This window comes from Anolis carolinensis, chromosome 3 (genome assembly GCF_035594765.1).
Source record: "Anolis carolinensis isolate JA03-04 chromosome 3, rAnoCar3.1.pri, whole genome shotgun sequence".
NCBI classification, from domain to species: domain Eukaryota; kingdom Metazoa; phylum Chordata; class Lepidosauria; order Squamata; family Dactyloidae; genus Anolis; species Anolis carolinensis.
Window position 1 is genome coordinate 172,438,223 of NC_085843.1, and position 277,140 is coordinate 172,715,362.

Consider the following 277,140-nt stretch of genomic DNA (forward strand, 5'->3'; position numbering starts at 1 on the left):
CCAGCCACATGACCTTGGAGGTGTCTATGGACAACGCCGGCTCTTCGGCTTCGAAATAGAGATGAGCACCAGCCCCCAGAGTCAGTCACGTCTGGACTTAACGTCAGGGGAAAACCTTTACCTTACCCAAGTTGCTCCCATTAGAGAAGTGAGAGCAGGTCTTATGGATGTATCTTTCAGACCCTGCATCAAAAGGAATATTTTCAATTTTGGGGAAAGAGGCAAGGGGAGGGATGCCATGTCTCAGAACATCAGAAGAAAACAAAACAGTCCCATACATAATTAGACTCCATTACATAGCAACATATTCATGGAGATTACTATGCTGAGAAGCACTATATCTCTGTAAGACATGAGATAGTATGCACTTATCTGGCATTGCTTGCTTTTGAAATATCCAGTTCAGCACCAGTTGTCAGTTGAAATAAATGGTACACACCAAGGAGCAATATATCTCAAGAATATCCTACTTTAACCAGCATCCATTTAATGCAAATGGAAAGCACAGGCACAAACATATGGCATAACAATACTGGATAACTGCTTTAATCTCTCAATAACCCAGAAATGCCATATGTACACATCAAATGGAAATCCATTCTAGCCGCTCTTACCATATTCTCTTGGTTTTTCATTTTCTACTGTTTGTTTTCTGACATTTGCCCAGTTTGTCTACCCTTCCCCCTGCCAAAGGCACTTCACAAGTTCCAATTTATTTGCTGTGACACATAAAATGAGTCTAACATGGGCTTACAAAGGGTGAAGGCAGCTTATTTGACAAATAACACATGACAGGTTGAAAGACAACTGCAACAGTTATATTTGCATGGCATCCTTTCAACACTACACTAATTGCTGGCAGATGATGCAAAACCAAAAAATCTTTCCAGTGTAGAACCATAGTTAATTAAGTTAAAGAAAATGCACATGGCTTCTACTACTGGTTACTTTTGGCTGTGTTATGCCTGCCTCAATTGAGAGCCATTTCACCCATGACGTAATAGCAAACCTGAATTGAACACTGTGTCTACACTACACAGGAAGCTGCAGCCAATGCAGGTTGCTTACTAAATTTACCTGTAAGATATCATGATTAAAAATATCCATTCACATGTTATCTTTTAAAATGTACACTTGGAAAAAAAAACAAAGCCCACACAACTAAGTTAAAGAATGTCAAGTGTGAACACACGCTGAGCTGAATGGGGTCACAAGTTACTTAGTTTTGTTATCGACTTCCGCTTTCTCGATCTTCTGTCCTGTGAGGAACTGCCATATTCCCCCTTGGTAGTTTTCATTCCCCAGGGCATAGATTAAGGCATTCGCCGCTGGTGAAGATTTGGCAATTACAGCAGGAATCTGTTAGGAAGCACATTTGTTAGCATAAGATTAGTATGGGGTCCTGCTTTCTCTATGAGAGTTTTAGAAAAAAATGAACTGCAGTGGTTTGGGTGGGATTCTGGGCTGCAAGTGATTTTTAACACTCACTGGATGATCTTGAGTATATCATACACTGTTATTCTCAGGAAAACCCCATGACAGGTTCACCTTAGGGTTGCCATGAGTCAGAAATGACTGGAAGGCATACAATAACAACCATATTCTTGAATATGGTCTGATGAACCAGCAATATTGGCTTTCCCATTGACCTATGTAAGTTGAATCACAATTAAAAGGCCACAGAAATTAGGGGGATTAGGAATACCAGAATTAAAAACCTATTATGAGACGCATATAATAAAGGGAGTGTTTAGGCTGCTCTCGGAACCTAAATTAATCTGGCGGGAACTGGAAGGAAAGTGTTGGCAAAGAGATTATGGGGATATGTTTTTCTTGTCAAAAACTGACAAAGTAATTAAGGGGTGTAAAAACAACCTGGCTAAGGAGGTTATGGAGACATGGGCTAAGTTAAGAAACAAGATATTTCCAGGAGTTTCTCCTCTAACCCCAGTAGTCCTACTGCAAAATTTTCCAGAAGATTTGAGAATTAAACTTAAGAATATAAAAATTAGAGGAGGTGGAAACTGCTCTTTCTTGGAAGGAATGGATACAAAATTCAAGAGGCAACTTTAATAAGTTAGAACAACAAGGTGTCCTGAATTGGTTTGAGAGGCAACAGCTATATAATTGGAAAAAGGATTGGTTAGGTAAAAATCCCAGATGTAGAGAGCTGAATAAATATGAAGAATGGCTAAGCAAACTTAAAAATCAAGAAACTTCAGGGAAAGGACTAATTGGGAAAATATACAATGGATTAATAGGGGAAGAAATAGGGCTGAAGCTATTAGAAAAGGTCTGGGAAGGAGACCTAGGCCCCCTGACGGATCTCAATTGGAAAAGGGTTCTAAAGTGGAGAATGGTTAAGAATTTGTCAATAAGATTAAAAGAAAATGTATACAAAGTCATATGGAGATGGTATACCACACCGGTTAAGCTACACCAGATGGATAAAAAACAAAGTAACCTCTGTTGGAGATGTGGCATACATAAATGGACATATTTTCATTTATGGTGGGAATGTCCCCAGGTGAAGAGTTTTTAGAATAACATATTTATAGAAATCAGTAAGATTATAGGTTTTAAACATCACTCCAGATGCGAGGTTAGCATTATTCATGGACGCCACAAAGTTGAATTTAGAAATGGAAAAGAAAGAACGAAGATAAAATGTTTTTTTATTTAAGTACAGCAGCAAGATTAACAATTGCAAAGATCTGGAAAGGAAAAAGGCTTCCAACCCCTGAAGAATGGATAATGAGAATACTGGATATAGTACAAATGGACAAATTAACACAAAAAATAAGAGAAGGGAAAAACAAAATAGACTGGACAAACTTTATAAAATTCCTAACAAAAAGAAGAATGGATTTCATGATAGACCTGTCTAATATATAAAGCAGTTTAAATGGAATGTATAAAGACAAAATTAACGAAAGAGACAACTCTGAAGTCAAGATGGGAAGTATAACCCGGTTTCCCCCCCCCCCCTTTTTTTCTCCCCCCCCTTGATACTTTCCCACTTTCCTACTGATGTATTGTTCCACCACTTTCAATGTATCATGCTTCACTATAAAATAAATAAAAATTATTCACCAAAAAAAGAAGAAGAAAGAATTGGTGATTATTTTAATCACAGTGGCGAAACTTATAATTGCAAGGAATTGGAAGGTAGTAACCAATCTCACACTGGAAGCATGGTATGGGGAGGTATGGAATGTAGCTCTAAATGATAAATTATCAATGGAAATGAGGGTGTTCAGGGGGGAAATTAATAGATCTGATTTTGATTTATACTGGTCAGTTTTTATTAAATATGTTCTAGAAAGTGAAAAAGGAAAACAATGCAACCTTGTTGGTCAGGAATTTTGGATATGACATTGCTTTAATGGTTGAATTATAAATTTTATGGTAAATGAAATGATACTTGTTCAGGCCTTGGTGGTGGGGTTGTTGTTTTGTGTTCTATTTCACTGTAAGTTATTAATGTATGTAAATAAAATTAATATTAAAAAAGAATAAAAAGGTAAGCTCACAGGTGCTGCCCAAATAAATTCTAAAATCCATCAACCAATCCTGCACATACTGCTTGAAAATATATGTTAAAAAGCCAGAAAGCAAACCTTGATTTTGCCATTTTATATAAGGGACACAATTGTACTACACTATTGTATATAATGGGACTTGAGCATCCATGGATTATGGTATCCATGGGGGGTCCAGGAACTGAACCTGAACAGATGCCAAGGACCCACTGTACAGAAAGAAGAAGACAGAAAAACAGCAGCATATTTTGAGAAAAAAACTGAGAAAGTGAAGGACAGCCAGAGCACTATATCAATTTTTTTTTACATACCATTAAGATTTTTGGTGAGATGAAAGTCACACTTTCAACTGCAGCATAGAAGCATAAAAATGAGTAAGGACCCCAGCAAATGACCAAAGATTTCACTGGCAAACCTGTATTGAACTGGAAAAAACGAGAACAAAGAATGTTGTCAGTACCTAGTCATAAGCCATATAAAATGTCAGGAGAGACACAATAAACTAATCATTTTGTTGCTTTGTGCAAAACTAATCATTAAGATTTAGGTAAAATAAATACTACCTCCATTACATCTTTTGCTGATATTTGTTTCCAAATAATACAACCATGTTCAACCTAATGCCTTCCAGATAAGTTAGACTGTATCATCCCCAGCAGTAGGAAGAACATTACAATGGGAAAGCCTGATAAAATAGAACTAATAATGCTTGTAATAATGTTGGGCCGACTAATATTTTTTAAATTATGCATTCCAGACTGAATGAGGAATATATTTCTCTTCTTGGATACTAGATCTCATCAACTCCAACCAGCATGGCCAGGGATGATGGGGGCTGTGGTTCAACACATCATAGGTTCCTTTTTTAATTATAATTTTTATTGTTTTTTAATTATAATTTTTGTTGTAGTTCCTTATTTCCAAATTCTAAGTTTCTCAGTGATGCCTTTTTCATCTTTACAGACTAAGAGTGTTCCTTTTTCACTCAAACTGCCTAGTTGAAAATACTTTTTAAAATTGTCATTGTTCAGCATCAGATTATATGCTGGGATCTCAAAACGGTTACTATACGCTCAATTCAAGAATGGAAAACAGAATGTTGGTGGACGGGAAAAAAGATGTAAAGATGGGCTTCAAGCTAACCTTAAAAACTGTGACATAGACACCAAGAACTGGGAAGCCCTGGCCCTCGAGTGTTCTAACTGGAGTTCAGCTGTTATCAACAGTGCTGTTGAATTTGAAGAGGCAAGGAATGGAGGGCAAAAGGGAGCAATGTGCCAAGAGGAATGTGCATCAAGCCAACCCTGGTTGAGAACATCTGATAATTGATGTCCTCACTGTGAAATAGCATGCAGTTCCAGAATAGATCTCTACAGTCACCTACGGACCCATCACCAAGACTCTGCACTTGGAAGGCAATCATATTTGGCCATGAGGGATCACCTATGATGGTGATGATATGCTGGGGTTCCTTCTCAATAACAACAACAACAACAATTTTATTTCTTACCCACCTCTCCTTGTGGCTCGAGGTGGGTTACAACATTGCTAAAACACATACTAATCTAAAACATTTTATAAAATACATAGGTTAAATCATATTTCTACAAAACACATATTAAAGTACACAGAACAAAGATTAAAACACAAGACACAAGTTTAAAATTCATGATTAAAATTGGCTGGGTAGGCCTGCCGGAAGAGATAGGTCTTCAGATGTGTTTTGAATTCCAACAGTTCATTTAGCTGTCAAATCTTTTCTGGCAGGTCATTTCATAGTCTTGAGGCGGCTGCTGAAAAGGTCCTCTGGGTGACTGTCGCCAATTGGTTTCTGGCAGGCTGGAGTAGCTACCCCCCAGAGGACCTAAGTGTTTGGGGGTCGATTGTATGGGAGAAAGTGATCCTGTAAGTAACCTGGACCCAAACCATGTAGGGCTTTTAAGGTCAAAACCAACACCTTGTACTTTGCCTGGAAACTAATTGGCAGCCAGTGGAGTGACTTTAATATGGGGATAATATGTTCACTTCTGGATGTTCCTGTAACCAACCTGGCTGCTGTATTTTGAATCAATTGGAGTTTTTGAACTTGGTACAAAGGTAGCCCAATCTAAAGTGCATTGTAGAAGTCCAACCTTGAGGTTACCAGTGCGTGCACTACCATCGTTAGATCCTCCAAATCTAGGAAGGAGCGCAGCTGGCATATCAACAGAAGCTGATAAGCACTCCTGACCATAAGCTCTCAAAGACTTTTCCCTACTAAAAGCTCTCCATTCTACACGTGAATGTGCTGCAATAAGGAAAACTGAGTAGCACATTGCTGGACTGCTACTATTATCAATTTAGCCAGCAGAGCCTACAGTGAGTGATTATCGAAATTGCAGTCAAAGATGGTCATCTAAGGAGTGAAATGGTGTTAGTCTTCCCATCTGAGGTCTTTCCAAAGTTATCTGAATCCTCTTGTCTTCAGACACTTGTCTTCTACTGCCTGTAAAATTGGGGGAGGTTCATCTCTCTCGGCCTAACAGAATGAGACCTGATATAGAGTCCACAATTGTCTATTTCCTCCCCCACCCAATTTAAATTCCAGTTCTCTTCAAGTTGTGTGTGTGTATATATATATATATATATATATATATATATATATATATATTATAAACGATGACAAATTATGTATGCTGCAAATCTTACTCTCTCATTCTCACTCTCTCTCCCCCCTCCCCCCCTCTCTATATATGTATGTATGTATTCATGTATAAATTGAAACATTTTTATGCCAAAAAAAGGATGGACCTTAAATTCATGGCTTAATTTGGTACTTCTGGCTGCTCTGGCCCTTTGAAATGCTTGCTAAAAAATGGTGGCAGGAGTAGCTCTTTGGAGGCTTCATGTCTGCATCAGAGAAAACAGAATACATGTGTGTTTCTTTCATGAAATCCAATATATATTCTCTGAGTGTCATGGCAGAGAGCATGGCAGATTATGCAACCAAACTCTATGAAGTTCCTTCCTGAATAAGCAAGGAAGCAGCATTCAAAGCTTTGTTCAGAAACATTAAAAGAAATATATTTTGGAAGGTTTTCTTACCTTGAACTGTCCAGTTTTCTTAAATTTGTGATCAATGGCTTGGTAGGCTGTTAGCATGATGAAAACCGGGATCATAAAGTGGAAAAGGGCCAGAGGAATAAGATATGTGATGTAGTTTCTGAGAGGGAAAGACACAGAAAGAAATGTTATTCTGAGTGGTTCTGCTCAACTACTGGCTGATCTTGGCAACAGTAACCACTGACAATAGAATTATAGAATCACAAAGCAGGAAGAAAGCACAAGGGCCATCCAGGCAACCTTCTGTCATGCAGGAATACACATCCAAAGCACCTTTGACACAATACCATCCAGTCTCTGTTTAAAACCTTCTAGAGAAAGAAATTCTACCACTCTCCGAGGCAGCATATCCCACTGCCGAACAATTCATATTGTCAGGAAATGTTCCAATCTTTAGGTAGAATCTCTTTTCCTAAAGCTTAAATCCATTCCTTTGTTTTCTAAGACCTTATAATAAAAACGAGGCAAAGCATCCTGCCTTGCCTGGTTTCCGTCTAGAAAAGAGGAAGCAGAAGGATGAATCTGCCACCCCACATGCAGCTCCCTCTCTGCAACTCTTTCCCCATCACATGGGGAAAGTGTCACCCTCTCAGGGAGGCTCCGTTCTGGCTCCATTGTGGGCAAGGCCTCCACTGGATGACACATAACGTCTTGCAATGTCAGATGTCAGGCTCTGTCTATTAGGACACTTTTTTCACCCCGTTGGATGAGGTCGCTAGTCTCATGAACATGAAAACATGTTCACTTCCTCCTCAACTTGACATTGTCTTAAACATTTAAACATGGTTATCATGTCACCTCTTAACCTTCTCTTCCCCAAGCTATACATACCCAGCTGCTTGTCATAGGTTTGGCTTCCAGACCTTTTACCATTTTGGTCACCCTTCTTTGGAGAATAAACTAAGACTTTCCAATCAATATATTTCATGTGGTTTTTGATTTGATTCCAGGATAAAAAAAAAAAACACAAGGCTTGACCATCACATAGTGACTTGCATGTGAAAATGAGCCATTTCCAACATCATTAGCTTATATTTCAGCCACAGGCTATTAAGTTGTGAATCAACAAAGTGGCGGTCATTTGCCTTCATGTGTTGCATTTAGAGGTCTAGAGTGAAAGCTTCTCAGACAGTTCAAACATGCAGGCTTTATAGTTTCTTTCCAAAACCATATGCTAAATCAGGGGTCCTCAAACTTTTAAAGCAGAGGGCCGTTCCACAATCCTTCAGACTGTGGAGGGGGCCGAATTATAATTTCGGAAATAAAATAACAAATTCCTATGCACACTGCACGTTGTATTTGTAGTGCAAAACAACAACAACAACAATGAAAGAACAATACAATATTTAAAAATGAAAACAATTTTAACCAACATAAACCTATCAGGATTTCAATGGGAAGTGTGGGCCTGCTTCTGGCCAATGAGGTAGTCGAGTTAAGTAGGATTGTTGTTGTTGTGTGCCTTCAAGTCATTTCAGACTTTGGGAGAGCCTAAGTCTAAAATTATTTATTTATTCCTTTACTACATTTATTTACTACATTTATATCCTGCCCTTCTCACCCCGAAGGGGACTCAGAGCAGTTGTATGTACATACAATATATTATATTATTAGCATAGCACAATATTAGCATTATGTATTACTATATTGAACTATACAACTATACTGTAATATTATATGTAATATATAATTAATATTATTATATGGTATTATTATTAGTATTATATTGTATAACATTATAATATTATTATCAATATTATATGTATATACAATATATTATATTATTTAAAATGATATAAAAATATTATATTATAAAACTAAGGGCGGGGGCCAAGTAAATAACCTTGAGGGCCACATCCGGCCCCCGGGCCTTAGTTTGGGGACCCCTGTGCTAAATGTTTCTCAAACACACAATAGAAAATCTGGGATGGAACATCTATCAATTTTAACCTGAAACAGGAATGGACCTGCAGTAAATGTTTTAGATGGAATCCACTTTGTTGAACAGTAAAACATGTTACCCCTAATGTTGTAATGGCAATATTAGTGGAAGAATGATCTAGCTTCTCCCAGGGAATGAATAAACAAAGTATAATTTTAAGACGTGCCAGCCATAGTGGCACAGAGGCAAGATGTTGCCAGCGCCCCTTCTAGCAGTCTTGTAGAAAGCCTGGCTGTTGTTACTTTACCCTCAAGTATACTCTAATTAGTATTGCCAGAGTGAAAACTGGAGATCGTTCCTGTAACCTTAGTTGTGGAAAAATGGAAAAATCAGGAAATGTTGCTTTTTAACGGTTTTACGTAACAATTAAAGGTCCTGGAGCCCTCTCTTGTTTTCACTTTGGTAATACTAAAGAACATCATTATATCATATGCAATGCATTGAACAGTTTTAATAGTTGTTAAAAATTGTTGCAAGGCCATCTGTATTTTGATAAGAAGTCTTTTGCTATAGGGTTTGATATAGATGCAAATAAGTTAAAACATGCCATCTACTCAAGGGAAGGTAATATTTGGTGTGAGGGCTTAAGTTGGTTTTCAGAAGATCAGAATCTGGCCTCTCTGGGTACCCAAATCATCCCTTCTTTCCAATCCTCTCCTCTCAGCTGCAGTCCCTGGTATTCCAGATCTCTCTCACCTGTCTCCTTTGGTGTAGTCCAATGTACAGCAGGTTCTTAGAGGTTCATAGTCATATTCGCCCCATCCCAGCAATGGCATTGCAGCCCAAAAGCCAGAAAAAAGCCATAGAAATATTGTCATGGGGATCACCGAACCCCACTGCAGCTTATTTCCTGTAAACGAGAGAAATGTCCCATGTACTTGGAATGGGAATTGACAAATAACAGCGAATGATAATATTTCATTGTAATTCGAAGTGACTGGAAATTTCTATAGGGTTCATAAATATTGGTTTCGTACACTAGCAAGACGGATTCCAGTGGCCACCCGTGGGAATCCATTTGCCAGAGTGCGAAAATGGAGAGAAGACTCCATTTTCAGGAGTTTTGTGTTACCCGACTCCTGATTGAAGAAAGAAGGGAGAAGTGGGAAGAATTTTTAATATTATTATAATATTTATTTATACCCCGCTTTATCTCTTCTGAAGGGGACTGAAAGCGGGTTAGCATAAATGCATTAGTACACAATTTAAAATATACAAATATACAAACATTAAACCAGAATTAAATATAAACAGTATTAAAAATTCAGTATAAAACCATTCAAACATGTTCAATGCATATTCAACGTTAAAACTACAACACCCTCTGAATTGATCTTAGCAACCTTCCTCTTTGAAAGCTTGTCTGGATAAAAAGATTTTAGCCTGCTGCCAGAAGGTCAGCAGGGAGGGGGGCATTCTGGCTTCCCTGGGCAGGGAGTTCCAGTGTCGAGGAGCAGCCACCAAGAAGTCCGGCTCTCTCTTTCCTACCAACCGTGCTTGCAATGGAGATGGGACAATGAGAAGGGCCCCTCCTGAAGATCTCAGGGGCTCGTCAGGTTTGTACAAGGGGATGTGGTCAGCCATAGCCTGGACCTGAACCATCTACATCTTTAAAGGTCATAACCAGCACTTTGAATTATGTCTGGAAACAGACTGGCAAACAGTGGAGCTGCTTCAACAGGTGGGTTGTCTGTACCCTTTACCCAGTGAGCAGCTTGGCTGCAGCTCTTTGGACCAACTGAAGTTTCCAAGTACTGTTCAGAGGCAGCCACACAAAGAGCACATTACTGTAATCTAGCGCCACCATGGCCATATCTGGCTTCTCAAGAAACGGGTGCAGTTGGCACACAAGTTTTAATTGTACAAAGGCACTCTTGGCCACTGCAGATACGTGGGCCTCCAGGTTCAGTGCCAAGTCCAGGAGGACCCCCAAACCATGGAAGTGTGATCCCATTCAACACAGGCTGAATCCCTATTCACTGATCTCCCTTCCGACTGACCAGGGGTACCTCTGTCTTGTCTGGATTAAATTTCAATTTGTTTGTCCTCATCCAGTCCATTACTGATGAGAGACACTGGTTTATGGTCAGGGCAGCTTCCTTGGCTTTAGGTGGAAAGGAGTAGTAGAGTTGGGGGTCATCTGCATATAGGTGGTACCGCACTCCAAAACTCCAGATTACTGCTCCCAGTGGTTTCATGTATATGTTAAACAGCATGAGGGAGAAAATGGAACCCTGAGGAACCCTACAGGTCAACAGCCAGGGGTTTGAACACGAGTCCTCCAGCACCACCTTCTGGGTATGGCCCTCTAGGAAGGACCAGAGCCACTGTAAGACAGCAACAGGGAAAGGACGTGGAGGGCAGGCCATCACCAAAGATGAACCTTGCTGGGGTAAGATTCTTCTAAATACTTTCCTCTGCTTCTCTCCTACCTGTGGGATAAAGTCCATAGAGTCTGATTTTTAGATGATTGGCTATGATTATCTGTGGTTTAGACTTTATTTTGAGGGTTGATATACACACATGATAAATACTTAAAAACAGTCAGCAGTTTTTAGGAAAATAAGTACTAATGACTGTACATCTTATATTGAAATAATCTTGGGTCACAAGCTTGTAAAGCAGCTTTTCTTCAATGAAAGCACTACTGTTGCTTTTCTTTAAAAAAGCTAAAAATGCAAAATGAAACACTGTTAGTGCCTGAATAGATAGGATTTCTTTAGCTGTTATCCACAAGTAATGAGAGGTCACTTTTTTTGAGAGGAACAATTCAATGGGAAAGAGCTTCACGTTCTGGTCTTTCTCAAAGTCTAGTGATTTAGATATCAGTATAGAGTCTTTCATAGAAAAAAGGATCTGAATCAGGTTTGGTAATATTTAAAACAGTGCTGGGACACCATTAGATCTTCAGATTTGTTGACTATGACTTCTTCAATTCTTTAACACTAGCTTAGCTAGGTGGGCTGATGGGAACTGTAAGCCAAGGTACCTTTAGGGCTTTTGAGCTCCTCTTCAAGTTCTTCATCTTCATTTAAAGAGAATGTCAACTAACTTTCACTGTACCAATGCAGAGTTAGTGGAAAGCTTTTAGAATATACCGTATATCATATGGATCAACAGAATACTAATGCCAAGCTGAACTTCTTGCTATGTAAAGTTAAATATATGATGTGAGAATTCTGTAGATAGGGATACTTGGTTTTTTCACATGTTAGAAAAAGCAGTTTTGGGATTGGGCCTGATCTGGAATAGGACCAAGGAATGCATGTGGGTTGGATCTAACCATTTGTACTAATGTCATGGTCTATATGCTACTGAGTACCCTTGAAGTTGTAGAAAGGAAAATTTCTAACCAAATTTGCAAACAGAACTTTAAAGGGCTCCTTTTCAGGCTACAGATTCCTTCAAAGAGTTACAGCTGGTAGTGACGTTTCTGAGCTCTACTTCTAAGGTGCATCTACACTGTAGAATTAATGCAGTTTGATGTCACCTTAATTGCTATTGCTCAAATGCTATGTGATCCTGGTAGTTATACATGATGAAGCACCAGCATTCATTGTCAGAAAAAGCTAAAGACCCTGTAAAACAGTGGTTCTCAACCTGGGGTTCCAGATGTTTTTGGCCTTCAACTCCCAGAAATCCTAACAGCTGGTAAACTGGCTGGGATTTCTGGGAGTTGTAGGCAAAAACGTCTGGGGACCCATAGGTTGAGAGCCACTGTTGTAAAACTACAGTTCTTCTTATTCCACATAGTCATGGGGTCAGTGGATTACACTTTGTTAAAACTAGGTTGAGTAATTCTTACAGCATTCCCCAAATGCTTTCCATTGTTCCCCTTGCCAACTCTAGCCATCAATTCAATCCCTATTTATGGAGTGAGGAAGCATGTGAGCCAGGGGTTATTGTGGGTAAGTTACAGGTCCATTGAATACATTATCTCAGATAATGGAATACCTCTTTGAAATCTGATATTTCCCCTTCCTGTTATATTGTTATTATTCAACTTTAAATTATATGCCTGCCTTCTATGGAAACCTGGGATTTGCAGTTTAGGGAGAACCCTTAAAAATTCTCAGCCAAAGAGCTTGAGCCTCACTAAACTACAAACTCTACAAATCCACAGGAGGCAGCCATAGCGGTTAAAGTGGAATAATGTGATATTGTCCTATGTTGGTCTTTTGGAGAAGATACAGAACACCCCTCTTTCTATTTGGCTCCTGTTAGGGAGCCCTTCCATTGCTAACCACAGTAAAGAAAAAATAAATCAACTAACACACAAAAGACCAAGTTAAATCAAATTCATCAAGTTCCTGTGATTTCAACTTCCATTGAAGCACACTGTAAACCCTCTCATTGAAGCAAATTGCCTTGAGAGTACTACATATGGGCCATGACTTGGGGGAAAGTTCCAGCTCTAGTCCCAGGCATTTCTAGGTATGACTGGAAGAAACAGATCCTCTTTCAATATATGAGTTAAATGTAGATAATCTATATCTATATATATATAATAAAAGTGAATGTTTGTATGCGAGTATGTATCAGCTTTTTGATTGGCCTGGCGGAATATGTGCCAGTGTTTTGATTGGCCCTGCGGAATATGGGTCAGCTTTCTGATTGGCTGGGCGGAATGTGCCAGCTTTCTGATTGGCCTCCACTTTCACAGGCCACTGGGACCGCTGAGGCAAAAACTACTACCAGCAGGCTTCATTCGGCCTACTCTGTCTCCTCAGAACGACGCTAGCTTTGGTACAGTTAACAGCCTTCGGCCTACACTTTGGTAATCAAAAACACCACTGCCACCACCCGGAAGGCCGGACCTGGACCAAACTTGACACACATAACCCCTACGACCCATGAACCCACTGACAACAGATGGACCCCTTTGGCCCCTCTGCTGACATGTTTAAGGCCTTCCAGGCTGGCCCCATGCTGCTAGGCCCAAAAGGAGGACGCCATCTTGCCTCAGCTTTCAACTTCTTTGTAAGGCTCTACTTTCTTCAAAAGACAGCAGAGAACATTGTTATTATCTTTTTAATGATATGCCTATGAACACTTCTAGCCCCCAAAGCCCCAATCCAAGCCTACTTTGATCATTTTGCTAACACATTTCAGGCCTTGCAGCCTGGCTCCATTGTGCTAGGCCGCAAAAGAGGCGGCCATCTTCCCTGTTCCACATGGTTCCAAACAGAGCAGCTTTTGCCTGTGTCTTTTGGATACAGCACTCTCCTTCAACAAGGTAAGGCGGCAGTACGTAAATAGGTTGATCTTGGGCTGATGAAAGTAGCACCACATCAAGTAGGAAATAAAGTACCATTTATAAAGTGGGGAGGCAAATTTAACTAATTTACGACATTGGAATGAGGAAGTACTGTCACAGTGGATGATGAAGCAGCTGTTCTCCCCTGTGGCCAGAATCGAACATCCCCTCAGGAGAAGGTTAAATTGCCTCTGCGTCTATCTCTGTCTCGGTTCTGTGTGTATATGGGCATTGAATGTTTGCTCTATATGTATATAATGTGATCTGTTTATAAATATATAAATGGTTCTGTTTATCTGGTTATGCATTTTCTAATAGCTTTATTCTTAAATCCAAAATCCAACAATGCCTATTTCTAATATATATATCCTTACCAAATGAACCCAGGCAACATCAGGTACTTAGGCAACATTATTTATTTATTTATTTACGGTGTTTATATTTTGCCCTTCTCACCCCGAAGGGGACTCAGGGTGGATCACATTATATACATATAGGGCTAACATTCAATGCCCAATGCACATAGAACCGAGAGATCATCCACTGTGATGGCACTTCCTCATTCCAACGTCATAAATTAGTTAAATTTGCCTCCCCACTTTATAAATGGTACCTTATTTCCTACTTGATAGATGCAAGTATCTTTCGGATTGCTAGGTCAGCAACGAGCAGGGGCTATTTTTTTTAATTGACTGTGCTCACCCCGCCACGGGATGGCCTCGAACTCATGACCTCATGGTCAGAGTGATTTATTGCAGCAGGCTGCTCACCAGCCTGCGCCACAGGATGTTGTGGATGTTGTCCATCTACAACCTTATGCATTTTATTACTGGTATAATTCATTAAAAAAAATAAAATCCCCTTTCAAATAACCCGGGCATCGTCAGGTACCCAACCAGGTATATAGTAATAAAAGTCAGTGTTTGTGGGTATGTATGTATGTATGTATGTGGCATTGTATACTTCTGCCCTGGAATTTGACTACCACAGACCACTGCAACCCCCATAAAAGATGCATCTGGAGCAGTTTGGACAAGGATGGACCATGGATGAAGGAATTTGCAGTACCATCACCTGCTTTACAGACCACACAACCCCCACCAAATGACAGACTAGGACCAAGCCTGGAACACAAACTCCCTATGACTTTCAACCCGGGAGAATTTGGTGAACAATGGAACATGGATGATAGGATCTGAAGTACCTTAACCCACATCCAGAGACTATTCCTAACCCCCTCAGTCATGTATCTGTACCAAAGGTGGCACAGACCCCCATGACTCTTCTTATATACTGCTGAGGTTTTTGGGAGGATTGACCACAGACGATGGGATTTCCAGTACCTTTAGCCCCATCCAGAAACTACTGCAAACCCCATCGGCCATAGATCTGCATCAATGGGCCCATTCATAATATCCAAAACAACTCAATGTCCGCTACTAATAACCCGGGCACCGCCGGGACCCCAAGCTAGTATATAATAAAAGTGAATGTTTGTATGTTTGTATCAGCTTTTTGATTGGCCTGGCGGAATATGTGCCAGCGTTTTGATTGGCCCGCTGGAATATGGGCCAGCTTGACACACATAACCCCTAGGACCCATGAACCCACTGACAACAGATCTAGACCAAATAGACCCAGCAAGGCCAACTGTGCATACTGATAATAAAAAAACTTTATATTTACATTACTTCCACAACAGACTTTTAAGGATAGTTTTGGCTGTCTTTATGAAAACCTTTATCCCCCCCCCCCCCACCTTACCCACCCACCAGTGGGCCCCTTTGGCCCCTCTGCTGTCATGTTTCTACAAGGTAAGAGAGGACATGTTTAAGGCCTTCCAGGCTGGCTTTCTCCTCCTAGGCCACAAAGAGGACACCATCTTGCCTCCTCACGATTGCTCCAAAGAAGCCAGCTTCTGCCTAGCTCATTGCCAGAACTGTCCTTCTACAAGGTAAGACAGTACATGTTTAAGGCCTTCCAGGCTGGCTTTCTCCTCCTAGGCCCCAAAGAGGACGCCATCTTGCCTCCTCACGATTGCTCCAAAGAAGCCAGCTTCTGCCTAGCTCATTGCCAGAACTGTCCTTCTACAAGGTAAGACAGTACATGTTTAAGGCCTTCCAGGCTGGCTTTCTCCTCCTAGGCCCCAAAGAGGATGCCATCTTGCCTCCTCACGATTGCTCCAAAGAAGCCAGCTTCTGCCTAGCTCATTGCCAGAACTGAAATAATCACTAATTATTGGCCAGCACACCACTTTTCATCATGAGTACAGAAGAAATCATTAGAAACCTTAAATATTTGTTGTGTGACTATGTCATGTTTTATGCTGCACTTTTGCAGCCAGTCCCATCATCTTATAATAAGCCAGAACCCATTGGTAAGTAAAAAAGTATTTAAAAATAGCTAACCAGGCAGGAACTCTTACTAGTGCAATATTGATGATGTCGATCCCAGGCAACTGCAGCTGCTGAGCTTATACTAGTCAGTGCTGTTAAAAAACCATGAAATCCATGAATTTGACACCCATCTGATCCGTAGGGCCAATACCTGAAAAGAGACAACAGAAACAATAGAACATCCAGTGGATGGAACTGTAATGTCCCTGCCATAGACACTAAGGCCCCTTCCACACAACTGTATAAAATTCACATTGAACTGGATTATATGGCAGTGTGGACTCAGTTAATCCAGTTCAAAGCAGATATTGTGGATCATCTGCCTTGATATTCTGGGTTCTATGGCTGTGTGGAAGGGCCCTAAGGCCATCTACACTGCCATATAAAATCCAGATTATCTGCTTTGAACTGGATAATATGGCATTTTAGTTCAAAGCAGACAACGTTGATTATGTGCTTTGACAATCTGGAGTATATGACAGTGTAGAAGGGTCCTAAGTTGTCAAAGTAGGCATCAGCCAATCTTTGTTTTCACAAGCTAAATTTTTCAAAATCCAATTATCACAGGGATAGAAAGTGAAGTGAAATCTTCTGAACAGAAGCACAGACAACAGAACAGGGGGTGTTAACTCTTCTTTATGCTATCCAAAGATCTATCTATCTCTATCTATCTATCTATCTATCTATCTATCTATCTATCTATCTATCTATCTATCTATCTGGGGGACACAGAAAGAGCCTCCTCGAAGACTGAATAAATCCAGTCGGGCGTCCCCTGGGCAACGTTTCTTGTAAATGGCTGATCTTTCCAACCCAAAAGCATTGTATGCTTTTAAACATTTTTATCTATCTATCTATCTATCTATCTATCTATCTATCTATCTATCTATCTATCTATCTATCTATCTGGCTGCAGTTACTCTTAAAATGTACCTGTTCTGACTTACAAAAAGTCAATTTAACAACAAACCTATAGAACCCATCTTGTTCATAACTTGGGAACTGCCTGTACATTTACTATTTAGATTTTGAATGCAATATGTTCAAACATTGTCATATCAAAGCACATTTTACAATACCTTAAAAAACTAGAAAACGCCGCAATGAAAGCGTTGAAGCAGATCCCACAGTCGGATAAGGCGAGGTTGAAAACCAGAAAGTTACCAGGAGTGCGAAGTTCTTTGATTTTCCAGAAAGAGACAATGGTCAACATGTTCAAAGAGAATCCAAGCAATGCTGAAAAGAAACACCAGTTTTGTCATCAATTTTTGGCACATTTTTAAAAAACCCCAAACATGACAGTTGTTGTTGCTGCTGCGTACTTTCATGTCTTTTTTATTTATGGCAACACTAAAGTGAACCTATCACTATCTTTTCCTTAGCAAGATTTGTCCACTAGGTGTATGCCATTACTTGAGGCTGGGGTGTGACTAGCCCAAAGTCTCCCAGTGGACTTCCATGGCCAAATAAAAAATTCAAATCCTGATTTCACGGATTTCGTACTCCTGAACGAAAACTACTACACCATGTTGGCTCTCTAGCAGCAGCAGTATTCATCTTTGTTGTGTGTAAACAGGGCATAAGCCCACTTTGAATTATTTGAGATGTCACTATTTGAGATAGCTTCTCCTCTTATATATGTGCCTGTCTAAGGGATGCTGGGGAGGCCCTCCTCTGTGTTCTGTCTTGTCATGCCTAGTCTGTTTATTTTTAATCTACTTATATTGGTTTTTTCTTTAATACCATTATTATTTATAACTAAGGAGCCCCGGTGGCGAAGTGTGTTAAAGCACTGAGCTGCTGAACTTGCAGACCGAAAGGTCCCAGGTTCAAACCCCGGGAGCAGCGTGAGCGGCCGCTGTTAGCTCCAGTTTTTGCCAACCTAGCAGTTCAAAAACATGCTAATGTGAGTAGATCAATAGGTACCGCTCCGGCAGGAAGGTAACGGCGCTCCATGCAGTCATGCCGGCCACATGACCTTGGAGGTGTCTACGGACAACGCTGCTCTTCGGCTTAGAAATGGAGATGAGCACCAACCCCCAGAGTCAGACATGACTGGACTTACTTACTTTACTTACTTACTTAGGCGATCCCTCGTAGCTCGAGGACGATTGTCTTCCATCTTGGGGGTGGGTTCTTAGGTGGCTGAAGAGACCGATTCTTGACCTGCATATTGTCCCGCAGTGAGGACATCGGTTCCCAGGTGGAAGGCGGTCCCAGTCAGGATTAGCTTGACACTCCTTCCTCTTGGCACGTTTCTCCCTTAAGCCCTCCATTCGTGCCTCTTCGAACTCTGCAGCACTGCTGGTCATAGCTGACCTCCAATTAGAGCGCTCAAGGGCCAAGGCTTCCCAGTTCTCAGTGACTATGCCACAGTTTTTAAGGTTGGCTTTGAGCCCATCTTTAAATCTCTTTTCCTGCCCACCAACATTCCGCTTCCCATTCTTGAGTTCGGAGTAGAGTAACTGCTTTGGGAGACGGTGATCGGGCATTCGGACAACGTGGCCAGTCCAGCGGAGTTGATGGCGTAGGAGCATCGCTTCAATGCTGGTGGCCTTTGCTTCTTGTCACACTGACATTTGTCCACCTGTCTTCCCAAGAGATTTGCAGGATTTTCCTGAGGCAACGCTGATGGAAACGCTCCAGGAGTTTGGTGTGACGTCTGTAGACAGTCCACGTTTCGCAGGCATAGAGCAGGGTTGGGAGGACAATGGCTTTATAAACAAGCACCTTGGTATCTCTGCGGATGTCCCGGTCATCAAACACTCTCTGCTTCATTCGGAAAAATGCTGCACTCGCATAGCTCAGGCGGTGTTGTATTTCTGTGTCGATGTTGACTTCTGTGGAGAGGTGGCTGCCAAGGTAGTGGAAATAGTCAACGTTTTCTAATGTGACACCATTAAGCTGTATTCCTTGGCATTGCAGAGGGATTAGCTGGTGCCTGTTGGAAGAGCACTTTGGTTTTCTCGATGTTCAGTGAGAGGCCGAGCTTCTCGTATGCTTCTTCTGAATGCGCACAGACTACGTTGTCATCGGCATATTGGAGTTCTATAACAGATGTTGTGGTGACCTTGGTTTTGGCTTTCAGTCTGCTGAGGTTAAATAGCTTGCCATCTGTCCGATAGATGATTTCCACTCTGGTGGGAAGCTTCCCATCAACAAGGTGAAGTATCATAGTGATGAAGATGGAAAATAAGGTGGGGGCAATAACACATCCCTGCTTGACACCTGATTCCACCTTAAATGGGTCACTTTGGGAGCCGTTGCTGTCCAAGACTGTTGCCATCATGTCATCATGGAGGAGCCGCAGAATGTTCACAAATTTGTCAGGGCACCCAATTTTTTGGAGGATGGTCCAGAGAGCGCTGCGATTCACTGTGTCGAATGCCTTTGCAAGGTCAATGAATGCCATGTACAGAAGTTGGTTTTGTTCCCTGCATTTTTCTTGGAGCTGTCGAGCAGTGAAGATCATGTCCACTGTTCCTCTGGAGGGGCGGAAGCCATTCTGGGATTCTGGGAGGGTGTCTTCGGAAAGAAGGCGGTTTGCAAGGATTCTTGCGAGGATTTTCCCGGCAGAGGTTAGAAGGGAGATACCACGATAGTTCCCGCAGTCTGTTCTGTCCCCTTTCTTGAAAAGGGTGATGATGGTGGCATCCTTGAAGTCAGCTGGGATTTTCTCGGTCATCCACACCTTTTCAATGAGCTGGTGGAGTTGTTGTATCAGCTCGGGTCCGCCCTCTCTGAAGATTTCAGCAGGAATCCCATCAGGTCTGCTGGCTTTGTTGTTTTTTTGTTGGCTGATGGCATTGCTGACTTCTTCCAAACTAGCAGTGCTGCAAGCTCACCCCTGGTTTGTTGTTGCGGGATTTGTGAGAGGGTCTCTTTGGCCACATTAGAGCTGCGATTCGGCAAGTTCTGGTAGTGCTCTTTCCAACGTAGTGCAATTGATGTTTTGTCCTTCAGAATTTTGGTTCCATCTGATGAGCGTAGAGGCTGTATGCCATGGTTTCTTGGTCCGTAAATGATCTTTGTGGCTTTGAAAAATCCCTGAGCGTCATGGGTATCTGCAAGGTGTTGGATTTCTTCAGCCTTAACGTCAGGGGAAACCTTTACCTTTACCTATTTATAACTTCATTTATATCCTGTCTTCCTTCCAACAATGTGGCTCAAGAGGAGCAGACAACATTATCTCAAACAATGCAGCTTAAAAATTATCAATTTTTGTGTTGTGTAAAGTTGTCTAAAAAGCAATTAAACAATGTATTAGAATACAACATTAAATTAATTAAAAGATTATAGGGATGATAACAACAACAACAACAACAACAACAACAACAACAACAACAACAACAACTTTATTCTTATATCCCGCCCCATCTCCCCGAAGGGACTCAGGATGGCTTACATGGGGATCAAGCCCTAAAGACACAATGATACATAGCATAAAATTACATTTCAAAATTAATACATAAAATATATAAAAACATCGAACATCATAACTCAGTAATCCAACAACTGACCAGTGATGTGCACACATTCAGAGTTGGGGTGAGGGATAAAATCCATGTACAGTAGGAACAAAGGCCATTGGTAAGAAGAGGCATAAATCAGTGCAAAGCTATAGGTGAGGGAGAGATCTGCCGATTTAATCAAAAGCACATTGAAATAGCCAGGTTTTCAAGTTTTTCCAAAAAGAGTTCAATGTAGGGATTAATCTAATTTCTTTGGGGAGGGAGCCCCAGAACCGGGGGGGGGGGCACCACTGAGAAGAAAAGAAAGCATAAAAAGCATAGCACATCATTAAAAGCCTATTCCATTCAATTTCCAAAAGCCTGGTTGCACAAGAATGTTTTCAGTTACTAATGGACTGAACCCAAGGAAGAAGCCATCTTGGTCTCCATAAGAAGGGACTTCCAAAGATTGGGAACAGTCACTAAGAAGGCCCTCACCCTTCTCTCCACCAAAGGAGTCTGAGAAGGTGAAGAAATAGAGAGATAGGCCACTTCAGATAATTTTAAAACTCTAAAAGTCCCATAAAGGAAAATATTATCTGCTAGATTTACAAATCATTATCAGCATTTTGAATTGTGCCCGGATACGAACAGGCTGTCAGTGAAGGTGCTTTAGCAGGGGCATAGCATGGTATTGCTGGCTCCACTGTCCTTGTAACTTGTCTGAGTTAGGAATCTGACTGCAGCTCTTTAGGCTTCCTGAGATTTCTAAGCACTTTGTAATGGTTGCCCCCATAGAGTGCATACAGTAATTCAAATGGGGTCTAACCAAGGAATATGTAACTGTGTCCAGATCTGAATTTTCCAGGAATGGGAACAATTGGTACACTAGCTTTAACTGTATGAAAGCACTCCTGTTTACTGCTAAGACCTGGGAGGCAAAGCTCTAAGCTAAATCCAGGAGTACCCCCAAACAGCAAATCTACATTTTCAGAGGAAGTGTAACCCAATTTAACACAGCCTAAATCTCTATTCCCAGATCTGTCTTTTGACTGGCTAGCCACACCTCTGTCTTGCCTAGATTAAGGTTCAATATATTCACCATCATCCAGTCCATTACAGCTGCCAGGCTTTGGTTTAGCACAGGAACAGCTTCCTTGGAATTATATTGAAAGGAGTAATAGAGTTTGGTATCATCAACATACTGGTGATACCTGACCCCAGAACTCTTCCAATAATTTTATGTACATGATTTTTTTTTTCGTGTCAGGAGCAACCGGAGTCGCTTCTGGAGTGAGAGAATTGGCCGTCTGCAAGGACGTTGCCCAGGGGATGCCCGGATGTTTTGATATTTTTACCATCCTTGTGGGAGGCTTCTGTCATGTCCCCGCATGGAGCTGGAGCTGATAGAGGGAGCTCATCCACGCTCTCTCGGGGTGGGATTCGAACCTGGCAGCCTTCAGGTCAGCAACCCAACCTTCAAGTCACGAGGCTTTTATTCCCTAGGCCACTGGATAAATAGGCCACATGATAAATAGTATATGACACAAGACTAAACCTCGAGGGACTCCACAGACAAATGGCCATGGATTCAGACAGAATCCCCCAGTACCACCCCCGATAGCACACCTACAGGAAAAAACAAGACCCATCCCAGAAAGACAACCCAGATGGATACCATGGTCTATGGTATCGAAAGCTGTTGAGATGATCATCTACATCCATTTCAGTCTGTTTTCAGGCCTGGTTATGGCATGGAAAATGGCTCTGGTCTCCTTGGTGGATGATCTATTCTAGGAATTCGACACAAGGAGCAAGTTCCTGTTGATTCTACTACATCTCTCAACAGATGTCACACCCAACTCCTGGAATGATTCCATCAGTGTTGCCTCTGAAAAACACTGCAAATCTCTTGGGAAGACCAGTGGACAAATGTCAGCATGCTGGAAGAAGCAAAGACCACCAGTATAGAAGCGATGCTCCTATGCCATCAACTCCGCTGGACTGGTTACGTTGTCCGAATGCCTGATCACTGTCTTCCAAAGCAGTTACTATACTCCCAACTCAAGAACGGAAAACAGAATGTTGGTTAACAGGAAAAGAGATTTAAACACGGGCTTAAAGCTAACCTTAAAAACTGTGGCATAGACACCGAGAACTGAGAAGCCCTAGCCCTTGAGTGCTCTAACTGGAGGTCAGCTGTGACCTGCAGTGCTGTGGAATTTGAAAAGGCATGAAGGGAGAAATGTGCCAAGAGGAAGGCGCATCAAGCCATCCTTGACCAGGACCACCTTTCACCTGGAAAATTATGTCCTCACTGTGGAAGAACATGTGGGTCAAGAATAAGGCTCTATAGTTACCTACATACTCACCACCAAGACACTACACTAGGAAGGCTATCATACTCAGACAACGAGGGATCTCCTAAGTAAGCAAGTATAACAAATCCCCAATCATTCAAAACTATTGCATTGAATGGTTCTTTGAGGACACAATGGTGTTGGACAAAAAATAGCTTTTTCTATTCTTATTGTCCTACCAAACGTCTTCAGATAGCTTTTACCCTGTTTTTAGTTGGACTACCTCTGAGGGTTTTTTTTGCCTGTGTCTCTCTAGTCTCTGTCTCACACATTTCATTGTTGCCAGCTTCTTGGAGCAGGCTAGTTTAACTCCACCCTGTGAGACAGGATGCTTCAGAGCAATTGTGTCCACAGTCCTGGTCATTTCCCTATACCAGAGATCAACCAGGACTTTGACAGGATTCCCTGCTAAGGCAGCTAGAAACTTTCAACACCTAGCAATTATTTTTTAGAAACGTCATGTTGACTTTTAGTGATCACTGCATTAATTTCTAAGTGCTTACAGATGGTTTGTTTAATGATCATCTCTAGAGTTGCATACCCTAAATGCACTAGATATATCTGATGTTAGAAGCTAAGTAGGGTTATTTCTAATTAGTACAGTAGAGTCTCACTTATCCAACACTCGCTTATTCAACGTTCTGGATTATCCAATGGATTTTTGTAGTAAATGTTTTCAAAACATCATGATATTTTGGTGCTAAATTCATAAATACAGTAATTACTACATAGCATTACTGCATATTGAACTACTTTTTCTGTCAAATTTGTTGTATAACATGATGTTTTGGTGCTTAATTCATAAAGTCATAACCTAATTTGATGTTTAATAGGCTTTTCCTTAATCCCTCCTTATTATCCAACATATTCACTTATCCAACATTCTGCTGGCCCGTTTATGTTGGATAAGTGAGACTCTACTGTACTTGGATGGAAGGCCACCAACAAATGCCAGGTCCTCTAGGCAAGATTTCAGAGGAAGGAAATAGCAAAACCACCTCTATCCCTTAGCTAAGAAAATCTTATGAAATTCATGGTGTCACCATAAGTTGACCGAACACTTGAAGGCATGTTCACACACAATGTCTTGGGACAAAGAAGTGCCCAAGGAATGATTAGGACAAGAGTGAAAATAGCCTCATAAGTTTTACCAGAGAGGCATCATCCTTTGGTGCTTTCCTTGTTTGTGTAGACTGATTGGCACATAAAATGTTATCAGGGGTTATATTCGCAGATAGTGTATCTCCGACTGAAGCTTCTTTTATACAGGCAGCAGCTTAATACCATGCACCTTATCAGGATCTGAGGTGATCTCTCTTTTCTAAGAGTTTCAGTTCCTTTATATTAGCTTCCTAACAGTTTTTTTTTATTTCAGAAGAGTGTAGAAAGGGAACAGCATTTACAGGAAGAAAAAGATATCACTTTCCCTTGAAGATAGAGTCCTAATATATACCATGAGAGAAGACCAAACGATTTTCAGCAAAAAACTGAAGTGCATGCAAACTTTTCAAAGGTTTGTTATCTTACAATAGGCAAAAACAAAAAACCCCACAAACAAACCAAAACAAAAACGGAACATCCTATTTTTTCTTGAATCTTCTCAGGAACAAAGTCTATAAGCTTGTTGACCTGCATCTCATCTGAAACAGTCAAAAGATCCAATCATGTTAGAGAGTTTGCTTGTTTGAACTGCCATAACAACATAAAATTCCTTCCAAAGACTGGTTGAAGACAATCAGGATGGAGTAGGTCTCCGTAGTGGTAGGGTGGCATACAGGACTAATCTTCTGGTCCTTGGTATTCCCATGGAAAGCAATGAGCTAATGGGTTGTTGTATGTCTTTCGGGCTGTGTGGCCATGTTCCAGAAGTATTCTCTCCTGACGTTTCACCCGCATCTATGGCAGGCATCCTCAGAGGTTGTGAGGTATGGACAACCTCTGAGGATGCCTGCCATAGATGTGGGCAAAACGTCAGGAGAGAATACTTCTGGAACATGGCCACACAGCCCGAAAGACATACAACAACCCTGTGATCCGGCCATGAAACACAACAAGCTACTGTCAATGGTATTCCCATGAGCAAAGGAGACTAAAGACCTTATTACATGGAGGTCTGAATCTTTAGGGCTGTGGGGGGATTTGCCACACAGTGTGGCGAATCCATGGAGCAGCAGGGAAAATGGTTGCCCCATGCCCCGCATTGCCTGCTGTACCCCTTACCCCATTCAAGCGAGGAAACTTTTGTTCTTCCCTAAAGAACAGGTGTTCCCAGGGAAGCATCTTACCACACTGCCAGCATACTTCCTCTATGGGGTCCCACAGAAATTCCCCTTACATCGTAAGATGGCATCTGGTGGCCCCCGAGGAGGAAGCGTCCTGACAGCATGGTGATTTTTCTACATGTGATGAAGTCAAAAGCAGGCTGCTCAAATAATGAATCATAGCAAGCCATTGCTTTACCAGATCCAAATCTCTCTCCACTTCCCTGACATCATTCTTGACTGGGGCCATGAACTACAGTGATTTAAGACTAGTGTAGTGTCTTAAATTTTCTATCCTGTATATTTCAAAGGATTTTTTTTTAAAAAAGACGGTGTCAAGGATTGGAGAAGAAAATACATTTCTTGTCCTGGCCACAAAGGGCTTGAAATGGATGGATGACCAATCATATCATCCCACCGTTGCTCCAATTAGATTTATTCTGTAAACAAGTAAGAAGGAATTGGTGATGGACAGTTGATCCTTACACATACAGGCAATGGTAAGACTTAAATCCCATATATTTGAATGGATATGTTAATGCATGTGTTTTACAGAAAAACTGCCCAGAAGGAAGACCCATTGTTTTAAGTGTGGGTTGTTCCTGGTCAGTTGTGAACAGTATCACAACTTATAGCTCATAACAATGATGTCAACTTTAACTTAATTGATCAAAACCACATTAATGACAAGGTTTCAGAAGTAGACAAAATGCACACACTGGTTCCCTTTCTTAAGTGGATAATTCCTTGAATAGCAACAAATGTACTATGATTAGTTCTTTAGTGCTCAGTGTCATCACTGGACCTAAAATCTACAATACAAACAAAATAATAAAATAGCTCTTGACAATTAAAATGAGTCTACAGTATATTGGTAAGAACATGCTTGGCTTACTACACCTTATCATAATGTTGGGAACATTGTAGCTAAAGAACTTGTCAGTGGGATTTTAGAGACACAAGTTATATCTACCTACTTACCTACCTATCTACCATCTCCTGGATTTTTAAAAAACATAGTGGGAATTGTGTACATTTTAAAATTAGTCCAGGATTGTCATCTTTTCCATCAAAGCATAAGATGTCTACAAGAAAATAATTTGTTTTTATCAACAGCAGTAAAGGACACATGATGATAAGCAGAACAAAACTTTCTTCTGAAGGATCGGAGAATAAAAATGGAAAATGCAGAAAAAAGAATGCAAACTTAAGGAAGGTTTCCTCATAGACCACATGTGAAGCTGCAACATTCAGCTATATATTTATTGTAATGTGAATGTATTGCCAACATGAATTGGAATTCTAACAATAATAGCTACCCATGGGACACTAGAAAAGCTATGCAGAAAAACAATACCATCAGAGAAAAGTCAATTTTGCTGGACTTTTGAGATTGATCTTTTTTGATAGGAATGACATGTTTAATATCTAGTATTACCTTATGATGTATTCCCTTGCCTACTCTGCATGTTTTACACATTGCTACACAAACAGGAGGGATGTTATTGTTTGGAATAAAGATGGGCAGACTGGGAAAGCAATAAGATCCACTTCTAGAGAAGGAGGACGGAGAACGCAATATGTAATTCTTGCTTCTCAAAAGCAATGTTGCTTGTTAAACCCCCCACAGAATAAACATAATACAGATCTTTATTCCCTGAATCTTTCCAACAACAAACTCAACTTACACTCCCTCAACAGTCTAGTTACATAACATGCCTTGCAAACAACCTCTGCCCCATTTTATAAAGACATAATGAACAATGGCGTAGCCATAGTAACATCATTTACCCTGAAGCCTATACTAGTCCACTGCAAATGTTGAAGGTTTTTTCTTCATGTTGTCAAAAGCTTCAGATATCTTTCCTTGCTCTTCTTCAAACTGCAGCTTTGCCTGAACAACAAAAAACAAGAAGATCCGATCTACTTTACCTTACCTCATCACACCCCATCGCAGCTTACCTTCTGCCATCATCACTGTGCCAAAACCAAATACTTCAAGTTCAGTGAAACCTTCAGGGAGCGGGTGTGATGTTGCCATCTTGTCGTAGCAGTAAGGCCAGACTAACCTAGGCTCTGCCTCATGCACTGGCAAACTGTCTGTGACAATCTCTCTCTCTTTTTGGCTGGGTTCTCTGCCTTTTCCAAAAGCCCAAGGCAGCTTTCTTCTTAAAGGGCCGGTCCGTAAATTGATACTGACCGATAATTTTGAGAAAGAAGCTCTGTACTGCAACTTTTTCCAGAATTCCCTTGATAAAGCAAATGACAGCATCCATTTGAATGTACATTTTGCAAAATAAACCATTTATGGAATGCTGTTTTGGTCTTTACGGGATACTTTGGATACATGAAATGAACGCATTTGTGCAATTAAGACTCACATGATTTTAGCATGGCCATGATTCCATGAAAGTCTCTCACTGTCCTTTATAAACAAAGGGCATTTCATAGGAACATTTCCATAGACATTTTGCCCACTATAGACTTCTGCAAATTTGAAATAGATCTCAGGAGCACACAACTAGCTTCACATAATGAAGGAAGCTTTGGACTTCTGTTTATCATACAGCCCTCAGTTGATCTGTGGGTGGGACAAGAGCAAAAAAGATGGGGCAAGATGTATTTCTTACTAATTTGGGCAAAAGGACAACTCATTTCAACCCATAACTGTGCAGAAATAAGTCCCAGTGCAACAGGTTTTGGATTACAAAACTTAGGTGAGATCCATACAACACCTTTCTGGGCTGCAAAGGACAGATCAGTTTCTTGTCACAGTTTCCTACATTTTAAAAAGGCTCTTATCTCATAACTTTGATAAATCATAATCACAGAAATAGTTCAAAGGTCAGATGAAAGACCCACACAGGCTGTTTTGAGATTTGGGTTACTGTCCTCATCTCTATTTCAGATTGTTTCATACCGTGTTTCCCCGAAAATAAGACAGTGTCTTATATTAATTTTTGCTCCCGAAGATGCTCTAGGTCTTATTTTCAGGGGATGTCTTATTTTTCCATGAAGAAGAATTCACATTTATTGTTGAACAAAAAAATGAACAATTATTATACACTGTACAGTAGTTGTCATCACAAACCAGCATAACCATACACACTGTGAATTCTATCAAGAATTTCTTGTTACTATCATTATTTTAATGTAGAACAATCTATGGTAAGTACATTTACCAAACCTGCATGCTCTGGCGTTCTGTTCGGCGGGCATGCTTCCAAACACAAACTTAGCTAGGTCTTACTTTAAAGGGAGGCCTTATATTTAGCAATTCAGCAAAACCTCTACTAGGTCTTATTTTCGGAGGATGTCTTATTTTAGGGGAAACAGGGTAGAACTCTCTGGGATTTACTTGCTGATAAGCATAGATAGGAACATGGAACATCCTTATATATCTGAACAATGCAGATGTACATTTGTCCAGTCTTCTAATATTCATTTTAAGGTTTTTTTTTGAGACAGTAGAATGTATCTTATGATGTGGATGTTAATGTTTGCACCAACCCAAGGCAACTTTATAAAACACAGGCCCCATCTACACTGCCATATAATGACTTTCAGAATGCATTGAAATATATTATATGGCAGTGTAGAGTCATATGAGGAGCCCCGGTGGCAGAGTGTGTAAAAGCACTGAGCTGGAGACCGAAAAGTCCCAGGTTCAAGCCCCGGGAGCGGCGTGAGCAGCCGCTGTTAGCTCCAGCTTCTGCCAACCTAGCAGTTCGAAAACATGCGAATGTGAGTAGATCAATAGGTACCGCTCTGGCGGGAAGGTAACGGTGCTCCATGCAGTCATGCCGGCCACATGACCTTGGAGGTGTCTATGGACAATGCCGGCTCTTCGGCTTAGAAATGGAGATGAGCACCAACCCCCAGAGTCAGACATGACTAGACTTAACGTCAGGGGAAAACCTTTACCTTTACCTAGAGTCATATAATCCAGTTCAAAGCAATTAAACTGCATTCTCAAACTGCATTATTGACCTCACCAGACAGGGCTTTTTTCAACAGTATAGCCAGTGGAGCTCTAGATGATCCATGAAGCCCACTGGCTCCTAACTGATGATGCAGAAGAACTTCTGGTGGGGCTCCATGGGTTATCTAGAATGGAGCTGGTGTACGCTGTGGCAGCAGCAATAACAATAACAATAATAACTTTGTTTTTGTATCCTGCTCCCATCTCCCCGAGGGGACTCAGGGCGGCTCACATGGGGACTAAGCCCAACAAAATACAACATAATACAACAATATAAAATGCATTCCAAACATAATAATATATTCACCAGGAAGTATAAAACGCCACATCACAGGATAAAAACATAGTCAATGACCAAGGGCGACACAGTTGGCACTTCCTACTTTAGCCTTTAGGGAGACGAATAAGGTTATAGTTGTGCAATATATAAGAGATACTTTTAGCATGGGTTAGTGATAAAGTGCAGATAGCTAGGATAGATAAAAGTGGGGACTCAAAGAACTGTTCATCTAGTCAAAAGTGGCTTGAAAAAACCAAAGGGTTTACAGATTTTTTCAGAATGAAGTTAATGTGGAGGCTAATCTGATTTCTCTCAGAAGAGAGTTCCAGACCCAGGGGGCCACAGCCGAGAAGGCCCTCTCTCTCGTCCCCACCAATCGCATTTGAGATGAGGTTGGGAATGAGAGAAGGGCCTCCCCGGTAGATTGTAAGGTTCATGCAGGTTCGTAGAAGGAGACACAAAGATAGGCTGGACCTGAGCCGTTTAGGACTTTATAGGTGATAACCAGCACTTTAAATTGGGCTCAGACATTAATCGGCAGCCAGTGGAGCTGTTTCAATAGGGGAGTAGTCCTCTCCCTATAATTTGGCTGCTGTTTGTTGAGCTAGTTGAAGTTTCTGAACCATCTTCAAAGGCAGTCTCACGTAGAGTGCGTTACAGTAATCCAATCTGGAGGTAACTAAGGTGTAGACCACTGTAACCAAATCAGGCTTCTCGAGGGGGCTTCCTGTGTTGCCCAGAAAGCAATGGGGAAGCTGCGCAGTCAGTGCTTCCCCCATGGGATCAGCTTCTGGTTGAAGTGTCAGATGCAGGGTGTGGGGCGATGGGTTCCCCATGCTTCACGATGATGGTCACTAGATTCGCCATGATGTGCGGCAATTCCGGTGGCCCATTTGACAATGTGGTATATGGCAATGTAGATGCGGTCTCAGACTAGATCAAAACCATTGTGTTACAGAAGTAGAAATGTTCTGGCATCATCTTTGCACTATGTTCTCAATGGAAGCAATCAGAACCTTCCTATTACTCCAGTGAAAGGTTGGCACTGAGATTATGAAAAGGGGGCAGAAGAGACTCTTGCTGTATCCTCTTTCCCATCTGTTAAATAGAAAATTTTTCCTGATCATGGCCTGACAAAGAACTGCTTATTGAAATTCACTAATGCGTTTCCTTCTCTGGAACTATTTGCTCAACTGTTTTAGCCACACTATAGCTTATCTTACATCCTTATTCAACACAGTGTGTCCTAACTTTTCAATGTACTGAGAGGTATGTGATTTTTCCCATATGGTGTAACATATAAAGGAAAGGGTAAGAGCACCAGATACAAAAGGAAATCAAATGGAGTAGTAAGCATCCAGAGGTCACCTCACTAGTGACTCACACACAGAGACTAAGAAACCAGCAAGATATTTCCTTATAAGGGAAATGTACTTGTGAATCTTCAATAGGAAATGCAGCTACTCACTGTGGCTGGCAATTTTTTTTCACCAAACAAGGTGAGTATAAACTCTGTCCTCTTGAACATACCCTTTGATGCCACTTTGTGGGAGACAAATCTTTTCCTTTTTCTGGTCCTTGTGAGATATTATTGAAGATAGACATGGAACCAGAATTGATAAAGGAAGGTATGATTCAATGGAGACAAAATATTAGACAAACTAAAGAATTAGACAAATGGGAAAAATCTGGACTATATAGTGGAAAGATGATGCCAGAACATAACACACACACAGAATAGCATTCTTATGCACTCTCCCTCTCTCTCTCTGTTTTTATTTCTGTTATATACACACATTTAAAATTAAAAAAGAAGGTAAAGTTGATTTTTAATAAGTCACCTTGTCATTGAAATTCACTTTGCTCAATGAAATCACACTGCAGCTGCTTGGTCAGAAATCATTTGCTCGAGCATATTGAATCAAGTAAGTAGAAATGGTTTTGTTGTGCAGAACCAGGTCCTTTTTCTACTGGACTTAACAAAACAGTCTCCCAACATGCCCCAGTCTTGGCTGGCAAAGGCACATTGATGTTGAATGAGAGTCTTGGTAGCTTTGCTGTCCCTAAGCCTTCTATTCTTATCAACAAAAGTCCTTCAACTGTCAAAGCTCACTATTCCTTTTCTTCGAGGGTGCTTTCTTTGGAATATGTGTAGGGAGCATCATTGCACTTCAACTGCATCTTCATGGTGAAGCTAGCTACTGATATTCTAGAAAAAGAATATTTCATAACCTTATTGTATCTTCAGGAATCCCTTTACATTTGTAATGTAGGTTTCATCTCTTCATCCAATTTTGTGTTTGACTGTATATTTTGTTGGTTTCATTTCCACATGACTGCATCTATTTCAGCTTTTGCTTCAAACTACTAGTCTATTTACATGCTAATCTCTCCAGATTAAGCCTGATTCATAGGATTTTAAAAATTGTAATAAAATGTTAGTTCTCAAATACTGATTACTGCATATATTTATGATGTGGGTTAAATAAAATCTCCCTGAGCTTTATGCAAGTGTGATTTACAGGGACAAATCTGCTAAGACGTACTGGTACAAAGTTCAAAGATCCTTTACATGTGTATTTTTTTACAATGCACAGTTTTATGCATATTTATCTGTAGAGGATATTAGAATATAGAAGGGTCATTGAGAATCAGGTGAAGCTGGAACCAGTTGGGATGTTAGGACTGCTTATTTCTCTTTTCCTAGACTATTTTCTGTAACAAATGCAGGTTGACCCACTTACTATGTGATACATCCTGAATTTTCTGAGTAGATATTAATGAAACAATATAGTGGCGAAGTATGTTAAAGCACTGAGCTGCTGAACTTGCAGACCGAAAGGTCCCAGGTTCAAATCCAGGGAGCTGCGTGAGCGCCCGCTGTTAGGTCCAGCTTCTGCCAACCTAGCAGTTCGAAAACATGCCAATGTGAGTACATCAATAGTGTTCTCTGGCGGGAAGGTAACAGCGCTCCATGCAGTCATGCCGGCCACATGACCTTGGAGGTGTCTACGGACAAGCTCTTCGGCTTAGAAATGGAGATGAGCACCAACCCACAGAGTCAGACATGACTGGACTTAACGTCAGGGAAAACCTTTACCTTTTTATACATTCATAGGTCCAGAATTTTTTAATTAAAAGACTGGGTTGACTTATCCATGAGTCAATATGACTATTACATGCTAACGTTTATTTAAAAAGGAACAACTGAGTTCTCTTAGTGGAATTGTAGAAGGATATTCTTCTCAGGAGTGAACCTAGAAGAAGCAGACACACCCCATTCCCTTTCTGTTGTGATACTATTTCTGACCTTTTTGAATGCCTACACAGGGAAATGGTGGCAGCAAGGGGCAGGTGGGTCTCTTAGGTGGCTTTGGTTCTTTTCTATCTCTGCAGAATGATGCTCAACAAATCCACAGGTCATCTCAATATCCATAATGTTGAGCCCAAAATCTGCCCTCAACTTATACATGAAATTGACTCATACATGAGCATATACCGTGTTTCCCCGAAAATAAGACAGTATCTTATATTAATTTTTGCTCCCAAAGATGTGCTAGGTCTTATTTTCAGGGGATGTCTTATTTTTCCATGAAGAAGAATTCACATTTATTATCAAACAAAAAAAATGAATCTTTATTATATACTGTACAGTAGTTGTCATCACAAACCAGCATAACCAGACAAACTGTGAATCCTATCAAGAATTTCTTGTTACTACCATTATTTCCATGTACAACACTCTATGGTACGTACATTTACCAATCCTGCATGCTCTGGTGTTCTGTTCATTGGGCATGCTTCCAAACAAAAACTTTGCTAGGTCTTACTTTCGGGGAAGGCCTTATATTTAGCAATTCAGCAAAACCTCTACTAGGTCTTATTTTCTGGGGATGTCTTATTTTAGGGGAAACAGGGTAACTATATATGGAGTAGGCCGACATCCTGTCTCAATGGCTAAAGTTTAAAGCTATACAATAATACAGTACCCCTTTGGCATGATATGTAACCCCTCTAGTGAATTGTGCCAATGTATTGTGCAGTACTGTGCAGACTGGCCTGTTTTTTCCATCATGTGATGGGATTTCCCCATTGTGCAATGGGATCCACAGTAGAAAAGAACTGAGTCCCTTTGCGGAGAGAGGGCGGGTTATATGTAAAATGTTTTTGTTGTTGTTTTTGTTGTTGTTATGAAAAGGCCATGTAGTTTGCATTTATCGTTCAGTAGTACTGATGGCATAGCTACATTTCCTCACACCCCCTTGGAATATTGTACAGTATCATAAACTAACATAAGTAATTAATGATAATGTAGGATTACAACAAGATGACACCCATAGTTTGAGCAACTTGCAGCAGGAGCAAGACACAAGGGCCATATCTATGTGCAAACTGGAATTGGATAAGAAAAGCCAGATATCTTTACTGCTTTCATTTATGCATTTTGACAGGGCATGGAACAAGAGTCTATTAATTGAGCAGCCTAACTGCTAACTAGAAATATATTTTTTCAGAAATTATGATGTCATAGAAAAAAAAGATTTCTTCCCGAACTTTTTTGGAGGAGGAATGGAAATTTAATGCAGTGACAGCCAGCATGATGTAGTGGTCTCAGCATCAGACTACAACTTTGAAGACGAGGATTTCATTCCCAGCTTGGCCATGGAAACCCATGAGGTTGACCTTGGGTGAGTCATACACTATCAGCCCCAGAAAACCTGTGATAGATTCCTCTTAGGGTCACCATAAGTCAGAAATGACTCAAAGACTCACACAACAACAAATTAACACTCAATATTAACACTCATATTGAAAGTCACTTTGTTACTTTAAAATATAAAATGTGCAACAAAATTTGGCTTCGCACAAAAGTATGTGTTTGATACATTAAAGGTATAGTATATTTAATAATTAATTACAAATTGATTTTACTTCTTTAAAATATTATCGTTAACAAACAGAGCTACAAGGTTATGAAGTGTAAGGAACAAGCGACTTACAAGGACTTGCTTAACTTTTGAAATTTTCAGCAAGAAGAAAAACAGTTAAAAGTAGAAAAGACCATTAGTAAAACCAAGAAATTTGTTTGTTCTAGTCTCCAGAATGACAAGGAGACTTAAAGCACTCATTCCCATAAGTAGAAGAAAGAAAAGGGAACCAAGATCAGGAATGATAATCCCGTTATATACTGATTTATATAAATGTTTATGTACTACATGATTTTTATAAATAACAGCGAGGGGCGGCGGGGGGAGGGAGAAATTATTTAAGCATGTTGTCTTCAATATCTAAGTCACCATTATAAAACAACATAGCCATAATCCAAGTTTTCCCTTTTGTCTTGAAAAAGGGTTTTGAGGGAAAATGAGGCAATAACAGGCTTCTCCCCTAATTTGTCTGGGATTCTAACCTCCTGCAACCTAGCTCTTCACATCATTTGCTAATCATTTTCCCCATCACAACCACAACCCATAACAGAAATGTTGAGTACACTATAGTATAAAATTATTCAATATGCTCTTTTTCAGCCTGGGTTTCCTTCAGTCGGATGATGCCTGCTAATGTATACTGGACTGGCATCATGAACTGCTTTTCTACCAGTATGGCTCCAGCCAAATGCCTCTAACAACTAAACAACACTACAGATATTAGTTTATGGGATGCCTCCAGTGTTCCATCACACTTGATACAACCATCTCAATATGCTATACATTTTTATCTGCAGATTGAGCTATGCAACTCAGCCAAATCCAACCAATGGGGTTCTAATGCAACCAGGCTGTACCACTTATTGAGAAGTTATATGATGCTCCTCCTACATGACCCTTCCATCACATAGAAGCTCCTTCATATGTATACATCATGCTAGACGTGCTTATAGTTCAAGGTAAGTGCATGAATGGTTGGAAAAATAATGTTAATATCATTAATAAGAATTGGCTTGCTATAACATTTACTAATGCTCACCCATGTAGGACTAAACCCATATCAAGTATAATGAGTCTATCTTTTAGGCCTGGTTTTGGAAAATAATAAATTCTAATTATACTTAAAAATATTAGTATCATATTATTAATTCTTGAAAGTTGGCCTATTTGGACACTATTTTTTTTAATAAAAGGGGGATAGCTCCACATTACAACCAACCTCTTGTTCACCAGAACTGAAGATAAGTTACGGTAACAAAATTACCCGATGCTAAGATTGCAACTCTTAATTTATTTCATTCTCACACAAAAGGATGAAAAATTTCAGCAGCTATACCCCCCCCCCCCCACCCCCGGCATTTTGAGCATTTTGGCAAAAATAATAACTCAAAAAGAATAATATTTTTGTGTAAATAGATTGCATTCTGCGCAAAAGGCAATATTATTTTACAAACTATTCTGTTGCAAGAAAAAAAGATCTGCAATTCAAGCTAGCATGGACAAAATATACAATATATTTTATAATGCATTGAGACATGTTGAAATACCCTTTCTGAACAAGGGTGGAAAAAGCACCCTGATTACATGCCTGATTACATGATTACATATATATTCCATTGCAAGCATGTCTTATCCTTCCAGTCCAAAGCAAATATTTTCTCCTTTTTTATAACTGGGCATGCTGAATGGAGAAAGCAATATAGCAATGTCTGTTAAAGCAAAACCAGTTTGTCAAGGAGAGATAACAAAAAAACAAAACACTGATCCCTAATAAGTGGAAATGTTTTAGTGTCATTTCCATTTGGAATTTTTTACTACTCTATTGTTTGATATTGTAGCAATAATGAGGAGAAAAGCATCTTAGTTGTGACAATTGACTCCTGCTTACCTTCCACCAGCAAGGCAGTACCAATGACAAAGACTTCTAAGTCAGTGAAGCCTTCAGGAACAGGATATGCTGTAGTAACCATATTTGTAGTAAAAATGCCACCTATGTTGGGCTCTCTGCTATAGCTAGTGGACTGTACTTGTCTTTCCTTTGCACTGAATTCTGCCCCCTTTCTCCAGTAGCCAAAACCTTCTTAAAGAGCGAAACCACGTGGAGACACATGAAAGTTCTTATTTAAAAGCTTTGGGGCTTTAAATCCAGCCCCACAATCCCTACAAGAATGCCACTAATAGAATGGACAGTATCCCCATATCCCCCCACCTGCAAAACATATTGCGAGTTATGGCAAAAGGAAAGCATTCACTGATTTTACAACAAGGCCTTTGTAGAGACAAGATTAAGATCACTGTCCACTTAAAACTGTAGCATTGGAAAGGAATTAAGGAAGGTTAGAATGACTGGGAAATAAAATAATATGTAATTGTGGAATGACCTGAAAAAACATACATGATTTAGTATCCAATTAGGTGAAAGGGGACAAAAAGAATTTATGGTGTTCACATTTCTTTCCTATTATGAAAGGGATGTATTTTATTATTATTATTATTATGAAAGAAGCAGTTTTGTTTTTTCTGATATCTGATCTTGTTTTGTAATGTATTTCTTCAGAAGTTTGTAGAGGAACAAACCAAAGTGATATATTCAAGTTGTTTGCTGGGATGAATTAGGTCAAAACGGCCTTACTTACTTAGGCAATCCCTCGTAGTTTGAGGATGATGGTTCTCCATTTCTTGGAAGACGCCTGTGCGTGATTTTTTTTAATGTGTGGAGGTCGGTGCATGGCCTCCAACACACAGTCTTCACAGATTGAGGTCCCAGCAGTGGTGTGATTAACACAACGAGAGTGGCTTCTCAGTCTGTTGCAGCCTTCTTCCGCCTTCACAGCCGTTGTAATCCATGTTAGAAGCCATGTTATCCTCCACCTGCTCCGCGGTTGAGCTCTTTGGGTCTTCGGATTGTTTTTGGTCTGGATCCTCCCCTGTGGCCACTCCTGGGAGTGTGTGACTCCCGTGGTTGTGCCCACAGGTTCATTGGAACACGCAAGCCCCCTCACCACGTCAAGGTGACAATCCATCGAGGGGGATGGATGGTCAAAACGGCCATGGAACTTTGTAACCTGGCCACTATTTTTGTAGTGCACCTACAACCTAATTCACAGAATGTGTTTTAAAATAACCTTGTTTTCTTTTACATAGTCCTATATTTTAAAGTGTTGTCAAAGGAGAGTCATTGTTTCCTCTCTTTGACATGAGTTGTCCAGTCCAAGTATAACTGAAAGATTAAGAAGGGAGGTTGTAAAACTTTAAACTGCCTTGAATAGCAGATTCAGAAGGTATACACAAGGGGCACACCTACACTGACCTGCTATTCCGAAAAGGGGGGTGCAATCAGCTATGTGGTGTCAACATGATACAGGGAGCTGATTTGGGTTAATGTGAGTCACAGCTTTGAACCATGTTAACAAAACACCTTGAGAATTCAGAGCAAACCATGACTTTGGGCCCATGCAAGTTGTGCTAGATACTACAGAGAGAATGAGGGGAAACAGGCAAGCTATTGCTTATCTAGTGTTACATCTAGTTTTGATCTTGAGTCTCAGAATCATCCTGATTTCAAACTGTGATGTACATAGAGGGCTAGAAAACAAATGTGTTGGGTTTACTTTCCTTTGTAAGGTGCCATCATATGTGTCTTTAAGCATTCCCAAATTCCCAATCTCATATCTTTTTAGAAATTAAGTGTTGTTGGTTATGGTCAGCACTTGGATGGAGGACCAAAATAATTCCAGTGGTCTCCATGTAGGACAAAAGAATCTTACCTAAGTTATGCAGAGCCATTGCCGGTTGGTGCTGAAAATAATAAATTAGATGAACCAATGCTGTTATTCAATATAAGACCATTTCGTATTTTTTAAAAATATCTATTTTTACCTTCTAAGGGCCCTTCCAGACAGGCCCAAAATGTGGGACCTGTCTCACTTTTACCTTAATGCGTCAAGTAAAAGACAACTAATGCAGAGAAAACTAGGTTTTCCCAGTTAACTCTACATTAATTAAACTCTTGGAAAGTTCTGGGTGTTAAGCTAAATTCCAGATCTTTCCAGGTGTGGGCCCTGTGGGCATTGACTCCTGGGACCGTTTCCTCAATCCCAGAGATCAATCCTCATAGCCATCCTAGTTTTTCGGGCTCCTTCAGGCCCACCTCCTCCCTGCAGTCCCACATTTACCCCCAAAACTTACCCAAGAGTCCTGCTGGCAGTGCAGACGTCTCCATAGATTCCCCCTGATGTGAGAAAATGGCATGTCAGAAGGTATGTGTGTGGGGAGGCATCGGTAGGACTCATTTTCAAGCACCAGGAGGACTCTACAAAGTGGTCTGAGCTGCTGGCAGGCCCCTTGGGGTAAGGTTGGAGTAGGATATGGAGGGCTGAGGGGTGGCTGGATGCCATCCTGGATTGATTTGGGATGGCATTTAGCTACTCCCCGAGGGAAAGCTCAGGTTGTGGGAAGGGGTAGACTGAAACCTGGGAGAAAGTGGGTTATTTTAACCCACTTCCTCCCAGGTTTTTGGGCAGTGTAGAAGTGCCCTAAGAATGGGGAGAAGTATGTTTGTTTACAAATCTGAGACTTAATGAATGTATGGATGTGAAAATCACACTCTCAATTTGCTGTTTTTCTCTGAAGTCTACCTTTTTTGCCCTTGTTTTTGTGTGGAGTTCCAGGACTTAGGTTGCAGTCTTAGGTTGCATTTACACTTAACCAAAATAATCCTGAGTACTCTGTTTTGGAGCTGTCCCAATACAGCATGGGAACATTCCCAGAGCCTTTTTGATGTTCAGATGGCCATTGTGCGTTGAGGTCACAGCTGATACTTCACTGGCCAAAAACAGCTTCCTTGCAGAGGCTTGCTAGTGACTTTACTTACAACATCATAAGCAATATCACAAGCAAGACAGTAGTGAATCTGATCCAAATCAAAGGGATCACTCTGGAGCTTACTAGAAATTCTGTTTCCCCTTGTTCCAGATTAATGGTATGAAATAGCACTTCTGCTGCAAAACTAACTATGTGTCACGTAGATGCCTCACAGTAGTGACAAGGTGAGCCTGCTTTATTTGGCCCATGTAGACATGGCCATAATCTACACTCACGTATTTAAGTAGTAGTCATTATGTACTACTCTTCTGCTGAATATGAACCTCATGCATCTGTTATTGTGGCTGCTTATAATCCCATTGTGAAATTATATCCTCAGTGAATAAAATTGTACACAAAAGGCACTGACAAATGACTATGCACCACGCCAGAAGCTGCAACTGCATGCAAAATAGTTACACTAATGAAATGTCACTTACACAATTGTGGACTGATTATGTCTGCTGCATAATGGCTAAAAAAGTACATGTGCAAATATAAGAATATTTACCTACAGAATATCAGGCTTTGTGAAATTTTCATATTGAAATAAACACATTTATTTAAATATTTATCCTGGGTTTTAAAAGATTTTAAAATGGGTGCATAGTTTTATTTACCCTGAATTCCTCATACATCTTGCAAATCTATGAATTCTTAGTGCAATATATGTTTCTTCTTCTTCTACAACATGCCTGGGAGGTGGGAAAACATGGGTTTTGTTGAGGCTGTTGAATCCAATAAAATTATTTTCCACTTTAGCATGTTTTGAGGTTGACACACATGTGCACAAAATCATTTATACATTTGAAAATGTACAAAAACACACTTTAGAAAGTGTGGAAATATTTTCATAAAAGTATGAACAAAAATAAGCAAAATTTTCAGGAAGGAAAAAAAATCTCACAACAACCCAACAGAGAACGGGAATGGAAAGAGAATGCCAATTAAACTCTGAGAAACACAAATTAGATTGACAGATTTTTAACTCTCCTCTCAGTGGGTTGAAATCATCACATAAACCTACAGGGTGACCTTGGGCAAGTCACACTCTCTCAGTCTCAGTCTCAGTCTCAATTCTCTTCTGATATATTTAGGTTTGTAGAAATTTATATGCTGATAGCATATTTCAATCCAATGGAAAAAAACTTTTAAACTTTATTAGATTAATAAGCCAACAGGAGATGTCATAGTAGCATATTTATCCATTAATATTGCATTATCATAGGCTTTGTTTTCACCCCCCTTTCTTTCTATTGGAACATAGACAGTTGCATGACTGTTTTTGTAACAAATTCAATCTCAAAAAGTAAGCCCCAAAGAAAGGGCTTTTGTCCATTGTATGCATTCACAATAAAAGGGCTTCAGGCTTGGTTCCTTTCTACTGCACATCCAAGCAGAAACACAGATCTGAAGATGGAAGCCTATTCAACACCATCCACTTACAGACCATTAAAATGGGATTATGAACCCATCCCATAAAACCTTTTAATGTCGCTGTTGCGGATTTGAAAGAGGGGCTTTCCCCATTATAATCTTCACAGAAAAGGAAAGCAGGCTGTTTCACTGAAAGCCTGTGGCTATTACCTAAAATGTCTCTTTCCAGCGTCCTGCATGTGCTCTTTTTTTTTTTTTTTTGGCAAGGTTCAGAATCATCTTGTTTTTATTTTTCCTGAGATCACCTAGTGAAAACCTCACGGGCACAATTCTTTTGCTTCAGCCTTGTACCTGTCCCCTTGTGCTCTCACATTAGTTTTGATGGAGTCCCAGCTGGAGAAAGTTGTTTATGTTTTTTTCCTGTTGGGGGAGCTATTAAACATTTATCACACCAATAAAGTCTGAACAAATACAAAAATAGCCTTGCTGCCAGGGACACATCTGATGCCAAAGATTTTGGAAACTAAGAAAAGTTCATTATATGCAACAATTGGTGTGAAAGTACAACAGTTAGAAAAAAATGTATCCTGGTTCAAAGAAGAACATGAGATTTCAACCTGAATGTGTCACTCACCTATGACTCTGATCTTGTCATTTTCTTTCATCCCAAGCTTACATCACAAAATGTTTAAAGCCCTGAAACAATATAGAAAGTATTACTCATGGGAGTAGGCATAAGGAAAGTGCAGCTTCTCAGCTGCAGATGAACCCCATACTACACCTAGGGAGACCCAGAGCCCCCCCCCCCAATTAAAATTTGATTTTATTAAAATCATTAAAAGTGATTTCACTTGCAAAAATTCTCTTTAATGCATGGAAGCATGCAAAACAGCATTACACCTCATCCCCACAGATATTGCCCTTTCCTCCTTCAAAATGGAGATAGGACGTGGTATAACTTCCCATGGCTATCTTTGGAAGAGAAACAGAAACATTTTGGCACAGGTTCATGTGAAAAACTAACCCCTTGTGAACTACTGCATTAAAAACCAGGAAGATGTGATAATTAGATATCTGTATACATAGTACAGATATCTAATTATCATGTATTTATTATTTAGATAATAAATATCTGTACACATAGTACGAAGGAGCCCCAGTGGCGAAGTGCATTAAAGTACTGAGCTGCTGAACTTGCAGACTGAAAGGTCCTAGGTTCAAATCCCGGGAGCGGCGTGAGCGGCCGCTGTTAGCTCCAGCTCCTGCCAACCTAGCAGTTCGAAAACATGCCAATGTGAGTAGATCAATAGGTACCACTCCGGCAGGAAGGTAACAGCGCTCCATGCAGTCATGCCAGCCACATGACCTTGGAGGTGTCTACGGACAATGCCAGCTCTTCGGCTTAGAAATGGAGATGAGCACCAACCCCCAGAGTCAGACATAAGTGGACTTAACGTCAGGGGAAACCTTTACCTTTACCTTACACATAGTACCAAATAGAAGTGTGCAAAATGATAGAAATCTGTTCTGTTTTTGTTCTGTTTTCATTTCGAATTTTGGGTGCCCCCTCTTCCGGTTCTGTTTTTGAAAGATTCTTCCCAAATGAAAATGGAACTTAGAGTTCAAAATTACAAATCCAAGCAGCCCCCTCTCCTAATCTCCAGGAATCTTCCCAAAAATTTGAAACAAAAACAGAATGGATTCTCACACCCCTAGAACAAAACAACAACAGCCTGGACAGTATTTGATTTACAAAAGCAAATAATTCATTTCTGATCTCCTATTGTAAAAGAAATGCCAACAGTCTCCCACTGTGAGAGTGACAGGGAAAAAAGCAACATCATGTGATAATTCAAAACAAAGATGCTGTTGTCCTTCTGTAATTGCAATTTGCTCACTCATGTGATAAACTTCCTAGAGAATCACTTCTTCAGTCTTTGCAGAAGAGATTTATGGATGTTGATTTATGAAAGAAAAACTATGGGAGATCCTTCTACATATGTTTTAGGAAAGTGAGAGCTCTTCTACAATTAATAGGATTTCTCTTGGTTTTTATGTCATGAAACAGCAGCCCTGTATAGCTCCTTCCTATTTCCCCCCTTAGGGCTACATTCAGCAAGGAGGAAGATATCAAGACTATAAGAAATTGTGACCTTATCAGCTGTAACTAGTCTCAATACAAGCCAGGATAAAGATAAGCAATTCTATAGATATCTAAAACAAATTGGCTCCCAAATATTCCACTGTATATTGGAGTGGCCAATAAATAGAATTCATGATACAGTTATGCAAACAATTGGGACAGGCAGAAGTACATAGACGAAATTCACTGGAGTTCGACAAGGGCAGATAGCAGATTCAGCTTTAATTGTAATGGTGTCCTTAAATGCACCCCTCTCTCTTCTCTAATTAAAGTAAGTAGCCTCTAGTCAAGGGCGGGTGGCAGGGATGAAGAGCTCATGTTCTGAACACAGTTAAAAAAAACAGATTTTTCTGTGATCTGGAGACAGTGTTACATATATACAACTCTTCTAACATATTTTCTATTTCAGAGTACAGCTCTGGTCCACAGATATCAAGAGGTTGTGGACCTCATCACAAAAGCCCATGGATTTGCCACGCATTGTGGCAAGTCTATGGGCTCCTGGTGAGGGGTTTGGAGAACCCGTTGATCCATGCCTGGCATAGTGTGACATGCCTTAGCCCTCATTTCAATGTTCTGTCATGCGCTGGGCCTGTAGCTATTGTCTTTGTATAGGACGTATACTTTATGCCCAGCGGGAAGCCAGGGCGCCTCAAAGAGAGGTTCTTGAGGATTTTCCTGAAAAGGATAGTCCTTTGAGTCTTTAATGAGATAACAAAGTCTTTATTATTGAACAAATAATACATCTTCAAGGAGTCAAATAACACTTCAAGGTTTCCTTAATAAACTGTTGGCCTTTTCAGTCTTGTCCCCAGGGGACAGACAATTGGCTTTGGATAACTGTGCTTTCTCTATAAGAAGAAAACCCCCTTTTTAACCTCTCCCAGGCTGTCTATTATATGGGCCTAGCTGATGTGGGACCCACTACTGATTCCAAATGCGTCTGGGTATCGAGTGGACCTACCAACCAAGGCTTGCAGATGTTTCAGCTGGGGTTGCATGGATCTGTGGTGTTGTTCCCTCTCCGAGGTTTCTTTGGAAACTTTAGGGCTGTTTCCCTCAGGAGCTGTGAGGCTGAGAGGCTGTGAGCTCTTAGCCAGAACCTTTGGGACCTTTCCCCTGGAATTTGTGTTTCTGATTCCTCAGATGTTCTATATCCCCGGATGTTCTATATCCCCAGATGTCACTATCTAGCTCTTAAATTCTGGATGAAAATTGGTTCGGGACCAGGCAGAGATCCAATTCTTTAGATCTATGTACCACTGAAACTGATGTATAGAATGAAACACTAACTGCTGTGCTATTTTTTTAAAAGTAGTGAACCATGCAGAATAATTTTTTTAACAAAACCTTTCTGCTTACATTACAGCTAACAAGCAGAAAGCCTTATTTGCTGCATCCTTGCCACGTATGTCTTGTGACAGAAACCTGTTCTATGCTGCGCCATCCACGTTAACTATGAAAGTCTGTTGTTTCTGTATCGACTTGACGCAAAAGATGTTTGGAACACACAACATGGGCTGCTTTCTTCATTTGCATAATGTCTGATGAAATGACATTGAGAAGAAATGAATTCTTCATGTTTTTAGTCCTTGCAATAGTTCTAACTGTGATAGGTCTGAATTCAAACCTCAACTTATTTACATTCAATTCATGAATCTTAAAAATAGGCCTCCCATTACTTGTAATTCCTTGCACATATTTAGAACTTGGCAAAGTTATTTTTTGGACTATTTTTTGAATCTCTCGAAGAGCAGTTTAGGAAAGTAACCTTTCCAAGCACTGTTTGTTATGAACACACTTGATCTGCCTTGATGCCTTTTTTCTTTGCTATCATTATTGTCCTCCTTAAATTTTCACACTTTGTCTAAAAGATATTATATCCCACCTTTCGGTAAGTAGCTGGGATTCCCAGAACATTTCTTTTAAGTTTTAAAAATCACAAAGTTAGACTAACAGTACAGTAGCAACACATAGGATTTAACAAGAGGTGTTTCCTAGTACAGTAGAGTCTTACTGATCCAAGCTAAACAGGCCGGCAGAACCTTGGATAAGTGAATATCTTGGATAAGAAGGAGGGATTAAGGGAACACCTATTAAACATCAACGTAGGTTATGCTTTTACAAATTAAGCACTAAACTTCATGTTATACAACAAATTTGACGGAAAAGGTAGTTCAATACTCAGTAATGTTATGTTGTAATTACTGTATTTACGAATTTAGCACCAAAATATCATGATATATTGAAAACATTGACTACAAAAATGCCTTGGATAATCCAGAACCTTGGATAAGCGAGTCTTGGATAAGTGAGACTCTATCTATAGAAATTTGTTGGAGATGCCATATTAGAACTGATGTGATGACACAGATGGTTGTACACAAGGTATCTAGGTCACAATAACCAGAGAATCTTGGCCAAAGCTATGTTCTGGGAGTCAGATGTACAATAACCTCATTCTCTGGGACCTTCAAAGAATTCTTGGGAACTTCCAAGGAGTGTTAGTATTGTTATGCTAAAGCTTCTAGAACATAGATAGCCAGACAATTCTTGGCTATATTCTGTACTTCTCCAGCCAATACATGATGTGGAAAAACGGTGAGTAAAGGGGTTTGAGTTAAATAAGCATGTAAGAATGTCCTTGAAAATGACACAATTTTCAAAGATGTTCTCACATCAAGAAAGAAATTGAATTAATGATTTGATATCCCCTGCAGGAATAGAATTAAATCAAAATTACATCCTTAATTAACACGCGTGTGTGGAAATGCGTTGCATTTTTTAAAAAGTGTTCATTTCCTGTATTTGGAAATATCATTAGTTTATTTTTATTGGCTTCAGTGGAAGATCTGGTAATGGTTTCTGCTGACAGCAATTTTTGTGTTATTTAAAGTTTCAGAACAAGCATTCAAAAATCATTTTGTATGATGTCAGAATTTCAGGTGCATAAGGAGAAACCTCCCAGTCCTGTGAGCTGCCCATTGTTTTTAAGACTGTGATGCATTTCTCCTTCTTGCAACCCCTGTCTTGTTGATACTAATGGTATAAAATATTCCATTACAACTCCTCCAACAATCATACTTGACATCCTATAAGCTACATTGGCACCAAGCTGGCAAATATCTGTATATTTTTATTTTATTTTAAATATGTACGTTGTATTTTATGTTTGTATTGTCCGTGTTTGATAAGGCCAACTGACTAATCAATACATTGTTGTATTGTATAACACAAGAATTGGACCTGGGGTGCTAAAATACATAACAATTGTCCATAGGATGGAATGTTACAAATAGTATAAGTTGTGACATGAACCATAAGGCAACAATGTGCTAGAATTCTATCATCTGAGCTTCCTGGTTATTCTGACTGAGGATGATGGGAATTTTGGTCTGACAGATCTGGTGGATGTCAGGATGGGAAAGGTGGCCTTATACCAAGCTAGAAACCCTTTCAGAATATTAAAAAGTCTGTACATCTGGGAGTTTCTCCTTGAAGTATTGATTTCATGTCCTTTTGAAATGTCCTTTTCTAAGTGTCCTTTAATTGCTGTGAGGGAATTAAAGCAACAAACGTGGAGTACTATCAACTCTGCCAAATTGATATATTAGTATTCAGATGTATGTCTCCTCGTCCTTTCTTATGTTAATGCTTTTAGTTATCATAACAAGTTCTAGATTATCACATAAGGTCAAGTGAAACATTTGCAGACTTTCCAACAACCAGCCAGCCATGCACTCTGGGACCTTCATGGTTTGAGGACATACTGAAATGGTAGGAGTAAGACTTGGGTCTGTGTGCTTTGCCCCACTTCACATATAATGTTTAATGACAACGTAGGCCTAGACACATCTGTATCTACATCTACATCTATATCTACATCTTTTTTCTATAGTTGAAGTATGTAGGTAGGCAGTTTGGTTAGCTGGTTTCCACCACAAAGGTTTTTATATGGCTTGATGGATCTGGACCAAATTTGGTACACTCACCCCTCATTACCCAACTTAAAATAATTGAGGGTTTAATTTTTTTTAAAAACTCCACTTTCAGGCACAGAGCAGAGGGAAAGAACAAAGAGGATTGGCTATGGCTATATGAAGAATAGCCACATCATGAGGAGACAGGAAAGCTTGGAAAAGATCACGATGCTGGGGAAAATGGAAGGAAAAAGGAAGAGAGGCCGACCAAGGGCAAGATCGATGGACGGTATCCTTGAAGTGACTGGGTTGACCTTGAAGGAACTGGGGGTGGTGATGGCCAACAGGGAGCTCTGGCGTGGACTGGTCCATGAGGTCATGAAGAGTCGGAGATGAATAAAGGACTGAGCAGCAGCATATGAAGAATTAGTTGTTCCTTGGTGAAGTGGCCCTCTATCATGTTGTTGTCTATTTGTTCAGTCGCTTCCAACTCTTTGTGAGCTCCCTGTTGGCTGTTGCTACCCCCAGCTCCTTCAAGGTCAAGCCAGTCACTTCAAGGATATCATCTATCCATCTTGCCCTTGGTCGGCCCCTCTTCCTTTTTCCTTTCATTTTCTCCAGCATCATTCTCTTCCCCAAGTTTTACTGTCTTCTCATGATGTGGCCAAAGTACTTCATCTTTGCCTCTAACATTATTCCCTCCAGTGAACAGTCGGGCATTATTTCCTGGAGTGTGGACAGGTTGGATCTTCTTGCGGTCCAAGGCCCTCTATCACATGATTGGGAAAGAAAGGGAGTGAAGTGGCTTGGCTGCTGCTAGGTGACATGTGTATTAGGGAAAGGGAGGGAGGGAGGAAGAAAAGAAAGAAAGGCAGAGAAAAAGATAGGAGGGAAAGGGAGAAAGAAAGAGTGAAGAAAGAAAAAGAAGGTAAGAAAGGAAGAGAAAGGAAAGGGGAAAAATACGAGGTTAAGGAAGAAAAGGAAGAGAAAGAAGGAAAAAGAAAGGAAGGAAAGAAGGGATGAAAGGAGGGAAGAAAGAAAAAGAAGGGAAGAGAAAGGAAGGTAAAAAAGGAAAAAGAAAGAAGGGGAAGGTGCATATAGGAAAGCAAAGCAAGAAGGATGGGAGGGAGGGAGGGGGGAAAGAAAGAGAGAAGGGGTATGAAGGAAATAGAGGAAAGAAAAAAAGATGATGATGGTGATGATGATGATAATAATAATAATAATAATAATAATAATAATAATAATAATAATAATAATCTTTATTTATACCCTGCCACCATCTCCCCGTGGGGACTCGGGGCGGCTCACAATGTTACAAAAGTAGCAGCGCAAATACATTAACAATACACACAGTTTAAAACACAAGAAGATGATAAAACAAGTTAAAACAAAGATTTATACAACAGTAATAATATCAATAGTAATAATATCAAACAACCACCAATACAATTCAGTCAACTTCAAAGGTGGGGGGACTATAGCAGCAAAATAAGATAAAATCATTAGATTAAAAATATCCCAGTGAAAGGAACCTAATAACATTCAGAATAGATTTATAATTATAATGAGATCAGCAAAGAGAGCTTGCCTGCTATTGTCAGAGTGTTGTCATTGAGAGATTGTGAGGTAGATCTTCTCAGAGCTGGAGAAGGGATAAAGGAGGCGGGTAGTGGCTCTCCAACACTTGGGCAATGACAAGGAAATTATATATAAGTATCTACACTGATGGGCCCTATTTCCATGATCTATAACCCCCTCCCTTTCATGGTGGAGTTTAGTCGCTATGATGGTATCACAAGAGGATGCAGTCCAGATTGTTGGATTTAGCAGAGGGCTCCCACTTGGATTTCAGACCTAGGGCAAGGAGTTAGATTAAACATGGTTTTCTTACAGCAACCTCTCTCTCCAGCATCCAGACAACCAAATCAGGGGTGATATGCCAACGGGGCACATGTGGCATACCAAAACTCCAAAAGTCCTCCTTAAGGCTTCAAAATTAAAGCTTGTACCCCTTAGAACACTCCACGGGGCACAACAATAAATTTCAAGGCCATTTTGGCATATCCAGACCATTTTGAGGCCCCATGATGTGGCGGCATCTGATTTTGAAAAAAGGGCTGCTGTGGCCTGCAGAGGTTCAAGGATGGTGGAAAATGGGGCAGGTATAGCTCTGAGCCATCCTATAGTTCTCTAAACTGTGCTAGGGGAATTTATTTCATTGAGGCTTCAGATCTTATCTGATCAATTAAGTTAAGCAGGGTCAGCCTTGGATAGCACTTGGATAGTAAAGGCAGTCCCCAAGTTATGAGCAAAATAGGTTCTGTAGGTTTGTTCTTAAGTTGTATGTAACTCAGAACAGGTACTTTTTAGTGTACTAATTCCAGCCATATATATTATGTCATAGCTTTGAGTAGCAAAGGGAAGGGTTAACACCACTGTGGAGTTTGTTTTGTTGTTTGTTCTCCTGTTCAGAAGACTTCACCTCATTTTCTGTCCCTATGATACAGTAGAGTCTCACTTATCCAAGCCTCACTTATCCAAGTTTCTGGATTATCCAAGCCATTTTTGTAGTCAATGTTTTCAATATATCGTGATATTTTGGTGATAAATTCGTAAATACAGTAATTACAACATCACATTACTGCATATTGAACTGCTTTTTCTGTCAAATTTGTTGTATAACATGATGTTTTGGTGCTTAATTTGTAAAACCATAACCTAATTTGATGTTTAATAGGCTTTTCTTTCATTCCTCCTTATTATTCAAGATATTCGCTTATCCAAGCTTCTGCCGGCCTGTTTAGCTTGGATAAGTGAGACTCTACTGTAATCGGATTTTGAAAAAAAATTGGTTGTGGAAACAAGAAGTGGTGATAAGGTTTCAGTGGAAACACCTTTCTCCCATGATGTCTCTTTCAAGAGTGAATGTCATATCCTAGGGTAGGTTTCTCTTACTTCTTCTTGTTTAACTCCCATTTGTAACTATGAGTCATTTGTAAGTCAGATATTTGTAATTCGGGGACTGCCTGCACTTGAATAGAAGACCACTAATGAATACAGGTACATTGCAGGCTATATTTAAAAATTGCAGGCTATATTTCAAAGGAAGGAACTGGCAAAATTTCTTGCCTAAGAAAACACTAGGAAATTCATGGGGTTGTCATCAGTCAACAGGTGACTTAAAGGCACATACACAGAGAGAACCACTTTTAAATTGGTGAATGCTGCATTTCTACCAACCTGATCTTGTTTTTTTCCCACCCTCATGGTTGCCATTTTCTTTGAGATAAGGGAATGTGCTTACATTGCCTAGCATTTGAAATGGAGCTCTTTTCTAACTTTATCTCAGACAGTGTTTCCCAGAAGCATATTCAAAATTGAAGTAGATGTTATAAAATGATTTTTAAAAAATGAGTGTTTATAAAAAGCACCAGATTTTTAAAGCTTCCAATTCCCTTATAGCCATATCTGTTGGGATGTAAGTGATAAAGAACATCTAATGGCAGACTTCCTAGCATCTAAGTATGGAATTTAGCAGAATCTACTGGAGATAATAGCAACATTGTCCTCTACATTAAGACTGATGTCAAGGTGTCAAGTCTATGGATCCAGCATGGTTTGATCATGAGGTTTCAATGCTAGAAATATAGCCATGTTGGGTAAGCCGTGTCTCTCAGAATTACAATGTTTTGTAACAGGCTGTTCTGTTCCAACCTTTACTGGGGATTACTGATTTATGTTTCCAGAATCCTGGGAAAAGATTAATAGTTATTTTTTTCCACACATTTGTGTTCTACATCCAGGATGTTGGCATTCAATTACATATATTACATTGGTGGATTTCCAAGTCACGTTTTGTGGAATGTGACTGATTTTTGTGCCTGATTTTTTTTTTTTTGCTTTGAAAAGTCAATGTTTCACACAGATAGGCAGAAGTGACGGAACACTTGAATGCACCTTGAAGTGATCTAGACTTTTCCATTGGTATTTTTAGTCCAACCTTTACCAGCAGCTTCTTTACAGTAGGTGGTTGATGGAAAGCAATGATAGGAGGCTGATTCATAGCATTCACAAGATGTGGTGAATCAGCAATGAAAAGGTAGTTTTCTTTGATTGTTAAGTGGCAATTGGCAGATAATCGATGGAAATCGACCACAAAAGGCATGGGACACTCACCATTTTTACCTCCTATTTCTGCAGTGGATATAGCAACCCTATAGATGAATTCAGTGACATCCCCTTCAAAGCTGATGATTTGTTTGTTCTTGGATTCATAAATTTCACACATTTAATGCTTAATGTTTAATATGTTAAGGAAGGCAAGAATTTCATTTCAAATGCAGTCAGGCCTCCGCATTAACTGGAATTCGCAGCACAGGATCACAGTGAAATTGAAAAACTGCAAATAAAGACTGCTCTTACTTGAGATAACCCTCTTTATGAAATCCCAGTGCTCTCTGTCACTTTGGCTGATGCAGAGTGAGCAATGGGGAAAATGTAAGCTCCATGTTGCAGTCAGGGACTGCCACAACATGGTGAATTGGGGAGGGGGAATAATAATAATAATAATAATAATAATAATAATAATAATAATAATAATACTCTTACAAGTATTACAAATAGGACTCTTACAAGTAAAACAAGCAGTCAAAGAAGAAGAACATGCCCTGGCAGAATATGTAAAGCAATGTGAAGAACCTGCTTTGATTAAGTCAAAAATCAGAAACTCCTCAAAGCACAGCAGACAAAAAACCAGTACAAGAAAGCCACACTACAAACTAGAGCTGACAGCTGGCACAACAAAACATTGCATGGAAAGTTCCTTGACAAAATTGAAGGAAAAGCTGATAAGGAGAAGACCTGGCTCTGGCTCACGAATGGGACCCTGAAGAAGGAAACAGAAGGCCTGATCCTTGCAGCCCAGGAGCAAGCCATCAGAACAAATGCAATTAAGGCCAAGATTGAAAAATCAGCTGATGACCCAAAATGCAGACTGTGCAAGGAAACTGACGAAACCATTGATCATATCCTCAGCTGCTGTAAGAAAATCGCACAGACAGACTACAAACAGAGGCACAACTATGTGGCCCAAATGATTCATTGGAACTTATGCCTCAAGTACCACCTCCCAGCAGCAAAGAACTGGTGGGATCACATACCTGCAAAAGTATTGGAAAATGAGCATGCAAAGATACTGTGGGACTTCCGAATCCAGACTGACAAAGTTCTGGAACACAACACACCAGACATCACAGTTGTGGAAAAGAAAAAGGTTTGGATCATTGATGTTGCCATCCCAGGAGACAGTCACATTGATGAAAAACAACAAGAAAAACTCAGCCGCTATCAGGACCTCAAGATTGAACTTCAAAGACTCTGGCAGAAACCAGTGCGGGTGGTCCCGGTGGTGATGGGCACATTGGGTGCCATGGCAAAAGATCTCAGCTGGCATTTGGAAACAATAGACATTGACAAAATTACGATCTGCCAACTGCAAAAGGCCACCCTACTGGGATCTGCACGCATCATCCGAAAATACATCACACAGTCCTAAATGCTTGGGAAGTGTTCGACTTGTGATTTTGTGATATGAAATCCAGCATGTCTATCTTGTTTGCTGTGTCATACAATAAAATAATACTTTATTTTTCTATCCCGCCACCATCTCCCCGAAGGAACTCGGGGCGACTAACATGGGGCCAAGCCAAAAGCAACACAAATATAACAGTTAAAACCAACAGATAAGTAAAACGATATCAACACAACATTCAGATACACAGTAGAGTCTCACTTATCCAACATAAACGGGCTGGCAGAATGTTGGATAAGTGAATATGTTGGATAATAAGGAGGCATTAAGGAAAAGCCTATTAAACATCAAATTCGTTTATGATTTTACAAATTAAGCACCAAAACATCATGTTATACAACAAATTTGACAGAAAAAGTAGTTCAATGCATAGTAATGCTATGTAGTAATTACTGTATTTACGAATTTAGCACCAAAATATTACAATATATTGAAAACATTGACTACAAAAATGCGTTGGATAATCTAGAACGTTGGATAAGTGAGTGTTGGATAAATGAGACTCTACTGTAATAAGCAAAATTAAAAACACAAAATAGGAAACAACCATGATGACAAATAGGGAGGGTAATAAAAACCCTATCCCATGTTTCTGGGCCATCTGAGCTTAAGGGATGCAGGATGGTACTTGTGAGAATTGTCTAGTTGGGAACGAACCCAACTATTCTTACTGCCTGTAAGGGCAATATTCAAACTTTCCCTTGGCTTTGGCTAACCTAGGGCAATGCTGGGTTAAGGTGACCTTGCCCCAAGTCATCCCAGATTAACCCTAAGGGATATGTAGCTGCTGCAGGACTTATCCGTACCTACACTAACATAAATGGTCACTGTAGATGTGTCCTTTAACTTCTATGGAATCATGGAGTTGTAGTTTGGTGAAGCACGACCACTCTTTGGCACAGAATGCTAAAGACCTTGAAAAACTACAGTTATAGTATTGAGTCATAGAAGTTAAAGTGGACTCAGTGTATTAATTCTTCAATGTAGTTAATAATAAAATTCAGGCAACCTCATGGTCTCACATTACTGAACAAGACCAACAATGTATATTAGGAAGTGATGCAAAGTGCTGAAGATTCTAATCATCCATGCTTCAGTTAAAAGAAAATTGCACCGGGGGGGGGGGGGGGTGGCATGTGTTTTAAAGATACATGATTTAATTTGACCTGGATTAGGGCCTCATCGTAAAGATCAAGTGAACTGTTCAACTTTGCCTCCGGTGTCTCCGGTGGCCTAGGGGATAAAAGCCTTGTGACTTGAAGGTTGGGTTGCTGACCTGAAAGCTGCCAGGTTTGAATCCCACCCGGGGATAGTGAGGATGAGCTCCCTCTTTCAGCTCCAGCTCCATGCGGGGACATGAGAGAAGCCTCCCACAAGGATGGGAAAACATCAAAACATCCGGGCGTCCCCTGGGCAACGTCCTTGCAGACGGCCAATTCTCTCACTCCAGAAGCAACTCCAGTTGCTCCTGACATGAAAAAAAAAAAACTTTGCCTAGCTTCCAGGAGAAAAGAGAGAGGCAGCAGGGTGAATCTGTCACCCCATGTGAAGCTCCCTCTCAGTGACATTTTCCTCACCCTCCTGGTGAGGCCTCGTGCTGGATCTATTGGAGCCAGCACAACACAGGAAACCTCCCGTGTTGGGGAGAAAGTGTCCGGTGATATTTTCACCCCAGTTGGGGGTGAAACTGTGCCAAGGAACCAGAACTTCCTTTGTTGGAAGTCACATGGCATTGTGGAATGTCCAGTATGGGGCTCCATCTATTAGACTGGATAAAAGCATCTTAGGATGTTAATTTCATCCCATCTGATGAGGTCTTCTGTCATGTTGATTTTTTTTTTTTTACATCAGTTGAGAATCGGTTCTAAGAAATGTGTTGTCCTGTGATCTTTGCAGTACAAGACAGAGATGATAATAACCCAGCACAAACTGTTTTCAGGTTAATGATGTCAGCCCCTTCTACACATGCTTTTGGTGTCCTTTTGTTAATCATTCCAGACAACATAATAAGAACTTTAATGTGTATGCCTAATATAATTTTCTTTATGAATAATTTGAAGGCTAGCTTTGAGGCAGACATAATAGCAAAAATATTTGGAAATATCAAGGCCTAACAGAAGAGCTTTAATCAAGAATAAGCAGTTGGCATCTCTCACTGGCTAGTTCTGGTTCCTTGGCACAGTTTTATCTCACTCCAGGCAGCCCAGTCACATTTTTTTAATCAGACTGCAGTGAACTTTTGTCCACTTTTGGTAAAGAAAAGAAAATATTTTCCTTTTGAAAAAAAAAATCCCCTGAAACCCAGAATCCTCTCTTCTTTAAATTTTAAATGAGTACTGAGCCAGCCAAAATGTCTCTTCAGGGTGATTTTAGTTTGAACTCCATCACATTGTTTTGGGCAACTTGTACTATATGTAAGCCACCCAAATCTCTTTGGAGAGACGGAGGCAGGGTACAAAATAAAGTTATTATTATTATTATTATTATTATTATTATTATTATTATTATTATTATTATTTTATGACACAGCAAACAAGATAGATATGCTGGATTTCGTATCACAAAATCACAAGTAGAACACTTCCCAAGTGTCTAGGACTGTGTGATATATTTTCGGATGATGTGTGCAGATCCCAGTAAGGTGGCCTTTTGCAGTTGGCAGATCGTGATTTTGTCAATGTCTATTGTTTCCAAGTGCCAGCTGAGATCTTTTGGCACGGCACCCAGTGGGCCCATCACCACTGGGACCACCTGTACTGGTTTCTGCCAGAGTCTTTGAAGTTCAATCTTGAGGTCCTGATAGCGGCTGAGTTTTTCCTGTTTTTTTTCATCAATGCGACTGTCACCTGGGATGGTGACATCAATTATCCAAACCTCCCCCCCCCCCCACAACTGTGATGTCTGGTGCGTTGTTTTATTGGAAACATGCAGGAAAGGTGTGTGTGTGGGGGGGGGGGGGGTAAAAATTGAAACACTTAACAATAGTTTTAGTTAAGATTATGTAACATTCAGACTGTAGATGAGGAAAGATAGATGTAAAACCACCACGAAGAAGAATGGAAGGACTTACTACCCCCCTTTTTTCTTTTCCTTTTTTCTCCTTGATACTTCCCATTCCCTTTCTCCATTCCCTCATTCCCAATCCTCTTCCCCAAACCCTATATATATCTATATATATATATAAAAGAGTGATGGCATCAGGGCAGCGGACAAAACAACAAAACTACAGGCTCCCCAACCTTGAAATTTGACAACACAACCCATCATTCACGCTCTAGGTTGATACAACAAAAAGAAAAGAAAAATAAAGTCCTAATTACAGGGAGAGGAATAATAGTTTTTATCCAAGGCTAAAGCTCCGCCCACTTGGTCTGCTAGCAACCTACTTAGCCCAGGGGACAGGCAGAGTTAGGCCTCACTTAGGCCTCTTCCACAGATTATCAGATTTTAACTGGATTATATGGCAGTGTAGACTCAAGGCCCTTCCACACAGCTATATAACCCATTTATAATCTTACATTATCTGCTTTGAACTGGATTATCTTGACTCCACACTGCCATATAATCCACTTCAATGTGCATACTAAACATAAAGACAACCATACAACAGACATTCAATACCACCACTCCCTCAACAATTTCTCACCAACACCACCAGACAACACCACAGCAATGCGTGGCCGGGCACAGCTAGTGTGTGTGTGTGTGTGTGTGTGTGTGTGTGTGTGTGTGTGTATGTATATATATATATATATATATATATATATATATATATATACTTTTTAGTTTTTTATTATATGTACTAAAAATCTCTTAATAAAAAATTATAAAACAAAAAATTATTACGGAGCATTCGGATGCCTCCCAAGGTCAGTTAAATTTTCAGTATAAGCATTAAGCAAACCAAGAGAAAACCAATTCTGTTTTTCTTTGGCCCAATTGCCATAAAGAGGGCATTGGGGGCGGGACTAGAAAACTTGGGTAGGAGACTGAAAACACAGCATTCTTAGCAATGTAGTTTGGGAAGGGAAGAGTCCCTGTGACAGAGAATGCAAAAGGCCCTGTCCTAAACTACATTTCCCAGAATGCAGTACTCAGCATCACAAAGCCCCAATGGCACTAGCCATTTAGAGTCAGTCTAATAATAAGAAATAAAAGTATTCAACCTGCAAAGAGGACTAAAGTAAGTAAGTAAGTAATAGTATAAATCTATGCTAAATTGAAGTTTATTTATTTATTTATTTACAGTATTTATATTCCACCCTTCTCACCCCCAAGGGGACTCAGGGCGGATCACATTATATACATATAAGGCAAACATTCAATGCCCAAATACACATAGAATCGAGACAGAGACAGACGCAGAGGCAATTTAACCTTCCCCTGAGGGGATGTTCAATTCTGGCCACAGGGGGGAGCAGCTGCTTCATCATCCACTGTGATGCCACTTCCTCATTCCAATGTCATAAATTAGTTAAATTTGCCTCCCCACTTTATAAGTGGTACCTTATTTCCTACTTGATAGATGCAACTATCTTTTGGGTTGCTAGGTCAGCAACGAGCAGGGGCTATTTTTTATTTTTTAATTGATGGGTGCTCACCCCGCCATGGGCTGGCCTCAAACTCATGACCTCATGGTCAGAGTGATTTATTGCAGCAGGCTGCTCACCAGCCTGCGTCACAGCCCGGCCCCAAGTTATGTGGTTGTGTGTCATAAAGACAGACAAACAGACACTTAAGAGGATTGTTGTTATCGCTTTTGGGGGGATACATTGTTTTTGTCTAAATTTTTTAAATCCTCAAAAATCTGTAGATGTGTGAATATTCTGGGGATTGATGCCCTGGTTATCTTGTGCATTCTGTATAAAATTCAAGTAGATAGCTCTTGAAGCTTAAGGCTGTTTATAAAACTTTGAAAGTTCCCCAAAACATCTATGGATAAGTGAAACAATCTGGAATTTAGTGGGTTAACAGTGGTAAATGTGTTCTACCATTGTAGCAAGTTTCACTCTAATAGCTTTAAAAATGATGGAGAAAGGAGCCCCTGAAGTTTCCCCATTTAAAGTAATTTGATTATGCACATGCACAATTACTGTAACGAAATAGTAACAAAATTTCATTACTCTCATTATAGTAACAAATTTTCACTAACTATACTTTAGAAACACTCTAGAAATGAAATCCCCCCCTCCCAGTTTTGTAATGACCTTTGAATAATTTTTTTAATGGATCACACATCCCTAATGTAGACTCCCCATATAAGCCTGGAAAGGTTTTTTTTTTACTTTCACATATCATGCTGGCTTGGTGAGCTTCAGTAGTTTTAATCAAAACTAGCATCTTTGCTGAGTTCTTTTAAGAACTACGTGTGATCATATTGCTGACACGTGTATAGTTGCAAGCCTTCCTTTCCAGCATATGAAGGATAGGGGAGGCAAGCAAAATGGCAATTTGTGAAGGGCATTACGAGTCTTCACATCTCAGAATGGTGACTGCAGAAGGAAATGAACAAGGAAACAGCTGCAATTATTCTGCTTACTTGCTTGCTCTGATGAATTTATGACAAAGCTCATGCGGAATGTGGCACGCACTGTCTTTTAAGCTGAGGTGACCCAGCAGAGCTTAGAGTAATACTATTATGGTCCCAATCAGCATAGATGGATTTTGCATAAAGTGACGTGTAAGAAGAGTCCAGTGCCACCTCCAACCATAGAAAAGGATGTTATGATTCGACAGCAGCCCAGTGGTTAACTTTCCTTCTATAGTTTTCTAATATATTTGCTTCTGGACTGTTTGTTGAAGAAAATATCACTATGTTATGATTTAGGATTTTGAACCAGACTTGCAATATTTTCATGAACAGTAATAAATAATAATAATAAAACTTTATTTATGCCCAGCCAACATCTCCCCAACGGGGACTCGGGGCGGCTTACATGGGGCCATGCGCAGGACAATACAATGTAGCAAAATATAAAAACAACATATCATAATACAATTAAACAATACAATAAATAATCATGTACAGTACAACACAAAATCAAAAAAAGCAATATAACAGGGCGGGCCGCATGTACACTCAGTTAAAACTTGGGGTGAGAAAAAGATAAGAATAAAACCACGGGGAACAGGGACATAAGATAGAAAAACAGTCTAGAGGATAGATGTTGGGGGGAGTAACAAAAGAAGTGTGTAACAGTTACTCTCCGAAAGCACACCGGAAGAGCCATGTTTTTAAATCTTTCCTAAAGGCTAAAAGAGTGGGGGCTTGCCTGATTTCAATGGGCAGTGAGTTCCACAAATGGGGGGCCACAGCAGAAAAGGCCTTCTCCTTTGTTCCCACAAGGCGGGTCTGGGATATAGGCAGTGGCGACAGGATGGCCTCCCCTGATGATCGAAGAGATCGGGCAGGTTTATGGTAGGAGATACGGTCACGAAGGTAGGTGGGTCCCAAACCGTTTAGGGCTTTATATATGATGGTCTGCACCTTGAATTGGGATCAGAAAATGAACAGCAGCCAGTGGAGCTCCTTAAACAGGGGAGTAGATCTCTCCCTGTAACTCGCCCCCGTTATTAATCTGGCAGCCGAGCGTTGGACCAGTTGTAATTTCCGAGCTGTCTTCAAGGGAAGCCCCACGTAGAGCACATTACAGTAGTCCAGTCTACTCTCTGTATTTCTGCCACTTTTCCTTGCACATCCACTGTGTGTGTGTGTGTGTGTGTGTGTGTGTGTATATATATATATATATATATATATATATATATATATATATATCCCATGAATCCATCCATGACATTAAAGTAATGGTAGAAAATAGGGGCTGTTGTGTGTGTGTGTGTGTGTGTGTGTGTGTGTGTGTATATATATATATATATATATATTTGTCAAATATATATATTTGTCTTGTCTCTACCCTGAGACAAGACAAGCCTTTTGGTACTGGATCACAAACAATAATTGAAACAGAAAAAAATGTCAGGGTTGTATGTCTTTCGGGCTGTGTGACCATGTTCCAGAAGTATTCTCTCCTGACGTTTCGCCCACATCTATGGCCAGATTTTGTTCATTTTCATGGTTTCCTCCTTTCTGTTGAAGTTGTCCACATGCTTGTGGATTTCAGTGGCTTCTTTGTGTAGTCTGACATGATAGTTGATGGAGTGGTCCAGCATTTCTGTGTTCTCAAATAATATACTGTGTCCAGGCTGGTTCATCAAGTGCTCTGGTATGGCTGATTTCTCTGGTTGAATTAGTCTGCAGTGCCTTTCATGTTCTTTAACTCTTGTTTGGGCGCTGCGTTTGGTGGTCCCTATGTATACTTGTACTGGCTACCAGTATTAAAAAACTCTAAAATCAAAACAGTAGATGGGAACCAACACTCTGAAGGAAGAGGAGCCCCAGGGACGGCTGTTGACTGAACAAAGGATCCCCCCAGGCAAGAGACAAAACCTTTCCAATGCTAATTAGGGTGATTAACTGAAACATTAATGCTGGCTTCCCAGTGACAAAGGACTCTTGCTACACCCTGGACTCTCCACAGGTATATTTTTCCTTTCCTAGTTTATCCATACCTCACAACCTCTGAGGATGCCTGCCATAGATGTGGGCGAAACGTCAGGAAAGAATACTTCTGGAACATGGTCACACAGCCCGAAAGACATACAACAACCCTGTGATCCCGGCCATAAAAGCCTTCAACAACACAGAAAAAAAATGTCAGTTGAAAACACATTAGTTTGTATTCACTGATACCATCATCTTGAGAATCTACATTGTTATTGTTCACCAGATCAATTTGCTTCGCTTTTTAAATATACATTTTAATATGTACTAGGGTTGTGCGATCCATAAAAATTGTTCAAAAGTCATTACAAAATTGAGGGGTGCTGGTCTTTCATTTCTAAAGTGTTTCTAAAGTATAGTTAGTGAAAACTTCATTACTATAATGAGAGTAATGAAATTTTGTTACTATTTTGTTATAATTACTATAATTGGGGAAAATTCAGGGGCTCCTTTCTCCTTCATTGCTAAAGCTATTGGGGTGAAACTCTCTACAATGGTAGAACACATTTACCACTCTTAATCCATTAAAATTCAAAATGTTTAACTTATCCATGGATTTTGGGGGAATTTTCAAAGTGTTTATAAACAACATTTTTAATAATAAATAAAATATGTTCCAAGTTTGACAGTATTATTTACTGTTTAATTGTGTAGTCCTTACTTTGAAAGTAGTGGTTCTACACTGGAAACTTTGTTTTTGCACCAAAACTTTGTTAAATGGGTGGATGACTATGTTATATTGGTGGACTGGAGACTGCAGCAAAATGTGCTATAACATGATGTCTCTTGTGCAAAGGCAAAGGTTTTGCAATTTAATGAATGTTCATCATATTTTTATGATAGAATAGGAAATGACATCTATAATCTAGGAACAAAAATCATAATTTATTGGAACTTTCACTGGCTATGAAGAGGGAAATCTCTCTTATGCTGAGCACTGCATTTTGGGAAATGTAGTTTAGGGCAGGGCCTTTTGAATTCTCTGGCATAGACTCCTCCTTTCCAAAACTACATTTCCCAGAGTTCTGTGCTGTTCCCAGAAAACAATGGGTACTAAGGCAGCCTTTTTGGCTTTGCTTTTTTTTTTTTTTTTTAGCTTTGCTTCCTTGCACTGAAGCCTTCTGAGATTTACAAAACTAAAACAAGAAATATGGGGTACGTTTTGGCACAGGCCATGCCCACATATAGGATATCACCTCGTAAATATGAATTTAACAATTTTGATCCAAATTATGAGGACTAAAGAAAAAAATGCACATCTTTAATTTGACCTGATACCCAAACCAGATCATGGTTTTATTTTAATATTACGCTATCCTGAATTTTCTGTCAAAGTTCTCTAATCAGTGCACAAATAGATGTTTGTGTTAGTGAAACTAATGTGCTAAACTGCACTGAAATTGGGGATCATTTTTGTAAATATTCCTATACATATCTTTCAACTGTCCCTTTTTGGCAGTGACAATATTTATTAACCCATTGTTGTTTCACCCTTCTATGAGGTTTTAAAATGTCCCAGTTTCTTTTTTATCCTCAAACCTTCCACTTTTGTTTTTCTTTTACCATAATTGCTGCAATGTGAAGACAAAAGTTGTTTCCACTCAGTTGATTAGCAGGAGATACAGGGTAGAAGGAGGCAAAATCTTGTCCTTCCTATTAGACTCAGAGAAAAGCAAACTGCTGCAATCTCTTGTAGCTTGTCTGTTCTTATCAACAATTTTTCATCTTGACCTCAGTCTGATATTGCTTGGTCATATTTGTTTCAATTTTCATCTGTGAAAAAGTTGAAGACTATGCTATGCATACATTATTAGCATATGTTTTCATGATGTGTCTTAAATAAATATATCAATTAATTTTCTTATTTCTTCTTCGTGTCAGGAGCAACCTGAGTTGCTTCTGGTGTGAGAGAATTGGCCGTCTGCAAGGACGTTGCCCAGGGGACGCCCGGATGTTTTGATGTTTCACCATCCTTGTGGGAGGCTTCTCTCATGTCTCCACATGGAGCTGAAGCTGACAGAGGGAGCTCATCTGCGCTCTCCCCAGGTGGGATTTGAACCTGGCAGCCTTTAGGTCAGCAACCCAACCTTCAAGTCACAAGGCTTTAATCCACTAGGCCATTGGAGGCTCATGATGCTTTGGGAAATAACCTGGCAAAAGGAAGTGGAAGCAAAAGAAAATGAATGTAGGTTCAGCAAATAAAATGAATCTAAACTGCTGTAGAACTGTGATTTGTTCATTCCTGTTCCCAATTCACTAAAAAGTCTGTTTTAAAAAATCTGAAAAGCTACTCTGGATGTTTGTAGGATGCCCCAGAAAATAATGGGATGTGGCTCGAAGGAGGCAGGGGCTAGATTGGGGAAAGCCAACTGCATAAGATGAGCAAGAGATGTCACAATATTCCTCACAGTTGAATAGATGAATTGCAGATTTTTGATATTAATTGCCTCGGGGATAAAAGCCTCGTGACTTGAGGTTGGGTTGCTGACCTGAAAGCTGCCAGGTTCGAATCCCACCTGGGGAGAGCGCGGATGAGCTCCCTCTTTCAGCTCCAGCTCCATGCGGGGACATGAGAGAAGCCTCCCACAAGGATGGTAAAAGATCAAAACATCCGGACATCCCCTGGGCAACGTCCTTGCAGACGGCCAATTCTCTCACTCCAGAAGCAACTCCGGTTGCTCCTGACACGGAAAAAAAGCAACAAAAAAAACCTCCATAACAAGTGGGTGGGTGGGTGGGGGGATTTAAAACTTTTCCCTCTGTTTTCATAACAACCTGATATGGCACACTAGATGTATCATGATGTGGTTGGCTGTTTTCTGTTGCCCAGGAGTATTTGTAATGTAAGCAGTGAGCCAGAAGGGGCATCAAAGAAGCAAAGTAATAGCAGCAAGACATAATACAGAAGTGAAGTGCTTGCTGGCAGAGTGCTGTTGTGAATCCATTTTCATTAAACCTTTCCCAGCAATCTTCAAGCAATACATTGTTTCTTGCTGTGTTGGTGGTGATGGGGACATTATTTTAAGTGAGTGGCAAACTCACTTAGGCAAACTCACTTAGGCCTAAGGCAGTAAGTGTAGGGTTCTTGAGACGCTTGAGACCCTCTACAGCAGCACTTTCCAATCTATGTGTTGTGAAACATTAATGTGTTGCCTGCAATTTGTAGGTGTGCCGCCCGAAAATAACAAGAAACCTCTGAGTCTGTGTGAAATAAACAATACATCTTATATTTTAAAAAATATAAATGAGAGATTTTGTTGAGACAATTTGTGTTCTGCATACATTTTGCTATTTGAATTCGCTCATGTGTCTGTATCTCTTATGAGGGCTTGGTTTAACCTCCACTTTGCCAGTATATGGAATTACTGTGTTGTAAAATGATGCATGTCTAAAAAATGTATCACCAATATGAAATGTTTGGAAAGCTCTGCTCTAAAGATTAAATGAGCCACCACAATGCCTCCTCTCCCAACAAACAAAAGAATAGGGAATTTGTCATTACTGTTTTTAAAGTTTAAAATATGAATATTTTGGATGTTAAATACTAAGACATCCAGAGCCGCTTCGGGCACAAAACATATGGGTGCGCAGTTGAGACTGCTTTTTCTGTTGATTTCTTGTAAAACATGATGCTTTGGTACTTAATTTGTAAAATCTTAGTGTAATTTGATGTTTAATAGGCTTTTCCTTAATCCCTCCTTATTATCCAACATTTTCGCTTATCCAACGCTTTTATTTTTCAGTGATTGGTTTTGGGGGGGGGGGCGCCAAAATTCTGTTCACCTACACTTGAAAAATACCTAGGGCTGGCTCTGAAGACATCTCATCCCATGATTTATTCAGAATACTTCCCTTGAGTACTCACTTTTTTAAGGCCAAAAAGTCTGTTCCAGGGAGTCTGAAGGCAGCAAGAGGTGAAAAAGCTGCCTTGGGGAATGCTAGGCTTTCCAATATTCCAGACTCTTAAAACTAGGCATGCAATTTGCATATCATGTAAATCATCATAATTAGGCATGTAATTTGCATTCCAATTATTTAAATCCAGCATAATAATCATTGTGTTCTTCAACACCTTTAAAAAATGATAGCATTTAAAAATGAGTAAATACTCTTCTGAAAGAAATAGCATAGTCTAATGTTTAACATGCCAAATTTTGAATGCTAAATGATAATTGATCATGCCCTCGTGATCATTGTAATCAAGGGCATATCTATACTGACCATTTATGTCAGTGTAGATATGGAACATCCTCAGGACTGATACATGCTGCACAGTGCTGATCTGGCTCCCAACCAGAAACAACAGCAACTGTCCTGACTGCCATCTCACATGGCGTTGGGTTGCCTAGGGATACCAGATGACAGTCTCCTGCCCCCCATCCCATCTCATGTTATGCCAGTCCCACCCTGACACCACCTTTTTCCTGGCAGCGCCTATAGCCGAACACTGGGCCTACAGTCGAGCATCGAGTGCTTGATTCTCGTAGGCCTGACTCAAAGGGTCTGGCAGTTTGCTGAACAAGGCCTGAAAAATCTTTGGGTTTTTTTTGGACCTTGGATAGAAAGGCCCATTTGTATGGCACCCATTTCCATAAGCAGGAGATGGAAATGGAAACGGGGCCATATGAATGCAAGAAACAGAAACCGTAAGTAATTTTATACAAATGCACAAGTTTAGTGATTTCTAGGGTGGATGCCTAGCAGGCTCTGAAATGTATTCAACATGGCTGGGCAGGAAGGACTCCCTCCCTCCTCGACTGGTTTCTATATGGCATGTGACATGGTGAATTGGGCCCAAATTTAGAGTCCATGTAGAAGGGGCCCTTACACATCTACCTTACAGGATATGTTGGAGGAATAATTAGGGAGAGAGAAACATGCAAAGTGCATGTGTGCTCATTTATGGTGTAACAACAACAACAGCATTTTGTCAAGGAGTTTTTAGGACCTCATCACATGAGGAATATTTAGTGTCTTAGAATGTTGCTGGCTCAGTTGAGTGATGGAGCCTCCTACTGCCCATCACATGACATGGCCTCACTTTCAGTGGGGCTCCACTGCTTAACTGGGGTGGAAGCATCCTAGGACATTTGTTACACCCCAAGACAGTGTGAGCACTCGAAAACCAGACAGGAGTCAATATAACATATCATAATTAATTGCTAGCTGTTCAGTATTACAGTACACATTTAACATTTTTAATATCTTTATTAAAGTGAATATAAATCCAGATGAAAATAGTGATAGGGTTTGAGGAGAAAATAGTTATTTCTGAAAAGTCAATAATTATTCCAGATGGGTAAAAGAAAAGGTCTGATATTATAATCCACAAATGAGAACTCGTTAGCTCTCCCAAGCAAACAAAGTCCATGAATTGCAACAAGGAAACAAGGCTGGCAGGGAACAGAGTTCAATCAACTGTCGATACTTCATAGTGATCAAGGCAGCAAAGTTGTCAAAGCGGAGGCAAATTTGAAATAGGAACAAGGAAATAACAACCGGAGTAAAATCAAGGTCTACTCAAGAGTCGTGGCTCAGCTCGGCCCAACTGAAACCGGAACTGGAAATACTTGGCTTGGAAACTGGAGCTAGAAATGGAGATACCTCTCTCCAAGAAATTTGCTCAAAGCTGCTAAAAGGAGATCGGAGTACATAGATCAGATTGGGGTGCAGTGTAGGGGAGATGAGGATAGTTGATGCATACATCTATGGCTAAGCTACAATGGCACCAAGCTGGCAAATACCTGTATATTTTTATTTTATTTTAAGTGTACCAGATGTATGTTGTATTTCACGTTTGTATTGTCTGTGCTTGATAAGGCCAACTGGCTAATCAATAAATTGTTGTCTCCAAGAAAGCAACGTTGACACCACAAGGAATCTACAGTTCAAAATGCTTTTATGGATCCTAAACTGAATCCCAAGTAGGGAGAGCAATACTCCCAAAAAGTTCCCATGGGAACTCTAACCATTATCCCGTCGGGACGCAAGGCGTTGACTTCTACGATGGCCTAGTTTAACACTTCTCTCACGATTCAGAAATGCTCTCCGATTAAAACCCGCATTCTCAGGCGAGCTGAGAACATCTGGCTCAGACAAGGGAGACTCCCTTCCAATTAACTGCTCTTCCTGGCTGATTTCTCCAGGCACCTGGAACTACAAAGGATTCTCAGAACTGGGTAAAAAGTCATAATAAACCTCATCTGTGTCAGAGTTCAGCTCCTGATCAGGCTCTGAAGCCATGGCTGGCTGAAGTATAACAACATTGCAGCACCAACACGGGAGCCTCCCCATGTTCTATTTGGAACACCGAGGCTACCATGGGGAGAAGCTGCTCCCTACATGTGATGGGAAAGCATTGCTGCTGGCCGGAAGGGGTGCAGGGTGCTGGGTTCTCTGCTGATTCGCCATGGAGCCTGGTGAATTGGTACGGGGGACCTCATCAATGTGATGAGGTCCTTTATGTTGTTTTCATAAAATTATTATACTTTTTCTTTCTGCCACCAGCATTTTTTTTACTAGTGACCTAGAAAATATCACAGATCTAGAAAATATCACAGGAGACCCCAGAAAGTGATTGTATCTGATTCACAGGAGGAAATGCTGAGCAAAGTAAAAACAAACCTGCACAACCTTTTTACTCTGGTTCAACTTGCATCTACTTCTGTTGTTCCTTGCACCTTCTTATTGCACCTTTCGCTTTCTCGTCCCTTCTTTACTCTATCATCACCTCATGTCTTCATTGTCTCCCTCCCATACTCTGCCACCATTCTTAATAATCAGATGCAAAGTGGGGAAAATAAAAAACAGTGACACCTGATTAAGCAAGTAACACTTTCAAATAAGTAACATTCCATTCCCACTCACTCCCACAAACCAGCTCTGAGAGGCTTTAATATTCCATGCCAAAATACATCAAGGTTTATTTTATTTCCTCAGCACACCTAGTAGTTCTACATAATGACTTAAGTCCTATAGGTCTGGAGGAGCTTCTTCATCAGCCTTAAGTGCAAAATCCAATTCCAAATGACATGATGCATTAATGTGCTCTCAGGCTTGCAACAGTGGGGACGGATTTGCTGCTTTCCAAGATGTGCCCTTTCAGAAGCTTTGGCAGAGTGCACTTGACTAATGAAATTTCTTGAGCAGCCAGCTGCAAAGGGCATGTTATTATAACATTGCACTAAAAGCATAGAATCAACAAAGAACTCACACTGCTTTCTTTTTATGTAAAGATATATTATTTTTACAATTGCTTGAGTAATCATAGTTGAATTGATGTCTTATCATTGCACATACTGGTGTAAAGCTGGCTTTACCATTAAGTAGCTTCCTCAGTCGGCAGATTCTGGAGGGTGGTGCTGTACAGCTTGGTGGATTATTATTATTATTATTATTATTATTATTATTATTATTATTATTATTATTATTACCTCGCTTTATCTCTCCCGAAGGTGACTCAAAGTGGCAATCACTCTCTTTGAAAGATTTTTGGGCTGCTTTTTTTTTTTTTTTTTGCTTCCACCTGCAAAAGTCTTGGGCCAAACCGTAAAACCAAGATTAATTGCATTATGGTCATCATCTCTCTCACCAGGAATTCTGGTAATCTGTTATACTCTGTGGCTCATGGGCTACTTGAAAGCGTTATTTATTTCAAAGACCTCTTGTTTTTCTTGTCATATAGATATGTATGTATGGCTCAGTAAATTTGCATTCCCCAAATTTGTTGTTGTTGTTGTTAATGGCTTTCAAGTTGACTTCGATTTACAGTGCCCCAATGATCGAGAGATTTCTAAGTCACTCTGTTATCAACAGCAGTGCTCAGGTCTTGCATATCCAGTGCTGTTGCTTTGTTGATTGAGTCTCTTCACCTGTACTGTGGGTATCTTCTTTTCCTGGTAACAAGGTTTCTTAAAAATGATGGCAAAGGATTCAGAAGGCATATGTTCTTTGAGCACTTTGGCATGCAATTAATCTGGCTCCGCCGATTTGAAATTGTTTAGGTTAGCTAGAGACCTTTATACATGTACCTGATTTTGGCGGTAGCGATGGTATTTGGATGTGCAATATTTCCTATAATCGTGATGAAAAGTAACAACTGTCCCACATTGCAGGTATGCAGTGAGATAGCAGCAACATGGGGTTTGTGTGTTGTAAAGTCTTAATTCCTTATCAATATTAATTTGTAATCAAAATTCTTTGCCAAGATCTCTACTGCTTCATGAAAATACAGGTTTTTTGTGGGGGGCAGAGAGGGACATTGAAGCAGAATAGTTATTGTGTACTTCTGCCTTTTCATTGTCATCTGTTAGGATATTACCATCCCTATTGAATAGTTGGCACAATCTCATATCTCAAATGTATCTGAAGAAAACACTTTTTGTTGTTCTTTGCTTGCCTAGCTAGTGTCAGCTCATCTTGAGCTTTGGCTTTCCTTACACTATTCCTGTAAGCTTGGGCCACACATCTCTACTGCTCTTTGAACATTTGTCCTTTATTTCATTCTATATGCACACCCCCTTTTTAACTTTCTTCTTGGGTTTGCAGTGGATCCATATTGTCTTTTTCAGATGCAGTAGAGTCTCACTTATCCAAGCCTTGCTTATCCAAGCCTCTGGATTATCCAAGCCATTTTTGTAGTTAATGTTTTCAATATATTGTGATATTTTGGTGCTAAATTCGTAAATACAGTAATTACAGCATAACATTACTGCGTATTGAACTACTCTTTCTGTCAAATTTGTTGTATAACATGATGTTTTGGTGCTTAATTTGTAAAATCTTAACCTAATTTGATGTTTAATAGACTTTTCCTTAATCTCTCCTTATTATCCAAGATATTAGTTTATCCAAGCTTCTGCTGGCCTGTTTAGCTTGGATAAGTGAGACTCTACTGTATTTCCATTTTTTATTTTTCCATGGGAATGTTTATGCTTTTTGCAACTCATTCTTTGTGAAGTCCCACTCCTGCTGCATGTCTTTTTCCTTTTGTATGTTTGGTCCATGAGAGTCCACCAGTAATTTCTTGAACTTGCTAAAATCATCTTTTTTTTTGTTCAGTCCCCTCCATTGTGAATTCTAACATGACATGGTGACTTCCTTTAACTTTGATTCTAGTGACTAAGTCCTCCCTGTTGGTTAGCATCACAACCAGGATTGTTGATCCCCTTGTTCCTTCCTCTGCCTATTGAAATAAGAAATTATTCAAAAGAAACATTAGGAAATTTTTGAAGAGCTAATGCTTGTCAGAGTCAAGATGCATCTATACTGTAGAATTAATGCAGTTAGGCAACATTTTAACTGCAACAACTCAATGGTATGGAATAATAGGAGTTGCAAGGTCTTTAGCTTTTTGTGCCAAAAAATACCAGTATCTCACCAAACTGCATGAGAGAAGCTTCCCAGTAGGTTGGTAACACATCTGGGCATCCCCTGGGCAATGTCTCTGTAGACGTCCAATTCTCTCACAACAGAAGCAACTTGTATCAATTCACTTCTGACATGATTTTAAAAAAACAAACTACAAATCCTAGAATTTCATTATATTGAACCATGGCATTTCAAGTTGTGTCAAATTCCATTAATTCTACATTATAAACACATTTTTAACCTTCCATGAGATATCAGGGTAATTGAAGTCCCCTGTAAGTATTAATTCTTGCCTCTTTGAGATTTTTGAGAGTTGGTTCTGAAAAAACATTGTTGACCATCTTTGAAGGGATTCTGATTTTTATCCAGCGTGTTTCATCGCATTTACAGGCCTCTTCATTTTCCTTGGCAATTTCATAGAGTTGGTTTTATATGATGAATTCTTCCCGTGTTCTTCCTAGGAAGTCCTGTTCTCTGATGCAAGGAAGAGACTCAACACATATAGCTGTAGAGCACTGACCTTCTCTTCCAAGAGAGCTACTGTACCTGCCGCAGATATAGTTGGCGATGTTTTCTAACAAGAAGATAAACATTACATATCCATTAAGCAGACAATTATGGATCCTTCTGCAGTTATTTCCATCCCCTTGCTCCTTTCTCTGTAGATTTGCATTGCTTCTCAATTTTTCCACATTCCTTGAAAGCTTTTCCTGAGGCAGTTCTGCCATTCTTGTGAAGTTTAACAGTATTGATCAAATTGCTTCAGGGCACCCCCTGGTTAGGATGGCAGTCATGGCCTATATCAGCAATACTTTTTTCAGTGCTAGCTCTTTGTCTTGTGCTACCTTGCTTCACTTTTTCAACTCTGAGTCTTTTCAATAATGCATTCTCATGAGTACAGCAGTCTCGATTTAGTAAATTTGGTTTCTAGAGAGAATTCAGGATTGATCTGCTTTTGGATCCCTTTATCTCACTGTTTGGTAACCCGCAATATCTGTAGAACTCTTCTCCAGAACCACATTTCAAATGAGATGATTCCATTCTTATCAGCTTTCCTTACTTTCTAGCTTTCAAAACATAAATAGCAATCAGGAATATGATGGCTTGGAAATTCTGACTTTGGTATTCATGGATATATCTAACCTTGAGAATCTTGCCTACTTCCTTCATAGCTACCCTTCCATCTTGTAAGGCACATCATCGACACTAATCTAATATCTCAAAAGAAAGGTGAATTAGCTCTGTAGTGGCTGCAAGATCCACAGAGTTGACTAAAATTAACATTTCCTTGCACCACATTAACAAAGCTCTTGGGTTGCTCTGAAGTTTCTCTGAGAATCAAGAGCAGTGATTTTGAGCCCATGTAAATAGTTTGGGTTGGTTCTGAGATGGTCATCCTGTATTTCCCAAGTTCTGGTGGGTCATGGACAAGGAATGACACTTATTGTCCTCCTCTTATTCTTGTCATAGCTTCTGGGCATGACAAGACTGGTGGCTGTGGATTATCACCTGGAGTGTGGTTGGCCAGCGCACAAATGTGATTGTAAAAGGGAAGAGAGAAAGGAAGGGAAAATTCCTCTTCTCTGTCCTACCCTTTCCCACGTTGCTCTGGTACTCTTGTCACACATTGAGCACCAGCCCGATCATGCCCAGAAACCACCATTATGACATGAACAGAAGTGAGACAGTAAGGATGGCAGTTCAGTGCTGCCTATATTCTGCAGTTGCCCCAGTTCTGGTGGTAAAACTCATCCCAAGCCCGATGTGGAATTTGATACTCCAGATTGGCCATGGGATAAAGTGTCTGCATAGAATTGCCCTTTGTCTTCTTCTGATTTAATTAAAACACCAGCCTTGTAGCAAGTGATCTGACTCAGGTGGGACAGAAAAGAAGAAACAGAGAAACAAATAGCTCCTGTTTTCCCTTCTTTCTAGGTCGATATGTAGATTGCTACCTTTAGGCTTTCCTTCCTTTCTTGTTTAATTGAGGACACTTCCTTTTTCTTCTGGATAGAGAGACATAGATAGCACATTGAGTCTCCACAGTAACCTCAAAAATAGCATTTTCAGCATGGAAAGCAACACTGGGAGCTTCAAGTAGAAACCTGGGTTTTGTTTGTTTATTTTTTCTATCCTGTACTTGAGAGATTTCCTACAATTGTGGCTTTTAGACATTGATCTTTTAGAGCAGGGGTCCTCAAACTTTTTAAGCAGAGGGCCGGTCCACAATCCTTCAGACTGTTGAGGGGCCGAATTATCATTTGGGGTCAAAAACCGAACAAATTCCTATGCACACTGCATATATCTTATTTGTAGTGCAAAACAACAACAATAACAATGAAAGAACAATACAATATTTAAAAATGAAAATAATTTTAACCAACATAAACCTATCAGGATTTCAATAGGAAGTGTGGGCCTGCTTCTGGCCAATGAGATAATCAGGTTAATTAGGATTGTTGTTGTTGTTGTGTGTCTTCAAGTCATTTCAGACTTTGGGCGAGCCTGTCCAAAATTATTTATTTATTCATTTACTACATTTATTTACTATATTTATATCCCACCCTTCTCACCCCAAAGGGAACTCAGAGCAGCTGTATGTACATACAATATATTATTAGCATAGCACAATATTGGCATTATACTATATTGAACTATACCACTATACTGTAATATTATATGTAATATATAACATATAATTAATATTATTATATGGTATTATTGTTAGCATTATATTGTATAAAATGATAATATTCTTATCAATATTATATGTATATACAATATATTATATTATTAGCATAGCACAATATTAGCATTATACTATATTGAACTATACCACTATACTGTAATATTATATGTAATATATAACATATAATTAATATTATTATATGGTATTATTGTTAGTATTATATTGTATAAAATGATAATATTCTTATCAATATTATATGCATATACAATATATTATATTATTAAAACTGATATAAAAATATTATATTATAAATGAGGGCGGGGGCCAGGTAAATGACCTCGGAGGGCCGCATCCGGCCCCCGGGCCTTAGTTTGGGGACCCCTGTTTTAGAGCTTTTAATCAGACAGTATGCCTAATATTACTTTGATTGTTTAAGACATTGGTTCTCAACATTTGATGCTCCTGATATTTGGGACTATAGTTCTCAGAATTCCTAAATATTGGCAACCATATACATTTGCTTATTTGAAACCCATTAAACACATTTTCCTCAAATAGAAATCTGTTAGCTTGGATAGTAGGGTGACTGTAAAAATCTTCTGCTTGTAGATGCAGATTATATTGAAGTCTACATTTCATTATTATTCTTTCATACTACCGTGTTTCCCTAAAAATAAGACATCCCTTGAAAATAAGACCTAGTAGAGGTTTGGGGGAATTGCCAAATATAAGACATCCCCTGAAAGTAAGACCTAGGAGGAGGGCACCACTGCCACCGAGGAAGGTATGTGTAGCACGAAGGAGAAGGAGGGAAAGGTGCGTGACTTTCCCTCCTTTTCCTTCATCTTCCTCGGCGGCGATGCCTCCCTTCTCTGCCACGGAGGAAGGTGAAGAAACCACCCTCCTTCACCTTCCTCGATGGAAATGGCTCAATTCTCCGCCAAGCAAGGCGAAGGAGAAGAAGGGAAAGGCACACACCTGTCACTCCTTCTCCTTTGCGCTGTAGGTGCTTTCCTTGGCAGAGGAGAAAGGAGCAAAATAAGACATCCCCTGAAAATAAGACCTAGCATGTCTTTGGGAGCAAAAATTAATATAAGACACTGTCTTATTTTCGAAGAAACAAGGTAGTAGTGAAAGGTGAAGCAAGGAATGGGATGGCTAGTAAGATTATGCTGTACCTTATGTAGAATGGAAGTAAAAGTACAAGAAACATCCACCAATGTATCCATATGTTGTAGTAGCAACATATTGTAGGGGCCGGGCTGTGGCACAGGCTGGTAAGCAGCCTGCTGCAATAAATCACTGACCATGAGGTCATGAGTTCAAGGCCAGCCCGTGGCAGGGTGAGCACCCGTCAATTAAAAATAAAAAAATGGCCCCTGCTTGTTGCTGACCTAGCAACCCGAAAGATAGTTGCATCTATCAAGTAGGAAATAAGGTACCACTTATAAAGTGGGGAGGCAAAATTTAACTAATTTACGACATTGGAATGAGGAAGTGCGGTCTCAGTGGATGATGAAGCAGCTGCTCCCCCCTGTGGCCAGAATTGAACATCCCCTCAGAAGAAGGTTAAATTGCCTCTGCATCTGTCTGTCTCTGTCTCGGTTCTATGTGTATACGGGCATTGAATGTTTGCCCTATATGTATATATGTGATCCGCCCTGAGTCCCCTTCGGGGTGAGAAGGGTGGCATATAAATACTGTAAATAAATAAATAAATAAATAAATAGCATGGGTCTTGGTGTACTTTCAGTTTTCTTAATTTTGACCATATAATCCATATATTTCGCAATCAAAAAGTTATTTCATTGTTCTATCATAATTAATTAGTGTTAATATTTGTTTAACCACATTAGTATCCACATCATACCACATAACTGTGTGCCTTCAGCTCTTTTGAGACCATTAGATTTTAATATATCATAATATTTCAATATACTGGCAGTCCCCAAGTTACAAACAAGATAGGCTCTTAAGTTGAATCTGTTTGTAAGTCAGAACAGGAACATCTTTTAAGTGTAACTCCAGGCAAATATATTTCTTATATTTGGATAACAGAGCAAAGCATTAACACCCCTCTAGTGTTTGTTTTGCTGTCTCTGCCCTGTTCAGAAGATTTCACCGTACTTTCTTTCCCTGTGATAATTGGATTTTGAAAATTTTGTAGACAGACTACAAACAGAGGCACAACTATGTGGCCCAAATGATTCATTGGAACTTATGCCTCAAGTACCACCTCCCAGCAGTAAAGAACTGGTAAGATCACAAACCTGCAAAAGTATTGGAAAATGAGCACGCAAAGATACTGTGGGACTTCTGAATCCAGACTGACAAAGTTCTGGAACACAACACACCAGACATCACAGTTGTGGAAAAGAAAAAGGTTTGGATCATTGATGTTGCCATCTCAGGTGACAGTCGCATTGACGAAAAACAACAGGAAAAACTCAGCCACTATCAGGACCTCAAGATTGAATTTCAAAGACTCTGACAGAAACCAGTGCAGGTGGTCCCGGTGATGATGGGCACACTGTGTGCCATGCCAAAAGATCTCAGCCGGCATTTGGAAACAATAGACATTGACAAAATTACGATCTGCCAACTGCAAAAGGCCACCCTACTGGGATCTGCACGCATCATCCGAAAATACATCACACAGTCCTAAATGCTTGGGAAGTGTTCGACTTGTGATTTTGTGATATGAAATCCAGCATATCTATCTTGTTTGTTGTGTCATACAATAATATAATAAATTATAAGACAATTACTTGATTCATTTAAAAACAGTCGTGTCAAGTCATGTCCTGTTTCCAGTTCATACATCACTGTGAACCACTTGACACTGAGAAGGTCACTCTTGGAGGCTGAATTCCTTAAAAAAAGAATGATTACATAGGTCATAATGCACATAAAGATAGGGCAAGATATTTTTGTTCTGGCCACAAAAGCCAGTCTTCTGTAGGGACATTGTTTTGAAGCTGCTTCCAGTGAAAAGGGAGAAACCCCTCTGTCTGTGATTCCGGGAAGCAATAAGCACCTACATGAAAATAACCCCATCCTTAATCCCCTGCCTATCCGTTTTGATCTGATGGCTTCAGCGCAGGCTGGAAGATCACTGCGCGACAGAAAACGAAGGCAAGTTAACAAGATGTGACCGGTCCCATGGATAAAACAATAGAGAAAAACCTCCTCCACTTTGTCTAGAAGTCTGGTGCTATTCTTATGTCCAGGTAGCAATGTGGGTCACACTGGGCTTAGTTTGCTGCCTAGTATTTTGGGGGCTACCATTGACTCTCTGCTCCTGCCCATCCCAGTGTACCTGCTCTTTCCACAGTATAAGTGACGGAACAAAAGCAAGGTAAGCCTGCAGATATATATTTATTTTACATCTCATTCAGTGGGGTTAAAACATAGTTTTATGGAGGGTTCTTTTAAGGGGAGTGTGGGTCTAGCATGCTGCCAAAGCAGAAAAACCAAGTAGACCTGAGTCATTCTGTAGCTCGTAGCTGCAAATGTTATTTTCCCAATCACTTTGTACCCAGGCTTTATGTGCTGTAGGATTAGCTGTGGAGCACACTGTAATCTGATTTCAGAGATGGCATTTAATGATCTTCTATATACCAAAGCAGAAGCAATATAATTAACATGAATGAAATGTTGGAGAAAATGGAAAGGCGGAAACTAAAATTGAGCTCTTTGGAGAAATTACATGTTGAGGAATAATTTTTAAAGAAAACATTTGGAACTGCTACTAAACTAATCATGGACTAATTTTTTGAAGGATTAAACATTATTTTGCAATATAGATGATACAGTATCTAGATGCTGTACATGAGACTGTATTATTGATCTTCTAGCCAAATGCCTTTAGAAAAAGGATAAACAATTGTTAACTCCAATTTGCATTTTATTTAAAAATTGTTTTCAGTTCAACACTATTAAAAGAGCAGCAACAGATATTTTCATTTTTCTCTGGGGCATAAGTGTTGATTATATTTATTCAAAATATTGCTTTAAAGTAACTAATAAGGCAACACCAATATACAACATAAGGGGGAAACGAAACATACTGGGTAGCCAAATAGATTAGTAAAAGAGTGGGACTGTTTTTTGATTAACATTGGTACATTTATTTTTTATACCATAGTATCCTTGAGGAGTGTATGCAAGACTTGAGTGGATGTTTAATGCAATACTTAGCCAGATCAATGGATTTTGATGTCTATTTAAAATGTTGTATATGCATGATCCTACTCCTGGTTGGAACTGAATTTTTATTTCTATGTTAGAGATTAGATCCTTACCTCAAGATAAAACAATGTGAATGAGGTTGACTGGAATTGTTGTGGTAAATACCTGATTGAATCTGTGACTTATTTACAGTAGACATGAATGTATATATGTATTTATAAGTGCCTGTGTTGTGTAGCCATATATATGCCTACACAACATGTGCAGCATGCAGGGCAAATTTCCAGCGGAATAATCAAAATGAGAAAACTAATAGAACTTTAATTGTGGTGTATATTATGAATATTTTGCAATGGAAAAATAACAATAAACTGCTGTAAAGTAGTTTTGGTGACCTAATCTTCTTTTTAAAAAAGCCACTTGGTTATGTAAATGTCCTTTAATATCTAAAGGAGATATATGTTGAATTCCTATGTTGATTCTGTGTCTTATTGAAAATATACACTTCTCACTAATTTTGGAGATATCTAGAATATGATAGAATACAGACACTATATCACTATATTTTAGATGAATATATTAAAATTTATCCTAGATAAAGGATGAATGTTTTCTACATGTTAATACCACTTGATACTGCATCTGAAAAAGTGGGTTATATCCACAGAAGCTCATGCAAAAACAGAAATAATCTGAAAGGCGTTGCCACCCCCTTTTCCCCTTTCTCCTTTCCATGTATTCTAAATGTTAAGAATATCTTTCTGAAAAGGTAGGCAGTAAAGTAGGCTGCCCTCAGAACATCTTTCTTTTGAGATATTAGAGGAAGTTAATCTTTTTCTGGAGGTGTTACAGAGATCATTTTAGTCGGTTTGCAGGTCTCAGTGCCAGTACAGTATTTACATATATGAAGCAAGTTAACCTTCGTCAATCTAATGACACCCAGATATCTTGAACTAAAGTTGCCAACCAATGTGGATGATAACACTTATAGTTCAATATATTTGGGGCAATATGTTTGGGATGAAAAAGCCAGTGTGGTGAAGTGGTTTGAGACTTGGACTACAATTCTGGCTATCATATATATATGTGTGTGTGTGTGTGTGTGTGTGTGTGTTTACACACACACACACACACACACATACATATACATATATATGGAGCCGGTGGCCTAGGGGATAAAAGCCTTGTGACTTGAAGGTTGGGTTGCTGACCTGAAGACTGCCAGGTTCGATTCCCACCCGGGGAGAGCACGGATGAGCTCCCTCTATCAGCTCCAGCTCCATGTGGGGACATGAGAGAAGCCTCCCACAAGGATGGTAAAACATCAAAAACATCTGGGCATCCCCTGGGCAACGTCCTTGCAGACGGCCAATTCTCTCACTCCTGAAGCAACTCAGGTTGCTCCTGACATAAAAAAAACCAAAACCCATATATTATATTATATTTAGTGGTTTTGGGCAAGACACACATTCTTAGCCACAGAGGAAGACAATGACAAACCTCTTCTAAACATATATTGCCAAGAAAAGTATGTGATAGGTTCACTTTAGAAGGCACACAGCAAGGTGTTTGGGAAGAAGGCTCCAGATATTGACTTTTCCATAATAAAAACACACCCTCACAGGAAAAAATACATCACAGTGTCTAAAGCTAGCTTCCATCTCTGGTGTTCCATCTCACAATGAACACGCATGAAAGCATGTGAAAGAAAGCTATTAATGCACCTTAGAGTTCTTTGGTTGGTATAATCATGATCTGGGCCTCAAATTGGTTCCAGGATTTCCTGTGCTATCATCAACATAAGGAGCCCTGGTGGCGAAGTGCGTTAAAGTGCTGAGCTGCTGAATTTGCAGACTGAAAGGTCTCAGGTTCAAACCCCGGGAGCGGCATGAGCGGCCGCTGTTAGCTCCAGCTCCTGCCAACCTAGCAGTTCGAAAACATGCAAATGTGAGTAGATCAATAGGTACTGCTCCGGCGGGAAGGTAACGGCGCTCCATGCAGTCATGCAGGCCACATGACCTTGGAGGTGTCTGCGGATAATGCCGGCTCTTCGGCTTGGAAATGGAGATGAGCACCAACCCCCAGAGTCAGACATGACTGGACTTAACGTCAGGGGAAACCTTTACCTTTACCTTTATCATCCACACGCTGAACTCAGTTGCCTCAATACAAGTTTGAAACTGACTTCGGCTTTCTTTAAACCTCATTAAATGGGAAATGTAGCTTGGTCCTGAGACATGATCAACAGCAACATGGATCATTTAACAAATGACAACATCTCTCTTTTTAAAATAAGACTGTGTTCACTTGGCAGTAGTGCTACCAAGTGCCCAGGCTGGGAATTCAGGACTGGACAACCGAGGAAGAGTCCCCGGTCTATGACCTGACCAATAACCCATTAAAAATGGCACAATGGAACAAGTCTAACTCTCTATACCAGTGGTTCTGAAAGTGTGCTCCATAGACCCCTTGGGGCTCTTTGGTTTCCTCCTACTCCCCACTTCTCCTTCCCCTCCTCTTCCCCCTCCAAGCTTTTCATCTTCTTTCCTGCTCCTCCTCTCTCACCCCAAAAGACTTTTCAGCCTGCCTCTCTGCTGGTAAAAGCCTTTTCTCCTCACCTCCCTTGCCAATCACAAAAGTTTTTTCCCCTCACCTTTGTCATCACCCAAATCCTTTCCCTTCACCTTGCTTGCTTCCAAAACCTTATTTTTCTCCCAATGTTTGGGGTGTGCTTTGATTGTGCTTTTCCTGTATGGCAGAAGAGAATTGGACTGGGTAGCCTCTGCAGATTTCACAGAAATACTGTTAAGTTTATGTTGGTCAAAAATTTGCCTGTGCTGATATATTATATATAGGTAAAGGTTTTCCCCTGACGTTAAGTCTAGTCGTGCCTGACTCTGGGGGTTGGTGCTCATATCCATTTCTAAGCCAAAGAGCATTGTCCGTAGACACCTCCAAGGTGGTGGTTGTGGTCTTAAAGGTCTGTGTGGCCCATGGGTGGCATGATTGGCCACCCTGTTGTCTATACATGTTCACAAACCTGTAGACTGGAGCCAGACAAAGATACCGTGTTTTCCCGAAAATAAGACAGTGTCTTATATTAATTTTTGCTCCCAAAGATGCTCTAGGTCTTATTTTCAGGGGATGTCTTATTTTTCCATGAAGAAGAATTCACATTTATTGTTGAACAAAAAACCGAACATTTGTTATATACTGTACAGTAGTTGTCATCATAAACCAGCATAACCAGACAAACTGTGAATCCTATCAAGTATTTCTTGTTACTACCAATATTTCCATGTACAACACTTTATGGTACGTACATTTACCGATCCTGCATGCTCTGGTGTTCTGTTCGGCGGGCATGCTTCCAAACAAAAATTTTGCTAGGTCTTACTTTCAGGGGAAGCCTTATATTTAGCAATTCAGCAAAACCTCTGCTAGGTCTTATTTTCTGGGGATGTCTTATTTTAGGGGAAACAGGGTATTGATCTACTCACATGTGCATGTTTTCAAACTGCTATGTTGGCAGAAGCTGGAGCTAACAGCGGGAGCTCACCCACTGTTGTATTGTATAATACATTTATTATATATTATACAATATATAAACATTTCTTGGGGTTCCACAAGAGACTTTTGCTTCTAAAATAGCTCCACAACGAAAAAAGTTTGAGAACCCTTGCTCTATACTATTGGTATAGTAACTGGATAATTTTTAATAATAACCATTGCATTTTTTAAAAAGATGGGGGATTGGTATTTTGCTTCTTTCTCCAGCCCCATCCTATCTCAGTATTTATATCTCAAGTGGGTGGGTGGGTGGAAATACAAAACTAGAGACTTTGATTAGAGATGGTAGCTTAACACCCACATGGCATAATCTCTTCTCCTCATCTTCACTTGCTCAGAAACACCATGGCCTTTATTGTACAAGCTTCATAGCATTGCATGGTTAGATTGCTTTAGTGATAAAAGTATGGTGTTTATGTAAAGGGATATATTTGGGATCTTTCAACTGGGTATTAACTGCTGGTATTAGGAATTTTGGAGACAAGCGTTTCTTTTGAACTGGGAAAACATGGGGCTTTTAGAAGCATAATAGGGATTCCCAATGAGATTAGTTAATGTCCAACACTAGTGTTCCCCATCAGTGTGAAACTGCAAAGGCACATTGAACTTATCAGGAGTTGTCAGGGAGTCTAAACCCTAAAGGTGGGATTAGTAATATGTTGCCTTCCAGATACCATTGGGCCATATACCGAATGATGAGGGATGCTAAGAGAAACAGTGCAGGACATTTAGAAGTTCACACTTTTCATATCCCCGTCCTTGAAAACTTCTTAGAATCCCCTGCAATGCACAGGAGGTTAGTGGTTATGAAAAAAGTGACCCTTGAAAATAGACGATTAGATATTTAATCGCATTGAAATAAATAACAGGAACCAGCTGTGTTTAAGCTATTCCAGCTATTATTGAATCCATTAACTTTATTAAAAGCTGTGTCCCAAGCATATGTATTTGGATTTCAATAAGACTAGATTTGAAGCAAATATAGCAGAATTTGGGTTTCTAGCCTCTCCCCTTGAAAATCCGAGGGATCAAGAATTAATTCCCTTTTATTGCATTGGGTCAGGACTCACAGCTATAGTTGTCAGTCATGGGCACTTGCCAAGGCTCACATTTCATCAGGCAAGTGTCCATCACTGCTAACTATAGATGTGTGGTAACCACAGTTCCCTGCTCTTGTTGCTATTCCCTCATTGAGCAGATATGTTATTCTGGCCTAAAGTAAGTATATAAGAATGCAATGACAATAATACCTAGCCAGAACAATTGTCCTGATGATGGATTTGTGTGTGTGTGTGGGGGGGGGGGGGGATGTTGTAGCACAGCACATCTAGAAGGTGCTGGGATGGGAGATATTGAGTTATGCATGCCTGCATGAAAACTGTGCAGTCTCAATGTCAGATACCTAGTTTCTATAGAAACATAGTGTGTACAGATTATCTGACAAAGGGATGTGCCCAGCTAGACATGACCATTGTCTGACCTGGGTCATCCTCTCCCTGGCTTCACACACTCTTGTGGATGACAGGATGTCTATGAATAGGTCTTTAAACTTTCCTCAGAATCTTGTCCCATTGATTTTTTCCCTTTCCCAAGATCTGAAACATTATCACTCATCATAATATTCCCCTGGTTCATTCCCAAGTTCATTTGATGGGAAGACTGGGCAAATATTCTAGATCTGTGGTTAGCAGGAGATGACTTTAATGGCATAGAGTGTCAAACTCATTTTCACCAAGGGCCACATCACCTTTATGATTGCCTTCAAAGGGCTGTTTGTAATTGTAAAACTGTATAAATATCACTATGTTGCCCTGACATTGAAAGCCTTGCAGGCCACATAAAATTACATGGCGGGATGGATTTGGCCCATTGGACTTGCATTTGACATGTGTGGCATAAATAGAGCCATAGGTTACTTTGAACACAATTCACTTTATGTTCTGAATAGCTTATAAAGGGTACTAACTCTACCATCTGTTGCAATATTGTGACCTTTAACAGTAGAAACTAAACAATTGGATTTAGTCAGAGAAGAGCACTCTGATATATAAGGAGGGAGTCATTGAAATCATTTATACTTATTTAATGTTATAAATAAACCAGAAAGCCGGTATTAATTAGTGGTTGTAGCATTGGACTATGATTCTGAAGACCAAAGTTTGAATTTATGTTCATCACAGAAAACTGCTAAGTGACCAGAGGCAAGTCACATTGTCTCGGTTTCAGAGGAAGGCAAAGGAAAACCTCCTCTGAACAAACCTTGTCATGTAAACCCTGCCGTAAATTTGCCTTGGGGTTGCCATAAGTTATTTATTTATTTATTACACTTGTATACTTTTCTTAGCTTTTCTTAGCCCGGGGGGGGGGGGGGCGCAGACCCAAAATGGTATACATCAAGTAAATGGCAAAAAATCCATGCCTCACATATAATAAACAATACAGTAGAGTCTCACTTATCCAACGTTCTGGATTATCCAACGCATTTGTGTAGTTAATGTTTTCAATATATTGTGATATTTTGGTGCTAAATTCGTAAATACAGTAATTACTACATAGCATTACTGCGTATTGAACTACTTTTTCTGTCAAATTTGTTGTATAACATGATGTTTTGGTGCTTAATTTGTAAAATCAATCTAATTTGATGTGTAATAGGCTTTTCCTTAATCCCTCCTTATTATCCAACATATTCGCTTATCCAACATTCTGCCGGCCCGTTTATGTTGGATAAGTGAGACTCTACTGTACATAGTAAATTTAAAACAATGTCATATCACTTAAATTTAAAACCATTAAAACTATAAAACTTAAGACATAGACTTAAAAACATACTAGACATTTAGACATATTAGACCGTAAGACATTGCACTGAAAATGACTTGAAGACACACAGCAGTTATAAATCAATCAACTTATTTAATGTATTAAATGTCAGCAAAGGTAAAAACCTTAGGTTTCAGAGTATCAAAAGAAAAATATAATAAGGCTGCAGCAGAAACAAAGCCCCGAAGTAATGTGGTCAAATAAGAAGCTACATTGTAGCATAAAGTCATCTTACTTCATTGCTGTAACAGAAGCATAATACAGGAACAAAAAAACTCAGAAAGAGAATACAGGCAGAATGCAGAGAATATATAAATGAAAAACATAGCTCCACCTGTATCTGATTGATAAAGCTCAAAATACAAGCATACTACCAGTTAAAGGTACAGACCTACTGGCTAAACATGAACTATATAATTTTGCAAACATTATAATACTTTCAACATTAAAATGCAATAATGTTTGAATGTGGTGAGAGATTAAATAAGGAAATAGAAAGTTTTAAATGTGCAGAAGTCCCAGAGACAGTAGATTTCTAAGTCTAGGAAATAATTATAACCATCACTTGTTTCAACAGAGCCGTGCTATGCAATGATCCTGAGATGACACTCACACCTGTGAACTTCCCAGTGGACACATTTAAAGTCAGAATAGAAAAGACAGCCATCCGGAGGGTTCCAGGGGAGTCTTTCCATTCCCTCCATAACTTGGAATTCCTTTGGATGCCCTACAACTCCTTGGCAAGCCTCAGTGTGACTAACTTTAGAGGCCTCCGCCGGCTGCAAGAGTTAAGACTGGATGGAAATGCTTTGACCTCCTTCCCTTGGGACTCCCTACTGAGTATGCCCCAGTTAAGGCTCTTGGACCTGCACAACAATGAACTTGCCTCCATACCAGCTGATGCTGCCCAATATGTCCGGAACATCACTTATTTGGATGTCTCAAGCAATAAACTGGTTACACTCCCTCAGGAACTTATCGCAGTCTGGTCGAACCTCCAAGCAGTTCCGTACTTCCCCAATGACAACTCTAAGATCATCTTAGGTAAGATCTTTTCATTATGAAATTGACTAAGAAAAAAAAACTTCATCAGTGTGGAAAAAATTTATGGTTTATGGGAGATCTTGTTAGAGAACAGAGCAGTCCTGTGTTCGTCTGTCGTCTGCAAGTTTGTTTGTGTTGATTATTTCGGCATACAGTAAAACTTTGTAAATAGTTCCACTGCTTCCATCCAAATACTGCTGTGCTGCAAATACTCTGACAGATCTCACATTTTCCCCTCTGCAACCCTTCAGGGGATGCACCTGCTTTCCCCCAAATTGCCACCAAAATATACTCTAGCAACTTCTATAGTGCAGAAGGTGCATACTCTTTGGTGCACACTTCTTTGCCATAGTGCAAGGCTAGACAAAGAGGAACTTCCAAAAGAAGCAATAGGAATCATCTGATGAAGTAGACTGGGGCAGTGTCTACATGGGCCAGATAAAATAAACTCATCCTGCAATTGCTGTAAGAAGTCCACATAGCATAGGGCTGCAATAGGAACCAGTCCTTGCTAGTTGTCTAGGACCTGCCCTTTCTCTTCCCCCCAATGGATTTGCTTCTTAAGGACAGAAAGATAGCAGCAAGCCTCATTATGGGTTACTGGGTTTCCCTTCTTTTTACTCTTCACATATTCACCCACTTGTCTATTGTCTGTTATGGTAATTGGACACTGATCTTTGATTTGAGTGGCCTATTTGATAGCTATCTGTAACTAGACTTACAACCTCACTGTCCTACAACACTTCAACCTCACTTGAGGCACTGAGCCTGCCGGATCCCATCAAATGACATTGGTGGGACTCCATGCCTTAAGTGAAGTTGAAGTGTCTTAAAAGGCAGTGCTGGAAACACAAGAGGCTTCTCGTGTTACTTATAAAACAGTGAGGGGAAGCCGGGTGGTGACACTTCCCCAGGGATGAGGTATGGGTGTTGTGGGCGATACAGGGTCTCCTTCCCCGCTGGATTCATCATGAGCCATGGTGAATTCCCCTTGCTTTCACCTGGATCAGGGACCTCCATATAATGAGGTAGCCAGGAGGGAATGGAAATGGGTAGTGGTTGTGGTCTTAAAGGTCTGTGTGGCGCATGGGTGGCATAATTGGCCACCCTGTTGTCTATACATGCTCTATGTGCACAAACCTGTAGACTGGAGCCAGACAAAGATACTGTGTTTTCCTGAAAATAAGACAGTGTCTTATATTAATTTTTGCTCCCAAAGATGCTCTAGGTCTTATTTTCAGGGGATGTCTTATTTTTCCATGAAGAAAAATTCAAATTTATTGTTGAACAAAAAATGAACACTTATTATATACTGTACAGTAGTTGTCATCACAAACCAGCATAACCAGACAAACTGTGAATCCTATCAAGAATTTCCTGTTACTACCATTATTTCCATGTACAACACTCTATGGTATGTACATTTAGCGATCCTGCATGCTCTGGTGTTCTGTTCGGCGGTCATGCTTCCAAACAAAACCTTTGCTAGGTCTTACTTTCGAGGAAGGCCTTATATTTAGCAATTCAGCAAAACTTCTACTAGGTCTTATTTTCTGGGGATGTCTTATTTTAGGGGAAACAGGGTAGTAGACCCTTGTTTACTTTGAAATCAACATGTCTGTAGTCAGGACTAACCTTTTCTGCTAACCCGTTTCATCTATGAACAGTTACTTTTCAAGAAGTGCTTCATCCCCATTTTTGCCCTTTACAGCATGGAAATCCATTCACTGCTTGTTACAGTGTCTTTAATGGTGACTCATTTAACCACATGTTTTGTTGTTTATTACTTTTCTGTAACTTTGAGAAAGACAGGGTTGACAGGAAAATGATTGTTTTTTTTTTTTTTTTTTGCTGGGCGGGGGGGGGGGGGGGGGGGAATCTACCAGAAAGTCTCAGTATAGTAACTAGAAAATATTGTTCATTGCTACACTACATTAACTTCATCCCACCCATTACATTATGAAATATTTCTTTGTTGAGAAATTCTACACAGACTCAGAACTGAGCACCACTGGGTTCAATAATTCATAAAGTAAAAGTAAAGGTTTCCCCTGACGTTAAGTCCAGTCATGTCTGACTCTGGGGGTTGGTGCTCATCTCCATTTCTAAGCCGAAGAGCCGGCATTGTCCATAGACACCTCCAAGGTCATGTGGCCGGCATGACTGCATGGAGCGCCATTACCTTCCTGCCGGAGCAGTACCTATTGATCTACTCACATTGGCATGTTTTCGAACTGCTAGGTTAACAGAAGCTGGAGCTAACAGTGGCCGCTCATGCTGCTCCCGGGATTTGAACCTGCAAGTTCAGCAGCATGGTGCTTTAACACGTTTTGCCACCAGCGCTCCGTCAATAATTCATACTCCTATACAATTTATTCCTCCCTCTTCATTTTCTCCATTCTAACTAAAACAACAACAAAAACAAACAACACATATTAGGGCTTGAATTAGAGCACAGAAACTGTCTTGGGGAGTATATTTTGGGTATCATGAATGGGCAGCAAATACTAATTCAGCTCGATTATTCTTACTTTCTACTGCAAAGGAGTGGAAAGAAGTATTTATGAGAGATTCTTCCTCACATGCCAAAATAATAGGACTCTCTTAATTTCCTTGCTCCGCTTCAGATAGTAATACGTCTTGTGTGAGTCCTGCCCTGGTTTCTCCCTCATCACCCATCACTATCACCTCCTCAATGATAACACTGAAACACTGTTGGTAGGGATGTGAGAAAGGCCTTCTCAGTGGCTGCCCCTCTACTCTAGAATTTCTTTACTAGTGAAGCCAGAATGATCTCCTCTCCCTGCTATCTATCCAGCAGCAGGCAAAACCTTCCTATTCAGGCAGGCTTTTAAAGGAGACAGTTTTTAAGACTGAGCCAAGCGGTGCTGTGTAGTGTTTTAGATATTTTATCAGCTTTTCTAAATAGTTTTACAGGTTTTAACTATTTATTTTAATACTCCTGTGTTTAATTCTATTTTAGTGTTTATATGTTCAGGTTTTAAATTATACATTATATTGTTACTATGAAGCACCTGATGGTGCAGAGGATTAAACTGTTGAGCTGGTGCACTTGCTGAGGAAGGGTCAGCGGTTCGAATTTGGGGAGCAGGGGGAACTCCTGCTGTTAGCCCCAGCTTCTGCCAACCCAACAGTTCAAAAACATGCAAATGTGAATAGATCAATTGGTACCGGTCCAGTGGGAAGGTAACAGTGCTCCATGCAGTCATGCCGGCCTCATGACCTTGGAGGCATCTACAGACAACGCCGGCTCTTCGGCTTAGAAATGGAAATGAGCACCAACTCCCAGAGTCGGACCTGACTAGACTTAATATCAGGGGAAAACCTTTACCTTTTATTGTTTCTATCATTGCTAGCTGTTTTGAATCTTTTTGAGAGAGAGAAAGCATAACAACAACAACAGCAACAATGCACATATCTCTTGGTATTAACATTTGGATATTTGTTGACTTGGCTTTGTTAAAATGGACAGCTTGCCAGTTAACATCCACTCACCAACTCCAGCATGGGCTGTCTTTCCTCTGTCATGAGCCCTCCTCCATGATCTATGCCCAAGAGCAATCATGAGCCATGTGGTGCTCAGAAGTTATCTACAGGGATGAGCAAAGAGCAAATTCAATTAATAATAATAATAATAATAATAATAATAATAATAATAATAAACCTTTATTTTTATATCCCGCCCCATCTCCCCGAAGGGACTTGGGGTGGCTCACAACAGGGACAAGCCCGAAACAACACCACAACATATTTGACAAAAGCTTAAAACATTCCAACGATACACAAAATAAAATAATGGACAATACAGGTCATTGTCACTGGTCAGAGACTCAGATATCCTGTTTTATTGATGTAGTTTTGGTACATGGATGCTCATTTTTAGTTGTGTTTTTAAGGGTGATTAAGAGGGCAGTTTTTACTCTGTGTATTGCAAAATAGCACTGTTACATATCATGTATTCTGGAAATGGGATGATTTGCATCTAAACATCTATCCCCTGCAGTGCAGGGGCAGGAGGAGGAGAGGTCGCCTTGAAAGCACTGTCTGATTTATCCTCAGCAGCTAACTGCTGCTTGTCTGGCAGTTGCTCTCTTGACTGGGAAGTAGAGAAAAACACAGGGAAATCCTTGAGTTATATCAGATCATTCAATAGTTGGAGATAACTGGGGATTTAAGAGCACCAGGGCCCAGTGGGTGGGTACGGTCACAGCATCTGATAAAACAAATTGTTACTAATCTCTGTGGGCCAAATTGAGCTTGTGAGCAAGCGATCACCCCATTAATCAAAAACAGTCTCTGCAGGATATTGATCATCTGTCTGTCACCATGTACTCCTAAAAAAGTGTTGGGTATTTTTGTTACTGAGAGGTATGATAGGAACAATTTTGTTACATCCCAGCTTTAACCTCAGAGAGGCCTTTTTCCAAAGCAGAAAGTCACTTCTGTTTTTTTGGGAAAAGCTCCTCCCACAGTGCAAAAACCTGGCAAACATGATTCTTATGACCTTAGATGTATGAGAAATATTTTTACAGTAATTACAAAACAAAAAACAAGTAAACTATTGAATACTGTCTGAATGTTACTGCTAAGGTCAGCCTTGTCTAGTACTTGGATGAGAGACCATCAACGAATACCAGATACTGTATGCGATATTCAGAGGGAAGGACTAGTGAAATTACCTCTGAGTTTTCTTTGCCTTAGAAAACCCTACTAAATTATTGGGTTTACCACGAGTCAGCAGATGACTTGAAGGCACATAGATATATTAATGGGGTCACCACAAGTCAGCAGGTGACTTGAAGGCATATGGATATTTGCAATTAATTGAAATATACTGAGAGAGAGGCCTTATAGGACTTCATCAGATGCAAACCTCCCTCTACATACTTTAAAAACAGTTTAAAGACAAGAGTCCCACAGAGCCCATTATACAAAACTACGTACTTCTACCAGTTGCCTGTGGGACTCCATCTTAAAGATGTGTTTAAAGTGTGTATAAACAGTTTTTTGGAGTCTTCAGACCTCCCAAATTATGCAGTTTAGATATAGTACCAATTCTCTGTAACTATGTTTTCTCCTTTTTTTTAGACCTGGGATTTCCCAATTTTGACATTGTTAATTTTGAGTTTTCCCTTTTTAAATATTGCAATGATTGGAAATAGCAGGGACTTTCTTCCTCAAAGCCCTGGAAGAATTTAAAAGTATGTAATTCACTTTTAATGAATTTAATTAATATCAAATCTCTGATAAATGTAATTATAATAATGATGATACTATAATGACTTCACAGTCGCAAAGTTTCCCTTTAAAAAAAAAAAGCATACAGAATGGGAGGGGACTACACTAGCCCGTATGTAAGCTCAGAACATGGAAGATTACTGTAGAAACAGAAAAGTGTGATTTCTGCAGTTATTTTATGAACAGGACACTATGAGTTCAACATTATTGTACTAAAGCTGAGCAGAAGAAAAGCATCTTTTCTTGAATCTTTGAGATTATGCTGCAATGAGATAAATCTAAAATATGACACAAGGCTGTATTGACCATTTTGTATAGAATGGTTAGCATTGTTTTTTTTAAAGTGTTTCAGGTTAATGCAGTTTTAAGGGATAATTTTTTTCGGGGTCATCTGAGGATTGATGCTAGCCAAAGCCATCCATCCACTTTGGACAGCTCTAATATTATATGTATTAGTTCAGCAACCAGTTCTCCAAATGATAAATCACAGGATTTCTATAAACCTGGCAAAAGATTTTGGTGACCGGCTGAATTAGACCACAGACCATCTACTTTATTTCAGTTCATTTGTATACTGCCTTTTGTCCTGAATATGGCACAAAGTGGCTTAAAAATACAATTATATTGTGACACTAGTTACCATAAAGACTAATCTTTGTTTCCAAAACAGGGCATAACTGCATAAAAACCAAAAGATAATTGTTATGCTTATGTCCTGCCTTTCCTTCTCCCCATTTACTCCTCATAAAATGTAACATTTTTATGTTACATGATATTGTGTTACATGTAGAGTTTATATTCAATCTTGCTTTTACATTTTATTATCCTCTAAATTTCCCTATCTCTCTTGTTAAAATGAATAAGAAAAGAAACGGAGATGTAAAATTAACTTCCTTACCTTTCCACCTAAAGAAATATCAAATGCAAATTTATTTATTTATTTATTTATTATTTACTTCATTTTACCCCACCTTTCTCAACCTTGTAGGGAACTCAAAGTGGCTTACAGATCCAGCAAAAATTCAATTCCACGCAATAAAACACATATCATTAAAAGAATTAAACATATACAGTAGAGTCTCACTTACCCAACACTCACTTATCCAACGTTCTGGATTTTTGTAGTCAATGTTTTCAATACATCGTGATATTTTGGTGCTAAATTCGTAAATAAATTAATTAATACATAGCATTACTGCATATTGAACTACTTTTTCTGTCAAATTTGTTGTATAACATGATGTTTTGGTGCTTAATTTGTTAAATCATAACTTAATTTGATATTTAATGGGTTTTTCCTTAATCCCTCCTTATTATCCAACATATTCGCTTATCCAACATTCTGCTGGCCCGTTTATGTTGGATAAGTGAGACTCTACTGTAAATAATTTAACAGATTAAAAACCATATAAAATATCATCTTGATATCATACTATATATAAATTCTCTACTTCTAGCCTCTAATTTCATTCATATTTTACTACTCTTCAAATCACGCAAGTATGTTAACATTTCTTTTCTTTTTAATATAAGACATCAAAGGTTTCCAATGATTTAAAAACATCTATTGCTTTCTCTTTCATCAAACGATAACTTGCCCATCTCTACTATTTCTAGTATTCTATAATCATTTTTTCTTGAAGGTAGATTCATATGATCCCATTTTTGTGAATAAAGTATTCTTGCTATCGTGTAGTATTTTAAAGTTCAACTTTTTAGTCTGTTCATTTCATAGAATAAAAGAGTTGGAAGAGACCAAACGGGCTATCTAGTCCAACCCCCTGCCATACAAGAAAAGCACAAAGTATCCCTGACAGATGGCGATCCGGCTTCTGTTTAAAAGTTTCCAAGTAAGGTGCTCCCACCACACTCTGAGGCAGAGAGTTCCACTGTTGAACAGCTTGTACGGTCAGGAAGTTCTTCCTAATATTGAGGTGGAATCTCATCTCCTGTAATTTGAATCCATTGCTCCTAGTCCTAGTTTCAAGGGCATCAGAAAACAAGTCTGTTCCCTCTTCCTTTTTATTGGTAGACCCAATAAAATAAAGTTGGACCAAGTTCTATTTTGGTTTTGAAAATTTGGAGAACCAATTTCTGAGATTTTTTGCTTTGTGACACACCTCTCACATGTGATTAAAAAGTCCCTTCATAGGTTTCACATTTTCAGTATAAATTCGTAGCTTCTTTGTGCATTTTTGGTGTTTTGTTGGAGTCTGGAACCATTTATATATCATTTTGTAAGTGTTCTTAAAGATTAAAACTTAAAACATCTTTAAATCCCTTTGTCCACATTTCTATCCATCCTTCCAGCTCAATATTCAGCTGACCATTGAGTGGGAGGGAGACAGGTAACTAGGCACAGCAACATCATGTCTTAAATAATATTTATGTAATAATTATTGATCTTTTGTATTGTAAGCCAGAGGACAAGTTAAAATTTTGTAAGCCACTCTAAGCGCCTTTGTAGCCACTCTAAGCGCCTTTGTCTGTTGTTCTGAGCCTATTTAAACATACATTCCCTAATTTGATCATTTTCTAATTCCATTTTCAAAAACAGTTTGTATATGTTTCTAATTGTATATGTATCATGGGATGGGCTGAGAAAGAGTGACTGGGCTAAGGTGATGCAATGAATTTTGTAGCTCAGTGTGGAAAAGTGTCAGAATCTTCCAAGTCTTGTTTTTCAGTCACTCTATGGCAGTGATGGCCAACCTTTGACACGCGTGTCAGCATTGACACGCCTAGCCATTTTTGCTGACACGCTGCCGCATGCAGATTGATTGGATGACTAATGTCTTTTGTGGCCAAATTTGGTGTGATTTGGTCCACACACACACACACACACACACACACACAATCATTCTATTATTATTCTATTATTATTGTAGTATATTATTATATTATTACTATTATATTATTATTATATTATTCATTATTCATGACTACATTGAAACTACAATAGAGAGAAATCAGCGTGGAAATTGCAAGAGGTACCATAGATTGTTGTACATGGAAATAATGGTAGTAAATAGTTTTGGTTTCTTAAATACAGTTATATATTACAATTATATATTTTTGTTATTTTAACTATATATATTGTGAAATTATGGTGTTTTTTTTTCTCGAAGTGACACACCACCAAAGTCATACTAGGTTTTTTGGTGAATTTTGACACGCCAAGTGCAAAAGGTTGCCCATCATTGCTCTATGGCATCACTTGTCTATTGCTTGTATCCAGCACATGGTGTATGCTATTTATTTAGTTATCACAATTGACAGCTGAATACTTAGTCTCCTGGCTAATCTTTTTAAAAAAAGCCCTCTAAGCTAGGAGACATTTCCACATTTGTTGGTTGTGAATTCTTGTACTCAGTGGGGGTTGCTGGCTTTAGTGAACTTGAGCAATGGATCTTCTCTTGGTTTTCATCCAAATGTTCAAGGTATTGAACCTTAGCTCCTTATTCCCCAATAGATTCAGCGTCTAGTGTAGCTTTCTTTAAACTTCAGTTTAGGTAAAGGTAAAGGTTTTCCCCTGTCGTTAAGTCCAGTCGTGACCAACTTTGGGGGTTGGTGCTCATTTCCATTTCTAAGCCGAAGAGCCGGCGTTGTCCGTAGACACCTCCAAGGTCATGTGGCCTGCATGAAGAATCCCTTAACATGGGTTTTAATGGCTCCTTTTCCTCTTTGAGGTGGGGTCTGCTGAGCACCATCAAACAACATTGGCTAGGCCCCACCACTATTCCTCCTGAAGTGGAGGAATCACAAGATGCCTCCACAACAGAGAGGGAAAGTGTGTTTTGGGTAGCCCCGACGGACTTACCTGAATTTATTTGCCCTTTCCTCCAAATGATGAGGGAAAGGACAATAAGGCAATGTGTGTTGCTACCCTTTCACCCAAATGACTTCACTCTTTCATCCCAACCTGGGAAGAGTGCTTATGAGCTCCCTCTGTCAGCTCCAGCTCCATGTGAGTATATGAGAGAAGCCTCCCACAAGGATGGTAAAATATCAAATAGCCAGGCATCCCCTTGGTAATGTCCTTGCAGATGGCCAATTCTCTCACTCCAGAAGCAACTTGCAGTTTCTCAAGTCACTTTTGACATGAAAAAAATCCCCATCGAAGGAACCTTCCACCATCTTTGGTGGAACTGTGACAAGGCTAAACTGTATTGGAAAGAAATACATGAGATTAGCCAGAAAATTTTAAAAATAAAAATTCCCCTGAAACCGGAATACTTCTTGCTCGGTTTAACAAACCCCAACTGGAGCACAAACATAGATAGGCTGTTCACATATATCACCACGGCCCCAACAATTGTATATGCTAGGGTTTGGAGGCAAAAACTGATACCTACAAAAGATCAATGGCTAGACAAATTGATGGATATCATGAATATGGATGAACTGACCTCCCGGCTTGCCAAAACCCAGACAAAAAGTAGGAACAAGACCAATTGGACCTTATTCAAAGAATGGACAAAGGAAAATAAGCTAAAGTTATTAATCTAAAATGAAGTAAACCACAAAGAGCGATAAAGAAGAAAACAGCACAAACAAGTTCTACATACATTTTTTGGCTTTCATTTTTTTTTGGTTTTTTTTAGAGTGTTTTTTTTTACCAACCCATGATAAAGAAGAAAGGAAGTTAGATACTTTTTCTTTTTCTTTTTCTCTCTCTCTCCCCTTTTTAATTTTTTTTAATTTTTTTTATTTATTGTCCATCCCCTGGTAGTTTTTTTTCTTTTCTTTTTTACCCCCCCCCCTTCTGTCCCCCCTCCCATTTCTCCCTTCCTGGCCCCCTTTCACCCCTCCCTTGCTCCTTCTCCCCCCTGAAAATCCCTCAATAAAAATATTTTTTAAAAATGAAAAAAATCCCCATATGATAGGGACAACGCCCCAATGCACCTTGTGACATCCCCACCATATGATGGGGAAGGAGGGAGGTCATGTGGGGTACCACGAGGTGCTCCCCATAACTGCCCGAGAGACGACATGGCCCTAGGGACCATGTGAAGAGGTGGTAAAACGCAGAGCAGACATCAGAATTACTAGCTACCATTTCTTGGATGACAAATAATTACAGGCAGCATCCTTAGAAATCTTGTAAGGCACTCTGGGATTCACCTCCAAGGCCCCACAGGCAATGCAACTATTTGGGACAGCAAAATGTTTTGTGCCAGTTCTGGTAGATGGTAGAAAGGCATCACTGCAGTCCAATGTCACTTATTAGCTCAGAGAAACAGCTCCACTGAAAGGGCGGTCACACATATGGTGATTAAAATATAAGAACAAATTAAACCAGTATTAGTATGCTATTTGCTAATGGTTCTTTGAAGTCTCCTTACTGAGGCAGATTTTCTCAATCTGTATTATGATAGGATCAACTTGTATGAGCTGGGTTTTCTCTTCTGTACTGTAATATTTAACATTTCAGTAATGCTTTCAAGAACTATCAAAACATTCAAATCTATTGCAAACCAAAAACATATGTATTACTGTCTGTGACTAACATTATTATCCACCATCAAGCAGTTAGGCAGGAAGTCAGAAGATGAGAGACAGAGATTAAATTACTTGATATATTCACAGCACATGTTTATTCAAAAGATAGACTTTCTGGTTTAGAGTTCAATCCCTTTGCTGATATAAGAGATACAATGTGGTGTAATGGTTTCAGCATTGGGCTATGACTCTGGAGAGCAAGGTTCGAATCTACACTAGGCCATGGAAGCTCATTGGGTGACCTAGGGCAAGTTATTTATTTATTTATTTATTTGCAGTATTTATATTCCGCCCTTCTCACCCCAAAGGGGACTCAGGGCGGATCACATTACACATATAAGGCAAACATTCAATGCCTTTAACATAGAACAAAGACAAGACAAACATAGGCTCCGAGCTGGCCTCGAACTCATGACCGCTTGGTCAGAGTGATTTGTTGCAGCTGGCTGCAGCTGGCTGGCTGCTCACCAGCCTGTGCCATAGCACGGGCTCTTACACTCTTCCAGCATCAGAAGAAGGCAAAGGCAAACCTGCTCTAAATAAATCTTGCCAAGAAAACTTAATGTTAGCCCAGGTTCATGTTAGGGTTCTCATAAGACAGAAACAACTTGAAGGCACAAAACAATAACAAACATAAGAACTTGTTTCAAACAAAATTCATTAATTTAGTAAGGTTAGATATTTTAGAATGGCAAATAGTATCGTTATTGGGTTTTTACAAATTTCCAAAGAACCAAATCTTAAAATAGTCATAGTCATTCACTCCGTTTCATCCATTTTCTTCGGTACCTTCGGTTCTTTGGGAGCGTGTAACAGGAAGGGCCCTCCTGGTACAAAAACCTGCCCAAAACAAAAGCAAGTGGGAGCCAATCTTGGCACCTTCTCCCATATTTGGTATCACAGTTGACTCTTTTTTATTTTTCTTTATTTTCCTGATTATTTTTATTTAGTGGGATGGACTGGGAGTTGGGGCCCTGAGAGATGGTGGGTGAGCTGCGTGTGCCTGTGGTTGGGGGCTTGGAGATGGAGAGCAGCCCTTGTACCTTCTTTTTCTCCTTCCCTTCCTCGCCTTCAGAAAATACTTTTAAAATATAATAATAATCATCATCATTATTAATAATAATCTCATTGCCAATGCTGAATTTCTCTAGAGGTTGTCAATTCTCTGTAAAAACTACAGTGGCTCAATATGGTACAGGAGAGTATCAGAATGCCCTCCTATACCATAGAACCCTGCCAGTGGGTAAGGCAGAACCATCTTTACTTTTGGAAGAAAAGGCAAGAAAATAGACCTGTGACCTATTTCCACCAGGCTACTGGCAGCTGTGGCAGAAGCTACAAAAATGCCCTGGACCTCCACAAGTGGCACATGGTATTCATTTTTCCCAGTTTTACAATGAATCATAAATAATACAAAATTAAAATCAGCTAAACACAGTGTGATGTTAATAATAATATTTGATAATAATAATATTTTATTTGTACCCCACCCTATCTCCTTGAGGTTTCCAACAAAAGTAACAAAATGGCAAACATTCAATGCCGAAAACAGACAATGATAAATCAAATCAAAACAGTGGATGAAACAATCTCAAAATAAACTTATAAAACTAAATAAAAATAATACATAATTTAACTTAAATAAGAATAATACAACCCATCACACACAATTTCCACAAACTGTAGTAGGTGTCCAATATCTAAAAAAGGTAAAGGTTTCCCCTGACGTTAAGTCCAGTCATGTCTAACTCTGGGGGTTGGTGCTCATCTCCATTTCTAAGCCAAAGAGCTGGCGTTGTCCATAGACACCTCCAAGGTCATGTGGCCGGCATGACTGCATGGAGCGCCGTTATCTTCCTGCTGGAGCGGTACCTATTGATCTACTCACATTGGCATGTTTTCGAACTGCTAGGTTGGCAGGAGCTGGGGCTAATAGCGGGCGCTCATTCCGCTCCTGGGATTTGAACCTGGGACCTTTCAGTCTGCAAGTTCAGACCGAAAGGTCCCAGGTCCAATATCTAGGTGAGGATATATATTAAGGTGTACTAGTTTTCCTCATCTCTGTCAGGACCCATGTTTCCCGGGCCTTCACATTGGCGCCGGGAATCAGGCCCCTGACATTCCCGCACATTCCTGGACTGATAAGCAGGCCGGGGCCGGCCTTGAGACACCAACGGACAAAGGGGGTTTTTGGCGGGCACTATGCGCGGGTTTTTCACTGAGCGGGAATTGCATGTTTGAATGTGGGAGGAGGGTATATAAAGGGACCCGAGGGCATCACCCAGCACTCTTGGCTTCTTATGCGTCAGTTATCCTTCAGTAAACGTTCACCTTGTTTACGCACCGGTCTCGCGTCTTCATTCTCGAGCGGCTGGAGTGAGCTGACATATGCTAAGGTGCATAAATGAGTTTTAAAAAGCTTTTAAAAAGAGGAGGATGGGGGCCATTTTTATTTCTTTAGGGAGGGAGTTCCAGAAGAGAGGAGTGACCATAGAGAAGGCCCCCTCTCTTGTCCCCCACAAGATGGGGGCAGGACTGAGAGAACGGCCTCTCCCTTCGACCACAGTGCTCTAACTGGTTTGTATATGGAGATGCAGTTTTTCAAATAGTCTGGGCCCAAATTGTTTAGGGCTTTATAGGTAATGACCAACACTTTGTGGAAGTAGACAGGCAGCCAGTGGAGCTGCCGCAACATAGGAGTGGTTCTCTCCCTGTTAAAGTGCAGAAACACTTTTAAAATGGGGTGAAGTTACTTTTCACTCTTCAGCATATTTACAACAGGATTGAGACATATCTTTTCAATTAAATTATTTATAATTTATCATAGCACACTGTTGAGATTCTTTATAATTGTAAGTGAAATTACCATATATACTCGAAGATAAGCCAAGTTTTTCAGCACTTATTTATGAGCTGAAAAAGCCTCCCCCGGCTTATATTCAGGTCAAGGTCAAGCCAGCAGCCAAGCCTGAAGGCCACAGTGTGTTTTCTTTTCCAAAACCTCCCTTCTTCACTTCTCTTCCCTGGCTAGTTATCTTATTTTTTTTTTTTGAGAGAGAGAGACAGAAAGAGAGAGAGACAAGAAGTGAATGTTTTCAAAAGCGAAAGGAGAATGTGAGAGAAACCCTTGCAAGCCAGATTGCATGGGTAGAAGGGAAAGGAAAAAATATATTCTTGCAAATTTGCACGATTCATTACTATTAGTACTACTACTACTACTACTACTACTATTGCAAGAACATTTGAGTCCAAAGGGAGGGAAGGAGGGAAAAGAGAGCAACAGAAGGTGTGTATTTCTTTTTATTCCCAAGGAAACAAAAATGAGGTGGGGTTTTTGGGAGCGGGAGAGAAGCTTTAAAAAGCCTTTTCTGGCTACTTTTAGAGTTTTAAAAATGGAGAAAGAAAAGAGGTGGGAAAGGGCAGGAGAAAAGAGGACAAAGTTGTTTTTAGGGGGACTTTGCTTGCATTTCTTCCTTGGGTAAATGCATGCCCCAAAGCTTCTAAATATTTATATAGATGTTCCCCCTACAAATACATTAATATATGAATTTTCCCCTCATATGTTTACAGTCAAATCCTATGTAAATATAGATAACTAGAGATTTCCATGTACCTGTATATCTGTTCCCATATGTATACATCAATTTTATATATGAATTTTATATGAATTTTACCCTCACATGTTTGCAAGTGCAGAGGGAAAATGTGTGTGTGTGTGCGCGCACACACACACACAGATGTCTAGATAGATATAAACATTAATAAATAGGGCTTACAAATATTGCAGGAGGAAAATGCACATAGAGAATTTGCAAAGGTTTCAGGAGGAAATACACATGTGAAATTAGTATATATAATGATAGATCTATATCTAGCTCTGCATTGTTTATGTATATGTTTGCCTGTTACTATGTTGGAAGCTAGCCTGAGTCCCCAGGGGGAAATAGATAGGGCAGGGTACAAATGAAGCTGTTGATGATGATGATGATTATTATTATAAAGTTATTGTTACTTTTCCACTTATAGAGTTAGTTTACTGTTTTTATTTGAAATACAGTAAATATTCAAAACATTTAACCCACTGATGCCTCAATTAATGTAATTTTATTGGTATCTAATTTTATTTTTTAAATTTACCATTAGCTGCTGCATTTCCCACCCTCGGCTTATACTCGAGTCAATAAGTTTTCCCAGTTTTTTGTGGTAAAATTAGGTGCCTCGGCTTATATTCGGGTTGGCTTATACTCGAGTATATACGGTAGGTTGTTTCAGTTTGATGTGTATGCAACTGAACCTTATCAGTTTGTAATTACCACTCTATTTTATTTGTCTTTTTGTGTCTACCAATATATTCCAGCACATAGAAATTTTCGTCATGAATACCTTGATCTTCCCCCTGTTTAAAAGATGAAACAGCTTTCTTTTGGTACTTTCACACCATGTAAAAAAAAAAAAAGGTCCCAGTACAGTGATTTCCAGATTGTCCAAAAAGGTAATCGAAAATAGGTTGTACCACCTAGTAATTTGAACAGGTTAGCAATGAGAAACTTACTCAAATCTGAAAACCCTAATTGAAATCCAGAAGGATTGGGCTTCAAGGGGAAATGTACTGATGGAGAAGAAGATGAAGTGCCCATTGATTGCTGTGTCATTCCTTAAAAAATTGCCCATCGCTTTGCAGGGGTTGGTTTGGAATTCAGAGTCTCATCTTGTCTTGATCTGTCCTAATACTTACCCAATTGGCTTCTTCAGGAATCAGTTATGACAATCCTCAAGCATCCCCACTGTGGATGAAGTTGTCAAGGTGACAAGGTGACACATTCCTTTGTTGTGTGTCACCTTGACAACCTCTGTCACTCTGTTGATCAGGACTCTTCAATGGCCTTGATTTTGCCAGTGCTACCAAGAATGAGTCTTTTTATCTTAAAAGACTAAAATAAAAAGGTAATGAATATTATATAATTCAGTATTCTCCAAATCTTTTGTCACTACCTGTCCTTCATAGATGAACAGCTATTGCTGTAAAACACAATTCGTAAATTACTTACAACAAAAGATTGTAGAACAAGAATATGAGGATTTAATTTTGTTAGGAGATTTTAATGGGGTTTTGGATGTTGAGATAGACAAATCAAACAGAACAGGGACAAGCAAAAAAAAGGGATGGGGAAAGCTACCATTAAGATTCATGCAGCTAAAGGAGGAACTTGGTTTACAGGATATCTGGAGACACAGAAATTTTAAGGTGAGGGACTACACGTTCTTCTCACATAGACATTCGTCATGGACACGGATTGACATGATCTGGGGTACAAAACTTATAACATCACAAGTAACTAACATCAAGATTTTACCCAGACTGCACTCCGACCATGCACCTATGGAAGTCTTAATAGAGGATAAAAAGAACTCAAATAGAGAATATAGATGGAGGCTAAACGAAATGCTATTAAAAAGTCCTTTAGAACAAAAAAGATATAGGGATTTATTGGTAGAATATTTTCAATTAAACAGGGAAGAAGACACGGATATAGTTGTTATTTGGGATGCAAGTAAAGCGTACATAAGAGGGCATTTTATGCAACAAAACATACGGAAGAACAGAGATAAAAGAGCAAAGAAGGAAAAATTAGAAGAAGAAGCAAAAGATTTAGAAGGAAAATTAAAGAAGAATCCAAGAAACAAAGATATTATCTTCAAATTGGAAGCTTTGAAAAGACGTGCTGATGAACAATATTTGGAGGAAATAGGAAAAAAAATGAAATATATAAAACAACAAAACTTTGAAAACGCAAATAAAGTGGGAAAGTGGCTAGCGTGGAAATTGAATAAAAGAAAACAACTACAATGTATTGACAAAATTCAAGAGGAAAATGACATATATTATGATAAGAAAGAAATAGAAAACCAATTCGTCAAATATTATAAGAAGTTATACTCAGAAGATAATATTCCAAAGGAAAAAGTAGTTCAATACTTAGGAGAGCAGGAGATAAAGAAAATAACAGAAAATCAAAGAGAACATCTAAATAAAAAAATAGAGATAGAAGAAATAGTAAGCGCAATTAAAAGGATGCCCAATAACAAAGCACCAGGACCGGATGGTCTTACCATCCTATATTACAAAATATTTCAAGATATATTAAGTAAACCTCTACAAAAGGTAATGAATGGAATCCTAGAAGGTAAAAGGGCTCCACAAACTTGGGAGACTGCTAATATAACACTATTACCAAAAAAAGATACAGATAACTCCAAAGTCTCAAACTTCAGGCCGATTTCACTGTTAAATGTTGACTATAAAATATTCACTAGTATACTAGCAGAAAGACTAAAAAAGGTTCTGAGTGAAAGAATACATGAAGATCAATGTGGCTTTCTGCCCGGTAGACAACAAAAAGAAAATATAAGATTACTGTTGAACGCAATCGAATATTACGAAAAAAATCATCAAAAAGAAGTTGCCTTCCTATTTTTGGATGCGGAGAAGGCATTCGACAGTGTAAACTGGTTTTGCATGTTCGAGATTCTTACAGAAATGGACATAGGATACTACTTTCAAAATGCAATAAAAAACATCTACTCCCATCAAAATGCTAGAATTATAATAAATGGACAACTGTCAGAAGGAATAGAAATAAAGAAAGGGACAAGACAAGGGTGTCCACTTTCACCTCTACTTTTTATATTAACATCAGAAATTCTGCTGGAAGCAATTAGGAACAACAAGGAGCTGAAAGGGCTAAGAACAAAAAATAACAGCTACAAGATACGCGCATATGCGGATGACATTGTGTGTATCATAGAAGAGCCCAAAGACAAAATTAGAACATGGTTGGAAGTAATTGAGAAGTTTGGGGAGATAGCTGGCATAAGGATAAACAGAGGCAAAACCAAAATTTTGACAAAAAATATTTCACAGGGGCAGAAACAGGAGTTGCAACAAAAAACAGGGATAGAAATAGTAAAAAAAATTAAATATCTAGGGATCGAGTTAACCGCGAGTAATGTTCAATTGCAAAAAAATAATTATGACAAGAAATGGAGAGAAATGAAAAAAAAAATGGAAAGGTGGGATGGTTTACATCTCTCCATGTTAGGAAAAATTTCTGCTATAAAAATGAAGATACTAGCAGAAGCAATATTTCTTTTCAGAAATCTACCCATTCTGAATAACAAAAAAACCTTGGACGAATGGCAAAGAGAAATTAACAAGTTCATATGGGGCAGAAAACGAGCAAGGATTAAGTATCTATATATGAAAGATGACATCCGCAGAGGAGGGCTGGGAGTCCCCGATCTGCAACTGTACTATGACGCGGCTGCCTTGGAATGGGTAAAGGAGTGGGCCTGCCTACGGAAGGCAAGGATATTGGCATTAGAAGGCCAAGACTTAAACAAAGGATGGCATGCATACTTGTGGAAAAGGAAAGGTCACAAAGAAAAAAACTTCAACAATCATTATCTAAGAAAGGCATTAATAACAACATGGGAGAAATATAAAAACAGATTCTATTGTAAGACACCATTATGGCTCTCTCCTTTAGAGTCAGAACATATGAGGGAGATTCCTAGAGAAAGATGGCTAACATATAAACAACTAATAAAAATAGATAATTACGGAACAAGACTAAAAACATATGAGGAAGTAAAACAGTTAGAACCATCCATAACTTGGCTAAACTATTGGCAGATCATGGAAGGTTTCAAAATAGATAATCAAACAGGATTTGAGAGAAATGATACAACATGGGACAAAATCTTAAAAATGGAGAAGAAAATTATCAAAATGTTATATCAACAGTTATTGATCTGGGAAACAGAAGAGGTTTATGTAAAAGAAAACATGACCACATGGGCTAGGGAGATTGGACATACCATAAGCATGGAGGAATGGGAAAGGTGCTGGAAAAAAAAAATAAGATATACATACTCAACACAGTTAAAGGAAAGCTGGTACAAAATCTTTTTCAGGTGGTACATAACGCCGGAAAAAATAGCAAAAATCAATAAAAACAAGAATGGAGATAAGTGCTGGAAATGTAAGAAAGAGAAGGGAGACTTCTTTCACATGTGGTGGGGATGTAAGAAGGTAAAAAGGTTTTGGAAAATAGTACAGAAGGAAATGGAGATTATACTACAAACAAAATTAGTCCTAAAACCGGAATACTTTCTACTAGGGCTAACAGACTTTTTCAAGGACACAAATAATGAAAAATTGTTTATATACATGACAAGTGCAGCCAGAATCTCGATTGCGAAACTCTGGAAAACAGCAGAAACGCCGTCATTAGAACAATGGCTTTTGAAGCTGATGGATATAAAAAATATGGACACATTAACACAGATAATTTCAGTAAAAACAAACATAAAAACAGATTGGGATAAATTAAATAAATATATCAAGGAAAAAGAAAAGAAAACTGGAAATGTAGAAACAGAAACTGTTATGACACTCTCGGGTTCTTAGAAAAGGGTTCGGGAAAGAATTTGGGAAAGTAAGAATAAAAATGTTGAGCAGGGGAGCCGGAAGGGAATCCAGAGAGAGGAGGGAGGGTCGAGGGAAATCAGGGTCCTATATACTCTCCTTATTCTTTTTTTTGTTTTTTTTTTTTGTTTTTTGTTTTTTTTTGTTTTTTTTTTTCTTTCCAATTATTGTTTATCCGTTAATATTTTGTAATCACATGCGACTCTCGTTTTTTATTGTATCACTATAACCATAAATAAAATCAGTAAAAAAAAATAGATGAACAGCTATTGCTGAGATGTTTCAGGAAAAATAGAATGGATTTCAAATTATCTTATACCCAAACTTTCTGAATGCATTTTGTTTTGTGAAATACCTCATACACAAAAGATTTTGTGATCCACCAGGATATCAAACCTGCCAGAAATATCCCCCTAAATGCACACATCTCCTATCACAAAACATTTTGCTCTTCAGCTTCTTGAAGACTCATCCACACAGTCAACAGTCAGGGATTTACAATTTTATCTTGTAAATCGCCTAGGGGATCTTGGATGGAGGGTGATTAATAAGTAATTAAATGATGATGATGATGATGATGATGATGATGATTCTTGGATATGGAATATAAAAAGCTCCACAAAACTGGAAAGCCAAAATCTGAGGACTACTGCCCTTGCATAAAGTTGTCAGAATAGTCATTTTGCAAAACAATAGCAAACATTACTTCAAAAGCAATGAAGCTTTTGATGTTCATTGAAGGTGGGTCCTCACTCAGCCTGTTGTGCCATACAACAATTAATAGATCATTTTTAGAAACATTAAAACCCACTATATTCACTGTCAGGTTGTTTACAGTAAGATCTATAAAGCCCTATAAAGTGTGGATCCAAGCTGTCTGAAGGACTCTTTCTCTATATATGAGCCTGTTAAATTTCTAAGGTCACCTAGAGAGACCCTTCTCCACCTTCTTTTCAGGCTTGTTGGGTGGAAACACGGGAGAGGGCTTTGTCAGTAGCTGCTTCCGGACTTTGAAACTTCTTCCCCAAGAAGGCTAAAATGGCTCTCCACTTGCTGTCCTTCTACCAGCAAATATAAACATCATTTTATAGTAATTTTATTTAAAGTTTTCAAATATATAAAAATTCAGCAATAAATTTCAGCAATTTCAGCAATAAATAAAACAGAAAGAAAAGAACAGAAAAAGCCACAGAGAAGAATAGTAAAAAAAATGAGGAGACACTAGGGGTAAGGGGAGGGAAAAAAGGAAGAAAAAAGTAGTTAAAATGACTTCCTGTCTTCTCTTCAGCAGTTTTAGATGATCTCTAAAAAGATCATTAATGTCCTTCTTGTCAAATAGATGAGCCTCTAAAAATGAACATTGGTAATCAAACTTAAGTCTTATATTTTTATAATCAAATCCCTTTAAAAAGGTAAAGGTTTTCCCCTGACATTAAGTCTAGTCATATCCGACTCTAGGGGTTGGTGCTCGTCTCCATTTCTAAGCCGAAGAGCCAGCGTTGTCTGTAGACACCTCCAAGGTCATGTGGCTGGCATAACTGTATGGAGCACCATTACCTTCCTGCTGTTTTTGAATTACTGTATATACTCGAGTATAAGCCTAGTTTTTCAGCCCTTTTTTTAAGACTGAAAAAGACCCCCTCGGCTTATACTCGGGTGAGGGTCCTGGTTGGCTTATATTTGGGTCAGCTTATACTCGAGACTATATGCTACATTTATTATTTTTCTCTATTATTGTTTCTATTATTACATTTATTTTACTCTATTTTTATTATTATTAATAATACATTTATTATTTCACTCGGATCTTATTATTATTATTGTTGTATTTATTATTTTACTCTATTTATTATTGCATCTATTATTTTCCTATATTAATTATTATTATTATTACATGTATTATTTTACTCTATTATTATTAAAAGGATACATAAGCACATTTACATTGAAGAAGATGAGAATAATGATTTGATCAGAGTTGGACGGTCTTACCTTAAATTTGAGCTTTATGTAAATATTCAAAAACATGTAACCTACTGATGCCTCAGTTAATGTAATTTTATTGGTAACTATTTTTATTTCTGAAATTGACCGCTCTCGGCTTATACTTGAGTCAATGTTTTCCCAGTTTTTTTTGTGGTAAAATTGGGTGCCTCGGCTTATATTCGGGTCGGCTTATACTCAAGTATATACGGTACTTGGTTGTCAAAAACTGGGGCTAACAGTCCACCCCGTTCCCCAGATTCGAACTACCGAACTACCCCTCTCCTGGCCTTTGTGATGTTACTTCTGCACTCATAGAAGGATTTTTTTAAAAAGAGTTAAGGTGCAGTACTTACATTGTCCCATGGATAAGTCAAGACAGATTTTTGAGCTGATAATTTAAAACTAGGATTTCTTGATTATATCTGTACATGAGTATAGCGCAATGAAGCCTAGTGCACATCACTTTATCGTAATAATCAGTTTATCTCCTCACTCTCTGTCTTCAATATATTACAACTGCAGCTGCAGTGAGCAAAGATAGTTAGTGGTGTCAAACTGCCTTGAATCTAGAGTGTTGAAGCATCCCATCTTTTGGTATGGAAAAAGTAAAATCCAGCTCCTCAATGCCTCATTTCAGATCTTTGTGGGCTATCTCTTCATCCTCGTCTCCCCCCTCCCAGTTCAGGGAAAGAAAAACTGAGTTGGAAATTATCTCCAGACAGAACCCACACTGCTGTCACTTTTATCTTGATTTCTGTATTGTCTTTTAATGAATTTTAAGTAGTTTAAGTCTATGTAATATTTAATTGTGTTTAAATAACCTCTATATTTAGATCTACCACCCCCCCCCCACACACACACACACTGGTGTTTTTGTATGGTTTTTAATCTGCATTCTTTTTATGGCCTTGATTCCCATTGTTGGAAAATATGCAGAATATAATGAAAGTAGTAGTAGTAGTAGATATTATCTATATATATAAAAGGGTAATGAAATTTCGGCCTAGGACAAAACAACAAAACTATACATCCCAGAAACACTGAACTTGGCAGCACAACCCCTCATCCATGCCTCTACGTTCATAAAACAAAAGGAAAATAAAAATAAAATCCTAATTAGAGGGAGAGGAATAATTGTTTTTATCCAATTGCTGCCAGTTAAAAGGCTACGCATCGCCCACTTGGTCTCCTAGCAACCCACGCAGCCCAGGGGACAGGCAGAGTTAGGCCTCACTTAGGCCTCTTCCACACTGCCTATAAAATACAGATTATCAGATTTGAACTGGATTATATGCCAGTGTAGACTCAAGGCCCTTCCACACAGCTATATAATCCATTTATAATCTTATATTATCTGCTTTGAACTGGATTATCTTGACTCCACACTGCCATATAATCCACTTCAGTGTGCAGTTGGACACAACTGGACTTAATGTCAGGAGAAAACCATTACCCTTTACCTTAACTGCCACCAATTCCTCAATACTTTATTTCCCATAACACCATACTTCGCCACAGCAACGCGTGGCCGGGCACAGCTAGTTATTATATAATTTTATCCAATAAGTCTATACCAACTATCGAAACTTGTGACTCTCTATATGGATTTCAAACCCCATCATGTCTAATGATTGCCTGTGCTGGCTGAGGCTGATGTGATAGCACAAATCCAAGAACTTCTGAATCACTGACCTGTGGTCTATACTGGCTGGCAGGGGGTGTATTTGCATGGTAGAATGAATGCAGTTCAATAGCACTTTAACTGCCATGGCTCAATGCTATGGAATTGAAGCAACTGTACTCTGGCAAGGCAGAGAAGGAGTTATAGCAGGGGTCCCCAAACTACGGCCCGCGGGCCACATGCGGCCCCCCCGGGGCCATCAGTCCGCCCCGCGCTGCTTTACAGCCTTTCCTGTCTTGTCCACTCCTTGCACAAGCCTTGGAGCCTTGCGTTTCTGCCTTTCCCGCCATTTTTCTGCTATACGCAACTTCCCTGGCTTCCCACTCTCCCTGCACAAGCCTTGGAGCCTTGCCTTTCCTGCCACTTTTCTGCTGCAGGAGACTTTGAGCCTCTCCTGGCTTCCCCTGCTCCCCACACGAGTCTTGGAGGAGCCTTGCCTTTCCTCCATTCCCGCCACTTTGCTGCAGGAGTCTTTGAGCCTCTTCTGGCTTCTTCCTCTCCCTGTACAAATCTTGGAGGAGCCTTGCCTTTCTGCCTTTATGCCACTCAAAAGGTATTTTAATTATTATTCAATTAATTTTTAATTATTAAGGGGTTTTGCAATACGCTGTTTAGCCATATGCTCAGGATTTATCCCAGGACTGCAAGCCTTAGTGGAGAGAAAGTGTTTCTTCCCTTCGCTAAGGCCAGGAGACTTGGGATAAAATCCAGAGTATATTGCTACTGCTGATTAGCCATATGCTCAGGATTTATCCCAGGACTGCAAGCCTTAGTGAAGGGAGAGCGTTTCTTCCCTTTGCTAAAGCCAGGAGTCCTGGCATAAAATCCGGAGTATATTGCTACTGCTGATTAGCCATATGCTCAGGATTTATCCCAGGACTGCAAGCCTTAGTGAAGGGAGAGCGTTTCTTCCCTTTGCTAAAGCCAGGAGTCCTGGCATAAAATCCGGAGTATATTGCTACTGCTGATTAGCCATATGCTCAGGATTTATCCCAGGACTGCAAGCCTTAGTGAAGGGAGAGCGTTTCTTCCCTTTGCTAAAGCCAGGAGTCCTGGCATAAAATCCGGAGTATATTGCTACTGCTGAGTGTATTGCCAATGGCATGGCTTAGAAACCGGGAGCATATTTCTAATCATCTCTTAGTGGAGGAAGAGGGAGAGAAATGTCATTCTCCCTCTATTGAGCTCTCGCCGAGCTCCTTTCCACTGGCTGCCCCAGGAGGAGGTGCGGAGGAGAGGGAGGCAGAGGCTACAGATAACCGGAACTCGTTGTTGTTGTTGTTGTTGTTGTTGTTGTTGTTATTGTTGTTGTTGTTGTTATGGCAGAAGAGGGTTGGACTAAATGTCCCAAAGGGGTTTCTTCCAACCCTCTTCATTATTTTATTATTGTTATTATTAACATTGAGGCAGGGTGGCCATCTATCAGGGGTGCTTTGCTGTGCTTTTAACCTCAAAATAAGATATGTGCAGTGTGCATAGGTATTTGTTCATAGTTTTTTTTAAAAAAAACAAACAAACTATAGTCCGGCCCTCCAAGTTCTGAGGGACAGTGAATTGGCCCCTTGTTTAAAAAGTTTGGGGACCCCTGAGTTATAGTTTGGCAAGGCTATTGGCAGAGAAGGCTAAAGACCCTGAAAAACTGCAACTCTTATGATTCCATAGCATTGATCCATGGCAGTTCAAGAAGATTCAAATTGCATTAAATCTACCCAGGGTTTAATAATTTAAGACAGAAATCTTATACAGCTTGACTCAGAGATGTCAGCAAATGCGTATAGACTCATCCACATACCACTGAGTCAGACTTCTTTTCCGTTGTAGTAACCTTGCCATCCTTGCTCCTCCAGCTGAACACATCAAGGGCCTCATCACAATGACTTCCAAAATGCGGGGGGATTTGCCAGTCATCAAGGTGGGCAGCATGGGAAACCCATCGCCCTGTGCCTCACATTGCCCACATCGGCCCTTACCTATCCCATGGGGGAAGTGTCACAACCAGTTTCCCCCAGTGCTCTCCCCATTGTAAGCAATAATAACACAGAAAATCTACCATGTTTTGTTGCTCTAACTTACGGCACTTTCCGTTGAGGGATTGAGCACCACTGGAAGTAAATGTATGTCATTAGATAGGATCTGGCAGCTTTCGTTCTTGAACTGAGATGAAAATGTCATCAAACAGGGAAAATTTACCCATGTGATGAGGTTGTAAGAGAACTATTAAATTTGCACATGAGGAATAAGTTTAGCTACAGAATGTGGGTCTGATATATTGGGCAGCTAATCTGGGAGTGTCACAAAAAAGGAATCAGTTTAGTGGTTAGAATTAGAGTTTAGAATTAGACTTTAGAATTAGAACCTGAATCAATGGATGGAATAAAAGAGGAAGGGACTAAGACCAAAGACCCATTACAAGTCTTGGATCTTGTTGTTGTTGTTGTTGCTGTTGTTGTTGTTATAGTTATTATACCCTGCTTTTTCTCTCCCGAAGGGGACTCAAAGTGGCTTAACATAAAAGCATTTGCATACAATTTAAAATATATACATATGCAAGCATTAAAACAGGATTAAACATAAACAGTATTATAACCAACTTGATCTTAAAAACCTTCTTCTTTAAAAGCCTGTCTGAATAAAATAAATAAAAAATAAATAAAATAAAATCCTGCTGCCGAAAGGACAGCAGTGAAGGGGCCATTCTGGCTTCCCTGGGCAGGCAGTTCGAGAGTCGAGGGGCAGCTACTGAAAAGGACCTCTCTCTTGTTCCCACTATCGGAGGGGATGCGGTCAGCCAAATAGCCTGGACCTGAACCATCTAGGGCTTTAAAGGACATAACCAGCATTTTGTATTGTGACTGGAAACACTGGCAGCTAGTGGAGTTGCTGCAACAAGGGGGTTGTCCGGTCCTTGTAGCCAGCCCCAGTTAGCAACCTGGCTGTAGCTCTTTGGACCAGCTGAAGTTTCTGAGCACTTTTCAGAGACAGCCCCACATAGAGTGCATTACAGTAATCCAGATGTGATGTAACTGAGGCAAGTACCACTGTGACTGGATTTGGCTTCACAAGGAATGGGCACAGTTGGTGTACAAGTTTTAATTGTGCAAAGTCCCTACCAGCCACCTCTGATACCTAGGCCTCCAAGTTCAGTGTTGAGTCCAGAATGACACCCAAACTATGTGTCTTCAGGGTGAGTGTGACCCATCCATGTTAGATGTGGAGCAGTCAAAAGAGACTATGGAGAAGAGTGCTGCATCTAGTGTGAAAATAATCAGTAGAATGCAGGAGCAAGTACAGATTAATTAGTTAATGGATGCAAATTAAATTACTCCATGGTTAATGAAGACTTGAGCTTCTGCTGCTTTAAGAAGACATTTGCCGGAAAGAGTTGGTGCTTTAAAAGTAGTGCCTGTCCTTGAGGATATAAAGCACATTCTCTATCTCTCTTTTATTGGAAATTGTCATGAGACTGGAAAGGGAAAGCAGAACAGACATAGAACCATCAACTTTTGAAATGGGCCGGGCTGTGGTGCAGGCTGTTGAGCAGCCTGCTGCAATAAATCACTCTGACCATGAGGTCATGAGTTCGAGGCCAGCCCATGGCGGGGTGAGCACACGTCAATTAAAAATAAAAAATAGCCCCTGCTCGTTGCTGACCTAGCAACCCGAAAGATAGTTGCATCAAGTAGGAAATAAGGTACCACTTATAAAAAAAAGTGGGGAGGCAAGTTTAACTAATTTACGACTTGGAATGAGGAAGTGCCGTCAGAGTGGATGATGAAGCAGCTGCTCACCCCTGTGGCCAGAATTGAACATCCCCACAGGAGAAGGTTAAATTGCCTCTGCGTTTGTCTGTCTCTGTCTCTGTCTCTGTTTGATGTGTTTATGGGCATTGAATGTTTGCCCTATGTGTGTATAATGTGATCCGCCCTGAGTCCCCTTCAGGGTGAGAAGGGGGGAATATAAATACTGTAAATAAATAAATAAATAAATAAATAAATAACACATACAGTGTTCCCTCACTTATCGCTGGGGTTAGATTCCAGAACCACCTGCAGTAAGTGAATCTCCGCGAAGTAGGGACACTATATTTATTTTAATATTTATACATTATTTTAGTAGCTATACACTATTTTAAGTCTTTATCAACCAATTGTGTGTTGATAATTTGTCTCCTTCTCCTCCCGTTGCTGGTTGGGCTCCTTTTCTCTCCCTTTGGCTTCTCTTTCCTTCCTTCCTTAGGCTGTAAATTGCAATTTTTTATGATTTATAATAGTCTTTTAGAGTTTATTGAAAAACCGCAAAACAGCGAATCCGCGAAAAGTGAACCGCGAAGTAGTGACGGAACACTGTATATTGCAGGCTGAAGTTGTGATGTTGGTTGTCCTGGATTATGTCTCTTCTGGATTGTCAAGAAACAGAAGCTGTGATAAGTGTCTCCCACACCTCCAAACTATAAGTTTATTTGGGATACTTTTGGCTTGGTGCTGGCTAGTCTGGTGAGTTTTGTATAGCAGTAGCACAATCCTCAAAAAGAGGATGGGGAAAAGGAAACTGCCTTTGGTTTTCAAAAGATAGTATCAGAAATTAATCTCTCCTTGGTGGGATTTTTTCTTTATCGGATCCAGGGCAGTACAGTTTGCTTTTAGAAGATGAGGAACTATTTGCGCTCCCAAGCCATCCAGGTGCACAGGGGACAAAGCTGGACAAATACGAGGGATATCCGTAAAGTAAGGTTACAGGATTTTTTTAAATACAAAGAATGAATATATTTTAATAAAACTTACATAGATTATAGCATAAGTATTACATATTTTTCCACATAACCACCATTCAGTTTAATACGTTTTGTCATCCGTGGGATAAGTTTTTTGATGCCTTTGTCATAGAAGTCTTCCTCCTCTTCCTCTTCCACCGCCACCAAAGTGATGACCTGGCTGAAAAAAAGGTGGCGGAAGATGTCTATGACACAGGCATCAAACAACTTGTTCTATAGATGACATTAAGTATTTAACTTAATGGTGATTATGTGGAAAAATAATGCACTACCTATGCTATAATCCATGTAAGTTTTATTAAAATATATTTATTCTTTGCATTTTAAAATCATCTTGTAATTTTACTTTCCGGATATCCCTCAGGCGTTTGCCTCACCGGCAGTCCAATTAACTATAAGTAGATGAAACCATCAACTAACATTGTGTTTCCTTTTTTGAGCGACCCTAAATCAGTTGCCCAAGACATCAGACCCATTTTCTGTAACCACTCTAATTTCTAAAGGGAAATTAGGCCAGAGCCATGAACAAAATATGGTGTCATCACTATGGAACAGGACCCTCCTTTAGGCTTTGGGCAACCACGATTTTGAATACCAAGCATATGCTTGTTGTCCATGGAATTTGTACCTAAGGCATATATGGGCATTGCAAACTTTCTAAAACTTTTTTTAAAATTCTAAACTTGGGTTATGTTGCTACTACTGCTGTGCATCTTTAAGTCAGTTCTAACTTATAGTGACCATATGACTTAAAAAGGGACCATATTTGTTCAGAAAGGATTTTTCTTTGCTTTCCTCTGAGGCTGAAAGAGTATGACTTGTCCTAGGTCACCCAGTGGATTTCAGTGGCTGAACACAAATTCAAACTGTTCTCCAAAGTTGTACTCCAATGCTCAAACTACCATAAGTTAAGGTAAAGGTTTTCCCCTGACATTAAGTCCAGTCGTTTCTGATTCCAGGGGATGGTGCTCATCTCCATTTCTAAGCTGAAGAGCTGGCGTTGTCCATAGACACCTCCAAGGTCATGTGGCTGGCATGGCTGCATGGAGCACCGTTACCTTCCCGCCGGAGCGGTACCTATTGATTGACTCACATTTGCATGTTTTCGAACTGTTAGGTTGGCAGCGGGTGTTCGCTCCGCTCCCCAGATTCGAGCCTGCGACCTTTTGGTCTGCAAGTTCAACAGCTCAGTGCTTTAACATGCTGTGCCACCCGGGGCTCCATACCAAGCTGCATTTCAATTTAAATCATACCTATTTGCTAAGTGAAGTTCAGTTTTGGACCACATTTTAGGACAACCACCAAGGTTATACAATGATGGAGAATCCTTGCCTCTCGAGACATATACTGGTTAAGAGTGAGAAGAATTGCAGTTCACCAACATTTGGAGCACCACAAATTGATCACCATAGAGAAGCAACATGAAAAAATAAATCCTATTTTTCTAGTTTGTTCCTAAATGATCAGAATACTCAGTACAGGCAGTCCATAACTTACAACCATCCAACTTACATAAGACTCCTAGCAGGCATGTAGCCTGGGGGGGGGGGGGCTCGAGGGGCTTCCCCCCCCCCCCCCCCGAAATTCTCAGGTTGGTCCGCGAGAAGGCCTTACATTTGTTATTTAAACTGTTCTGTTTATTCATATCATGATCTGATCACCATGCTCAATATATCCCATATGCATGGGGGTATTGGGATAACGATACAAAAGGTTTGCTAGGGTAGATCCCCTCTCATTCAGATTCAGCCCCCCTGAACCAAAGTCCCAGCCCCCCCCCCCCCCCCGAATCAAAATCCTGGCTACGGGCCTGACTCCTACTGTGTTTCCCCGAAAATAAGACAGTGTCTTATATTAATTTTTGCTCCCAAAGATGCTCTAGGTCTTATTTTCAGGGGATGTCTTATTTTTCCATGAAAAATTCACATTTATTGTTGAACAAAAAAAGAACATTTATTATATACTGTACAGTAGTTGTCATCATAAACCAGCATAATCAGACAAACTGTGAATCCTATCAAGAATTTCTTGTTACTACCAATATTTCCATGTACAACACTTTATGGTACGTACATTTACCGATCCTGCATGCTCTGGTTGTTCTGTTCGGCAGGCATGTTTCCAAACAAAAACTTTGCTAGGTCTTACTTTCGGGCGAGGCCTTATATTTAGCAATTCAGCAAAACCTCTACTAGGTCTTATTTTCTGGGGATGTCTTATTTTAGGGGAAACAGGGTAGTTACAAACAACAGGTGGAAGTGAGAAGAAATCTACCCCTTGTAAGGGAGATCCACTCCTGGAAGAGTTATTATGGGGAAAAGGTGTCTCAATTGAAGTTTTATCACCAACTCTTGTTTCCATGACGATCCAAATTTTTCAAATTTTTCAAAGTCCAATTATTACAGGGGCAGAAAATGAGGTGAAAACGTCTGAACAGGGACATAGATAGCCAAATAAACACCACAGGAGTGTTAACCCTTCCAAATGCTACCGTGTTTCCCCGAAAATAAGACAGTGTCTTATATTAATTTTTGCTCCTAAAGATGTGCTAGGTCTTATTTTCAGGGGATGTCTTATTTTTCCATGAAGAAGAATTCACATTTATTGTTGAACAAAAAATGAACATTTATTATATATTGTACAGTAGTTGTCATTACAAACCAACATAACCAGACAAACTCTGAACCCTATCATGAATTTCTTGTTACTACCATTATTTCCATGTACAACTGGTATGTACATTTACCAATCCTGCATGCTCTGGTGTTCTGTTTCGCAGACGCTGGGCATGCTTCCAAACAAAAAAGTTGCTAGGTCTTACTTTTGGGGGAGGCCTTATATTTAGCAATTCAGCAAAACTTCTACTAGGTCTTATTTTTCGGGGATGTCTTATTTTCGGGGAAACAGGGTATACAAAACTTAAAAAAAATAGTTGGCGTTACACTTAAAAATGAACCTGTTCCGACTTACATACAAATTCAACTTAAGAACAAACCTTCATAACCTGGGCATTACCTGTAGTTCTAAAACAGTTTTCATAATGCAGCAAGGACAAATGGGGTTGTGTAATACTGATGGGAAAGAATTCTGAAGGTAAAATTCTGAAGCTGCTTTGAATCTCTTCTTTAGAGAGAAAAAGCAGGGTATAAATAAAAAAGAAAGAAAGAAAGAATCCAGCCTTTTTGAAGGACTGTACAATTCCAATGTCAAGGATTCTCCCTGTATGAATAACTTGTTTGGTATGCTTTTTTCTCACATATGAGAAAAAAATGACCTTTAAAATTCTTTACCGCCAGGGCCCATCGTACCTTAGGGACCATCTCTCCTTCTCACATCATCGGAGGTCACAACGACCATCCCAACATGACTTACTTTATGTACCGGGTCCTAGAGAAGTGCACTTGGAAAGGACCAGATACAGAGCTTTTTCTATTTCTGCCCCTGCCTTATGGAATGCCTTGCTGCCCTATATGAGAGCTATGCGTGAGTTAGGGCCTTTTACCCTAGCACTTAAGACCTGGCTTTTTAGTAGAGCTTTTGATCTATGTTAATTTTATCAATATTTGTATGTATGTATTTTATCCTTTACAATTTAGCTTGTAAATCGCCTAGAGCATCTTAGATGGAGGGCGATTAATAAGTAATTAAATGATGATGATGATGATATGAGCAGTGTGACTATGTGATTGTAAAGAAGAGTGAAGCTATGAAACAGATACACAACAAATTATTATTTTTACATTTACTTCTTCAATTTACTGGTGACACAATGATTTACTTTCTTAACCGCTCCTCTTCCCAGGTTTACAGGACAATCCTTGGACATGTGACTGCAGCCTCTATGAAATGGTCCACTTCCTCAATTTTCAGTCCCCCAACATAGCATTTGTTGAAGCAAGACTGAAGTGTTTTGCGCCCAGGAGTCTGGCAGGTATTTTCTTCACCCAAGTCGAACTGAGAAAGTGTCAGAGCCCTGTTGTGCACACATCTGTCGCCAAAGTGAAGACCATCCTAGGAAGCACAGTCCTGTTGCGGTGTGGGACCACAGGCGTGCCTATTCCTGAGCTGAGCTGGAGGAGGGCTGACGGAAACCCGCTCAATGGAACAGGTGGGATTTCCTCCTTCCTTGCTCGCACTTTTATTGAGCTTTAAAAAGAATGACACCATTGCATCTCTTTGTGAAGAACAAAGCAATCATGTTTCTCAAAGGGGATGGCGATGAGTATACTGAAAAGGTATATAGAAAATATTTCCAATGATTTCCATCCTTGACAAGAAAGATGCTTACACTTCCTCTAGATTTGTTGCCTCCGTCTTTCCTTTTTGAAAGGCTTTATTTCTGAGTAAAAACATTGAAAGAGGTTTCCAGTCTGCCAGATTTATATATACAGTAGAGTCTCACTTATCCAAGCCTCGCTTATCCAAGCTTCTGGATTATCCAAGCCATTTTTGTAGTTAATGTTTTCAATATATCGTGATATTTTGGTGCTAAATTCGTAAATACAGTAATTACAACATAACATTACTGTGTATTGAACTACATTTTCTGTCAAATTTGTTGTATAACATGATGTTTTGGTGCTTAATTTGTAAAATCATAACCTAATTTGATGTTTAATAGGCTTTTCCTTAATCCCTCCTTATTCTCCAAGATATTAGCTTATCCAAGCTTCTGCCGGCCCGTTTAGCTTGGATAAGTGAGACTCTACTGTATTCTTGGCCATTATAGTTTAAGTAAAATAAGTTTTCTTAATGCAAAAAAATTATTTGAAATGGTTTCAACCTCAGTAAGAAGTGCCTTGACATATTAAGACATGTCACTGAAAAAAAAGCAACAGCTTTGAAAACCAAGAACTGTAAACACTGTTTATCGGTTTGTGGAGTTTATGTTAGAGTGAAATGATCAGAACTAACTCCACCCCACTTCCTTCTGAGGGTGGGTGGGTTATGGTGGATTTTCTTGTGTGCACAACCCACACTTTGTGCAAAAACATGGTTGGGTCACTCTTTTTGCCTGGCAGTGAAACAACCTTAGTATATTTGTCAGTCTGATGGCAAAGCACAACAATGCTACCTAAGGAACAAAATAGACACAGATCAGCATATAGATCATGCCCCCTCCTAAAAAAAACCTCACCGATGAATTGTGGGAACTACTTTCACTGCCACTAGATTGGTCATCCCCATCCTCACTTTCTGATAGGCTTTCATTCTGTATAAATATGCTGATAGAACTTTCTATTCTACTGGATTTATACAGGAATTTGGTCACTATCTATCTATATAAAAATGTAATGTGCATTTATTATGGAGTAAACAACAAAACCACTGAACCAAACCGCACCAAATTTGGCCACAAAAAACATAGTCATCCTAAATATGTCTTTAAAAAAAACCTGGAAAAATAAAGCCCAAATTAAGGAAGAACTGTTTTTTCTGATAAAGATCAACACTCTGAAAACAGGGGAATTCCAGAAAGGAAACAATAAAAGCCAGCTAACACCTCCCAACAAAGGATTCCCCCAGGCAGGAAGCAGCCAGGCTTTGAAGCTGCAGGACAATTAAATGCTAATCAAGGTAACTAATTGCAGCATTCATACTTGCTGCACTGAGACTATTCATTGCTATTCAACCTGGTCAACCAAGAATTCCACAAGGTAGAACGCGGCCAGGCTTGCAAGCAGCAAGGCTATTCAGTGCTGTTCAACCTGGCCAACCAAGATTTCCACTAGATAGAAAACCCTCAGGTTTTGAAGCCATGAGGCTACTCTGTCCCATTCAACCTGCCCAAGGAAGGATGCCCCTATATAGAAAGCAGTCAGGCTTTGAAGAAGCGAGGTTATTCAGTGCAATTCAAATTGGCCAAAAAACCATTCTCCTAGAACGCAAGTACCCAGCCTTCCAAGCAGCAAGCCTATTCCATTGTATTCCAGCTCACCAAACAAGGATTCACATAAGAAGAAAACGGCCAGGCTTTGAGGCTGCAAGGCTATTCACTGCTATTCCACCTGGTCAACAAATGACTCCCATAAGCCACAGCAATGCATGGCTGGGCACAGCTTATATATATATATATATATATATATATATATATATATATATATATATATATATATAGAGCAGTGAATAGCCTTGCAGCCTCAAAGCCTGGCCGTTTTCTTCTTAAATTTAAAAGCCTGGCTGTTTTCTTCTTTACTATTTAAATGTAAAGACCTGCATAAATGTTAATCTGTATACCTAAACAAAAGTGATACAATTTCCACAGAAAAGTTCTGAAATGTGAAAATATAAATAGCCACACATAAAAAGGTGTAATACCACAGGAAGTAAATTTGTGAAATATATAAGAATGAAATACACAAAGATTTCTAGTCACCATGGGGAATGAAGTGTTCTGATGCAGCAGTTCAACAATTTTTATGTTCTTGAGCAAAGTGATGTTCTTGTTAAACCAGAAGAAGAAACTTTTGCTCTTCAGTGTGTTTTGCACTTCAGCTTCCAGATATTGCAGCCGGCATAACCAATGGTAAAGGAATGTGGAAGCTGTAGTCCAAGGATTCAAAGGCTTGCCCCTCCTTTACAAATTAACTGGAACAACAAAGTCCTATACTATTATGATTGCTGGCATGCTTAATCAAATAATATCTTCAATACGTATGGGCAAAAAAATAATCTCTCCAGCAGACCCCTTTGGACTACATTACTATTGGCCATGTTAGTTAAAGCAGATGGAACTTGTAGTGTAGTCCAACAAAACCTGTAGGGATGTAATTTGCATATATCTCATCGGGCCAGGCTGTGGCACAGCTGGCTAGTAACCAGCTGCAATAAATCACTACTGACCGAGAGGTCATGAGTTCAAAGCCCGAGTCGGGTTAAGCCCCCAACCATTAAATAGCCCGGCTTGCTGCTGACCTATGCAGCCCTGAAAGACAGTTGCATCTGTCAAGTAGGGAAATTTAGGTACGCTTTATGCGGGAGGCTAATTTAACTAATTTACAACACCATAAAACTGCCAGCAAAACACGAGGAAGGGAATGAGGAAGTACAGCCACTAGTGGACGGTGAAGCAACAGCTCCCCCTGTGGCCGGAATCGTGAAGCTGGAAAAATGTTAAATGCCTCTGTGTCTGTCTATACTGTATGTTGTTTGTCTGTTGGCATTGAATGTTTGCCATATATGTGTTCACTGTAATCCGCCCTAAGTCCCCTTCGGGGTGAGAAGGGCGGAATATAAATACTGTAAATAAATAAATAAATAAATAAATACAAGCTCCTCACAAATGTTCATAATGGAGTAGATGAAAAGTGATATTGTATGGCAGGGAGATGGACTGGATTGCCCATGTGGTCTCTTCCAGCTATATGATTCTATGATCAAATATAGCAGAGCACTATTTTTTATGGTTGTGAGTTTAACAAATTCATCTTATATTAGCTCTTATGATATGACAATCTGGCACATTAAGTAAAAACACTAACAGCCATTACTATTTAAATTGAGTTGTTGTGCTAAAGAAATAAAAATAATTCCTTTTCTTGCCTTTTGTCTTCCAGTACACCAAGAAATTTCCAGTGATGGAATGAGCTGGTCTATTTTAGGCTTGCCTGTGGTGTCTTACCTCGATTCTGGAGAATATATATGCAAAGCCAAAAACTTCCTTGGAGCAACAGAAGCTTTCATCTCCCTCATCATCACTGAATCTGAAAGCACGGATGTCCCCAGTGCAAATTCTAAAGGAACCTGGAATGGAAAGGTGGGTGGGATGGAAGCAGCAGCTTACAACGACAATTTAGTTGCAAGATACGTTATCACAACTTCAACTTCTCCAACTTTGGGTGCCAGGTCAATTCGGGCCAACACAGAAGGGAACCCAGTACTTCAAGATGAGGCACCTAATATGATCAACAATCCAAGGAATCTCGTAGCAAGTCCACCCCCTGCCCAACAGGAGCCTGAACGCATAGTCAGGTCAGTCAGAGTGATAGGAGATACAGATCATAGTGTCACATTAGCGTGGAAAGCTCCCCAGGCCAAGAATACAACTATCTTCAGTGTCTTGTATGCTATCTTTGGAGAAAGAGATATGCGTCGAATCAATGTGGAACCTGGTAAGACCAAGTTAACCATTAATGATTTGATGCCAAAAACCAAATATATCGTGTGTGTCTGTGTAAAAGGATTGATTCCAAGGAAGGAGCAGTGCATCATATTTTCCACAGATGAAGTGGCCAGTGCTGGTGGAACTCAAAAACTTATCAACGTGGTAGTCATCAGTGTAGCTTGTGTCATCGCTGTCCCACTGACATTAGTAGTCTGTTGTGGGGCCCTGAAAAGGCGCTGCAAAAAATGTTTCACACGGAAACCCAAAGAAATCCAAGACTCTTATGTCACCTTTGAAAGCCTCTCTCCAGGGGCCAAAGTCAAAGGAACAGAAGGGGAGTATTTAACAAGACACACGCCAGATGAATCTAATAGGTTGCTCTCAGCCAGGTCTAGTGTGGACTCAGAAGCAATACCAAAAGCAGAAGGACAGCCAAATGAATACTTTTGCTGATGCTGGATCAATAATCTGGCCAACCCAACATATAGATTGCATCTAGCCATTCACATTGCATGACATCCGAGCCTTTCATGTCACAACTATTATTTCTCATATGCTGGGAAAAAACAGTGTGCATCTTGACTGAGACTTTTTTCACAATCTTGAATTTAATGGTGAAAAAGCTATATGAGAATTCAGTGTAACTTTCCCCCTCCACCATCAACATGTAAAAAATTCATCTGTGATTGAAAGACACAATTTTCTAACATTTTGTGTAATGTGTGGAATCTCTCAATATGGAAGCATGAGGTTGTGGGGCAGGAAGATAGAGGATCTGTTCCGTTATGGCTTACAGAGAACGAAATGCTAGAGAGGATAGAAGCTGTGTAAGTATATACCAGGTGTATGGACTCAGTCAAGAGGGTGCTGACTTTGGGCTGTTGGGGACTTGGAGGTCACTTATTTTAAGGACTGCCACTAGTCAATTTGTGGACAGCTAACAAATTATAAGACTTTTTGCTACCGGAAGTGAAAAGCTAGATAGTCATGTCCTCCTCCAATGCCATAGGCAACAGCTGACTGGGCTGCCAATTGAATACTGACAATAGAATTACACCCTCCCTCACAATTGACAAGTTTAGTGGAATAGGATAGCATATGTGGCACACACAAATATGTCTCTGAAAAGAGTGAAAGATGGTTAGTTGATCAGGGAAAACCAGCAAGCTCCTATTGCTGCTTCCTGTCCAATTGTTGCCTGTAGTGGCTGCCTCTTCTTGCCTCAAGGTAAGGTCAGTCACTCAAAGAGTATATGTATGTACATCCCTCTGTCCGCTCACTTATCCATCCAGATGAGCAAGGATAAATATTGGTATTTCTGAAGCAGATTATGTTTTATATCTCCTAGGCCAGAACAGAAAAGATTAAAGGATTCTGATAATACTGCATACAAAAGGTGCAAGTTCCGTGGCCTTCCAGATCTTGTTGGACTGCATTTTCCTGCAGCTCTAGCCAAAAAAAGCCAGTGGTGAAAAATGCTGGGAAATGCAGCTCAACAATATCAAGATGAGAATATGATTCCTACTTATGTCATACTCCGGTTCCCTAAACAAGTCTTCACCCCATATCTTGAAAGCAGGGGGAAGAAAACATTATTGGTAGTGAAAGTGTCCCATATTGTCATTCATACACCCTGAACAAATACATCTGTTCAGTGAATACATGTACATATATCTGATATTTTCAAAAGCATATTATAGCAATCATCTTGTCAATTCCCTGTTCTGAAGTTCATTGCATAATGTAAAATGAGGTGTGATAAACTGTTAGAATGATGCAAAGAGAAATGACTTTTGATAATAATAAAGTGAATGAAATTACTGTCAGGATTCACAGTCATTGCCTTTGATCTGGAACAAAGGATAGACTTTGAGACTTGGTGACTTTATTGTTTTGTAGTCTCAGAAAGAGGGGAAAACAAGCAGCTATATCTGGTGCTCCTCCTCCTCAGCTTACTCAGTTGCATTTGTCATTGTGGAAGCCATTTGTCATGTTCTCTCAAACAGCCAATTTTTCAAAGCAAGTTTCTGCTGCAGCATGGCTTATGTTTTATATTTTAAGGTGATTGTTATTGCTGGATAGAACTACAAAAAATAACCATGTATAGTTGGACTTCATACATAAATCAGAGGTAGGTTTGGCCTGTGGATTAGCTGAGGGTCATTCTACAGAGAGTGGAAAGCACCAGTGCCACTTCAGGGAGTCAGCAGCCCCATCACCATCATTTCCTGCCCATACATTCAAAACAGTCAGAAGCCTTAGCAGAAAGGGTAGAGAGGTCAGCTTTTAGATCTCCCAGAAGGGACTAAGGTCTTGCCTTCCGATACTCTACTTTGACAATCTTTTCACATGGGGCAAAAAAAAAGTCCTAGGATGCTTCTGCCCCAGTTCACCCATGGAGCGCCACGTTGTCCATCAGATGATGTAGGGTGATTTCCGATGAGTGAACTGGGGTGGCAGTGTGGAAGGATGCTGCTGTTGCCAACACGGAAGCTTCCCCATGTTCTGTATGGAACAACAGGGCTTCCACGGACGTCAGAAATGTGGTAACAATTCCCCATGGGTGATGGGGAGGCATCAGCCCCAATAACACCCACATTCACAATGGAGGCTGACAAATCACTACACTGGATGAGGTCTAGCAGGGCCGGTCCAACAATGAGGCGAATTAAGCGGTCGCTTCGGGCGCAAAACATACGAGGGCGCAGTCGAGACTGCTTTTTCTGTTGATTTCTTGTAAAACATGATGTTTTGGTGCTTAATTTGTAAAATCTTAATGTAATTTGAAGTTTAATAGGCTTTTCTTTAATCCCTCCTTATTATCCAACATTTTCACTTATCCAACGCTTTTATTTTTCAGTGATTGGTTGGGGGGGGGGAGGGTGCCAAAATTCTGCTTGCCTACACTTGAAAAATACCTAGGGCCGGCTCTGAGGTCTAGAGAAGAGGGGGAGTACTTTATTGATAAGAGTTTAGGTAGAATATTCACTGATCTATGAATAAGTTGCTTCAGGTTTTTTGTATTGAATTTTATTTAATTTTTTAGACTTATACATGATTGTAGAGGGTAGTTGAAATTAGATTGCTCTTCTCTGATGCCCTACTTTTTGCTTCTTGGGATACATTCATCAGTTCTAGAAGGCCCTGCAGCTTTCTTACAATTCCAACTTTTGGTTAGTTGGAGAAAAGTTTGCTCTGTGTTGTCACTCTTGGCAGCCAGTAGCCCCTCAAGATTTCGGGCAGAATTATTTCTTGGCCCTACCTGAAGATCTGAATGACTGAGTTTGGACTATGCTGCATACAAAGCATTCATTCAGCCTCTGAGCTACAACCTCTGATCTCTTCAGCATCTCAAATTGAGCTCCAGTGATGTGGAAGAGACAATAAAAATTAGGCCTAAGACTTGTAAAATAAATAGTCACCAGACCACTAATGAAAATAGTGCACCTACACCTTATTTATTTATTTATTTATTTATTTTATTAACAGCATTTATATTCCGCCCTTCTCACCCCGAAGGGGACTCAGGGTGGATCACATTACACATATAGGCAAACATTCAATGCCTTTTAACATAGAACAAAGACAAACAAACATAGGCTCCGAGTGGGCCTCGAACTCATGACCTCCTGGTCAGAGTGATTCATTGCAGTGATTCATCGCAGCTGCTCTCCAGCCTGCGCCACAGCCCGAGCCCAAGCTTGTTTAAATAATAATGACAGTTATAGACCAAGTACCCCAAATTGGTTGATAACAATTAGGATTTGGTTTTTTAAAAACTAAAAGCAAAGCAATAACATTACTTTCCTATTTATGAAAGGAAAGTATAATGAATATACACCGAAGAACCGGTGTTGTCCGTAGACCCGTCCAAGGTCATGTGGCTGGCATGACTGCATTGAGCGCCGTTACCTTCCCGCCGGAGCAGTACCTATTGATCTACTCACATTGGCATGTTATCGAACTGCTAGGTTGGCAGGAGCTGGAGCTAACAGAGGCCGCTCCCGCCGCTCCCAGGGTTTGAACCTGGGACCTTTCGGTCTGCAAGTTCAGCAGCTCAGTGCTTTAACGCACTTCGCCACCGGGGCTCCTGTAGATAAAAGCTAACCCTATTGAAATGAATGATGTCATAGAATCGCACTTCTCTGGAATTTCTAGGTCATATAGCATACCAAAGAATTCTGCTGAGGGACCTGGAGAATAGCTAGAGAGAGTATCTCCCCTCCCAGATGACGCTAAGTGAAATCACCGGTTTGGGGATCAGTATGAAGAACAGTTACTTAATAACTTACTTTCTATCTGCTTCTGTTAAAATTTAATCAGTGAAATCAGAATATAAGGCAGTGGGATGTGACAGTAATGAAGCTATATTTTTGTAATCAAGAAGGTAACACAAGCTGTAAAAGAAGTGAAGTCATCCCTTATGAAGTTCATGAGTAGTTTTATGTAATTGTCCTTTCTTACTAGGATAAGAAATTCATTATTAAGTAAACAGTTATTTTCTTTCATGCTCTGTGCTGCTGGTTGGAAATGTTAAACTGATAATTTAACTACTCTCTCCTGAAATGGGACATGCAATTTGGGCCTCCACCACAAGTCTCCTGCAAGCCATGCCACTGGGTGGAGTCATGGCAGAGGGCAAGGGATCATCCTGCTATCTCTCTACCATGGATGCCACCTCCTGCATGTCCAAGTCTGTGGCATTGAGGAGGAAGAAGAACAGGCCTAATGTGCCACTGCTGTCTCTACTGTCCCACCAGTCCTGACCCTGCCCTGGCAAAACAGAGAATCAAAGAGCAGGAGAGCCTCATGTGACCGAAGCAGTGTTTATTTCTTTGCTTTGCTCTCCTACTTCTCCTCCTGGTCATGCTTTTTCCTGGGGAAATAAAGAAACACAAGGATGTCACATTTTCCAGTACTGTGCATTCTACAGAAATAAATACACAAAACCTCTAGTGAAAATGCCACAGACTTTATCAGAGAGGAACACCACCACAAAAAAAGCTCACTGTCCCACAAGCGTTCACATCAAGAAGACTTTTTAAAGGGTTGTCTCATTTACTATGTGAGAATGAATCAAGTCAGGATTTGCATCCCGCTTGGGCCACTGCAACCAATTTGATTCAATGGCAGTGTAGGGAAAGAAGGGAAATGGGACTGAGAAGTGGCAACAACTAAAGAAATAAAAGCTATGTCATTCAGGATTCAAGTCATGAATATTTTGATCAGTTGAGATGGGGGGGGGGGCAGGCAGCAATGCAATATGTTTTGCTATCTTGAGCATACTAATAGTGTATATCAAGATGAGAGAATATTTGATCCAGCCACATTGAAAATATTAGTGTGTCATAAAATTGAATGTGATATACTTTTGATTTCTACATCCCGCACATGAATTTTAGGAGAACTGATCTATATGTAATTGGGCATGTCATGGAACCCAGTTACAGGGCTGAATTACCAAGCCCTGGACTGGGAGTCATAACATAAACAATCCTAGAAGCACCTGGCAGAAGAAGATAGAATATGCCTGGGAACTTGGGGTTGAAAATATAAACAATTATAATTGGTCTAGTGTGTGAAAATGGTAGTAATGTGATATTGGGGGTGGGGATTGATGATGATATTTACGTGTGGTGTTACGTAGCATCAGAGGTGATAAAAATGATTGTATGTAAACATTAGGTCATTCTTGACTTTTCCAAAGTCATGTGTTCTTCAATAAAGATTGGATTTGAGAGCAGCTATCTCTGATCTGCGTTCAGACTGATCCTTTGAAGTGAGCAGGACAATTAAGTCAAGAAATCCCGTTCTCACCCTCCTGCGAATTCGCAGTGAAGTGATAATGAGTAGAGAAGGAGATCAAAGCCCTGACGGAGCAGAGAGGCCTTTGCTAGGGGCTCGGCCGTTGGCGGAAGAAACGTTGCAAGCCATAGCTTCCTCTACGGGGTACCCCAAGCCGGACGGCGTGACCCAGAGGATTCCCAGAGGAGGAAGAGGCGTTCCGGCGGCGGCAGAAACCAGTTGGGGATCTGGAGGAAGCATGCCGGAGACCGTGGCCCTGCGGTTATCCATCCTGGAAACGAATTTATCCAGGCTGTCGGAAACCGTGGGGAGGTTGGTGCCACTGTTGGAAGAAAATCTCCAGAAGGAACCCACCCGATATGGCACCGAGACAGAGCCACGTAAGGAAGGAGTTTGGAGCCAAAGAGGCCAGCGAGCCTCAACGCAGAGCCCCATGGCGGCGAGGAGCGAGGCGTACGGCAAGGAAAGGCGAGATGCGGGGGCTACAGCGAGGCCCGAATTCGGGTGGGTGGAAGGACCGACAGCAGCGGCAGAATTTCGGGAGCCGCGCAGGACGACCGCCGGAGTGGGGCGCGGCGTGTTAAAAGGAGCCGTCCAAGGAAACCCGATGCAACCCTTCCCCATGCCCCCCAGACAGCAGCAGCGGGCCGTAGAATGGATGCAAAGGAGGGAAGATCTCAAACTGGAATACGGAGGGGAATCATCTGAACTGAACTTTTTCCTCATTAGCGTCAGAGGATATATAGAAGACAATGCACACACATTCCCCTCCGAAGCAAGCATGGTTCGGGCCATCGGCAACACGCTAAAGAGAGGAGCGGCCAGCTGGTATGTACAACTACATGCCAGAAGCGACCCGTGCCTGAGGTCAGTGCCCCGCTTCCTCGCCGCACTGGAAAACCGGTTCCGAGACCGGCTAGAGCAATTGAGGGCTCGAGACCAGCTTAAAGGAATAAAGCAGAGGGACAAAACGGTGCCCGAGTACGCAGAGGAATTCCTCCATCTCGCAGAAAAGGTACCAGAGTGGTCTGAAGTGACCAAAGTGGAAATATTCAAGGAGGGACTACGCCCCGAGGTTTTTAGTTGGGCGGCACATAGAGACAACCCAGAAACACTACGGGGCTGGATACAACTAGCGGGGCGCGTTGAATCCACCCTAGCCCAAGTGAAGCGTTTCAGGGGCGGCGGCGGCCAGCAAAGACCGACGCCGAGAGGTCGAGGAGAAACGAGGAAGCAGGAAAGGCCCGGAGCAAGGCCGGGGATCCCCTTCAAAGGAGATGACAACAAACCCAAACCGGGATGCTTTGTATGTGGGAAGACGGGCCATCGAGCAGCGGAATGTTGGGCCCGGAAGGGGGAGCCGCCAAAACCCTCAAAGCCCAAGCCAGCAGTCGGGAGGCGAGCGGAGGAGGAGATGCGAGCCCCAGAATCTCCGGAAAGGCTGGTGAGTCGAGACAAACGCATGCTAGTAGTGCCGATCTGCCTATCGGGGCTAGAGAATCGGGCCACCTGCAGGGCATTCGTGGATTGCGGTTGTTCTAGGAACATTATAACTCCGGAACTAGCAGAAGCACTGAAATGCCAGCAGACATTTCTTGACTCCCCAATTGCATTTTCGCAGCTAGATGGATCAGTTGCTGCTGGGGAAGTATCTACAAAGGAAATGCAAGGGGTCCCATGTAAAATAGGCAAATGGGAAGGAAGAATATCCTTTGTGATAGCCCCTATTGCCACATACCACGTAATACTAGGGATACCGTGGCTTGAACAGGCAAACCCTGAAGTAGATTGGAGAGGGAAGAGCCTGGCATTTAAAGAACAACAGACGCGATGGGAGATAAGCAGATTAGCAGGAGAGGAGGACGAGGGAGATGAAGCAGGCGAAATAGACCCACAGCTATTGCCGCCGGAATACAGAGACTTTGTGGATGTTTTCAATCAGAAAGAGGCGAGTAAATTACCCCCCAAGAGGAATGTAGAAGTAGAAATTGAAATAACCCCAGGAGCAACCTTACCGAAACCAAAAGTATATCCCATGTCTGTTCAGGAGAAGGAGGAATTGAGGAAATATATTGATAAGAACCTGGCCCGAGGCTTTATTAAGCCATCCAATTCTCCTCTAGGAGCCCCAGTGTTATTTAGAAGAAAGAAAGACAACTCCCTAAGACTGTGTATCGACTATAGAAATTTAAATGCAATTACTAAGGACAATAAATACCCTATGCCATTAGTAAAGGATTTAATTACCGTATTGAAGAAGGGGAGTATATTTACTAAACTGGATTTAATTGAAGCGTATCATAAATTAAGGATTAAACCTGAGGATACTTGGAAAACTGCATTTTCCTGCGCATTCGGCCATTTTGAATATAAAATTTTGCCATTTGGATTAAAAAACGGCGGCAGTTGCTTTATGCAGCTTATAAATGAAATACTGCACCCATTATTATATCGAGGGGTATTCATATTTCTTGATGATATCTTGATCGTAACTGAAGATAAAGAAAAGCACGTGGAATTGGTGCGAGAAGTTTTACAGAGACTAAGGGAAGCAAAGCTGTATGCAAAATTATCCAAGTGTGAATTTAATAAAACTCAAATTGACTTTCTGGGATATCGGATATCTCCAGAAGGATTAGCTATGGACCCGTCTAAAGTATCAGACCTAAAAGAATGGGGAGTACCTCAAACAAGGAGGCAATTGCAATCATTTCTGGGGTTTGCAAATTTTTATAGATCCTTTATAAAAGGCTTCGCACAAATAACCGCACCCCTTACTGAACTTTTAAAAACAAAAGGAAAAGGGGAGACAGCAAAAGTGAAAGCTCCTGGCGCCAAACTGAGTTGGACGCCGGAATGCCAAAAGGCATTTGAAACCCTAAAAGGATGCTTCACAGAAGAACCCATCCTAAAACACCCCGATATCAAAAGCCCTTTCATAATCCATTGCGATGCTTCAGATTGTGCATACGGGGCAGTACTATTGCAAAAGGATCAAAATGGGAACTTAAAACCTTGTGGATATTTGTCCCGGAAGTTCAGTGAAACTGAAAAATGCTGGCCCATATGGGAAAAAGAGGCATTAGCAATATTAAAAGCCTTAGAATGCTGGCGACACTTCCTCGAAGGGAGCGGAATCCCATTTGAAATTTGGTCCGACCATAAGAATCTCCAGTATTTAAAATCTCCTCGAAAATTGTCCCCCAAACAAATTAGATGGGCGCAATACTTCAGCAGGTTCGATTTCCAATTAAAGTTTTTCCAAGGGAAGCAAAATGTCTTGGCAGATGCTCTTTCACGCATGCCTCAACACGAAGGCCTGGCCGCAGCAAAAGAGGGAACAATATTCTCTGATAAACAATGGGGTTTAGCGGTCAGGACAAGAGCGCAAACACAAAAAGAGAACACTGCTATTATTGAACTCGATGGGGAAAGTAATTGGGGAAAAGAACTGAAACAGTCTTATGAGGGAGATCAGTGGATCACATCCAATTCGGAAAAGGGGGAGCAGAAGAGGGGATTTTGGTTCGTGAACAAAAAACTGTATATCCCAGCAATATTAAGGATTAAGATTTTGGAGCGTTTTCACAATAACCAGAGCGCTGGTCATACAGGAATCACAAAAACAACAAAGGCAATAGCAAAACAATGTTGGTGGCCAGGAATGAGGAAGGACATAAAGAATCATGTTGTTCAATGTGATGATTGTGCCAGAAATAAATCAAGAGGAGGGAAGCCAATGGGATTATTACAAACAGTAGTGGAACCTACCAGACCTTGGGAATGTGTAGCTATGGACTTTGTAGGGGAACTGCCGGTCAGCAAAGGACATCGTTATATTTGGACAGTATTAGATTTATTTTCTAAACAGGCCCACTTTATACCACTGACGAAATTACCATCGGCAGAGAAACTAGCTGAATTATACATAGATCATATTTACAAACTTCATGGATGTCCCAGTAGGGTGGTCAGTGACAGAGGAGTTCAATTCACAGCAAAATTTTGGGAAAAATTTTTGGAAATGCTGGGAGCAGAAAGGAGTCTAAGTTCTGCTTTTCACCCCATGACAAACGGAGCAGTGGAACGTACTCAGCAGACACTTGGGCAGTTCCTTCGAATGTATTCTAATATAAGACAAAATGACTGGTCTAAGTGGTTGGCTTTTGCAGAACTAGCTTTTAATTCGACTATACATTCAGCAACAAATAAAACTCCCTTTGAAATAGTTTACGGGTATGAAATACAACCTCTGCCCCAGTTGCCAAAATGGACAGAGAATGAGGAAACAGGGGCAGGGAAATGGAAAAATCAAATGCTAGAATGCTGGGGTCAAGTGACTGCATCCTTAAAGGAAGCACACAAAAAGTATAAAACATTCGCAGACAGAAAAAGGGTGGAAGGCGATAAATTGGAGAAAGGAGATCTAGTATGGTTAAGTACCCAAAACATCAAATTGGGGCTACCTTCAAAAAAATTGGGCCCTAAATATATTGGACCATTCAGAATACAGAGTGTTATCAACGAGGTGACTTTCCAGTTGGCGTTGCCAAAAAGTTTGGGGAAAATACACCCCGTATTCCATCGAAGCTTACTGAAAAAGTATAGGGGTACTTTGGACAAAATGGACACATAGAATTATTGTTTGGTTTGTTTCAGATTTGTGATGAAAGAAGAACTGAAGAGGAGGACGAAGAAAAGGAGGGCACCATGTCATGGAACCCAGTTACAGGGCTGAATTACCAAGCCCTGGACTGGGAGTCATAACATAAACAATCCTAGAAGCACCTGGCAGAAGAAGATAGAATATGCCTGGGAACTTGGGGTTGAAAATATAAACAATTATAATTGGTCTAGTGTGTGAAAATGGTAGTAATGTGATATTGGGGGTGGGGATTGATGATGATATTTACGTGTGGTGTTACGTAGCATCAGAGGTGATAAAAATGATTGTATGTAAACATTAGGTCATTCTTGACTTTTCCAAAGTCATGTGTTCTTCAATAAAGATTGGATTTGAGAGCAGCTATCTCTGATCTGCGTTCAGACTGATCCTTTGAAGTGAGCAGGACATGGGCACATACACATAAGAGGGAAGATTTAATATATGCCCAATTTCATGTGTAATGCTCTAGTTCTCCTACTTCCAGAAGCTGCTTCAGCAACACCATCAAGATTTCTTACTATCTACCATGCACTGTTATAATAATTCAATACCATTTTTATTCAATAGAATCTTGTGATCTGCAGTTTGATGAGAGAGTTACACACCTATCCCAGTGTCCTCTAATGGACTAAAGCTCCAAAATTCTCTAACAGAAAATTCTAATTTCCCCTTCAAACTATGGATCTTAGAATTCAGTTTGATGGCACCATGGAATTCAAGTGGAATCAAATTGCTACCGTGTTTCCCCGAAAATGAGACAATGTTTTATATTAATTTTTGCTCCCAAAGATGTCCTAGGCCTTATTTTCAGGGGATGTTTTATTTTTCCATGAAGAAGAATTCATATTTATTGTTGAACAAAAAATGAACATTTATTATATACTGTACAGTAGTTGTCATCACAAACCAGCATAACCAGACAAACTATGAATCCTATCAAGAATTTCTTGTTACTACTATTATTTCCATGTACAACAATCTATGGTATGTATGTTTACCAATCCTGCATGCTCTGGTTTTCTGTTTGGCGGGCATGCTTCCAAACAAAAACTTTGCTAGGTTTTACTTTCAGGGGAGGCCTTATATTTAGCAATTCAGCAAAACCTCTATTTTCAGGGGATGTCTAATTTTCAGGGAAATGGTATAGTTGCACAGTACAGACATATTATTTATCTGCTTACCCTGTTGACTGATAAAGTGTTGCCAAGTGGTTACTATAAGTTTCTAAGTTGGGGAACATTTGGCTTTCCAGATGTTTTGGACTCCATCCTCCAAAAGCATTACGAAAGGAGCTAAAACGGCTCTGGTCCAATTTACCTATCCGAACGTATCTCCTCCTATGAGCCCATAAGAACTTTAAGATCATCTGGGGAGGCCCTGCTCTTGATCCCACCTGCTTTACAGGCACGGCTGGTGCGGACGAGAGACAGGGCCTTCTCAGTGGTGGCTCCTCAGCTGTGGAACTCCCTCCCCAGTGACATCTGGCAGGCTCCTTCCCTTCTAGGGTTCAGAAAAAAACTAAAGACATGGCTATGTGCTCAAGCGTTCAATGAATGAACTTTCGAGCTTGACACGGTCGGTTTTTAAGATTCTGGATTAACAAGGTCTAGTGAATGAAAGGACATTACCTCAGTGCATGGTAATGTTTTATTATTGTATATTGGTTTTTATGATGTTTTAAATGTTTTTAGTTTTTAATGCTTTTTGTATTGTATTGTTGATGTGATGGCACTGTGTTGCCAATTTGTAAGTCACCCTGAGTCCCCCAGGGGAGAAGGACGGGGTAGAAATACCGGAAATAAATAAATAAAATAAAAAATATTTGGAGGGTCCAAGATTTCCCAACTTGATCTACATTATTATCTGTATGAAATATAACAGAAAATTATACTGATATGCTTTCCTCCCATGATTCTCCTGTCCCTAGCTATTAATAGGTAAAACCTATTTATAACTCCCAGTCCCGCAATGTTCCCACCATCTACTTTGATGCAGTGTTAACTTTCTGATTATACACCTGCAGTTAAGTGACATGGGGGGGGGTTCTCTCCCCCTCTCCCCATTCCCTCTCATTATGCCTAAGTTGGTTGTTTTCTGGATTCTGGGGGAGAATTCAGAGCAAACTCTGACTTTGGTTAACATGGTTTGAAGATGCATTAAGCAGCTTTGGCCTGTGTTAACTGGGATCAGCTTCATGCATTGTTTAGCTGTCATAGAGGTGATTCATGGGTGCCTTCTCACTAAGTGGTCTGTGTAGATGTGCTCATGTTTTAATAATAATGCTGGTAGCTACTCAATACAACCACATCTTAACACCATACTGTGACTATATTAATAGAACTTTGTAGTGACTCTATCTTAGTGAGCTGGTATAACTGGAGGAAATGATTATGCTCCAAAACACCATGTAATTAAGTAGCCTATTTTAAGAGCAATTGAGTACCCAACTTAATGGGCTTTGTTATAATTAGCTGATGACACATAGCCCAAATGTGCATTGGAGGTGTCATGCGGTCACTCTTTATACTGTAGATTAGGATGTGCTCAAGAACAAGAATGTATCTGCCATGTTGTTATATCAATGTCAGCTTCTTCAACTATTAGTTCAAAGGCTCAGCCTACTTAAAGGGCTAAAGCATAAGGACCAGTCATTATAGTGAATGCAAAATAACTCTTTAATTATTATTTTTTAAAATTTAGATAAATCTAATCTTTTACTGGGAATCTATAAATACTTTTCTATCCTGGTCTTCTAAGGTGACAGGTTAAGCAGGTTCAAGCTAATCTCTGTTTTCAACCTAGCTTTGGAGGGATGTGGCTAATCATTTTTCCATCAACATCAAATCTGTGAGAAACAGTAGTATTAGAATTTTGAAATAAAAGGCTTCAAAAGTATTTATATTTTTTCATTCTAAAATGTACTATTTATGTGTACTTATTTTTATGATATTCACTGAGACACTAAGACAAACCAATCTCTGTTATCAAGCTAGATTTAGAGTGATGTGATTCCTCCTACCCCATCATCACACAATTGATTACATTATCTGCAGCTGCTATGAACAGATTTTTTGACCTTTGTTGCTGTCTTTTCAAGGTTTGCTTTTGTTCGCTATCTCTCTCACATAATAAAAAAGGGTGATTGAAAAACATTTTGCTGGAAAATGGAATATCAACTACTGACACTAGATGTCACCAAAAGAGTACAGATTTCTTTCCAAACTGTGTCGACCCTTCCTTGACCATTTAAAAAATAATGGAGCAATACATTTGATAATCTCTATCAAATATGTCAAAAAATGACATGATAACAATTAAGCTTGGATTTTCATAGCACGGTAAGTGGTTGAAGGCTCCAGCTGTGCTGTAATAAAGTCAGCATTTACTATGTTGATCCTGTAATAGGCTGAATGGATGCATTGTTGCTTGCCAAATTATTAATGCCCACTATCTTAGAGGTATTTAGAAAAAAAGAGAGGCAAGGCCATCAAATTTCCTTTGAAGAGCATTGCTGTACCTGTTGATAGGCAGTCAAATCAGATTGACTAGAGGCACTGCTTATGCAAAATTCAAAGCTGCTATGATTCAGCTTTAACTGCCATAGCAACATTCTATGGAATTCTTGGATTTGTTATATAGGTAAAAGGCATTTCGAATTCCCAGACAACTCTAGTCTCTCATCAGGCTACAAATCCCAGAATTTCATAGGATGAAATGATGATAGTTAAAATCAAAGCATGGTGAAAGTATCCCAAGTGAGGCATCCATGTTATGGTTGAGATTTCAGTGATGGAAATGATGGGGCCTCTATGCACACATTGTCAAGCCGCCTCTATGCACACATTGTCAAGCCAGTGTTGACAATGTTGACAAGACCTGACAAGACTGTCAAGCCAGCCTTGATGATCTTATGGGGAGTGATGCCATGTATGAAATGTGTCTTGTACCATCTTCCATCACGAGCAACACAGCAGACACGATTTTATCCTTATTGTATATACCATATTGTTTATAACACTGAAAGATTACAGCAGGTATTACTACAAAGCTTTTTGTATTCACAGATTTTTTAGGCATGAATTGGTATGGGCACAGATCTAATTTGGGGCTTATCGTTTCCCCCCCTGACCGTTTATCCCTGGAATGCAATTGCCCGTGAGATGGTGAAGCATGGTGGGTATCACATAAGAGCTATGAGACAGAAAAGAGAAAGAGAGTGAGAAAAACAGAAAAGATACATTTTCTGGAACATTTATTCAGTTTTGTAATGGTCCTGGAATAAATATAAGCTAGTACAAGAATATTTTAGCTCACATATCAGATGTGAAATGTGAATGTTTTCAACCTTCTAGAAACCACTTGAAATATCGAGATCCCCCCTTTCACCACTTTACATTTCATATGATTTGTATTTTGATGCTCAAATCACAAAATGGGAGGAGGGGGTCTAGTGTGATAAGGTGATAGGCTTTTTAAAAACATACTGGGAGTAAGTGGTGAGACAGACTCATGTTCCACTATGTGTCTAATTGTTAACACAGGTTCAATAAGGGATTCTGGAGGCAGATGCTGTTCACAGAGATACAATGGGACTGGGTAGGATCTGTGTTCCTCCTGCAGAATTAGGTAAAAAGGTAAAGGTTTCCCCTGACGTTAAGTCCAGTCATGTCTGACTCTGGGGGGTTGGTGCTCATCTCCATTTCTAAGCCGAAGAGCCGGCATTGTCCATAGACACCTCCAAGGTCATGTGGCCAGCATGACTGCATGGAGCGCCGTTACCTTCCCACCGGAGCGGTACCTATTGATCTACTCACATTGGCATGTTTTCGAACTGCTAGATTGGCAGAAGCTGGAGCTAACAGCGGGCACTCACTCCTCTCCCTGGGTTTGAACCTGGGACCTTTCAGTCTGCAAGTTCAGCAGCTCAGAGCTTTAACACACTGAGCCACCGGAGGCTCCAGCAGAATTAGGTAGGATCTCATTTTACCCAGCTAAAGCTTTATTCAGTTATTTTCTCCAAACACACTGCTGCAATCTGGCACTGAAAATCTGGATATTTTTTTTTGCCTTCCTTTATCATACTCCCAGTGCTGGTGCTACCAAGATGTCTAGCTGGACAGAGAATGAGGATGAAGAAGAGGGGCGGGGCAGGCATAAACAGACTTTGCAAAAAAAGAGCTTCCTTGTCAGAGGAACAGAGGACTGGGCCACAAGCATCCTAAAACGCTGCGCCCAGAACATGGGAGGCTTCTCATGTTCCATTGGAAACCACAGGACCAGCACGGGGGGAAGTCATGAGGCAACATCTCCCCATGTGTGATGAGATGTCACAGTTGGTGCTGGGATTACCCTGCTGCCCCTGCTGCTTATCCAAGCTTCTGCTGGCCCGTTTAGCTTGGATAAGTGAGACTCTACTGTAGTTCTGTTCAATTTTGTGCAAATCTTCTACACTAAATATAACATGTGCTATAGATAGATTATTATTTGTATCCACACTGACAACTAAATCGTGATCAGAATTAGAATTATTGTTGCTTATTCTCGTTCTGCCATCACTTTAGTATTGTTGTCTCTTACATGGACACAGTTCTATAGTATATTCTTTACTCCACAGTGTGAAGAGACTGAGGACGAGGGAGAGAATAGTTTGCCAAAGGAATTTGTACAGGTTGAATATGTCTTATTCCAAATGCTTGGGACCAGAAGTATTTTACATTTTTGATATTTTTGGATTTTAGAATCCCTATACAAACATAATGAGATGAGACCCAAGTCCAAACACAATATACATTTATTTTCCATGTACACATAGCCTAAAGGTTATTTTATACAATCGTTTAATTTTCAACAAGAAATAAGGTTGGTGTACATCGAAGCACCAGGAAGCAAAGGTGCCATTGTTTCAGCCATCCATATGGACAATTTTTGGATTGGAAGTATGTCAGATCTTGAAATTCCAAAAAAGGGATCTTCAGCCTGTAGTGAGTTAGTGAAAGATCTGATTTGAAGCAATGATTTTCTGATCTGAAGAAGCGCTATTCTGATTTTCTTCAGTATGTTTTATTTCATTGGTTGATTCAAAGCTAACTATTGCTTAGGGACAGACTCATAGATATCTTAATATAACCATTATTTCATGGTGTAGTACCATGAAATTTGGTAAAACATGCCCCATAGCTTATTGAAATCAGGTCCTGCCTTCAGAAGCACATACCTTTGCATCAAGGACAATTACTCTTAATAGGATTTGCTACTTGGAGACTGTTGGTATGTCTCTTGCAAGACGTGCACAGTGTTTACTCACAGAAGAATATGGACCTCGTGCATCACACGTTTCCTTTCTTTCTTCTTCTCTTCCTTTATGGAACAAAAGTGACAATTTCATCTTGTGTCACAGGATGCTCCTGTTCCAATGATAACTTTGGAAGGTAAGAATATTGCAAACATGATAGAAAAATGTGTGGGGAAGGTGCTGCGTTAGCTGGCAAGTTGATTATGCTGAGTAGTATTATAAATGATGGCAACAAACACTATTCAGCAAAATGTAACCATGCAATAAATGGGAGATATATTAATTCCTCAAGTGAGTCATATGCAGATTTATGTGGAAAAAAGGTGTGTTAAATAGAGTGGGACAAACTTTTGAATCAATATGTATAGGACTGAGCAGCATATTTCATTATTTTCAGTTGAAATTAGCAGCAACTAACCGATTAATAGCTGGATTGTTAGTAGCTGGATTTTGAACAAATATTCTGATTGATTTCAAATGGATTTTTAATATTAAAGTATTATGACTTTCCTATAGTAGAGCATGCATTAGGATGTTATTTTAATAACCAATTTAATGTGCTTTTGCACATGTTATCAGTTTTATGACTAGTAAGATGAAAATGAATACATTTACTGTTACAGTGCCTATAAAACTGTAAAAAAAAAAAACACTCTCACCCAAATCCACAGTGCACCTGTGTTTTTCTGTTGTAGCAAAAAGAATGGAGGGTTTTTTGGCACAATGAAGACTAGCACATTTTATTTAGCATAAGATTTTGCAGACTGCAGACCATGAAAACTAAATGCCAAATCACACCTCTTTTTCTGTGAAATGCAAAGGCCCTTTGCAAAAAACAAAGTCTGCCTTGCAGTCAATTCACTGAATTAAAACTGAATAGACAATCCATAAAAACAATGTGTTAACATTGCTGATTTATATTCTAGGAGTTTGCTTTGCATGTCAACATCTTTGAGAAAGATTCCAGCAGGCATCCCGCAAGATATCAAAAAAATTAGAATAGAAAACTCCCACCTAACAGAATTGCCTCGTGGGTCATTCTCGAATGTTAGTGCCTTGCAATATCTTTGGCTTAACTTTAATAACATCACTGTCATGCATCTAAAAAGCCTTGAGTACCTGAAGGATTTGACTGAGCTGAGACTGCAGGGGAACAAGCTGAGTTCAGTACCATGGACAGCATTCCAAGACACACCGGCTTTAAAAATACTGGATCTAAAACACAACAAGCTCGATGTCCTTCCGGAACATGCCCTCCGCTATCTGCCTAACCTGACCTATTTAGACTTATCTTCCAATCAGCTTACTGTCATCTCCAAGGATGTTTTCTATAATTGGCCTGTGTACCAAAAGGCCCAGCAGCTGGAGAAAAAGGTGGAGGCTATTTCCAATGCAGTCTTGGCCTTGCATGACAACCCTTGGATGTGTGACTGTCGTCTTCGTGGATTTGTCCAGTTCATCAAATCCATTAGCCCACCAGTCATTCTGATGAATTCCTATTTAACTTGTTCGAGTCCCAAATTTAGAGCAGGCAAATACTTCCATGAAGTGGAGCTAAACAGCTGCACGAAGCCCTTGGTAACACCTCTCGAATCAAATGTGACTGTGCTTGTTGGACTCAATACTACCTTGGCCTGTTTGGTGCAGGCCAGCCCCTTCCCAGTAGTCTGGTGGATTTATGCGCTAAAACACCTACGAGGATTTAATGGTAAGCATCAGATGACCTCATCAGATGGCCCTTTGTAAAGCAGGGGGCAAAGGGGGAAATCATGGGGCAGCATAGGGAACCACTTTGCTGTGTTCCCTACTATTTGGGTCCATGGTATCCCTTCCCATAATGTTTCCCCAATGTTCCCCGCTTCCTCTTTGGCTCTTCTGCCTTTTTCTCTCTGAGGGATTGGATGTCCACCTGACTCCTCTGGGTTCTGCTGCTGCAATGCTGCCAGCATGAAGCCCCACAGAGTCCCGCCGGAAGCAGCCCTGCATTATATGATGGGCTCTGGTGGACTTCATGCCAGCAGCTGAGAGAAGCAGGGAGAAGACACTTCTTTCTCTGCATGTGATGATGTTGTAAGCCTCCAGCAGTAGTCCCTATTTCAAAAAGATTTCCCACCTCTGAACTATGAATTGGAAATAAAAGTTGGAAAGGCCTTCACCATGGTTTCACTATTGCTAAAGTACTATGTTGGTTCAGTAATACAAAACCACCAGATGCTTTCATGACCAACATTTTATTACTTAAATTAATATCTTGCTTTCGTTTTTCTAAAAGGCCGAATAGACCATCACTGGGCTAAAAGGGAACTACTAAAGTTTCTAGTCTGGGGTAGGAGTTCCTAATTTACTAACCCAATCTACTCCAACAGATTTCAATTGTATTGTTCCAGTGCTATTGGTTAATCTGCTTTGTGCTTTTTTAAAGCAATAGGATGGAATCCTGTCGATAACAGTGTATATAGAGTAGAGTCTCACTTATCCAACATAAACGGGCCGAAAGAATGTTGGATAAGCGAATATGTTGGATAATAAGGAGGGATTAAGGAAAAGCCTATTAAACATCAAATTAGGTTATGATTTTACAAATTAAGCACCAAAACATCATGTTATACAATGAATTTGACAGAAAAAGTAGTTCAATACGCAGTAATGTTATGTAATAATTACTGTATTTACGAATTTAGCACCAAAATATCATGATATATTGAAAACATTGACTACAAAAATGCGTTGGATAATCCAGAACTTTGGATAAGTGAGACTCTACTGTATATATATACAAGACATTTTGGGAGCAGTACAGTAGAGTCTCATTTATCCAACATAAACAGGCCGGAAGAATGTTGGATAAGCGAATATGTTGGATAATAAGGAGGGATTAAGGAAAAGCCTATTAAACATCAAATTAGGTTATGATTTTACAAATTAAGCACCAAAATCATGTTATACTACTAATTTGACAGAAAAAGTAGTTCAATACGCAGTAATGTTATGTAATAACTATTGTATTTACGAATTTAGCACCAAAATATCATGATATATTGAAAACATTGACTACAAAAATGCATTGGATAATCCAGAACTTTGGATAAGTGAGACTCTACTGTATATATATACAAGACATTTTGGGAGCAGTATAAGGGCCTAAACCTGGTGCCTAAAGACACCAAATCCTTTCTGATCTTGAAAACTAAGTAGAATCAACTCTGGTTAATACCTGGAGGGAGGACTGATGGCAAATACCTGGTGATTTTAGTTATATTTCAGAGGAAGGAGATAGCAAAATGACTTTTGTGTATTCTCACCTATGAACATCCTATAAAATGCATGAAGTTGCCATGAGTCAGCAAGCATCTTGGAGCTCTCACACACAGCAATATAGCAGCCATGTGCAGGAGGGAGGGTGAACAGCAGAGAAAAACATCTCCTTTTCCAGAGGAAACTGCCTTGACAGTTCCTATATATCTTGGCAACTAACAGGACACACTTCCTTCCTAACAATGAAGGTTTTTTCTCTGTTGTCTCTACTGGCATTGCATTTACTCGAGCTGTTACTGCCACTTATGCTGGCATACTTATACCAGACAACAGAATCATGCCTTAATGAGATTATCCAGGCATGGGGTTTGCCCACCCTTCTGACACCCAGAAAAGTGCTGTTTTTATAGCATTCTTTTAACAATGTTATTATCTACATTTGTGCCCCAGCTTCCCTAAGTGTATGGCTCTAGATGATTTACAAAATAAAAACAATATAGTTTAAGCATACAAAAAACAACAACATTAAAATGGAATTAATCTGTCCTCAGTGTTTAAAATATACAGTTAAAAGCCACACCTCTCACCAGTGATTTCTTTCAAAAAGCTCCAGTTGTCAAAACTGTGTGTGTGTGTGGGGGGGGGGGGGGGCATTTGCCTGCTGATGAAAGGATAGCAAGGACTTTCTTGCCTACCTAAAAGGTAAAGGTAAAGGTTTTCCCCTGACGTTAAGTCCAGTCGTGACCGACTCTGGGGGTTGGTGCTCATCTCCATTTCTAAGCCAAAGAGCCAACGTTGTCCGTAGACACCTCCAAGGTCATATGGCCGGCATGACTGCATGGAGTGCTGTTACCTTCCTGCCAGAGCGGTACCTATTGATCTACTCACATTTGCATGTTTTCGAACTGCTAGGTTGGCAGGAGCTGGGGCTAACAGCGGGCACTCATTCCGCTCCCGGGATTTGAACCTGGGACCTTTCGGTCTGCAAGTTCAGCAGCTCAGCACTTTAACACACTGTGCCACCACCAGGGGCCCTCTTGTCTACCTAGGAAGGCAGATTCAGTGCTTGGTTCTATCTCACATCCGTAGCAACTGTGCCTCTCACAATGGTGTGAGTGAAAGGAGGGCTTCCCATGAGCTTCTGAAGGCAACGATAGGCTCATATGGTAAGACACTATTTGCCTGACAGCCTAGACCTGAACTTAATTGGGCTTTATAGGCCATACCTGGCACCTTGAATTGTATTTGGAAGCAGAGCTGCAACCAGTGTTGCAGAAGCAAGGAAGTTGTAGGTTTACACTTGGTATACCATAGGATGTGGGTAACACATCTCCTTGTGGATGCTGTAAATCTGTGGTGCCCATCAGCCTAATCAGCCTATATTGGATAGGGCTGACAGGCAGACCCCATGATCTCCAATCCTGGGAGCAGGTACTATCTGCTTGCTTTGTTGGTAATTTGCTTTGCTAATCAATTATTATATTACATTTGTGGTCACACAGCACTGAGTTCAAACTGCTGTGTCTCAATGATTGAGATCCTTCATGATGGCTTGCCTTTCATAACTTTTTGAATCCTTCAAAATGAACTCCTATTAGGAGTAGCCAGGATTTTGTTTTGGGAGGGGCTGGGATTTTGGTTCGGGGGGGGGGGGGTCTGAGTTTGAGCGGGAGAGGGTCTACCCTAGCAAACCTTTTGTATCATTATCCCAATACCCCCATGCATATGGGATATATTGGGCATGGTGATCAGATCATGATATGAATAAACATAAGTTTAAATAATAAATCTAAGGCCTTCTCACAAAACACCCTGAGAATTTCGGGGGGGGGGGGGGGGGGGGGGTTAAGCGGGCTACATGCCTGCCTATTAGTAATTTGTGAAAACGCATATCAGGACAGCAGTAAATGGGCTCTGTTGCACATCAGGCTCTTCTGATGCTCATTGGACACTTCTGATGTTCATTGAGCTTTTCAGATGCACATGGCCCCCTTCTGATGTATGCTGGGAACAACTGATGCACACTGGGAACATATGGTACAAATCCAGTACTCCGGTTTTGCTCCACTACTTTCTAGCTGCACATTAGGGAGAACTGAATGTGCATCAGAATGGGGTACCAATTGAGGAGCACCCCAATGCATATTGGCATCCCCTGCAGACTGAACCATGGCACATCAGTCCTTCACTATTGTATAGAGGATGCTCGTAGGTAGTAATGTCAGAGAATCCCTAGATGAATACAAACATTGCCAAATGGATCAATTCTATTTCCTATACATGTAAGTCCACTTACAACAACGCAGGTCTTCCAGCTAGCATTTTTAACACTAGGCTGCAATGTGACAGCTAAGTATGATCCAAAACAAATGAGCTATAATATAATAATAATAATAATTTTATTCTTATACCCCACCCCATCTCCCCGAAGGGACTTGGGGCTGCTTACATGGGGCCAAGCCCAGTCATCAACAATATAAAAACAAGACAATAAAACAGATCAAACAACAATAAAAACAAGTCATAAGAAATTACAAACAAAAACATAATGATAAAATCTTGGATAAAATCTAGGGAAACTGGGCCAAAGGTGCTAGTTATGTCGATATCATCAGGGAGGGGTGGTTATCCACTATTTTAATATAACTATTTTAAAATAACTATTTTAATGGAAATCAAGGGGATCCAGGTTAATCAATCACAACTGAGAATGTTTCCATTGCTTTCAATAGAACACAGTTATGACTATCTTGTAGTAGATTGTGCCCTCTCTCTTTACAGTATTACTGATCCTTGGTTTTTCAGTTTTCTCCCATGCTGCAGATTTACTGTCATTGTACATGTTAGAACTGAGCATAAAAATGGATGTCAGTGTCAACAAAATTAAGACTCAATTATCATTTTGCAGCCTTAGCACCTTGGCAAAATTGCTCATAACTTTCTCAGACAGATCCCTAGGGGGGTTTACATTTTCTTCACCTAGCCTTAGCCCTCTAGTACATTGTTCTTGACAGCTCAGACCAAATTGGTTCAGCTATTTCCAGATTTATCTGCAGACAAAAAAACCGAAGATAAATATTTAAACTCAATAAACAGTGTATACCATATTTTCCCATAGGATTCTCTCACAATTTTCTTGCAGTTCACTCAAATGGTTGCTGCTGGAAACAGTAAACTTGATTTGATTTAGAGGTTATGTAGCAGGGCTGGGGAACATGTGGCCTTGCAGATATTGTTGACCTACATGTCTTTCTGCCAATGATGACTAGGAGTTATGGAAGTTGTGCTCCCATTACATCAGGAAAGTCATTCTTTCTGTACCTTTTTGGTACTACTTGCTTTCTTTTGTAACATTTGTATATAATGGACATAATACAACCCTACCCTATATAGCCAATGGTTAAGGATGATGGGTACTGTGACTCAGAATAATCTGGAGGATGATTCCCAGTCTTGCCTTAGGAAGGTTGAATAGTCATGGGAAGAGTGCCATACTATTTCAATTTTATTCAGGAGACTTCATTGCAGAGGTGTATGAATTGCCATTTTCTTGATTTAAAGTTATTTCTAATTTATTGGTTGGTTACAATCAAAGTAATATACATTCAAAAATAAAGAAACAGCAAAATAGAACAAAAAGGGAAAAAGTCATATAGCTAAAACATTATAGGAGTCTGAGCCTCCAATCCTTTCACACAAAGAAAAATCAAAAGGAGAAATATTCAGCTATTATGGATTTAACTACATTTTATTTAAAATCCCTATTGACTCATAAAGATAAAAGTCTTATCTAAAGAAGAGCCGGGTTGTGGCGCAGGCTGGTGAGCAGCCTGCTGCATTAAATCACTCTGACCATGAGGTCATGAGTTCGAGGCCAGCCTGTAGTGGGGTGAGCACCCGTCAATTAAAAATAAAAAATAGCCCCTGCTCGTTGCTGACCTAGCAACCCGAAAGACAGTTGCATCTATCAAGTAGGAAATAAGGTACCACTTATAAAAAGTGGGGAGGCAAATTTAACTAATTTGCGACGTTGGAATGAGGAAGTGCGGTCAGAGTGGATGATGAAGCAGCTGCTCCCCCCTGTGGCCAGAATCGAACATCCCCTCAGGAGAAGGTTAAATTGCCTCTGCGTCTGTCTGTCCTGTCTCGGTTCTGTGTGTTTATGGGCATTGAATGTTTGCCCTATATGTATATAATGTGATCCGCCCTGAGTCCCCTTTGGGGTGAGAAGGGCGGAATATAAATACTGTAAATAAATAAATAAATACATTTCTTTTATTTATTTAACCCACCAGGGTTCCTGTGGCAGTGTACAATGGATAAAAATAAAATATTAAGATATTTCAAAATAGACTTAAAACAATTCTTAATAACTTTAGACTATTATCAGTTATACTATACTTTTGGGACATTGAGACATTGTCACTGCTTAGTTAACTCTTGGGTGGCGTGGGAACATGTGTCCCTCTCAGTCATTTGTGTGGTCCCTAGTTAGGGGTAAAAAGAAAGCTTTGTCCCTTCCAATCCCTTTGTGTGTTTTTAAAGCCTACATTTTACCTAAAATAGTCAGGTGGGTGGGGGTGGGGTGGAAGTGGAGGTGTCCAGAGAGTATTTGGACAATTTTATTTTCATTTTTTGGCAATAGATATCAGAACCCTCTCTCCAATGTTTCCAGTGGGGTTAAAATGCCCCCCACTCCAAAAAAAAACCCCTCCTGCAGACGCCCACCCCTGCTCAAGATTATGATGGACAATTTGTATCTAAGATTTTTGTTTGTTTGATTCATATCTGATCTTTCTCTAGCCTGGGATCCAAAAGACACCAGTAAAAATGATTTCTTTATAACAAATTGCTCTTAGGAATTTGGAACTTACAAAGGTTGCCATTCTTCAGCTCAGCAGTTGACCAATGCACTGTATACAGAGGTGCACATCATAAGGCCCTATGCCATTGTTGCCTTCTCATTTACACAGACTATGGACCTCATTGCACTGAGATCAATAAGTCAGGTGGCAAGAGCTGGTTCACCATGCAGTGGGCAGTGGGGAAATGGTTGCCCCAACCCCACATCGACCCTTATCTTTTCCTATGGGGGGAAGTGTTACCATTCAGCTTCCCCTCATTCAGAAGAACGGTAAGTCTCTCATGTTCTCTGGGAAGCATCCTAGAACACTTCCAGGGTGCTTCCTCTATGGATCTCTGCCAGAAGTAGACTTATGTCATGTGATGACATCCAGTGGGCTCCATTGAGGAAGCATCCTGGAAGAATACTAGAATGCTTCCCAAAGACCATATGATGAAGTGGTATAATGAGACCTAATGATGGTGAGGAGGTCTTATTCAACACCAGAGGCCATCTACTGTAGGGAGACCTCAATGTCCCCATTAGTTAATGTAAGGGCCTATACTCCTGGAATGAAATGAAGTCATGTCAATTTATTCCTCAATATTCCATTAATTACTTTGCTGCTCAGGGCAAGTTTCTATCACTAATGAAGTCATGAGAAAATCACATTCAAGAACCTATTGCTTCAAGCCAAGCATTAATATGAAATGGAAGGGGGGGATAAACTGCAATACAAGAAATATGAAGTCTAAGTTCCTAACACTCTTTTTAATCCACTTTCTCTAAATCTCTGCCTAATTCTAAAGTTATGCATGTATTTCTGCATACAAGAGACAAAACCTTTCCAATGCTAATTAGGGTGATTAACTGAAACATTAATGCTGGCTTCCCAGTGACAAAAGACTCTTGCCACACCCTGGACTCTCCACACATATATATTCTTTCCTTTCCTTACCTAGTTTATTCCATACCTCACAACCTCTGAGGATGCCTGCCATAAATGTGGGCGAAATGTCAGGAGAGAATACTTCTGGAACATGGCCACACAGCCCGAAAGACTTACAACAACCCTATTTCTGCATTGTTTGCAACTTCTTGTCCAGTCTGTTGTGGCTGTGAGAGAGTATTGTAAGACCTGATCATATGGGGCTGTTTTTGGCGGCATACGCCAGTTCCTCAGCAGTTTTGCAATGGAGCCCACCGGCTCCCATCCCACAACATAGAACTACTTTCATTGGGGCTCCGTTGCAAAATTGATGTGGAACTGACATACACCACTGCGGTGACAACACGGGAGGCTTCCCATGTTGTACTGTATCAATGGGGCAGGCATGTAGCCGGGGGAGAGGGGGCTTGGGAGCTTCAGCCCCCCCCCCCCCCAAAAAAAATTTCAGGGTGGTCTGCAAGAAGGCCTTACATTTATTATTTAAACTTATGTTTATTCATTTCATGATCTGATCACCATGCTCAATATATCCCATATGCATGGGGGTATTGGGATAATGATACAAAAGGTTTGCTAGGGTACATCCTCTCTCACTCACACTAAGCCCCCACCCGAACCAAAATCCCAGGCCCTCCCAAAACAAAGTCCTGGCTACGTGCCTGCAATGGGGGGAAGCCAGGCAATATGGGGCATAGGACAATGGGTTCCCCCCACCCTTGGTTGGGCTCAGCCAGATTCACAACGATCCATGGTGATTCCCGAAGCACATATGATGAGGCCGTACATCTATACTAAAAAGAAAATGCTTTCCCATAGTTTGGATATTATAGGGCATTTAGATTGCCACTGTTGCTGAAAATAGAATTTTAACATGTTTGCATTTTATTTGTTTTTTCTCTCTAGTTTCCACCACTTATATTAGTGAGGACACAATTAAGTCAGAATTGGTTATTCCTTCAGCCCACCGTGTAGATGAAGGCAATTATACCTGCACAGCAGCCAACTTCCTTGGCAATGGCTCAGCCACAATGATCCTGAAGATCCAGGCCCCTCGAATGGTGGCTTCTTCCTTCTCTTCTTCTATCCCAGAGGAGAATTCATACATCGATGTGAGAATTGCCAAGCAGACTGTCTATGGGATCACTCTTGAGTGGTATAGCATGACGGAGAATCCAGAAGAAACCTGGTATACCCTCCATTTTGGAAAATATGATGACATTAAGAAGGACATGATTTACATTGGACCTGGCATCAATAGCTATTCGGTCAATGATTTGCGCCCTGCCACCAAGTATGAAGTCTGTGTCACTCTGAGGAACCAGATGCCTCAAAAGGGACAATGCATTGTGTTTGTGACAGGAAGTGACATCAGTGAACTGGAACAAAGGGAGAAGCTCATTCACATCATTATCATTGTGTGCGCCATGGTCTTAGCTGTCCCTGCGGGGATGTATGCTTGCACCACTGAGACCAGGTTCAATTGCATGGAGAAATGTACTGAACTCTGCCGTAAGAACCGGAGAGGGCAAAACCTGAAAGCAGTCAATAAAGAAAGCACATTTGACAGCTTGCCCACAGGCAGTGAAGAGGGGCTCTGCCGACGAGAGTCCAGTGATGATAAAAGAAAGCTGAAAGCCAGTGAAGATAAGGAGAAGGCCAACAAGCAGAAACCTGAGCACAGAAACAGTGCTGATCTCTACTAAGTTGTCTCTAAGCACAATTTTGTGTTAGATAAGAGAGAGAGAGAGAGAGAGAGAGAGAGAGAGAGAGAGAGAGAGAGAGAGAGAGAGAGAGAGAGAGAGAGAGAGAGAGAGAGAGAGAGAGAGAGAGAAATACATATAGGAAGGTGGACAGAAGTATCCCACATGAGTTGCACCAGAGTCAATGAGTGGCTAGTATAGAAAATTGAATTTTTCTTTTCAAATGATTATAGAACTGCCAATATTTGCAATGGGAAGATAGGCAGATAATACACAATGCATACTGATTCCAATGGGAACACCATGCCTCTTTCAACCATCTAGCTGTGGTTTACTGTGTACAAAGTAGAGAATAGATGTTTCTTATAGTACAATTATTCCAGTCTGAGCTGTCATAATGTGCCTAGAGGATTTTTATTTAGGTCAATCCACATTTTAGATCACTAAGCTTAGTCATTTCACCAATATTATTGTTCCCTTTGTAACTGTTTGCTTTTGTTTTTTGATGAATAACTTTAGAAAATCCTCCTGACTTTACTGACTACAATTGCACAATCAATGATAAGAACACTTTGCTCGACTGTATTTAACCCAAGCAAATAGGAAAATGTCTCATTTATATGAAGAACAATTTCATATAGGTTTGGCTCAAATGTGAAACTTAAATAATATAAGCAAACAAATCAAACCCAAAATGATTGTATTTTGGGCATTAAATTTTGCCAATTTTTGTAAGCCACCCTGAGTCCCCTCGGGTGAGAAGGGTGGGATATAAATGTTGTAAATAATAAATTAATAATTAATAAAAGCAGACAGTTTCTTAACAATGTACTGGTAAGTTATGCCAGGTGAGGGGAGCAAGAAATGTGTTTCATGACATTTCTTCCAATCCATATGTAGTCATTGAAACTAATAAGTGGCTCTGAAACTAAACATCAGCATTAGAAAAGGCATCATTCCATTTCAGTGGGGCTATTTGAACAGTGTGGAATATATTCATACTGGTGTCACAGGAATAATCTTAACTTCCTTTCAATGATATCATAGTTTCCAAAGAGGAAGGGAAGAAATCATGGACAATGAGTCTACCTATGGTTAGTAACCAGGATAGCTAAACCTTACCCAGACACAGGGTACTTCTTCTCACAGTTCAGAAAAATAATATTTTGAAGGAGACTACAATTCCCAAAATCACCTAGCTGATATGGCAATACTGGCCAAGAAATTTGAGGAGCTGTAGTTCCAAAATTAAATTTGCCAAGTTTTGCTTTGAATATTAATGCTTGGGATAGACATGATAGAAGGCTTGATAGTTTCTTATCCTTCCGATGTACCTTTTGGTACACGTTATGCTGCGCAACTGTTGGAAAAAGGATGTTCAGCTTGGAATGACCAAGAAAAGGTCTTCATAAAAGAGGTTCCTTGCTAGATCAAAGTATAATTGGGTTTAGCTATTCTTTTGAGTCTGCAGTCAAGTAAAAGTAAAGGTTTCCCCTTGACATTAAGTCTAGTCGAGTCTGACTCTGGGGATTGGCGCTCATCTCCATTTCTAAGCTGAAGAGCCGGCATTGTCCATAGACATCTTCAAGGTCATGTGGTTGGCATGACTGTTACCTTCCTGCCAAAACAGTACCTATTAATCTACTCACATTTGCATGTTTTTGAACTGCTAGGTTGGCAGATGCTGGGGCTAACTATAAAAGCTCACCCCATCCTGTGGATTCAAACCACCGACCTTCTGATCAGCAAGTTTTGCAGCTTAGCGGATTAATCTGCTGTGCCACTATGGCCCCTGACTCTGCAATAGTAGTATAAAAAACATTAAAAAGTCAAAACCAAAAAAACACTAGGACTAATTTAGTTAAAGGCCAAATTAAAAGAGCTGACTTGCCTTTACAAAGCTTACAATACAGGCATGGCTTTGTTGCTGAAAAGAAAATACATTCATTTTGTTGAAACGTATAGAAGTGTGTTGCTGTTTTGAAATAATGTGTGTACATGTGCATATGTAGCACAAAGTACATATTACTTGGAGAAATGTATAATCATGAGGATTCTTCACTTGATGTGTCCATACAGGTCACAATCCAATACATGTGAGGAAGAGAGGCAGATTCACATTTTGATTTCTTGGCATGAAAAAATGCAAGCAAGGGCTTTCTTTTACCTAAATTCTTTGCACAGAAAGTGGTAGAGCCTCTGTCTCCCCAAAAGATACTGTCACGTTCATCGCTTCTCTCATCCCAACCTGCACTAAAATAATAAAGAAATAGTAAATATTTTACAGATCTTCAGTGGCATTGAGGGGAAATGCAATCTCCTCTCTCCCTCTTTTCAAAATATGTATTAATCAATTTCTCTTCATAAAACAAGGGGAATTTACAATTAAATAGACACTGAAAGACAAAAAAATAACAACCAAATTGTAAGAAATTCTCAGCGATAGCACAACATTCAGACAGAAAAAATGAATAATTTTGTCATTATGATTGTGGAAGTATTTTTGTGTGTGTGTGCAACTCTTTAAATGTGCTGCAGCAACAATTGAGTTGACTTGCTACATTTATGGGTTTACCTTTAGTAGACATGTTATTCAGCACAACTCTTAGGTCAACTGGATGTTGACATAGAGTTATATAGGAGACATTAGAGATTTTTGCAGAGATTTCATATCTATGGGAATCTCTAGATATTCCAACATGATTCTTTGGTGAAATTCCACTGGAGGTTGACCCCGAAGAATTACACTGGAGGGCTTAGAGAATCCCAGGGAGGTGTTTTTTAATTTGATGTTTTCCCAGTTTTGTGGAGGTCCTACCCCACTAACCCCTGTGAAAGTGGCAGACCTACTGTACACACCTGCATATTAAAATAAATATAATTCAGGGATGCACTTAAATCTGAAATTCTTGAATGCAGAGTCTTTGTTTTGTTTCTGTAGAAATACTGGTTTTTTTCTTTTTAATGGTTGTGTATTTATTCTTTCTGCAAATAGTTCAGAGCACAAGGTTTTCCCCTGGAAGAACTTTGAAGAAGGTTAGATTGGAAGATAGTTTTGTCTCATCTAACATTCAAAATAAAATCTAATGATCACACAACAGAACATGCCTCACAGAATGTTAATGCCATATCATCCAATAGATTTAGCTCTATTACATCACATTAATACAAGTTTTCCTATGACTCTCATCTCAGAGCTTCTAATCAAAATAGTTCCCTTAAAGTCTTTCTTAGCTCATCTAATAACCACCATTTCCACATCTTATTACCCTTATCCATACATAGGATTGTTTCATCACATGTTACCTTTTCAATAACAAGAATATGCAATGTAGGCAGAAAGCTCTTACTAACTGTAAATCCATGCTTTAAAATTAAATACATAATTTTCCAAATGTTCCTGTTCTTATTTTGTTTTGTTGCACTTTTATATGCTTTATACCTACATCTGGAGATTGACTTGGGAATTGTATTTATTAAAAGCACACTATAGTAAAATGAAAATCCCCAAGCCATAATACTTCAAATGATACAAGGGCAATCTATTGGTGAATGACTGTTGTCGTAGAATGAGGGGCCGGGGGTGGGGTGGGGGGATTTGATACATTCAGAGACCTTATTTACAAGGTGTAGTTCTGCCCAAGGCAGAGAAGCATACATCACCTGAATGCTACATGAACCTGCTTAGTACTTAAAAACAGACAAATCATTTTGTCACCTGAGGCAGAATGTTGGAAATGCACTTGGCCCTATGCTATGCCAGGAAAAACACAAACATGTTAAATTAAATAACTAAGAACACACTGCCCTTTCATGACATGTTGAAGCTGCTGATAGGCATGGCTTCCTCATCCAGTCCTGCTTATTTTATAGCCACTCAAAGTGGGTGAAATTTGGAAGTGTGGAAAAGTCTGCCTATAGTTGTAGAATTGAAGTGCTCCAGTCACAACACCCTGTTGGGAATATATCCTTTCATGATGGCTCCACATTTCAAACCCATTAATTCTCCTTAAATGTGATGTGCCTAGCAAAGTGAAGGGAATAGAGATAAGAAAAAGAGTAAGTTTCAAAGAAACCATACCTGGACTTCAGAGCTGCTGGCAGTGTTGTCATTGCGCCAAGGGGCAATGACAACACTGCCAGCAGCTCCGAAGTCCAGGTATGGTTTCCTTGAAACTTACTCTTTTTCTTATCTCTATTCCCTTCACTTTGCTAGGCACATCACATTTAAGGAGAATTAATAGGATTGAAATGTGGAGCCATCATGAAAGGATGAAAAGTTTGAAGGATTCTCTAATGAAGAGGAATCAATGCTGGAGGATGATGAGTTAACAGAAAGTAGAGGAACTAAGAGATCTACTCGGGAGCAGGAGTCAGATGAGGAAAGAGAAAGGAAGAAGATCCGGGAAATACTTACGGCTCCCACAGAAGATGAAACGTTTGAGGGTTTTTCTGGGGATGATGGGTCTGAGAGTGGGATGGAAGATACTGCAGATTGGACTCAAGTGAATGTGTGTGCAGAACTAGTCTCTGAGGGTGCATCAGAAGATTGGCAAACTGCTGATACGCCAGGGACATGGGGAGATCTAAGTCTTGAACAGAGATGGAGTAGTTGGAGGGCTGATGGGTGAGGTTCACATATGAGATCAAGGCCAGCTGCAGATAATAATGACAGGGTGGAGGCCTCATCAGCATCAGACTCCGAGGTGTAAGTTAAAAGTGGAGTTGGAAATGAAGGTTCCTTGCAGAAGGCAAGGAGTCGTTTTGGGACTTTGCTCTGTCGCTGCCTGTCTCTTTGGGTCCTGGCTGTACAGCTTTGTGTTCCTAAATCCGGATTGTTTCCTGACTATGGCGTTGGCATTCCTGTTTTGGCATTCCTGGCTCCTGAATCCAGATGACAGTGTTCGTTCCTGCTTTGGCGTTTCTGGCTTGGCGTTTCTGGCTCTTGGGGTTCCTGGCTACCTCTGGCTCCTGAATCCAGTTTGGTCTCTGACAACAGCATTTGCTCCTGCTTTGGCATTCCTGGCTTGGCGTTTCTGGCTCTTGAATCTAGTCCATTTCCTGACGACGACAGAGTTTGCTCCTGTTCTGGCTACTCTGACGGCGTTTCTGGCTCTTGAATCCGGTCTGCTTTCTGACGACCACAGTGTTTACCCCTGGTTTGGGGTTTCTGGCTTCTCTTTGGATTTTGGAACTTGGCTTGGCTTTTGACTACGGTTTCGTTTGAACTCTTTGTTTGAGAGTGTTTTAGCTCTTCCTTGACTCTCTGTGCCATAGCATAGCGTAGTGTTTGCACTGTGAATGTTTTGGTTGCATTTGAACCAGATTATCCAGCTATATAATCCAGATTATCTTTCTGTTATTGCTAAAGTGCTTTTCTTGTAGCAAAGATATTTACTTTTGGTTGAGACACTGAAGTTAAGTGTTTCCAGAGTTATAATATCATTTAATAAACATTTTTTAACTCTACTTATTGTGTGTGGCCCTTTAAGAGGTGTCTGTGTTCTGACAGGCAGGATTCTGACAATTCATTTGAGGATGGCACATCAGACATTTATTTATTTATTTACAGTATTTATATTCTGCCTTTTTCACCCCGAAGGGACTCAGGGTGGATCACATTGCACACATATAAGGCAAACATTCAATGCCATAACATAGAACAGAGACAGAGACAGACACAGGCACGGGCTGGCCTCGAACTCATGACCTCTTGGTCAGAGTGATTTGTTGCAGCTGGCTGCTATCCAGCCTGCACTATAGTGCAGCACATAGGCAGCTTTTGTTGACAGCTCCAAAGACTGGGATGATATGTATTATTAGGGCTCCCTGGCATTTGACTTTCATGACTTATTCTTCTGTTTATGCCTTCCCAAATTCCGCTTACATTTCTTTGGTGTGGGGATATGAAACTAGGAGTCTCTTAAGATATCTCAGGCAGAATGAAGTTGTCCAAAGGAGTTAGAAATACGAAATAGTTGACATTTTCAGACATCTTTCTGGTTACAATCGGGTTTACAACAGGAGGTAACAAATATTAGGAGTGTGAACAATATCGTTTTGGTGTACTGGATTTGGGGGAGTCGGGGGATTTGGCTGCTGAATCGCTGAAAATGAGCCTGGCAGGAGGCAGCTGAAGCCTTAGCCAATATGGATTACAGCAGCTGGATCTTTTCGGCTAATGGGGGCTTATGGGGGTTAATGAGGCTGAATGGCACTCTATTTGAGGCAGAGGCAGTGTATAGGCAACCTAACAAATCAAGCAAGCTGTGGCTCCTCCTCTTATTTCTTTCCCAGAAGCCCCCTCCATCTCTTCCCAAAGCCACCCACCCATTGTCCTATTGAGGCAAATGGGAACTTGCTTTCCCAACAGCACTTTGTGTGGTGTGGGCATTGAAGCAGCCTCTGTGGTATGATGCGAGTTGAGGTTTTCCTCTCTCTGTGAGTTTCTCACTTTCTTTCTCCACCAATTAGAGTCCTGGTTGACAGTGTCCATTCTCCTCCCCTCTTGTGGCATGCACTTGGGACTTCAATGCCCAGAACCTCCTCTTGTGTGTGTGTGTGTTTTTTTTAAAAAATGTTATGGTAATATTTTTTTCCAAAAACCAGTGGATTTGCGAAGCATTCTGAAACTTGGCAGGCTTGCAGTCATAAATGTGTCCTATAAGTGAGGCGAGTTTCATGCTGATGGGCCTAAAAATGATGGAGAAATTAGTCTCTAAATGTTCTACATTGGGTGCCAATGGACCAAATCTTACTGATATGAAAATTGAACCCCTGTCCTGATTTTGGGAATTTTCCGGTAAACAAAACAGGGGGAACAGACAGAAAATGGGAGCAAAAATTGCATGTTTTTTGCTGAGTTGCACACCCCTAATAAATATGACTATTGCCATTAAAGCCAGAGTAGGGCCTGTTTTTTCCTCTTGTGGAACTGCAGATGGACAAACACATTTTGTCTCCTAAAGCAGAAGATGAAATACCACCCCCTTGCTCATATGCAGACATCATTCAAAATTTGCTTGAACAATGGTGATGAGAAGATTCTCCACTGCAGTTGAGGGCAGCAAGCTAGTGTAAACCAAGTACAGCCTGCGGTTTGCTTACAGAGCTTTGCCCCCCAATATTTGCTTGTACTCCTCTCATACCCTCATGGCGATCCTTGTTAATGTGGGATTTGTGTAGTGGTAGTGTTTAAATGAAAATTGTGTCTTGCCTGTATTGCATACTGATTGCATCATCCAGAGTGTAACATAGTCTGGAAAAAGTTAATTACTGAGAAGCTGTGATGTCCTTGATGTGTGGCTGGAACCAGGGAATGTCCAGACACAAGTGTGTGTGCATTCTGATTGCATCAGTTCTGATCTGTTCTGTTCTGAGTCGAGTGCTGTCTGCTGAGAGTCAAGTCCTGTGTCCTTTGTCTACAAGCCTGTTTGTCTTTATTACTGCTTTTAATAAAACTTGTATATAGTTTTACCATAGTCTCTGATGTCTCTTCGTTCTGCGTTCTACTGATTCCATCCAACTGCTGCTGGGCTGCTTAAAAATTACTCTGACAATCCTAAGGAGGCAACTTCATTCCACTAAGTGCATGAATGAGCAACTATTCAGGGCTAGAGGACTATATTAACTCCTCAAGGGGGTCCTCCTCCAACTCCTCCAGAAATGTTCCTCATGACCAAATAATGTGACTAACTTCCCTTACAGTGATTTCTGCCTCTCTTCTGTAACTTCTGTTTCTCCACCTTACTCTGTTACACTCTCCTACTCCATCCAGCAGCCTTTGTTTAAAAAATAAACCAAAGAAGGAGACTTTCTCACACTCTTGGGCAGTTTATTCTACTGTAGAAAAAAACTTTTATCATCATAATGTTGTTCCTAATGTCTAGGTGGAATCTCTGTTCCTGTAGTTTGAAATATTGCACCATGTCCTAATCTCTAGAGCAGCAGAAAACAAGCCTGTTCCATCTTCAATGTGACATTCTTTCAAATATTTAAGAATGGCTGTCATATTACCTCTTTGCCTTCTCTTCTCCAGTCTAAACATACCCAGCTCACCAGCAGTTCCTCACAAGTCTTGACTTCCAGATCTTTGATTTCTTTAGTCATCCTCCTCTGGACACAGTTTTTGTCAATATATTTCCTGAACTGTGATGTCCAGAACTGGACACAGTATTCTAGGGACCTCATCACTTGGAATTTTTCCCCCATCATAGGGCACTTTATCTCCATTTCAAAGACTAAGACATGGAGCCCATTACATGATGTTTGCTACTTCTGGATGTATCCATTGCCTTTCATCCTTGAAATGGACCTGAAGTGTGCTGAAAAGAGGTAGCTTAGAACACAGGCCAATAATCATGTTCTGAGCCCTTGGCACAAGCCAGAACCATCACTAATTGCAAAAAACACATGATGGGATCTGACAGATTTGGTTGTCTTGAATCATTTCACTGATGTGGAGGAATGGGCATCCCTCATTACTTTGCTTTCACTGCATTTTCTCCTTAATAGTAATCTAGGCTTGAAATTGTGCTCTTGCTAGTTTTTAACATAACACTGATCTACTGGAGGGAAGCGCAGCCTAGCAGGAGGAAATAATTGCAAATTACATTATAATTACACTTGTCTAATGAAGGAAAGCACAGCCTTGCAAGAGGGAATCATGGCAAAGTTGTTTAAAATTATACTGATATAATGGAGGAAAGGAAGGGATAGGAAAAACTTATCATGGCAAAGAGGTTAAAATTTCCCCATTTTTCCTCAAATGGAATGAGGTCAATAGTCATCTTGTTTTCCCTGATTAAATAAAGTAATATGAAGAGGGAGGAGGAGGCAGGAGGAAAGGATTCTTGGTGTGATGGTTTGAACGTGGGTGACAACAGGGGGAAAACTGAAGTGGGAAACACGTTTGATGAGAAGACAGAACTTGAAATGGAACAATTCTGGATTGAAAGGTATGATTCTATTTGCCAGACAGATCAGTAGATTGGGAAGGGCTATATTTTCATTCAGAACTCTTACAGGCAATATATTTTCAGGGTCTACCCTCCACCCAATTTGATAGACATATATAAATGGTATGCTAAGAAAATCCCGAGATCATGCCTCTTGAGAATGGAAGGAGCCATTCTTAATTTGCACAAAATGTCTCTGCATAAAACTAGTATTTTCTCCCTCTTTGAAACAAAAACACAAAGAACACATATGGGCAGACTGGCTGATCAATGAAAAATTATGAAAAACCTACCCGATCCTTCAAGTTTTTTTTGAAAGTGCATACAAGAAGGCAGCAGGTTTCATAACTCTGCACAATTGTACTAACACAAAATTTGTATCAAAAAGCAAAAAGGATTCCACCCTCCCCAATACTTCTGCATCTACTGAATCAAGCAGCTATCATACTCTGCTAAACAGCAGGGCAAACCCTGTATGTATTTCACTTACTGTATTGTCCTGCAGTAAGTAACCAGTTCTTGGCTGAAAGTTTCTGGCAGCATCTGGATTACCTTGAAACAATGTTTTTGTGGCACGGCATAATCACAATATTACATAGAACCAATTACTAAAAAAATACACTAAAGCATCAGAATTATGGTTGGTAACAGGTGCATTTTGCAAGTTTTATTATCAAAAACACTCGGAATGACATTTATTACTACAGAACATTGTATTCAGTGAAAAAAAGCTGCATGTTGTATAATAAAAACATTTTTTCCTTAATGGTTTTGCAATGTGTACTCTAATGTTTTTTCTTAAAACACTTTACTTTCAGAGGGTTACTATAGTTTACCTTCCAGTCCTACCATTTGACATGCCAGTGGGCCACTTATTGCAGAAAGGAAAATGAGAAATAAAAGATTGCATGTACTAAACAAACACCACAGAATGACTAATAGGCTTATCTGAGCAGGGAAAAAAAAGTATTTTTGCATGTCTGTTGAACTTTTTCAAATGATGATAAATACATTGGAAAAGAGGTCAAGAATACTAACTAATTGACACAGTAACACCTGGCTCATGGATCTGGAACATGTGGCTATCCAGATGTCCTTGGATTGCAATTCCCATCAACTCTATCAAATGTTAAGGAAATATGAAAGCTGCCAGATGGAGACTACATTTTCCCCACCCACTGTTTTAGATGAAAATTCCAGAAAGAAATATGAAAAAACGCATTTGCATTTCTTAAATGTATGACCTGCTGTAGCCTTTTTCAGCTTCCAGCAGCTTTACTTTTCTACTTTAAAAGCATCACTTAAAAATGAAATGGATAATGGATTAAACTTTCAGCATAAAAATCTGATTTCACAAAAATATGGCCACATTCTGTGACTATAATAAGCTTTCTAACTGCTATTTGGACAGTGCTTCAAAAATATGAACAATCCATATAAATTACAAACAGTGGTAATGCTAGAGCTGTTTGATCGTTGCCACATAAACATTGTTCCTTATGGCAATATGTCATTGTGAAAAGAAAGGAGCAGTACAATCGTTTGGAACTTTTAGTTAAGTATTTCAGTCGATTTAGAAATAAGAGATTGGCATTGTGTTATTTAGAAACCATTACTTCAGCTGGATTTAATGTGGATCTCTAGATGGTATAATGGACTTCTTTTTTCCTAGTTATTTATGGCACTTTGTTGTAAGTTTTTCTACTTAAGAGTTCAGAATTGCTTGTATATAGTTCCTGGAATCCAAATATGTTATGCAGCCAGAATTGATAAACTTCTACAATAGAGGTGATCATGAGGACAAAGGTCACAGATTTGGGGAAAGGATGGAATATAATAGAAGAACAATGCAAATATATACAGTATGACCTTTGTATCTGGGAAGGATACATTTCCAGGCTTTGCATGGATCTATACAACCATGGATAATAGTGAATCCTATTGTAATGAAGGATTGCCAGTTGTGCTGAAGGTCTGAGAGAATTAATATTTTTTCAGAACTGGATATATGAAACTGCAGGTGTCGGTCTCGATGATACAGGGGTCATACTGTGTTATGGATGCTTTAGAAAGAAATGGAAATGGTGTGTATGTGTGTTAGAGTTGTTCTGCACTGAGACTGAGAATCTGTTCCCTAATCAAAACCATTGTTGTCTCTCTCTCAGATATTTTCAGATCCTTTCTAATCACAATCCTCCCCCTTCTAGTCAGTGTTGTTTTGTGGTGACCCATATGTGGGTCACAGGAAGTTTTATTTCATGCACACATATGTATGTGTTTGATATTCAGAACATACAAAAGAGAGTTTTTCCAGTTAAATAAACAAGCAAACTAAAAAGGTGCTCACACCACCCTTGGTAAGAAAGCCACAGTACGCAAGCTTTACATCTTCTATGTATACTAAACATGCCAGGATTTGATGTGCTAACTACTATTGATTACCAGTGACAACAGAAGAGAGGTTCACCTGAATTATACTACACTTCAATACACGATTGCTTGTAAGCTTGCTTTTAAAAAAATCTCTTATCCACATACAGTAGAGTCTCACTTATCCAACATTCGCTTATCCAACGTTCTGGATTATCCAACGTAGTAGTCAATGTTTTTGTAGTCAATGTTTTCAATATATTGTGATATTTTGGTGCTAAATTCGTAAATACAGTAATTGCTACATAGCATTACTATGTATTGAACTACTTTTTCTGTCGAATTTGTTGTATAATTTGATGTTTTGGTGCTTAATTTGTAAAATCATAACCAAATTTGTTGTTTAATAGGCTTTTCCTTAATCCCTCCTTATTATCCAACATATTCGCTTATCCAACATTCTGCCGGCCCGTTTATGTTGGATAAGTGAGACTCTACTGTACTTTCATTCCTTGGTTCTACACCAACATACATTTTTGATACCATATTTCCTTTACAACTATTCCACATCCAATAATTGGATATAATAGAATTTTTCGCATCCTTTCTGTGTAAGACATTACTTTCTTCTCCTACCTGAAATTCCCACAAATACAGCAAACATTCACTGGTTAAAATGTCATAAATGCTGTAAACAACAGCTTTGCCATGCATATCGTGTTTTCCCGAAAATAAGACAGTCTTATATTATTTTTTACTTCCAAAGATGCACTAGGTCTTATTTTCAGGGGATGTCTTATTTTTCCATGAAGAAGATTTCACACTTATTGTTGAAAAAAAATGAACATTTATTCTATACTGTACAGTAGTTGTCATCACAAACCAACATAACTAAACCAGACAAACTGTGACTCCTGTCAAGAATTTCTTGTTACTACCATTATTTCTATATACAACTGGTATGTACATTTACCAATCCTGCATGCTATGGTGTTTGGTTTGGCGGGCACCGGGCATGCTTCCAAACAAAAGCTTTGCTAGGTCTTACTTTCGGGGGAGGCCTTATATTTAGCAATTCAGCAAAACCTCTACTAGGTCTTATTTTTTGGGGATGTCTTATTTCCGGGGAAACAGGGTAGGGAGCAGTTCCATCTTTCCAATACAAAGTGAACTTGGTTTCCCATTTTTTAAGAGTCACTGATCTGGAGCAATGAGTCTTACAATAGATACACAAATCTATCCTGTGAAAAAATGAGTGTGTGGTCAATGAATTGTTCTCTATGACAAGAATACTATCTGGTATTTTCTGGAGGATATAACAGGAGTAAGGGCTCCTCTAGATATAGTCAGGCCTCCGTTGCCACCAAAAAGGGTTTGGATTTAGAATGTCAAGAGGTAACACAGGTCCAAGTGAAGTCATAGAAAAATTGGGATTCCTTCTGACAATGCAACGAGTACAGGTAGTTTGCAAGTTACGAACATGATAGGTTCTGTAGGTTTGTTCTTAAGTTGAATTTTATGTAAGTCAGAACAGGTACATTTTAAGTGAAACTCCAGCTATATATAAGCTTTGGATAGCATAAAGAAGGGCTAACACCCCTGTTCTGGAAACACTGATCAGTGAGAAAGCCTCAGTGGAGTCACATGATAACTCTTTCAGGAATGAATTTCCCTTCCAAGGAGTAGATTTCTCTAACATCCTATTGTCTCACCCCAGTACTTAACTAGGATTTGTTTGTAAGTTGGGTGTTTGTAACATGGGGATTACCTGTAACTAGATTCTTTGTAGGATGAGAAATGGGATATTTCAGGTCAGAGAGTGTGACCTTAAAAAAGGGTTGAGTCTCAAGGCCTCTCATCCTACCAAGAATGGTCTTCTCTAGAAACATCAACCCAATAAAAATTGCTGGCACTTCTGTGAAGACAATTTATATACAGTAGAGTCTCACTTATCCAACACTCGCTTATCCAACGTTCTGGATTATCCAAGCCATTTTTATTGTCAATGTTTTCAATATATCGTGATATTTTGGTGCTAAATTCGTAAATACAGTAATTACAACATAACATTACTGCGTATTGAACTACTTTTTCTGTCAAATTTGTTGTATAACATGATGTTTTGGTGCTTAATTTGTATAATCATAACCTAATTTGATGTTTAATAGGCTTTTCCTGAATCTCTCCTTATTATCCAACATATTTGATTATTCAATGTTCTGCCAGCCCGTTTATGTTGGATAAGTGAGACTCTACTGTACCTCCCAAATATAAATTCAACATAAATTCTGTTATGCTGCTGTTCCTTGAAAGAGGGCAGATGAATTTTGTTTGGCATATTAACTCACATTATTTTTTAAGTCTTTTTATTCATCTCTCACAAAAGCTACAACTTTCCAAGAAAGAAATTTGAGTAATGCCAATCTGTCAGTGAGAGAAAAGGGTGACAATCTGCTTTGCACAAAGGACACAGTTTTAATGGTAGTACCCTTGTTAGTGTATGTATGTGTGTGCAGGCTACTATTTTCTCTCAGAAATGTTCTGAATGGTGATCACAAAAGGAAAATAACTGCCAGGAGGCAGCTACCAGTTCTCTTGGTACTGCTGACCAATGTAAGTCTAACTACTTTAACATGTTTAGAATAAATAACAAGTAGATCCAACTTGGAATAATAACAATTTCATTCAATGGAATATGAAAAAAATGCAGCCAATTTGATCAAATTGTAATTCACACTATCAAAATACTGAGGCCTTTAAATATTTGTATGCTGAAATGAATAGTGACGATGATGACGACAACAGCAACAACTTTTATTTCTTACCAGCCTCTCCCTATGGATCAAGATGGTGAATAACAATGACATTTAATCAAATATTATTAAAATTTTCAGTCATTTGGGGGGGGGAGTACCCCAATGTTTTCATACTTTAAGAGCCCTAATTCATTTCCTTTTATAACATTCTTGTTTTCAACTCAATCATAGTTTTGTAGAAGGAAAGATAGCTGGCCAAGCCAGCATGCTAACATTGGGAGAAGCTTAAGATTTCAGACATGTTGTTTCACAAGTTGTTGAAAAAGACACAATGATCTACTGAGATCCTAAATGTGCTTACTTAAATGTCTCTTTGAAATGAAGGCATACCTTCCAACCCTTTTTAGCTCTTTGCTCCTGTCCTCAATATAACTTTATACACATCCAAACATCCAAGACCTTTCAAAAATTACATCAGTCATTTTTCACTTGGGTCATAACAATCAATTTGCTTAATAGTATCAAATGTCTCTCCCCCCCCCCCCCCCCCCGCAGGCTATATTTGAGGCTAGATCCCATATACTAGCTGGGGCAGTTCAATTTCTGAAGTAGATCCAGGACCGACCAATTTTGATGGTCCACATTTTGAGACTGCTAGAAAATAGGACAGCCATAGTCTTTTTGATATTGCAGAAAGGTCAAGGTTTCTATATACTTCAAACTGGATTTTTAAGAACTGAAATTTCTTAAAACAAATGTTGCTCTAAATCAGAATAAATCATATTGGCATGTCACAGAAAACTGACTTTGTACCAACAATCTGAATAGAAGTTAACAAATTTACATCATGCATTGTCTCAGTGCTATAGATGAAACAATTCCTTAGTGAAATAGGATATGTCCTGGCATACAGTGCAAGCAAATGGCTGTGAAATACTGGTATGAAATAGTGAGCATGTGTAGCTTGTGAGATGAGACATTGGTACAAAATACAAGAGAACAGATCACATCATGTCCCTGGAGACACACCCATGTACTTGACATGCAGCTTTTGGAGCACAGATATGCACTAAACCTGGGGTTCACCAGATACTGCATTTCTCAATTCAAACTTCTGCTTGAGCTCTGACACCAGGGCATTCTGTGACATGCAAGTGGTGCCCCCTTTCTTCGTCTGCTTGCTTATAACCTTGCCAGGGCTCAGCAATCCTGATACTGTGGGCACTCTCCATTCAGAGGCATGAGTCTTGAAAGCTGGGGCAGGAGGCAGGGCCGGAGCAATAGGTGGTGGTGGAGGTGGCGGCACCTGGAAGTTGTTATTGCTGTTCTCATTGTGTAGGCTCTTGGCATCCTCTTGAACTGTAAACTTTTCTGCCGCACTGCTGGACCTCTTGAATTTCAGCCACTCCATCCTGATTGTCCTGGGTTGATAGTTCTGCCTTTTTTTAATGATCCGTCGCACTGGCATGATTTTGTTGGACCTTTTATTGCGCCAGAACATGGCAGTGGAGATCAAGATGGTGATCACCACCATCACCCCCATGACACCAGCTAGCACTCCTAAGGCTTTCATGGGGTTATCTTTTGTTTGCATCAAAAAGGCGGCCATAGGCCCTTTGTGGAGAGTCTGTAAAAGAGTACAAAGAGAACATGTGACTCACTCTGGGGCAAAGACAGAGACAGCATTTTCATTTGTCCAAAATATGTGACAACCAGGGTTGACCACTATACCCACACACTGTCTCCAATTTGGCATTTGTAATTCAGGTTTAATATCAAAAGACTAAAGGCATGCTCCCACAGAATTGAACTATAGAAATTAAAGAGTGGAGCCTTTTACCCGGGATGTTGCAATAGTTTTGAACCATTCATATGCAAGACTTTATCATCTGTTCTTTGCAAGTGGAAGAAAAACCACTGGAGCCCCTATAGTGTACAGCCAAGGGAATACAGTATCTATACTACAAATTGGTTTAACAGTTACGTCCTCTTCCCATGGCAACCTGGGAGTTGTTGTTTTGTGAAAAGGGAATTTCTCACAAACAGTTGAAAATGCCAAACACAAAGATAAACTACAATTCCCAGGATTCTTTTAAGAGACGCCATCTCAGTTGATGTGAAATTACTCTGAGATAATTTTAGAGGACACCGATATATCAAAGGTGGTCATTATTCTTTGAGGTGTATTTTAGAATTCCCCCAAAGTAACACAGCATTCTCAGAGCAAATATTAGTCTTTTCTCCGCTGAATATTCAATAGATTAAGTTTTCAATTTTCAAATGGGAGAGTGTTCAATCAGTTTTTAAGGGGCAGAAACTGAGCATGTTCTGCTTTCTAGTACTCTTTTACAGACATTACAAAAATAAAACAAACTGCTCCATCATTATGAGGTAAAGAAACTGAGTTGAATTAAAAAAAATCCTTTTCTAAAAAATTCCAAGTGTTAAATAAGAGGTAATGTAAGTGTTTATATATGGCATATTAAGGACAAATGAATAAACAGTTCATTTAGCAGTTCAGCACACAGTATGCCGTGGTGGTCCTCGTTTAATTTTCCTGATTTTAGCCAGAGGATGAAGTCTGGATTTTTTCACACTTTTCCAATACATAATGGTGGAGATCATCATGGTTAAAGAAATGGTAGAAACGATGCCACTCATGCAAATCCCAAATATTGTCCACGGACGTCTCTTGAGGCCTAACACATAGGATCTTACCCTTGATTTGATCTGAAAATGTCAAAAATAATAATAATAATCAAACAGCCCACAAACTACAGCTGTATTCACCACCCTCTTTTCAGTGTAGCCTTGCTGCTGAGAAGCTAATTGATATATCTAACCCTTCACGAGAAAATTGTAGTATTACAAACTTTAAATTACCTTCACAATATTGATTGAGTGTCTGAGGTTGCTCATAATAAAATAAATAAAATAATTAGATGACTAAAGGAAGGAAATACAGAACCAAAGAGGGAAATACTGAAGCCTAGAAGAACTGCAATCCTAATTATGGGTTTGTGGGTGTACTGTATAGCAGGGATGGGCAACTGCCACCTCTTTGGTGGGCTAAACTGTTGTGTTTCAGAACCCTGAAAGTAATGAAACATCAACTCTTGTTGCCATTTTCTTTGACTTTTTGGAGGGTGATGGTTGGAAACTAAGGGCCTCATCACATTGACGTATTTCCCCCATCCAAGAACTCAGGCTCATTTCAATGATGAAGAGGCACAAAGCTCATCACATGATGTTGAAGTACTTCTGGCTGTCATGTCACCCCATCTATCACTGAAATGACTCTGAAGGAGGGAGCTCCCACCACAGGTGAGTAATTGTTTGTGAGCTGCTACTACGATTTGACATTCTTTTAAGGCTAAAAACATGTGGGATGGGAAGTATCCTTCCCTGTCCCATTTTTTTTGCTGCAAAGCCAGAAAGAGCTGCTGCAGACAGTGAGCAATAGCGAGCAGTGTTTGGCTGGGGAGGCAGCAGAGGAAAAAGAGAAAGAGAAAAAGAGAGGTTTTTCAGCTGATAGAGAAGGGAGAAAAACAGGGAGGACTTGACAAGCCTTCTCCCGTGTGATAAACGTGAAGGCGGGTAATAAGGGGTCAAGAACACTTCAAGGCCACCATTTGCCTATCCCCAGTCCTTTTGGGGAGAGGGGGTGGGATATAAATAAAGTTATTATTAAATTATTATTATCCTTCCTGCACAACATGTGCAGGAATGGTGCATTCTTGGCTGCACCCAGACTGTTGTGACTCAGCAGCAGTGTCAGAGTGAAGATGAGGAAGGGGATTTTGGTTTACAGATACAGGTGTCAGATGATGGGATGCATCAATTTCAAGATGATGTCATGAGGAACTATGGAGTTCAAACACAGGCTGGTCCAGAGGTGCAGCCTGTGGATGAACTGCCTGTCATGGATGAGAACCAAGGAAGCATTCCCATGGGAAATAATGAGCCTGATCTGTCTCAGGCTCCCGTTCAAGTGCAAGATAATGATAACAAGCTGTTTAGCCTTGACAGTCAGGCCCCGTTGCTCTCTCGGGTGGATCGTTTGCAATGGAAAGGAATGCCTCGGCGAAGCCTGAGATTAGCTGGGAAACGGGAGGCCACCGAAGGGAAAAGAAATGCATTTTTGGGTTGTTTTTAAAAACGGTGTGTTGAGAGGCAAATCTCTGTCAAAGCAAATCCTCGCTTCATCAGGGTGGATGGTTTATGTCTTCATGCTGCTGCTGCTTTGGAAATTCTACTGTTCGTGAATCCTTGTAACCTATGGACTAATGTATCTTTGGGAATGGAGTATTGCTTCTTGTCTATGGATTATTGGATTTATTGACTCTATTTTACAACTACTTTTGGAACTATATTCCTGCCTGCTTTGATATTATATATATTCTGCTTTTGCTCAATAAAATTACAAAAGACTATCTTCTGTGCGTGGCTTGGTGTCTACAGCAAGGTGAACTATTCTGAGGTGCGACACAGACCTGATGAAACCTGTATTGTTTTTCACCTGGGGATCCCTGAGCCTGGAGACATAGTTGGAGTGTGAACTCTAATAGGCAGATGGTATTTGTTTCTTGAACAGCAACACAATAAAAAAACAGATTTCCATTGTTTGTATTGGATTTGGAAAAAAACAAGTTCGTTGCTGAATGTTAGGCAAAGCCTACACCAAATCACATAGCACATGTCTACAGTAATCAGAAAAACTTACATGCACCGCTCATTTTTAATATCTGTGCGGACTTTCTTACTTCCTGTTAGGTGCTACAATAGTGGAAGTGTAGTGGGGGAAGCTCATTATCTTTTGCTTCCTGAGTGAAAGAACAAGATGGTGTTACTATGTATAATGGGTGAGTGAATTGATTTTCTTCAACACTGCTAATGGAAGATCATCCTCTACCACACACAAGAGTGATAGGCTAATGTAGGGATGTGAGAAATCATTCTTTCCTCAACCCCTTGCTGCCATCTCCTAGCATTTGCTACCTGATGTAGCCGTCTCACTTTGCTTAATTGTAGGACTGGTCCTGGTAGCAGTAAGTAATTACAACAGCACAAAGATTGAAGCCTTAGAATATGACCAAGTCCAAGTCAATGGGAGTGTTTTCCCACTGATTTGATTCATCAAGGTTTTTGAGATTTACTGGTAGCTGGAGTACAATTACTATATAGGCACTTTGGCTCTCTGAATAAGATTATCCCTGATGAGCTTTACACTCTGCATACAAAGGAGTCTATGCAGAAAAAAAACACCTCCAGCATTCGAGATATATATATATATATATATATATATATATATATATGAATGAATGACAAGGATTGTTTCCTCAGTTGCTGTGCATCCAAGGCGCATTTTAAGAATTCTATTGTCCAATAAAAATTAGATGAGACTGTGCATAACATAATTATTCAGGTGTGTTGTTGTTTCTGTCTGTATTGCTTGGGCAATCAGGATGGCATGTAGCCACCCCCTCCCTCAGAAAAGGCCAGGGTTTGGGTAGGTCGGTGTAAACTAGAACCTGCACTGAAGCAGATTTTTTAAACCTGCTAAGCCTCAAGTTTTAGAGCTGTATGGAAGTGTCCTAAGAAATCCTGCTCCACCACTACAAGGTGGCATGAAGGTCCATTTTAGATGGATTAAAACAAAACATAAAACAAAAACAACAAAATCCACCACCATTCATGCTTTTGTCACCCTGACTATGCTAGGAAAAGGATCGGGCTCGGGCTGTGGCGCAGGCTGGAGAGCAACTGCAATGAATCACTGCAATGAATCACTCTGACCAGGAGGTCATGAGTTCGAGGAACACTCGGAGCCTATGTTTATTTGTCTTTGTTCTATGTTAAAAGGCATTGAATGTTTGCCTATATGTGTAATGTGATCCGCCCTGAGTCCCCTTCGGGGTGAGAAGGGCGGAATATAAATGCTGTAAATAAATAAATAATAAATAAAGGGATAGAGATCAGTTTGGCTAAGTTAAATATCCCAGAAGCTTCTGATACTATCAGCTACAGCAATAGTTCCCAACCCATGGTCCGTGGACCACCAGTGGTCCCCAAGAACTAAAATATGCTCTGCAATCTCATTGTTACTATACCATTGCTAGGCCTGTTCCTGGGTTTATTTGGGGTACTGATTCAGAAAATTGCATTAGATAGACCACATCAGCTCTAGATTATTAAATATGGTTTTATGTGGGTAAGCAGATGGCAACTAATGGATGGCATATGTTCTGTATCAGGAACTAGAGCTGATGTGGTCTACAGAAGCAGCTCCACTGGATGTTGATAAGTTTCCAGTTCTAATTCAAAGTGCAGGTTTTTACTTATAAAGCCCTAAATGGTTCAGGTCCTGCTTATCTTCATAGCCATATCTCCTTCTATAAACCAACGCAAGCTCTTAGATATGCCTGGGAGGCCCTTCTCATGCTCCCACCTCTGTAACATGCATGGTTGGTGGGGACGAGAGAGAGGGCCTTCTTGGTGGTGGCCCCAGGCTCTGGAACTCCCTCCCCAGGGAGATTAGATTAGCCTGCACTCTGTCCACCTTCCGTAAAGACTTGAAAACTTGGATGTTCCAATGTTTGGAATAATGGTTTAGCTCCCGATTGGGTCTGCCCAAACCTAATTTATTGAGTTTTCCAGCACTTTATTCCCAGCCCTGGCCCTATAGTCTGCATTTTGCACAAGCCCTTGCCCTACTCTCTCAAATATGAACATATGCTGTCAGTTGATGTATTTTTATGATGTTTTTACTTTTCTCGTTTTAATTGTTTTAATTATATTGTTTATTTGTTATATGTTTTTAATGGTGTTACTTTTGAAATCCTGTTTATGCTGGGTTTGATCCCCATGTAAGCTGTTCCTTCATGGAGATGGCAAGATATAAGAATAAAGTTATTATAATATTATTATTATCAAATGCAATTTTCTGAATTGGTACCTCAAAATAACCAAACTGAATCTGAAGTTGACCAAATACTTATTCGTAACCCTTTTGGTATTAATGTTGGAAAGTGGTCCCTCATCAAAGTGGCCCCTGGTCAAAAAAAGGTTGGGAACCACTGAGCTACAGCATCATTTTGGATATACTGTCTATCAGAATATAAAGTGTACTGATGCTGTGATTTTGATTGTAAGTGCAGATTTGGCTGAGTGGCATTTATGTTTGGATTTTGGGGGGAAATCCCCCTCTCGCTCCATGTTTTTGAATATCTATCTACATGAAAATATTTATAAATCATAGTATTTCCTAGATAGATATATTCTGACTATAAATATCCATGCTTTGAAAACTTCCATCTTTGAACATCAAGTGTATGTGGGGCTGCCTCTGAAGATTGCCCAGAATCTAAACTTAGTACAAAATGCAATTGCAAGTCTGATAGCCAAGACATTATTTGCTAGTGTTTGAAGAACTGTACTGGCACAGTTTTGATGCCCTCCTTTAATATCTAATATAGTAAGAATAAGCTGACCTCACATCACTGGCGTAAGTCCTCTTCTGGCCGCTCCCACTATCAGATGTGAGGTCGACAGCAATTGTGTGTAAGTGCTTCTTATTTGTGAGATACATGTTATATAATTCTCTCTTCAGAGAGTTGTAATTTTAACTACAAACAGTTCTCTATTTTCCTAGATTTTTCATAACATGAGATATTTTATGAAACTGTATTGCGCACTACTCTTTTAATGGTGCATTTTGTTTTATATATTTTTGTGTATCTGTTAACCATCCTCAAAATAGTTCTTGAATATACAATGAATTGATGAACAAACAGAGGAAAGAAAGAATAGAAACTTACTAAGAATTTGCTGTTAATTGAACCACACCTGCAGACAAAGTAATCTCTATGAGGTAGTGTGTGGCCACTGCCTCAGGTGACCAAATGGTTTGGGAGAAGCAGTGTTCCTTTAAAGTTTTGTCTTGTTCAGGATTGAGACTCAGAGGTGGGGAATATATAGTTTTCTAGCTATTTTGGGAATGCAGTGATCTTCACACACCCACTTACTGTGCTGGGTGGAACTGATGGGATCTGGTGTCTGCCAGCATTTGGTAGGCCAGAGTCCCTACTTTTGGTCTGTTCATGACTGTCATCCTTTCTAATCCCAATTTTAATGGCTTTTAACACATTCAAGCAGAATAGGTCTTGCAGGGCATCGGGAATCACTCTAGTGGTTCCAGGCCACAGAAAAATCTTGTCATAAAAATATCTGTAATCAAGGTCAGATGGAAGTGAATAGCCTAAGTTCTTTGGCACATCTTTTAAAATGTTTTGTAATCAGTGGCATTTTCCAATAATGAACCATTCAATTAAAATGCCTTGGGGATTTTTTTAAAATCACTGTATTGTTCCAAGAACAACAGATCTTTAGAAGGATGAAAGCACCACAGCTAGCCTCAAGGCATCCATCTGAAAGGGAGCAGCCTCACGCTAATTGTGGTGGTAAATGTTAATCAAGAATATGGCTGTTTAATTACTCAACGTGATTAACACTGCTGGACACCTCTAGTTATGTTGTCAAATAAGCTTTTGCTTCAAAAGGAAAAAACAGTGGCTCTGTCTGTAGGAAACAGAGGGGTGGGTCAGATACAGTGAAAGAGGAACAGATGCATTCAGTGACAGCCTGAGTACATAATTCATAGAGGAGGCCTCATTTGCATGCTGTTGGTTTTGATCATGCTATTTCCATCTGAAATGATTCTCCAAGTGACATATGCTGATCATTTTTTCTTCTGAAAATGTTGAACAGCCTTCAAGAGAGAGGTCACAGAAACATTCATGCCCCATGGTTACAGGGGTAAATGCAGTTGCCATGAAGATACAATAAGAAGGCAAAAAGCAACAGAACCTAGTCTAGAAAGTCAAGAGACTGAAGAGTTGCAATCTATTTTTCAAACTGCTACTGAGGAAATTACAAGCAATATATTGAAGGCTAGAGTGTAGGCACCACATGTAAAGCCCTGGAGATTTTTAAGGGATATTAAAGCTTGGAATGGGGAAAATTTCAACCTCTTTCATTATTCATTTGCAAGGCTTAATTAATTCAAATCAGTATCTAAAGCAGATTGCTTGATGGAGCCCTGGTGGCTGCTATTAACAGCCATGAGATCACATTAGTCAAACCTGCCTTCCATAAGAATGCTAAGCAAAGGGATGTTGTAGTCACAATGACCACCAGAAATGGAATTAGATTCAGAAGCATTCTAAAATTGAGAACCTGCTTCTATGGCAGGTACCTCACCCCCTTCCCAAGAAGTCATCTCTAATCTGAGATCAGCTTTCCTACTGACCAAATTATTCCCATCTTATCCATATGGGCTTGCCAGCCCATTTTGAGTGCTATTAAAGGCACCCGTAATCTCCATTTCCTTCTGGGATTCAGTTGTCAAATATAGGTAGGGGTCTAATGTCACCTGACACCACTCTCCCAGCTTATGAACAACATTTCTCAGGGGTTTCATGCAGATGCTGAAACAAAATCATTTCAGCACTACTTTCAGGAATCTATCTTTCAAGGAGGAACAGAACCAGCAAAAAAGAAAAACCAACTGCAATGTGTCCAGCTGATTCTGAAACATACCATAAATCAGTGGTTCTCAATCTGGGGTCCCCAGATGTTTTTGGCCTCCTACAACTCCCAGAAATCCCAGTAAGTTTACCAGTTCTTAGGATTTCTGGGAGTTGAAGGCAAAAAACATCTGGGGAAACCAGATTGAGAACCATTGCCATAAATGGTACTGGGATAAACTGACTATGGAAAGAACCAAGAAGATACAGTCTCTCTATCTAGTTCCTGATGCAGATCATCAACCACAGGGACCAAGGCATTGTGAATCCTCAAATCCATTCAGAAGTAAATCTAGTTACTAGACCCTAGTAATATTACATCATTGCATGGAGACAAAACTATTTGCTTCCCAGTTGAAAATACTCCCATCTTCCTTTTCAACCAGGACTCAATATACTGAATATAATCTCTTTGGTGCATTACTAACTGTGTTTTGTTTTTCAGGCAAAAAACTTGCTCTCACATTTTCCCCTAGTGTGCTGTCTGCTTACCTCTTCTGTGATATCAATCTTCAGGACAGCCGTAGTACTAAATGAAGGAGAGCCACGATCTTTGGCTTGAACTACCACTGACCATATGCAATCTTTGTTATTGGTGATGTTATGAATGATGTCCAAGGATCTTATGTAGGATTTCAGCTTTATTTCCCCAGTGTTTTGGTCTATATCAAACACATTGGCTGGATCTGCTTGCATAATGGAATAATCAACTATGTTATTGGGTTCTTCTGCATCTTGGTCTATTGCCTATGTTTTTGTGAGGAGTGAGAAGAAACAAAGAGAAAATGTTAATGAATGTCAATTTATCTTAACATGGTCAAGCAAAAGAATTCATCTGATAGTTATGAAATACAAAACAAACCACCTAGTTTATGTTCAAGGTTTTTAAAAAAATTCATTTCTAAAATGGTTTTTTGATGAGAATTTGGTGGTGGTGGGGAAATAGAGGCATATTTTAACATTTCCCTGGGTAGAATAAACATTTTTAAAAAATGTTTTGAGAAATTGTGCAATACTGGAATACACACACACACATAGACTGAAGAAATGGATTTGTTTTTAGAAAGCAGAAAGGAATCAGAGAATTCATTTTGAAAAGCCAAAGCCAGCAATTAAAGACTGGTGTCAGCAACTCACATAACCATTCTATCCTATTCTATCCTATCTTATTCGATGCACTCCTTTTGGCTTTACACAAATCTATCATTTACCACATAAGCATATCAACATCAACATAGCCAAAATAGCATTTCTGATTAACATGTAATGGCGTGTACAATTTTAAAGTTTGTTCTGATAATCCAGCATTTATACTATGCTTCCCACCTATTTAGCCTGAATCACTTCGTGAGACAGTAATTGTCAGAAAAGCCAGATAAAATAAAGCAAATAAACAGAATAGCAGAGGACATTGGGTGGTAGGAAGACTTCAGTTTTCTCTGTCCTCCAAATTTTCATCCCATTTCTTTGAACTATACCTCCCTGAAAATATTTCACTGGCTCTGTTTATCTGTTTTCCTCTCACTTCCATGTCCCCTAAGAGCGCTCTGTTTTCCCTAAAGCACTGCTCTGCCTTTGTGCTTTTCCAGTTAAAAAAGTGTGAGTTTTCATGATAAAGCTCCTTGGGTTTTTCTATTTTCTCCTGGCTTTTATCACCTCTTCATTTACCTGCCCTGTCTTCTGAGGGGCTATTTCTGACTATTTCGTGTATTGGCCTTAGAGCTTTTCAAGGGCTTTTAAAACTATGACATGGTTTGTTGAGGTGACTCTATGGTTTGAAGGGCAAGATTTCTCCTCTCAAAGTTCTTTTTCAAAAAATTAGAAATAGTTGTAGTATAAAGTGCTATTTCACTACAGTGACTATAGCACTATAACTCTAAGAAATAAAGTTAAAAGAAAGGAAAAGAAGTCACAGGGATTTTTTTGTTCTGGTTGGTATTGGAACTACAAATTCTAATACCCCATAGCAGGCCCGTAGCCAGGATTTTGATTCGGGAGGGGCTGGGATTTTGGTTCGGGGGGGGGGGGGGGAGGGAGCTGAGTCTGGGTGAGAGAGGATCTACCCTAGAAAACCTTTTGTATCATTATCCCAATACCCCCATGCATATGGGACATATTGAGCATGGTGATCATGAATAAACATAACAGTTTAAATAATAAATGTAAGGCCTTCTCGCAGACCACCCTGAGAATTTCAGGGGGGGCTGAAGCCCCTCAATCCCCCCCCCCCCCCCGGCTACATGCCTGCCCCATAGACAGTGAGAATAAAATGTGGCACCCTAAATTAGGAGTTGCCAAAGGAGCTGGATATTTTTAAAAAAACCCAAAGAACTACAATAAAAATATCGCACCCTGAATTGGAGGGACCCTCTGTCTAGCTCTGTCTTTCCATTTCAATGTTTGTCCACCAGTGCCCTTTTTATCTCCCTTTCTTCCTCCTCAAATGCAGGTTTCAGTCTTTCTATGGACATCTTCCCTTGATATTTCAACAAAAACATACACGACTTTTGCTCCTTGGTTTCTCCAAAGCAGAATAAAATAATGAAAGAAGTTAATAACCATACTGACAAGTTCACATGTTATTATTATGAAACATGACTTCACAATGAAATTATCATAATGACTCACGCCAGCACATACACTCAAGTATATAAGTATTGTGGATCATAACGCACCTCTACTTTCACTGGTGATCCAATTATCATTGTTTTTTCCTGGATGTTTTCATTGAACTCTGGGGAGTGGTCATTGACATCAAGTATAGTAATAAAGACTTCTGCTAAGCTGTACTTCCCTTCGGTATCTTCTGCCTTCACATAAAAGTTATATTTGGAAGCGACTTCTGCATCTAATGTAGCCCATGGCTGGGTGTAGATAATTCCAGTAGATGGATGGATCAGAAATCTGGAAAACAATACATAAAGGATTAATATCATCCACTACAGAGAAGAGAGTAAAAAGAAGGAAAAATTCTTTGTCCAGATGGATAATTTTCAGAGCAAATTCTCCCACTTACTGCTACATTGGCTCTATTCCCAATAATGCATGAATAGTTGGAAAGTATTTGTTAATTGGTTTATTTACAAATCGTATTAGCCCATTCTCTATAAGACACACAGTAAAACAGAATTAATTAATGGAATGCATCTGTTCAAAACAACATTTGATATTGACAGCAATAAAATACTCATCTTAAAATCAATCTCAACTCAACTACCCTCATTTTCAGAAACTATTCATAACACATTAAAATTCAGGTAAAAACGTACATTGCTGGAGTCTGAATTAATTCCTTTGGAAAACAAACTCTGCAGAAGCAATACCAGGATTTAGGATTGTACATCTTTGGCCCTTCTGGATTTGCTGTGTATGTTGTTGCTGTTGTTATATCATTTGTGTTATTTTATTAAGATGAACTTGCAAGTAAGTAAAATCCATAATGACCTGCCTGCCAGTCTTGAACCTTATATCTCAACTTTCTTAAAAACTGCTCCAAAGTCCCTGTCCAGCTCACTCACTGTTATAGAAAACCTAGCATTTATTCACAACCTGATCACCAATTGCTTAAGGCAGTAGTTCTCAACCTCTGTATGTACTAGAATAACTCCCAGAAGCCTCATCTAGCATGACCAATGGTCAGGGATTCTGGAAAACTAAGTAAAAAATATCAGGAGGTACAAAAGTTGAGAACCGTTGGCTTAAGGGGTGCACAGCATTGTATCTAAAGGCAAGAGCAGCTTTAAATCCAAATCCACGCTAGTCAATACAGCAAAATTCAATGCAACATTGATATGTTTAGCTGTAATGCTAAGTATTATACACATTCTCTAGGGCCTCTTTGTCTGGCAAAGAAATGCAAGTGGGGAAGATTTATTGTCTGTCATTTCAAATTTCATATTTCTAATCCACTTTGGTTATATTTCCTGTTAACAGTTTTTGTGTAAGCGGATGGCACAATCTAATAGTTTTCCTTTCACTGCACTGAAAGAAAAAAGAACTGCACAGTTGTGGTGTGTGTGTCTGTCTATATATCTATCCTCTCTGTGTGTGTATATATTAGATAAACACATGTACAGGGAGAGAGAAGAAAAGAGAGAGAAATTCAGTCATGCCCTAAATAAAGACTGAGACATTCATAATGCCAGCATAGCAAACATGATGCACACAATATTTGGCAGTTTTGTTAGTTTTATTGAACAGTTTATCAGCTCTCATTTAGAACTTCAAGGGGAGAAGACTTTATTTTCTTTTGATGCTCAAGCTGATGCAAGAGAACAATTCTCTAGTATGTTTGGAGTGTCCTGTACTAGATATGATGGAATTTTTAAAGTAAAATGCTTGTAATATTGAATCCTTATCCTTTCCAATACATGCAAAAAGGAGAAGGGGTAGAGGGAGAATGCATTTACCCTTACTCAAATAATCCAAAGCATTATTATCCTTCCCAAACAAATACAGATTGTGGGGGGATGCATCTTGTCGTTGTTTCACTCGTTCAGTCATTTTCGACTCTTCGTGACCTCATGGACCAGTCCACGCCAGAGCTCCCTGTCGGCCGTTGCCGCCCCCAGTTCCTTCAAGGTCGAGCCAGTAACTTCAAGGATACCATCCATCCATCTTGCCCTTGGTCGGCCTCTCTTCCTTTTTCCTTCCATTTTCCCCAGCATCTTGATCTTTCCTGTCTTCTCATGATGTGGCCAAAATACTTCAACTTTTCCTCTACACTTACCCAAATAATCTCAAGTATTGTGGCCCAGAGCTGCCCCAATGCAGCAAGAAAGCATTCCTGGAATCCTTTTGGTGTCCTGATGGCTGGCCCAGCTGAGAGTGCATTGTGGCCACCACCACTATCTGTGCACTGGCCAAAAGCACCTCTTACAGACTTCATTAAAAATTATGTCACCAGCAAGCCTCTGTAAGGACCTGCTTCTGGCCAGCTACATGGAACATAGGTATTGGGTTGGATCCAGCCAGACTAAACTGTCCACACTTCAAAAACACTAAGATCACTCCAGAGCTTCCTGGAAGCTTCAACTGTACATGATACGGACTTCATGCAGCACTCGCAAGGTGAGTCTTTGCCTCTCCAGAAAAGAAGAAAAAAGTATGTGAGAGTTCCAGTTTTTGTTCCTGTACAAATTGATTTTCTTTTTGAGCTCCACATGATATTTTCCTCATTCCAAAGAATGATAGAACTATCTGCATTGCTAAGGATGTCAGAGTAATTTATGCAGCGCAGCAGCAGTTGGATGGAGTCAGTGGAACGCAGAACAAAGAGACATCAGAGATGTTGGTAAAACTATATACAAGTTTTACTGTAAGCAGTAATAATCAAGACAAACAGGCATGCAAACAATTGACACAGGACTTAACACCTAGGCAGGCAGCACTCAACTCAACACAGAACTGAACAAATCAGATCAGCAATGCACACACACTTGTGTCTGGACACTCCCAAGTTCAAGCCACACATCAAGGTCATCACAGCTTCTTAGTAATTAATTAACTCTTTCCAGATTATAATACACTCTGGATGATGCAATCAGTATGCAATACAGGCAAGACACAAATTTCATTTAAATACTATCAATACACAAATCCCACATTAACAAAGGATTCCTCCCACTCTCTAGGGACCTCATCAGATAGGTAAAATTGCCCATCCTACAATAGTTCACCCTCACTTCGGGCATGGAGGCTGCCAGATCCTGTCACATGACATCAACCTACTTCTGGCCAGGCTCTGCCTGAATTGATGGCAAATTGTCATAAATAGTTGTGCCGGCAACATGGGAGACTTCTCGTATTGCATAGAGAACAATGGAGGGAAGCTGGGTGATGATGCTTTCCCCAGTGGAATGAGATAGGGGTGATGTGGGTAATGCAGGGCATGGGGTGATGGCTTCCCCACTCTCCACTGAATTCACCACAATCCATGGCGAATCCCCCTGCTATAACCCGCATCAGTGGCCTCAATGTGATCATGTCCTAGGTCAGTTTAATCTCACTATAACATTAAATGACAAGTACGTCTCTATGGCTGTCTGTGTTAAGTAACTAACCCAGTTAGATGCATTTGAAAGGTACCATATAAACTCTGATTGAAAGGTAGAGAGTTGTTCGTTGTTTAAACTTGGAGTGGAGAAACAGATTTTAGCTCCTACTGAACCATCATCCTCTCTTAGCCTGACTTATATCACAGGGTTGCTGTGATAGCGCAATGGGGAAGTTAAAAATGCAGTTGAAGAAAAACTAGCTAAGAAATCACTCTAAATGATTTGGGGTGGTGAGAAAATTGTTTTGGCATGACCATGAATAGTAATGGCAAAATATTAGATTCTTCTTCTACAGTTACAATACCAAGCTTCTAGGGATGTGCAATTCATGCTGAGCAAAATTCTTTCTAGTCAATTATTTCAGTAAAAGTGGGGAAGATAATGAGTCGCTGTTCTCACTTTTCATTTGTCAGTGTCCACAACTGGTTCATAGTCCTGATTTTAGCAGTGTCCCTAGTTACTTGTTTGCAAAAGCAAAAGGGATAAATGATGATGTGTGGGAGCTGAAAATAACTGAGAGCCTCCCAATAAGAATTCTGCCTTCCAGGGAGACCTAGATGATCAAAAGGCATCAGATCATGTCTGATTTTGATAGCTAAGCAGGGCTATCTCTGGCAAGTACTTGGTGGGACACTACTAATGAAAAAGCTATATTTCAGAGGAAGTAATTGGCAAATTGCCTCTGAGTATTCCCTCCCTAAGAAAATTCTACAAAATTCATGGGGTTACCATAAGTCAACAGGTGACTTGAAGGCACAGGCACACACAAGCACACATAAAGCATTTGCCTTCAGTCCCTGCATTGGAAGAACTTAAAATATCAATCAAACATTTTGAAATACAGTTTAGGCAGCTAAAGAAAATGAAGTTTCTAAGGAAATTCAAAAAATACAATAAAAAGTAGTGCTTAAAATAGAGCCCTGTTAACTAGCAACCAGCATACATTCCCTTTAAGAAATAAATATTTCTTACATCATTTCTACCCCACCCTTCTCACCCCTCAGGGTGGTTTACAACATGAACATATTTATATCATGTTTAAAAATCCATTTAAATTAAAAACCTAGATTAAAATTGAGAGCTTACATTTATTTTATTTATTTCCAGTATTTATATTCCGCCCTTCTTTCTCACCCCGAAGGGGACTCAGGGTGGATCACATTATATACATATAGGGCAAACATTCAATGCCCATAAACACATCGAACCAAAACAGAGACAGAGACAAACGCAGAGGCAACTTAACCTTCTCCTGAGGGGATGTTTGATTCTGGCCACAGGGGGGAGCAGCTGCTTCATCTTTCACTCTGACGGCACTTCCTCATTCCAATGTCGTAAATTAGTTAAACTTGCCTCCCCACTTTTTTTATAAGTGGTACCTTATTTCCTACTTGATAGATGCAACTATCTTTCGGGTTGCTAGGTCAGCAACAAGCAGGGGCTATATTTTTTTAATTTTTAATTGACGGGTGCTCACCCTGCCACGGGCTGGCCTCGAACTCATGAGAGCATGGTCAGAGTGATTTATTAAAAAACCTACATAGTTATACATATAAATATACATTCAGGCGTGTTTCAAGTCCAAGTGGGGCAATCAGTGAGTCGTATAATTATCGTATCTTATTTCTACTGCTACTCTTGTTCAAAGGCCTGGTCCCATAACCACATTTTCGTTCTTTTTTGGAAAGACAGGAGGGAGGGAGTCTGTCTAATTTCATTTGGGAGGGCGTTCCATAGACGGGGGGGGGGGCACCACTGAAAAGGCCCTGTCCCTTGTCCCCGCCAGCTGCACCTGTGAATACTGTGTTTGAACTGGATGCATGAGAGCACTACCTTGATTCTTGTACTTTGCCTAAGACTTCTCAAAAGGATCCAAACTTGTTATATAAAAAAATAATTAAGCAAGATATCTATCTATCTATCATCTATCTATAATACTTACAGATCTGCTCCTGTTCCATATATAGAATATTTCGTTTCACCCCAAAGTCCTGAATCCGGGTCTGTAGCCTTAAACATAGAAAGGAAGGAGGGATCTGATAAAAATGGAAATGAATTCAACTTTCATATATCATGTAGGAACAGCTGCACTGAGGATGGAACTACAATGTACATGGGAAACAGTGGCAGCTCCCAGGGAAAAAATCATTCTTATGGTCATTCACTCATTCCACAGATTTGTCATCTTTTTAGTTAGGATCCAATGTGGCTGACAAAGCTAATAGCACTGCCTGAGAGCCCACATTAGGGACATTCACTGATTTGTTGTGTGGCGCTAGTGAGCAAGATGTGACCAGCAGGCAACAGTGCAATTCAGAGTTGAGTCAGGACTCAGTAGGGAATCCTACTTCTGATCTTCACATCATTGCTTGCTGGTGGTAGACTGTTGCAGAATGCTACATAGATCTTCATACAGTGCCTCCTTCCCCATTGCCACAGAACTCCATCCTTCAAGGACGGCTGATTGGCTTTTAAGATAGCATTTTCAGTTGCATTTGTGATCATCGAAATGATCCCACAACCATGAATCTACACAGGAAACAGCTACATGGCTATAAATCTAAGAACTTCATAACTTTTTAAAAAAACAACCCTAAAAATAAATAAATATAAATGTGAATATATTTTATTAAATTTAATTAATGTTTAATAAAAAATAAAATAGAAAAAACCCCACACACCACTTCACTTTATAGTTATGAAAAAATTACAGAGACAAACAAATTGACTAAATGAATAAAAAAAGATAATGGAAAAGTTCAAAGAATAATGGGGGCCAAAATAAATTTTGGCTTTAATAGTTATGAAAAAGCATATATAAGTAGTAGTAACAGACAACTTAGTCAAAATAATAGAATTTAGATATTCATTTATATTATAATGTAAATGAGAAAAATACAGTGGATATTATACAACTGCAAACTGTAGATTCTCTTGCTACTTAGTTATGTAGCTATAGTAGAATTACTTATTTTAGTGGTTTAGTAAATATGCATGTTAATATATTCTTGTTCTATATTTTATTTTTGGATTGGAGATTATTTATGTATTGCTATATGCATTGAACTTTATATGTGGTTTTATAAAATCAACTGCATTATAATAACATTGGGTTGTTGTGTGTATACCTCACAACCTATGAGGATGCCTGCCATAGATGTGGGTGAAACGTCAGGAGAGAATACTTCTGGAACATGGCCATACAGCCCGGAAAGCACTGTGATTCCAGCCATGAAAGCGTTCGACAACACATATAATAAAATTATTTTTCAAGAGTTAAAAATAGTGCAACATAAAAGTCTCCCTGCAGGCAGTTACTCATTAAAAGCTAGTTGAATAGAAAGGATCTTGGCTGGTCAGTGAAAGGAGATTAGTAAAAGGACCAGGTTAGCCTTCTGTTTGAAAAAGCTTTATATGGTCAGTGAAATAATAATAATAATAATAATAATAATCATAATCATAATCATAATAATAATAAACAACTTTATTTTTATATCCCGCCCCATCTCCCCGAAGGGACTCGGGGCAGCTCACAACAGGGACAAGCCCAAAAAAACGACACAACATATTTGATAAAAACTTAAAACATTTCAACGATACACAAAATAAAATAATGGACAATACATTAAAATCCAAGCAGATAAAATCAAAGTAATTAAAAACAAACCAGTGGGGACAGGTTTCATAAAGTGCTGTATCATGGAAATGAGTAACAGTGATAAAGTGCCATTGCCAGTGTAGATTCATATAACACAGTTCAATGCAGCTAAACTGCATTGTATGATTCTACATCAGTGGTTCTCAACGTGGGGTCCCAGGTGTTGTTTTTTTTGGCCTACAACTCCCAGAAATCCCAGCCAGTTTACCAGCTGTTAGGATTTCTGGGAGTTGAACGCCAAAAACATCTGGGGACCTCAGGTTGAGAACCACTGTTCTACATTGATCATATAAAATAGTTTCAAATTGCATATGTGTAGATGGGGCAAGAGTTTCGCAGGGTGGAAGAGGAGACTATAGCATCTGAGATGTGTGAAACATTAAAATATGTCTCAGGATCAAGTTCCAGGAACGACTTGGGCTCAAAACAAACCATAGAAATAGATGAAATTTTCCACCAAAACTCTCTGAATCTGCAGCATAAACTTGTCTGACCACTTGATGGCTCTCTTCACTTAGGATACAGGTGTCTTTAGACTAAGGATTGCATACATAGGAAATGTTCCTCGATCCATTTATACTGTCTATTAACAAAATATCTAGGCATTATGGAGATTGGGAAATTAGAAAATAAAGACGATTTCTGAAAATCAAGATCTTGCTCTTTACCATCTATGTACAGCTGCTGTTTTCAATTGTTATATGATATTCTAGTTTAACAATATATGAAACAAAGAAAGCATGTAGTGCAGAAGAGGAGAAATCTATATTAAATAGATACATTGTCTTTGCATATACGGAATTTAGATGACCACAAGCAAAGAATTCTGGGAACTGCAATTTGGTGAAGTACAGAGACCTTTTAAAATGATTAGAATTTTATTGGCTAGTAACAACTAGAGCAAACCAAATGAATCAGTGTTTGAGTGATGAGTCAATACAACTCAATCCAATTGATTGAAGGCTGTACTCTAGTTGGGACTAATAATAGGATTTAGGCCACTATTATTAGGGTGCATTAGTTCCTTCCAACCACAAAAAGACAAACGATGCCAGCTGAAAATCTGTATTGCTTTTGGTAACATGGACATTACTAAAAAGGTCACAGAATAGCGATAATTAGATGTGCCACTTAGCCATACTGTCATAAAGTCAAACTATTGTGCTCCTAACTGTCATACTGAATATGCTTTGCAATCGGGACTTTTGTATAAAGGAGTTTCCACTTTAAGATAATTATGTGGGAAATATTTTGTGGAAAATATTACACATATCTGTTATTCTCCTTGCACAATAATCTCTTTTCTTGTTTCAGAATGTAAAGGAAACTGCTGGAGGAAATTCAGTGGCCTGCACCATTTCAAGTGGTAGTTCTGTACTATTTTCTCAGGGTGAGTCTATTTCAGATCAGATGTATATTTTAGCAATTTAACCAATGCATTTCAACTTGTCACATAAATTCCAGACTTCATTTCACCGCAGCAGATCTTCTGATTAATTTAAATTTAATCTTAATATTCATTTTAGTTTGATTTTATATTTAGAATAATGTCAGACTCTACTGTCAATGCATGACAACATAGTGTTTTTGTGATTTTTCAGAGGAATTTACTGGGATATATTTAAAACAATTTAGGAAATAACTACTGAGAATGTACATCTTTGTAACTTTTGTTCTTGAAAGCAAGAATGAACAAGTTTATCTCTTTTCTCATTTCTACAAGAAAGTTGTTGAAAACTGCACAGGTTTCAAAGATTATTTGTCATCTGGGAATTGTTCTCTGCAAAAACATACATGTGGGATTTTGCGCAGAAAATTGATTTTTATGTGTACAGAAATTACATTTCCTATGCTGGAAATTCATTTTTCCTTGCTGAAATTTTATTAAATGTCTATTAAAAGTCATATCTGTTGGCAAGCAGTGGTCGGAGCTCCTCCAGCCAGCAGCAGCCTGCTCTGGCACCAGTACTGTTACTATTCAAAAATCCATTATTTTTGTGTGTAGAATAAGTCAAAATTTGATTTTTCATCTTTCGGTGATTCTTTTCTTCAGAATTTCCTGACATTTTAAATATTTATTTTTCCAAACATTCTTTTAAATAAATATTGAGATAGTAATGAATTCAGTTAATAAACCAGAGTATGAATCTCATGGAATAAAACTTACTGTTACAGCCACTACATTGGATCCACCAGGAGAATTCTCTGGAATTCTAGCGATGTAGTAATCAGAGGAAAATTTGGGGACATTATCATTAGTATCCAAAAGACGGATCACAATATCAGCTGTGGAACTAAACTTCTCAGGTGTGTTGACTTCTATTGCAAGAAGCTAGGGAGGTAATTGGAGAATTACCATTATGAGAGTTAGAAAAAGAGGAAGAAAAATCACATAGTATCTTATTTTTTAAACCACTGGAATCTAATTTGAAATTAGCAAAGAACAAGAAAAGACTCGACAAACCTCACATAGAATCAAAATAAAGTGGTAACCTTCAAAAGGTTAGCAAAACTGATAAAGAAATAGGAAGTTAATCTGCTAAAATCTGCAAATAAACACCTTAGCCACATTCCTATTGTATATTTCTTGAGTTGCTAATGTTGGTGATTGTTAGCTACTCAAAAGTTTCAACACATTCAAAATCTATTGAGTGGAATTAGACAACTCCAACATTTCTAGGCATTGGTTAGCCAAACTTCTGATAGCAATAGTGACAAACAACTGGATGCCACCAGATTATGATGGAACAGTTGCATCATCAGAACATTTTGCCAAATAAGGATATTATGTGATAACTGGGCACAGCATTAAAAGAGGAAGAGAGGGCAAGGAGTTGATTATGTTACACACCATACCAGAACAGAAAAATGACATTAAGATATATCAAGCTAGAGGGACAAGTACAGAAAGATGATGAGAATGATATTAGTTTATCCTCATGTCTACTTGGTTGATTCCTTACTATGCCAAGCCATCTCCACCTCTGTACTATTTGAATATTTGATCACTCTACAGTGGTTTAAATTTAAGGCTTTATGAGACTGTTTGTTTAGTCATGAGGATTAATGAATATTCTTGGGCCACTTAATATTAAACAACCCACATGGCAGGACTCTTGAGAGGACAAAACGTGGAAACTTTTATATTCGCCTCCTACTGTGAATAGAGATAAGGTGATAAATTTAATGTAGTATATAAAGAACAGTATTTATGAAGATATTTGGGTTGAGAAAGCACATCCTTGGCTTTGGTTACCCATTGTTCCAATTTCTAGCTTAGGAAAGAAATTCTTCTTGATTAGAGTAGAGATTAGAAATTCATTCTGGGATACTTTTTTCTTTTACAATGTATAACATAACTCAAAGTTTTAGGGTGATTTTTTAAACTAAAATTTCTAGATTTATATAGGGAACAATTATTTTCAGTTATGAGCTTTAGACATTTTTGTTTCCTAAAAAGCAAAACAGTGAAAGGCTAAGGTTTTCATAAAACTGTAGTTGTTACTATTGTTGTTTTTCCAAAGGCATTCCTCACAAAATAGTATATATACTGGTACCTGTATATAAGTGAACTTTATGTATAAGTTGAGGGCAGATTTTGAGGTCAAAATATGGCTTTTGATATGATCTGTGGATATGTCAAGGGTCAGACCATGGAGAAGGGGCTGACCCTTGACCGCAAACCCTTTTCCTATTGAGGCATTCAAAATCTCCAGAAGCTACACCACAGTAGAAATAGTAGAGGAGTTGATGCTTCTTTTTTGGTTCTTCCAGGACAGTCTAAAATCTTGCCTTTACCACTGTACCCAGAAAAGATGAATGGTTCTTTTATTTATAATAGTGAAGATATTTACATTGACTCATGGATGAGTCTACTTAGGGGTGTTTTTTTTATCAATTCCCTGGCAAAATCTTTGCATGGACAGTTGGACACTGCTTTCAAAAACAGTTCAAAGGCTATGGATTGCCCAGTTCCTGATAGATATGGTTGCTTCCAAGTATCTTCCAGTGTACTTGAAAACCTTCAGAAGACTCAAAAAATGTGATGTAAAGGTAAACTTAAAAAAATTAACTTTCTTGGACAACAATTTTGGCTTGACCTACAACATATTCAGCCAGAAGAATTCTGAGAATTATAATCCAAAAATATTTTCCTTACTCTGCTTAAAAAAGAGTAAGAACAAAGATAATCAAAGGATGATTGTGGCAGTGTTGTGAAGTAGGGGTTATCAAATAGCCTGAAAGGTGGCCAGAAACTGCTTACTGAATGGGTAGATATGAGCAGAATTGATCATCGGCATTTAAAATCTGCACCTCAAAGGTCAAGGCTGAAATAATACTTTTGGCTCTTATCAAACAGGAATGAGATTTGGTTATGAGAAACCACTAGAAAAAAAAGCTGTTCACTATTCTTGTAATTTAGAATAGTCAGATATTAGAGATAGGCTTTTAAAAGGCAATCTAAAATTATATACCTCTCAGCTGAGAACTACAAACCAGCCGACAAATAGCTATAAATCCCCTCCTCTCTCTCTCTCTCTCTCTCTCTCTCTCTCTCTCTATTTTTAAAATCCATATATTTATGTAAAATTACATTTGAAAATCTGACCCCCAAATAGAGCCAGTGAAGATTTCATTGCTTGCATCTGTGAAATAGTGACTTTCTCTTTGACTTCCTTTCTTACTAAAACATTTTGAAGCTGTATAGTTTCTAACAAAGCCCTTTGGAGATCAAATTCAGATAATAGTAATAACAGTTTTGCCTAAGACAGAGTGTGAAATTTCATAAGTAAAAAGAAACACACACTTTTCTTTTTTTTAATTACTTACTTCAGTGTTTACAGCAGCCCTGTTAATCATGCTGAATTCTATTAGTATTCATGAAGCCACACCATGTAATTTCTTCACTATGCATACTTGGGCAAGGCTTCATAACCTTTTGCGCTGTTTCTAGTTTTAGTAGGAATAATTATGTTTTTCATTCCAGTTTACACCTGCTTAAGCTAAACCAAATGAATGTATGAAGCTAAGGACATGAGGGGTTCAAAAGAAGTCTAGAATAGTTGATCCCTGTCCTTTAACAGTAGACTGAAATATGCATAAAATCATAGGTACATAGAAGCTTAAAGCTGGAAGTGACCAGAAGAACCATCTAGTCCAGTGGTTCTCAACCTGTGGGTCCTCAGGTGTTTTGGCCTACAACTCCCAGAAATCCCAGTCAGTCGACCAGCTGTTAGGATCTCTGGGAGTTAAAAGCCAAAACATTTGGGGACCCACAGGTTGAGATCCACTGATCTAGTCCAACAATCTGCCATGCAGGAATACACAACCAAAGCTCTCCTGAAAGATGGTGTAAAGGTTTCTGAAGAAAGAGAATCCACTACTCTCTGAGGAAGTCTATTTTATTGAACCGTTCTTAAAGTAAGCAAATACTTCCTAATGTTTAGGTGGAATCTCTTCCCTTGTATTTCAAGCTATTAATTTGAATCATACAATCTCATCATATGGGCTAATTTGCACGTTGTATGCCGCTTGATCTCCTCTTTTGTGACAGAGTCCATTACACAATGTAAATTTACTTCCAGCAGGGCTTTGTGGCAAAAGGGAGAGCAAGAGTGTACACTACCATTGCAGCAACATGGGACACTTTCATGTTGCTTTTACAACAGTTGGGAGAAGACCTAGTGGTGAATGTTTCCACCTGTGGGATGGGGCCAGAGGTAAGTTGGGTGATGTGTGGTGTGGGGAGCAGGTTCTCCATGCCCCTCACAGGGACCCCATGGATTCACCATAATGCATGGTGAATCCCGACCTTATTGTAGTAAGGTCTTTACTTTCTGAAGCAGCAAAAAGCAAGCTTGCTTCATCTTCTGCCTGATATCCTTTCAGATATTTAAACATAGTTATCATGTCATTTATTTTTCTTCTTCTCCAAGCTTAACATACTCAGCTCTCTAGGTAATTCCTCATAAGGCTTGATTTCCAGATCTATAATAATCTCTGTGACTTATTCCTGATTGATTAAACATTGCAATGCAACACAGGAAACAGCTCACAAAAAGAAGTACTGTATATACTCATGTATAAGTTGAGGGTAGTTTAGAGGGTCAAAATTATGATATTTATATGATCTGTGGATAAGTCAAAGTCATTCTGCAAAGAAGGGAAAGCACCAATGCTGACTTAGAGGGGCAGTTTCCCCTGGCTGTTGCCATAATTTCCCTGCCCAGGCATTCAAAAATACTCTGGCCTTTGGTGATGCCATGACAGAGAAAGTAGTAGCAGTTGGTGCTTCTTTTAGGTTCTCCTGGAATGAACTATGCTTTTGCCTTTCCCCATTTTATTCAGAAAAGGGAATGGTTCCTTTTTATCACAGTTAAAGTATAATACTCAAAGTTGGCCCACAATAAGTTGGCCCACGGTACAATCACAGTATCTTGTTGCATTCCAGCTAGCTGAAAACAATAATCACACTACGTACATGTTTTGATCATGCTTCAACTAAAGAAGGAAAATGTAGATACAAAACCTTGAAGGCGAAAACCTGGAACTTTTCATAATCTATGGCACCAGAATCTTCCACTATTATTGTGACTTGTGCTTCATTAAGGACCGTTTGAGGGACAACCCGGAAAATACCACCAGGCCCAACAAGACGGAGATTGAATTTAGCATTTGCTCCCTGTGGAAAAATAATTGACATGGAAAAAGAAATAGTAACTTAAGACAGCACATAATAGTATTGCTGCATTTCTTAATGACAAATTTGTTAGTATGTATGTGCTTTTGTAAAGAAACTCACTTTTTACACATAATTAATTTTTCAACATATAGAGGAACAGAAAACAGTTTGTCTCTCTAGACTGTTTTGTGTTTGCCAACTCTACTCCATCTCTGTGCATGGAACGGAATGCAAGAATGGGGGCTCACTGCATGCAACTGAATGTACAGTCTGCAATCATATTCAGGAACAGTGCTGTGACATTGGTTCCCAGTTGCACAAAAGGTCTGTTCTTGTACTCAGATAGCTCTATTTAATTTGTGGAAAGAAGTACAAAAAGAGGGCCAGAAGGACTGCTTTGAATCATTGGGTCACAGATATTGGTGGAGAGAAAACTAAGAAGCTTTCTTAAGTAATCTTCTTAGCTGACAAGATAGATAAAGCTTTTATATAAATAGATTTGGCTGTTTGCCTATTTATCTAGTCACAATGGAAGAACTGCTACTATTCACTGGTTAAGGGTAGAATAATCTGGAAAGCAGACTTTGGTGCTAACTTCAGAAGGAAGTTCCTCTCTAAAAAACCATCTGCTTACCATATTATCTCTCTATCTATCTATCTATCTATCTATCTATCTATCTATCTATCTATCTATCAAAAGATATACTGCTGGCATTATAAATTGGACACAGGTGGAACTGAACAATTTAAACAGAAAAACAAGAAAATTCATGACCAGTCATCATTCACTGCACCCTCGCAGTGATGTTGTCCAGCTATATCTGCCTAGAAGATCAGGGGGCAGAGGACTCTTACAAGTAAAACAAGCAGTCACAGAAGAAGAACATGCTTTGGCAGAATATGTAAAGCAAAGTGAAGAACCTGCTTTGATTGAAATCAAAAATTAAAAGAGGCTTGTAGAGACGTAGTTGCCTTTTCTATAGCATGGCATTGGGAACACAATACAGAATATATGCTACATGTTGATGGGCTAGATTTTCTTTTCAATAATTGCAGCCCTTTCATGTGCATTAAGCCCTCAGGTTTCAACTTTTCCTCTTAAGTTAGCTCAGGTGCAAGCCAGTTCTGGTGTTTCCATAGCAACCTTTGTCATAGTTTCCATATGAATTATACTGCATTAGAAGGTCTTCGGTAAATGAGAAAGAACTCTGCTCCTTTTTGGCTCAATAAAACAGGGTTTGTGTAGAAAACATTTATCGATTTTTTGTTTTAAAATGTTCCAGTAAGACCGATTTTAAAATTCTCTAAAAGAATCAATTCAGAAGATGATTTCGTGAAAATGATATGAGAAAATATAAGTATGTTGTGCAATCAGTTAATGGAAAAGCTCAGCAATAACTAGACTTGTGTGCAGATTCAGTTTCCTTCGATACCTCCGAGAGCCCGTAACAGTAAGGGCCCTCCTGGTATGAAAAACCTGCCTGACATGAAAGTAAGAGGGAGCTGATCTCGACTCCTCCTCCCCTATTTGGCATCACAGTTGAACCTTTTTTATTTTTCTTTATTTTCCTGCTTCATTTTATTTAATGGGACTGACTGGGAGTTAGGGACCTGAGGAACAATAGGTGAGGTGCCTTTGAGGGCTTGGAGAGGGAGAGTCACCCTTTTACCTTCTTTTTCTCCTTCCCTCTCCTTTAAAAAATACTTCTGAAAGATAATATTATTAATAATAGTAATCCCAGCAAACAAAAAGAGAAGTCTATCTCTCCTCTAGAATAGAAAGTAGAAACTGCTTTAAGGAAGCAAAACCCCAAACAGAAAGGAAATTGCAGCCTTGCAGGCAAGAGAGGGGATTTTAAGGGAGTTGAGGGAGGATAGCTCCACTGAACTCCATGTCATCACTGTTCCTTCCCTGGGCCTCCTTAAAATGTATTGGAAAGCTGTGCGGCATGTTGCTGGTGCTGGGAGAGAAGAAAGCGTGCATGGGATTGTTGTATGTTTTCCAGGCTGCATGGCCATGTTCTAGAAGTATTCTCTCCTGACATTTCGCCCACATCTATGGCAGGCATCCTCAGAGGTTGTGAGGTATGGAGAAACTAAGCAACCTCACAACCTCTGAGGATGCCTGCCATAGATGGGGGCAAAATGTCAGGAGAGAATACGTCTGGAACATGGCCACACAGCCCGAAAGACATACAACAACCCTGTGATCCCGGCCATGAAAGTCTTCGACAACACATTAAGCAAGGAATGTTTATATATATCTGTGAGAACTAGTCCAGGGTGAGGGAAGAACTCTTGTCAGTTGGAGGCCAGCGTAAATGTTCCAGTTAATCTCCCTAATTTGCTTTGAATGGCTACATCTACTTTCTGCCTGGGGGCATTCTTTGTTAACTGCCCCTAGTTCCCATGTCTCAGAGTGTTGCTTCTTATTTACTGTTCTGATTTTTGAGTTTTTTAATACTGGTAGCCAGATTTTGTTCATTTTCATGGTTTCCTCTTTCTGTTGAAGTTGTCCACATGCTTGTGAATTTCAATGGCTTCTCTGTGTAGTCTGACATGATAGTTGTTGAAGTAGTCAAGCATTTCTGTGTTCTCAAATAATATACTATGTCCAGGTTGGTTCATCAGGTGCTCTACTATGGCTGATTTCTCTGGTTGAGTTAGTCTGCAGTGCCTTTCATGTTCTTTGGCTCGTGTTTGGGTGCTGCGTTTGGTGGTCCCTATGTAGACTTTGTACACAGCGCAACCTACAAAGCATCTACAGACCCACAAAGAAAATCCAACAAATGCTACAGTCAGCGAAGGACAAGAGGGATCCTCTCTCCTCTGCAGGAGTCTACCGTATACAATGCAGCTGTGGACATAGGGACCACCAAACGCAGCGCCGAAACACGAGCCAAAGAACATGAAAGGCACTGCAGACTAACTCAACCAGAGAAATCAGCCATAGCTGAGCACCTGATGAACCAACCTGGACACAGTATATTGGCTCAATAAAACAGGGTTTGTGTAGAAAACATTTATCGATTTATTGTTTTAAAATATTCCAGTAAGACCGATTTTAAAATTCTCAAGTGGTAGCAGGGGTTTTGCGCCAGTTTCACCACAGAGCTGCCCTGGAAGTAATTTTACTGAGTGTGGTGGGATCTGGTGGTCTCCTTGACAAAAGGGCAAAAACCCATCACCATCAAATTTTGGACTGTGTGAAGAGGTCCATAGACTCAACCATGGGAACAATAGCCTTAAAACTGTCCTTGGCAATAACACCAATGCTTAAAATGATAATGGATCATAGAAAATATACAAAGACAGATTGGTTATAAGGCACTGACCTGATCAGAGTCATTTACTGTAATTTTGAGACCTCTTAGGATCTCACCCTCTGGTGGATGCTCATACATTGTGAGTTCAAATCTATTCTGTAGCCCATTTTCTCCATAGAATGTTGGTGGGTGATTGTTGAGGTCAACAATTCTTATGGTTACTATGGCGAAGGCATATGCTGGTTCTTCACTTTCAGGGCTGACTTCTGAGGCCTGAAATAAGCAAGAGACAAAAGAACACAGGTTTCCCCACTTCTCAAGATAAGCATAAATTCTTGTCTTTCTTTCTCAACTCTCTCTGCTCTTTCTCCACCCCACCTCTTTTAATATGTATGTAATTTCTGCAGTGGCAAGTTGAATTACATGGCTGGGTTTCTTCCTGCTCTCAGATAATATGATCTCATCTTATATTGTAGATATTTGCTAATGTTCTCGGTTCTACAGAGTTTCCAAGATATCTCCTATAAGACTCAAGGAAAAGACAAGAAGGAGCGGGGAGAAGCCAACCAAATTTAAAGATAAATAAATAAATGATTGGTTTCTTCTTAAATGTAGAACAAAAGCATTAAGCAAAACAATGTACCGTATATACTCGAGTATAAGCCGACCCTAATATAAGCCGAGGACCTAATTTTACCACAAAAAAACTGGGAAAACATTGACTCAAGTATAAGCAGAGAGTGGTAAATTTCAGAAATAAAAATAGATATCAATAAAATTACATTAATTGAGGCATCAGTAGGTTAAATGTTTTTGAATATTTACATAAAGCTCAAATTTAAGATAAGACTGTCCAACTCTGATTAAATCATTATTCTCATCTTCTTCAATGTAAATGTACTTATGTATCATTTTAATAATAATAGAGTAAAATAATACATGTAATAATAATAATAAATACAGGAAAATAATACATGAAAAATAGAGTAAAATAATAAATGTAAAAATAATAAGATCAGAGTTAAATAATAAATGTATTAATAATAAAAATAGAGTAAAATAAATGTAATAGTAGCAACAATAATAGAGAAAAATAATAAATCTAATAATACCAATAATAATAATAATAATAATAATAATAATAATAATAATAATAATAATAGAAAAATAATAAATGTACCATATATTTTCAAGTATACGCTGACCCAAATATAAGCCAACCAGGACCCTCACCCGAGTATAAGCCGAGGGGGGCTTTTTCAGTCTTAAAAAAAGGACTGAAAAACTAGGCTTTTATTCGAGTATATACAGTACTACTTTTAATGAAGAATGTAACTTGCCTGAAGTCCCCCAGAGGATTTCTATGACTGAAGAAGGGCTTGATCCCCAGCCTCATAAAATACTAGTCTAACATTTAATGCACTTGATCATGCTGACTGTCTAAATACTAGATAAAAACCCCAAGTTTAACTTAACAGGCATGGTATTAAAAGGCATAGCAGTCTCAGTCTCTATAATTATGCAAATGGATCTTGTAGCTTCTTTGAGGCTGAGAGGAAGAGGTTTTGTAGCAAAAGATCCACTCAGAATGGAGTACTGTATGTGACATTGTGTCATGTTTCAGGAGTATCAATTGCTTTCTTATTTGACACACTTTTTCCTCAAAGCTTCCAGTAAGACCTTTGGGAAACAAAGAGTTCATGTACAATTTCAAGTTGTGTAATGAAAGAGCGAGATCTCAGGTTGGTAAAAACATTGCAGTGCTGAAAGCTGGAACTGAATTTGCCTTTTCTTCTTCTTTAAAAAAACTCCTCTCAAGGAGTTGTTCTAATCCCACCATCCAGTATGCATAGCAAAGAGAAATCTTCAGAGCACTTCTTCAACACTGAATATCAATGTTAGTAATGACAAACTAACCAATAGTTATAGATTTGGTAATAATCTACTCTAACAGCTATAGATTTAACAATCAAGGGACTCTCAGTTTAGAGATTATTATTTGCGGCAAAAAACTTACACTTTCTTCTGAAACTGAACTGATTTAGTGATTTTATGTTATATTTTTAGGCTATTGCATGTGTTTGTACAGAGTTTTTTATGTGTTTTTACTTTCTTATAAGCTTTTAAAAGGAAAGTGGTCAATACATTTCAGAAACATTATATAGAAATCATTCATACAAAAATAACCATGGCAATGAGCTGTTAAGTGCTTGTTGCAATTCCCAGTTTTATTAACTGGGCTGTTATATTTGGACAACTCTGCATAACTGCAAAATTGTCTGGTGTAAAGTATACTGCTTTGTGGATTCATTCCTTTATTTGACTCTGAACTTTATTTGCTTGTGCATACTTATAATCTTCAATAAACAGCTTGTTGCTATGTTCTGGGCTTCAGTGTGGTTTTAAGGTGCCTATGCAGCCTAGGTGTCTGACAGATTGGTGCATTCTCGTTCCAAGGCATACTGGGAAATGTAGTTTACGGCAGGGCCTTTTGCAATCTCTAACATTGGGGTCCTGGCCTTCCCAAACGACAGTTAAGATGGCTGTGATTAGCTATGCCCAGAGCACCTCCCTTATGGTAGCGCCAGCGAAGATGGGGCAAAAGGAATGAGATTTTAAAAGCAGCTTTACCAAAGTTGCTTAATAAAAAGGTAAAGGTTTTCTCCTCGCATTAAATCTAATCATGTCCGACTCTGAGGATTGGTGCTCAACTCCATTTCTAAGCCAAAAAGCCAGCATTGTCCATAGATGCCTCCTAGGTCATGTGGCTGGCATGACTGCATGGAGCACCGTTACATTCCCGCTGGAGTGGTATCTATTGATCTACTCACATTTGCATGTTTTTGAACTGCTAGATTGGCAGAAGCTGGGACTAACAGCAGGAGCTCACCCCTCTCCCTGGATTCGAACCACTGACCTTTCGGTCAACATGTTCAGCAGCTCAGTGGCTTAATCTGCTGCACCACTGGGGGCTCCTAAGTTGATGAATAGTTATAGTGAAAATTAAACTGACTTTGGGAGACACCTGAATGTTATAAAATATTGACAACAAAATTGGGTAAGTGATTCAAATTCTGAATTCCCCCCGCTTTTCCTGCATGCCTCGGAACTCACCTTCATATACCCAAATTTAACAAATCAGATACGAGTTCCGATCTAATCTGAAATTATGCACCAACTAGGAAAAGCTTTAAGAATCTCCCAAAAATCTGTGGATTGTTGAAATTTTCTTAAACTTGGCAAGCTTGCAGTCGTAAATGTGGCCTACAAGTGAGGCAAGTTTTATGATGATAGAGAAACAAGCCTTTAAAGTTTCCCCATTGGTGCCAATGGACCAAATCTTACCGGCACAAAAACAGACACACACCCCCTCCTGATTTCGGGCATTTCATGGTAATGTAATTGGGGGGGGGGGGGAGCTGAAAACAGGACAAAAAAGATACAGTTTTTTGCTGAGTCGCGTACTCCTAGTTTAAACATCTCCATTCATCTAACTGTTCATTTTGTTAAGTTTACACTTAACTAAGTTGACCTCTTACCATATATTTTCCATCCTAACTTATTATGCTCATAGTTCCAGGGGCATTATATTGCAAAGACTGTCAAATGTACTTGAGTGTATCTACTCCTAGATCAGATTTGGGTTTGGTCTATGGGTCTGAGTCCTTTAAGTGTGCCCTTTGTATGCCCATAGACTCTATTTCCCTATATAATAAATTCACCGGTTCCTGTAACTGGCAGAAAATATGAAGACTTTAGATAGGTCTGGTATACAATAACATTAGATCTATACCCTTTTTCTTTAGCTGGTCAATAGATCAGTACAGTCTGCTTGTTTTACTTCAGATATTATCTCAGGGTGTATCTAAGATGGAGGACCTTGACTTAGCTGCTTAAAGTCCAAAGATGAGACTCTGAGACCTGTTGACATCTGAACCAAAATTCTGCAGAATATAATTCCTTCACAAGAGATCAAAGCATGATTTTTAATAACAAAATAAGAAAAAAAATACCTCAATTTTCAGTTCATATACTTCTTTCTTCAGCTGATTTGGGGGTTTAATAACAGAAATGGCACCAGTTGTATTATTTATCTCAAATGAACTTTCACTTCCTGTCACAATACAAAGACACATATGATTATGCACATTAAGTTTTCCACCACTTCTCAAAAATAAGAAAATTCTCAATTTACTTATCATCATGAACAATTACTTATATTAAAAAGTAGTCGCCCTCCATGGGGATATATACAGAACAGCAAAAAGAATGCATGTAAATATTTATAGATTTTATTCTCATGGGCATATAACACACAATTGAACCATTTTCTCCTCCCTGTGAGAAACGTGTCAAAAGTTTACATAATGTTTGAGAATTTTTGAAGAAACCTACACTCCCATTTTGTGCACAAAAATTGGCAGAAAATCATGTTTCTGTGCATGTTGCCTTCTCTGCATAAAATAACATTTCTGTTTAGAAAAGTCTGCTTTCTATGCAAAACCCACTTCTGTTCTTCATGCAGAATACGACCTGAACTATGAGCATTCTCATTAGCCCAGGGCTCTCTTCATGAGAGATTTGAATGTTTATTAATATTCTTTTTGCATTTGATGTACCCAAAATAGGTTTAATTTAAAAGCAAGATAAAACTGCGGCTGCTGCTGCTGTATTATATTTCTATCCTACTTTTTCTCTCTTAAAAGTGGTGAACAACCACTTACAGGCTTACAGATTATCTACAAATTATGCAAAAAAGAATAAACTCTCGAGAGATGTAATTGTTCATTTCACCAAGAAAAGAATCCGTGATGAAATTCTGAGACAGAACAGTACAAAGCCAACTTTCTACAAAGAAAAAAAGATCGCCATCCTAAAAGAACTCCCAAGGACAACATTGTATAAAAGAAGAAAATACATGTTCTTAACAGAAGAACTTAAGAAACTACAAATCAGGTTCAGATGGGAGAAGTCTGAAGGAATCATGGTGACTTACAGATAACAAAGGCTTTGGCTAACAACGGAAGATAAGGCAAAAGATTTTTACAAGAAACTGAAGAAAGATATAGAGCACAACCTACCCGACCAGTCAGAAAATAAAGGAAAGGAAAAACCAAATAAACCCCAGTTCCATCCACCTGAAAGTGAGAAGACGGATATGGAACAAAACACTCCAAATCTCGATAAGGTGGATGAAGACGAAGATGAATTGGGATAAATATAAGGAACTGAAGAATTACAGCAAGAATAATGTATGGGGAGAAATGAAAATTTGAGGAAATACTAAGTATAGAACATTGATGAAATAAAATTTTGGAAATAATGGAGATGGACAGATTAATGTTTTTAATGAAAGAACACACAGAGTGACCTGAGATTCCAACAGACTGGAGATTGTTCAAAGACTAAGAAGGCATGTATCAGTGCCAGATAATTAAGCAACTGAGAAATTAAATTTAAGAAGGAAGGAACGCGAATCAGACTAAAGAAAAAGGAAAGGACAAAATAAAGAAAGATAAATATCAACAATACAACAAACTAGAAGAATACACAAAGATGAAGATTGGGAAGTCAAGAACCCCCCTCTCCCAACTATCCTACCCCTTGTCCCATTTTTACCCTTCTACCTTTTCCATTACCTACCATACCTGAAACATCTACCCACACTTACTGTACTCCCTTATAGATTTTTCCTACTATCCTATCATCTCTATTGTTCTCCCACTTTACTTGTAAAAGAAAAATACCCCTCCCCCCCCTCTTTTTTATTTTCCCTAATAAAAAATATATTTTAAAAAAGTGGTGAACAACTCTAAAAAATACAATATATTGTCTAGTCTGATCCACAATCATCTCAGGCCTTCATTTGCATGTGATTTCACTCAACTCACCTTTAAATGGTGGAGCATTGGATGACACCACCATGTAGGAAGGTAAGATGAATGTTGCTTGCTTCCTGTCTACCTTCCCTCCTTCTGTCTCCATAAATAAATCATCAATGCTGTCACTAAGTGTCTAAATATGCCCCCATGTATGTGGTCCTAGGTACTACATGCTCATCCAACAGTTCATTATAACAAGATTGCATGTTCTCCAGATGGCGTTTCCATATACTAGGAATGAAACATTCTTAAGCCTTGCTAGAAAACAGACTTGTAGCAAAGCAAGCTAAAGAAAACCTCAAAATCATTATTCTCTCTGCTCCGTTTTCTCTAATTTTATATCAATGCTCATTTTTTAAAACTGCCGAATAATGTCCCATTTTGCTAATATCGGCAATAAGCATGACTTCATTAGAGGGCATTAGACTCCACACTGAGTACATATTGACTTATGTGGAGGGCCATTACCAAGATGCATAGATCAAAAAAGTAAATCTTGACTACAATGGAAATGAGGTCAATAGCAGTTTCTAGTGCTCATACATCATGATATTTCTAATTGCTGTGTGGAAATTGGTAATTTAGAACAAGGTCAATTGTGGGTTTTCAATGCTGCAGACATTTAGAAGGATTAGCTTGATCTTAAAATATAACTATGAACAAAACACTTTTTAATAATTGCATAAGTCATCACATATGTCTATTATACATGCAGATGCATACTCGCCTTTGGCTGCACGTTTGCTTGTAAAAGATTACAATTCATGAATGAGGCAATGTTGTGCAAACCATGCAATTCCATGATAATAAAATTATGCTTTGTTTCTCTAGATATGGGATGTATGATATTGTTTTTACTGTTAGTGTTATTTATTTTAAACAATGCTGGAACATAGAAAGCTTATTCATGGAAAATAATCTAAATGAAAATGATACTGACTTTGGGAAGCTTCCGAGGTTTACAAAATTCAAACAAAAAAGTATTGGATAAGTTTAGATTCCTAAGTTTTTGGCATGGGCCAAAATGTCAGATTATTGTGCTGTAAATAAGAATTTAACAAATTTGATCTGACTTATGGGGACTAACAATGATTTTGCACAGTCCTGTTGTTTGCAGTAAAGTGTTTAGTATAAGAAGAAAGTGCAAAAGCTGGGTTGCAGTTAAACGTCAAGAAAACCAAGATCATGGCAACTACACCTATTGATAACTGGCAAATAGAGGGAGAAAATGTGGAGGCAGTGACAGACTTTATATTTCTAGGCATGAAGATCACTGCAGATTCAGACTGCAGCCAGGAAATCAGAAGACGTTTACTTCTTGGGAGGAGAGCAATGTCCAACCTTGACAAAATAGTGAAGAGCAGACACATCACACTAGCAACGAAGGTCCGCATAGTCAAAGCAATGGTATTCCCCATAGTAACCTATGGATGCGAGAGCTGGACCATAAGGAAGATAGACGCTTTTGAACTCTGGTGCTGGAGGAAAATCCTGAGAGTGCCTTGGAGCACAAGAAGATCCAACGAGTTCATCCTCCAGAAAATAATGCCCGGCTGCTCACTGGAGGGAAGGATATTAGAGGCAAAGCTGAAGTATTTTGGTCACATCATGAGGAGACAGGAAAGCTTAGAAAAGATCACGATGCTGGGGAAAATTGAAAGAAAAAGGAAGAGAGGCCAACCGAGGGCAAGATGGATGGACGGTATCCTTGAAGTGACTGGGTTGACCTTGAAGGAGCTGGGGGCGGTGACGGCCGACAGGGAGCTCTGGCGTGGACTGGTCCATGAGGTCACGAAGAGTCGGAGATGACTAAACGACTGAGCAGCAGCAGTTTAGTATAATGTTGTTTGCAGTAAAGTGTTTAGATTTTTTTGTTGTTGAATATTGTGCGACACAAATGGGGATAGGTTTGACTGGCCTGTGCTTCTGTAGCTATCACTTTCCTTGTGTATCATGTAGATCAGTAGTTCTCAAACTTTGCTCCTCCAGATGTTTTGGACTTCAGCTTCCACAGCTCCTAACATCCGGTAAGCTGGCTGGAATTTCTGGGAGCTGAAGTCCAAAACACCTAGAGGAGCAGAGCGTGAGAAACGCTGCTCTAGGCAATTGGCTCAATTGCCAAACTGATCGTACAGTTACGAAGTTCCTTTTAATGTTCAATCAAAATCTGCCCTGCACTTTAAACTATTAAAATTTGCAGTACTCTCTGGTTCGACAGAGAACATACCTGTTCCTTTCTCTCTGTGACAACCCTTCAGCTATTCTAAAAAGTGCAGTCATGTCATTTCCTCGATCTTCTCTTCACCAGCCTGAACATGTCCAGATCCTTCAACTTTTCCTCATATGTACTATTCTCCATACATCTTGTCATCTCTGTTGTCTTTTTTTGAACCCACTACAACTTATATTTGTTTTTTGTATGCTTTCAAGTTCTTTCCATTTTATGGTGACTTTAAGGTGAATATAACACACTAAGGTTCTTTTTACAAGATTTGTTCAGAGGGGATTATTCCATTGCCTTCCTCTTAAGCTGAAAGAAAATATCCAGTGGGATTCCAAGGTGGAGCAGGAATTCATTACCTGATCTCCAGGATACTAGTCCAACACTCAAACCAGTACACCACACTGTCTCCTTAACTTGTGCTTCTATTAATACAAACTGGAATTGCATTCATCATTTTGCCTCAGCATCACATTATTGGCTCATGTCCTCTATATGATCAGCAATATTCCCAAGGTCCTTTTCACAGTACTGATACACTCTCCCCCCCCCCCCCAATCTCCCATCCTATACATGTGCATTTGGTTTTGGTTAATCAAATTTTCCTTTTTAATGAGGAGGATAATGTTTGCTCTTCTCTAGTGCTGTCACCTCACCCTACTCCCTAAGATTTATTCAAGATTTCTAAAAAAAATGATGGCAAGTGGTTCTGCAAGCATGTCAATACCCTGAGATGCAGTACATCTGGCCCTATAGATTTGAACTCATTTAGGTTAACTAGATGGTTTGATTTGCCATCCTGATTCCTTGCCAAGATCTCCGCTAATTTAGTCCTCTTTTTTAGGTAGTTCTGCTGTTTTTCATATTTGAAGACATTATTAGGAGTAAGTTTAACTTCATATGATAGTGAAAAATCCATTTGTTGAAGTGAGTACAGATGAAAGGAGTTTAATCTCTCTCATAACATTACACACCCCTCCAAACTATACTATGCTACTATCAAACTGGATATGCCCTGGGAAAGGTTATAAAAAATAACCTGGAGAAATAAGGACTGTTCAACTTCCTTCGTCCCATGCCTTTTTATCTATATCATTCTCTCTTTGATATGTATATGACTGGAGCAGAACTAAGTTTAAACAAACAAGATACACTGATATTATTTGTTCTTTGAACTTCCAGGGAGAAGTCTCCTCATGCTTCTAAATCATTGTTTTTCTGGTTTAAACTACAACTGAAATTGCAGTTGAACTTGTAAATTCTAAGGCTGTGGCTATTTTCCAGTTGTAACACATCCTACCTATATACACAATTCTATCTATACCAGGCAGGTAGGATTTAACTGAGATAGCATGGTGCAGTGGTTTGAGTGTCAGACAATGACTCTGGAAAACAGAGCCCCACTTAACCCATTGAAAACCCATTGGGTGATCTTGGAAAAGTCACACACTATTGGGAGACACATTTTCACTGATTTTCTAGGTCAGTTTAGATATGGATCAGTTCCACTGCAGCTAAATGCTATGTTAATTTAAGTTGGGGAAAAGCCCCAGTTTGGTTCCCAATTTGTGACTGTTAAGACAGTTGGCCCAGTTCTCAATTGGAACTCGACACAACTGGCTTGATGGCCATCTTGTGTTTTCTGGTCTTGGGCGGCAGTCCCTTCTGTCCTTTCTCCCTGTGTTACTGTTTCCTGGTGCTTTGTCTGGTGCTGCCATGAAAAAGGGAGAAGGGAAGAGGGAGATGGGAGGGCTTTCCTCCTCTCTCCAGTTCCTGCTCCATTGGCATGCTAGCACTCTGCAGATTGGCAAGGAAAAGGTAGGTGTCATGTCACAGCTGGGGACTGCCACAGATGGGGGCAGGCGAACTCTAGGGTGGCTCCTAGCAGTACCAAACTGTCTCTTAGGTGGCTGAGGGAATCCCAGTGAGCAGAGTCGGCCCTAAATATTTTTCAAGTGTAGGCGAACAGAATTTTGGCACCCCCCCCCCCAAACCAATTACTGAAAAATAAAAGCGTTGGATAAGTGAAAATGTTCGATAATAAGGAGGGATTAAGGAAAAGCCTATTAAACATCAAATTACATTAAGATTTTACAAATTAAGTACTAAAACCATGTTTTACAACAAATCAACAGAAAAAGCAGTTCAATACCTTGCGGAGGCAGGCCGCAGGAGACAGGAGTTGCCTCGATGGCGCCCCCAACAAGATGGCGCCACAGGCAACTGCCTAGTTGGCCTGGTGGTTGAACCACTTCTGCCAGTGAGGACTCCCTACAGGCCTGATCTGGCATCGGGAATGCTGGGTCAGACCTGTATTTAGAGTTCTGTGTAAAAGGGCTCTTACCTTCAGAAAACCCAGGGATAGGTTCACCTTAGTGTCACCATAAGTTGAAAATGAAGGCATGCAACACCAAGAACATGTGTGCAAAATCCCCAAAGATTTTTTCTGGATGTGAATTTGTACTTTAAAAAAGTATTGAAATGTGAAAAAAACTTGTGACATTGACCTCTTTTGCAGTGTAAGTAGATAAGCCATATAGAAGATCAACACAATTTTAGATATTTTTCAAATAATTAATTAGCTCAAACTACAACTAGGCTTCCAATTATTTTGCACTGCAAATAGCTGTACTATTCTAGATTCTTCTACTAATCTACTTACCATTGATAATATGGTAATGGATGTCATTAGGTTTTCCTCGATCACCATCAATAGCAACCACTGTTATTACTTCAGAACCCTAAAGAGAAAAGGGGAAACGGTTTCATACAGAGAGCTCTGTGGTATAAAACGGTTGCAAAGTGCACATCAAGCCAACTGCTTGTAGCAACCTTCCTCCCTGAAGCCAGACTTTCCAAAATGGCACATAGAATCTGAGATCCTACATCACTTCAGTGTATCATAAATATCCACAAGTGGATTTCAATTATACAACTTCTATATTGAATACCAGTGCAAATGGCATATATGAGTCAATGTTCAATGCACATGGCTGACAACCCATTGTACATTGCAATACACAATATTCAAAGACAATGTATGGAGGCAATACACATTCATATGCTAATCTGTTTACTTTAATGCACTGATAACTTCACTTCACTTTATTTCTTAATTAGTCGCTCTCCACCAGAGTGCTCCGAGCGACTTACAATTTAAAATATCATTCCACAATATAAAAAAATATTCAACATAAAAACATTCAACCTAAAAACATTCAACAGTGACTATTTGGCAAATTAGATCTGATTTACTTAAATGCACAACCAAACAGCCAAGTCTTGAGCGCTTTTCCAAAAGGTCGCAACTCCAACATTGCTCTAACATATGGAGGCAATGAGTTCCACAGAATTGGAGCATATGCACAATAACCTCACATGCACAACTTTGCTTGCAACATTCTTAGTTGGATAGGATCTTTGCACATGGTCAAAAAAAAATCACTCCACATGCATAGCACAACGAATGTCCATGTATGTCACTAGTGGACATGGTCAATGGATTTATAAATCTGTAGTACTTATGACAGAACAAGTTGGTAAAAAAAACCCCAATTAAGCAAAATATAAATAGCTTACATTTTTGTTGGATGCATGGCTATATTGAAATTGAAATATTTACTTAATAAATAAATAAATAAATGGCAAAATAATTCAGAAATCAGTGGTGGAAATGCCTGGTGAAAGACGGCCACAAGAAACATTGCCTTGAAATAGTTTTCAGAGCCAGCAATACAGGTTTTTGTAAGAGTGTTTCTTTCATTTGAACAAAGCTATCAAAGAATGGAAAGAACTGAAAAGAATAAGTAACTGATTTAGCATATCTTCACTTGTTGAAATTGAGAAAAAGATGGGCAGGTTGATCTTGGTCTTGTTTAGAAGAGATAGTTCAACTCAGAAGGCACATGGGCAGTTACAGAGTAAAAAAATTAGAAAAAATAGATTTTGCCCTACCATTAGATGGAAAGACTTGGTATATGTTGGAGCGTGTGTGTTTTTGGGGTGGGGGGGGGGGGATGACAGTCCCTGTCACCTGCTACTCTTGAATTTTTCTTGTTGTTAATTGCCCCCAAATTGAATTTTTTCTCAAAACCATTGAAGAAAATGTGCAAAGTATTGAAAAGCACTGCAAGAAATGCATTTCACTGCCTAAAAATGTGATCTAAAAAGCAAAACAATTAAAATGTTAGATCTGAAAATGTACAATACCTCCCCCCTGCTTATAATGGACAACGCTGGATCTATAAATAATCCTAGACCTAGCAAATGCTTTTTACGAAGTGGAATTTCCTGATATAACTAAATAATGCATTTCCATCATTATAATACGATGATATTTTTTGTTACGGGTCTCAGTATAAAAGTAATTAATGCCTAATTGCCCTTGATTTCCTCACTGGATCCCATAAAAATACAACATGCTTAATAATTATAGGCATTTCCAGATCGTTAGTTAATAGCAGCCCAAGGTAAATTATTATGTTTCACAATTTTATGGCGTTTTTTTATTGCCCAGGATTACAAAGTGCATGAAAAACACCTCCAATGTTCTCAGAAATCATTTCCTCCTACCCTCTCACTCAGCAGGCTGCAACAATATCTGCAGTGAAATATGGCACTAGATTATTATGGGAGGAAAGCCTTCAATATAGGACAAAAGGTGGCAGAAGAAGTTCTGTAAACATGAGCTGCAGAGCCTGAGAGCTAAACGAGGCATTGGCCTCACCTCTGGATAGCTTTATATCTGTTTGTAGTCCAACAAGCTAAACCAGGATTAACTAAATCTTATACGCTGCTGGAGGCTGAACATGAATCTCTGCCAAGGTTAAAGCTTGCCGTTAGCTGTACTGTGCTGAGCAGTTGGATTATGACTTAAAGCAACAGGGCAGACCCAAAACACTGGGTGAAATCCAATGTCAGGCTTGTACATCAATGCCAGAAATACTGAAATTTTCCCCGTCCTTCTTGCAGCTCTTATTACCACTGAGAATCCAACTCAGAATGGTTACTCCAAATGAGTTTGTAGAAGTTCATTGGGGGCTGAACCAGGGAAAGGAGTTCACCCCTTCCATTTTCACAGGCAGAAATAGCTTCATCCTCATTGGATCCTGGCCAATTTGATACCTGAAGTGGAGCAGCAAATCTCTTTCTCCCATCAAAGAGCATTATATCTCAATCTAAACAAGTTATTTTTGGAACACAAGGCAGAAAAGTCCCACAAGAACCTCTCCCTATCCCTGGCAGGAAATATGCAGTAATAACAAAATAAATAACTATCAGCTTGTTGTCAATTCATGTTATACTTGAGTGACATAAATTCCTTGCAGAGGGACATAAGCTTCTTTAACAATTTTCCCATCAAACTGTTTATGCTGCTCTAGCCTATTCTCGTCTCCTGTATTACTCTGATGTCTTATCCTTCCTTCTTGTTGATCCCTTACAGAGCCTTCCTTCTTGTTGATCCCTTACAGAGCCTCATTTTTGTAGCTCACAATGTCCTTTACCAGTACCCAAGTCCTGCACCCATTCCTCATCACTCATGATACAGTTTGAAATATTAGATTTAAGCACTGGAAAGAAAATTGTCCTAAGTCCTATCATGGACAATAACCCCTTCTAGCTAAAGCATCTCAAGTCTAACTTGAAAAGCTACCTATTTCTAATAGACAAGTGACATTGTTCTCCAAGTTGTACTACCCTGTTTCCCCTAAAATAAGACATCCCCAGAAAATAAGACCTAGTAGAGGTTTTGCTGAATTGCTAAATATAAGGCCTCCCTCGAAAGTAAGACCTAGCAAAGTTTTTGTTTGGAAGCATGCCCACCGAACAGAACACCAGAGCATGCAGGATTGGTACCATAAAGTGTTGTACATGGAAATATTGGTAGTAATAAGAAATTCTTGATAAGATTCACAGTTTGTCTGGTTATGCTGGTTTATGATGACAACTACTGTATTGTATATAATAAATGTTCATTTTTTTGTTCAACAATAAATGTGAATTCTTTTTCATGGAAAAATAAGACATCCCCTGAAAATAAGACCTAGAGCATCTTTGGGAGCCAAAATTAATATAAGACACTGTCTTATTTTCGGGGAAACACGGTAGTGTCATTGCTTCAGAAAGAAACAGACAATCACCTTCTGCAAACTTCAGGAGCATTTTGCACACACAGACAGGTATGTGTGATCCTAGAAATAAGTTCAATATTGAAGAACTTCACATTATTTTGATTAGGATATGCATGATCCTGGCAATACTCACCGCCAGAGTGTCTTCATAGACATATCCATAATAGGGAGTGCCAATGAACATTGGAGGTGTATCCTGCACATCTTCCACATTGATAGTGACTGTGGTTGTGGCTGAAAACACCTTGTTGTGACCACGGAGCTTTCCTCCACCATCCTATGAGTGCAAAAGAAGAAGTTGAGGTCTTTCTTTCTCTTTTTTTCACTCACATTGCTGAGAAATTTCATTGGCTATCTGAAGGGCCAAAATACCATTGATTATGTAGGCTTAGTGTTCTGGGAAGTGGCAAGCAGCTTAACAATGTCTGAAGCAACACATGATATCCACCACTGTTCTAGGTGTTACTAAAGATGTGAAGTTAAGCCTTGGTTTTTAAGTTGTTCGAACTTCTTAACTTTTTCAGTGTTAAATATGCTTTTTGGAATATTAGAAACCCCAAATTTCTTCAAAACAGCATAGCTCAAAATGAATGATGATGGAAGTAATAGTTAAATAACATCTGGAAAGCTCAAGTTTTCTCAAGTTTTATAGGTCCTTGAATTATCTTTGTTGGGAGGTGTTGTGTTACCTTTTTCAAGTGTAGATCCATAAAACATTTGTAAATTTAAGATTCTATTGGTGAAAGGAGCAACTCCCTCAAAAAGTATGCTTTTCAATAGAAATACATTTTGCTGAAAGGCTTCAATTAAATTTACTAAGAATCCTTTAGTTGGATCCCCAAATTAATGCAGTCCTACTTTTGGCAATGTTTTTCTACCAAGGCAAAGTCACATAATAAGAATCTCCTTCAGGTTTTCTTGTGATGATCACTAAAGTAGAAACAAAGGGAAGAAAACAAAGACCAAAAGTAGGGACTGTAAAAGAACTGAGATGCACATAAACCCAGATAATTTTCCTGAATATCTCTTGATTATTTGTGCATAATTTATATAACTACAATTTATATAACCATAACTATATAACTACAAATAATTTGGACAAATAGAAATAATAGTATCAAGAGATTTTCAAATTGCAATGAGCTTTACTTCTAGAAGGAATGCCCGCCTCATGGTTGATCTATGCTAATGAGCAGATTATGGGATAAAGTTCTCTGTTCTTACAGTTACTATGTACTTTACAGTATGGCTTTGGTATTTCCAACACAACACTATTCACTCTGTGTGACTTATCAGTTGAGACACAGACTTTAGCCAACAGTAGGAATGCAGAAAGAAATTGCACAAACAGATCCTACAAATCGATTCTGACCAGAAATCTGCACAGATGGGCAAAAATGTTTTTGCAAGGTCCTCCATACAGTGTCAGACAGATTAATGTCTTAAGGCTGTAAACACATACCAGAAATAGCATATGAGATGGCCTGTTTGGGATTGTATCCTTTTAAGCAGACTTTCTGACACAAATGAACATTCTGTTACATAAATATTTCCTGAACTCAGAAAATTAAAAGGCCAGGGGAAAAAGTTCTAACTCCAAGTTTCTCACTTCCAACCCAATATTCTAGTGATTGTACAATGCTAATCAAGCTGTGAAAATGTTATGTTTTGTGCAAATGCATTGTAATTTTTTCAAGAAGTTACATTTTTGCGTGAAATCATTCTCCAAAACAACTTCACAAGTTTATTTTTTGAAGCCCTAAAATGGGAAGTCTCTGAATAATGTACAAAAAATGTAATTTTATCCAATAGGATAGGGATTCTTAACATTTTTTTTTCATTCTAGAATTTGAGAATGAAATCAACTGAGGTTTCAATGTCTAATGTAGACTCCAATTCTGTCTGTGGACAGCAGAGGCGGTTCAACCACCAGGCCAAATAGGCAGTTGCCTGTGGTGCCATCTTTTTGGGGGCGCCATCGAGGAAACTCTTGTCTCCTGCAGCCTGCCTCCGCAAGATATTGAACTGCTTTTTCTGTTGATTTGTTGTAAAACATGATGTTTTAGTGCTTAATTTGTAAAATCTTAATGTAATTTGATGTTTAATAGGCTTTTCCTTAATCCCTCCTTATTATCAAACATTTTCGCTTATCCAACGCTTTTATTTTTCAGTGATTGGTTTGGGGGGGGGGGGAGCACCAAACTTCTGTTCGCCTACACTTGAAAAATACCTAGGGCCGGCTCTGGTGGACAGCCCACAGCTCAGTGATAGAACCTGTCATCTGTATGGTGAAAATATCAGGTTTAAATACATGCTGGCTCCAGTTAAAAAGATCTGAGCTCATTAGCTTGGGGAAAGAGCTCTTCCTGTGATTTTGCTGAGTCATTGGTCAGTTTGGATATTCTGGAAATTAATTGACAATTTAATGTAAAGCAGTTCCCTATATTGACATAAGAAAAAACTGATACATCCATTATCACCATCTCTTTCAAAATGTATGCTAAATGTTTATGCATTCCGTTTTAAAAAATCACTAAGACCCTCATCACATGGGGAAATTGGAATGTCATAGGGCACTTCTGCCCCTGTTCGCCCATGAAGCTCCACATCGTCCATCAAATGACATATAGTAACTTTTGGTGGGGCTTCATGTGCAAACTGGCACAGCAGCATGGTGGGACACTGCCACTGCCAACACAGAGGCTGCCCCGTATTCAATAAGGAACAACTGCCATTTGGTTCAGCGGTAACACTTTCCCACGTGGGATGGGGAAACATCAGCTGGGAGCTGGGGCACCAGGATTGCTCTGCTGCTGCTCCACTTCCTCCATGATTCACCATACGTTGGCAAATCATGGCACTGGACCTCATCCATGTTGTGACAGACCTAGGTAAATTTTGTTGCATAAACTGTTTCACTAAGACCTTGGAGAAATATACAGAAGCCTATTCTGCCAAAGCCCTTTACTGAAAACTCCAGGAAAAAATCACAGCAAGACTTCTTGAGAAACAGTTTGATTGACTGGCAAAAGGACTATCAATTCAGGAATAATAAAAGATTAAATGTCACAGGTTATCCTGGGCCTGTTAGGTCTTGCACCATTTTTATCAGCAGCAAGAATGCACAATCTTGTTTTCACACAATTGTTTCTAAAGTTGGGAGATGTGTAGTCAGGAGAATATAGAATACCTTTGCCACCACAGTAACAAAATAAGTTCTTGATTTTTCGTAGTCAAGAGTGACCCCTGATTTGATACGAAGGACACCACTGTGACGATCTATAGTAAACTTATTTGTACGGATGTTCTAGGAGGCAAGAAAAAAACAGAGAAATCAAGTAAGAGATAAATTAGAGATTGTATTTTGCTTATTTTATATCAGCTGTAAAACACCAAATGTTATTTATTTTAGGAGGATAAGCTGCATGGCAAAGCAAAGATACAAATAAAATGAATTATATTCTCCCATACACTATTGTCTTTCTTTCAATCAATGGATTCTTAGCCATTATCACTCTAAGGTGAGCTGAATAATGCCCAATATAGTAGACACAGAACACTTTCACAATATATTAGAAAATGGATAAAAACATATTCATTCATTCATCAGATATTTGGAAACCTTGATGAGACACATTTCCATTTATTGCATTAGAAAGCCTGTTCCAAGCAGAACAAGAATATTTCTGTGCATTTGTGGAGAGCTTCATTTCAATGAGAAATCCTAATTAGAAACCCTTCCCTCTCTAACCAGATTAGTTTTCTAAGTAGTTCCAAGTAAGGTTTTTGTCATACTTTCACTCTTCCCTATTCATTTTAAATTTTATGGGGATTCAGATAATGTATCAAAATCAAAATAAAAATATCTTTATTATGGTCATAGACCAGCATAAGGAGACTGGAGTATAGTCTCATAAAAGCATTGTACAGATTATGTAGATCTTTGCTATTTATTAGGGTTGTGCAAAATATCATTTTGGTGTCCCAGATTCTGGCGATTTGGGGAATTCATCTGTAGAAGGCATGAAAGCGAGCCTGGAGGGGGGCAGCTGAAACTTTAGCTGAAACAGAGCAGAGCAGCTGGATTTTTTAATTTTTTTTTTTTTTTTTTTGCTAATAGGGGCTAATGGGGCTAAGCAGCACTCTATCTGAGGTGGAGGTGTTGTATGGGCAGGAAGGGCAGCTTTGCAAATCAGGCAGGAGTGGGCAGCTGCCGGCAGCACCTTCTCATTTTTCTTCCTTGGCAGGCACCTCCATCCTTTCCCGAAGATAGAGGCAAATGGGAACTCGCAGGACATTGTGTGGCATGAGCACTGAAGACTGTTTTCCCTCCCGGGGCATGGTGGGAGTTGATGTTTTTCTTTTTCTGTGTTTCCCACTTTCTTTCTCAGCCAATCAGAGGTTTGGTTGACTGTGTCCATCCCCCCCCCCCCTCTTGTGGAATGTGCTTGGGACTTCATTTTCTTGGACCCTCTCTTGTATTTGTTTTTTTTTAAATGCTATGCTAAAAACATTTAAAATTTCCCAAAAATTAGTGGATTGGTGAAATGTTCTCAGACTTTTCAGACCTGCAGTTGTAAATGTGGACTACATGTGAGGCAGGTTTCGTGCTGATAGGCCTAAAATGACAGAGAAATTAGCCCCATAATTTTCCCATCAATGCCAATGGGACAAATCTTTCCAGCACAAAAACAGAAACCCCTCCCAAATTTGGGAAGTTGCCTAAAAATGGAATGTGTGTGTGTGTGTGGGGGGGGGGGCAAAAACCAGGCACCGAAAATTGCTGAATTGTACACCCCTACTATTTATTCTTTTTGTTAACCATGTATATATGTATTGCCGCTAAGAATGGCAACATTGTAAGGATGCAAAAAGATTAGCATTCTCCAAACTGACCTTTTTCACATCTGACCAAGAGCAAACCGGATGACCATTTGGTTGGGAAGACTGATTTATGACCTGCTCTGGTTTTCAAACGTGGGAAAGGACAATTGAAAGGGAGGTGTGAATGGGGAAGAAGAGACGTGAGGGGGGGGGGGGGAGAAACAACTGGATATACCGGGAAAAGAGCGAAAGAGGGGCAGTATAAGCTTTGTGGTCATCTTGGCAAGGTGGATTCAATAAAATTTTCAATAGCTCCAAGCTGTGTGAGCCTATCTTTGTGTCCTACATATTCCATGAACTGACAAACATATCTTACAAAAGAAAAAGGTGCACAATATCATATAACTGTTCATGTATGGAGATACCAACTATAAACATCCTATGCTTTGGGCATGTTATGAAGTTATTTTATTTTTATTTTACTCATTCAATTGGTTCTGATTTTGGGCCAAAAAGGTTTTTCACTGTAAAATGAAGATATGAGCACCATAAAACCAAAAGCTTTCATGAACAGTAAGACAAGAAGAAAAACAAAGAGTACTGCATTAAAAGCTAGGTGCAATCACCTTCTAGGAGCTTGGCTAGAACTTTCTCATTCCCATTGGTAAATTCTAAGGTAGCACAAGGTGGGATAAAATTGTATTTATTTTTGCCAGGTATGGATCAGGTGAGAAAGAAAGACTGCTTGATATTGAAGGAAAGGGTCTTATCTCTTTCCAGTAAAGAAGGGTGATTGCTTTTCTAGCTGTTCAGGGCTTCTCTCCTTCCATTTTTTTCTCCTGTTAAGTAGGATTGAATTTAATCTTATTTAAATATTTGTGCTTTGAAAAGCAGCTATCTGATTAGTGAGCTCTCCTGCATCCAAGGAAACATCAAAATAAATTTGTGTACATGAATTCTCTAGTTGGGTGGGAATCAAAGTTACTCAGCTGTGAGATTTTTATATTGCAAGCTCTATTAGTCCAGGAAACAGGAAGGTTTTTGTTTGCAGTGAAGTTTTATCTTTGTGAGAAAATGCACCCATTAAAAGTACTTGAACTGACACAAAAGAGCAGCTTAATAGTCCCAAAAAAATCATTTAGGTATAAGGAGTTAACAAGTGCCGTGCACATGACAAGGATGCATGAAGTTCTTTCTTGTTACTTAAGCACTCTTTGTGAACAGAATAAAAGGTAAAGTGAGCAGTGAATCTAAATACAAATATATTTCAACAAAGAGTACAAATATATATCCATAAAGCCTCAATTCTCATCAAAATCATAATCCCACCTTTCCCCAGTTTACAATAGAGTAAAGTAAAATTCACAAAATACAAAAGTTAAAATGATAAATGGTGAAATGATAAAATACTTATAAAAATATTAAAAACAGTAAAAACATTGACCATAACAACCACAACATCACAACAAAAATAACAAATACAGATTCCAGCACATTTTACAAGTCCCATCCTGACAAAACAATCAGCCCTCAATGGCCTCTTGAAACAGAAATGAAGGAGAGTAGAAAGGGTGTTAATCCAACTCTTCCCTGTGCAGGGAAGCCAGAACGACCTCCTCCCTTTTTATTTAAACATCCTTTTAAAGGAGAAGTTTGCAAAGATCAAGTCAGGAGGTGTTGTGATTCTTAGCTGTAAATATGTTTTTTATGGATTTTCACTGTGATTTTTAAAAATATGATAGACGTTTCTGTTTTAATGTTTTTATATTTGTAAATTTTAAATTGTGTTGAAATACTTTTAATGTAAGCCTCTTTGAGTCACCTTCTGAAGAGAAAAAGCAGGGTCTAAATAAAAATAATATTATTTATATATGTGATAACTTCTCTTGGAAAGAAATTCTGGAGGGTGGAGAGGGGGCAGTCACTGATAATGTGAAACCTGTTGTCGCTCTTCCTAGGATGCATCTGTGTTGAATAGGGAATTTAACCCTTTTCACTCTAGGAAGCAGAGTCTGGGGGCAACATGCAGTCTATGGGCTACACTTTGCCTTAAAGCAATGGTTCTCAGCCTGTGGGTCCCCAGCTGTTTTGGCTTTCAACTCCCAGACATCCTAACAGCTGGTAAACTGGCTAGGATTTTTGGGAGTTGTAGGCCAAAACACCTGGGGACCCACAGGTTGAGAACCACTGCCTTAGATCATCGGTTCTCAAACTGTGCTCCAAGGACCCCTTAGGGCTCTACAAGAGGTGCTCAGGGTCTCTGAAGATGCCCCATCTCCTGTGGGGTTTCTGCTAGTATTATTGTTGTTGTTGTTATTATCATTACAAAGGCTGGGTGGCCATCTCTTGTTAAGTTTAGGTTGGTTAAAATTGTTCTTCATTTTAATAAAATAATAATAATCTTTATTTGTATACCACCCTATCTCCCCGAAGGGACTCAGCACGGTTTCCAACATACAGACAAACATTCAGTTGCCAGAAGGAAAACCAAAGACAATATATAAAAAAACATTCAACACTATAACACAACCTAGTTTAACTGAACAAACTAAATACCAAAACTGAAAGCATCATAAAAAGCCAAAATCGTGTTAAAACATATTAAAATAAAAATAACAATATTAAATGCCCATGTCATTGTAGCTCTATCAGTAAAGGTTCAGCAAGCCAATGGCCAAGATTACAAAATGAACGTGGTCATCTATAAAAGTGGATGGACAAGGGATAGTACAACAGCATAACAAAGGGCATGGGAAGTGGATGAAATGCAGGACAGAGTATTATTTGATTACCAAAGGACTGGGCCTAGAGTCTAATCATTCTCAAAAATTTGCTGGAACATCCAGGTTTTCAGGTCCCTATGAAAGGAGGACAATGTGGGGGCTTGCCTAATTTCTGTAATTTAAATACTGTAAATTTTTTCGCACTGTGTGAATTAGGTCACACAAACACTCTCCATCCATCTGTCACAGGCCTGGCCCATGTCTGATATAAATACATTAAATATAATATAATATAATTATAATATAATACAATATAATAATACATACTATAATATAATATTTCTTGGGACTCCACAAGAAACTTTTGCTTTAAAAAGGGCTCCACATCTGAAAAAGTTTGAGAACCCCTGCATTAGAGACTCAATTGGCGTCAACACTCAATTGGCGTTTCTCAGACAAAACATCTAAATTAGTTCATCCAAACCTGCTTCTGTGTGTGGTTTTAAGTTATATTCAACTGTTCTAACTGGTTCTAAAGTGATCTGTTTCAATTTGACTAAATGTTTTAATACATTTTTCTCTGCTGAAATTAATTCTGCTTCAACTGATTTTATGGTACTTGTTCTTGAAATCAGTGGGCATACGATGGAAGATATAAAACTATATGCATAATGCTTTCATTTACTCAGATGAAATTGAGGTAAAGAGCTCCAATTAATTAATGTGAGATTTGGGTAAGTACAAATCATTTCAAATCTCTAGACACTTGGTTCCCAAGTGGGGCACATGCCTCACAGGGAGGCAATTTAATTTTTAAGGGAGAGGGATTCAAGAATGAGTTATTAACAGTGAATTTTTTGCACTTCTTATGGGAACATAATTTTTTGTGAAGTTGGAGAATGGTAGCATTAACTGTCATGGAATTGTGATTGAAGTTTATTTAATACTTCACAAACACTTTGCAATTACAGTTCTAGAGCAGTTACTATTATATTTGTCTCACCTATAAAGCATAGGACCCACAAGAAAGTGTCAGACATTCTCTCATTGATAAATTGTGAATTTTTTGAAATATCTTCATATTATTCATATTTTTTTAACAATTTCTTGATTATTTTTTCCTCAGTACATCAACTTTTTTTGTTCTTTTATTTTTCTCTTTCATGAATGCCCTGTGCTTTGGAAGCTTGTTTAGTCCAAGTTAATGGCTTTTTAGTCTTCCGTCATGTGAACAGGAGTTCACTTTTTGAATAATAAGAATTATATGTCACTTGGAGGGGGGGGATCAGGATTTTATAGATGCTTAGGTGGGGCATGACCAAAAATGTTTGGAAATCACTGCTCTAAAAAGATGGATAACTTTTGAGACCACATTTGTTTCATGCTGTATGGATTGCACTCATCCCCTGAGTCAATTATCAAGGGTTTAGTGCACTTGGACATAACTTCATTGTCAGAAACAAAACAGAAGGCACCTAAGTAGCCAGGCCCATAGCCAGAGGTGTGTGTGTTAAGAATTCAACCCTCCCCCCTGAAATGTTTCAGGTTTTAAAAAACTGGTTTACTCATGATTTTAACTGGCTAACCAATTCATGAGTAAAAAACTGAACATTGGGGGGGGGGGGTGAATCCTTAACCCCCCCCCCCCCCGGCTACAGACCTGTAGTAGGTTAGATATTTTAAGTGCCTTCTACCCCAGTTTCAAGTTTCCACCCTCTTCTTTGTGTTTTTGTCTTCTTCCTACTGGCTCTGAGCCCTTTAGTCCATGTTTACCTGCAGGAAGTAGGTAATGCTTCCCCCTGAACCTGTGTCTTTGTCTACTGCTTCAATCTTGAAAATGCTGCTTCCTGAAGGAGTGTCCTGTGAATTGAAAGAGAGTAGATAGTCAAAGCTAAGAGCAAAATGGAGAAGAGAGAAGACAGAAGAGTGAGGTGACATTAAAAAAGAGTACACGCTACAATGAGAAGAAGTGTTATAGAAAAAAGAGGGGAAAACATTATAATGTGAGTGGTATAAATATAATAAAGTTTACGGAACTGCAAATACAAGACAACAAGAAACACAGAATATCTAAGAATATGCTCAGAAGTCTACAGGCCAAAGGTCAGGAAAAGTCTGGCAGACCATTTGACCAATAGGGCATTTGTAGGATGGTGGGGATGTTGAGATATGTTCTCCATGTGATCAATACACACTTCAGTTATTTAACCTCCTTCAAAAATGATTTTGATAGTCTCTAGGAAAAGTTGATTTTGGACAACTGTCATTTTTAAGTTAGTGTCAGGACACAGACTTCTCTTAAAGTGCCACACACACAAGTAGTAATAACAAGTGTTTATTAATTGAAGTTTAGAACTCAAAAAACACTTAACTTCAGTGTTAAAACAAAAGGAAAACGTTTCGGCAACAAATAAAGCACTTAAACGGGAGCAGAGAGATAATCTGGATTATCTAGCCTGATAATCCGGTTTAAACACAGTCAAAATGTTCCAAAAAGCAACCGCCACGTTACGCTGTGGCACAAAGAGTCAGGAGAGAGCTAACTGCTCTCAACACGAAGCCAGGAGTCAAGCCTGAATTCAAAAGGCACAAAGGAAGCCAAAACGCCAATTCAAAGCAAGTCAAGTTCAGGAGCCAGTGGAAGCCAGGAGCATCAAGCCAGAAACGCCGAAGTGGGAGTAAACAAAGCCGTTGTCAGGAAGCAAACCGGAGTCAGGAGCCAGAAATGCCAAGCCAGAAATGCTGAAACAGGAATGCCAAAGCAGGGACGCCAAAGCAGGAGCAAGCGATGTCATCATCAGGAAACGGACCAGAGTCAAGGAGCCAGAAACGTCAAACGGAACGCCAAAGTAGGGAACATTGAAGCAAGGCAATAGTTCTCCAAACTCTACTTTTAACTTACTCGTCGGAGTCCGATGCTGATGAGACCTCCGCCTTTTCCTTATTAATCGCATCTGATCTTGATCTTGTTATTGGACCTTGCCTCCCATCCCTCCAGCCCCTCCATCTCTGTTCAAGACTTAGATCTCCCCATGTCTCAGGTGTATGAGAGGCTTGCCAATCCCCTGATGCAGCCCCATGGGCTGGCTCATCATCCACATTTACTTGAGTCCAGTCAGCACTCTCCATTTCACTCCCAGACCCATAAGTCCCAGAGAATCCCTCAAAAGTTTCCTCATCCGTGGGAGCAGTAAGTATGTTCCAGATCTTTTTCCTTTCTTTTTCCTCATCCGACTCCTGCTCTCGAGTAGACCTTTTGGTTCCTCTATTCTCTGCGATATCATCATCTAGTATGGACTCCTCATCACTAGAAAACCCATAAAACGTCTCATCCTCTAAAGGAGCCATAAGTATTTCCCAGACCCGCTTTACTTGTTGTTCTTCATCAAGCACCTGCTCTGTTAGCCCTTTTTCTCCTTCTAGCTGTTTCACCTGTAGAATCTACTGCCCCTTGACCCAACTACAACAGTTCTGTAAGATCGTCAGAAAAGAGCCTCCCAGTCTCTCAAGCAGTTCTGCATGTTTTTATCCAAATAAATCAACCAACAATTCTGCTTTTAAAAAGCATGCTAATATACACATTATGAAACTTTGCTCAAATTGCAGAATGTGCAATGTCTCCTTAGATATTATCTTCAGCTGATTATAATACAAGCAAAATCTTTGTGTTCCATGGGATTGATACATGCAGATTTTGTAGCTTGATTTCTATGGGGCCTTTTGACTTCTGAAAGATTGGACAGACTTCAAGGCAATAGTTTTACCCATGAACATAGCTCAAAAGGCTGTGGTTACTGGAGGTTCTCCAGCTTTAGAAAAGAGTGGCCACTTCCCAAACCCATGGAGTTTCTTCCAAAGTTCTTAAGAAATGTATACTTTATTTTTTTTAATCATGCATAAAATCTTATGCTTGTTGGAAATGTGTCATTTCTAATTATGAGGCCATTTGGAACTTTAGTGTAAATCACTAGAAGTCCACATTTTTAGTGGAGTTGTCTGGACTTAAAGTGCATTAGAGAAGCAACTTTCTGTGATGATTTGGCAATCTTGTACAGGTCAAATCTGGTCCTAGCTCACCATGCCAAGTCTGCTCCCCAATAATTCAAGAGAATGAATAAACTTCACCAACCTCTGGGACTTGGACTATATATGGTGAGTTGATAAATTCTGGGCTCTCATCATTAGCATCCGTCACAAGTATTCGGACCTTTTCAGCCACCTGTAATTGAATATAATGAAATTTTAACTGAGTAAAATGAATTAACAACCAGAGGTGATCATTTCCATGCATCCTTGGGTTTCATCTGTGATAACATAGCTTAATGACAATCATTTCGAAAACCATAAAAATGGAAAATATTGCAGAAAGCCAGTTAGCAAGGTAGTGACCCTAATCACTCTTCTGAACTACCCTGTTCCAAGAAAATTAAATATGACAAGAAGCAGGCCAGAAAATACCTATTTATAGTACATTCTCTCATTTTTATCACTTGCTTTAAGTAAAATATATAGCAACTTTAAAAGAAAGATCACAACTCAGCAGGGTTTTACATGTAAAGCTGCCATGTTAATTCCTGCATCTGCAAATACAGCTAGAAAAGAGCCCTGTCTAATAGTCTGGAGAGAGGAAATATAAGCAATTGTCTATTTCACTAGACAGACTAACATCCTATTTACTCAAATATAATGTTCACCTTTTTTGGAATTCCACTGGCTCAGAATAAAGGTCTATCTAATTTAGAGTAGAGCGTGGGAAAATGTTTTTGTTTGTTTGTTCATTCGCTTGCTTGTTTGCTTTGATGTTTTGCTTATTTGCTTTGTATATTTTGAATATACTCTCAGAAATTCCCCAAACACAGCTATTGTCCATGTCAGTTGGGGGTTTCTGGAGCTGTACTGTACTTCAAAATACTAACATTTTCACGTTCTGAGCCAGCATCCTACTTCAAAAGTAGCTAACTGGGTACAAATAGAAAATTGCAAGAGTAGGCATGAAAGCACCTCCTCAACTGTTTGTCCACTAGCTGCTTAAATGTAGAACTGTATTGCTCCAAATGTGGAAGTTCTATTTATCTATCATGGTTCATGGAGCCCCCGGTGGAGTAGTGGATTAAAGCCTTGTGACTTGAAGGTTGGGCTGCTGACCTGAAGGCTGCCAGGTTCGAATCCCACCCGGGGAGAGCATGGATGAGCTCCCTCTTTCAGCTCCATGCGGGGACATGAGAGAAGCCTCCCACAAGGATGGTAAAAACATCAAAACATCTGGGTGTCCCCTGGGCAATGTCCTTGCAGACGGCCAATTCTCTCACTCCAGAAGCAACTCAAGTTGCTCCTGACACGAAAAAAAAGGATCATGGATACTGATAGATCCATTGTCTATATGTGCATCTACACTGTAGAATGCATGCAGATTGACAGCACTTGAATTGCCACAGTTCTGTGCTTTGAGATATTGGGAGTTATAGTTTGGTGAGGCACTAGCACTCTTTGGCAGAAAAGTCCAAAGGCCTTGTAAAATGACAACTTCTATGTTTCCATAAAATTCAATCATGGAAATTAAAGTGAGGTCAAATTGCATTAATTCCGATACACACACATATTGGATATGTCAAAGGCTCTTGGAGCAGCAATTCACCAAATCACATAACCTAATATTTTATTCTGCAGTAGCAAATACTTTCCTTGTGTATCATGTAAACCAGGGTTCGCAAACTTTGTCAGCCATAGAGCACTTTTTGAAGCAAAAGTTTATAATGGGGCCCCAATAAATGTCTATACATTATCTATATATATAAAAGGATAAAGTTGCGGGCGCAGTGACTATAACAACAAAACTAAACATCCCAGAAATACGAAACTTGGCAACACAATGCAAAAGCCTTGCCTCCCGGTTACAACAACACAACCACACCACAAAACCACACTGGACCCACAAAACTCACAACAACGCATCGTGACCATAACAACACAACTAAACGCCCTAGAAATACAAAACTTGGCAACACAACACAAAAGCCTTGCCTCCCAGTTGTAACAACACAACCACAACACAAAACCACAATCCGGACCCATAAAACTCACAACAATGCATCGTGACTATAACAACTCAACTAAACGCCCCAGAAATACGAAACTTGGCACACAACTAAATGCCCCAGAAATACAAAACTTGACAACACAATGTAAAAGCCTTGCCTCCTGGTTGTAACAACACAACCACACCACAAAACCACAATCCGGATGCACAAAACTCACAACAAAGCATCGTGACTATAACAACACAACTAAACACCCCAGAAATACGAAACTTGGCATACAACTAAATGCCCCAGAAATACAAAACTTGACAACACAATGTAAAAGCCTTTCCTCCCGGTTGTATCAACACAACCACACCACAAAACCACAATCCGGACCCACAAAACTCACAACAACACATCATGACTATAACAACACAACTAAACGCCCCAGAAATACAAAATTTGGCAAAACAACGCAAAAGCCTTGCCTCCCGGTTGTAACAACACAATCACACCACAAAACCACAATCCAGACCCACAACATTCACAACAACGCATCATGACTATAACAACACAACTAAATGCCCCAGAAATACGAAACTTGGCAAAACAATGCAAAAGCCTTGCCTCCCGGTTGTAACAACACAATCACACCACAAAACACAATCTGGATCCACAAAACTCATAACAATGCATCGTGACTATAACACCACAACTAAACGCCCCAGAAATACGAAACTTGGCACACAACTAAACGCCCCAGAATTACAAAACTTGACAACACAATGCAAAAACCTTGCCTCCCGGTTGTAACAACACAACCAAACCACAAAACCACAATCTGGACCCACAAAACTCACAACAACGCATCGTGACTATAACAACACAACTAAACGCTCCAGAAATACAAAATTTGACAACAGAACACAAAAGCCTTGCCTCCCGGTTGTAAGAACACAACCACACCACAAAACCACAATCCGGACCCAGAAAACTCACAACAACGCATCGTGACTATAACAACACAACTAAACGCCCCAGAAATACGAAACTTGGCAATACAACACAGAAGCCTTCCCTCCTGGTTGTAACAACACAACCACACCACAAAACCACAATCTGGACCCAAAAAACTCACCACAACGCATTGTGACTATAACAACACAACTAAACCGGATGGCCATCTGTCTGAGGGGTTTGGGTGGGTTCTTCCTCCATGACAAAAAGAAAGAAAGGGGTTGGACTGGATGCAAACTACAAATCCCAGCACCCCATGGCATGGAGTCCATGCATTTCAATTAGAGGCCTTTTCCTTTTCCCTTTCCCTGCCATCCAACCCATTGACCCAGTTCCATGGCTCCGCAGGCAGGAAAGGCTGGGACGGATAGAACGAAGGAAGGAGGGAGGAAAGGGAAGTGAAGGAATGCCAAGGACAAGAGCCCTCCCTCTCTGCCCGGAAGGCCAAGAGCAAAAGGGAGAGAAAGACCATTGATCCGGTTATATTTACCCTCCTTTCTGACCAGTGTGTTCTTATCAGCGAGCTCAGGATTGGAGCAGAGAAAGGGAACAGCATAGGAATAAAGTAAACAAGGAGAGCACCCACTCTATCTATCCATCCACTCATCTATCCATCCACTCACCCACTAATAATAAACACCTACACAGGCAAGTATCAGCCATGCATTGAGTCTACGAGGCCATTCGGTGCTCATCCACCTCCCCAATCCCTACATTCACACTTGGCCTCCAAAAAAACAATTACAATAATAACAATGACAACAACAACAATACGAATCTACACCATCACAGGCAAGAAGCAGCCAGGCACTGAGACTGAGAGGCCAATCAGTGCTACACTGGGCCTCCAAAAAACAATACAGTAGCATCTAACTTATCCAGCCTTCATGACCACTACAACAACAACAATAATAAACACCTACACAGGCAAAACAAAAAAAGACTATTGTATCACAATAAGATGTAAACCGCACTCAGCAGAATCAGACATCACGATTAACAACAAACCAAAGACAACAGGGATCTCAAGCAATTATCAATCAACACAAAAATTGAAGAAGGTAACAGACTTCAAATACTACTACTAATGTGAGTATAAAGAAGGGTGGAGGTCACAGCATAAATACAACCTAATGTAGACTGACCAACACCACCAGACTAAGCCACACCAACGCGTGGCCGGGCACAGCTAGTATCATATATAATGCATATATAATAGGCATGGGCAAACTTTGTGACCAACATAATCTTAACAGTATTTCAGTGGCAGACCCCAGGGTCCATTCAGTCCAACTCCCTTCTGCCATGCAGGAAAAGCACAATCAAAGCACTCCCAACAGATGGCCACCCCACCTTTGTAGTAGTAGTAGTAATACTAATAATACTAATACTAATAGGTAAAGGTAAAGGTAAAGGTTTTCCCCTGATGTTAAGTCCAGTCGTGACTGACTCTGGGGGTTGGTGCTCATCTCCATTTCTAAGCCGAAGAGCTGGCGTTGTCCGTAGACACCTCCAAGGTCATGTGGCTGGCATGACTGCATGGAGCAACGTTACCTTCCCGCCGGAGCGGTACCTATTGATCTACTCACATTTGCATGTTTTCGAACTGCTAGGTTGGCAGGAGCTGGGGCTAACAGCGGGTGCTTATTCCGCTCCCGGGATTTGAACCTGGGACCTTTCGGTCTGCAAGTTCAGAAGCTCAGTGCTTTAACACACTGTGCCACCACCAGGGGTCCACTAATAAATAATAATAATAATAATAATAATAATAATAATAATAATAATAACAGAAACCTCAAGGGTCATCCAATTCAACTCCCTTCTGACATGCAAGAAAAGCACAAAGAATCATCTAGGTGGTGGGAGTGAAATAGGGTTTTGTAAGTAAAGAATGTGAGGGGGCGGGTAAGGCAGTGAGAGGAGCAGAAAGGAGCAGCCCCCAAGGGCTCCACAGAGCATACTTTGAGAATCACTGTTATAGATAATCAATTGATAGTAATAAGAGTGTTCCTTTTCTATGGCAACACTTACCGTACTTAAGCCATCTGAAATGCTGACAACAACTTCAATCTCATCTTCTCTCTAAAAATGGAAATCAAAGAATTACTTGTAGAATGGTTTTGAACTATAGGCCTTACAGTTTTCTGGATACAAAACTAATCTGGTTATGCAACTTTTGCTTGATTTTTACTGCTTTGGTTAAATAAGTAAATCATTTTTTCCAGAAGAACACTTCCAGGAAACATTAAACAATACAAGCTTACAGAAAGCTACTTAGAAATAAATCTTATTTAATTCTTATTTGATAGAATGGTAAATATTTCTGATCAAACATGCACTGGATCTGTCTATTCAGACTATCTGCATTGATAGGAGCCCCCGGTGGAGTAGTGGGTTAAAGCCTTGTGACTTGAAGGTTGGGCTGCTGATCTGCAAGCTGCCAGGTTCGAATGCCACCCGGGGAGAGCGCGGATGAGCTCCCTCTATCAGCTCCAGCTCCATGCAGGGACATGAGAGAAGCCTCCCACAAGGATGGTAAAACATCAAAATATCAAGGCGTCCCCTGGATAATGTCCTTGCAGACAGCCAATTCTCTCTCCAAAAGCGACTTGCAGTTTCTAAATTGCTCCTGACACGAAAAAACAAAAAACAAAACTGCATTGATAGATTTGTGGGGAAATACTTGTCTTTTTTTTGTACTGACATATGTATATACCTTGGTTAGCAAAGTCTCTTACAAAGAAACTCTTTCCCACAAAGTCTTTTAATGCTTGCTCATCTCCCAATTTCCTCATCATCCCCTATCTAGTTGGAAAGGTTCAGCACCAACATTGGAAAAATAATGAAGGAAGGCTGAAGAATTTTTGGAACTGGGTTGTACCAGCATCTTTGAGGTAAACAGTAAACAAAATACATCTTCAGCTGAGGAAAAGAGGAATTGTCTCCTAGCTGATTCTGCCCTAACATTGCATGCCTACCCATGATGGCCAGGGTAAATTGCAACTGACTGAAATGTTTCCACTGCATGTAATAAACTTATCTGACTATACCATATAAGACAAAAAGTGGAGAAACCACAAATGAAAATACATTCAAAACTCCTGAGCAAATTAATGTCTGGAGAAGGTTTCTAGTTTAGATATCCCTCTCTTCTACATAGAAGTTGTTGTTTTTTAAAAAAATAGTATATTATTCACACAAGAGTGTAAAAATATGATGTGTGGTTTGAATGAAATTGTATGTAAGGTGTATGGTTGGGGCCTATATAGCCTGAAGATACCATCCTAGGAAGAATGAATTATAGAAAACTGTAAAAAGCTGATGAAGGAAAAACTAAAAAACTGCTGACATGACCAGAGACAAATGATTACCCTTGTGGTGGAAAACAACATATTTACATTACCAGTGACAATGATGCTTTTAAGTTACGGAAGTCAAACAATGCTCTTTACTTAAGAAGGAAAACTAATATCTGTCTGGAACTGATGGATTCAGCATGTTTTAGGTGGCAAAACAACCTGTCAGTCATTTACAAAAATTTGGAACAACATCAGAAAGAAAAATGCTATTTAAGAGACCTCTTTATTTTTCAAAATTGTGTCAGATCTGCAATGGAACACAGAGTCTGGTCACCTGCTGCTTTCTCCAAGGGATGGAGAGAGATGGTGTATTTGCAGAATTGCAGATTTGCAGGGAAAAGTAATCTAGCCAGCCTGCGGTTTTCTTCTCCAGGAGCATTAAAAAAGGGATAGAAATGTATGCATGATGAATGAATAAATGTTTATATGTGTGTGAATGCTGAGTAAAATGTATATCCCCTTTGTTTGTGTACCCAATGTAGTTATATAGCCTATGTGTGTCTACTACTTTCTCTGTATTGCTCAGTGATATACTCTGTCTCATTGGAAATGGAATTAAATAACCTTTTTAATGTTTAAAAAAAGTATTCATGACAAGACTTCCTCCTAGAAGCAATATAACCCAAACATGAATTTATTGCCTCAGTAAAACTAGACCATCAACAACCAACATATTAAAAATCAAAATTGGGTGTTGCAGCATAGCTAGGTTCTGCTGTTTTGCATTATACCTCTCGGTCCAGCTCCTCGATGAGTGTAACATTTCCATAATTTGCATTGATGGTAAAATAATTTCTTGACCCAGCTTCAAACGCCATGCCATATGTTACTGGATCTCCTTCTGGATCAGTTCCATTTAGAGTATATACATGAGTACCTGGGAGAGATTTGGAAAATTACTTCTAAATTGTTCTAGGAGATTTCATCAATAAAAGTCATATTAAATGTCAATATTATTTTATAATAGCAATATCATTTTTAAAAAAAGAAAAGAATCCAGTCTTACTTACAATAGTATATTTTTAACATGTAAATGTGTATATTATAAGCATTGTATATATTTCAAGCAGAGCTTGGAAAGTTCCTTTTAAAATTTATTAGAAGCCATTTTAGCCCCCCTTCAAATCTATAACTACTATACTTAATTACATTTTTTGAGCCTCCGGTGGCCTAGGGGATAAAAGCCTTGTGACTTGAAGGTTGGGTTGCTGACCTGAAAGCTGCCAGGTTCGAATCCCACCCGGGGAGAGTGTGGATGAGCTCCCTCTATCAGCTCCAGCTCCATGCGGGGACATGAGAGAAGCCTCCCACAAGGATAGTAAAACATCAAAACATCCGGGCGTCCCCTGGGCAACGTCCTTGCAGACGGCCAATTCTCTCACTCCAGAAGCAACTCCGGTTGCTCCTGACATGAAATTTTTTTTTACAATTTTTAAAATTGAGAGTTAGCTATCCTATTCCCTCCCCCAAAATTAATCATAATTGTTATTCTAAAGCTTCTAAGAATGATATAATGTGTTATACTTTGATATAGAACATTTTTTTTCTCCTAACTCATTGTTAAGTAAACAAAGACAACCTGATAGAGATCATGAATCAGTACATGAATCATGTGACATTCAGTTAGTGAGGTCAGACTCCTGCTACTAGAAAAGTAACTTCAAATAACAGTTACATTCTAAAAGGAGGGAATTTTCCTTATCACATTGCCACGGCAGTGTTGTCATAATTCTATTATAATTATAACCACAAGCCACTAATTATGTGTAACTTACTGATATTCTGAAAGTATATTTGTATGGAAGTAGTAATAAGTCAATTAACCTTAATGCTGTGATGTTGCCTGTTAGGAGGTTAGGAGGAGGTGAGGATTTACTTGAGATGCCTCTGCAAAAGTGGGTTCTGAGAAAGGATTTATTTAGGCTTCCTAAGCTATGGGCTCTTACAGAAAGATCTAGAGATAATACTGCAATAAAGAAAAGTGTTTTATTACAGCTCCTTGGATTTTGCATATTGTTGTCACCTCTATATCCACTTATTCCAATTTTTGATTGGTTATAGCAATTTCTTATATCTGCACCAGGGCTCTTCTGAATTTATCTTTTAAAGCGGGAGCATAGTTTATGGAATCATCATAGTTCAAAGGACAGCCCCCCCCCTTTTTTTAAAAAAAAATGTTTCAGGGTTATAGTGCTAGAGCGTCAAAGTGTAATTTCACTGAGGCATTGGCATACTATTACACTACCAACTAAGAGGAAAAATTAAAATGAAGAAGAAAACAGTACTCTTTGTTCTTAGAGCGGAAAAGAAACCCATATGAAAGTAAAAATACTGCAAATGCTTCCAGGATTTGCCAGAAAATAGACTGGGACAACAGAAATATCAAAAAGCAACATATAAATCAAACTAAGCCACAAATACTACAACCTCCTCATTTCCTCCATCTGGAAGAGCTATGTGAAGGTCTAGAATTCATTCCATCCATATATATAGGAAAATTTCCAGAAGCTCTTTTCATAATCATTTGGATTTTACTCCAAATCTTATTTAGTTAGCCACCTGCTACAAGACATCTTAACCCCCTAGGGTCAAATCCAAATTGGGCTTGGATGAACTTCTGTAGCATATCCAGAACAGAAATATACAAGGGCCTATGAATGGGTGGTGCAACCCTTGTGCTGTTGAATTGCTGATCTGAAGGTTACCAGTTCGAATCTGCAGGGGTGAGCTCCCGCTGTTAGCCCTAGCTCCAGGCAACCTAGCAGTTTGAAAACATGCAAATGTGAGTAGATAAATAGATAACGCTTCAGCGGGAAAAGGAAAAAAGATGCTCCAAGCAGTCACACTGATGACACGACCAGGAGGTGACAACACAAGCTCCTTAGTTTGGAAATGGAAAAGAGCACCTCCCCCAGAGACAGGGATGAGCACCGGCTCCAGAGCCAGAAATGATAGGAGAAGCCTTTGTCTGTGTATGTTTGTCTCATTGTAACAAGACTCTGAATATTTGCCTGTGTTTGTTTATATGTTAATCCACTCTGAGTCCCCTTGGGGAGAAGGGTGGAATATAAATGAAGTATTATTATTATTATTATTATTATTATTATTATTATTAATTATGATTACAGCAGGTAGCATTGCAAGAAATATCTACTTAGCCCAGGCATGGGCAAACTTTGTTGCCCTGGGGCCACCTTCTGGGTCTGGCTGCAAGGGTCGGGCCGGGAGGGAGTGTGGGTGGGGCTGGAAGAGGAAGAGACACACGGCACTCACAAGAGTGTTCTTACCAGTACCGTGTTTCTCCCCCGCTTCTCTTCTAAGTCTGGGAAAGGTACAGGTGCGCCTTCCCAAGCCTTAGAGGTGAAGGAGAACACATGGAGCTGGCGAAAACCCTTTCTTCAGCACTGTGTTTCTTCATCAGTTTTCCTTTGAGTCTGGGGAAGACCCACCTTCCCAAGGCTCAGAGGAGAAGGAATAACATGGCTCTGGTGATAGTCATCTAACCAGCACTGTGTTTCTCCCCTGGTTCTCCTCTGAGTCCAGATAAAGTGGCCCACCTTCCCAATCCTCAGAGGAGAAGGAGAAACATGAAGTGGGTGGGAATCCTTTTTCCAGCACCGTGTTTCTCCCTCATTTCTCCTCTAAGTCCGGGAAAGGCATGCCTTCCCAAGGCTCAGAGGTGAAGGAATAATATGATGCGGTTGATAGCCATCTTGCCAGCACCGTGTATCTCCCCTGCTTCTCCACTGAGTCCAGGGAAGGTGGCCCACCTTCCCAAGACTCAAATGAGAAGGAGAAACATGGCGCTAGAGAGAGTTCTCACCAGTGCTACATTTCCCTCCTCACTTCTCCTCTGAGTCTGGGAAAGGCAGCCTGCCCTCCCAAGACTCAGAGGAGAAGGAGAAACACAGCACTGGTGAAAGCTCTCTGGAGACAGCTCATCAGCGCTGTGTCTCTGCCTCAGCCATCCTCTCAGCCTGGGGACACAGTGGGCTGCTGCGTCTGCATGCTCAGAGGAGGACCGAAACAGACAGGGGTCTGAGAGAAGAGGCCAAAGGGCCATGTCTGGCCCATGGGCCTGGGTTTGCCCATGCCTGACTTAGTCCAATCCTATGAGTATCTGTTAGGAATGGGTTCAATAACATTACATACTTTGCATAGGATTGTTTCAGTCCTAAACTGTCTTAGAATCATAGAATAGTAGAGTTGGAAGAGACCTCATGGGCCATCCAGTCCAACCCCCCGCTAAGAAGCAGGAAATCGCATTCAAAGCACCCCCGACAGATGGCCATCCAGCCTCTGCTTAAAAGCCTCCAAAGAAGGAGCCTCCACCACAGTCTGGGGGAGAGAGTTCCACTGTCGAACAGCTCTCACAGTGAGGAAGTTCTTCCTGATGTTCAGGTGGAATCTTCTTTCCTGTAGTTTGAAGCCATTGTTCCGCTTCCTAGTCTGCAGGGCAGCAGAAAACAAGCTTGCTCCCTCCTCCCTATGACTTCCCCTCACATATTTGTACATGGCTATCATGTCTCCTCTCAGCCTTCGCTTTTCAAGGCTAAACATGTCCAGCTCTTTAAGCCACTCCTCATAGGGCTAGTTCTCCAGACCCTTGATCATTTTAGTTGCCCTCCTCTGGACGCTTTCCAGCTTGTCAACATCTCCCTTCAACTGCGGTGCCCAAAATTGGACGCAGTATTCCAGGTGTGGTCTGACCAAGGCAGAATAGAGGGGGAGCATGACTTCCCTGGATCTAGACGTTAGACCCCTATTGATGCAGGCCAGAATCCCGTTGGCTTTTTAAACTGCCACATCACATTGTTGGCTCATGTTTAACTTGTTGTCCACGAGGACTCCAAGGTCTTTTTCACATGTACTGCTCTCGAGCCAGGCGTCCCCCATTCTGTATCTTTGCATTGCATTTTTTTCTGCCGAAGTGAAGTACCTTAAATGCCACCCCTTCCCTGAATTGTAGGAATTGTAATTTTCTGAATGAAACCAAAGGTTTCTAATATATCAGCGCCCCATCAAACAAATATTCCTGGTATATCTTGCAGGGTTTTCCTTAAGAGCTAAATGGATATGCCTGTGATGATGGCAGAACTTTGGTAGCAGTGTACGGTCCCTTCTCCACTGCCATATAATCCAGATTATCAAAGCAGGTAATCCACATTATCTGATTTGAACTGGATTATATGAGTCTTCACTGTCACATTATCAAGTTGAAAGTAGATAATCTAGATGTAGTAGCCGTGTAGCCGTGTAGAAGGGGCCAAAGATACAAAAGAGCTTGGAAATATGTTTCTACACAACAGCAAAATTATGACTGAAGAACACTCAGGAAAATGTTTAGTCCAATACCACCCTGAACCCCACCCCCTCCGTTCTTGAGAACCCTTTTGGCAGCAATTTGAGCTGGCTGCCATTATTAGTTTTTTTTCTCAGGCTAGATTCACTTTATCAGGGTTTTTTTCCCATGCTGGGTCTCCAGCCTTCAGATGGTTAACATTCTTCAACTTGGGCTGAGCTCATGGCATGGATTCTGGTCTAATGTTTCAAATACACCAGAGTACCTCCATAACAATGCCTGTGCTCCCCAATTTAAGACAGAAACCAAGAAAGGTTATGGGTACAGCTTACAGAGGAAACTTTCCTCAACAGCTATATCCCTCAGCTTCCCTTTTGTACATATAAAGCAAAATCTGGTATTTTATGTGCTCATTCTATTTATTTTTTCATGGAAAAGGAAATAGCAAATGTAAGAGACTCTTGGGCAGCTAAAAAAGAAATGACCAATAATGGAGGAAAGCATGAAATATTTATCTTCATGGCTTTTTGGAGATCAGGGACATCATTCAAAAATGGAACAAATTCACTGATCATTCCTGTGGCTTTTCTACCAAACTGATGTTGTGAATATCTACAGATGCCTCACTAGTTGTGTGGTTGTTAAACTGTTAATAAAGAATTAAAACTGGAGGGCTTTATGACTTTCCTTTTCAGCTCAAGCTCATGACTAAGTGATATTTTTTACACCTTTCTGAGCACCAACTCTCCATACCATTAACACCCTGGGAACACTTCCCAGCACAGAATTAACACCAATTAAAAATCTATCTTCAGCACTCCTGCCTCCTCTTACCGAAAGCAAAAGTGAGTTAAAAGAAAGTCTTATCTTTATGGGCACAACCAAATGCAAACAAAAGCAAATACAGCAATCTCTTCCCCTATGGCCATTAGTAAGGTTCCAGTTGTTCTGAAACTTCATCCAGGCATCTAGCCAACTAGAGAACCAATTTATCAGGAATTCAATGGGAACAATAAATGTTGGGAGGATAATTGAAAGGTAGAGTTTTTGCTTGCATGAGAAGGAAGGTAGGGAGCAGAACAAAGGAGAAATGATCAGTGGGGCAGATGACTCAATCCAGACTTTGTTTCAGACCCTGATATCAGGGACACCTCAAACACTATGCATGTTAGTTTCTCTGTTCTGTATGCCAACAGAAGCTGAGGTACAAGAAGGAGAGACCCTGGAAAAGTTTATGCTGCAGTTTTGTGTTTTGGTAGCTGCTGAAAACCTAGACAATGTGCCATGGGATATCTCTAGACCTGAAAAGCATGTAGCAGCTTAAATATACCAAAGCTGCCAGCCACATCTTAAAAACCAAACAGGGTCAGGACGAGTTACTACTTGAATGGATGACCACTAACAAAAATCAGATATTGTAGGATATATTTCAGTGGAATGTACTGGCAAAACACCTCTGAATATCCTTAAACTAAGAAAACCCCATGAAATGTATTGGGCCATCACAAATTGATAGGTGATTCAAGGCACATGCACACAAAAACACTTTCTGCACATAGTCATCATCTGGGCAATACCTTCCATAAAGCCAGCTAGAATGCTATAAAAGCACAGAAACATTTCACATATGTTATGCTGCTATAATTTTTACAACACAGATTAGGAACTGCTGATCCACGTGCCAATTTTGACACCACTTCTCCCCATTCAGTCCACAAAGGTCCCTGCTGAATTTCCTCTGTTAAATCCCAGTGCCCTCAAAAACAGGGAAGAGGCAGGACAGCAGACCCTGAAGTTGGCCTATAGGCAGGCATGTAGCCTGGGGGGGGGGAGCTTGAGGGGGTTCAGCCCCCCACCCCCAAAATTCTCAGAGTGGTCCACGAGAAGGCCTTACATTTATTGTTTAAACTGTTATGTTTATTCATATCATGATCTGATCACCATGCTCAATATATCCCATATGCATGGGAGTATTGGGATAATGATACAAAAGGTTTGCTAGGGTAGATCCTCTCTCACCCAGACTCACCCCCAGCACCCCCCCCCCCCCCGAACCAAAATCCCATCCCCTCTCAAATAAAAATCCTGGCTACGGGCCTGCCTATAGGTAAAGGTGGGGGCAAGTGGAGCCAGTCAGAACTGTTGCTTTGAAGCAACAGATGTCATCTTAAACTGACCACATTTGAGTTATTGAAATATTTTATTGAAATAGGCCCTATCTGAAGGTCTGTTCAGTCCATGTTTAAATGCAAAGAAAGCATGCAGAGAGTTTTCAGGTGCCCAACTAGACAACCAACCATCTAAATAAACATTCAAACCTGTTGGTCATAGCTTTATCTCACCTGGATACAGTCTTCCTCACTATGGTGAGATGCAATGTTCTTCGACTAGGAATAAAGTACTTCTGTCTAAAAATGCAGCTACACATATACATTGGCATATACAGATACCGGTAATCTTTTTTTGGCTCTACATAAAGGAAAAAACTACTCCTGATATATATTTGCTTACATGACATTAACCCTGCCAAGGAAATGAAGGAAGAGTGAAGACCAGATTAAATCATCACTCGAGGATGCTACCATCATCTTGAAGTGACAGTTCCTAGCCTTAAATCACTTTTCATCTTTCTCAACAAAAAAGGTTGCAGGTTTACTGATTCTGTGTATGTATGAAAGAGTGGATGGAGAGTATGTAGATATGGAAAGAATATTTGGATTTTCCTTTTTAAATGTTGAAAACAGATTTCTTGAGTTGGGAAAACCTTGACAAGCAAGCTTGGGCTGATGAGAATATTCATAATTTGAGACTTATTCTGTAAAAAAAAGTAACATGCATTTTGTATGCTGAAAACAGCATTTTATGCATGGAGACTAATATTGGTTTTCATGCTGTTCTCTGTGTAAAAGAGTTTGGTGTTGTCTTTCTCACAAAAACACCCATGTGCACATTTTGTACAGAATAAACCCTGATGTGTAGTTTTTGAAAACCTTTTTTGTAGGAAGGATAACATTTCTTGTTTCTTCTTTCAAGAATGAAATTACTGAAAAATTACCTTCCTGTGTGTGAGAGGGAGGGAAGAAGGGAGATTTTTATAGATGTGTTTATGAAGAACATATGAAATGCATTTCCTGCATGTGACCTTCCATTATGCTTGCCACAAGCTGAAACAATCACCTCAAAAAATATCATATCACTGCCTTACAACAATCTTGAAAAGAAGGTTAGCATTGTGTGAGGATAGGAGAATAACTTGCTTAAGGATCAAATTAGATATGATTCTAGAAGCCCAGGCCATAATAGTTTGGAAATGCAATTTCTAATGGGAAAAGTACAGGTAAAAGCTCCTCCTTTAAAGTCACAATGTCGTTAACTGAAAAATATACCGATCTTCAATGCAATATCTAATTTGGCTACTTAAGGATAGTTGCGTGCCAGAGACAAAATGCATTATGCAGCTGATAAAAGTACAGAGTAATGGGGTTGGGGAATCCATAGGCCAATGATGGGCAACCTTTTGTGCTTGGTGTGTCAAAATTCACTAAAAAACCTAGCATGACTTGGGTGGTGTGTCACTTCGGGGGGGAAAAGCCATAATTTCACAATATGTATAGTTCAAATAACAAAAATGTATAATTATAACTATTTAATAAATTAAAAACTATTTATTACCACTATTTCCATGTACAACAATCTATGCTACCTCTTGCAGTTTCCACGCTTTCTCTCTATTCTAGTTTCAATGTAGTCATGAATAATGAATAATATAATAATAATATAATAGTAATAATATGATAATATACTACAATAATAGAATAATACAATGAGATTATATATAATTAAATATAATGTGCATAATTCCCATGGAGTAAACAACAAAACCACTGGACCAAATCACACCAAATTTGGCCACAAAAGACATAGTCATCCAATCAATCTGCATGCAGCAGCGTGTCAGCAAAAATGGTTAGGCGTGTCAGTGCTGACACGTGTGTCATAGGTTGGCCATCACTGCCACAGGCAATCCTACATATCAACCAGGATATAACCTTCTTTAATGGAAAGTGAATTTTCAGCTGATATGTATTTTAATGTGTGATTTTAGCCTATTGTCTGGCAAAAGTGTACAATCTGTTCTGTGCCGACATTTGTAGGTTGGATGAAGCAGAAGAGTCTCTGAGCTTGTGCAGACTGCCATTTCTTCACGATCAAGGTTCTATATGCAAACTTCTGAGCATATGGAATAACATTTCCAGGTGTGTAGCATTTATATTACAAATTTTTGAAGAAGGAACATATATTGTTTATACATGATTTCCTTGCTTTTGTCAATAAGGCTAAAACAGTGATTTCCTCTGTAATGTGTTTTGAGAGGGCAGAAGTGTGCCGAGATAAAATGATTCAGCATGTTGGCTGTACTCATCAATACTCTGTCCTTTAATACAGGAGACCCTATGCAGGTTTGGTTTTCTTCTCATACAAGCAATGCTGTCATCCCAAATGATACACCTGGATATTTAGACAAAGCTAGTTTTACAGAGAAATGTCAATACTCTCCGGAGAAGAAAAGGGAACCATGATCACTACCGGTCTTACTATTAGGAAGAGTGAGATCATCATACAGATACTGGAAGGCTACTGAGGCAGTAGCTTTTGACACAAAATAAATAATAACTGAGGCAGTATGCTGCATAGATTGTCCTGGACCCCTCAAAACAACTTTCTGCTTTTAGGAGCTGGGAAAAAAAATGTCCCATTGCTTATATTGCGGGGGGAAACTTTTAACTTCCAGTTCAGCTGAATTTTATCCATTCTTCAATTCAGGACTGGTTCAAAAGTCTCAGAAAAAAATACTTTAACTATAATATGGGACAATAAGCTGAAGTCATCCAAAATGATCTCCCCTTCTATATTTTCGCTGCTGTAGTCTTATATTGAATTGGTATTGGCAGCAAGATATCATTCTGTGAGAGTATTCTCTCTGTGTCTCTGTGTATTGGGTGGAGCAGAATTGTGGCCATTAGGCCGTGGTTTCTGGAATGCACACTGTTCCAGCCCATCAATAATAGTTTGTGTCCCTAATTTTCATACCTTCAAAAATGCTATCCCATTCTTGTTAAAAAAGGTACCATTTTGATCCAGCTTTTGCAATGGCAAATGGGAGAGCAGGACTCCAGGAAAGAAATATATGGGACATCTCACAGTGGCTAGAAGAATGTCTGTTTTGTGTTCTGGAAGCTAGTTCAGATATACCATATTTCATTGCACAATAGTTGTACTTTTTATCCCTTTTTTAGCCACAAAAAGGTGAGTGCCTATTACATGGTAAAAAAAAAAAATCCCTCCGTTCAACTATAGTGCCTCACTCACCTATGCACCCACCTGCTGTCTTTCACCTAAGGTGCTTCTCACAGCTGAATCTGGAAGCAGTGGGTAGTGGGTTGAAGAGAGTGATATTATCAGCTCTCTTCAATCCAGTGCCTTTGAACTCAGGTGAGTGAAACTTCACTTGCCTGAATGACTGCCCCTCTTCCAGCAATGGTGCTTCACTTGCCCACTTTTTGACTCAGCCAAATGAAGTGACGCAGCTAAAAGGCAGGCAGGCAGACAAAGCTGTTGTTTATGTAGTAGGTAAAGGTTTTCCCCTGATGTTAAGTCCAGCCATGACCGACTCTGGGGGTTGGTGCTCATCTCCATTTCTAAGCCGAAGAGCCGGCGTTGTCCGTAGACACCTCCAAGGTCATGTGGCCGGCATGACTGCATGGAGCACACTTACCTTCCTGCCGGAGTGGTACCTATTGATCTACTCACATTTGCATGTTTTCGAACAGCTAGGTTGGCAGGAGCTGGGGCTAACAGCGGGCACTCATTCCGCTCCTGGGATTTGAACCTGGGACCTTTCGGTCTGCAAGTTCAGAAGCTCAGTGCTTTAACACACTGCGCCACCACCAGGGGTCCTGTTTATGTGGTAGGTGTGGGGAAATTGTATAGAATCCATTCTGTTTTCATTCTGTTTTTGGGTAACCCCTCCCCTTGTTCTGTTTTTGGGAAGATTCTTCCCAAAAAAGAAACAGAACTCAGGGTTCCAAATTATAAATCCAAACACCCCTCTCCTAATCTTCCAGAATCTTACCAAAGGCAGAATGGGGAGCACCCAAAATTTGAAATGAAAACAGAATGGATTTGCACACTCCTATTATGTAGTGCAGCGAGGCATGTGGAGAAAGAAGCCTAGCTAAACTGTTCATAGCAGAGGGGGTCTATCTTTCTCCACTGGTTACACTGTATGCTGATTGTCTGACAGCAGTACATTGGGGTGATGCATCAAGACTACAACTATTATGCAAGGAAAACAAAATTACCAATTTTGGGATTGAGAAAGGGGGTTTGACTATTTCACAGTGGCGACTATTAAAAGGTCAAATATGGTAGATACAGTAGAGTCTCACTTATCCAACATTCTGGATTCTCCAACGCATTTTTGTAGTCAGTGTTTTCAATACGTCGTGATATTTTGGTGCTTAATTCGTAAATACAGTAATTACAGCATAACATTACTGCATATTGAACTACTTTTTCTGTCAAATTTGTTGTATAACATGATGTTTTGGTGCTTAATTTGTAAAATCATAATCTAATTTGATGTATAATAGGTTTTTCCTTAATCCCTCCTTATTCCAACATATTCGCTTAACCAACGTTCTACCGGCCCGTTTATGTTGGATAAGTGAGACTCTACTGTAGTTAGATAATAGGTGGATGGATAGATGGATAGATAGATAGATAGATAGATAGATAGATAGATAGATAGAGGGTGGAACAATGAAATATTTCAAGCGTTAATCCAGAAGGGGGTAGGTGAAGAAGAAAATACACATTCTTCAAATCAACTATTTGAGAATTACTGTGTGTTAGAGTAATCTTTTTAAGAGTAACAATTCCATAATATGAGGATATGAGCTTACTAGCTCTCAAAGCATTATATATATTCATTACACCTCCTCAAACACTGTTTTTAAGAGATTTATAAACTGGTAGTGTTGAAAAGAAAGAATAGTTTTTTCAGGAAGATTATAAGAAATAATGATCATAATTATGGAAGACCTTTTGTTAATGTACATCCATAGACACAGGTGGTCTTTGCTTAAACGTTTTTGGATTAAGTAGAAGTCCTGTCCTATAGCAGTATAAAGTGAAATAGATGGGATTGTGGAGGCCGCTTTCTTTACACTGCCAGGAGACTCTCCCTGGCTTCTTGCCCTTTGTTGTAATGGCTTGCAGCACAGTACAAGCAGTTAGAAATGTCATTCATTGTCTTAGGAAGTGTCAAGATGTATTCTCAGGCTGTACACAATGGCAAAGCCTTGGTTCACTTTTGTACCACTACTCACAACAAATATTGTATTTATTCATATCTGATGTTCATCTTTTTTGGCTAAATGATCTCTCCAAACTTAGGGTGCGCATTAGATTCGCATTATATGATGATATTAGTCCCGAGCCAAAGCCAAAGGAGAAGCAGCTTCAGGAGCTGCACCTGGAGCTCCTATTTTAGGCACAGCATCTCTCATTTAGTGACCATGGCTCAATGCTGTACAATCCTGGGATTTGTAGTTTGGTGAAGCATCAGCATTCTTTGGCAGAAAAGTCTCAAGGCCTTATCAAACTACAGCCCTCAGGTTTCTATAGCATTGAACCAAGGCATTTAAAGTGCACTCATTCTACAACATCAGTAGATCCCAAGGTTTTCCTTTCAATTGCGGGAAACTTTGGTGCTCTAACATGTTTGTTTTAAAAGGGAAGCAGGCAGCAATGGCAATGCACATCTTTTTTGGCCAAAAGACAAAGAGTGCACGTTTTGCTGCTGCGTATTACATTTGCCAGCAAATGCTTCAGATGCACTTTTGTATCCTTGGGGTGCCATTCTAAACACAATACTTCTTAGAGGACTATATTCAGTTGCCAATTGCCAACACATTTCACATCAAACTGGGCAATACAGGTGTATGCTGCCCTCAAGCCATTTTGTCACATTTATGTAAACTGTAGATTGCTCCCAGTGCTTTTTGTAATCCCCAGAGTTATTGCCACTGCTTAAGTATTTGGTAGTGGGAGGGGATAAATTTTAGCTTTGCCATAGGACAGGGCTCCCCAGCCCCGCAAAAAGGCTCTAAATTGTGATGATTCTAAGCAGTCCATTATTATTCTTGTTGGTGTTCCTCAATACTTAATAAACATTTCTTGTCTCTTTTCAAAGTTTTTCAAACATTCTTTCTATTCCTAGGTACAACCCTTTTCAGACTCCAGGCTTGCTAATTGCACCTTTCACACTTGGTTAATAGACATTGGTTCTTTTTCCCTCCCTGGACATTCCACCCGTTATATACACTTGCTTTATCGCCCTCAGATCCTCTGAAGATGCCAAGCATAAATGCAGACAAAATGTCAGAAGAAAATGCTGCTAAAACACAGCCATACAGCCCCAAAATCACACAACACTCCAGTGATTCCAGCCATGAAAACCTTAGACAATAAAAGTTCATACTAAAAGCCAGATCAGATTCACTGTCCTGACATGGAAGCCACTACCTCCCACTTTAATAAGTAAGGTAAAGAGATTTATTTCACCATTGCTAGAGTTGCCTGCTAGAACTTTAGTCATTTCTATAATTTCGCATTGCATATGCCATGAAGATTACAAGTAGATGTGAGGTGTGATGCACTGGATTAGAACAAAGATGGCTGCAGTATTTGCTCTTTGCCTGGATATTTCCATGTGAAATGAACAGTTGTGTCCAATAGAGTAGGAAGCTGTAATAGCAAGAATCTTTAGGTTGGCTAGCTAGCACTTGAGAGACTATTAGGAATCAGACTGGGGCATGTGCAGATGCAGCACAGATTTTGGAGCTGTTCAGGGATATTAGCTATGGAAAGCTTATGATTGGTGGCATCTGTTGTGGTAATCCCTGAGTGGTTAGACTCAATTTAACCCTCTCTGGGGGAGATTCCACCAAAAATCAGCAGAGTAGCAAAAGCAAAAGCTTTCAAGTGCAGCAGTTACTTACACAGGGCGAGCAAAGAGAAGCCTTTGACCATTTAGGATTGCAATGGACTGCAGAGTCTCAGTAAAAGTTCAAAAAAGTATTTATTCAGGTAAAAAGAACTCCATTGTAGATAGAAAGGCTTGGGAGCTGTCTAGTCTACTCTAGACTGGTTTCTAAGGAAAAATAAGAAAGGAAAAATAACAAACATCTAAATAGTTACATCTTGCCAGGAGGAATGGCGAGACGTGTTGTTAGCTAGAAGGACAAAGGGAGAAGAGTGAACCAATATGGTTCCAACCTCATAGTCCAGTTTATTGGGGCCATAAAAGACATTCTGACCAATGAGAAGTTAGTGTCCCTAAAGATTCACATTTCTACTAACTTCAAAGTAAGGGATGTGACGTAAACAGGATAGAGTGAAATACAGTAAAGCCTATCTAGGCATGCTTTGGAAACAGGGAAAGGATTCCCTCAATCTAACTCTATCATCTATCTGACTACATCTAGATTTGAGTAGTCCAGGATGATTCCCAACAGCATCAGTGACATTTGCAACATAATTTAATCAGACAAGATATAGAAGAAGTAAACCTGTGCGAGAAAGTGAATTTATATGTATGTAAGCATGTAGGTGTTTAACCAAAGCTTCTCTGTCAATGTCTGGGCAAAAAGAAAAGTTGGGTATGTCCCCTGATTTGTGCTGGAAGGGGCTTTGAGCCTGTCATTTCATTTAAGTTTTGATGTCCCTGCCCTAAAATAAATAATAATAATAATAATAATAATAATAATAATAATAATAAAAAACTTTATTTTTATATCCCTCCCCATCTCCCCGAAGGGACTCGGGGCGGCTCACAACAGAGACAAGCCCGAAACAACGTCACAACATATTTAACAAAAACTTAAAACATTTCAATGATACACAAAATAAAATAATGGACAATACATTAAAATCCAAGCAGATAAAATCAGAGTAATTAAAAGCAAACCAGTAATTAAAAGCAAACCAACCATGATAAATATGTCATGGATAAAATTGCATAGAGGTTTACTGATCCAGTAAAGCAACAAAAAGAAAGGAAGAAGTATTCTGCAACATAGGGTTAGGAGGATGTGGTGAGACATTCTCAGTACCCCATTCTAGGAAACAAGATTATGTATACAGAACAAATGCAGATGAAAGCACACATCTGGGTGCTTCTTTTTGTTAATCAAATCCCTATTTAATTAGTTGGATGGCACCATTTGTTGTAGTAGGTGCTAGAAATAATATCGTATGAAAGCTGACGGGCACAACCTGGGAATCACAACCAGACATAGTGAAGACATCTGCCCTTGCATTTTACTACTCTGCTGCTGAGTACACATGCCCTGTGTGGAATACATCTCACCATGTTAAAACAGTGGATGTGGCTCAATGAGACAGGCCACATTATCACAGGATGCCTACACCTTACACCGCTGGAGAAATTATACTGTTGTTTAGCCGGTATTGCATCACCTGACATCCATCAGGAAGTAGCAGCCTGTAGTCAAAGGACCAAGGCATTGACATCTCTAGCCAGAGCCGGCCCTAGGTATTTTTCAAGTGTAGGGGAACAGAATTTTGGCGCCCCCCCCCCAAACCAATCACTGAAAAATAAAAGCGTTGGATAAGCGAAAATGTTGGATAATAAGGAAGTATAAAGGAAAAACCTATAAAACATCAAATTACATTATTATTTTAAAAATTAAGCACCAAAACATCATGTTTTACAACAAATCAATAGAAAAAGCAGTTCAATACATGGTAATGTTATGTAGGAATTACTATATTTGCAAATTTAGCGCTAAACATTGAACAGGGATATAGGGCAGTGTGGACTTAGATAACCCAGATAGCCCTCAGTATTTAAAAAAAACCCTCTAAAATCAGGACAATAAATAAAGAACAACACTCTGAAAACAGAAGAAATCCAGACAGTAAACAATCAGGGACAGCTAACTCCTCCCAAAAAAAGATTCTCCCAGGCAAGAAGAAGCTTCGCCTTGAAGCCACAGGGCCATTAAATGCTAATCAAGGTGATTAATTACAACATTCACACCTGCTTCAAAGAAAAGTTCTTTCTCCCACCCTGGACCTTCTACAGATATATAAACCTATAATACCTAGCTTCCAAGTTCCTACAGACCTCACAATCTCTGAAGGCCCCAAAGGTGGGCTTGCGTGGTGCAAAGGTGGGTCTGCGCTGGCCGGAAGGCCCGAAAGAGAAGGAGGTGGAGAGTGGTGCCCTCCTCCCAGGACGATGGTGCCCCCGGGACGATGGTGCCACAGGCAAATGCCTATTTCGCCTTATGGTTGGACCGCCTCTGTCTCTAGCCCATCCTCTGTTCGGATACCAGCCAGCAAGCCAATGCCTTAAATCAAGAATTCACTTCCTAAGATCTACAGAAATACTTGCAGAAACCTCTCAGCAAGCGAGAGTCCAAAAGTGTCAGGCTAAAACCTGGAAACTCAATCCATGACTGATACCGGATGAGAAACTCCCACCTGGGCATACAGAAGGCTGGGTGACTTGGAAGGTGTTGAACAGGCCTCACTCTGGCACCACAAGATGCAGTTAACCTTAAAAAATGGGGCTAAAAAGTGGAGTCTGCGACATGTGAGTGCAGAGAAGAGCAAAACACAGACCATTTACTACAATGCAGTCCGAGTCCTGTCATAATGGAGGACCTTCTCACAGTGACACCAGAAGCACTCCAAGTGACCACTTCTGGTCAAAGGACATTTAGCATAATGCCAAGTTTAACTTTTGTTTGTGTTTTTAAATACATTATAACTATATTCGCAATTTGCTTCTGACATGATAAATAAATGTACCATTTGTTGTGTACAACTAAAGCTTAGAACATGCACACACGTGTACACATGCCCTCAAATTATCATCACAAAATAATCATTTAAGTTAATGTCATTTATAATAAAATTGCACCAAGTAGACATAGGATACAGTCCCTATAAATACACCAGTGATGTCTTTTTGTTATTAACAATAAATACAAATTTCATCATTTTAGAAATAGGCATTGTATTGTGCTACTAACCCACTTCGGTGTCCTCCGAAAGGCTGAGAAGGGCCATGTTCCCATTGGTGCTGCTGGGTCCATTGTCAAAGAAGTAAGGAGCATAATTTGCCTGCGCTGCAAATCAAAATGAAAATAAGCCAGAAGGAAAGCATTCTGTAAATTGCAAGTGGATGAACTGCCTAGCCTGCCTTTTTTGAATACAACGCGAAGATCAAAGCCCATAGGAACAATCTGACTTCATAACACAACCAATTAGGTTAATAGATCTCATCTACTATTTAGAAAGTTTATGGGCATCTTAAAAGGCTCCAGTGCCATGTTTTTAATAACACAGACAACTAAGAAGCATAATATATATACAGTAGAGTCTCACTGATCCAACATAAACGGGCCGGCAGAACATTGGATAAGTGAATATGTTGGATAATAAGGAGAGATTAAGGAAAAGCCTATTAAACATCAAATTAGGTTATGATTTTACAAATTAAGCATCAAGACATCATGTTATACAACAAATTTGACAGAAAAGGTAGTTCAATACACAGTAATGCTATGTAGTAATTGCTGTATTTACAAATTTAGCACCAGAATATCATGATGTTTTGAAAACATAGACTACAAAAATGCATTGGATAATCCAGAATGTTGGATAAGTGAGACTCTACTGTATATACATATAGATAATGCAATTAAAGGGATTAATAACAACTTCAGTTTATGCTTCAAAGTATTCAGTTTAGTGAACGTTCACAAAATGCTCCCTAACGGTACATAAATGAAGTGTGTTTTCTTGACTGCGTGTGACCTGGAGGCAATCCCTAAATAAACTAAACAATATTCTTAAACTTAGTATTTTTTTTTCCTTTTCTTTCTCAGGGATGCCTACCAAGAAGCCATAATGAAATAATTACTTACTTGCTGCAAGAGAACAGCAAAGTTAAAAGAAAGTAAAAAAATAAAAAAATACAATTAGTGATCATTCTAATGACAGATTAATAATTGCTTTTTAAAAAAAATCAGCCCATTAGAACTATGAGTATATAATTATCAGGAGAAGAGGAGAGGAGATCCGTGGGATCGAGGAGAGGAATAGCAAATTCTATTTAGGAAATTATTATGAAAGAGTCGGAAGGTAACATTACCAAGGATCACTACAAAGCTGAAGCATATGCTATCATCCTACTTTTAGTAGCCAAGAAGTTTGTTGTACTTACCCAAGCAAATATGCATCAAATTGAGAAATAAAGATGGGTGGAGGTGACATACTTGCTTCATTTCATCAAAATGAAGGCCAGCGCTTCTTAGTTTGAGAAAGGGGGGAAAATACGGCCCCCTATCCAGAGCAAGAAGTGTCCTTCAGACCTGTATGGTGGGAGCTGCGCAAGAGGTAGGAACAGATGTTAAGAAGTTAAGTGGATGACACGACTTAATATCTGTGGAATTTAAAGGCGCTCCTTCCTTCCACCTAATTAGACCAATTACTTTGCATGGAGCGGAGGGACTCATTTCTAAGGCAGCGTTTGAAAAACCAGCATCATTCTCTGCTGGGGCTGCTATTGTTTGTGCTAGACTTCACATCGCCTAACTGGAAAATGTTCTCCAGATCCGGAAAAAGCAAGGTAACCAAGGATTTAAAGCACTTCTCTTCCCTTTTTTTTCATTTTGACTTTTCTCTTTTTCTTTCCCTGAATGAAAGGAAATGTTAATTGCTCCAAAGACACTGTTCTCAGTTGCTTCTTGCTTGAAACACTTTAGGAATAAATTCTCAAAAGTAAACCAACTCTGCATTGATTTATTGAACAAGAATGTAATATTTTTCATAATTGGGAAATCAATGCATGAAATATTGAAGCCAAAGAAATGAATTTAAGTCAATCAAGCATTCATTTATCTGGAGAGTTATTTTATTATGTTATTTTCTTAATATTCTTCTGTTTTAGAGAGTGACATTCTATTTAGTTGTAATGCTTTACTGAAAATTCAACTAATTTTATAAGCAACACAGATAGTTTGAAAATGCCTCCCCTAAGTAATTAAAGAGACCTTTTTATTTTTCATTTTATTTTTATAGAATCAAAACTGCTCTTCTTTTTATAGAGTCAGAACTGCTGTTCTTAACAAAAAATTAATTTGGAAGCACTGATTAAAATAACTGAATTCACTAAACCAAAGGAGAAACTATCCAGAAACCATATTCCACCAGAATTTGTATATGCAGCTTATGCTTAATAAATGTTATCCAATCATTTTTTTTCTCTTCCCACACATTTTATAATTTGAATTCTTGCTGAACTGAGAAGGGTTACAGACTATGTAGAGTTCTCCAATGTGGCTTTTTGGGATAACCAAAAATGCAGAGATTAAAATTCCACATATGAATTCTTAGCCATTTCTCTGAATTGCTAAAAAAATACATGCATTAAAAATGTGGTCCAAACTTTCTTGTCTCTATATGTCTTTTTCCTGGGACAGCTATTTTATGGTAAGCCAAAGCCAAGATGGGAAATTTGATCGTTTCAGGAACAACAGCTGCAGGAATCAATAGCCATGTAACTAGAACTATTATGACAGTTTCCACCAAGTAATGATAACTGCCACTAGAAGGTGGACAGAAGAAGCATTGGGCCATCTCCAGGAGTAACACTATCAGAGCTTGGAGGTATTGAATTACAAGTTATGTAGTTCCTGAAATGTGTTAATTATTTCGTGACACAGAGCCTATGAAGATCCATTGACAATTAGTAGCAAAGAAGTTACTTAAAGGATGTACCTTTCCCCGAAAATAAGACAGTGTCTTATATTAATTTTTGCTCCCAAAGATGCGCTAGGTCTTATTTTCAGGGGATGTCTTATTTTTCCATGAAGAATTCACACTTATTATTGAACAAAAAATGAACAATTTATATATACTGTACAGTAGTTGTCATCACAAACCAGCATAACCAGACAAACTGTGAATCCTATCAAGAATTTCTTGTTACTACCAATATTTCCATGTACAACATTTACCGATCCTGCAAGCTCTGGTGTTTTGCTCGTTGGGCATGCTTACAAACAAAAACTTTGCTAGGTCTTACTTTCGGGGGAGGCCTTATATTTAGCAATTCAGCAAAACCTCTACTAGGTCTTATTTTCTGGGGATGTCTTATTTTAGGGGAAACAGGGTATGAGAAACTACTAATAATTTTTACTCTACTTTCTGAATGCACTTTAAGGTATTTGGCAGAAACTTGGTAAAGGTAAAAGTTTTTCCCTGACATTAAGTCCAGTCGTGTCCGACTCTGGGGGTTGGTGCTCATCTCCATTTCTAAGCCGAAGAGCCGGCATTGCCCATAGACACCTCCAAGGTCATGTGGCTGGCATGACCGCATGAAGCACCTTTACCGTCCTGCTGGAACGGTACCTATTGATCTAATCACATTTACATGTTTTCGAACTGCTAGGTTACCTTGCTCCCTGGATTCGAACCACTGACCTTTTGGTCAGCAAGTTCAGCAGCTCAGTGGTTTAACCCGCTGCACCAAAGGGGGCTCAAATTACATACTTTGTAATGTACTTAAAAATAAATTTTAAAAAATCAACATAGAATGTAATGCAAAGGCTTCCCCCATGCTGTAATTTGTAAAGGTAATGATTTAGTTTAGTGAAAAACCACAATGAGTAGCTGAGTGTGCAAGGCAATGTGCCCCCCCCCCACCCAAAAAAGACAAGCCACACAGCGGTTGGAGTAACAAAAGCCACAACTTCAGTGTATTAATTACAGCTGAAATGGGATTGGCAGCAACACAAAGATCTCAGGTCTCAACATTGGCCAGTTCGCACACTGAGCCGATGACCCCAGAGGGATAAACATTGTACCAATTGTGTCACATAAGCTGGGGCTGGAGAGGGGATGATGTTAAGCACTGGTCTGACACTACTTCAGACTCCCTTCATAGCCTTCCCCTGGCATAAGGCTGGAAGAATCCTTCCTTATATATACTGAGTACAAGAGCCAAACTGGATCCAGGGACCATGCCAAATTCCCACAAGTTGTGATGCATAACAAAATACAGAACCAGGTGAAACTTAAACAACAAACAAACCAACTACCTAAAGGTAAGTGGGTGGGCATTGAGAGCTTGAAGGCAATTGAGCTGGAGAAGCAGCCAGGCCCAGGAGGACCTGTTTGGAGGACCTGAGGGAAGAGATCTTTCCTTAAGTCTGCCTCCTTGCATCCCATTCGACCTATCTGTGGGGGTTCAGCCTGGTTTTCTGCAGCTCTCCCACTCCCAGTCCAGGCGCATGAAGCACAAAGGGACCTGGGAGAGGGGAGAACCGAACCAAAGAGGAAACACCCACCCTGCAACTGCCCTGCTCAGTAAGTCAGGCAGGGAATTATAATAAATAATAATAAAACTTTATTTATATACCGCCCTATCTCCCGGATGGGACTCAGGGCGGTATACAGTCATAAAAACAACACAAACGTTACATAACAACATAATAACACATTATTAAACAAAGTAAAATAATACAATTATAACAATAAATAACACTTACATGACCAGTTCAAGGGGACGGGAACCATAAACCCAATATATTAAAATGTATCATTTTAGGCTAGGGAAATTTGTGCAATATATTCAGGCCCAGAAATCAGCGGTATTCCAATGTAATTACTCAAAAACCTGCTGACACCACCAGGTCTTCAGTTCCTTACGGAAATTGGATAATGTAGGGGATTGCCTGATCTCTTTTGGTAGTGCATTCCAGAGCCGGGGGGCCACTGCCGAGAAGGCTCGTTCCCTCGTCCCCACCAGCCGCACTTGGGATGGTGGTGGGAGCGTGAGAAGAGCCTCCCCAGATGACCTCAAGGTCTGCGCTGGCTCATAGGAAGAGATGCGATCACGGAGATAGGTAGGGCCCGAGCCATATAGGGCTTTATAGGTCAAAACCTGCACCTTGAATTGGGCCCAGCAGTTTATCGGCAGCCAATGGAGCTGCTTTAATAGGGGCATTGTGTGCTCCCTATAGCCAGCTCCAGTTAGAAAACTGGAATTTTAAATGAAGTACTTTTTAAAAAGTAACTTTCTAAACTTGAAACAAATTAACCTATACATCTTGTTGTGTATAGCTGTCATGCATAGATGCCTAGAAACATTAAACAAAGTATTGTCACACAACGCTGTGGCCCACTCCAGCAGCACAGCCAGGCAGGTATTCTTCAGAAAAGATAGCAATGTAACTTAGGAAAACAAGAGATACTTCATTTGTCAACACTTTATCATACAAAATGAGGTCACTCTCCCTATGCCTCTTTTAGAAGGCTTCTATTTCCAGCAAGCTGTTCCCATTCTATACAAATTATTTTGTTACAGAGATAGAGTTTTCAATCTGGTCTTTGGGTCTTCCTCTCCACACACACCTCTACCAGCTCTGCTTTTATAATCAATATAAAACCCAAAGTATGTCTTTCTGTTGGTTTATCTGTCTGTGCAACAAAGGCTATTGGTAGGTGAAGTGACCCTCTGTGATGTTACAGGAAAAGAAAGGTGACATGTATGGAGGGAGAAAGGAAAGAGCCACAAAGAGAGACCCATTGTCTTGTGAGTAGGCCTTCTCAGAACTGAGGAGGGGAGGAATAGTGGAAGGAAATGAAGAGAGTAAGTGAGAGAGAAATAAGGGAAAGGAGAAAGAAGTGAGGGAGGGGAATGATAGAAAAAAAGAAGGAAGGGGAAGGGGGAAAGGGGAGTGGGGGAGAGGGGGAAAGTAATGGGTATGAGGAGCGGGATAGAGAAAGAAGTGATGAAAGCTGTGAGCAGAAGCCCCTCCAACAGCAGTGGGCAACATTGGATATATATGCTAGTGGTACATAGAGTACATGCTTATTTTATGTTAGAGTAAGAGTTGCTGCTCAGTCATTTAGTCGTCTCCGACTCTTCGTGACCTCATGGACCAGTCCACGCCAGAGCTCCCTGTCGGCCGTCACCACCCCCAGTTCTTTCAAGGTCAAGCCAGTCACTTCAAGGATACCGTCTATCCATCTTTCTCTTGGTCGGCCTCTCTTCCTTTTTCCTTCCATTTTCTCCAGCATCGTGATCTTTTCCAAGCTTTCCTGTCTCCTCATGATGTGGCCAAAATACTTCAGCTTTGCCTCTAAAATCCTTCCCTCCAGTGAGCAGCCAGGCATTATTTCCTGGAGGATGGACTGGTTGGATCTTCTTGCGGTCCAACGCACTCTCAGGATTTTCCTCCAGCACCAGAGTTCAAAAGCGTCTATCTTCCTTATGGTCCAGCTCTCGCATCGATAGGTTACTATGGGGAATACCATTGCTTTGACTATGCGGACCTTCATTGCCAGTGTGATGTCTCTGCTCTTCACTATTTTGTCAAGGTTGGCCATTGCTCTCCTCCCAAGAAGTAAACGTCTTCTGATTTCCTGGCTGCAGTCTGCATCTGGAGTGATCTTTGCGCCTAGAAATATAAAGTCTGTCACTGCTTCCACGTTTTCTCCTTCTATTTGCCAGTTATCAATAGGTGTAGTTACCATGATCTTGGTTTTCTTGATGTTTAACTGCAACCCAGCTTTTGCACTTTCTTCTTTCACCTTGGTGATAAGGCTTCTCAGCTCTTCCTCACTTTTGAGAGTAAGAGTAACACCTTTTAATTATAAGTAAACTGTACAGTAGAGAACCAATGTTGCATAGTGGTAGGAGTGTTTGGCTAGGAAATAAGGAAAACAGAATTTGAATCTTAACTTAGCCATGGAAATCACTATGCAAATCACCCTCTTTCACTCCAACAGCTTTTAAAATGAGGGAGAAATGAGCCTCTGAAGTTGCTCCAATGATAGTAATTATTTAATTATGTGCATGTGCAATTACTGTAATTTCATTATAGTAACATTTTTTTCACTAAGTACACTTCAGAAACACTTTAGAAACCAAGCACCAGGCCCCCCTAGTTTTGTATGTACTTTGGAACCATTTGTTTTGGGATCACACATGCCTAGTGCTTATAATGCTTAACATTTGTTTCTTATCAAGGTCCTTGAAAAATGGTCCAAAATCAACAATTTTCTGAGTGAGAAAAAGTTGATGTTTGCTTATCTCACGCCTAAACTTGCTGGAATCACACCATCTTGTCATTCAAGTACTCAGGGAGAAACTCTCAATAAGCATCGGACCTGGCTTAAGACATTTTGTTGACTAAGATAAAGAACAAATCACACAGAACTGATAGACAAATATCCATCCCCTTCAAGCATTTCATAGAATCATAGAATCATAGAATAGTAGAGTTGGAAGAGACCACATGGGCCATCTAGTCCAACCCCCTGCTAAGAAGCAGGAAATCGCATTCAAAGCACCCCCGACAGATGGCCATCCAGCCTCTGCTTAAAAGTCTCCAAGGAAGGAGCCTCCACCACGGCCCCGGGGAGAGAGTTCCACTGTCGAACAGCTCTCACAGTGAGGAAGTTCTTCCTGATGTTCAGGTGGAATCTCCTTTCCTGTAGTTTGAAGCCATTGTTCCGTGTCCTAGTCTGCAGGGCAGCAGAAAACAAGCTTGCTCCCTCTTCCCTATGACTTCCCTTCACATATTTGTACATGGCTATCATGTCTCCTCTCAGCCTTCTCTTCTGCAGGCTAAACATGCCCAGCTCTTTAAGCCGCTCCTCATAGGGCTTGTTCTCCAGACCCTTAATCATTTTAGTCGCCCTCCTCTGGACGCTTTCCAGCTTGTCAACATCTCCCTTCAACTGTGGTGCCCAAAATTGGACACAGTATTCCAGGTGTGGTCTGACCAAGGCAGAATAGAGGGGGAGCATAACTTCCCTGGATCTAGACGCTATTCCCCTATTGATGCAGGCCAGAATCCCATTGGCTTTTTTAGCAGCCGCATCACATTGTTGGCTCATGTTTAACTTGTTGTCCACGAGGACTCCAAGGTCTTTTTCGCACACACTGCTGTCAAGCCGGGCGTCCCCCATTCTGTATCTTTGATTTCCATTTTTTCTGCCGAAGTGAAGTATCTTGCATTTGTCCCTGTTGAACTTCATTTTGTTAGTTTTGGCCCATCTCTCTAGTCTGTCAAGATCGTTTTGAATTCTGAATTTGAATTTGTGTAGCCTATCAACCTTTCTGGGCTCTTGACATGATGTATAATGGATAACAAGAACTTGAATATTAGGTACATGATTAAAAAAAAAAAACGAGCCTCAAGAATGAATGTTAAACTACAGATAATTATAAGAGCCAGAACAGCTACCCTAATTTTAAAAACCATAGGCCAAGTCAAACAACATAACAGCTTGCGAGAAACTCAGAAAAGATTGAGTCAGATAGACTTCTGTTGTAAGGCAGACCCATGTTTAAGGCAGATGCTGCTACAGATGTCATGAATACTTTTTGAACCTCAAAACATTCTTTAATCCATTTCCAGTGGGACAGAACATCAGGCACTTTCAGAAAAAGAAGTAGACACAAAGATCCAGTACTGGATTTATAACAGCTATATTGTTTACACAGACAAAGGGGAAACATCGTATATACTCAGTATTCACTCACACCCCTTCTCTGGCCTGCTGCTGGGAGAAGAGAGACGGGTGTTCAGATGCTGCATTTCTCACAGATCTGGCACATTTAGGAAAAGGAAAAGCTTCTCCCACTAAGCTAACCTGGGCCTTTGCTATGGATCTGAAATTTCAGGTAGATTTATATGGAAGGAATCAGCAACCCAACCTTCAAGTCATCAGTCCTGCCAGCACAAGAGTTTAACCCACTGCAGTGGAGTCCAGTGATAGATGCCAGTCAAAACGTCCCTGTGTGTCTGTGGTGGAAGCAAGGTTATTCATTGATAAATATCCTTCCAATAAATATCATTCCATCTGTGATGAGAATGACACAATTTATGTCACTTCCTTATACAGTAGAACCTCTGTAGTCCGAGTTAAACAGGCGGACCTCATCTCGGTCAACCCGGATCACTCGGATTACCAGGCCCAGGCGCCCGCTGAGGGGAAAAGTTTCCTCCCTTAGGCGGGCGTTTGGGCCTTTAGAGAAACTTGAAGCACGCTTCCCTGGGTCCAAGCGTTCTCCCTTTGGCGGGCGCTTGGACCTAGAGAAGCGGGAAGCGGCACACTTCGCGCTTCCCTGGGTTCAAGCGCCTGCCGAACGGAGAGGAAACTTCTCCCTTCGGTGGGCATTTGGGCCAGTCAGCAAGCGGGTGAAGGGGGAGGGCCACAAAGGCCCTCCCCATTCACCTGCCCACCCGTGCCTCGGCTCCTTCATCATGCCGGGGGCCGGCAGCACCGGTGCCCGGCATGGCAAAGGAGCCAGCTGTGTGTGTTGCTAGGTAGATAGCAAGCTACCTAGCAACACGCACGGGGTGCTTGCTCCTTGGGAGGTGCCCCGTGCGTGTTGTTAGGTAGCTTGCTATCTACCTAGCAACATGCATGGGGCACTTCCCAAGGCGCTAGCGCCCCGTGCGTGTTACTAGGTAGCTTGCTGTCTACCTAGCAACACACACGGGGCGCTCGCCCCTTGGGAGGTGCCCCGTGCGTGTTGCTAGGTAGCTTGCTATCTACCTAGCAACACACACACCTAGCCAGCCAGCGAGCAGGTGAACGGGGAGGGCCTTTGCAGACCTCCCTGTTCACCTGCTCGGATTGCATGGAGGCTCGGACCAGTGGGGTTTTACTGTATTTGACAATAGTGTTTCCTACAAGTGTGTATTCCATAACCTTGCCCATGGATGGGTCACTCCTGTTCCAGTGCTTGACAACTTCTATTCTGTCAACTGCAATGAAAGAGAGCTATCAGTTTACAATGTTACGACTAGCTGTTGCAGCCCATGCAAAAGGTCAGTAGAGCAAGGCAAAGATTTACAGGTTGATTAGAAATCAGTGTAAGATAGCATTCCAAACAAATTTAGCAGAACAATTTCACCATATATGCACATATGAATCTGTAACAGGAAAACTTCACTAATATGGAGTTGCATTCTTTGTCTTTGAGAGTTGCATTCTGTTTTATTTTTAAATTATTACTATGTTTTAATCAGTTTTTAAAAAGTTTCAAATTAGATTTCTTTAATGAGATTGTTCACTGAATATTTTATTCAATTGTAAATTGTTTAGCTGTATTTTGTTCAACTTACATTGTAAATGGTGTTGGATCCCACACTGGGAAAAAGTTAAACCACAAATAAAATAAATTAATCTGCTCAAACTCTATGCAATAGAGGCTAATTCACCGAAGAAGACCTCCGCCTATCTCAAAAATGCTCATCTAACTGCCATTCCTCCATGACCAGTGCAAGCCCAGTTTACATAACAGTTAAATCCCACCCTCTTCTGAAATCTATGAAAAACATTCTATCACAAAGAGCTATATAATTTCACATCCAGCTCCAGTTATCTGATATGGCGAAGTCCAGAAAAATCTATATCACATGTCTGTCACATACACATAAAATACTTTCTGCAGCAATGGTAGATTGTGTGTGTACCCCCCTCCTCTTCCCCCACTTTTAAGGAGTTATTGTGGCACAGGGATTGGTGCAAGAATATTACTCACACCCTTGACAAAGAAGAGAATTGCTTCATCTTTCATGTCAAGGCAAAGGAAGGCAGCCTGAATTTAGTCTACTTTACAGCGTTATTTAATCAGAGAAATTGTGTATTGCATCTCACTAGCAGCCAACTCTCCCACACCTCTTTTTTTTGTAATCACATTATTCCAAGCTTCTCTTACAGCATCACACCTGAAGCAAGAAGTGCTAAGGCACAGGAAGGAAGCATAATAACACACATTTCACCTTCATCCTTGGATGCAAACTCCATTTTACAGCACATCACTTGTTAACAACACTGTGGGCTTAAATAGAACTAAGAAGTATTGACAGAAAGAGATTCAAAACTAAAAGCACGGGTCAATCACAAGACAATGAAGATTCTTCACTCCCATTTATGTGATGTGCTTAAAAACAACACTGACCATCCACTACAATGTAATAGGAAATGACGCACCTCCTCTGACCCAATAATTATTACTGTATTGGATTGTATACAATTGTTGATTCTTAAATTCTCTGTGCTATGAAAAAAATGACTCATCTTTATACAATCCCAGATTAAAAATGGGTTTCCTAAACAGCCGGGAAACCTTATTGCACAATTTCCTCCAATATTTTAATGTCCCAAAGTGTTTTTGTGGGTACAATTCCAAAATTGTTTTTTCTGTACAGAAAATATGTGTTTTGTGCAAAAATGTATTATTGTGCAGAATATTTTCTCCAGAATATTTCAGGGTGTTCAGATATGGAGAGATGGGGACAACACTGAAGGGAAATATTTATTTTATCATACAATGATAAAATAAAAATGCTTCATTATTTATCCTCACATGGAAGCCAAAGATTTCCAAACTTTTTAAAAAAAAAAGAAAGAAAAATTAAAATGTGAAGAACAAGCTTTTCCCCTCCAATGTGTTTTCCCTTTTCAGGTCTTGTACAAATTTCTTAGGCATTCATAACAAAGTAGAAAAAAATCTTTTCCTACCCATACACATCCAATACACAATAGCAAAAATGTATAACAATAATCAATGGGTGTGGCAAGCATCTAGGTAAATGTCTACCTGAAGCTTAGAAAATATGCTGCCTTGAAAGAAGGCAATACAGTGGATTCTCAGTTAATGGGCACAGACAGAGATTGGCAGGTACTGAATAGATGTAGTTTCTCCTAGCTTGAGAGTTATTATTAAAAATAGGCCTAACTAATACCGTACTCCATACTAAACCATACCGTAAACTCTGTATTTACTTGATATTAATATTGAAATACAGTAATTAAAAGCAAATAAAGACAGACCTAACTGCAAACAACACAGTTTTACTGGTTTACTGTATTAAAAACAGATTTTAACATTTCAAGTATTATTTCTTTGATTTTTTTTTTTTTTGCTTCCAGTTGCTTGAGTTCCCATTGACTGAGGCCCCTTCCACACAGCTGAATAAAATCCCACATTATCTGCTTTGAATTGGAATATATGGTATTGTAGACTCAGATAACCCAGTTCAAAGCAGATATTGTGGGATTTTCTGCCTTGATATTCTGGGTTACATGACTGTATAGAAGGACTCTGAGAGTCTACTGCATAACATCACATCTACATAGTATTTTGAGCCATGTTCTGAAAGCTCTTGACATATTTGGAAGATAAAGAAAGCCAGCTAAAACACCAATTTGATGCACAAAGAAAAAATTGTAAGACACACCTGTTTCGGCAGGCTTTTAATTTCTGTTATTGATGTTTTTAAAAGATGTTTTAAAGATGTTTTAAAGATGTTTTTAAGATATTTTAAGATGTTTTTAAATTGTTAGATTTTAGCCTGTTCTTGTAAGCCGTGCCGAGCCCTAGGGGAATGGCGGCATATAAGTTTGGATAATAAATAAATAAATAAATAAAATGTAATGTGCAGAGTTTGAAAAGTTTCCATAACCTTTCATATTGTTGCTCAATAGCTGCCTCTGCATGTTTTGTAAAGAATTCTATAACATTTGTTTAATTGTTTGTTTGGGTCCATCTAGTTGTGTGTCATTAAATCAATGCCTAAAGGAGGTGATGCAATGGGTTAAACTCTTGTGCCGGCCAAACCGCTGACTTGAAGGATAGCTACTCGAATCCCTGAGGTGGGCTGAGTTCCCATCTGTCAGCCCTAGCTTCCAATGAGGGGACATGAGAGAAGCCCCCCGCAGGATGATAACACATCCAGGCATCCCCTGGGGAAGATCTTTGAAGATGGCTGATTCTCTCACACCAAGAGCGACTTGCGTCAATTTGCTTCTGACACAATTAAAAAATGCCTAAAAGGATTAATTTTCCCTGTTCACATTCCTTTAAGTTATGACCATAACATAATATATTTATACTTTTGTTACTGGGTGAAGAGGATAGTTAGAAGAGGCTAACTATTTTAACTAATTGCTTCCAACCCCAAACTGTGAGGAAAGCTACTATCTGTTTACCTTGCTTTAGTCTAAACTTTAAACGGCGAGTAACGTAGTTCCACTTTTAGATATCCAACTGAGCATGGACATATTCTCTTATACATATCACATCTTAAGAAGGTATGTGAGATTAAATCCAGACCATAGTACAGTAAAGAAATGATTGCTGAAATTCCAATTTCTCTTACTAAACCCAGTTCATATAAACAATTCCCAACCTATCTAGGAATATTCCTTCTGGCATCATCAAAAGGATGAGTATTCACTTGACATTTAAAAACGAGTTTTAATTACATGATTTTTAATATGGAATAGTAGTATGTGTTTAAGTGCCATCCTGCTTGAACTATTTTCATCCTGTTTTAAGCATTTTAACTATCTTTAATCATGTTTTTATAATTGTGGTTTTCAATTCACTTTTAACTTTTGCAATGATAATTTAGTTGCATTTTTCTTAGGTTATTGGAAGCCACTTTGATTCTCATTTTGGGAGAAAGGCAAGATAAAAACGCAATGCAATCAATCAATCAATCAGCACATGGGGAGAGGGGGCAGTGGTAAGAAAGTGAATGTTCAAAGCTATGAAACTTCCACCCACTTTTCTGCATTGCATATCCACTATAAAGTCTAAATTTAAAACACGTCATTTGCAAAATATGTTCTTATTACACAACAGGCAGAAAAAAGGACGAATGTATCCTATGTCGGTCTCATAGAATCCCATATTTATATGAAATACTCTTACAATCATTTTCTTAGGTGTTGTCTGTCAGACTTGGGGGGATCCCTTTTGACTAGCCTTTAAATTCCCTCTTGTTTTGCAAGATGAGATTTTTAAAGGAAGAAGTAAACTTCAGTGCTACCCGGTGATAAAATTGGTTGATTATTTTCAGTTACACCATGATGAGAAAAGCAAATAAAAAAAGCCATAACGCATAACAACATGGACCATGTTGTTCCAATTAGCTTACCATCAGCAAAAACATGTCCAATCAAGAATATACTCTCATGAGCCACCTGGCCGTAATTGCAAAATAAATATTTGCTACAAAATCCGAGTTGGCGCAATCTCAACCTGACAAACTGAAAGGACTCATAGTCAATTCTGTTACCTTTGGAGGAAACAAAATCCATTATGCCAAGACCTAGTAATATTCTTTATCTGATCATAACCTGGAAATGGAGCACACTCCCTACCCTTGCAGATGCAAAATGCTCCGTCATTATGACTAGATTTTAAACCTTTTTTTAGTATGATCAAAAATCACTTTTAAACAGCCATGATTTTAACCCAGGAAAATATTTCCCTACTTTCCAAAAAAGAGGAGCAAGGTTTGCTGGTTGGTCAATAGGATATTTGATGAAATATAGGGTTGATGCAAAAACAGAAAGAGGGAGGGGGACTACTGGATTTGCTATATTCCAGAGGAAGGACCTGGTAAAACCACCTCCGAGTATTCCTTGCATAAGAAAAATCAGTGAAATTCTTGTGTTGCCATAAGTTGACAGGAGACTTTAAGGCTCATATACACACACATCAAATATATGAGTCCCTTAAAAGATAAATAAGGACTTCATCACATGGAGGTCCATAAGCCAGGGGACAACAGGGGAGTTTTTTGGGCAGCAGGGTGAATCCATGGGACCCATTGGACAGCATTCTGCATTGCCCCCTTACCATCCCACACTGTTTCCCATCTGTCCATGGCTTGGTTTCACTGTGTTCCTGGCTTAGTCTATGAGAATGTAGGTAGCCACCAGTGTTCTCAGGGCTGCCTCTTACCCTGTTTCCCTGAAAATAAGACATCCCCGAAAAATAAGACCTAGTAGAAGTTTTGCTGAATTGCTAAATATAAGGCCTCCCCCGAAAGTAAGACCTAGCAAAGTTTTTGTTTGGAAGTATGCCTAGTGCCTGCCAAACAGAACACCAGAGCATGCAGGATTGGGAAATGTACATACCAGTTGTACATGGAAATAATGGTGGTAACAAGAAATTATTGAGAGGATTCACAGTTTGTCTGGTTATGTTGGTTTGTGATGACAACTACTGTACAGTATATAATAAATGTTCATTTTTTGTTCAACAATAAATGTGAATTCTTCTTCATAGAAAAATAAGACATCCCCTGAAAATAAGACCTAGCATATCTTTGGGAGCAAAAATTAATATAAGACACTGTCTTATTTTCGGGGAAACACGGTAGCATGCTGCCAAGATGGAGCGTGTATAGAGCTAGGATGGCTCCATTCTGGCTGCATCTTGACAGCATCCTAGGACAGGCAAAAAGTCCCATGTGATGAGGTCCAAAGAGTCCCTTACAAATTGAACATCCTCTTCTCCCTTGCCTGCCCTACCCTGATGTTTTCTCGTATTTGTTCTGTTTTATTTGGTTTTATTTCTGCTTTTCAGTTTCACTCTAGATCCTCATTTGTCATTCTGCAAAGCATAAGCAAATGCTGACCAGGCCCAATGTACAGCAATCTTCTTGCCCCTTGGGCTGCGACACCTGGAGCTCAGCACTGCATGACTTGGGCCTTCATGCTCCAACTGAAACAAAATTACAGTGCCTTTGGGCTCTGCCAGAGGATGATGGATGTCCACTTTGTTAGGGCCATGGCTCAGTGAGTGGAGCAGGCAAGGGGTCAGTATAAGCCTAATTGACTCGCCCTGCCAGCCATAAAAAGGCATTAGACTAGCAGCTGTCCATTGGGAGGGAAAAGGAAATGGATTAACGCATAAGTAACAGCAGCCAAAAGGAAAATGGAACATAACCAGGAAGCTGCTTTGCTGGCAGAAAGATTCAGTCTCTGGGTACCCATGCACTACCTGAAAAGGAGAAAGTCATTGTCGAAGAAGAGGAAAAAGGAAAATACCAATTAACATAGTTTTTGGACATTATGTGCAAGTATATAAATCTAGAAATAAATATTATGAGCTCATATCCTAGCTCCATGTGTCTTGATTAATCCTCTGTTCTCCCACTTTTTCTATGGCTTTTAAAATGTTTCATTTTCTCCTATACCCTTCAAATTCTTGCTTTGTCCTCAGTGTATTTCAACTACCATACACTGAGGTTAAAGTGCAAAAATAGTTTGCACTCAGTTTGCAGATGGGAGAAAAGAGGGTGGAGGAGAATTTGCCCTTCGCTGCAGGCTCAGGCAAAAATAACATGCTTTAGCCTCTTCTGGCTTGTGTGTTTCTCCTGATTAATTATTTTTGTTATCCTGACCACACTCCAACTGTAAAATGTTGAATTTCAATCATGTGATCTTAAGTGTATTCTCAAAGATGCAAAGGAACCATAGCTTCCATTTAAGATACCTGGCAGTACAAGATAATCCTGACCACTATCATAGGGGAAACCATATTCTTTAAAGCTGGAAAATTTGGTGATACACTTCTGCTATAAACTTGTAGCCCTTGTTTTATAGCAGGGGTCCCCAAACTAAGGCCCGGGGCCCACATGCGGTCCATTGAAGCCATTTATCCGGCCCCCACGGCACAAAGGCAGAAGAGGGTTGGACTAAACGACCCAAGGGTTCTCTTCTTCTCTTCCAATTATTATTATTATTATTATTATTATTATTATTATTATTATTATTATTATTATTATTATTATTATTATTGTATGACACAGCAAACAAGATAGATATGCTGGATTTCGTTTCACAAAATCACAAGTCGAACACTTCCCAAGTGTCTAGGACTGTGTGATGTAAAAGGGTGGCCTTTTGCAGTTGGCAGATCGTAATTTTGTCAATGTCTATTGTTTCCAAATGCCGGCTGAGATCTTTTGGCACGGCACCCAGTGTGCCCATCACCACCGGGACCCCTTCACTGGTTTCTGCCAGAGTCTTTGAAGTTCAATCTTGAGGTCCTGATAGTGGCTGAGTTTTTCCTGTTGTTTTTCGTCAATGCGACTGTCACCTGGGATGGCAACATCAATGATCCAAACCTTTTTCGTTTCCACAACTGTGATGTCTGGTGTGTTGTGTTCCAGATTATTATTATTATTATTATTATTATTATTATTATTATTATTATTATTATTATTATTAACATTGAGGCTGGGAGGCCATCTGTCAGGGGTGTTTTGCTTGTGCTTTTGGTGCCCAATGGCCCAAAGGGTCTCTTCCAACCCTCTTTATTATTGTTGTTGTTGTTGTTGTTGTTGTTGTTGTTGTTGTTGTTATTGCTTGGTGGCCAAATATAGTCTGGCCCTCCAATGGTCCAAAGGATTGTGAACTTGCCCCCAGTTTAAAAAGTTTGGGGACCCCTGTTTTATAGTATACACTAGAATAAAATAACTTTGTTGTCATTGTAAATTGTACAATGAAATTAAATGCTTTCCCCAGCACACACCACAAAACAACACACCTACCACACTCCCACCACTACCCCACAGCCCCCAATGCCACATCAATGCAAAGCCATGGAGTTCAATATAGTTACACTTCTAGGATAAACGCTGTCGATCAGTATGTTTGTCTTTGCTTTTGTCACCCTGTACCATCTGCCAGGGGGTAATAATTCAAAAAAGGAATATGCTGAGTGAACTAGGAATTATCATGGAAGTTGCTGCTTAATAGATATATGAATCAAGATGGAGAATGTATGGTTTGGATGCAACCATCACAGTTGTCACCTTTGTCTACACGAGGTACTAATTTTCAGACCAACACTACCTGGAAGATCACACATTTGCCACATCTGATATATCAGGTATCATTAGATCGCAATGCTATACTTACATGGAAAATAGGGTGACTTATTTCTCAGGTAGACATATTAAGAGTTGCAGGTTAAATATTTAGGGTCAGAGTGTGCATCTACACCTTAGAATTAATATAGTATGACACCACTTTAACTGCCATGGCTCAATGATACGGGATCATGGGAGCTGTCATTTTACAAGGTATTTAGCCTTCTCTACAAGAGTGTGGTGCCTCACCAAACCACAACTCACAGGATTCCACACCATGAGCTACGGCAGTTAAAACAGTGATCATTTGCATTAATTCTACAGTGTAGATGCACCAAGTGAGTTTTCTGCTCTCTGCAAAGGTGCCACTTGCCATGTATCTCTCTAGATCCTGTTCTCTGACTCATGACCATACCATTGTTTTATGCTTCATGAATTAGAAGTGAGAAAAAATAGACAAACATATCACGGCCTGGAAAGTAAAGCGTCCTTTAAAATAACTTGTGAAACCACTGGTGTGCAATTTTGTCATTATCAGTGCGGCTATTAAGTGCAATGTAAGGTCTTGTATATTGCTATTGCATTAATGCCCTATTTCTGCTTGTAGTGCTATGGACGAGGCTTTATGACCAGTACAGTCTTTCATCATTATTTCATTTTAATGGATTTTGATCTTTAAAACACACATACACATTATGTGTCAGTGTTAAAATGCTACAACCTGCCTTGAATTGCTGGACAGAAGAGGCAAAGAAGGGAGTGAAATGAATAAAGTGAAATAGCATAGGCTCCCATAAAATACAAAAAGATAATCTACGTATGACCCAAGGCACTCATTTATATGTACAAGTAGAAAATTGTGTATTTTAGTTTCATTATAGGCCTTGCAAATGCTTTTGTAGAAAATGACATCTTTTAGTTTCATTAAAGGCCTTGAAAATGCTTTTCTTAGAGTTAAAATGTTCTGCTTATAAAAAAGAGTTCTGGGAATTCATCCAAAATGTGCATTTTCTAAGATCTATCTCACATATAGCTCAGAACACATGCGCACACAAACACACACCAAGTTGCTAGTCAGTCTGTTGCAAGCCCACTGATCCAAATGGCTAAGTATACATGTGATCTGCTTGCTTGTACTGGCACAGGGTGACCTGATTTCTCCATTTACACATTGATATGGTGGACAGATGGCATTATGTATAGGAGAGGATTATCACACAGCAAATCCTTATCCATTCCTAGCCTGAAGATGAGCCAAATGGAAATTGTGAACACTAAATCTCTCACACCTGAAGATGCTGACTGGAAATGTTATCTTTAATTTATATAAAGGCAGAAAATTCAAAATATGCCATAGTAATGAACATTTCTAGATTTAAATACTCATTTATCGATCAGAATTCTTAAAAAAAAGATAATCTATCCACAGATATTAAAACACTTAAGAAAACGCTTGCGAGCCAGCATGCTGCAGTACTTTTGAGTGTCAGACTGTGGTTCAGGGAGATCAGGGTCAGATATTGCTCAGCCATGATAATTCACGGTGTGACCCTGGGCAAGTAACACTCTCTCAGCCTCAAAGGAAGACAATTGCAAACCACCTCTGAACCAAACAAGCCCTGTAGTACGGACACCTTAGGGAAAGTAAGTGCACAACGACAAAAAACAGCCTAAGGTTGTTGTATGTCTTTCGGGCTGTGTGGCCATGTTCCAGAAGTATTCTCTCCTGACGTTTCGCCCACATCTATGGCAGGCATCCTCAGAGGTTGTGAGGTTGTGAGGTTGTGATCCATACCTCACAACCTCTGAGGATGCCTGCGATAGATGTGGGCGAAACATCAGGAGAGAATACTTCTGGAACATGGCCACACAGCCCAAAAGACATACAACAACCCTGTGATCCCAGCCATGAAAGCCTTCGACAGCACAGCCTAAGGTTTATCCCAGATTGCCATGGTTCAATTACAAAGAAGTGTTCAGGCAAATCACATGGTGATGCTGATAATGGGAATGTTGTTGATTTAGAAATGACCTCTACATTTCCTCAAGGAGCAGGATATTCTAAAAGAATTTGAAAATGGTCTATTTATTTTTGAAAAGAGAACCAAATAATGTTCTGGTCAATTTCTGATTAATTCAGTTGTATTTACTACACAATAAGGTACACAGGATTCCAGTCTTACGATTCTTTCTGGTACACCTTTATTTACAAATAATGAAAGTACTGGGCTCCACTGGCTTGACAGCAGTGTGTGCGAAAAAGACCTTGGAGTCCTTGTGGACAACAAGTTAAACATGAGCCAACAATGTGATGCGGCTGCTAAAAAAGCCAATGGGATTCTGGCCTGCATCAATAGGGGAATAGCGTCTAGATCCAGGGAAGTTATGCTCCCCCTCTATTCTGCCTTGGTCAGACCACACCTGGAATACTGTGTCCAATTTTGGGCACCACAGTTGAAGGGAGATGTTGACAAGCTGGAAAGCGTCCAGAGGAGGGCGACTAAAATGATTAAGGGTCTGGAGAACAAGCCCTATGAGGAGCGGCTTAAAGAGCTGGGCATGTTTAGCCTGCAGAAGAGAAGGCTGAGAGGAGACATGATAGCCATGTACAAATACGTGAAGGGAAGTCAAAGGGAGGAGGGAGCAAGCTTGTTTTCTGCTGCCCTGCAGACTAGGACACGGAACAATGGCTTCAAACTACAGGAAAGGAGATTCCACCTGAACATCAGGAAGAACTTCCTCACTGTGAGAGCTGTTCGACAGTGGAACTCTCTCCCCGGGGCCGTGGTGGAGGCTCCTTCTTTGGAGGCTTTTAAGCAGAGGCTGGATGGCCATCTGTCGGGGGTGCTTTGAATGCGATTTCCTGCTTCTTAGCAGGGGGTTGGACTGGATGGCCCATGTGGTCTCTTCCAACTCTACTATTCTATGATTCTATGATTCTATATAGGTTAAAATAGTCCATAATTTAATAGAATGGGGTCTTCATGAAATGTTGCAGAGCTCTTAGAGCTGGACACATTTGTTGTTGTTTTGTACCTTCAAGTTGTTTCTGATTTACGGAGACCACAAGGTGAATCTCTCAAAGGGCTTTCTTAGCAAGATTTGTTGAGAAGAGATTTGTTATTGCCTTCCTCTGAGGCTTAGAGAGTGTGACTTGACCAAGATTAACAATGAGTTTCATGGCTGAGCAGGAGTAAAAACCTGGTCTCCAGTCTCATGGCCCAGTGCTCAAGCCATGCTAGCTATCCTTGACACATTACACCTACCCTAAAGATCTCCAGGAAGGAGTCTGCACATTTTATGACCACATTTATGACCATGATACACTTATGATCAAGCATGGGAAAACTTTGGCCCTCCAAGTGTTTTGGACTTCAACTCCCACAATTTCTAAGCTGGATGGGATTTCTGGGAGCTGAGGTCCAAAATACATGGAGGGTTGAAGTTTGCTCATGCCTGGGTTAGAGGTTATTCTGCAGTGGAGGAACTTATGACTCTGTCCTACTCAGTTGAACTGTTTCAATGAAATACTTGCAATGAATAGGGGAATTTGCCGTCTAGTGGCTGAAGACAGTATTGCAAGTTCCAAAACAATACATTAAATGTATAATTCAATCATATAAAATCTGTTTGCTCATGTCCTGTACATAAGGAACACATTCACTCATTAATGCCAACATTAAGGAGTGGATGTGTTCCACATGTACAGGACAGTCATGGGATCAGTATGGTTCCAAATGTGGCTGGCTGGAAGCTCCAATCATCCTTTCTTACTGACCTTGTTGGCTAGTGTACGGGCAACTACCCGAAGAACTTTTTTTATCTCAAAGAGATAGTGGCCTTATGCCTAGTAATTTCTGCATGCTGTTTTTGTCTCTCTGAGCTGCTTAGAGATTCATCCATATTTGTCAAGTGTTTAAGATAATGCACCTGGAACATCCCAGAAAGACACTTATAGTGGTGTGATTGATAACTTTGAAGGGCAATGGGAGTTTGACCTTGGCATAAGTTCAGACTTAAACATGCCAGATGCAGCATAAGCATTGATTGATAGCCAAGGGTGATGTGATTTCCAGCACATCTTAAGGTGTAAACACATCTCTATATATAAAAGGGTAATGAAATTTCAGCCTAGGACAAAACAACAAAACTACACATCCCAGAAACACTAAACTTGGCAGCACAACCCCTCATCCATGCCTCTACGTTCATACAACAAAAAGAAAAGAAAAATAAAGTCCTAATTAGAGGGAAATGAATAATTGTTTTCATCCAATTGCTGCCAGTTAAAAGGCTAAGCTCCGCCCACTTGGTCTCCTAGCAATCCACTCAGGCCAGGGGACAGACACAGTTAGGCCTCACTTAGGCCTCTTCCCCACTGCCTATAAAATACAGATTATCAGATTGAAACTGGATTATATGGCAGGGTAGACTCAAGGCCCTTCCACACAGCTATATAACCCATTTATAATCTTATATTATCTGCTTTGAACTGGATTATCTTGATTCCACACTGCCATATAATCCACTTCAGTGTGCAGTCGGACACAACTGGACTTAATGTCAGGGGAAAACCTTTACCCTTTACCTTAACTACCACCAATTCCTCAATACTTTATTTCCCATACCACCATACTTTGCCACAGCAACGTGTGGCCAGGCACAGCTAGTACCCTATAAAAGTGCTTAGGTTAGAATGCAAATCAGAGTTTCAACACGAACCTGGAGTTGAGGTGTTGTGTACCCAGTAACTTCAAAGAAGGGGTCCATTCTGCTGTTCTCCAGGGCACTTAGGAGCATTCCTGAGGGTGTCTTGCTTAGTATGTAATCTCCTTGCTGATTAATAAATCTAAAGAAAGCTTGTTTATCCACAACTGATCTCTGTTGTTACTTCCGAATCTAAAAACAGAACTTCCCTTGCATTTGGAAAGACAGCTAGGAGTGATGGGGATTGCAGTCCTACTAGATTTGCAAAGACATATTTTTATATCCTGACCTAGATGATGATGATGATGATGGTGATGGTGATGATGATGATGTACATGGTAATAAAACAACCTAAAATAATGTAGACCTTTCTTTCCATCCTGAATTGATATTTTATGACAAAAAAGGAAAATGGTGAGGAATAAAGGAATGTTACAAAATGGGAGATGAAGATATCTTTCTTCAACTCTCACCCATTAAATTTCACATCTGTGGCAGGATAATTGCTTAATAATAGCTTTATGTGGAAGCACCTCAACATGTCCATGATTTGTAGATGTTCGCTGTGAATATCAGATCATCTGCAATTTTCAAGTACAGTATCTGACTCATTCTGTCTCGGCATTACATTCGTTCACACCAATCCTTATAGAGCTAGTTGGGTGATTCAGAAAAGGAACTTGCCAGTTCGTTATGTGCATGTAGTTGGTTAACCTCAGGTTTTAGCAGGGTTTTAAAAGGAACAAAAATGAAAGGCAGCAGGCAGAAACCCTATAGAGAGTTTGGAAATATAGTTGGATACTCAATACTCTTCAGCTGAATCTCCTTGGGGGAGAATAATAATAACTTTAATAATAACTTTATTTTTTGGAACTCGGGGCGGATTACATATGGCAAAAGGTGCCTAAAACAATGCATAAAATAACCAGACAGTACAATACCAAATAAAACCACGAGTATATAAAAAATAATTTGAACTCAGAACAGCATCCAATAACCTATAGTGACATCTGTCGTAAAAACATGGCCAACTGTAAACAAGAAGAAAGGAAAGGGATAGTGCAAATTGTAGCTAAGAAGACAAACACATGGACAGCAACAGCAGAAGGTAGTTTTAGGACTTTATTGAAAGCAAGCAGAATTTCAAAAATATCTACAGTTCTTCCATATTCCAGAGAAGAAACACAAAGGCACATTTCTTTCTAGTTGTACATAAACATAGTCAACTCAGATTTCACAATTATGTATAGCAGTTAGGCATGGGCGAATCTTCAGAATATGTCGTTTATCATAATAAATTCGTTATTCAAAATAGATCCAAAAGGGTTTCCAAGGTGATTTGGCGCTTTGGAATTAACCTTCCAATTCGAAGCATTGGTGCCTATGCCTCTAAATACCTTCGGATAACCTTTGGATATATGGGAAAGTGTTTTAATTCAACCAACCTTTGCTATTCAGGAGAGAAATCCCCCTTCCCGTTTTGGAGTGGTTGCTTTCTATGGGTCTCTTAAACCAGCTTCAGAAGTGGAGGGAGCCTGGATCTTGTCTTCCCGCGCTTAAACTCGGGCTTGCAAAAGTGGAGGATCTAACTTGCAAACCACTTCGTCTTCCCGCACTTAAACAGGGGCATGCAGAAGGAAGAGAGCCTGATAATTGCAGGGCTTTAATTCTGCAAGATCTCCCTTGCAAAACCCTTCTGCCTTTGCCAGAAACTTTAAGTGAGGAAGGTGGGAAAAGAGGGGGGGGGAATCAATCCCAATGTGCTGGCAAAACCCCAAACTAGAACTCTCCACCCAATGGGCAGGGAAAGCAAATTATCACCCTGCTAAGGATTTTCCACAATTCCCCCCTATTATTTTAAATTCCCCTGATATTATTATTATTATTATTATTATTATTATTATTATTATTATTATTATTTTATTATTATTGGCACCCCACTTTTCTCTCTAGATTTGAGACAGAAAGGGACTCACGTTATACACACACACAAACACACACACACATATATATATATCATTCTGGGAAGGGAAAAGATTGCATTTTAAATCTATGTTATAGTAGTATTCCCGTGTATGTGACATGTGTAAGCCCCATCCACTCCTGAGTGCAGGAAGAAACCCACTCCTAGATCATCTTCTTATCCCAGATTATATGGCAGTGGGACATATATTCTCCTCCTCCTCCTCCTCCTCCTTCTCCTCCTCCTCCTCATTTTCAAGAGGAATCAGGCTGGATCTACACTGGCCCATATCCCAGGATCTTATCCCAGATTATATGGCAGTGGGGACATATATTCTCCTCTTCCTCCTCGTTTGCAAGATCAGACTGGATCTACACTGGCCTATATCCCAGGATTTTATCCCAGATTATATGACAGTGAGGACATATATACTCCTCCTCCTCCTCCTCCTCATTTGCAAGATCAGGCTGGATCTGCACTGGCCTATATCCCAGGATCTTATCCCAGATTATCTCATTTAAACTGGATTATATGAGCCCGCACTGCCATATAATCTGGGACAAGAAGAAAAGTGACAGATCTTGGCACACAGCTGTGAATCCTGGGGGAGTTTTGGGAGGGTTGACCCAAGACTTTTGGGAATCCTAGTTCACCCACATCCTTATACAGTTTCTCATGGGAGCCTTCATAAAAAAACAAAAGACTGAGGTTTTTCCTAAAACATAGTGTAACATCAGAAGCAGGCTAAGCCTCATAGGGAAAAAGCCACTCATTTGGGGCTAAGCCTCAAAGGCAGAAACAGTAGGCCTCTTTTTGGAACAGCATGGTGTAGTGTAGTGGTTTGAGAGTTGGACTACTATTGTGGCTTCATTCCCCACTCAGCCATGGTGGTCACACTCAGCCCCAGAAAACCCAATGAAACAGGAAATAACACTTTCAAACCAGGAACAGATTTCCTTATTCAGAGGCTGATGGCCATCTGTCAGGAGTGATTTGATGGTGTGCTATGATTTCTGTTCCTGGTTGATAAATGTCATTTCCTAATTGGTTCTGTCATAAAAACAGCAAGGGACATCATCCAATAAAAAATAGCACATTATGGTTTGTTGAGTCTCTCTCCACCAATTTAACAAGGTTTCAGCCAGAAAAACAAAGTTTCTGAAGTAGAACAATGATTTTCAAAGTAAAGACAACCCAATGAAACAGGAAATAAGACTTTCAAACCAGGAACAGATTTCTGCAATTATTTTAAAATGATTTATTATAAAAGCTATGAAATTCACCAAAAAGGATAAGGAAAATGTTCTGAAATTTGGTGAGCTAACAGTGGTAAATGTGATCTACCACTTTAGCAAATTTCATTAGGATAGCTCAAAAAATAAGGGAGAGAGGGGGCCTTCAATTTTCCCCATTGACGATCATGTTTTCCTTTATGCACATGCACATCCTCCATTAACGAAGTACATACGAATCTTCAGAAGCTTCGGAAAGTTTGATTTCTTTTGCTTCAAAATTCAGAAATGACTTTAGAAACGAAGCACCACCGCCCCTTACTTTAGAAGCGAGTATTGAACCATTTATTTTTCATGGATCGCACATGCATAATATCAGTGGTATTGAAGCAGCCTTTGCATCCATTTTGGACCCCTATTGACTCCCAGAAACCATTGCCATTCAAAGGTTGCATATTTAAAACAAATTTTACCCCCTTTTTGGATGATTTCCACAAATGTTATCCCTTTTTTGTGTGCCCTCCCCCCCGCCCTGCAAAAAATCCCACCAAAAGGCTGTTACTGGATGGCTGCATGCCAGCAGGTTGAGGGTGAATCCAGCAAAGACAGAGATCCTATGGCTGGGTTGACTGGGAAGTGGGGATATCCAGTTGCCTACCCTGGATGGCGAGGCGCTATGCCCGTCATCATTGGTAAAGAGTCTGGGAGTCCTTTTGGACCCTCTGCTGACGATGGAAGCCCAGGTCTCCGCCATTAGTAGAATCGCCTTCTTTTACCTGCGGCAGGCTAGATGGCTAGCCCCCTATCTGTCAAGGGATGACCTAGCTACAGTGATCCAGGCCACGGTCATCTCAAGACTGGACTACTGTAACACCCTCTACATTGGCCTTCCTTTGTCGGTGATCTGGAAGCTCAAGTTGGTACAAAATGCAGCTGCTCGACTTCTTGCGGGAGTCCCGATGAGATGTCATATAACACCAATCTTACTACAGCTGCACTGGTTACCAATTGAGCACCGGATCACTTTCAAAGTGATGGTGCTTACCTTTAAGGCCTTACATGGTCTAGGGCCAATGTACCTGAGGGACCGCCTCATCCCCTACCAACCCCAGAGATCCCTCCGTTCTGAGGACCAAGATCTATTGGAAGTTCCCAGTTTTAAGACCTTGTGCCTAAAAGCAACTAGACGTAGAGCTTTTACAGCAGTGGCGCCATCACTCTGGAACACTCTGCCACCCAAAGTTTGTGCCTTGTGGGACTTATCAGTCTTCCGCAGGGCATGTAAGACACACCTGTTTCGGCAGACTTTTGATCTCAGTTACTGCTGTTTTTAAATTGCTTAGATTTTAGCTTGTTTTTGTAAGCCACTCCGAGCCCTGGGGGAGTGTTTTTAAGATGTTTTCTAAAAGATATTTTAAAGATGTTTTTAAATTGTTAGATTTTAGCCTTTCTTGTAAGCCGCCCCGAGCCCTAAGGGAGTGGCAGCACATAAGTTTAAATAATAAATAAAAATAATAATTTATAAATGCCATAAAATGTTGATTCAGGTGATACCCTCTTTTGAAACAAGGAACTCCTCCTCAAAAAAGAAATCATTCAAAGTGAAACCAAAAATAATGTGGTCACATCTAGTCATTCAAAATGGTGACTGTGACAGGCCCATGGGTTCTCTAGAACTCAAGAAGAGCAAAAAAAAATTATGAATTTCAGGACATGTCCACACCAAGCTCTGTTTAGAGTAAAAGATGATAGAACAACAGGGCTAATGCACCTAGAGGATTTACCTGGCCTCAGTTAACACTGAGTAACAAATGGATGACCTCTTTTGGTTAAATTTCAATTATTCTTGCTTTAGATCCTGGAAGGAAGTTAGACACATCTGCACACTTACAGAAATGGAAGTTAATCATACAGCTTCCTGTCTGATATTGCACCATTAGCACAGGTCACATAGCAATAGAATTAAGGATACCAACTTAAAAAAAAAATCTGGGATTATACTGCTGAGATATAGCAGCTCACATATGTCTTGGATATCTTGCCAGCAAGAGAAATGATTCTGTTTTTTAAAAAGTCACTTTTGAAAATGCCTATATATTTTTTTCAAAGGGAATTGTGCTCACAATCGGTCCTAGGTATTCAGAACTGGTTTCCAGACCTGCTTGAGATCATCTATCCCAGCTTAAGGACATTGAAAGCAAGAAAGGCCTTTGTAATACTTACAGCAGAGCATTCCATATTTATTAAGGCAAAGCTGTAGACTCTGTGACATAAAGATCTCAGGTCATCATTCTGCCACCACTCACATTGATGAATTAAACATAATTATTTCAATTCATCTCTCCTTTTCCTACCACTGCACTCAATAATTGCTACATTGTGCAGTGCATGGAGTAGCCATATGCTGTATAAGGGGAAATACATCAGCTGTAAATGAGCAATGATTTGAGATACCAGATTCCATCAATGGACCGATTCAAACTGAATTTTTGAACCCATTTTAGGAAGTCAAGTGACTAAACAGGCCAGGAATACTCTGTGCATTAATTGATATTATTGAATGAAGATTGTCTGGAAAGGAAGATTCCAAATCGCAAGCAGTCCAAGTATGGAAACCACGTATCTAAATGATTTTCTTCAGATTTAAGACAAAGGTCCAGGTATTATTATATGTGGTAACTCGTTTTTGTTGCAGAACCTGCAGCAGTGCTTCTTGGGATGTCCACGAATCTCTGTAACCCAGAATAGAAAAGAAAGAACACTTAACTGATAAAATTTACGCAATCTTTACCCAGTTGTACTTACAAGGATGCATTTCAATCTATGGATTATATGGACAATTTGTCTCTAGCAAGTCATATTTTTTCCTATAGTTTGAACATTGATTTTCAAAGTCTGATTCCCAGTCTGTACATTGATATCCTGGTTTTTTTTTTAATCAACATTAACTTGTCTTGAAACTACATCCATCTGTGTCTCCTCTCTCTTCTCATTGTTCTTACTGTGGGCCCTTCCAAATAGCCATATAACTCAGAATATTTCCACTGCAACATGCTTCTGCTTAAAGCAAATATTTAAGGATTTATTAAAGGGAAGTAACCACAGCTAAAACTAAGATTGTTTGAAGGTTACTGCTGCTGTTGTTATAGTTCATTCCACATAATTGTACCTGGAACCCATAGAAACAGATGGTACATCAAGTAATAATAGTAATTATAGTAGTAATAGTAATAATAATAGTAATAATAATAATAACCCTAATAACCATTGATCATATCCTCAGCTGCTGTAAGAAAATCGCACAGACAGACTACAAACAGAGGCACAACTATCTGGCCCAAATGATTCATTGGAACTTATGCCTCAAGTACCACCTGCCAGCAGGAAAGAACTTGTGGGATCACAAACCTGCAAAAGTATTGGAAAATGAGCATGCAAAAATACTGGATTTCCGAATCCAGACTGACAAAGTTCTGGAACACAACACACCAGACATCACAGTTGTGGAAAAGAAAAAGGTTTGGATCATTAATGTTGCTATCCCAGGTGACAGTCGCATTGATGAAAAACAACAGGAAAAACTCAGCCGCTATCAGGACCTCAAGACTGAACTTCAAAGACTCTGGCAGAAACCAGTGCAGGTGGTCCCGGTGGTGATGGGCACATTGGGTGCCATGCCAAAAGATCTCAGCCGGCATTTGGAAACAATAGGCATTGACAAAATTACGATCTGCCAACTGCAAAAGGCCACCCTACTGGGATCTGCGCGCATCATCCGAAAATACATCACACAGTCCTAAACACTTGGGAAGTGTCCGACTTGTGATTTTGTGATATGAAATCCAGCATATCTATCTTGTTTGCTATGTCATAATAAAAATAATCCTTTAATTATATACTGCTCATTCTCCTCAAGAGGACTCAGGCCGGTTTCCAACATGTGTGAAATAGTCAAAACATCATACAGCAGCATGAACAAACATAATAAAAATAATATCATAAGACAACAGTAGAAACAGTTCAATTAAAATGAACACAGTTCCAGTTCCAGTCAGTATATTCCATTAAGGAGTCAAATACAGTAGAGTCTCACTTATCCAACATAAATGGGCCGGCAGAACATTGAATAAGCGAAAATGTTGGATAATAAGGAGGGATTAAGGAAAAGCCCATTAAATGTCAAATTAGGTTATGATTTTACAAATTAAGCACCAAAACATCATGTTTTACAACAAATCCACAGAAAAAGCAGTTCAATACACAGTAACGTTATGTAGTAATTATGAATTTAGCACCATCGCAATATATTGAAAACATTGGCTACTAACAAATTGACTACAAATAAAGATAGAATTACATAAAATGAACTTACAGCAGCAACATTGTCGGAAATTAAATCCATAAAAAGTTCAACCCTTGCTGCCTAGAGAAACAGCTGTGGATCGGGGTGGGAGGCAAACTGCTTTGGCTAATCCAGAATGTTGGATAAGCGAATGTTGGATAAGTGAAACTCTACTGTACCAGTAATCAGGGCTGCGAGGTAGACATAGTCAATTAGAGGGGATAGATAAAGACTTGTTGTAATGAGAGGATCATGTGTCCCCTTTGCTAGCACTGGATGGCCTCATAAGAGTTGTGGGACCGAGTGAAGAAACTTTCAATGTAATAGACATGATGGAAAGATCTATGATTTAGGTTAAAAGAATCCTGAACAGTATGGATCAATAACTGTCATTGTGCATTTATACATAGAAAACCCAGATACAAATTCTTGCTGAATGATTAATTCACTGATTAGACAAACAATTAATGTGGATATTTCTGTGGATCCTAGATACAATTACCATATATACTCGAGTATAAGCTGACCCAAATATAAGCTGAAGCACCTAATTTTACCACAAAAAACAAAACAAAAAAACAAAAAAAACTGGGAATACATTGACTACAGTATAAGCCAAGGGTGGTAAATTTCAGAAATAAAAATAGATACCAATAAAATTACATTAATTGAGGCATCAGTAGGTTAAATGTTTTTGAATATTTACATAAAGCTCAAATTTAAGATAAGACTGTTGAATAACACAATTGAATTCTAGGGAATCATTGGAGTTGGAGTTCTTTACCCTTCATTGTCAAATAGTTCTGTTTTCTCACCAATCTACAAACCCAAGGATTCCACAGCATAGTGTCACACTCAGTTAAAGTGGTGTCAAACTGTAATGATTCTACAGTGTAGATGCCCCAAATTCATTACCTCTGCCTACTGAGTCCAAGAGTATCTGGAAATTAAATTCAAGTTAAAGAAAACATAAGTGTTTTTGACGGAAAAGAACACACATAAAGATGTGCATCTCACTTTAAAGTTAAATGTCACTTCTGGGATCATAATTTTTCTTGATTAAAAGTTAAATATTTATTTGGTGTTGTCCAACTTCTTGAATAACCAGGTGTTAGGTCTACTCATTATTAGTAAAGGGCTATTTCTTATGCACATATAGAACATTGTAACATGTTTCTCCTCAAAGAATTTGGCATGAGAAGGTTTTCATTTACCACAACAGACATTAGAATTGACAGAATACAGAGATTGCTTCTCTGGATAACAAATGCAAAAGCCACCACTGGCATGGCCAGTAGGAAGTATTCTGATAATTGCCACAATGAATATAAGGAATGAATGTGGTAAGCTTCTCCAGTTTGAAATGACAATCACCTACAGAAAAAAAAAATTAAATCTAACTTCTGTCTTCAGGCTTTTGCTATGGTTTGTATTAAGGAATGGCCTGGATGGCACCCATCTGCAATGACTCTTATTCTTTTATTATGGACAGGATAGGAGATAAGCATACTTTTGTGCGCTGTGTGTTTCTCTGACTTCTTCATTTTGCAGCAGCACTTTCTTCTAACATTTAGACCTAAGGAATGATAAACAAAAATGTTGTCAATCAATACAGAAGGGTTGTTGTGTGTTCTCCAAGCTGTATGGCCATGTTCCAGAAGCATTCTCTCCTGATGTTTCACTCACATCTATGGCAGGCATCCTCAGAGGTTGTGAGGTATATTGGTGCCAATATACCTCACAACCTCTGAGGATGCCTGCCATAGATGTGGGCAAAACGTCAGGAGGGGATGCTTCTGGAACATGGCCATACAGCCCTGAAAACACAAAACAACCCTGTGATTCCAGCCATGAAAGCCTTTCGACAACACAATGCAGAAGGGCATTGAAAAAACTTTAAAAGCTGTGCATTCACTGTCTCTATGGGTCTTGATTCTATTGTAAATGCAAAAACAAAGGAAGATATGAGAATCACAAGGAATCAAGAGAGTAGAGGTATTTATAAGATGTCAACAGTGAAAATCTGCAAGGCACAAAAACGGATAATCATGGAAAACTCAGGTGGTGAGTTCCTAAAGAAGTGATAACTGAGGCCCCATCTACACTGCCATGTAAAATCTGGATTATCTGCTTTGAACTGGATTATATGGCAATGTAGATTTATATAATCCAGTTCAAAGCAGATCATCTGGATTTTATATAGCAGTTTATACGGAGCCTGAGAAACAAAGAGAAGTATTAGTATACTGGAGTGGAAGAGATGATATCTGGAGAAATAATTAACATTATTATTTACTTGCAACCAATCACTTTCCAAACATTCTGTTAATGAGCATGAATTACACTTTAAACATTATTGCCAATGTTAGGCTGTGAAGAAGCATTGTAATAATTTGTCTTATACCCTTACTTGCAGAATCTATCAACAAATATAAATTGACAAGGTACAGATTAAGTTTTAGAAAAGTACTGCTAGAAGGAAGTCTACTAGAGTTTGATAGATGACTTGGAAAAACACACAGACTGTGTATTTGCTTTCACTTTCTACTATTTATTTTAGATTTGTTGGCAGATCTGAAATGTCCACAACTACTTTTTTTAAAAAAAAGAGAGGATGGGTAAAGTACCCGGTTTTAACACATTTATTGATGAATTCCTATTTATTCGTATTCAATAGTAGAACCAGGACAACAGAATACTGGTGTAAACTTTATTCTCATAAGCAAGAGAATAAATAAGGTTTACATCAGTATTCACTGTTATTTCATTCTCATAAGCAAGAACAAATAATTTCAAGACTTTACAAGAGTTTTGGCCTTTTTTGCACACTTGGGAAAACTTGGTGAAAAATCATTTTTGCTGAAAAACTGTTTTTGTGTAAAATCCAAACATTTTTCAAGGAAAGGCATATATTTTGTGCAAAGCACATATTTTTCTGTGTGCAAATATGGCTTTTGTATAAAGAGCCATTGTATAAAGAGCCATTCTCACAAAACCTTGAGAGACAAAAAAAAAAAACAAAAAACCTCACAACGAGATATCATTCTCTCAGACTGAATCTACACTGCCATACTATATAATTTCACAAGGCAGATTAATAGCTTTGAACTAGTTTATATGAGTCTACAGGAGCCCCGGTGGCGAAGTGCGTTAAAGCACTGAGCTGGAGACTGAAAGGTCCCAGGTTCAAATCCCGGGAGAAGCGTGAGCAGCCTCTGTTAGCTCCAGCTCCTGCCAACCTAGCAGTTCGAAAACATGCCAATGTAAGTAGATCAATAGGTACCGTTCTGGCGGGAAGATAACGGCGCTCCATGCAGTCATGCCAGCCACATGACTTTGGAGATGTCTATGGACAATGCTGGCTCTTCGGCTTAGAAATGGAGATGAGCACCAACCCCCAGAGTCGGTCACGACTGGACTTAACGTCAGGGGAAACCTTTACCTTTACCTATATGAGTCTACACCACCCTATAATTCAGTTCAATGCAGTTAATTTGCATTCGGAAACTGGATTACATGATAGTGTAGATCCAGCCTTAGTGGATTGTCTCAATTTATTCATGCATCATTCCCATTGAGAACAAGAAAATGTGTTGCAATTGTTTACATTCCTATCAGAAAGGGAATAATATTCCTTCTTCTCTTCCCTCTATAAGTGTTCTTCTCAGAGCAGACATATTATCAAGCAGATGTAAAAAAAAGTATATCCATAACAAATGGAATGTTAAAATATCTCAGTTTCCTCATTTCTTCCCTCATTCCTTCACTGTTTTCCCACAAGATTATACCTGAAGTGGCTCACAAGAAATCAGATGAGCAATAAGTGTGGCCATTCAACATTATAATGAATAGCTGTATATAACAGAAACAATAATACAAAATTCAAACCTAAACAAAATATTTTGATCTTTTTTACAGCACTATAAAAACTCTTTCTAAATCTTGGTACGTCTGTAAATTTGTTGTGAATCTTCTCTCTCTCTCACCCCCCCCCCCCCCCCGAATTATACAATGTTATACCTAGATCTGTACTATCCCATACTGAGGTGACAACCCAGTGTTATCACTGTAAAAATAACACTAGGGCAGACCAACCAATCCAGCAATACTGGTCTTACAAAATACTAAGCCTTGCCAAATAGACTCAATAGTTTACCTGCACTCTCAGCTGTAAACATCCCAAGGCAGAGAATCAGAATGAACAGCAAACTGAGCAATTTCAACACATTCATGTTTCCACCCGATTATGGACTATCTCGGAAGAAACCTGTGCAGCAGCTGCTGTTCAACACTGAAAGCAATGCCTTTTTATTTATATAGCACATCAAACATGAGTTATGATTGCGGATGGGAATCTGTTCCTCCTTCATACAGCCTTACTGATAAGAAAACTGGCAACGGCCACTCCCACATTCAACAGTGGCCATTTGCCAAATATGTTGCCATAAAATAAAAGAGGGGACACGTGACAGTGGGGACTGAGTTTGAGATTTAGGGCTGGGAACTTTTGAACCAGTATGTCTTGCTTGAACTTATGATATCCAGCTCTAATAAGGATGAGGAAGGAGGGGCTCTCATTGGCAAAATGAGATCTCCCCTGTGATTCAGTCTGGAGGTTTCTATACAATTCAGAGAGTGAGTCTAACTAGTTTACTGGTGCAAAAGAATTGTGCCCTTTTGCAGTTGTCTCCTATGGGGCAAGGGCTGTCCATGTCTACAGGTTAAATGTCAGGTATTAGGAGAGTATCACCCATTGTCATTTCATCTTAGAGCAAAGTTGTACAGAGACAGACAAATATGTTGCTGTGTGTCTTCACGTCATTTCCAGCTTATGGCGAGCCTAAGATGAATCTACTACAAGGCTTTCCTTATCAAGATTTGTTCGGAGGAGGTTTCCATTACCTTGATCTAAGAATGCGAGATTAACTTCTTTGAGGTCACCAATTGGGTTTCATGGCCAAATGGGAACGAGGGACAGGGCCTTCTCAGTGGTGGCTCCTCGGCTGTGGAACACCCTCCCCAGCAACATATGACAGAAACCAACTCTCCTAGGCTTCAGGAAAGCCTTAAAGACATGGTTGTGCACACAAGCTTTTAATGAATGAGAACATGGACTTTACATGACCTGTACGAAGACTTATTGAGGATTCTGGATGAATGGATTCTAATCTTGGACATGCTTAAAATTTTATATAATGTGATCTTATTTTGTAATGGTATCTGTTTTATATGAATTGTTGTTTTGTAGATTGCTTTATATGAATTGTTGTTTTCACATTGTTTTTAGGCATTGAATTTTTGCCTATTTATTGTAAGCCGCTTTGAGTCCCCTCGGGGAGAAAGGTGGGGTAAAAGTGATGTAAATAAATAAATAAATAATTAAAAGGGAATCCAATGCTTAATTTCTAGAGTTGTAGTCCAATGCTCAAACCACTATACCATGCAGAAACTATCCCCCTCAAAAAGAACAATTTCCTAAATCTGAGACTGAGACCCATTTCTTCACTAAGCGTGACCACAGTAATTGCTAATGCTACTCCTTCACTGTCACTCTTCAGATGAAACAAGATCTAGAGCAAGGTGTGGCAGTAGTGGTTGCTGGTGACTGTCTTCACCTGGGCCTGGAGGAGACCCCTAAAAAAAGAGCCCCATTCCACCCGACCCCTGTTCCCACAACTGGAACTCAGATCCCAGCTAGTGCCTTTCATACTCTAGTCTTCTGCAGGTGGGAACCTACTAACCATGCTGCTGCTCAGTCGTTTAGGCGTCTCCAACTCTTCGTGACCTCATGGACCAGTCCACGCCAGAGCTCCCTGTCCCTACTAACCATAGCCAGCCGCAACACTAGTGCCAGCAGCCCACTTCTGCTCATTTATTTACCTGGAAAGAAATGTGAAAATCTCTGAAAAGGCAAATTGTATGAATTCCCACCATTTTACAGATCTTCACATCTCTGTCCAGGCTTGCCAATGCAGGCAGTCCCTGAGTTACAAACATCCAATTTACAAATGACTCATAGTTAAGAAAAGGGGTAAGACAACAGGAAGTGAAAGAGATCTATCCCTTGGAAGAGAAATTCATGCTTGAAAGAGTTATCGTGGGGAAAAGGTGTCTCAACTGAAGCTTTCTCACCAATCTTTGTTTCCACAAACCAAATGTTTCAAAATCCAATTGTCACAGGGACAGAAAGTGAGGTGAATCTTCTGAACAGGGGCACAGGTAGCAAAACAAACACCACAGGTGTGTTGAGCCTTTTCTATGCTATCCAAAACATACATGTCTATGGCTGGAGTTACACTTTAAATATATTCCAACTTACAAACAAATTCAACTTAAAAACAAGCCTACATGTATCTTGTTTATAACTTTGGGATTGCCTGTATGCGGTGCACCAATTAAAGTTTCAGGTTTTGGAGCATTTCAGATTTTGGAGTTTTGGATAAGAGATACTTCATATTTTATCATTATTACCATTGTTAGTTTATGCCATCTACCTGTACAGAGCTCATAGTAAGTTTGCTCATGTGCAGTCTAAATACAAAAATATTACAACTAAAATATAAGCTTTCCTTTTTGATGTACATGTGACACATGGACTCTTTTCATTTAGTATAAGCAAACCTGGGTACAGAGCCCCACTCATACAATACAATGTGCTTGCTACATGTGTGAATTATTAACTCTAAATCATAGGATTCCAACACAGCATTATAAAGTTGGAGTTTATGATTAACATCCACATACATACCTGCAAGAGGAAGTCTTGGAAGAAGGAAATTGACAAAACTAATGGAATGCAATCACATCAGGGTGGTACCAAAGTCCAGGCACAATGTACAATATATGAATGATCTCATTATCTTTATGCTGAAACAACGTCCAAGTGTATCACACCTTTGCTTTTTTATCAGAAGGGATGGGACAACCCTAACAAACAGCCTCCTTTGCGTCACAGCTTAAATCAGTGTCACCAACTTATAAACAACCAGGGCTTTCATGGCCAGAATCACTGCCGTTTTGTATGTTTTCTGGGCTGTATGGCCATGTTCCAGCAGCATTTTCTCCTGACATTTTGCCTGCAACTATTGACAAAGTGATTCAGGGTCCTTTTGATCTGAAATGTAAGCTCCCTGCAGTCCTTACCCTTGATAATGCTGGATAGCATGGTGTCCTTTCACAAAACGGGATCCAGGAAATTTGGCTAATTTGGATATTCAAATATCCAGAAAAGGGGTGGGCGATGGGGCTTACATTTACTCGGACGAAATGGACCACACAATAGCTGATAACAGCTCCTTGTGTTTGCTTTTGGCTGTGCCATGGCAGCAGCAGCATGTGT

General features: G+C 39.7%; 4 protein-coding genes and 2 long non-coding RNA genes across 10 annotated transcripts; 4 read left to right on the forward strand and 2 right to left on the reverse strand.

The window, feature by feature from the left end:
- Positions 1-464: 464 nt before the first annotated feature.
- rgr (retinal G protein coupled receptor) lies at positions 465-87,232 on the reverse strand. Of its 4 annotated transcripts, XM_062975815.1 has the most exons (8): positions 87,158-87,232; positions 41,376-41,437; positions 17,319-17,475; positions 16,269-16,390; positions 9,283-9,436; positions 6,627-6,744; positions 3,854-3,967; positions 465-1,359 (listed from the first exon to the last, which is right to left on the reverse strand). In XM_062975815.1, exons 2-8 carry the CDS (start codon positions 41,404-41,406, stop codon positions 1,216-1,218), a joined length of 840 nt encoding a protein of 279 aa, XP_062831885.1. In that variant the 5' UTR covers positions 41,407-41,437; positions 87,158-87,232; the 3' UTR covers positions 465-1,215. The 4 variants fall into 4 exon arrangements, with proteins under 4 accessions (XP_062831885.1, XP_062831886.1, XP_016850490.1 ...); XM_062975816.1 differs by lacking the exons at positions 41,376-41,437; positions 87,158-87,232 and adding an exon at positions 38,269-38,299; XM_016995001.2 differs by lacking the exons at positions 41,376-41,437; positions 87,158-87,232 and adding an exon at positions 36,390-36,749.
- On the forward strand, positions 15,470-27,749 carry LOC134297660 (uncharacterized). The gene is made up of 3 exons (XR_010004482.1): positions 15,470-15,937; positions 24,426-24,563; positions 26,428-27,749. It is a non-coding gene; the product is annotated as an uncharacterized LOC134297660 (long non-coding RNA).
- Positions 33,534-46,364, forward strand: LOC134297661 (uncharacterized). Its single transcript, XR_010004483.1, has 3 exons — positions 33,534-34,261; positions 35,299-35,460; positions 44,254-46,364. It is a non-coding gene; the product is annotated as an uncharacterized LOC134297661 (long non-coding RNA).
- Positions 74,980-121,253, forward strand: lrit1 (leucine rich repeat, Ig-like and transmembrane domains 1). Its single transcript, XM_003223255.4, has 4 exons — positions 74,980-75,371; positions 83,175-83,641; positions 115,131-115,436; positions 118,885-121,253. The coding sequence occupies exons 1-4, from the start codon at positions 75,250-75,252 to the stop codon at positions 119,883-119,885; spliced, it is 1,896 nt and encodes a 631-aa protein (XP_003223303.2). The 5' UTR covers positions 74,980-75,249; the 3' UTR covers positions 119,886-121,253.
- Positions 121,254-137,101: 15,848 nt separating this feature from the next.
- lrit2 (leucine rich repeat, Ig-like and transmembrane domains 2) lies at positions 137,102-147,107 on the forward strand. Its single transcript, XM_008114453.3, has 2 exons — positions 137,102-137,903; positions 146,146-147,107. The coding sequence occupies exons 1-2, from the start codon at positions 137,135-137,137 to the stop codon at positions 146,943-146,945; spliced, it is 1,569 nt and encodes a 522-aa protein (XP_008112660.2). The 5' UTR covers positions 137,102-137,134; the 3' UTR covers positions 146,946-147,107.
- Positions 147,108-161,816: 14,709 nt separating this feature from the next.
- cdhr1 (cadherin related family member 1) lies at positions 161,817-242,014 on the reverse strand. 2 transcript variants are annotated; one of them, XM_008114451.3, is made up of 17 exons: positions 241,075-242,010; positions 239,879-239,974; positions 223,180-223,325; positions 221,121-221,171; positions 216,182-216,271; positions 213,826-213,912; positions 207,696-207,812; positions 204,639-204,782; positions 201,037-201,115; positions 194,285-194,385; positions 190,341-190,544; positions 186,853-187,005; positions 182,491-182,655; positions 178,608-178,675; positions 173,285-173,513; positions 171,102-171,356; positions 161,817-162,652 (listed from the first exon to the last, which is right to left on the reverse strand). In XM_008114451.3, the coding sequence occupies exons 1-17, from the start codon at positions 241,133-241,135 to the stop codon at positions 162,095-162,097; spliced, it is 2,604 nt and encodes an 867-aa protein (XP_008112658.3). In that variant the 5' UTR covers positions 241,136-242,010; the 3' UTR covers positions 161,817-162,094. The 2 variants fall into 2 exon arrangements, with proteins under 2 accessions (XP_008112658.3, XP_062831887.1); XM_062975817.1 differs by lacking the exon at positions 161,817-162,652 and adding an exon at positions 162,660-163,755 and having other exon boundaries at positions 241,075-242,014.
- Between the last annotated feature and the right edge of the window lie 35,126 nt (positions 242,015-277,140).

Excerpts from the sequence above, each read along its gene's own strand:
- lrit2 (XM_008114453.3), top strand. The coding sequence starts at position 137,135 with ATGTCAACATCTTTGAGAAAGATTCCAGCAGGCATCCCGCAAGATATC. Across the intron at positions 137,904-146,145 it reads ACACCTACGAGGATTTAATG|TTTCCACCACTTATATTAGT; the intron begins GTAAGCATCAGA and ends TTTTCTCTCTAG.
- lrit1 (XM_003223255.4), top strand. The coding sequence starts at position 75,250 with ATGTGGGTCACACTGGGCTTAGTTTGCTGCCTAGTATTTTGGGGGCTA. Across the intron at positions 83,642-115,130 it reads CAACTCTAAGATCATCTTAG|GTTTACAGGACAATCCTTGG; the intron begins GTAAGATCTTTT and ends TCCTCTTCCCAG. Across the intron at positions 115,437-118,884 it reads AAACCCGCTCAATGGAACAG|TACACCAAGAAATTTCCAGT; the intron begins GTGGGATTTCCT and ends TTTGTCTTCCAG.
- rgr (XM_016995001.2), bottom strand. The coding sequence starts at position 36,471 with ATGGTTACTACAGCATATCCTGTTCCTGAAGGCTTCACTGACTTAGAA. Across the intron at positions 16,391-17,318 it reads GCGTTTTCTAGTTTTTTAAG|GTATTGGCCCTACGGATCAG; the intron begins GTATTGTAAAAT and ends GTCTCTTTTCAG. Across the intron at positions 9,437-16,268 it reads ACATCATCAATATTGCACTA|GAAATAAGCTGCAGTGGGGT; the intron begins GTAAGAGTTCCT and ends TCTCGTTTACAG.
- cdhr1 (XM_008114451.3), bottom strand. The coding sequence starts at position 241,135 with ATGAAGCAAGTATGTCACCTCCACCCATCTTTATTTCTCAATTTGATG. Across the intron at positions 201,116-204,638 it reads TCTATGAAGACACTCTGGCG|GGTTCTGAAGTAATAACAGT; the intron begins GTGAGTATTGCC and ends TTTTCTCTTTAG. Across the intron at positions 162,653-171,101 it reads AGATTGATATCACAGAAGAG|ACTCTCCACAAAGGGCCTAT; the intron begins GTAAGCAGACAG and ends ACTCTTTTACAG.